At 37.8% G+C, this 288,358-nt stretch overlaps 11 protein-coding genes, 1 long non-coding RNA gene and 1 pseudogene across 14 annotated transcripts in view; 8 read left to right on the plus strand and 5 right to left on the minus strand.

Moving 5' to 3' along the window:
* The first annotated feature begins 7,688 nt into the window (after nt 1-7,688).
* Nucleotides 7,689-11,661, plus strand: LOC109066053 (thialysine N-epsilon-acetyltransferase-like). 2 transcript variants are annotated; one of them, XM_019083037.2, is made up of 6 exons: nt 7,689-7,896; nt 8,767-8,818; nt 8,938-9,021; nt 9,904-10,029; nt 10,124-10,164; nt 10,313-11,661. In XM_019083037.2, exons 1-6 carry the CDS (start codon nt 7,834-7,836, stop codon nt 10,484-10,486), a joined length of 540 nt encoding a protein of 179 aa, XP_018938582.1. In that variant the 5' UTR covers nt 7,689-7,833; the 3' UTR covers nt 10,487-11,661. The 2 variants fall into 2 exon arrangements, with proteins under 2 accessions (XP_018938582.1, XP_018938583.1); XM_019083038.2 differs by having other exon boundaries at nt 7,691-7,896; nt 9,928-10,029.
* Nucleotides 11,662-13,152: 1,491 nt separating this feature from the next.
* On the plus strand, nt 13,153-19,767 carry LOC109066054 (tumor necrosis factor ligand superfamily member 12-like). The gene is made up of 6 exons (XM_042759704.1): nt 13,153-13,923; nt 15,655-15,735; nt 17,185-17,233; nt 17,324-17,347; nt 17,425-17,552; nt 18,469-19,767. The coding sequence occupies exons 1-6, from the start codon at nt 13,708-13,710 to the stop codon at nt 18,721-18,723; spliced, it is 753 nt and encodes a 250-aa protein (XP_042615638.1). The 5' UTR covers nt 13,153-13,707; the 3' UTR covers nt 18,724-19,767.
* A 6,343-nt stretch (nt 19,768-26,110) lies between these two features.
* Nucleotides 26,111-73,484, minus strand: LOC109066016 (chromodomain-helicase-DNA-binding protein 3-like). Its single transcript, XM_042759706.1, has 40 exons — nt 73,141-73,484; nt 70,908-71,050; nt 70,428-70,601; nt 68,100-68,224; nt 67,780-68,018; nt 66,889-67,016; nt 66,673-66,802; nt 65,533-65,708; nt 65,050-65,307; nt 63,329-63,532; nt 63,029-63,246; nt 62,793-62,924; nt 62,574-62,664; nt 61,038-61,229; nt 60,704-60,904; nt 60,398-60,535; nt 58,936-59,057; nt 58,569-58,742; nt 58,283-58,424; nt 57,896-58,027; nt 56,461-56,578; nt 55,349-55,473; nt 49,116-49,347; nt 48,749-48,915; nt 46,696-46,873; nt 45,244-45,330; nt 44,703-44,788; nt 44,250-44,383; nt 43,978-44,122; nt 43,371-43,536; nt 43,130-43,281; nt 42,052-42,286; nt 41,823-41,957; nt 41,432-41,560; nt 37,364-37,472; nt 36,951-37,089; nt 35,819-36,014; nt 32,601-32,764; nt 31,630-31,756; nt 26,111-28,188 (listed from the first exon to the last, which is right to left on the minus strand). The coding sequence occupies exons 1-40, from the start codon at nt 73,301-73,303 to the stop codon at nt 27,983-27,985; spliced, it is 6,312 nt and encodes a 2,103-aa protein (XP_042615640.1). The 5' UTR covers nt 73,304-73,484; the 3' UTR covers nt 26,111-27,982.
* Nucleotides 73,485-74,209: 725 nt separating this feature from the next.
* LOC109066017 (cytochrome b5 domain-containing protein 1) lies at nt 74,210-77,893 on the minus strand. Its single transcript, XM_042759705.1, has 4 exons — nt 77,067-77,893; nt 76,897-76,973; nt 75,767-75,985; nt 74,210-75,182 (listed from the first exon to the last, which is right to left on the minus strand). The coding sequence occupies exons 1-4, from the start codon at nt 77,185-77,187 to the stop codon at nt 74,955-74,957; spliced, it is 645 nt and encodes a 214-aa protein (XP_042615639.1). The 5' UTR covers nt 77,188-77,893; the 3' UTR covers nt 74,210-74,954.
* A 150-nt stretch (nt 77,894-78,043) lies between these two features.
* LOC109066055 (dnaJ homolog subfamily C member 3-like) lies at nt 78,044-85,501 on the minus strand. Its single transcript, XM_042759703.1, has 12 exons — nt 85,118-85,501; nt 84,256-84,366; nt 83,593-83,717; nt 83,426-83,500; nt 83,146-83,289; nt 82,169-82,350; nt 81,793-81,912; nt 80,886-80,991; nt 80,550-80,670; nt 80,316-80,448; nt 79,950-80,098; nt 78,044-79,305 (listed from the first exon to the last, which is right to left on the minus strand). The coding sequence occupies exons 1-12, from the start codon at nt 85,200-85,202 to the stop codon at nt 79,166-79,168; spliced, it is 1,491 nt and encodes a 496-aa protein (XP_042615637.1). The 5' UTR covers nt 85,203-85,501; the 3' UTR covers nt 78,044-79,165.
* Nucleotides 85,502-86,672: 1,171 nt separating this feature from the next.
* Nucleotides 86,673-90,401, minus strand: LOC109066056 (claudin-15-like). The gene is made up of 5 exons (XM_042759708.1): nt 89,957-90,401; nt 88,172-88,336; nt 87,941-88,022; nt 87,352-87,459; nt 86,673-87,198 (listed from the first exon to the last, which is right to left on the minus strand). Exons 1-5 carry the CDS (start codon nt 90,171-90,173, stop codon nt 87,108-87,110), a joined length of 663 nt encoding a protein of 220 aa, XP_042615642.1. The 5' UTR covers nt 90,174-90,401; the 3' UTR covers nt 86,673-87,107.
* A 4,676-nt stretch (nt 90,402-95,077) lies between these two features.
* On the minus strand, nt 95,078-98,294 carry LOC109066058 (mitochondrial fission 1 protein-like). The gene is made up of 5 exons (XM_019083043.2): nt 98,140-98,294; nt 97,583-97,715; nt 97,403-97,479; nt 96,751-96,856; nt 95,078-95,645 (listed from the first exon to the last, which is right to left on the minus strand). The coding sequence occupies exons 1-5, from the start codon at nt 98,182-98,184 to the stop codon at nt 95,545-95,547; spliced, it is 462 nt and encodes a 153-aa protein (XP_018938588.1). The 5' UTR covers nt 98,185-98,294; the 3' UTR covers nt 95,078-95,544.
* A 1,980-nt stretch (nt 98,295-100,274) lies between these two features.
* On the plus strand, nt 100,275-121,647 carry LOC109046958 (annotated as a pseudogene).
* A 3,070-nt stretch (nt 121,648-124,717) lies between these two features.
* Nucleotides 124,718-139,004, plus strand: LOC109046633 (telomerase Cajal body protein 1-like). Its single transcript, XM_042759709.1, has 11 exons — nt 124,718-124,946; nt 126,401-126,680; nt 128,439-128,622; nt 128,744-128,839; nt 128,933-129,041; nt 129,343-129,431; nt 133,475-133,698; nt 134,995-135,206; nt 135,355-135,458; nt 135,554-135,697; nt 137,596-139,004. The coding sequence occupies exons 2-11, from the start codon at nt 126,434-126,436 to the stop codon at nt 137,813-137,815; spliced, it is 1,629 nt and encodes a 542-aa protein (XP_042615643.1). The 5' UTR covers nt 124,718-124,946; nt 126,401-126,433; the 3' UTR covers nt 137,816-139,004.
* Nucleotides 139,005-140,277: 1,273 nt separating this feature from the next.
* On the plus strand, nt 140,278-145,510 carry LOC109046635 (centrosomal protein of 131 kDa-like). Its single transcript, XM_019064394.2, has 6 exons — nt 140,278-140,618; nt 141,739-141,899; nt 142,555-142,800; nt 144,227-144,354; nt 144,634-144,703; nt 145,047-145,510. Exons 1-6 carry the CDS (start codon nt 140,393-140,395, stop codon nt 145,185-145,187), a joined length of 972 nt encoding a protein of 323 aa, XP_018919939.2. The 5' UTR covers nt 140,278-140,392; the 3' UTR covers nt 145,188-145,510.
* Nucleotides 145,511-146,874: 1,364 nt separating this feature from the next.
* On the plus strand, nt 146,875-210,434 carry LOC109105464 (ephrin-B3-like). Its single transcript, XM_042759710.1, has 5 exons — nt 146,875-147,968; nt 181,805-182,100; nt 201,765-201,857; nt 203,150-203,218; nt 207,495-210,434. The coding sequence occupies exons 1-5, from the start codon at nt 147,820-147,822 to the stop codon at nt 207,914-207,916; spliced, it is 1,029 nt and encodes a 342-aa protein (XP_042615644.1). The 5' UTR covers nt 146,875-147,819; the 3' UTR covers nt 207,917-210,434.
* A 2,639-nt stretch (nt 210,435-213,073) lies between these two features.
* Nucleotides 213,074-222,795, plus strand: LOC122145593. The gene is made up of 4 exons (XR_006160414.1): nt 213,074-213,694; nt 216,654-216,747; nt 221,341-221,539; nt 221,943-222,795. It is a non-coding gene; the product is annotated as an uncharacterized LOC122145593 (long non-coding RNA).
* Nucleotides 222,796-287,875: 65,080 nt separating this feature from the next.
* Nucleotides 287,876-288,358, plus strand: part of LOC109046163 (serpin H1-like) — a 12,936-nt gene continuing 12,453 nt past the window's right edge. Inside the window, exon 1 of one of the 2 annotated variants that reach the window (XM_042759714.1) lies at nt 287,876-288,068. The gene's annotated coding sequence lies outside the window, so the exon portion shown is untranslated. The other variant, XR_006160415.1, reaches the window with a different exon arrangement.

Genomic DNA, 288,358 nt, shown 5'->3' on the forward strand with positions numbered 1-288,358 from the left:
TAAGTATATGACTATAAGGTTGTATTCTAATGTACTTTTACTGGACGCACAAAGATTGCACAAAATGTAATGGTATAGACAACTGACGCAACTGTGAGAGTGACTAACATGGGTTAATTTAGCAAATTAGCATCAATGCATAGCAAACAACCTTCAAAGAGTTAGTTAGTGGCGTGAGTAATGTAATGGTTAATAATCTTGGCTATTAATGCAAAAGTTGCTTGTTGACTCCCATATGGAGGTGATGCATCACTTGGAGAATTTAACAAGGTATCCTATCTATTGTCATTGTGCCAGATCAAATCATTTAAAGGGATAGTTCACCTTCAGTTGCTGGTCCCCAATGACTTCCTAGTATGGGGGAAAAAACACTATATGCAAGTCGGTGTGGACCAGCAACTGAAGGTGAACTATCCCCTTAACCTCAGGGCTGAAGAGACCAGCTGTTTCTGAAATTAGTGAACTCTGCAGCATGTCCTGCATCTTTCCCATTGCAATCAACACCTTCACACTGCTGCCCCCTCAAACTTCTCACTATTTTGTAAACTGGCTGTAATTGGTTTATCGGTTGCTCTCCTGCACTGATAGTTATGCTGCGCTCTCTCAATGCCACACTGTACTTTTATTGTTTTGTTGTATGAAATTATTTTTGTGCTGCACACATTTTCTCTTTCTATTCCACTACACATTGGTGAGCATGATTTCCATTAGTGTGGTTTTGTTAAAATTGGTAATCTCGTCAACTAAGTGGTGAATCTCGGTTCTTTGAAACTAGAGTCTTCAAAGGAAGAATATGAGATGGGTTTTTTTTATATATATATATATATTTTTGATGATTCAAACATTTTGATGTGTTACAATTAGATTGCTTGGTTTTTCAGTCAGGGTGAAAGTGAATTGAGCTAATTCATGCCAAGTATGAGTACTGAGAAAGGAACACTGAGCCCCTGTGTAATCAGCAAATGGGAGGTTTGGGAGACACACCTACCAAAGTAGCTCTGGTAGCACAGCAGTGCTATTATACAACTGCCAGTGAAGCCACCAACCAAAAACAAAACACACACACACACACACAACTAAATGCATAATGAGTCCAATATATTCAGTACAAACACGCTGTCTTTTATGTAAACCCAACATGAAAAATATAGTGTGCCAGGTTCATTGCACAGTGCCAAAGCAGGAATAACTGAACAATTGTCACAGGAAAAGCATTTGACGTAAAACACTTCATTTTATTTATTTATTTTTTGGCAATAAGCAAGCAAGATATCATGTGTGCACATAATTATTAATTTAATACCAAATGCTGTATAAAAATAAATACAACCATTTCTGGATATCTGTGATCTTTTTGGTGATAACTCTGTTCTTAATCTAATGTCCATTACGGTTTGTCGTTTTTAGGGGTGGGGTTGCTATTTGTGGAGCCTGAGAACTTCAGGGAAGCAAAGCATGAAAAGTGTTTTCTGCCTGCTTTCTTAAACTCAACATTTTAGTAATCAGAGTAACCACCCACTTCTCTCTGAAAGCCTCCATATCTTATCTCACAGGCCAACTAAAACGTTCCAACAAAAACAAGAAAATCTCAAAAATCAGACAACACCATCTCTAAATAGGAGACATTTTAATGGACCAAAATGTGATTGACGTAACTGATTGGAAATTTTCTTTTCATCTGTCTAGTAAGCAAGTAGCCATTTAAGCAGATGTTTGATCCAAAGCGCCACATATTATAAGAATGATCTCCTTGTAGCAACCTGACCGATGTTGCCTAAGGGTGTTAAGATACTTCAGTTTGCAATGCATGAGTTGAAGTGGTTTAACTTGCTTTACCTGGCCATCTGTGTGAAACTTTGAGTTTCACAGTGAATATCTATTAATGTGCACAAATACATTCTTCTAATGCTAAGTCATAATGCTTAACCATAATGAGATAAATAACAGATAAATACAATAACATACAGTATATGATTCAAATGCAACAGTGACGTGACGTGACATACAGCCAAGTATGAAGACCCATACTCAGAATTCATGCTCTGCATTTAACCCATCCACCCCCAGTTGCTCCCCGGGCACTGGATATATAGCTGCCCACTGCTCCGGGATTGTGTGTTCACGGTGTGTTCACTTCTCACTGCTGTGTGTGTGCACTTGGATGGATTAAATGTAGAGCACCAATTCCGAGTATGGGTAACCATGTCACAACTTTCACTTTCAGTTCACACACACAGCAGTGGGCAGCTATTTATGCTGCGGCGCCCGGGGAGCAAGGCACCGAACCCCCAACTGCTGAGAGATGTGTGTCATTCACAAGTAGTTTTCAATTTAGAGAAACTCCAAATTCAACATTTTAAATTTTTTTAATGAACTTCCCTAAATCCCTTAGCTTCTTCAAAGGACAAAATAGTATAAGAGGACTGAGAGCCATTATGGAAGTACAGAAGAGTTGCTGTGATATAAATATATTTTTGTTTTAATTTGGAACAATAAGACATTTATTAGTACTGGACATTGTCTGCTATAGCAGATTCGGAGACAGCTGCGTGCTGGAATATTTGTGTGACCTCTGACAAAGCACTGCTGCTAAATTTAGTAACAGGTGAGCGAGCCATAAACAGCATTATTAGATTACTTGTGACAATTTACGCAGCATATCCCATGTCATGTGTTTGGAGTTCACAACCTTACAGTAACCTGCAGGCATGAGTTTTATCATTAACACAACATCAATCGAATTGCCTAATAAAGGCCTACTGCTTAATTAGATGAGCTTCTATTAACCCTGTTGAAGCATGAGGTAGTAACATCTTCTAATGTTTTAGAATAGACATAAACAGTCTGCTTTTCAACCAAACAAGACAAATACCATGCAAGATTTACCCGACAAAGCAACACTTAACAAGTGCAGTAACGTGCAGAAACTATTTTCTAGGCATGAGCTTCCTGTTTACCTTTTTTAGATATATGATTGTATATGTTGCAAAGTTACTGCATTTTATACTTATTTTTTACCAATATGCTTAGAAAAGAAAAACAACATAAGTTAAATTAATTTCAAGATTACATTGTTTTCTTGCAGAAGAATTAAAAAAAAAAAAAATTTTTAGCCTAAAGTGTAACCTACAACTAGATTACTCAAAAACATGTTTGTAATAATGCCAAAAATAATGCCTTTTTTCATGTCAGCACCAATTAATTTGGATAATTTTTAGTCAATCCGCTAAAATGTGGTCACTTCATCAAAATAAACTACTTAAATTACAATGTGAAACAATCAGGCAAATAATAGGCCTCAATTTTGTGTTTTTTCATTAGAAATTCTTAATGTACTTACTGTACATAGCTAGCAAATCTAAAACACTACAGCACTCACGTTATCTAAAATAAATCCCTCAATGTTCTTTCTTGTTGGCATGAGTAGGTGTGTGCACACTATGTCCATGACTGCCTCTACTCACGTTTGTCTGGATGTGTAAATAACACATGAACTAAATGTACTTGTTTGTTTTGGCTGCAAACACACCCTGTAGAACAGCTATTTCAGTTCATTTCTGGAAGTCAGTGTAGTGTGGAGAAGAGTCGTCCATGATAGAATAAGTTTTTACCTATATATACTGCTTTTAATAGCAGATGTAGTTTAGGTGGGGAAAACTACATTTTTGAATGGCTCACTCACTGACTGAAACAGTTAATGTCTTATAAAATATTAATTCTTGTGCTGGAAAGCCACAGCTTTGCCTGATCGACTCATTGTAATGTCACATGACTAATGCTAACTGTGTCTGGATGCTGACGGGCAATGTTTGCTCACTCTGTTTCCTCACTCACATACAGTGTGATGACAAACAGTTGTTCTTCTCCTAATATGGGAAAGAGAGACGTTAGTCTTGATCACTGAATAAGAGATTTTTTTTCTCTCTCTTTTCCTCACTCTTGAATTCTCTTGCGGCTCAGTTGCATCAGCTAGATTATGAGCTCATTTCCTTTTTTATCTGATCTATATGTAAATATATGAATAGCCATTGATTACTAGATAGAAGTTGATTAACTGGACTTATATGACAAAAAAATGTGATTCAACTGTGATAGTGATTTTACATTTTCATTTTAAAATGTTGCTTTTCGATTTTGACTATGATCACAATATTTTAGCCTTTTTTAAAGGTATATCTACAGTAAAAACTTTATTCAGTTGCCTGAAGTTTCGTCATGTCCAATTTAAACGGATGAAAGCACCCCAAAAAAGATACTATAGTAGCAGAAAAAGAATGTCATCACGTCATAGACTAAACAGGAAGACCGTTTCCTGCCCTGCACAAGATCAAGAGGGGAATGCATTATATAGGCTATGAGTGGACCCTCAGCTGATGCTATTTTGGGTGTAGTCTGATGTTATATGTGCACTGTTTACATTTAAATTTAGTGTAATTTACATTGTTTAACACTGACTGTTAAATACATCTAAGATCCATATTTATTTATTTTTTTTACTAATGTTTGGATCAGTCAAATTCTGCATAAAGGTTCTCGCATCCCATGTGAAGAGTGACTGTGCCTCGGTTCTTCCATCTGTTCTTTATGAGGTGTGTATAAAAAGGTCTTAGGCTACTAGCTGTGACGTCAGGGGTGCTATTTTTCCATGAATGCATGCATGCAGTTTTCTAAGTGCTGTAGTTAGAAGTGTTAATGTCAGTTATATAATGGTTCTTGGCACTATCATGGTACTAATGAGCCTATAACGGAGAACCATGTAGCGTAAAGAAAAAACTCCATTATCTCCTTTCATGTTGCCACATTCGACATTTTCATAAAACTGTTGATCACTCACAGGTTGTCTTTTGCGTCAGTGATGTCCTTGACATTTCAGGCACAAATACAGCAGTTTAGTTTGTGGCTCTAAAACCCAGAAGCGAATTAACATTTTCCAGTCATGGGTTTGATCCTAACCCCAACTGTCTGAAATGTCAGTTTTGGATTTCTGATTAAATTAAAGGTCTGTGGTTAACATTACTTGAACAGAGATTTATCTTTTGTTATGTAATTATCCAAACCTGTTTTTTTTTTCATACATTTGCCTACTACTTGTTTTGTTTTGTTTTTTGCACTTAGGTTTTCGCACTAGTTCCCAAATAAAGTTCAACAACTAGGCTTCCACAAGAATTGTGAGTTGACGAATCAGACAATTGTAATCCTTACAAAGCACACAGCAACTTGTGGTTTTAAAAAATACGATGCCAACGTTTACAACTGAGTTATAATTGTTGTCTAAAACGTTAGAAATTAAAAAAAAAAAAAAAAAACAGTGGAGAAGATTAGCCTTCCGGGGTTGGCCTACAAACTGACTGCTCTGATAAAGGATTGTTGTTAATGTGGCGAGTGGGCATAAGAAGTATTTTGTGTGAATGTTGCTATTGTATGGTCTTTCAAGATTTTCTCGCCCTAACCTGTCCTTTAATCCTACTCAAGGATATCGAACGCAATTAGCTGTTTCCGTCTGAAACCCACGCGCGCTCATCCCGTCGAATGAATGGACAGAAGTTTCACTGGATGCGGCTGGACCTTTTACATGCGTCATCAGAGAATCATGCGTAGCTGATGGAAAACGGCAGCATTTTCCTCCACTCTTGCGTTAGTCAGCCTCAGACAACGGTTCAGTCAGCAGCGCCCGTTACTTCAGCACTGGACCTGTTTTGAGTGGCACGAGGCCAGTTTCTGAGAGCGAAATCTTGAAATAAAAGCATCCCCGCCCTGTCCGTCTAACTAGTGCCTGAGCCCACGAATCTATATTTAGCAGCATACAAACTCTGAAAATACAGTTCACACCCCTGAGTTGAACAGCGGCTTTGTGGTGGAATGTGTGGCTCTGATTAATGTAGGCCTTACATTTAACGAGCTAATGGTACACTAACAAAGGAAAGTTATCATATTATGAGCCGGTTAGGCTACATATGTAGTCTGAATTTAAATAAAAAAGGATACATGTGTAACTGCATCATTCTAGATAAACACTTTTGCATATGTTATAGATCTAAATATGTTTATAGCATTACATAAACACCTACTCTTGGAGTCTTGTTCAGCCACATAGTAGCTATTATTTATTATGGGGATAACAATAATCTGAGAATAAAAGGCCTTAGAGTTTAGTGTAATTAAATTTTAAAGAAACAGTACCTTTTATCACCCAGAAAATTCTGTCATCAGAACATACCAACATTCTTCATACAGCTGATGGTAGCCATTGACTTCTATAATATATATATTGTCTCACCATATTCTAATTTGTTGAGGTAGTGAATTGGTGGGTTTTTGTTAAATGTGAGCCAAAATCATCATAATTAAAAGAACCAAAGACTTAAACTACTTCAGTCTGTGTGCATTTAATTTATTTAAATGAACTTTTCCATGACATTCTAATTTATTGAGATGCACCTGAATGTGTGTATATATATATATATATATATATATTAGGGCTGTCAAATGATTAATCACGATTAATCACATCCAAAATAAGAGTTTTGTTTACATAATATATGTATGTGTACAGGGTATATTTATTATGTATATATAAATACACACACATAAATTATATATTTAGAAAATATTTACATGTATATACATTTATATTTATATTCTTATATTTTATATTATATATAAATATATTTAATATATAAACATAACATATTCTTCTTAAATATATACATACATGTGTGTGTATTTATATATACATAATAAATATACACAGTATACACACATATATTATGTAAACAAAACTTTTATTTTGGATGTGATTAATCGTGATTAATCACTTGACAGCCCTAATATATATATATATATATATATATATATATATATATATATATATATATATATATATATATTTCCATACTAAAATAATGGTTACCATCAACTGTTTGGTTTAATGTTTACCAGCATTCTTCAAAACATCTTTTGTGCTGTGCTCAACAGAAGAAAGAAACTCGTACAGGATTGGAACAACTTGAAGTTGAGTAAACAATGACAGAATTTTCATTTCTGGGTGAACCATCCCTTAAAGTTAATGTAAACTTCAAAATCATCAACATCAGTCTGTTGTGTTAATAAATGTTGGCTTGGAAGGCTTGTACTAGATGAAAACATGGTATGTTTGTTCAAGGTTATTCAGCTTTAATATGAATAATAGTCAACATTAGTCTTTTAATAAAAATAACATTCAAGAAAATACATAATTTTCAAATGATTCAGGAAAGAATCCACATAATATGTGAGGGAGAAATCACATCAGCACAGTGGTGTGCACGGTTGGGGGGATGATGGGGGGTTAAAGTTTCCCCCTCAGCAGAAATTTTTAGATAGACTTCTTAGAGTTTTCTACCAAGTGGGGAATGCCACTGGCACAAATTAATATTAAACACCACATTGAACGTAATGTTACTAGTAATAATGAAAGTAGGCTAACTGTTAAAACAACTCTGATGAGTCAAACTTTGATTATAGCCTACTGTATGTTTCTGTGAAATAATCATTAAAACGATAACGTACATATATCAAGATACGTCTAAGCGTCTAACATTCAACACTGTTTTAAAACCAAAGGTTATTTTACAAAGATTTCTTTACAATAATTGTATAAATGGCCAATAGTGATGATTGTGTTATCACATCAGAACCTGCAGATGGCGCTGTTTTAGCAGTTTCTATAAGACTGAGCCATATAAACACATGATCCGTATGTCCATTTCATAATCCACGTCGACAAACAGTCTTGATTATTTAATTTATTTTACTTTATTGTATTTTGCTCAGTTTGTTATTACTGAACGCAGGATGGAATTCACAATCCGGGCCGCCACGCTCGAGGACTGTAAGGACATCTCGCGCATGATACTGGTGAGTCGATGTGCCCTCGTGTCATATGCGTGCATCCATTTATGACGATTGTAGAATCTTATGAAAAATTGGAACACAGATCTGCTGCGTCACAGACAACATGTGCAGTCTTTCTTTATATTCCAAATACCGCTGTTGTTTTAACGTGTAACGTACCTAATTGCATCGATGTTGTTGATGCCTACAGTAAGCCATGTTCCTTTGGCACACTGTAATCTGACTCTTTCCTGTCATAGAGCCTAGTGGACGGGATTTGGAATGCTCGGAAACGTCAGCAGCGACTATTGTAGCGCGAGCTCTGCATTACGCAGACCATTGTCACGTCATGAATTAAATGGACATAATTACTAAAACCTTGTTTGTTATGGTGCGTGAAAAAAAAAAGAAAGATATTAAAATTAAACACCTTGCTGATGTCAGATTAGTGAAAAGAAACAGCTTTGATACAATCTAACAGAATTCAGAATATACTTTAAATGATGGTAAATTAAATCTAAATAAAAACCAGTATTTGATATAGTGCCTGCTTGAATTGCATTCATGCTTTCTGCTATGCAACAAACACATTTAAGCAATTTCTTCAATATTGTATGTGACTTTAAATGCTTAATGGGTGGAAAAATGCTTTTCTAGGAAATGTTATCTCAAGCAAAAATGCAGTATGAGTTCAAGATTAAATGACCGCCTTGATGAAAATAAGATAAGAAAAAACATTGTATTGGCTTATTAGTCATTCTTTCGTTTTTAATCCATATTTTTGTCATCATGTATGCATCATGTGCTTGCAAAGGGAAAAAAATGGCTTGTAACTAAGGCAAAATTGAGCAATATAGGGTTAAACTATTTCTGTTGTCAAATCCATCACACTAGGAACTGGCAGAGTATGAGAAAGTTTCTGACCAGGTCAAGATTGCACAAAGAGGTAGGCCTGATTGTCACACCTTTCCAGTACAAATACACTCATTTGCTTGGAATAAATAATTCTGTGGATTGCTTTAGTAAGAATTTGAAGCTGCTACCATTCATACTTCTCTACTGTAGATCTGGAGCAGGACGGATTCTCTAAAAACCCTTTTTTCCATGGAATCATTGCTGAAGTGCCAGAGCACCTTAAGTCCAAAGAGGGTGAGAAAAAGAAATAGGCATCTTGATTCAGTATTCATCTTGGATCAACAATCCTATTAAAAACAATCTTCTGTGGTGCCCTTCACTAGGATACATATTTATTATCTAATCTGGGCATGTGTGTCATGTCTAGCCTGAGTGCAAGGTTGTTACATAAGCTTGTTTTGCCATTTATCCTCTCTTGCTTTGTATATATTAATTTCTACACCATTTTAAGAAACAATGCCACAGTGTACATATTGTTGTAAATAGTTTACCCAAAAATGAAAAATTGCTGAAAATCTACTCACCCTCAGCCAATCCAACATGTAGATGACTGTGTTTCTTCATCAAAACAGATATGGAGAAATTTAGCATTACTTTACATACCCAACAATGGATCCTCTGCAGTGGATGTCCATAATGCTTCTTCCAGTGAAAAAGTCCATCCCCATATTTATTTAGAACTGTTTTTGCTTTTAAACAGTGCTTGTTCTGTGCATATTTCTCTCCTGATTCAGACAAGATGGCTTTTTCACTGGAGAAAGCAATATTAGGAATAGAGGACATTAACTGATGGACTGGAGTCATGTGGATTATTGTGATGTTTTTATCAGCTGTTTGAACTCTCTTTCTGATGGCACCCATTCACTGCTTTGGTGAGCAAATTATGTATTGCTAAATTTATTCAAATCTGTTCCAATGAAGAAACAAACTCATCTACATCTTGGATGGGCTGAGAGTAAAATGTCATTTTTTGACGAACTATTCCTTTAAATGCCTGGCCATATGTGCTAATATTGTGGTAACTACATGCTTTACAACTTTATATTGTTTTCCCAGAGTGTGTTTGAGTTTTATGTTTACCTTGGTGTTAACATAAGTGTTTTTTTTTTTTTTTAGATTCATGTATGTATCTCTTTACAGGTCATAGCAAGGTTGGTTACTCTCTGTACTTCTACACATACAGTTCATGGAAAGGTCGGGCAGTGTACATGGAGGATCTGTATGTGATGCCAGAGTTCAGAGGTAAGGAAACCACACTGTGTGCTTTTGTTTATTTGAAATGAAAATAAATTGTAAGCCCTTTGACTGATAAATGGTTTTCTGTGAGTATTTCCAGGGAAAGGCATTGGCAAGGCTCTGATGTCCAAAGTTTCCCAGGTGAGGGGTGTTTATTTACACTAGATAATGGCAGCATATGGCACACAATCATAATACATTAGCAAGGAATCTGTTGTTTACAAATTGTGATTTAGATCATTGTTGATTGTGTACAATTTTACATGTTTGTGATTGCGATCACCCTCAGCTTGGTCTGGCTGCCGGTTGCACCCAGCTGAATTTCACTGTGCTGGACTGGAACAAATCATCTCTTGACTTCTACCTAAAGCAGGGCTGCTGGGATGTGACCTCCGACCTCGGCTATCACTGCATGCGCTGTGAGGGCGATGCCCTTGAACACTTGGCCCTGGGGGGCCTTTAAATTTTGAAGCACATAGATTCCCCTGTCAACCCCCAACCAGAGCCACAAGTAACAAGTAGTTTGATAAGCACAGGAAGACAGTAAACTGACAGTTAAATGGGAAAAAATGGAATAAGTAAACATGCTCATATCCTATATACATTTTCTGAAAGAAACCCAACTTTATGAGGCGATATAGACGAGCAGTATTGCTGAGAACAGCAGACAGAAAATGCCGCTTAATTATGTTGCCTCAAAAAGTGCATTTGATCATTCTACATAATTAAATTGTGAAGTCTGGCCTAACCACAGATTCAGAAGTGGACTGTTGTGTCATTGTGAATTGCATATACTGTATATTGGGCATATTATGACATAATCATTTTTCTACTAGTGGAAAGAGTGGAAGTGAAATTGTTACAGTTGGTGCTGATACCATCATTCGTATCTAGAATTTAGAACTGTTCTGTTTAAAGAGCCATTTTATTTTTACATTTGAATATCTGTTTGAACATCTAGTCGCTCTCGCTCACAAATCTGTTTTATCTGAAATTATGCACAAGTAATGTTTTTAAACTATGCTGTAATATATAAAGAACTGATTGGTACACAAGAGACCTCCTAGATTCTGGAAGATGAAGATGTGTCTGTATACACTGTACATGCACAGATGCAAGCCACATTCTTTTCTAGACTAACTTTTGGAAACTGTTACCAGTCATAAGAGAGAATAAGCTCACTAAAAGTAGAAAAATGCACTACAGATGTTTCTAAGCTAAATCCTCTATGCTATTGGTTAGTGAAACCATGATTGGATTTTGCTTTTCTAAATTGTTTACTTTGCCTTGTAAATGATTTTTGTGTGCATTTTGCATTGTGGGTTATTTGTGTACAATTTTTAGTAACCAGATATTTTATATTGTCAAAAGGTCTTTGGCAAAACAAAAATATTGTGCTGTTACTGAATACTTAATAAATGTGAACAACATACAACCCATAAGTACCTCAATCTCTAAATTTAGTTATTTAGTTAGTAATTTGTATTTTTTTTAGTTTTTTTGTAGCACTTCAGAGAAGCTCAGTGTAGCCTCATTGTGAAGATGATGGCAAAAAAGTTTCATTGTTACAAGCTGCTGTATCCAATGTACTGTGACGTCTGTTCTATTGGCCACTGATTAAAGCACATTTGTCCATGGTTTTGCTACATGTGTTTTTATTTGACAAAAAGCTTTTATAACAGTGTAATCTAGATTAATGTTGAACAAAACTATGCACAAGTAATCATAAAATAAACATAGTAAATGCCACTTCTGAATCAATGACCATAAGATAAATCGTAGCTGGAAGCAGGATTCACATTTGGCCTGCAGATCACTACTTTTCTAAGCTGCTGAACGCCAACGTGTTTCAGTGTGAAGCACACCTTAGTCAACAGCGACATCAAGTGGTCACCCGGAGAAGCGATTAAAGATAAACCATATTTAGGACTTTTTTTCCCAGCGCACTACACTGAGGAATTCAAGTAGGGTTTCAATGATCAAAACAACCGAGACAACAATTGTGACCAGCATAGGTTGTGCATATTTAATACTTTAAATGCTCAACAGATTGACAGGCCAACGTTTCGTAGCAAATTAAATAAGTAAAAAAAAAACACTGTGAATCAGACCCAGGCTCATTTTCTGACTCATTATAATCAAACTCACTGCCAGGAAACCATCCTGTTGTTTGGGACTTTTGGAAGGGAAAAGGGTGAGCAGAACAAGACACATTTTCACAATATTGACATTTATGTTAGGAAACAATTAAGCAATGATTTGATTGTGCTGTTTGTCATTTTAGGTATCATAGAAGAGACACACACACACAAAAAAATGATAACAGACTTTTTGTTTTTAAATGTCTACAACATATGACATTTAGGATTAAAAGACAAAAGCAAACAATGTACATGTCATTTGAAGATAATACAGGTATATATTTTAATATTCCCTGCTAGAGAAATAACACACCTGGGGGAAGTCGTGGCCTAATGGTTAGAGCAGTGCTTCCCAAACCTGTTCTGGAGGACCCCTGCCCTGCACCTTTTGTATGTCTCCCTTATCTAACCCACCTGATTCCACTCATCAGCTCGTAAGTAGAGACTGCAAGAACTAAATTGGGTGTGTCTGATTAGGGTGACATACAAAATGTGCAGGGCAGGGGGTCCTCCAGGACAGGTTTGGGAAGCACTGGGTTAGAGAGTTTAACTCCTAACCCTAAGGTTGTGGGTTCGAGTCTCGGGCCGACAATACCACGAATGAGGTGTCCTTGAGCAAGGCACCGAACCCCCAACTGCTCCCTGGGCGCCGCAGCATAAATGGCTGCCCACTGCTCCGGGTGTGTGTTCACGGTGTGTGTGTGTGTGTGTGTTCACTGCTGTGTGTGTGCACTTTGGATGGGTTAAATGCAGAGCACGAATTCTGAGTATGGGTCACCATACTTGGCTGTATGTCGTCGCTTTTCACTTTCTAAAGTTTATTTATATATTTTTTTAATTTCTATATAATATTATATATTATTATAGCATGCATTGTGGTGACAATTTAATCAGCACTCTTTAGTCCATTAATCCATGGTCACGCTTTGTAAAAGTTTAAAGAGCTCAGCCAGCTCCGCCAACCCTCTAGAAAAAAGACAAGCAGACAAACGCACTTGTTGATTTGAGGCAGGACAGAGCTAAATAGTATTTCGCTGCAGAATAAGAATACTTGGCACCGCACGAGGGGGGAAGGAAATCTGTTTTCCACTGCTGTGCACTGTGCAGGACTCACTTCCCTGCAGTGCATACTTGAGCACATGGACGCAGAAGTGCTTTGAAATGACACCTCGTATGGACTAGACCTAGATCTGTTTGTCAAAGAGAACACGAGGAAGTCATGCCAAAGAATCAGGTCTGTGGAAGATGCGAATAAAATCCAAATCCCACAGTGTTGCTGTGCTACTGTCAACTCTCTGCACAGGAATGAGAGGAATATTGCTGTTCCATTTGGGCCAGTTTATGCAATAAACGCAGACAGTTCTGCATATACCAAAGCATTGCCAGCGGCGACTGATTTGCTGGGTCAATCTCGCAACGATTGCAACCAGGTTTGCGTTGACCGCGCTGCAACAGCTGCATTTGCGCTCTGGAGAAGCTCTCGCGCATGGGACCTACCAGAGAGACTCAGAGATGTTCTCGTGGAATATGGACAGAATGATTGATGTGGAAGCTTCAGAACGGTAAACCACCCGTGTGCGCAACAATGCAGCTAATTCTTCAGAGGAGACGGATCCGCACACTGCGTTTTGTCTGGTCGCTCATGGCCGTGCTCGCGCTGTCCCTGGCCGTGTGCAGTGCCATATTTACAGTGTGGACAATGCGACAAACGCGGGACCTGTCGAGGTCTTTCCAAACTCTGCAGGAGCGCTTAGAGCAGGTAAACGCGGTGGCCCGTTTGCTCTGGTTTTTGTCTTTCGAGCGCACGTCAGACGCATGCATGCATTCCCAAGCACATTTATCAAAGCAGTTCTCACTAATCATGCAGTGCTTTTGCAGTATCGCTGCTTTCTTTCTTTTAATCACGATGTTATTGTGGTCCTGTGCATAAAAGCCCTTTGCAAGCCTTTTTCGGGGAGGTATATCTTGAAGAATGTAATCATATAATTTCGAGGCACTTGATTATACAAACATACAGCTGCTGCACCGCTGGGGGTCTGCGGGACGCGTTTTTATTACCCTTCCAGACTTTGCGCGCGGAGTGCTGTGAGTTATGGCCTATTTAGTTTCTAAAGTCGCTGCCAAGTGTGATGCTTCTGTTGCCAATTTTGCTCCTTGTTTAGGGCAGTTTACTGGAAATCTTAGACTACTTGGCACGAGGGCGTTTTGAAGCCAATTGACATTGCCTTTTAAAGAATCGGGTCTCGTGAAAGCATTTGTGTAACATGGTTAAATGATTTGCAACTCGTAAGCTACAATTTCGCATCTTAATGTGCCCTCAGATACAGATGGGTAACTTTGTCATGAGTATGTTGTTGTAATTATAACTATTGTTTTAATTACTGTTAATTGCGCTCGAACGTCCGTTCTTCCGCCAATGTGGACGGAACAGAGTACTAATGTGTTTTGAATCTGACGCCGGTTTCACACTGGACGCGTAAGCAGAGCAGAAGCGGCGCGTATGCAGAGCGGGAGCAGCACGCGCCCATTGTGCTTTCACACTGGCAGCGTTTGTCGCGCGCAGCTGAACCGCGGCTTGTGTACTGCAAATACAGACGGGTGTCATTCATTCATTAATCATGCTTTTCAGATGTGCTTTGATATGGGCAGCATGCTGTGATGCGGCCGTGTTCCCTTCTGTCACGTGCATATAACATGCTGTACACATAGATTACATGATAAAAAGTAATAAATTCCTCTAGTTTTAATAATTTAAACAGGCCTTTGAAGTTTGGGCAGTAACTCCTGGCAGTGATGTGTTTTCGTGTAGTTGATTCTATGCTAATATTTTTTTAAAAAAAATTTTTTAAGGCACAGTACAGTTTTTGCGCACTCTGTAACTGTATATGGCCAGTGTAGGTCCAAATGCACTTTGCTTGGAGTAGAGTGAAAGTCCAGATGGACAGGTACTCACTTCACTTATAGGCACGACCGCGGTTTCTGTTGCCAGACATTTGTTAAACTGCTGACAAAGCGTTCACATGCTTGTCACATTGTTTGTCAGCTTTTTCTTTTCCACTTAAAGTTTCCCTTTAACAGAGAAGCATTTGCAGAATGTATTGCATTAAGGAAAATAAAAAAAACCCTACAAGGTGTTGTTACCGGATTTCATTTAGGGGAAGTGGTTGACCTATATTAAAAACTGACTTTCAGTGTTTGCCAGTCTTCTGGTGACTGTTTGTGTGTGTCTCGCTCAGGAACGCCTCCAGCTTGGGTTTGATTATTTCAAAAGCTATGACTACTGCATGGGTTACCCACAAAACGCCAGTTAAAAGAAGCCAGCAGTGTTTCTCCCCACTGGCCTGCTCATACTTGACACACATATTTAGGTTCCATTCCTGGCCCAGTCACTCTGGTCGAGTCTGTCTCCCATATCTGTCTGCAAAAGCTTTTAAGCACGATGAAAAATGTTATTCTTTCTTCTCTCAGTCATTATTTCTCACTCTTGCAGGTGAATATGCAGCGCAAGGCCATCTTCCAGCTCATCCTGGAAAAACGTGAACTGCTGGAGAGTCAGAGGTTCCGCAGAGATGGTACTGAAGGACATCATATGTCATAATGTCAGGCATAAAGCCAGTTATTGAAATCCATTCAAAGCACCTGACTAGTAAACGCTGAACAAATGATCTGCGGCTGTGACAGATTCAGACGCAGACTATCCATTATAACAATCACAGATTACTCTTTCAAGGAAATCGAATAAAGCCTTAGAGATTACAAAAATGCAGGGGATGTATAAAACACTATTTAACACATATCCATAAAACTGACACATGACAGCAGCTGTCAGAAAGCCTTGGATCACCTGCAGCCTTTGCAGCTGCAGAAAGATGTTCTTTGGTCATTGCACACAATATTTACAGTAGCCAAACCATTTTGGACACCAAGGCACCTTGGGTAAACCATTCGGCATATGTTTCCAAAAGCTGCAACAGGAAACAGTAGGCAGCAGGCTGAATGACAGAAGAAATTACAGGTTTGAGTTGAATGGACACGCACCCGGCAAAAACCAACTGGCACGAGGACTGCAAGGGCATAGCGGTTTTAGCAGCCTTCTAAAACAAGTGACCCCTTCTACTGAAGCCTGAAATAGCTTTAATTAGCAATAGACTTACTTTAGTTCTGCCTTGAGTTTTTGAACTATGACCAAAAAGATCAACAAAATAAACATTAGTGTAGAAACAGATGGACCTTCAGAAGTCTAATAAGAAGCCGCAAGTCTTCAGCTGACACCTGACGGCTGTCTGATTTCAGGGCCAAGATGCTTATCCACAATCATTCCCCAAAATATATTGTTTTCCTAGCCCAGAATAATGCCGCTTAGGGACAGTCACGGCTTCAAGTTGAAACAGTCAGTCAGGAATAACAGTCATTTTAACCACTTCTGTGAAGTTCCTTTTGAAGTCTTAGATTTAGGTGATCAGTCAATGCACATTTTGACAGACTAGCGGGAGTTCAGGCAGCTCCGCTGAGGTGAGTGGTGAGGGGCAAAGAAAAATAATACATTTCTCAAGGTGGTTTGTTTGAATTATTGCATTTAGTTGAACAGTAGCCATAGCTGTTAATCTGTCTCATTTCATACTAAGATTATTTTCTGCGTGAGAAAGGTTAAGAAAGAGCCAACGATTCATTTTTCTTGCAGTGTCTAATTTTTAGGGTTTTTTTTCAAAGTTTTTCCTTTTTGTTGACTGGAACCAGCTGGTGTGGTGAAAGCAGAAAATACTGTGCATAGTGCCTGTTACTGAAAACAAAGGCTAGGAGAAGTGTAGAACAGAGCTGAAAGGAAATATTTCACCATCTGCTTTGACAATCAGGACTTCAGCTGGTGTATAAACTATTCTAGATTAATCCATGATGTTTGCTTCTGCACAGCTGTTTAATGCTGGAAGTTGCAGGAGCTCCACATGGATGACTCTTATCTGCGTCCCAGTGAGTTTTGTCTCTTTTTCCAAAACATGCCTTTCTTTTGTCTTTATCTTGCGCGGGAGGGAGGAAAGGAAATGGACGAAAAGTGGCCTCTCATTTTGAGAGTAAGTGGACAGTATTGCACTTTATTTAACAATGAAAAATCCAACTGCTGTTTCATCCCCAGACTAATATATATATCTCATTTTTAACAGTAACCAACAATTCCTTCCAAAAGGGTGAGTTATTTGGGAGTGTATATGGAATATACAGTACTGGTCATATGGAATATTCTCTAATAATGTGTGTGTCCTAGTGGGCAGTGAGGGAGTCATTAAAGGATGGACTGAGGAGCAGCTGAATATGAGCAAGGCGGTGCATTATGATTCAGAGACTGGCACCTTCAGAGTGGAGCGCAGCGGCGTCTACTTCCTGTACTGCCAAGTGAGTTAAACCAGTTTGCAGGTGCATTGCCATATACATATGTATATCAAAGTTGTCGTGCCCTTTTTGATCATAACAAACATAATACTTAATAATTGAGACCAGAATTGCTATTTTATAACATTTAACTATTTTTACTAGAAAATAAATTTGATATTTTTGATATTTATTTGTTCTGCACGGACATCACATGGATACAGTACAAGGAGGGGAACGAAACCCAATTGGGTTTATACAGAGTTCCACTCCACTTACATGAATAAACAAAAAAAAAACAAAAAGAAATGTTTTCAAAAGCCTTCATATTTGAATGTTTATAGAGAATGCAGATAGATAGACCTGGATTTGTGAAACCCTGCTCTGGATAAACAACTGTTTGAAGAGGAAAATGTAAAATGGTGATAGAAAACTTGTGACTTGGAGTAACGAAGAGACTGTTGTATTCTTATCTTTATAGTCCAAAATATCCATTCAGGAAAAACTCGATAGTATAGTCGGCAATATATGAGGATGAGCAATGCTAGAGCCTTCATGTAAATAGGTCAATGTGCTGTATTCATCCAAGCAATGTCACGGACACTGCAAATAAGCAAATAAGAACATTAACCAAGGGTTTAGGAATGTACAGCATATGAATACCCAGGATTAATTGTTAACTCCAGGTAAAGTATGAGCAGCGTGAAACGTGAAACAAGATATGCTTCCATTTACCCAGGGTTAACTATTTCAAGTGTGAAAAGCCCTTTTCTGTGGTTTCTGTTAAATCAAATCAAAAGGCTTCTGGTTTAGTCATAACTTATTTATTTTGCTCCCCGTTGAAAGCCTTTTGCTATGTCTCCTGCTCTGAATTGGTCTCTCATCATAACATTCCTGTTTCACTTTTTCTGTTTCTGAATTTCTGCATTTCCACCACCAGGTACACTTCAACGAGAACCAGAGTCAGTACGTGAAGCTGGAGGTGTCTGTTCCTAAAGGCCCTTTGCTCCAGTGCATCGAGGGGTACGGAACCACACCAGCGTCTGGCTCCCACAAGTTTCACTTCCTAAAGCCTTGCCAGGTCTCTGGTCTCCTACGCCTTAACAAGGGTGCCGAGCTGAAGGCGGTCACCGGAGCTTCCTTCAGTCTGCAGATGTCAGGCAAACACTACTTTGGCCTCTTCAAAGTTAACTAGAGGCACGGACAGTTTTCCAGACACCTCAGCTGTATGAACAAAATAGATTTATAGTTTTCCACAGATCACTGGCCTAAAAGTACCTAACCTAAACCTGTCTCTTTGAACCTGGCGTTGCCTTAAAAGAGGAAATTTTGACTGTAATGGTCACGGATGACCCCTTTATGAATGCAAGTGCCCTTCCGTGAAGATCTCTCTGGATGTTAATGTCTGCACAACTTGCCTTGTTGGACCAATTTATGGAGAATCATTTGGTACTCTGTCGGTTTGGCTGCAAATGCCTTTATTAAACGCAAACCAGCACAATTTCTACTTTATAAATATAGCATTTAATTACAGCATTCCAGAGACATTGCTCCAGCAGCGTGGTTGGCTTATATACTGGCATAACCAGTTTGACCAGAAGGACGATGAATTTTCAGCAGCGTTGCAGGCCACTGCAAGCAAGAGAGGTTTCACCACTGGTTACTTGGCTGGACCAAAACAAAGTTGCCCTAGTTCCTGAACTGCCTTACCACTGGATGGGTTTTAGTGCAGAAAAATGAAGGTTTTGGTTAGTCGTTATGAAAACTCAGTGACTAAATATGCATCAAATAATACAAGAAACTTTACTTTTGTTGTTGCCAGGCATTTCAGTTTCCAAACACATTGTCACTGTGACATATAAAACATATATGAATATTTATCGATGAAAAGGCAGTGACTTATTAAAGCAGATGATGTATCTTGTGTACTGTGCTGTATTGCTGAAAGTGGACTGTGTATGTATGACATGAAGTTTGATGGCATGGATGGCACACCTTCTTCTTAAAAAGTCACAGTATGCCTTTAATTTTTATCTAACGTGCAATTTCATGTTATATGTTTTTGAAAGGTAAAGTTACAGATTTTTTACACCATCGTAATTTCATTTAATCTCACTAATTAGAAATGTATGAAACCACTGGTGACTCCAATCTGTCAATGTCTACCTGACCTAGCGCTTCTGAAGCCTGTCATAAATCTTGTCAATACTGTCAATTAAATCTGAAATGGAAATTACAACCATGCACTTTGCCCCAAATGGGTTTCCTAATAATGAAGGCGGCTTCCTCTTTGTATTTCCTGAACCCTCATGTGGACCCCTGCAAACCTTCTCATTTCCACTTGCTTCTGGACTCTCACTTCCTGTATCTGAATCTGCAGCAAATAGTTGAAAGCCTTTGAGGAAAAACATGTGCTTATTCCCCCCTGATCTCTAGCCCCATTCCTTCCCCCCGTCTACTCAGTCTTTTTTCTTCATCTGTTTGGGTTCACTCCTCGCATAAAATCCACATTTGGCTAGCGACACCGTTTCTGCTTTTAAAACATCCAAGATAAACCTGACAGGGTCTAGATGAAGTACAGGCAGATTCTGAGTAAACGTGTGAATTTGAGGTGACAGAGACCGTTTGGATTTGAAAATATACACACAGAGTGTTTCTTTGTTTCATGGGTATATTTTTTTTTTTTAGATCTGATCGGGTTGAAGATATGAGGTTCCTACATTTATGGGTACTGAGAAGGTATCAAGAAATGTAATCTCTGTAGGGTTTTAAAGCCAAAAGACAAACGGGACAAAATAGTAAGACTTTAAAAGACATCTGAACATTTGCTTGGCATGTTTCATTTAAACCAAAGTCGAGAAGATTATTAACATGTTCCATTCAGTGTGCCGAAATGCTCTTTTTGTGTGTAGTTTTTGACCATATATGGCTCCTGGACTCGTGGATCGGTGAGGGAGTCAGTTGTGAATTCAGTAAGCGAGTTAAAAAGAACCAGCTTATAAGAGTCACTTTTTCGCCAAGCGGACATCGGTGCTTGCACTGCATACACGGCAGGGTGTAGAAGACATTTCAACAAGATGATTTCCGACATAACTGCAATGGACACACAAAACATTCCCGACTGTTCTCAGAAGTAGACAATGTCGCACATTGAATTTTTTGTTCAGTTAGTCTGGAGCCCTGCAGTAGACATACCAATGAATTGATAAATCTCTCCAAACCTTCTTTACTTGATAACAAGAAAAGCAAAGCAGAAATTGTTCATCTGAATTTTTATTTTATTACAAACAAAACAAAAGAGAGAAAGATGCATTATTAACATGTTCCGTTCGGTGTGCCGAATGTCGATCACATCAATGTCACTGACTGACTGACACAGTGACGCTTAGCAGGGAACTAAATGCAAAAAAGGCTAACGACAAACAAATATTAAAAGACAGAAATGAAAAAATGGACAGAAAGTGCTTGATTTGACACAACTCTCCCAAATAATACCAAGCACTGAAATCAACAATATTTCAGTTGCAACAGAAGAACTATACTGGGGACAAGGGCAAATAAATTAACATTTCAACTCTGAACTGTCTGAGTTGAGGCCTACTGTAGCTAGGAATAGTTCAACTGCAGCCATATACAAGAGTTCACATCTGCTGATTAACCCTTTACAGTTGTATTACCATTTAAGGCGATTACATTACAAGGCTTGCTGTAGTAGTAGCCAAAGATCATAAAGAAACACTGCAGAAGGAATTTCATTTGCTGATTTGAATATATGCATTCATATGTTTTCAATTTCATGTGATCCACTGCATACAAGTTATTCGTTTGCATTTGCAAGGCCCAAATATAAGCGATGTCCGTTAGATAGCAATGATATCAATCAATCTGAAGTCCTTTTGACCTCTTTGTGGAATATTATTACAAGAGGTCCGGTATAGAGAAATGTCATGGACCAAACATACAATGCATCAATGTTTTATTATTTTCATTTGGTAGAAGCTTAGCAATCAAGGACAACATCAAGAGCAACAACAATAATCTTAGTTGTAATAACAAGGTTAAAAACAGGAGAACACAATAAAACTTCGTTTAAATACGCAAACAATATCAAAGAGCTTTGTAAAAACGAGTAGAAATGTGAAGAAAGGATAGGATTGAGATGTAAGCGATTCGTTTGAATGAAATAAGGTGGGGGTGAAGGGATGGGGGATGACAGAGAAAGAGTGAAAGAGGAGTTTGGAAAGTGTAGGACTGCCAAACGTGCTTCAGTAACAATCTTGAACACTATTCTGGAGGTTTGAAGATGCTTTTGAACCCTCTTCACCTCACCGTAACACAAGATTAAGGGTCCATAGTTAAAAAGGCAGGGAACTTACATATTAATGCTTGATGTCCCAATATAAGGCTAAATAAAACTTCATAACAAACTTGTCTTTTTATCCCAAGACAATACTGCAGCCAATACTGTATTAATCGGACATTATACATTACTTCCTTACTGTCGTGGTAGGTTATAAACTTTACCTCAATTTTTTCTTTTTTTTTTTAAAGATGAAGAAAACAGACTAGGGTACTGTTATTTTTTCTCCCCTCTTTTTTACGTAAAAATATGTGTATATCCTCCCAAACCACCAAAATCCTCTTAAAGGGACAGTTCACTCTAAAATGAAATTTCTGCCATCAATGTCATTCCAAACTTGTTTGACCTTCTTTCTTCTGTGGAACAAACGATATTCTGGAAAATGTGTTTTTGGACCATTCAACGAAAGTCAAAGGGTTCTTTGGACCCCATTGACTTTTTATTGTATGGGCGAAAAAAACAAAACAAAACAAAATCTCGACAGTTCTTTTGTGTTTTATTGAAGAAAGTAAGTCATAAAGGTTTGGAACGTAAATGATGACAATCCTGTTAAAGCATTAACATTAAAGATTGCTTTAAGATTGTAGCTTGTTGATGGCGCATGGCCTCTCCAAAACAGTCACGCTAGCTTGAAAGATTGCACAATGCTTGAGTCGGCACAGCTCAATGCACTTGACTAAAGCGTGGACTGTGAGGTGCATGCTATTGGAAAACAAATCACTGCGGGTAATGTGAAGCTATTCCACATACATGCAGCTTCATGTCTGTGTCGAGGGGCGCTAGCGAGGGGATGAACGTGAGCGTGTGGATTGGTCTGAAGCTGATTTGGGACAGATAGTTATGAGAGGAAAGGAAATATTTGTGTGTGTGTGTATGCGCACATACAGTATGTGTACAGGAGGAAATAACCAAAGGCGAGCCTAAGCTCTGCTGAAGTCTGAGTAGCTGTAACTCGAGGTGTCATGAAAGTGCTGCCGTGATACTGAGGGTAGTCTGTTCATTCGTCAACTGCAGGTGCATGTGTGCATGTATGTGTTGAGGAATAGTTGTGTGTTTACGTTTGCATGCAGATGTCCTTTGACTGAGTCAGCGTGTGTGTGTGTGTGTGTGTGTGTGTGTGTGTGAATTCAGTCGTCGATGCAGATCACCTCCCCGCTGCGCTGTTCCCTCCGTGCCATTAGAAGCTCTGCCTCCCTCTCTTTCTTTACCGACATGGGGGGTCCGTTCAACACTGTAGGGAAACATAAAGTAAGGGAAGTTAATGATCTGTAGACTAATTATAGTTGAAAGTTGAATCTGACCTAATCTTTATTGTATCACATTTTCCATTTCTCACCGGATGACTTCTCCTTCCTCTTTTCTCTGTCTCATTAAGTTTCATTCACTAACTGGGAATATGCACATATTTGTGTTTTCACACAGAAATCATCCATAAGTTTGGACTTTTTTCTAATATTAAGATAAAGTTGATCCTCAGTTTTAAATTTGGTTAAAAGTCATCATTAATGCTATCATTGCAGAGTATTATATATATATATATGTGTGTGTGTGTGTGTGTGTGTAAATTACACACTTGAAGACTTGTACACAATTATGAATTAATTTGACCAACTGGCTTTTCTAACATTGTTTTGAAAGCAGTCATTTAGCTTCTATCCAAAGCAACATGATCAAGAGATCAACAAAGATTAACAGACGTTCAAAAGAAATCTTTTGGATTACAGTCGTTTTAGATGTGAGTTTAGGTATTACAACATTATAACTGAAAGTATAAAAGACAGATGATAATTTTGAGATAAATATTACAATCAAATTCAACATGAGATGAAAATTCTTCCTACAGTATCAGTTTTGTAAATTAATATTTTATTGGTCTTACAGTGAAGCATTCATCTATGTATATACACCCACACCTTAAAATCCAACTTAACAACCAATGGATAGAACCAAGTCCCATTATGCAGTTTATTTTTCTTTTTTTTTTTCAATTATTCTTTTTCCTCAGATTTAAGTAACAATATGGAAGAAAAGATCTGTCACTAATTTAAAGCGTTTTTAAACATTAACTTGTAGTTGCCAGCATAGATGCCAGCAATGGTAACCTAAATGTAAAAATAGGGGAAATTAACATGCACAATTAAGTATCCAAAATCAACCAATAAACATTATTCATTACTAATAAGTGATACAGTACCAATATATAGCACATCCCTACCTAGCCGAAGACAAATAAATAAATACATCCACACTGAGCTCCATTGTTAACATCCTTTAATGGGTAAACTTGCATACAGTCAGAGTATACTATATATACCATACACAGTAATAATAATAATACAAAACCTTGTCTTCTATAAAGAAATGTATGTGAGGACAACAGTACTGAGTATTTTAGTTCATCACCACACACAAGCACATAGTGAGTGTATAGTGTTTCAAACTTTTTAGCTTCATTTGCTGTACGTGTAGCTTTTTTTTTTTGCAAACTCACAGTATGACTCAAATCATATATAAACTTCTAAGACACGTCCAACTGTCCTGCTGGGAACATCCTACAGTACTGTACGTGTTCTAGTGAACGCATGAAATGATTATACATGACCTACAATATAAAGTTACGGTTACGTTTACCATTGCTCAGTGAAATTTCATGGGCAAAATCTAGTCTTTTTTAACAGGAATCTGCACAATTCAGAGTTTTGCAAGAGATTTGTCGATTTTACTCACGTTCAAGATGATCATGCGGATATGTCGCTATTCTATACTATTCTACTCTATAAATGGGGTTATAACATTTACTACCTTTGGTTTGAAGAACTGCATCTTTTTCAAAATCAAAATGTAATTAATTTGTTGCACAATATCCTGAACACAAGGTGACTGACAGCCACCTTGACTGTGCACTCGGGGTACCTGTTTTGTCTCAGGCCTAAACATGCAGGGAACTAAGGAACAGTTGCAAGTTCTTCAAAGGAACAATCCCTCTTGGCATGTGTTCCTCAAAATTACACAACCAAAGTTTTTCCAAGGACAATCTCGCTAGAGTCGTTTGTTGTGCTACAGGTTTTGGCTGAGATTAATGTACTGGAGTGTGCAAAAAAGAAATGTGTGCACTGGAACGGGCTAATGCTAACGCTTGAGTTCAATTATCTGATTAAGACTGGCACCGTTTCGTAAACATGCAATAAGAGAAGAAGAATGCATGGCCTTCAGATGGGAACGCGTCTGGAGAGAGCTTGGAATGCATTGAGGCTCTTTACAAGGGGGAAATGCTGAGCTAGAGACCCGCTGGGTGACTTTCATATCTCTGAACGTTGTATTGCATACTCCTGCAGCATGAGCCAAGGAAAATAATTCATTACTCAGATTCAGATCTCGGAGTGACTTGACTCTCTGCTTCTACAATCAACAATTTTGGAACTATCTGGCTTTCTCACTCAGACTGTCTCTCTCACAGACTGTCTCACTGTCTTTCAGGCTGCTTCTTTTTGCCAGACGGTCTCTCTCAGATTCCTTTTTTTAACCAGACTGTCTCGCTATTCCAAAATGTCTCTTTCAGACTGTGTGTTTCTGTCAGACAAGTCTTTCTGTCTTTCACTCTCTCAGACTGACTCTTTCATTTAGTTTTGTCTCTCTTGCCAGGCTGTCTGCCTCTCATGTCTAGGGCTGTAATGATTAATTGATAAAATCAATAATAATGAATATTAAAAATGATCAAAACAAATGAAATATAAAACAAGATTATCGTTATCTATTAATTGGGCCTTGGTTTACTCAAAAGTCTTCACTTTATGTCAATAATTAATTTTGATGAAATATTTTTTGTTGGATGTTAAATTTGGATTTTAAATATCCCATTTAATTATGTAATTGAAATACATGCAACACTAGTACAAATATTTTTAACAGAGCGGTAACTCTAATGAGATATAAATATAAAAAGTCCTTTACAGGAAAACCTATTCAGAAAAAATTATATTAACACGTTACAATAGTACTGTTCAAAAGTTAGGGGACTGTAAGATATATTTTTACAAAGAAATGAATGCTGATTGATCAAATGGACAGTGAAGACATTTATGATGTTACAAAGCTTTCAGCTTTCTGTTCAAAGAATCCTGAAAACAATGTATCATGGTTTACACAAAAATATTAAGCGGCACAACTATTCAACATTGATATTAAGAAAGAAAATTATTCTTGAGCACCAAATCAGCATATTAGAATGATATATCAAATTAATGCAGCCTCGGTGAATATAACACACATCTTTCAAAAACATTAAACAAACCTTACTAACCCCAAACTCTATGTCTGGAAATGTTTGTGTTCCTGTAAACAGTTGATTTTTGTAACATTTATATTTTATTTTATTCATTTTATTGCCCATTGTGTTTAGTAAAGCCCACTTTTATACATCTATATTTGTTTTTACAGCCTTCAATTTGCAGTGTTTGGAAGAGAACACCGGGCAACGTGGATTAACTTGCTTTTACAAAATAAATTTGACCTTTTCATCCCAATTAATTGATGAAAAAATCAACACGTTAATCAAAATATGCACTAGTCGCCCATAAAAGTGTTATTCAGAGCTCTTTCTCAGACTGTCTACCTTTAAAACATCTCTGTATGCCACTTTCTCTGACCAAACATTATCTGAGGGCACCCAGTTTTGCTCCTGCACACCAGCCTCTCTACTTCTCAGTAAACCAGAAAAACATGCAGAGATGGCAGCTTGCCTCAGTGAGCCAGCCTCTCCAAACAACCAGCACACTCACACAATTAATCACTCACACACCAGCAGCCCTGAATCTTCACTCGTACAGTACACTCACACCCGAACACAAACATATGCACAATCAGCTTCAGTTCACTGACACTGCAAGACCATGCACACTCATCTGCCATTACAATAAAACACACAATGTGGTGGAAAATACAGAGCTACTTAAGTGGCTCTCAAGCGTGCATGAGTGTGCACACGTGGGAGTGTTTGTGCATTTTTGTAGAATGCAGGGAGTTCTCATACAACAGTCATGTACTGTATAAACGTCCTGCTGGGGATTGAATCTGGCTCTAGCACAGCACAGGAATTTGGTCAGACCGACTGAATCGTGTGCACGCTCAGAATGAAGGTCTTCTGACCCAGGATCAGCGCATTCCTTCAATACATTAGCTCTGGAAAATCATACAACTAATCTCAGATCAGGTGCAGATATATCTCTCTGCATCACCCCACTGGACAGGTCGCTGTGATGAAGAGTCAGTCTTCATATATATGGAGTGATTTCGTGCCAGTTTAACATTTCACAGTCCTGATTTAGGAATGCAGAGAGTCCGTGGCTGGAGAGTTTTTCAAGAGGTCCGCAGTTTCCAGGATAAAGATAGTTCCACTCCACTGTGCCTCAGTTCCAAAACAATTTTGATTGGGTCAGGGGTATTAATGACAGAAAACAAACTTGTGGTATTTTGGAAAAACTGCCGTCTTTGGAATCCTTCACTTTTGACTTTGTGAGGCAGCATGTGCGTGTGAGAGAGAAGGAGAGTGGATAAATGTTAAAAGAAAGAGAGATACTGTATAAAGTGATGCAGAGAAATAGTGATTTGTGGTGGAATTAGGGAGGGAAGGTTTCGGGCACTTAAATGAGTGCTCTCGCTCCTTTGGCCAAATGACAAATTAATCTACTGGGACTTTTCTCGGATCGACAAATGAAAGAGAGGGAATGGAGGGGGCAAGGAGAGAGAGTGAGAGAGAAAAAAAGTGTTGGAAAGGGCAGAAGAGGTCTGTGTTTTCATCGTCCAAGCGGCTCTCGTTTCAGCTCTCTTTTCCCTACTTCATTTCTCTCTTTTGCATTTGCATTTTGTCTATCTATTATTAACCATGTTGCCTGAAGAGTATCCTCTCTGAAGAAGTCCAGCAGCTCCTTCTAGCCTGCTACAATATTCTCTCGGCTACAATATTTTCAGACATTTCCACCTCCTTGTACCCTACAAATCCTCTCTAGTTTATTCATGTTTTTTTTTCTAGCCTTTCTGCCCCTCACATTCTATAGTCATTTCATCCCTCTCATCCTCCATCCATCGCTCTTTCAGGTCATGGTTTTTTGGGCCGTCCGTTTCGTGGCAGGTTCTCCACCGTGTTGCTGAGGCGATACTTGACGATGATGCTGTGCACAGTGGATTTGGGCATGCGAAGCTCTTGCCCAATTGACCCTTCCGACTTGCCGTCCTTCCACAGGTCCACCACCCTCTGGCGCTGCAGCACATCATGTTCCTTGGTCTTCAGGCAGGACGGAGCTTCTGTGGAGGCAGAAAGGGGGCAGACTGTAGACACTGGGGGGGTTGGGAGTGGTCAATCAGTGGCATAGCATCAGTCCTCAATATTGAGAAAACAGAAAAAAACCCATTAACTGTAGGCAGGAGGCTGGAAGGACACCTTCTCTCGAAAAAAAAAAAAAAAAAAAAAAAAAAAGCATAAAATCTCCCAGTTTTGTGTCTCCCGCTCTTACAAATAATCCCGAAAGCCAGAGTCAGGATATCCACTGGCTGCAAGAGCAGTCACGCACTGAACTTTCACAAGGTAAAAAAAAAAAAAAAAATAGATGTTAGCAGTTCAGGCATTTTTTGCTTGTGTTGACATAATGTGTCTTAAACGTTTTTGTTTCATAAAGTTCATGACATGTAAAACGGTAAGAGTTTAAGTGGCAATGACTTAAAAAAGAAAACAAGACATGCTCGCCAAGGTCTTTATTTCTGACAACTTTAAGAATGACTGAGAGAGATGGGATTTTTACACAGGCAAAGCAGAGCTCACACTCCATTTTGTCTCTCTCCCCCCTCTCACTTCTTCCTCTGTCTTTTAGAGAGATGTCTGACTGGGTCCAAAAAATGTCCTATTATGGAGTACGTTAAACAGATCAACACAGTCTGTCCTTCATTTTTTTCTTTTCTTTTATATCTCTTTCTCTCTCTGATTTTTTGTTTAGTCTGGCATGCTGTTTTCATCTTGCTCCCTGGCTCGGTTTAAACTGGGGTCACCGCAGTTGTCTTAATCAGGGACCAGAGGGTTCAAACGGGCCCCAAGTGGGGCATATTTTTAGCCAGGCGAGGGTTCGGCGTGTACAGCCTCAACAAACTCAATCAGCCTCTGCACCCACCAGGATCTGAAGTCCGGGGCTATTTCAGTGACAGACAGAGACTGAAAGAGAGAGAGACAAACAAAGAGAGAGCAAGCGAGCGAGCGAGCGAGAGTCTAGTTCTGCCTCCAGGGGGTTTAAAAAAACGGTGTAAAAGCACAAGCACATTTGTGTTTCTTTATGTTTTTTTTTTTACTCTCTTAAAAATATCTTAGTAGAAAAGCAAAAAAAAAAAAAAAAGTTCCCTCGGCTGAGCGATTCCTGGCAGGGCTAAGGTTCTGGATAATTGTAATGACATTTTCAGAAAAAGCACCATGGCAAGAAAATATGCCTCCCTTAGAAGCTGTGGTAGAAAGATTGGTATCAGGACACTCAATCCAGAAACCCTTCGACTCTGTATGGGTAAAAACAGCCAGGACGATGGCCTCTGAAAGAATAAACCAAAAACGGCAAACAAAAACAACTACATTTGTTTTTCTCAGTGCTTCCTGCAGACATATGCTGTTACAGAGCTAATATTGAAACAATAAACTCAATGGCGGGGCTAACCTGTTCTCTTGGACCAAAGATGGAAAACGTGAAATAATTTTGCCAAAATTACATGGGGTCCCTCTCAAATTAAAATGTAATTAAGTGTGCTAACCAGAATCATATTTCTGCAGAAATATGACTTGTGTCAGTGTATTTTTTTTTCCACTTCTGAAAAGTGACATATTAAGCAAGGATTAAATTTGTAACCGTGTTTTACGATTAAAAATACTAAATACTAAACCACTAAATACTGCAATCTGTGGCAATCATTTCAGGTTTGATAACTGATAAACCTTTTTTAAGAATCAGTGCTTTATAAAGAAACTACATCCCAAATGTCAAATCCAGGCTCTCATACACTGACCTCACGACTTATTGTGAAATAGAGCATTCGTACATCCACATATACGCCCTCGCCCACATAAACACAAATAGACTGAGAGAGAAAGCACAGGAAAAAACAGAGGGAGAAAACCAGAGGAAAGTTGAATCATGTGGATTTTGCCACATTAATTAGATGGTAAGGTTATAAAGAGCTGTCCATTTATCAACTAATAAATCACTGCTTGCTAAAAACTAAAACTATTAAAAACACATTTGTTAATTGAAATAAAGCTGAAATAAAGTAAAATATCAATATTAGATAAAAACTTAAACTAAAAAGTTCCAAATATTAGAAATGCTGCCTTGGCAACTAACTGAAATAAGATGAATCACTAAGATTACTAACTGGGAAAAAAATAAAAAATAAAACTGAAATAAAAATAAATGAAACCTAAATAGTAATAAAAAAAATTGACAAAACCACATAAAATAACTAAAAAATATACTAAAGTTAAAAATGAAAATAAAAACTGAAAAAATAAAAATAAAAACCATTTCAAAATATCTATAATAGTATACAAATAATACTAATTTAACACTGGTGTAGTCTGATTCACAAATGACTCAAACGAAACGAAACAAAACGACTTACAGTATTGGTTTAAATCAGCTGTAATACCAATTCAATCTGAAACAACTGCTGTATGAACATCTCATTTGCTTCCTAACTGGATGTTTTTAGGACAATGTGTAATGTGTAGGTAAAGTTAGAGAGATTTTCGTGCAATAAATTGCAATTTAATAAAAAAAAAAACAAATGTACTTACACCTTTTTATGGGGAAGGTTGCAAAAACAATTCATTCATTTTCGCTGGTGTTTTATATGTGTATGGTGCATTTTATTTACAAATCTGCTTACATTTTAGTACCTTTATCAAGAATTTGTCAAGCCTTAAAGGTAAAGTACATTCTACACAACTTGTCACCAAAAGGAACTGCAAAAATAATGATTGTTTGCAAACAGGTTTTCAGAACACTGACCTCTCCATCTGTCATTGGCCGGCCCTAACTCATAACACTGGATGCTCAAACTTGTAGAGCAATGTTTTGATAGCACCACAGAGCCACAGTGTTTATTCTTTTTGGAAGAATCAACCTATGAACGGCCTACTTATAGCTGTCTCTGCATATTACGCTGTGACAGGAGAATTTAACATCCCAAAAAATTTACCTCACCATTTCACCATCCAACAGATATTATAATCCAGAGCTGCTTACAAGAAGCACTTTGTTTTCACATTTTGAGACTGCCATGACCAACAGATGGCAAGCAAATCAGCCTTTCAAAACCAACCAAACATACACATCAGTACCCCCAGCTGGTCAAAACAGATTTCAATCAAACTTTGTCATTTAAGAAATTTATGTTTAGAATTCCACATCACAGCATTTTCCTTTTTATTTCTTAAAAAAAGACACTCAGACCATATATACACATAACCATATATCAATACCATATATACACATACACAGCACAACACAGATTGTTTCTAAAATCAAAAAAATTCAAATCAACAGTTTTACTACCTCAAGTGCTTTTGCATGCAAACATACCTCGTTTAATATGAGCAGTTAACAAACGCTGATATGCTTTTTCATTAGTGCAAATGAAAAGCCTTTATAATGGTTCAGAGTAACCAGAGTATGAGATCACTGGAGGCTGTTTTGGGGAAGGATCAGCAAAACTGACCTGATATGAAAGCGCCAGGGGGCATCTGGTTGTAGTTGGCCCCAGCCAGAGTGAGAGCCGCTGAAGGTGCAGGTGTGAAGGGAGGGCCGTAGTTCTGTGGGGTGGCGTACGGGCCTGGAGGAATAGGCTAGATGAAGAGAGAAAGAGAGTGTGTGTGTTATAAACCTGATAAAGCAAAGAGATTTAGTTTCAAGCAGCTAAAAAAAATACAAACTTATCTCAGAGTTTATGTATAAGATTTATTTTGAAACACTGCATATTTTGTTAATGGCAAATGGCTGCAACAAATGGGAGCATATTTACATATTTACTTTTATATTATTTATTAATTCCTTTCAGTGTCAGTCATTATAAATATATTTCAATAGCATGAATACATTTATAATTTATTTATACAAATATAAATATATTAATAGTTAACTATTTACAAGCCTGAGGATTTGCCACGTGTGAAGAGTGTATGTACACTGTTTTCGGTCAGTACGATTTTTCAACGAGTTTCATATGCTCATCACGGCCGCATTTATTTAATCAAAAATACAGTAAAAATGTGAAATACTGCAATTTCAAATTACCATTTTCTGTTACTTAATTTTAAAATGTAATTTATTCCTGTGATGCAAAGCTGAATTTTCAGCATCATTACTCCAGTCTTCAGTGTCACATGACCCTTCAGAAATCACTCTAATATGCTGAATTGCTGCCCAAGAAACATTTTTATTATCAGTGCTGCCTGAAAACAGTAATATTTTTGTGGAAACCATGATATTTTTCTTTTCAGGATTTTTTGAAAGCTCAAAAGCATTTATTTGAAACAGAAATCTGTAGTAACATTATAAAAAGCCTTTACTGTCAGTTTAATCAATTTAATGCATCCTTGCTGAAAGAAAGTACTGAGCCCAACCTTTTGAGTGGTAGTGTATTTTGCAATTATTTATATTTAATTATTTAATATGTGTTTGTGTATTTACCGGCGGTGTGTGTGTCTCGTTGCCTTTGTTGGCCAGTCTGCTGAGGATGCTTCTCTCTGACATCTGCAGGCGGGCTGTGATCGGCGGGACTCTAGAGAGTGTGGCTGGGAGCCGCATTACATCTGCCTTCATGTCACTCAGAAGCTCCTCCAGTTGGTTAAGAACTACAAAAATGTCCATAATTACATCATGCCAATGTTGTAGAAACAAACGGGAGCAGACAGGATTTGGTTGTAAAGTTGAAGGTAATAGAAAGAATACTGTTTATAGGCTTCCTGAGATAATCAAGTACATCTCCTTGCTTTAAACTTTTATGAAAGCACACTTTTTCTGGAATAACATGTACTGATAAATAAGACCAGGAACATGAATTAAGAATGTCGACTTTAACAACTAAAAGAGTGTGAAGAATTATTATATTAGATTCTTTACCATATACTTTGAAATTCATTAAACCTGAAAACAGATTAAATATTTCCAAAACTGTTCTTTGAAGAGATTTTGAACAGTGTTGATACTGTTAACTTAAAGTAAAATTGAAACTGAAAAAAAAAAAAAAACATTTTCATGAATTTAAATAAAACTGAAATAAAATGAAATATAAATATTTGATGAAAAACTTTGAAATAGAATAAGTTGAAGTTGAAGTGCTAATATTACTAAAACTAAAACTTTTCAAATGAAATATTTAAAACAAACATGACTACAAATTTACTAAAACTTAAACTCAAATTAAACCTGAAAATATAAAAATAAAAGTTTGTCAGGATTCTGGACTATTCTGTGTAGTGTTTTGGCCTTGTTTTTGTTCCTGTTTTTCCTTATTTGGTCATGTTCCTGTCCTAGTTTAGTTAATTAGTCATTTTGTACACCTGTGTTCCCCGGATTGCCCTGTGTTTACTAGCCCAAGTCTGTGCTGTCTGTCTTTGTCTGAGATTGTATGTCTACTCCTGAGTCTCCTGTCTGCTTGTGTTTCCCCTCTTGGATTAAAAGACTTTTGTGAGTTTACACCTTGTCTACTCGTTTCTCGCCTTAGGGCAGTGTGACAGACTCTCATACCAAAAAAACAGTTTATTCTGTGTTTCCCCTCCGTTTTGTTTCTGTTTTTCTCTCCGTGCTTTTGTTTCCGTTGTGTGCCCCAATGGATCCCCCACCGTTGCCCTGAATACATCCACATCCTGCTAGAGCAGGGGGATAAATCGCTCGGGGGTCGTACCAGACTGTTTCTGGCAATTGCCCATCTCGCCACCTATCCGGACGACGCACTCTGCGTGTTCTATGATGTCAGCCTCAACACCGTGTGCAGAGTGTCATCGTCCAAAGATGGCCCTCGAGCGGAATTCACTGCCTTTTGTGGAGTGGACACTGGTGAGAAATGGATCTCCGTTTCCCACCGGTTCCCAGGAGTTTATCACCAGTGCCATTCTTGACCCAGAGCTCAGCCCACCATCTCCCCGGTGAGTGTGGAGGAGTGGATCTCTGTTAGAGACAGGTTCTGAGGAGTTTGAGCCATCGCCGTAAAGAGCGACAGAACTGAGGATCACCACGGAGCCAGAGACCGTGACGTCAGTCAAGGTGTGTAAGCCGGCAACAATGACTGCCACGAGGGAGAAAGCCACGGATGGTGTGAGCAAGGTGAGGAGCTCCACCCCCTGCACCACGGCTGAGGGTGAGCTGAGTATGGGATGGCATAAGTGCCAAAACGAAGAGGAGAGGGCTCCTGATCCAGAGTGTAGCCCCAAATGCCTGGAGGCTCATGAATGCCCGCCCTCCCACCATTGTCGTCTGGCAGCCCCTCTGCTTGCCCTCAGCCCACCATCTATGTGGTGTGAGCTCCGTGGGACTGCCATCCTCCAGCGTCGCTTTGGCTGTAGTCTCCTTTAACTCTGCCTCTGAGGTTTGGACTTGACCTGTTGGGTCCACCATGGCTCCTAGCTCCCTCCTCTCCACCGTGGCCCAGCAGTCCACAAGCTCCGCCAGGCTCCATCGTCTCCTCGGCTCCACCTCAATCCTCTGTCACTGTCCACATCTTCATGTCATTTGCCGGCACCATCGGCTCTGCCTAGGACCTCCATATCCTCCCCGTCGCCCTGGCTCATTGGCTCGCCGTCTCCACCTCAGGCTCCTCCACCTCCTTCTCCGCCACTGTTGGTGGGCCCCCTGGAATCGGCAGCCATTCCTCCTCCATGGCTCCTTCATCTGTCGGCTCCACCGTGGGCCGTCATTATGGCGGTGGCCTGGGTCCAGCTGGACTCCTCCTGCACCAAGCCCCTCCTGTCTCCTCCCTCCATCGTCTCCTCCCTGGTCTCTGTCTGCCGGCCCCCTCCAGGGTGTCCATCCTCCTCCAGAACCTCCTCCTTAGTTCCCACACATCTAAGGTGTGAGGACGCACCTTCCAGGAGGGTGGCGATATGTCAGGATTCTGGACTATTCTGTCATGTTTTGCCCTTGTTTCTGTTCCTGTTTTTCCTTATTTGGTCATGTTCCTGTCCTAGTTTAGTTAATTAGTCATTTTGTACACCTGTGTTCCCCTGATTGCCCTGTGTTTATTAGCCAAAGTCTGTGCTGTCTGTCTTTGTCTGAGATTGTATGTCTACCCCTGAGTCTCCCGTGTTCTTGTCTGCCTGTGCTACCCCTTGGATTAAAAGACTTTTGTGAGTTTATGCCTTGTCTCCTCGTTCCTCGCATTAGGGAAGTGTGACAAAGTTAACTTATTAAATTCAAAACATTACTAAATACTATTAGTATATTAATAATACTCAAGTAGCACTTTTTTAAAGCTTATCAAAGAAGCACCTTTTTCTCAATATCAGTTTTGAAAGTGATTTGACAGTTTAGACAGCTAACTGAAAGTGACATAATGGATTCTGACTGTCAAAAGTGAAATTTAATAGCAGCTCTCTCAGCAATTTCAGACAAATATAAGAGTGACAAGCCAAGTGAACTGGTATCCAATAAATGGTTTATCGGTACAGATTAAAAAACAAGCTTGAGAAAACTCCAGGACATTAAAAGTGCCTGGTGTTCTTGAACTGTTCCCATATCAGAGCTGCCAGGAGCACTATTCCCACTGGATCTATTCAGAAGCCTTTTATCAGACCCTCAAGACGCCAGCAAACTTTGTCTGAGTTACACACAAACATATTCCCTCTCATTTTTAATATAAAGATATTTATGAGATAAATCACACACACAGACACTCACACAGGATTCCTCACCCTTATGCAAGACAGCATTGGCAGGTTTGTTTCCTGCGAGCGATTCCTTGCTGAGATGTTGATGGGACTCTGCTAGACATTCAACCTCAGCAAAGCGAGCGTTCAGGGCCATGGCCGGGTGAGTTGGGTCCTGGGTCATGTTGAGGTATGCAGCCCGACGCAATTGCTCCTCTATCACCAGGGCCTGCTCTAGCAACTGAGAGAGAGACATATCTTACATATAGACATGTGTAAAACTATACTGTATGTTTACTAAATTAGTCAGCTAGTTGTTCAGACAACCCAATGATTATATGAAGTGGCACAGCGGCTAGAGAAGACCATCTAAATGTGTACGGCTAAAGCAATGGTGCTTCAAAAGGCATATATTATATTTTATATGGATTTTATGTTACTATTTTATTCATACCAACTTAGATGTACATACCTTTATAAACACCACTGTGATCACTTTTGAGTATCTTAAGGCATCCTTGCTGAATAAAAGCATTTAAAAATATATAACAAAATAAAATAATAGGGAATTAAGAAATTTATTGAACAGAATTGACAGAAAAATAACTCTGGAATAAGGGAATCATTCTAGTGATTTATGAGCATGAGAAAGCACCAGCTTCCAATTAAAAGAAGTTCCACTGGAATAACGGCGGCTCTCGGGTTGCTCAATGCATTCAGAATTATGTAAGTGAAGAAAGAGAAAGACAGAGAGAGCGAAAGAGAGCGAGGGAGGCTGAGAAAAGAAAAAGGAGGATGTACAGAAAAGGATATGAAACATGTCATGAAAAGAATAACAGGAAAAACAATGAGACATGGCTGTTTCACAAGAATGCGTGTCAGCATATTCAGGTTTGCGATTGTGACGTGTCAATGTGTAGAGATCAAATCTTCAGGCAGGAGTCATACAAACAGCAGAACAAAAGGTAGAGTAAGAAGCAAGCCAAAAAAAGACACAGAAGTATATAATTACGATACAAATGAAAGAACAAAAGAGGCAGCTGTCAAACAATGACCTACCGCAACGCAAGACAAAGAGAGTAAAATAACTAGCCACAGTGAAAACCAAATTAAACTCCACCACGGATATCACAACAAACAAAATGAAAAAACGTATAAACTTATATTCTCTATTTACAACATACCTTAAAGCGTGTCGGGGAGGTTGTTTTTTTTTATCTATGAGGTTTTTCTTTTTTTGTTTTGTTTTTTGAGGTTTTTTTACGATGGCGAACTGCGGGTCGTTCTGAATGTCCTGCCACCGAGCATAGCCATGGCTTCAACAGGTCAAGGATCAGAGTTCAAACCTGTCACACTACACTAGACCATGACATGTGTTCAAATGCAAAGATCTTTATTTTCACTACAAGAATATCGCTGTCTGTAGCATTAGCTAAAGGAAATGTGTATTTTTAGGAACTCTCATTTTATTTCCATGTTCTTCTTGGCTTTGAGCTGTAAACAAACTCTTCATTTAGCAAATGCAGTATAAATATACATTCATGGAACTGGATTATTTCTACGGTGACAGCAGCCTATCTCCAAGGATACCACACGATGCCTGCTAGCAGCCAGAAGTCGTGCCGTCGGTGCCAGATCTCATTGATCTTGCCTGATGAAATGGCCGCCCGCTCCTCATTCTGCCAAAGAGTGTGGAGTTCTGTGAATTGAAGAAAAACACAACACGGCCAGATATCAGTTACATCCATTTATACCTGCTGACAAGTAAATAAACAAAAGGTAACAATGCGTGTTAATCGTGTTATCTAGCTATAATCTACTCCAGAGTGTAGAATGTATGCTTTGTGTTTGCTTGAAATTTTTTCTCAGTGCTGGTGAAATGTTTATGAACGCTAAGTAAAAAATCCTTGATGTTTAGTTGTTCTCTTTTAAAGCTGTAAAATAAACTACATAAAGTGATTGGCTTCTGGGAACTGAAACTATTTATGGTCACTGGGGCTGGGAAAAAATCAAAGAAATAAAGCCTCATTTCTACCGAGCGGTACGGTTCAGTACAATACAGTACGGTACGCAATTATTTCTGTTTCCATTGTCAGAAGTTGTGATTGGTACCAAAATAGCGAACCGTACTGTACCACTTTTTTTGGGACCCTTCTGTTGGGGTACCTAGCATAGTAGTCCAATACCTAAAGGGTGGAGCATATCTGGGTAGTTAACAGTTTAAAATGGAAGAAAAATGGAAATACAATGTTTTTTTTTTTCAAGTGACCTGTGCCTTGATTATATTAGTCAGGTGATGAATCATAGTAGATGAAAAAATTAATCAAAAGATTTTCTAGAATTTGTAACGAGAAAATGGTACTCCTACTCCTGCACTCTCCCTTTATATTCCCAATACTCCCATTACAGTATCAACCCTTACCACATACCAATTATTCATAGTAGTCTCACAGAGAAATACTGATGTATGCACTTATACAGTATCTGCACACAAAACATAAATACAAGTGTGCGTTTACATGCTGACTGACCATGAATATAAGCTGAATGCATAAAATCATAGGTTTTTTATTTCAACACGTCATTTTAGGAAATAATCAATGGTGAATGATGGAAACTAATCTAAGGGAAGCCTTTGTAAACCACTGACAGATGAAATTACTGCTTGCCGTTCCTGGTAAAACCACTCAACAGAAACTGAACTGCTCTTCAGAATGTGACCACACTGTCATGTTACCTCGACAACACACTGTTCCATTGCATTTTATCATAACAGTACATGCTTTATTATACATGAGAAAGCACCTTTATATAACGTTGGCAAACAATGAACTAGCGTGATGTTTTAAGGATAAGCATGGATCAAGATGGCTAGCCGCTTGGAAGCGACAGAATCGCTAATATATAAATGATGTGATCTGCTAAATTAGCGATATGATTTTTGACACTGCATCCTTAAAGCTGCAGGGTGTCATTTCAGTGCTATTAGCACCAAACTAAATTTAAAAAATAATGTTTCTAAACATGGTCCAGTTAGCCCCTATAATTACACCGTAAGGAGACAAATAAGGTCTTTCTGCCTTGACTGCCATTCAAAATGAGTTGTGTGAAATATGTATTTTGCTCTTGCCAGCTCATTAAAGTACTTAAGAAAGTCTTGCTAAACAGAAAAATATATATATATATATATATTTCAAAATAGGCCAAAAAATCTTAAAATTAGTAAATATATTAGTAAATATATATTCAAATGTATATATACATCTATTGAACTGGACCGTGTTTCAAAACATTCTTTTAGCTAATCTTAATTATTTATATCTATCAATCAATCAATCTATCTATCTATCTATCTATCTATCTATCTATATATATATATATATCTATATATATATATATATATATATATATATATATATATATTATATATATATATATATATATTAGCTATATATTGTCTTGCCACTTAAATTGCTTCTCATTTTGCAATACATTTTGCCATTTGAATTTAAACAAAATTTATTTTACATTTGAAAAAGATATACAACATATAATTAGAATATATATATATATATATATATATATATATATATATACACACACACACACATATACACATTATATATATATATATATATATATATATATATATATATATATATATATATATATATATATATATATATATATATATATATATACACACACACACACACAGTAGTCACACACAGTTGAAGTGGATCAAAAAGTTCATCAAAAGTTGTCCTAAGACAAGAACACATTTTGGTTTTAGGACAACTTTGATGAAAGGTTTTGATCCACTTCAAATGTTGACTAGTGTATACACACACACACACACACACACACACACACACACACACACACATATTATATATATATATATATATATATATATATATATATATATATATATATATATATATATATATATATACACACAGTGCCTTCCATAAGTACTGGAACAGTACAGACAAATTTGTTCTGTTTGCTGTGGAGTCAAGAAGATGATTAAAAGATGAATATGAGACAAAACTACAGAATGTCACATTTTATTATTGGGTGATTCAACACACAGATGTTTTACCAGCTAAGAAGATCAGCACTTTTAGAGTTTCATCTCCCTATCTGATGTGAGCATAAGTATTGGAACAGTTGCCTCACAGGTCTTTCTAAGTGTTCAGCTGTGTCCTGTTGCATTAATTCTTCAGATATTAAAAGCAGGGAATGTGTCTTATCAGTTATATCCATTGCTTCTGCATTCTAAGTCTAGCATTCGATGATGACACACACAAACCAGGATGAAGATGAGGAAGCCGTCTCTGAAAGAAAAGCAAGCAATTTGGATGCTAAAAGAAAAGAGGAAGTCAATTAGAACTATAGGAAAAACAAATAGCATGGAGAAATCAAGTGTTCGGAAACTACCGGCGACATCAGCAACAAACGACGACCTGATCAGCTGAGAAAAACAATAGTAGTTGATGAGAGACAAATCATAAAAGCAGTGAAAATTAACCCTAAAATACACGTCTGTAAAATCGCCAACAACCTCCAGAAAGCTGGGGCAATGCTCTATCAATCTACAGTCCGCAGGAGAATTTGACACAGAATTACAGAAGCTACACAGCAAGATGCAAACCCCTGATCAGCACCAAAAATAGAAAGGCAAGATTCTTCACAAATGTGAGTGTAGAGTTTTGGAACTGAGTTGATGGACCGAAGAGAGAAAGATTAACCTTTATCTAAGTGATTGGAAAGCAAAAGTGTGGAGAAAAAAAGGGAACTGCAAATGATCCTTAGCATACAACCTCATCTGTAAAGCTTGGTGGAGGTGGTGTCATGGCATGGGCATGCATGGCTGTCTCTAGAACAGCACCTCTTCATTTTAATGATGACTTAATATATAATGGCAGTAACAGAATGAATTTGGAAGGGTACAAAATCATATTTTATATATATTGGCTACCAAAATTCAAGAAAATGCCACCAAACTCATTTGAAAGCACTTCATATTGGATCAGGACAATGACCCAAAACACCCTGCCAGTTCAGTCAAGGACTTTATCAGGGCAAAGAAATGTAAAGTCTTAGATTGCCCAAATCAATCTCCAGATTTAAATCTGATTGAAAATTAATTTCACCAGATGAAGAGGAGACTAAAGACAGAAACTCCCCAGAACAAGCAACAGTTGGAATTGGCTGCATTAAAGGCTGGAGAAAAGCATTTCACAGCATAAGACCAAGAGTCTGGTGATGTCTATGGGTTGCAGACTCACTGCTCTGATTGCATCCAAGAGATCTGCAACTAAATATTAGCTTTTAATCTTTTACATCTGCCTTAAATTCAACTGTTCCAATACTTATGCTCACATCAAATAGTGGAATGAACTCTAAAAGTGCTGTCCTTTTTATTTGGTAAAACATTTATGTGTTGAAGCAATTTTGTCTTTACTGTTCCAATACTTATGGAGGGCACTGTATATATGAATTTAATTTTTTTCCTGTATTGGTGGGGCTGTGCAAGTTCTTGTGGTGTCAACAGCAGATAAATGGGAATGCTTACAGAAAGCTTCAACAAATTAATTATTTCAACAAAGACAAAGTGGCACAGCAGCATTAAACAATTTTATTGGTATTTACCTGTGAATCCTCCATCTGCGATATTGAACATAAATCGTGGACGCTCTGTGGGTTTGCCGTTACCTTTGGGCACCTCCTCTCTCTGTCCTCTGACCTCCTTCACAGCATCCTTCTCACCCTTCACCTCCTCTGTGACCCGATGGACAAGAAAAACATTTAGTTCAGTGTTTAGTTCAGTTATTTATTCCCTACATTAAAAGAAAAAAAATGAAGGCTTAACTTCAGTGGTAATAATGACTGCACCACTGACTTTAGGTGCTGTACTTAGTTTTTGTAAATATGTGTGATAGACTGCATAAACAACTTTAGTCCAGTAGTTCTTCATTCTTCTCTATACAACTATATAATTTACACAATGCTAAGAAAGAAAGGGTAGCATTGTAATGTTCACCTTTTTTGACGTCAGAAGATTGATCTAATTTTTCTTTCTTTTCGGTTGTTTCAGTGGGAGGAGATGTCACTTCACTCTTCTCCTTTTCTTCTCCAGCCTTTTCTCGTTTCTCTCCCTTGTCCACTTTCAAAGCCTCTGTAATGACAGACAACAATCAACCACAAATCACAATAAAATGACTGACTGGCACTACAGCCAATCAGATTTCCCCATATGCTGCAGCAGTTACCTCTGCTCTCGTCTTTAACAGATGGAGAATCTGACGTTTTCTCTGGAGAGGTCTCTTTTTCAGTGCTCTCATCCTCTTGTTTTTCTTTCTCACTCTTTTCTTTTGGAGAAGACTGAGAAATGGCAGGACTTTCCTTTGTTTTTGAATCATCAGAAGCTTTTGTTGGACTTTCGGATGTCTGAGCTTTTTCACTGGTTACAAGATCTTTTTCACACTCTTTCACTGTGGTGGAAGTCTGGAAGAAGAGAAAGAAACACGTTCTTCATTTGAGCTTCTTCAGCATCATTTTAAGTGTCTTGTGTAATTCGCTGTGTGTTGATGATAATGCAACTGAAAGAGAGTTTAATGTGCTTTGTTAAGCTCTTATGGTGATTTTCTTGGAGTGAAAAAGGACGCAATTAACTTAATAAAACATCAGTAAAGTTTTGGTCACCATTCAGATGAGGTTCGCTACACTTATGAAAGTTACAAAAGTTATTTAGTCAAGAATAGCGTGCAATCTTTTGCAGGATTATGCAACAGACATCATACAGCTCAGTGCCTTCACGCAGTTAATTAATAAACCATCGGTTTGTTATAAAGGCCCTTTTCCTTATATATGCCGCACTCTAAATCATAGGTGTGACTTTATTGACTTACTAAAAATTTACTTTATATAATGTTCAACAGATCATTAAAGTCATTGCTAAAAGCAGCTTTGAAGCTTGTGAAGAACCTGGATGAATGATTACTGTGTGGTGTAATTTTATCTTCATAAAACAAGCAAACACACACACACACACTTTTTGAAACAATACATTTATTCAGACAGGTTCACACAGTGTTTTGCAAAATCTACCTATTAAAATGGTCCCTGCCACACCCACATTTATCATGCTGCATATTTATTTCTATTGTTCATACTTCTATTGTTTTTATATTGATCTAATGCCATTTTATAACCCCTAAACCTAACCATGTTTTGGATTTGGTCCTGAAAATGTAGGCAACACACACACACACACACACACACACACACACACACACACACACACACACACACACACACACACACACACACACACACACACACACTTACCTCTGCATGTTCTGTGCTTTCCACACTCTCCCCCTCCTTTCCTTTTGCTTTTTCCTTCTCTCTCTCCCTTTCTGGTTCTGTTTGGGACTCACATTCATCTTTCTCTACCTCTTTCGTACTCTTTTCTATCTTGTCAGGTGGAGAGGGAGTGGCTGTGGGAACATGTTATTGCAGGTAAAGTCTCTGTGTGTGAGAGATTCTCTCTTTGAGCTGCATATGAGGGATTAAGGTGGATTTGTACCTGGTTTGGAGGTGCAAGGTGTGTTGTTGCAGCTCATTTCAGGTGTGGGAGTATCTGTCTTAATGGCAGGTGAAGAAGCTCTTGAAGATTTCTTGGAGTCCACAGTAATCTCTGGCTTCAGTTCAGGCATGCTCCATTTCCCGTTAATGTGCTCAAACTCTTGCACCTGCACACAATGTAAAACACACCTGCCTCTTCAATACAATAAAAATCTAGTGCAATTTGTGCAATCAATCAATCAATCAAATAATCTATAACAGCTAAGTGGAGCACAAAAAAGAAATATGATTACAGTAAAACAAACTGTTTTCTATTTTAATAAATCTGAAAATGTAATTTTTTTCTGTGATGACTGAAGCTGAATTCTCAGCAGGCATTACTCCAGTCTTCAGTGTCACATGATCCTTCAAAAATCAATCTAATATATAGATATGGTGCTCAATAAACATTTCTTATTATTATCAATGTTGAAAACAGCTGTGCTGCTTAATATTTAATATTTTTGTGTAAACCATACTTTTTTCCAGAATTCTTTGATGAATAGAATTTTAAAAAATTAATTTAACGCATCTTTGCTGAATAAAAAATGTGGCAGATTCGCACTAACCTTCTTCTTTACCAGAGACATGACTCCTATACGTGTGAGAACCGGCTGCCTGCAGAGCCCTTCACGCGGGACACCATCAGCGAAGGTCTCTGAACCGTCAGCCACCGGCTCACAGAGGTGCCTCATGAAGAGCGACACGTATGCCCTGCCAGGGAAACAAAGAAAGAAAATGGAAAAGAGAAGTTTCCTTAGCAGTACCCAAGTCTGAAATGTACACATTTCTATATCAAATAAAATTTTCCAAACACATTTACTGGTAAAGAAAGTCATACTTGAACTCCTTTTCACTCTTGCCACGGAGGTCTCGCACGAGCCACTGGGATGAGAAGGCATCCTGAGCCGGCATCCCCCATCTCATGATGGCATTCAGGAAAGCTTTTCTCTGACGCGTATTAAAGCCCAATACCTGACCAACACACAATTAAGCAGAAGATGACAGATTCCATTTTTATGTACATTGTTTTAATCTAATCAAGCCTTATATGAAAAACAGGTATGCTTTTATTGACATTATGAAACGTTCCTGGGCAATTCTCAAAATGGGAAAAAATGCAGCACTGTTATCTCCAGCTGCATGTCAGTCAATTTAATTATGAGAGGCACGCATCCAGAGATGCTGTATGTACTAGACACGCAGGCGACCTCCAGATAAGCAAACACGCAGAAAATAAATTATAAATCACAATAAGCTGTGATTAAACAAATAAAGAATAAGTGCACAGTACCTCAATGTTGCCACCCACTCTGGCCAACAGGGGTGGCAGTGGTTTATCCTTCTCATTTCTGAGCTGCCTGCGTGACTGTCTGCGACCTGGACGAGGGGAGGGGAGAGTCAGCCAAGAGATCAGTTCAACATGTCCATCTCACTGAGCCAGCATCAGGAAACAGGGTTATAGCACAGGAAGGATACATGATCCTGAACAGCTGCAATGCATAAACTTTGAATGTGCCTCCAGAAGAATAGCAAAACCTGACAAAGCCACAAGACGTCCCAACAAGGTACCAAAAGTCAAAGAGAGCAAATAAATGTCTTGATTAAGAGGTCTAAAAGAGGCCAAATGTGTGGGGATTTATTAGTTATAATTGTACATTTGTGAGTAAAGCTTTCATTTATAAATAAAATATTATAATAAAAACATTGTTATTATGATTTTATTATTATTGTTATTATTAGTAGTAAGAACATTGTATTAATGTTTATTTTTATTTTTATTATAAAGAACAATATGTTAATGAGAATTGAGAGTGTGTCTGTTTGCTCCTCACCCTCAGGCCTCTCATCAAAGTCCTCATCTTCCTCCTCTGAGCCCACGGAGTATTCTGATTGGTTATCTGAAATGTCAGCATGCCATTCTGTAACAGCATATAGAAATGAGCACTATCAGTAATGAATACGAAGTACAAACCACAGTACAGTGTATGTTCAGCAGTTGTCAAACAACATCCATTCACCAGAATCCTCAAATAAAGCCCAACCAAAATATATATCTGTTTGACAATCCTCTCCAACAGTGGAAAAAGACAGATGTGATCGTTTCATATTTGGCTCTTTTGTGACAAAATGTTCTGTATCTCCACTTATCTAACCCTGCACAAGCATTCGGTTCAAATTCAGCTGTCAGAGAGAATGATTTAGTCCTACAGGGCTGCTTAAACCAAAATGAAAACCCACAAATGTCAATTATTGAAGCACAGGCTGCTGTCAAATTTTTAAAAAGGCCAGCAGATTGTTTTCTGTGCATTTGTAATATATTCTGCAGAGGAAATGCTGCAACTTTATGACCCTGCAAGTCAGGTTGCTTGGATATACAAAGAAAAGTATTTGTACCAACAGTTAATCTCAGTTATCTCTGTAATTATGCAGCCGTAAGCACCATCACAAAACCATAAATTCCATACTATTACTTTCTGGATAAAACCTCCTTTTTCTTTTCTGTTATTTGTCTTATTCCTGACCATTTTGTTTTTCTCCTTTTGACACATAAATGAAAAGCTGCCACACTTTGGCATCCCCTGGGTGTAGTGGATGTAGCCATTTTTGAGTCAACTGCATGTGGCTGTTCTAACCTGACCAAAACAGCACTGTGTGGGATATAGTTTTCCTTTCCCACTCAATCAAAAGTAAAGTAGTAAACCACATGCCAAGAATGAAACTGCTACAAGATGTAATTTTGGAGATTTAAATGAGATAATATGCTACATTTATATGACAAGCACAAACATGGTTTATTATAATAAAAGGCAAGAAGAATGGGCTAATTACAATACAGTGGGGTCCAAAAGTCTGAGACCACACTGAAAATCTCAGCTTCAAAATTGAATATAAACCTTGACAAACTTAAAACAAAGAAATATTTTGACATGAAATGGAGAAATATTTCAGATGACTGACTATTTCACTAAGGTCACTAATCAAATGATCGAATTTGTTACATAGATCATGTGACTCCTTGTGTGTACAGACAGTTAGATGTTCTTCCATTGAAGCACAAGATGTTTTTGGATCATTCTCAAAATATGCTGGTGAACATGATAGTCAGGTTTAAAAAGCAAAATAAAAACAAAAACCAGGAAAATTCATGGAGTTCAAGTGCTGCTGTCACTGAAGCAAAATGCAACATTCCAAATTCTAAGAAATATTGATATTCATTTATTTTTAAACTTTTCACGCAAATTGTTTTGCTGAAAGAAAATTCTGTAGGAAGTGTTGTACTGTACCTTGGTCCTCCTGAGCCGCGTCATTGTAGTTGACTTGTTTGCGGACTCTCTTTCCTTTGCCGAGATTGCGGGCCAGATCTTCCTGCTGTTGTTCATAGTGATGCCTCAAGAGTTTCTCCCAGTAATCAGGATCCACATTCTCTTCCTGTTTAATGATCTCTCTCTCGATCTCCTCTATCTGGACACACAACAACAAATGATATCTCCTTAATATCTCATTTGTTTCTCAAAGACACCAATAATATTCTATGGAAAGGAAATGGAGACCACATCTCTTGCTCTTGCTTTTGCAGGTTTCTCCTGAAAAAAGACCCCAGTACTCTCTAGTATCCCCTAGAGCAGTGGTTCTCAAACTGGGGTATGCGTACCCCTGGGGGTAGGCGAAGTGATGGAGGGGGTACATGAACAAAATACTGAAATGTACTGTTAATTAAATTAGATTTCACTCTTAAATAACATTCGACTGAGCATGTGTTTCTCACAGGCAAAATATATAGGCGTCCCCCTTCTAGTCTACCAACAAAAAAATTGTAGTGCCATAAAAGGTCAAATCCATGACATCCAATTAAATCCACTCTTGACCTTTGTTAAACAGTATACAAGCTCCATTACCGATTAAAAGAGAGGAAAAAATATATAAGCTAAGGTGGCAAATAGGTATGCTAATAAGAGTAGAAGGAAAGGCGGGATCCATTGTCTATTTGCTTTGATCTTGAGCCAGCGTTTGGTTAATGGTGAATATTGACCTATTTTGCGTACTGTTGCGGCTCCCGCTGGTAAAAAACGGCAGAGTTATATATTGTGTAAGGTGCCAGACAAATATGAAAAGAACAGAAGGAGACCCGGGTTGCACTGTCTGTTCGTTCACACGCATCTATCGGATTGGGAGCTGCCTCCAGGGGTGGCAGGTTTTCGTGGCAGCTCCCCCTGCCTCGCAAAGATTTTACCCTTACTGTAAATCATGCTGTAAAGACTTTGATGCCCTTTGTGACAACGTACCTTTGCAATCACAAGCATAAAGGACAAATATCGATACAGACTGTCCTCAGAGAGCAATTTAAAACTCAGACTCTCCCCGATACAGTCAAACATCGCAGAGTAATGCAAGTCATATCAAGCACACCCATCTCCTTAAATGGTGAGTAATTTACTTAAAAATATATGATAGGCTGCATTCAAATGTGTTTGATAAAAGGGAGTTATTTTACAAAGGTATGTGTGTTACAAGTGCATGTTTTTCAAATACTTTGTGACTGTAGTCTTAGTGTGAGAGGTATGCGGAAGAACATTAAATGCCTGGGGGGGGGTACGTGACTGTAAAACGTTTGAAAACCACTGCTCTAGAGTTTCAGAAAAGATCTACGTATAAATAAAACTCAAACATTATCTGAGACATGTTATCCATGTTACTTTTATAGCTTTGTACTCTTACTGTATGTCAAAAATGTTTGTGTCTATTTTGCACTACTGTCTAAAGGTTTGTGGTCGGTACTAATTTTTGTCTTTTATGCTCATCAAGGCTCAATATATTTGATCAAAAATTATGTAAAACCAATAGTACTGTGAAATATTATTACAATTTAAAACAACTGTTTTATACTTGAATACATTTTGAAATATACTGTAATTTATTCCTGTGATAGCAAAGCTGAATTTTCTGCAGCCATTACTCTAGTCTTTAGTGTCACATGATCCTTTAGACATCACTCACTTACTTTAGACATATGCTTATATGGTGCGCAAGAAATATTTCTTATTATCAATACTGAACATGGTCAATAGTAGTGTATATCGATTTCATATCTATTTACATATCTCTTGAATTTTAGGAGAAACGTCTGAGATAAAATATTACAAAAATTAAATGTATCTGAAAAAAAGAAAATCCTCTAGCAGGTAAAGTTAGAGATATAAGTGGTACATACTTCAGATAGATGTTAAATTAAAACGCTTTATGGCTCATTTTTTCAGAATTATTGTTGAAATATTGGTGAGGCGACTGAATGTCATCTTTCATATTCCTTAAAAGATACTCCTCAAAAATGTCTCCCACCTTGTCATCTTCTCTGACAGTGTACTGGGCCACCTTGAAGGAGCTCAGATACTCGTTCATGTTCTGCATGTCAGAGTCATCTGTGGCATCCTGGCTGCGATCTAGCAAACGTTCGATAGCAACATTGTCATAGTGAATTACGCTGCTGTCATCATCCTTATTGTCCCCTGCTGAAAAAAAAAAATTGAAATTCGTGAACCTTCAGCATAACAAAGTGTTGCATAGACTTTGGGCACAATTATGGGTTACAGAGCAAGTGATTTTCATAAAATTTTTAACAAAGATATTCAGTATTTGACTAAATTATCAAATGATTTGGTTGTTCATTTATTTCTACACATCAGTCAATTTAATTTATCAATCCTACCCTCAATCTCATCCTTGAAAAGCTCCTCTGTGCCAAACTTGAGAATGTCATCCAACTCTTGTTTAGACATGGATCCGGCTTTTGATCCCAGACCGGGCCGCACCACCAGGTGTGTGAGCATCATCTTCCTTTTGGCCACCTGAGTAATTCGTTCCTCCACTGAGGCCCGTGTCACGAACCGATATATCATCACCTTATTGGCCTGACCAATACGGTGAGCTCGGCTAAAGGCCTGTGAGAAAGAGATAAGATTCAAAATTATGTAGAAACTGCTACATTGAGCTTTCTAAAAAATGTTTAGCTTTGAAACCTCACAGATGGACGAAGCGAAAACGTTGTGTCGGAGGTCCAACACTAGGGAAGAGGCCAATGAATTTGGCGGGAAAATTCGCAGAGCTGATCACGCCCTGGATATCCAGGTATAAATAGGCCAGTGTGGCATTTGCTCACTCGTTTTGATCTAAGGAGTCTAGAAAGTGTCTCAACCCACTCAGTGGCAATTCAGAGTTGTGGCATAAAGGACACAATATCTCTGTTCCCTCCATCAAGGAAAGAGGGTTACCATACATAATAGAGATGCCGGATGTCATCTCAGCTGCAAGCCTTTTCTTCTGCTTCAAAATACTAATAAAGATTCAGTGGCTGGTGAACCTGGTTGTTGGGAAGTTTTCATTTCCTCAAGTGAGAAAAGAACACTATGGAGACCACATCCTACCCTAAGGGAGGTGATGTGGAGATGCATCTTATGGAATTACTAGAAGTAAGTACTACATAGGGAAGGTTCTGTGATGGACTCCACTTAAGGGGGGAACAATCAAACACAGTACATGGTGACAGAGCAACACTCTGTCTAGGGGAAACACTGAGTGCAGTAAGCCACTGGCAGGAGAATCGTATACACAATCCAGTGGAAGATTATCTGTTTGAAGACAGCCTTCCATTTCCGCTGTCCTCCAAAGCTCCAAATCGATGCACAGGGCACACACTAGGTACAAAAGATGGGGTCTCCCTTGCCAGGAGGGATAGCTTGCAGGGTCACCACTTGGTCCCTAAAGGGAGTAGAGGGAACCTTGGCCACATATACAGGTCAGCGTCTCAGGACAATGTGAGCGTCTGCCAGACCGAATTCTAGGCACGTTTTATTGATGGAGAGGACTTACAGAGCCCCCCACCCTCTTGATAGAAATGAGCACAGTCAGGATGGCTGTCTTCTTAGAGAGGGAACTAAGCTCAGCTGACTAGAGAGGCTCAAACTGATCTCTCTGTAAGTCATGAGGGACCACAGAGAGATCCCAAGATAAGGGGATAATGTGCGGTCTCGGAGGATTCAACCTCCGAAACCTCATGCATTGTCTGTATGTGTTGTGACTTACTGCTGCAAAACTAGTATCCCCTAAGGGGGACAATAAAGGTAAACAAAGAAAGATCATGCTTCCCCACCGATCTTCCCCCACAGTGTCATGGTTCGCTGCTATAGAGGCTATATACACCTTTACCCCTTTTCCACCAGCATGAACCGGGTGCTAGTTCAGTGCCAGTGCTATTGCCGGTTCGGAGTTGGTTCAACTGGCGAGCCTTCTAAGAACTGGTTTGCCTTTCCACAGGCTAGAGAGCCACCACAGAGCCAGGTCTTACGTCACTGACTACATGTCATCTTTCCCTGTAATGCTAGCACTGCAGCGCCAAACACAACAGGCTTGTTAGAGATGAACACACAATCAACAGTGGTGGACATTGCATTGCTATTGATGTTCATGGCTTTGTAAATCTATATCGGCATCCAAACACAGCGAATTCAACATGTTCGTGTTTAGCTGCTGTTTCAAAAATGGTGGTCAAAAGTTTCTGTCCATCTTGTTGGTCATGGTAACCCCGCCCCCGGCCCCTGATGTAAGCAGTTCTTACTTCTGGACCAGCAATGTTTTGGTGCTACTTACGAACCACTTTTCCTGGTTGAGAGCTGGTGCTTTGGGTGTCGAAAGACAAAGAAATGATTTGAAACTAGGCTCTGGCTCCGAACAAGCACTCAAACTGCCTTGGTGAAAAAGAGGTACTTGAGTGTAGATGCAGATAGGTGCCTGTCCAGGCCCTCTCCATGGGTCCTCCACCTAGGAATAACACTAGTTCTTCAGAAGGGGCCATAACCTGAGTAATGGTATTTATCACTGTGGGTAAAAGGCCTCTGAATTCCTCCTCGTCCCGTCCAGGGACCAGATATGGAGGTTCCAAAGGTCTGGGCACAGGTGCAAAATTGCTGAAAATTCCCTTCTCAGGGGAATGCACCAGGGAGGGGCTGATGCCATAAGCATAAGGTTTGCCAATATGTTGCCACCATCAAGACCTGACCATATCCTCCCTGACTTTGCACAGAGTCTGTGAGATGAGGCTCACTGGGGGGAATGCATACTTGCGTAGGTGTCCGTGCCGATGGGAGGCTCAGTCAGGGAATAACACAGTGGGCAATGGGAGGATTCTTGCAAGGCAAACAGATCTATCTGTGCCTGGCCAAATCGACTCCCGATCACCTGAACCATATGGGGATGGAGTCTCCACTTGCCCTGGAGTGTAACCTGTCCCGCAAGTGAGTCCGCTGCATGATTGAGGTCACATGGAATGTGAGTGGTTCACAGAGACTTGAGTCTCTACTCACTCAAAAGAAGGAGATGGTGGGTGAGTTATGACATGCGATGGGAGCAAATCACTGCTCTGACACAACTTGTCCAGAAGCAGCATAAGCTCTCGTAACAAGAGACGGGGTAAACCACACTCCCTGGATGGGAGTCTTGAGTGGTGGTGTTTTGTGGGCACAGATGCACCGCAATCGCTCTCTCCACCTGAGGGACCTTTCTATACCCCCACACTGGACCACCCTTGAGGGTGGTGAGAACGGAGGAGTCGTGTACTGTGTTCTGTCAGAAAAAGGTGCCTTCCACAATTTTGTCAGCTCTTCATGCACTTCCATGAAGAAAAGAACTGGGGCGGGGCAAGGCTATGTGTCCCGCTCGGAACCCAAGAACCAATCATCCAGCCAAGAGCATCTGGGGCAGGGTGGAGAAGTCTACTCAAGCCTGATGCTGTCAGCTGCCCGGATATCTCAGTGTTAGCCTCAGAATTAAGTGAAGCACCCAGAGGTGCTGCTCCAGCTGAGTCATCAGCTTCTGATTGTACTAGCCCACTCTCCGATGCTGCGATCGACAGCTCATCCTCCTCACGAGCCCCAAATGAGAAATCAAGCTTGAACTGAGACAAGCTCTCAAACTCATCCGGTAACTCTACTGGAAGACTTGCGCTGTGGGAGGAACGAGAGGTTTGCAGAAAAGAATGTGAGTAGCAAGCTCAGCATGCCTATGGGCATGTCCTCACACGAAGGACATAACCCATCCACAAGGACTGCTTCAGTGTGGGCACGGCCCAAACACTGAACACAGTGATCGTGCCAGTCAGATCACCATTTAAATATCACAGTTGAAGCACCCAAGAGTACTTTCACTACACTTATCTGTGTGTGAGGAAGGGAAAGAGAAGAAAGGTGAATGATGTGCCACACCTCAGAGAGAGAGGCTGCATTGGCTCAGAGGAACAGAACGAGTAAGCAAATGCAAAACTGGCCTATTTACACCAGGATATTCAGGGCATGGCCCGCTATGCAAATTTTGTTGGTTATTTTAATTGGGATTTTTTGGTTGATGTCAGTGGTGTGTTGTGTAAATTTTGGGACCCCTAGTGTTGGAACTTCAACACAACGTCGAAGTGATTGACTGAAAGGGAATCTATGGCCTCATTTACACTGCCAGTAAATGTGACCCAATTCAGATTTTTTTTGCTCATATGTGACACAGATCGTATCTGTTCTATGACAGTGTAAACGGGAAAAAACACATGCATTCGGATATTTCGAGATCAGTTTCAGGCCTCATTCATATGTGGAAACAAATCGGATATAAATCAGATATGTGTCAATGCGACTGTCATGTAAACAGGCAGATCGGTTTTTTTGAGGCATTGCATTCTGTATGTCATTAAAACTGCGACAAGTTGGTACTTCTCCGCGGTTTAACGACGTCATATGTGACCCACGCTGGCAAAATGAGTGTAAATTCGCACTGCTTATTTTGAGCTACAGGCAAAAAAATTCGCGCTGACTGTCATCCGAAGTGCATGTATATAATGACTAGGGGTGTAATGATTTATTGATATGGATCGATACATCGATACGATGTCTGACGATACGATGCATCGATGCCACACGTAAAAGATCGATATCTGTAGTATAAATTGGCACCTTATTTGGCACTGTCCACATTTTCACATAATTTCCGTCTATGCATTACCGCCAACGCGTGCATTCTCGCTCAAACTCGCGTATCAGGACTCGATATAAGGACTGCCCTTGCCCGAAGGCACAAGGTGAAGCATAAAAGACGCTCGTGATTGTTGGTGGAACAGTCGAGCACTGTGTGAGAAGTTTTCAGCGCACACATCTGAAGCGCGTGCACACACACAGACAGCCACGTCTAGACCGCATGAATACTAAATTGAGCTCTCTTCTGCTTTTTTGTGCATAGATGAATAAATACAGACAAAATTAAATCAAAATGCACATTTTGACGTATATCCTAGTAAACAGTCATTAGGCAGATGTCTTAACGTAAACAGTTGAGAAAGAAAAGGCGTGTGTATCAGTATATTAAATCCGTGCTTCGTTCTTAAAGTGAGAGCAAACTAATAATAAATCTAATGCTGTCAAAGAAAAATACAAATGCTCACTGCTCCTGACTAAATAACCATTATAACATCAGAAATGATTCATCTATATTTAATTTATAGAGTGAAGACTGTGCAGTTATTTTACATTTGATTAACCTTACATTTCTGTAGCGTACCTGAAAATTTATTTTTGACTGAGCTGAAAAACCTGAAAAGCACTGTTTATTGAACTTGTGTCTTTGTTGTATTGTAGTTATTTTCTGCTATTGCTTGTAATTTGGTTATCTGTAGAAAAGATTTTTAGCACTGAGCCCATAGCAGCAGCCAGAATTGTTTTTCCAATTGTTTATTTTCTTTATTATTTAAAAAAATGTGTAGGCCTATTTTTTTGTAGTGAATGTCCAAACTGAGGTACAGAATGTAAAATTTTCAGATAAATGTTCTTGTTATACATTTTGGTTGCATTTGTGAGTTAATAAAAATGTAGATGGTTGTTTAAAATAGATATAAAATATCAAAATATCGATATATCGATCGATATACTCCTGTATCGAAGCGAATCGTATCGTAGAATTTTTTGAGGTTCTCGGAAAATATCGTATCGCTGGGTATGAGAATCGATATCATATCGTATCGTGACGAACCATCCGATTTACACCCCTAATGATGTGTATCATTATCATAATGTTAATCTAACAATAAATGAAAAGAGGGAATCACTCACTGCACTTCAATGAACTGCTTTTGTAGTTTTAATAATCAATTTATTCGTAATGAACACACTTAAGTTATTTTTACATTTGATTGTTTGTCGTACATGAATGATATAAATCATGAAAGATATAAAATGACAAAGGTAATGCATTATTTGTTTCTTTCTAGGCTTTTTTTGTTCTACTTTTTTTTCATCTGTTCTTATTTATAATAGCAAAGATAAAATAAAAAAATAGCTGTATTGTAATTATTAATATAGTAATTAATAATAAGTAAAGACGGAGGACTTCACTATCTACTTCAAATGGGTGTGGCTCATTTTTTGTCCGATTCCAACAAATCATAAATCATTTAGAAGGTCTTTTAATGGAGAATATCATTTTTCCCCCAATATTTTTTTTTTTTTTTTTTTTTTAATTGCTCACTGTGACTCGTTTTGTCAGCACAAGTCGTTTTTTTTTTTCGAGGAAGCACATGTGGAGGCGGTAAATGACAACAATGTATGCGCGATGTTTCAGATGGTATGGCAAGTGTAAACACATGAATCGGATATGGGTCACAATTGAAAGAACGTGTAAACAGACAGCCAAAAAAATCAGATATAGGCAACAAATCAGAACTGGGCATCAAGACCTGTAGTGTAAACGAGGCCTATGTTTCATGAGTCTGTACTCAATCTGTCAACCAAGTGGCAAAACACATGACAAAGTAAACACCAGAACAAACCTGTCACACAAGTGTCACACAAGTAGAGGGATTATCTGTGAGCGCTGGCATGAACTGTATGAGATACTCCTCTTTTTTATACTTACTTGTATATCATTGTGGGGATTCCAGTCAGAGTCAAATATGATGACTGTGTCCGCAGTGGCCAAGTTGATTCCCAGACCTCCCGCTCGTGTAGAGAGAAGAAAACAAAACTGACATGCACCAGGAGCTGTGTGACAGAAAGAGAAAGGGATCTGATTTATAATTTTAACAAAACATTTTTTGTACTCATTATGGGGTAACAACCAATAGAGATTTTGCTAAGCTGTTAATATGGTCTATCATAAATTGTAAATTCCATTATGTAAATATATCTATGTGGCTATCCGTGAACAGGATGATACTATATACATATGACAGTGATGAATAAACATACAGGATTTGTCCCAAACAAGATGAGGAAGAACTTGGTGTTAAAAGGGTTGCGACTGCTGTCGATTTTGATTTTAAAAATTCCTTAAACTTATATGAAATTGTTTACTGTTTCATTATACATTTTGGCCACCCAAAAAGTTATGTCATCATAACAAATAACACAATGATTAAAATCTCAATAAAAACTCTGTAACATTCAAATTCAACAAATATTCCAGACTTTATAAATGCTTTAAACAGAGATATAACATCGCAACCATGTCTGTTCTCAAGTAATTTTGCACTTGTAAATGTCAAGTTCTGCCTACCCAAGAATAAAATAAATAAAAAAGATAAAAAAAGATAAGACATTCAACATTTGGCATATACTTTTCTCCACATCTAAAAACAACTGACTCAATAGCTCCAATAATTGAATGAGTCTTACAAACAAATAAAAATCTCTCTCTAAATTCACATTAATCATCAACATTTGGACTGGGATGAGAGAGTAGAGAGCAAAGATGATTTAGTCATGACATCTGAATAGCTATTAAAACAAAACCTCTGGCTCAGTGGTTCTCAAACATTTCAAACCAGACCACCCTTGTTCATATCAGACCATCTAAGTACCACCTAGTCACCAATGTTATAATATACCTTTTCTTTTCACATATCACCTGAAAGCACCACTGAGAGTCACTGATCTGGCTAATTCTCTAGCTGTATCCATAAAACCCAACAGAAATATTACTCAGATAATTTATGTACAAAATACGTATGCCTGGTGAGCTGCTTTTACCATTAAATCTGTCAATGGCTTCCTGTCGGAGAGCTCCAGTGATGCCTCCATCAATTCGCTCATATTTATAACCCTCATAATCCAGGAAATCCTCCAGCAAATCCAGCATCTTGGTCATCTGAGGGGGAAACAGAGTAAGTATGAATAAGATCGCCATATCTGATCAAATGAGACCATCCAAGTAACACCTAGCCTGTCATGAGCTCCACATTGCACTGTAATTATTAGAAACACAAAGGTGTTTCATTTGAAAATGGAGCAGAAATTATATGTGTGTATATATATATATATATATATATATATATATATATATATATATACACACACAGTGGGCACGGAAAGTATTCAGACCCCTTTTTTTTTCACTCTTTGTTATATTGCAGCCATTTGCTAAAATCATTTGTTCATTTTTTTTTCCTCATTAATGTACACACAGCACCCCATATTGACAGAAAAACACAGAATTGTTGACATTTTTGCAGATTTATTAAAAACAAAAACTGAAATATCACATGGTCCTAAGTATTCAGACCCTTTGCTGTGACACTCATATATTTAACTCAGGTGCTGTCCATTTCTTCTGATCATCCTTGAGATGGTTCTACAGTACACCTTCATTTGAGTCCCGCTGTGTTTGATTATACCGATTGGACTTGATTAGGAAAGCCACACACCTGTCTATATAAGACATTACCACTCACAGTGCATGTCAGAGCAAATGAGAATCATGAGATCAAAAGAACTGCCTGAAGAGCTCGGAAACAGAATTGTGGCAAGGCACAGATCTGGCCAAGGTTACAAAAAAATTTCTGCTGCACTTAAGGTTCCTAAGAGCGCAGTGGCCTCCATAATCCTTAAATGGAAGACGTTTGGGACAACCAGAACCCTTCCTAGAGCTGGCCGTCCAGCCAAACTGACCTCATGGCTGTATTAGATCAAAAGGGTGCTTCTACTAAATACTGAGCAAAGGATCTGAATACTTAGGACCATGTGATATTTCAGTTTTTCTTTTTTAATAAATCTGCAAAAATGTCAACAATTCTGTGTTTTTCTGTCAATATGGGGTGCTGTGTGTACATTAATGAGGAAAAAAAATTAACTTTGATTTTAGCAAATGGCTGCAATATAACAAAGAGTGAAAAATTAAAGGGGCTCTGAATACTTTCCGTACCCACTGTATACATATATATATATATATATATATATATATATATATATATATATATATATATATATATATATATATATATATAAAATAAACATTATTTAAAAACCTTTATAAGTTGTAATGTTTTCACGTGTCCGAATTTGTGCTTTGCACCACCTGGGGGCACTAAACAGCCACAATTTGGGAGTTCATGTAACACCAAATACAGTACAGCTTCTTATGTATAAAATACAGGCTGAGTGAAAGTATTTAGATGTGTGTCTGTACCTGAGAGAACACTAGCACTCGGTGGCCTTGCTCTTTCAGTTTTCTGAGCATTTTCTGCAGCAGCATGAGTTTCCCAGAAGCCTTAGTGAGACCTGAACCTTCATACGCTCCACTTGGTGTTTTGGGAGCTTCCTGTAACACAGCAAGACAGTCTATGATACACATGTGCACAACAAAAACCCCTGTCGAACACTAAACACAACTTATATATATTAATGTTAAACACATTAAGTATTATCTTAAACATTTCGACAGCATTCAAATAACATTTTCTGACAGCAGGTGGCAGTATTTCACACTACATAAATCAATTTCGCACCAATCGAAGATAGGACCAAGAAGAGTGAAAACTTTTGTTGCTGTGAGAGATACAGTGTGTATTCTTACGTCAGAAGCGACAGGGAAGAGGTAGGGGTGGTTGCAGCACTTTTTTAGATCCATCATAATGTTGAGCAGAGACACCTGGTTCCCTCCTCCCTTAGAATTCAGCGCCTCGAAATTACGCGTCAGAATGAACTTGTAGTATTTTCTGTTTATACACAGTGTGCACATAAAAACATATGAAAAAGACTAGCACGCATAGTAAGAAATTTATTTAAACAATCTTAAATTATCTTGATAATAAATACATGTCAACACATTTTGTTTATGAAATCAATGTTGTAGGACTTACTTCTGCATGGGGCTGAGCTCCACTCGGACGATCAGCTCAGTTTTGGCTGGCATGTTCTTAAACACATCAGCTTTCAGTCTCCGGAGCATGTGTGGGCCGAGCAGGTCGTGCAGTTTCTTAATCTGGTCCTCTTTAGAGATGTCCGCAAACTCCTCTAGAAAACCCTCTAGATTACTGAGGGACAGAAATAAAGCGATGCAGTACAATTATTTTGTGAATTAAAACATGTCTGTGTTAACATTTACACATACAGTGTCCTCAAAAAGTATCTGGACACTTCAGCCACACTAGAAATGCATTTTACTTTTTAGGCCACTTTTATGGTCTGTTTGAGAATATAAATGTGCTTTTGTGTGTATGGTCATACTTGAAGCGGTTGGGCGTCAGGAAGTTGAGCAAGTGGAAAAGTTCTTCCAGGTTGTTCTGGAGTGGAGTTCCTGTTAGCAGCAGCTTATGGTCTATCTTGTAGTCATTCAGTCTCCTGAAGAACTAACAAACCAAAACAACTGTCTTCAGTTTTCACTTAATTGGAAATATACAAGGTGCTTTCCTAACCAAGCCTAACCATGTCCCTTAAAGGGATACTCCACCCCAAAATGAAAATTTTGTCATTAATCACTTACCCCCATGTCGTTCCAAACCCCTAAAAGCTTTGTTCATCTTCGGAACACAATTTAAGATATTTTGGATGAAAACCCGGAGGCCTGTGACTGTCCCATAGACTGCCAAGTAAATAACAGTGTCAAGGTCCATAAAAGGTATGAAAGTCGTCATCAGAATACTCCATCTGCCATCAGACGTGCAATCTGGGTTATATGAAGCGACGGGAACACTTTTTGTAGGCGAAGAAAACAAAAATAAGACTTTATTCAATAATTCCTTTGTCAGCAGTCTCCTCTGTGTCTCTCCATATCACCGCATGCTGTGTATGCTCTTCTGTATCATCCGCGCAACAAGGATGCACTGTTTTCTTTCAAATCAAAGCAAAATACACTTAGAAGCAGCGCATCCTTGTGGCGCGGATGATACAGAAGAGCGTACGGTGATGAGACACAGAGGAGACTGTTGAAGTGTTCCTGTAATTTCTGTAAGTGTAGATTATTTTTAATATAGATCATCCTACCACATCTAGTGCATACACACTACCGTTCAAAATTTTGGGGTCAGTAAGATTAAAAAAAATACTTAATATCAGTTTTTAGCAAGAACTCAATTTGTATAAAGGTTTTCACAAATATAGTGAGTAGCACAACTGTTTTCAACATCGATAATAATACAAAATATTACTTAAGCAACAAATCAGCACATTAGAATGGTTTCTAAGGGATCATGTGACACTGTAGCCTGGAGTAATGGCTGCTGAAAATTTAGCTTTGTCATCAAAAACTATTATTAAATAAATTAAAATACAAAACAGTACAGCATTCAAATATGTGTGCTAAGACAATTATTTCAAATAACCCTAAACTTTACACTTTACACTATATAATGTTTCTTCAGTTACCTGCAGACACATTACATACAAAAAAGTCAAACTACAAAAAAAAAAACTCACCGTATTAGACACATTGATCTATATTTTTTCCCCTCTGTGACTTTCTTAACTTAGATAATGACTGAATGAAAATGTGTAATAGCCTTATTAGGATGGTTTAAAGTGCTGGTTTATTTCTGTCATCTTCAATCTACGGTGTTGCAAAGAATCCAAGAAGTAATTTCCTGTCCTGTATTAAATTAGAATGAATCATGCAAACACACAGACACACACACACTCAAACCAAACAAAATTTGTACAAAAAAAACAGGAAAACCCAACTAAATCAGTGTACCTTGGACTGGTTGTTTTTGAGGCGGTGGGCTTCATCCACTACAAGACAGGCCCAGTCAATGGACTTGAGAACATTCTGGTCTATGGTCACAAGCTCATAGGATGTCAACAACACATGAAACTTAATGGGAGCTTCTCTCTAGAGGGACAATGGGTAGAAAATGAAAACAATGGTTAGAGTAAAGTCATCCTTTCCCTCTTCTCTCATACTATGGCTCCTCTCCTTCTGCCATTTTTTATTTTCCTTCTCACATTGTCGATCTTTGCATTTCACCACCTTCCATCGCTCATCTCCTCTCCTTCTCACCTGTAATTTGAAGGCTTTCTTTCCTCCCTTCATGGCCGTGTCGTCAAAGGTGAACTCATTCTCACGGATGATGGCCCGGCTGTCCTTGTCTCCGGTGTAAGTGACAACGTAAAAGTCAGGAGCCCACATCTCAAACTCTCTCTCCCAGTTAATAATTGTGGACAGTGGTGCGCTCACCAGAAACGGACCTTTAGTGTGTCCCTGGAGAGAGAAATGACAGAGAGATATGGAAGGATGGACAGAGAGGAACACAATGGGAGAGAGGAATATAATGTGAAATTCAAAAGATTACTTGTCATTTAACATGCACTTTTGTAGCCTGACCCTAACAGACCTCTTTAAAGAGTGAGTAGAGGAAAACAATAGTCTGGATGGTCTTGCCCAAGCCCATTTCATCAGCCAGGATGGTGTCTGTTCCCTGAGCCCAGGAGAACCGCAGCCAGTTCAGCCCCTCCAGCTGATAGAGATGCAGTGTACCTCCTGTCTCTGTCACAAAGTCTGGCTGCTCCTCATACTTGATTGTCGGCTGAAGGAAGAAAGATGGGGAGAGAACTGGTGAAAAAAGACAGAGAGGAAGGTGGTCCTATATGCCTTAAAAGCTTGAATGCACTGTGGACTTTGCGCTGGAAAACAGATGTGACAAAAAAAATCTAACATCATAGGAGGTTAAAATAGATGGCAGAGGGCAGACAAAATGTAAGGAAAGAATAAAGGAATCTTTAAAATCCACAGTTTTGTGGGCTACTGACAGTTAGATAGACAGTTCAAGAAATCAAATATAGTCAGATAAATAATAATAAACAACATAAGAGTGGCTCTCAAACTGTGGTATGCTACACAAATCAATAGTTTTAATACAGGGGCACCCAATCCTGCTCCTAGAAGGCCAGCATTTAGCTCCAAAACACACCTGAACCAGCTAATCAAACTCTTTAGGTTTACTGGAAACTTTTTTACTTTTTTTTACTATTTCAAAATAATATCAACATTTTATTCCACTTGGAATTTTATATTTATTTTTTCTCAACCTCTTTATAATTTTAATATAGCTTCGCACAGGCACAGCACTGCATGCCACAACTGAAAAGAAAGCAGCAAACAACTGAAGTGATCAACAAAAAGTGACTTATTGTTAAGTTTGGCCTCAAATTATATACATTTTTATATATATATATATATATATATGTATGTATATATATATATATATATATATATATATATATATATATATATATATATATATATATATATATATATATATATATATATATATATATATATTGTTTTCATGAGTGCAAGTTTGAACTGAACTGAATTACTGTGCTACATTTTGATAGTGTAATTCTAAATATGATTGTTTTGCTGTATGTGTCTTTGTAAATGCTTCTTTTTGCCTGGGGCCAGGAACCTTTTTAATTGACAGGCCTCCCGTCCCCCATATGGTATAAGATATTTCTGGTATTGCTGCAGTAATTATGAAAAAAAAAACTGCTTGTTTTAAACTTTTTTTTTTTTAATAATTAACAGAAAATATAAGTACTGACATGTTAAATGTATCAATCACAATTCATTTTGTGATTCCAACTATGTTCGTCAATAAAAGCAATAGTTATTAGGGGGGGTGGTATATATATGATTTCAGTTCAAATTATGATTTAATGTGTTTTTTAGAATTTTAATTTAGTTAAATGATTAATAATCTATTAATTAATATTAATTTAATTTACTAAAATTAAAGTAATTTTGCCTCCAGGACAAGATGGAAAAAATCCTGGACCAGGCTGTAATTGTTTTACTTAACCACAATCTTACTTAGCCTTAAAAATATTATTCCAGAACCACTGGAATAAAAGGCAGGGGTGGCACTAACGTCATTAACAGGCGTGCTTGGAGCATCATCATTCTCCTCTCTCCTCCTCATCTTCCTTGGCTTCTCTGGGTCTTCCTTCATCACTTCCTCCCTGTGAGAAAAAAAACAAAACAAAACACTGCTTATTCCATTATCCAATATACACTGCTAGAAAACAAAGATTCTGTAAGAAATCAAACCCTCTTGACAGTTTTCTAAAACATCTATGTATAACTGTACCTGTGTCTCCAGTACGCCGCTTTGTGCGCACCAAACTCAGGGATGTCCAGCTCATCTCTCTCCCAGGTGCACTGGTCATAAGTCAGATCTCTCCATTTAACCAGGTAGTGGTAGTTGCCCTTTTTATCCACGCTGTGCACACATACACACACAAATACATAAAATGTAATATTCTGATAATACAAATTATTAATATATACAGTTTAATGTAGTAGATTAGAACAAAAAACACACACCTGTGATTGATTATTCTGTGCACCATCATCCACTCCGGCTTGATGCCATATCGGTAGTACTTCTCTTCCAGAATGGCATATTGAGGGTCTTTGGCCCGCCGCTTCTCACTCTTCCCAGAATCCTCCTCTCCCCCAGAGCCATAGTCCAGACTGGGTGGCTCATCCATGTCTGTTTTCCTCTGATAGTTCCGGAACATCACAGAGTGGAAGATCTCAAGCTGAGGAAGGACAGATATGGATAAGGGAAAAGTCTGCACATCCTTTAACAGTTATGTCTGTCTTACTGTCTTACTCTCGCACCTGTAGCTCTGTGATCCAGGTGCAGTGCCAGTAGGACTGTCCTGCTAGCTTTACAAAGAACTCTCTCTCTGGACGACCCTTCATAGGTGGAGGGAGCGGTGCATCAGGGGGTGCGTCTGGGGGTGGAGGGACAGGAACAGGGGGTGGTGGATCACCCCATCGCCAGTGCAGAATTTTTTGCACTCGCCCTTTGATTGGTGGACACTAAAAAACAGATGACAGAAGTTGCAGATCATATTAAATATTTCCACAAGACGATCGTGCATTAAGTTGCAAAGTATTAATTACAAATTAAAAGTCACAAGCTTATGTCTGTTTTCCTTAAGTGACCTAATAAATTACTTAGTCCACTCAAAACAATCACTAAAGACAAAACCAACCACAATGATTTTACACCAAACCAAAATCACCACAAGTAAACTCTACTCACTTACCTCAGCTGAGCTCATCTGAAATCAAACCTTCTATTTATATACTTTATACATTAATTTATCGTGTGTTTTAAGAAAACATAAAATGCTAGCTATATATACAGATGATTTTATTTCTGTGATGCAAAGCTGAATTTTCAGCAGCCATTATTATTCCAGTATTCAGTGTCAGACTTCATTCTAATATGCTGATTTGATATGCTCTTATTATTATATTGTTGAAAACAGTTGTGTTGCTTAATATTTCTCTGAAAACTGTGATACCTTTTTTATTATTCTTTGATAAATAGAAAGTCTGAAAAGAATAGTATTTATTAAAAATATTTTTTTAAACAATTAACGTAATTCTTTACTATGACTTTTGATGTATTTAATGTCCCTTGCTGAATAAAAGTATCTAAAGTAAAAATAAAAAAAATCTTGTTGACCCCAAAATATATATATATATATATATATATATATATATATATATATATATTATATATATGTATATATATTTTACCAGCTTATTTTTGTGTGTGTGTGTGTATATATATATATATATATATATATATATATATATATATATATATATATATATATATATATATATATATCTATATATATATATATATATATATATAAATATATATATATGGGTGTATATAAACACACACACACATATGCATATATACAGAATGATTTTTCAAATTTTAAATAAAAAACAATTTCTTTGCCTTGCTAAGGCTAATTTATCACTAGCATGTTATGTATTCTAAATACCCATAATAAAATAATATTTTCACCCATTTTTGCTTAATTAAACAACATTACAGCTTGACTAAAAATGACAATAAAAATATTCTGTTCATGATATTTACCTTGAATTTGCGTCTTTTCTTCACACATCACATGTCTCATATTTCATCTCAAGCATGCGCTCCATGGTCTCCATGGTAACCAAGTACGCTAACTTTTGAAAAAACTTTTTAAGGGCCAAAACTCTTTCTCGTGGTGACTCCACAAGTACAGGTCAGCCATGTCATAAGTCATTTATTTCACAATAAATATTGAAATGGTTTGTGTTTCTATTATCATAGTTTTAATTCTTAGTTTAAAATTGAATGTTGGGGTCTGAGACATGAGAAAAACAATAAACTGTGTAAATTTAGCATTTAAGACAGTTGAAAATTACAAAAATATTAATGATGGAGGTATTGTTTTCAAGACACTTTCAATAAAAAAAAGAAAGAAATGTCCATTAAGCCTTGTGACAAAAAATTGGCAGTACAGTGGTGGAGCATTACTCACAGTGCAGCGTGGACAGAGCCACTCTCCGTTGGGGATCTCGGGCATTGGGGGGTTCAGGCAGTGAATGTGATAGGATGACGGGCAGGAGTCACAGCACAGCAGCTCTCCTCCATCTTTACACACACGACAGAACTCCATGTGATCATCCTCCTCTTCCTCTCCACCCAGCCCTGCCTCAATATCCCGGACATCATCACACTCCTCTTCAAAGTCCTCAAAGTCTTCTTCCTTTGCTTCCCACTGGATCCCTTCTTTCTCCTGAAAAAAAAAACACATGCACTTTCATTACAATGAATCTAGGAAAGCTCAATCTGAAGATCTTAAACAGAGGAACAACAAACTGAAAAAACATTATGATTTATCTCACACTATATCCAAGCCATTATTTTTTATTTGATGTTTTGTAATGATTCTCATATAAAAACGTGGGAAAAGTATCAGATGATGTCTGTATTTCTGTAGGGTTGGGTGGATGTGACTCACACAGTGAGGGCAGCTCCACTTGCCCTCAGGGGCTTTCTCAAGCTCAGGCTCAAGACACACCAGGTGGTACGCTCGAGGACAGGTATCACACAGAATGATCTCTCCTCCCTGCTGACAAACCTCGCAGTAGTCCTGATGGTCAGTCTCATAGCCATCGCCATCCTCATCAGCCAGCACTGATAGAAAAACAGAGAGCGAGAGATTTTAACCCTCTGATGCATAATTTCAATGCATTCAAAAGATTTTAAAAGCTATATTTAATCATTAAAGGCACCGGTATACTTCACACAAAATCAAAGAACAAATTAGTGTGACATCATTTTGAACAAAATCAGGCAAACTTGCTAGAAAAATTTGGTAAACACCTTCAGACTATCATTGATTAGAGGTGATTATGCACCAGATTGGTGTGCTCTAGGGGCTCCGCCTTCTTTGACAATAAAATCTTCTCACATCCGTGAGTAAAAACATGATCACACAGGAGAGATGCCTTATAGTAGATATTGAAGTAGTAATTCGTATTGAAAGTGGCACTGACATTGTTTTTATGTTTGAATTCTGCAAAGCAGCTTGTTTTTAAAACAAAATATTATCTGAAGTGCTATATAAATAAACGACTTGACTTGACTAGAGCACCAAATTACAGAGCTGGTGCAAACATACATGGCGCTATGATCAGATGCTTTCTTAACATCTGTTTTCTCACCACTGTCATTTTTGTTGTTTTTTTTAGTTTGTTATTGAGAGGAAAGTGCGCAGCACATATTTACATACATATCAAAGCATCACTCTCAACAACATGGGCAGCATCAGCATTTTCACTAACAGTATAATGCTGCAAAGGTATTCAAACTTTTACCCCTAAGCAAAGAACTTCACCATGAGTATATAAAGGCCTTAAGGGTGTGCATCCAAACCACTATGACTGATTATCTTTGGTACTTACCCATAATTCTATGGTGATGAACCAAGAAACGTTAATTGCAATGAACAACTGTGAAAAACTGTGTATGATTATAGTCTTGTTTTCATGTCAAAAGGGTTTTTTGATTCTTGATTTAATTCATACATCCAATGGTTAAAAAACTTTATTTTTAAAGACAAATCCAATACAATGATAAGGAAAAGTAAATGTCTCACCCTTTTTCTTCTTCTTTGCTGGGCGACCTCTTTTGTTCTTCTTGACCCGTCCCGAGCTGTCAGAGCGGACTGAAGAACTGTGAACGCTAGAGTTTTCCTGCTCAGAATCATCCTCATCTACCTCCTCACTCTGCATTATAACCACACACATGATCAAACACAACCACTGCACCCAATACACATTTATGTGTACACATATTGCCCACAAACTCTCACCGAACTACTCTTCTTCCTCTTGTTACCAAGTGCTCCCAGTTTAATGCGCAGAGGAGCCATTTTCTTGGATTTTGGCTTCTTCTTATCTGAGACACGAGGACTCTTACTGCGTTTCTTGAAGCCAGGGCCTGTGGATAACCAATAAATAGGCAATGTTAAAATTAAACAGTATTTTGTCTAGATGCATTCAAAATAAAACACTAAGAACAAAAATAAATTGTTTAAAGTGCTTTTAGGTGAATTTAGGCATCAGAACATTATGAATATACATTCTGAGATTTGTATAAAATTAAATTTTAAAAACATTATTAAATCAGGGTTTTTAAATATTAACTTTAAATGAGTGCAAAAGCAGCCTTAATATAAAAATATGGGATAGGAGCATGCAGGGCTCAACTCTAATTATTTCTTTCTACTGGCCCGGTTGGGACTATGGCTCAAATTTTTACTTGCCCTGACAAAACAGTCACTGGCCCTCCCACAAAAAAGAAACTAATTAAATAATATAGTTACTGATTTTGTTGTTTTTGACCCATGTGACTTTGTGTTATAATAAATAAGCTTATTACACCCAAATTTACATACACTCAGGAATTTTAAAAGTGTTTTGAAGACAAGAATTCTGTACTTGGCTTTATCTGATTTCATAAAGTTCCGATTTCTGTTTTCGAACTGTATGCAAATGTGTGCATATTTAATTAGGCAGGGCCTCATTTGTATATTTAAACAACATTTCAATAAACATGTAATATAAAACAATTGTCTTAATGTGATTAATCAACTGGGGGAAAGCATGGTGCTATCTGTATTATATTTTTGATGCTGTGTGTTTATATAACAAAGCGAATTAACAAATCCTGTACTGAGTACTCCTGTACTCTGACCTCTTACCTTTGCCCTCTTTGGTCTTGGCCTTGCGAAGTGGTGGTGGCTGAGGTGGAGGTTCAGGGGAGGCTGTTGCTGCGGAGACCTGCTCAGCAACGGCTGCTGCGGCGGCAGCAGCAGCAGCAGCGATGGCTGCTGCCGAGCCTTTAAACGGATTATTGGAGCTGAACTCTCGCCATTTAGCCCCAAGAATTGTCATCATCTTGGACATGGGGATTTTGGGGTTCTTCTTAGCAATCATGGGTCTGCAGAGGATTATACGTTTAATACAGAAATGTTGCTGAAAAGGAACCACAATATATGAAACCCCTGGTGCAGGTCAGTACCTCATGAACTGGCTGAAGGCTTTGTAGTTGGTTAGTGTGCGGTAATCTTCTTCTGTGAAAGTGTGATCGACATCCTCCAATCCCCACTCCCTAGCCAGCTGGGCCGATGTTTTCATCTCTACCGGCTAGAAGAGAGGCTTCATCATTTGGCTGTCATGGTGAGGATGGGTAATAAATATCTGGAAACATCTGCGCCCTAGACTCTATTGCATGTTAACTGGATCAGTAATTATGTGTGTTGTACATTATCGTGGACGTGCAACAGCTAGAAACACCATGTCACCGTTTGTACTTGTCAATCTTTCATAATTTCTGGATGCAAGTGCGAGAAGAACCTCTGATGATGTGTTTGCATATGGGTTCAGGAATGTGTGAAGTTTTTGTCTGCAAACATATTATATCAAGGAAAATATCTTTCATATACAGTACTAACACCAGTTCTGCAGATAACAGCAATTCATCTTTTTATACACTGTAAATACTAACATCTATCTTAAGTTTATTAAGGGAATAGTTCAGCCAAAAAAGAAAATTCTGTCATCATTTAATCATTTAATTTTCTCTCTTCTGTTGAACTTGTGAAAATGTGAGTAAGCAAACAGCTGTTGGTGTCCACTGACTTACACAGTAGAAAAAAATACTATGTTAGTCAATGTGGACCAGAAACTGGTTGGTTACCCACATTCTTTAAAATATATTATTTTATGTTCAGCAGAAAAAAAGAAATCATACAGGTTTGAAACAACTTTAGGGTGATTAAATGATAACAGGGTTTTGATTTTTGGGTGAACTATCCCTAATATTCTTCTGTTCTTACTAGTTCTAATCTTGATACTGTTTCTATGTAATCCCTAAAGTTGCCCTTAAAAAAATAGTTAATTAATTAATTAAAAACAATCCTAATCAAACATTACTTTAAATATTACAATTTGGAATCATAATCTCTAATTCAAATGTTCGTTGTTTGGTTTATTTAACTTATTTGGTTTAAAATCCATTAAATCATAAGTTTTAAAAATTCTAAATGATCAAAATTGAGACAGTAGGGAACACCCACTGGCCCTCGCACTTAAAGATTTTAATTATGGATGCTTTGTCAAATCAAGGGAATTTAGCATGGGTCTGAACTCTCGTTTTGCTGTAGCTGGTACTCGTGTTTTGTAAGAAGTCAGAGTTAAGGTGATTAGTTTTCCTCTTGTGAACTTACACCCTATTGAATTTAAGCAGGTTGTCTCCATACAAATATAAATATTTTAAATAATGACATAATAATTGATACTTTAATCATAGATCTGAGTTAATGCAAGTTAATTCACTAAAGGAATTGTTCACCTAAAAATGAAAACTTGCTGAAATTTTACTAACCCTCAGTTGTAGATGAGTTTGTTTCTTCTTTCCTGAGTTTATTTTTTCACTAGACAAAAGCAATATTATTGATAAAGGATATTGTATCAATGTTTATAATTTAAAAAATAAATAATGATGAACTTGTTTATTACAAACTGATTTTCTCCTCACAAGATGTTAATTGATGGACCGGAGTCAAGTCGATTATATGTGGATTATTGTGATGTTTGTTTGGGTTCGATTGATGTCAGTGTTCGGTACATTTAAAATGCTTGAATGTGTAAATTGGCAAGATTTAGGGTGCTTTCACATCAGCACTTTTGGTGCGCACCTGGTTCGACTGATGTCAGCATTCGGTACGTTTGGATGATGTGAATGCCATCTTCCAAACTCAGATGCACACCTGCGAACTGCTTTCCATGGTTCGGACCAAAATAAAATAAAATGAACACAGTCCAGCGGGGGCAAGAGGGAGGGGGGAGCAATCAAAGTCGGGTTCGGACCAGGCAATCAAACCAAGTGTGAAAGCACCCTTAGAAACACATGCAAATGATCAACTACGATCCGTTTCACCACATTAAGCTAGTGAACAATGTGATTCAAGGAAGTGAATTTATTTCACTATTCAAGAAAGGGCAGTGAAGCACTTTGGTAGCCCGACTGGAAAACACAATAGCCCAGGGATGTCGCCCTGAAGCACACAACCTGGATCAGCAAACTTTTTTTTTTTTTTACATTACCTTATTTTTATATTTGTATAGTTGTATTTTATATTTAATCTGTATTTTATGTTCTACTGTTAGTGTTATCTGTATGCACCAAGGGTCTGAGAGTAACGCAATTTCAATTCTCTGTATGTGTGTGCTGTACATGTGGAAGAACTGACAATAAAGCAGACTTGACTTGACTTGATGGGCACTACTGTAGCATGCAACTCTGCAGGCAGAGCAAGAAAACGCTTAGAAAGTGCTAAAGGATAACCTTTGTGGTCTCTTCGTGTGTACTGTCTTCATCCTCTTTTTTCTTTTTCTTGGTTTTCTTCTCTTTTTTGTCCTTGTGTTTCTTCTTCTTTTTCTTCTCTCCTCCATAATCGCTGGCAGCACTGTCAGAGTTCATGGCATAGTCTGGCTCTGAGTCTCTCTCTAAGTCACTGTCCTGCAAAAGACAGAGAAAGTACAATCAAGTTTAAGAACAAATAATTAGAGCTGTCGCTATCATGCATTATTTAAAATAATAATAATTAACTATAAAAATAATGTAATAATAAATAAGGGCAATTATCTTTATAATTATCTCCATTCAAGGGGCTCTTTTCAGAAAATATTGATATTTATGACTAATTGCAATTAAATTTGTAATTTGATTAATAGTCAATTGACGGTTTCCAAATTACTATTAAATAAGAGTTTAATGAAAAAGATGCATTTGAACATTAAGATAGAAAACACATCAACGACATACTATTTTTTTGCGCTTGCGTGCTTTGGCCATCTTCCCCTCCTTGTCCTTGTCTTTCTTTTTCGTCTCTTTCTTTTTCTTAGGGCCTCGTTTCTTTTTCCCCAGGCTGTCCCTGTCCAATGTCTCACCAATGTCATCGCCATCATCTAAGTGAGAGAGATGCAGGGAAATGAGGGAACATGGGAGGACTGATGAAATGAAAGTGGCCATAATTCTTCACAAACCCTCTGAGGTATCCTTCGAATCATTTCCCACTTCAATTACTGAACAACACGAGCAGTGCAGGGACTGAGACTGTCACACAGGAAATATAAGCCATTCCACTTCTGACTTGAACTAAGCTGTAGGACTTAATGAATTAATCTCACAAACATGATTATCTACATGACCTAATTACGACTCTCCGAAAGCTATTTATGGAGTGAATTTTAAGACGGTGATAAATATTGTATGCAGCACTCCATAACATGAGTATTTCAGGTCACTGTGTGAATAGAAGAAAGTAAAATATATAAGGAATACTTAAATGAATAAGTAACCCAATTTTATTTCATAAAATGTTGAAAAAAAAAATTCTTTAATCGTGCAAGCAATCAAAATCTGCTGTCAGGTCACCTAAAAACATGCTAAAAATGGTTTATATTATATGTTCCAAATAAGGTGCCTGTGTTATGACAAGTTTGACATGCTTCCATAAAAGGCGCTTTGACACAGACATCATCTTTCAGAGAGCCAAAGTGGAGTTAAACAGCTCTAGTAATGTGACTATTTACAGCAGCCATCTAAAATCGTTCAGATGAAACCAAACCAATTTGGTCTTTCATTTAAAGCAAACAGTCCTATGTAGAAGTCCGTTTAAATTCAAAAGTGAATTTGGTCATAATATTACCAAGTCCAGAATATGTTTTAATATGACTACATCAACCTGACTACATCAGTTTACACCAAAGAAAGACTTTTTAAAGACAGATAAGATAGAAAGAAATCCTCACGGTTACAAGTACATCTTATAACTTTCTACACTGTTTCATTCATCCTGAAACAGCTTGTTTTTATGAATGCAGATATATCCGCATGTCATGTCTGATAACTCAGAACTATCGCCACTGCGCTGAGATAAATGAGTTCGATTGTGTCTTTGTTGCCGGGGCGCGCGGGCAGAGCCTTTTTCCAGCGCGCTGCAGCCAGGGGCGGCAGTAGCACGCACTCGGGGCTCGGTGACTGAGAGGCCGCGAACCCAGCTGATGCTCCCCTCGTCGTGAACTCTTGCACCTGGGGAGCAGACCACCAGATGAACCGCAGCTGAAGGTCGCGGGGGCGAGACAGGACGCGCGTGCTAATTGATTCACGCGCGCTGTGGGAATGCGCGAGACAGCGGTTACGCACTAAAAGCGAGGCCCCAAATATGACCACAAACATCAGCACAGTTGCATAGTGACTGGTATTAAAAGTTAGAGTTAAGTCAATTAGTTTTTTTTTTTTTATTATTAATATTAATTTCTCAATAATATGACAGAGCATCAGCTTAAGAAACATGTTTATAACTAAGCTTTGCGCACTCTAAGATGCCATTTCATGCTGTGTGGCACATTAATCGACTGAATAGTAGAAACTTTGGAATCATCACTATCTGTTGATGTCATGCCATAGATATGCATAATAATTTAGCGCTTAATTGACATGCCCGAGGGCTGGTGACAGTGTACAAATTGGCATTTTGGAAAGTGAAAGCATCGCAGCGCAGATCTCTGCCCTGTACTGACAGTGGGTCGGGTCAAGTTTATTTACATTGTCACAATCAAAGCGGTAGTCCTGACGCTCACGCCTCTTTCCGACCCGCATTTAGATCAATGCGTTGTCATATTCTTCTTTATCTGCTTAAGTGCTAAGTCTGTAACCTTCAGGGCAAACAAAAACGACATGGTGGCGGCTTAATGATCCATTGTCGGATCACAGCTGGAGATGAAAAAGCACCATCATATGACAGACCTGATGAATGACACAGACGGGACAGAGAGAGGGGATCGGTCAACTTTAGCCAAACTCTATGCAACTCTTTGCTGAAATGCACACGGATAAATGAAGCGTACATAACGCCTAACCGCTTTAGGGGAGCCAGCATGAAGTATGCAGTAGCGCAGCTGTCGCTATCGCAGTTTTAGGACCATTCGCAGTTGTTTCGATGTGTTTTTGTGCCCCACGCGCGCTCCCGCGTGTGCCGCGGACTGTACGGTACCTGGCGCGGCTCTTGCTGCAGTTTCTGTAGGCGCCGCCGGTGAGTTTATGTCGCTTGCGTTCTCGTCCAGGTCTCCGTCGTCTTCTTCTTCATCAAAATCTCCTCCCTCGGAATTAACCGCCGTGCCCTCATCTTCCTCACAAGAACGGAGAAGAGAGGACATTATATTCCCGTCGGTGACCCCGTTCCGCGAGATGCAAAAGTGTATTCCTTCCGAATTATGATATTTATTTAATATTCAAATCGACACACAAAAAGTGGGGGGCGTTTTGGAATATTGTACACTACAAGGCAGAGAAACAAAGATGGCCGCCCTTATATTTATTTTTTAACAACCCCCCCTCCCCACCCCCCAATAAGAAAAATCCCCTTACATAAAAATGGCTGACTATATTATTTCAGAACGCCCCCCTCCTCCTCCTCCTTCTACTTTTTTTCTCTCTCTCTCTCTCTCTCTCCAGTCTCCCCTCCCTCCTTAAAAAGAATAACATTGTTACTGGAGAGGGGAATATAGCTGATTGCAACTGTGTTTCAACTCGTTTTATTGTGAGCTTTCGGTCTCTCACTGCTTCAGACTTGCCAAGTGCACGTAGTAACGCCGCGCGCACTGTACGCAGCGCAACACGAATCGAACAAACATGGCCACCTTAATATTCTTTTAAGGCCCCCACCTTTGTAAAAACAAATCCAGAAAAAAAAAAAAAAAAAATTGTGGACCGACGGGGCTGATGTGAGGTGGGCTGGAGGGGGAGCGATGCTGCAGCCATGCCCACACTTACATCATGTTGCATTGCTTAAAAATTAACTATTTAAGGTCAGGACAAAACCAAGCAAGTTCTCAGAGCCGCCCAGAATAGATTAAATAATTAGGAAAAGGAAATGGAATAGATCATTTTACATTATTAGCTGATGAATTACAATAATATTTTGCAAATACGCATATTGCATTGTGAAGTTTGGCATTTCATATTTGCCTGCCATAAGCAAAACATTAATGTAAGTGGAACTGATGCAAATAAGCTTTATCTATTTCTTCCTGTCTTAAATACAAATTGTCTTATGTAGCTAGTCTAATTTAGTTTTTTAATGTTTGGTTGGTATAGATTACATCAGCAGTTCTCAACCTTTTTACACGCAAATAATGATTTCTCAGCAGTCTCTACCCTGTACAATATTTTTGAGCTTGACAATTTTAAAAATGTCCATGACTTTTCCAGGTCTTAGAAATATTTAAAGCATATTTTAAATCATTTTAAGCAATCTCTAGGCCCCCTGGTGGGCCCCGGCCCCTCTGGATGAGAGCCAATGTTCTAGATGTTCTTTTCTAAAGAAAAGAAAAGCTTCCTAAAAATTTAGACCAAGAAAACAGTGCACAGGCAAATTAAACTGCTTAGAAAAAGATGCACGTTTGTAGATGTTAGTGGCATAGTCTCATAAAGCAGTGATTAAATTGAAATGTTGGCTGCATGAAATCATTTCTGTGTACATGCATACATATATAATGCTACTTAATTAGGGTTGAGAGCCTGCTGGGGCCTACAATACAGTAGCTACAGCATTTCCTCCGAGCAATTACCATGGCAACCACCAGACTTAATGGTTCAGGGGGTTATTATGTAGGCTGGCATTAATCATTTTTATTCTGTTGCTCAGCATTTGATTGGATGAAGCCCAGAGCTGCAATAAGATAACCACAGACAGGAATCGATGAAACACTGAACACATGAATAGTTGATGTGGTGTATTCTTCTCGCTCAAAATGGCTTGCAGTGGATATTGAAATGAATTATATGCCATTGTTCGTATTGCGTTTTTTAGAGTTCAGTGAGGTCGTCGTTGAAATACAGACATATGGATGGAGAGAAGAGGTCACACTCTGGGCTTCCGCAGTAAAACTCATCCTCTTCAGGGATGCCGTTTTCACTCAGGGTCTTGCTCATGTCCAAATTTACGCCATTGTGCTTCCAGGTGTAGCTTGCTGCATGGGAATTGTAGCACAGGTATCGCTGGAGAATCTCATTCAGAGTCTCCTCCGAGCAAACCTGCTTAGAAAACAACAGCTTAGAACTATTTGCCTGCTAAAAAGTGCTCCAAATACATGTTTATTTTGTGAATGCACATAAACAGTCCTACAGAAAGACACAGGTCAAGAATGTTTTTCTTTGACTGGCCCGTAGAAAGGACAGATACTTCTATGTATCTGGGCTGAATGAAAACTGCCAGATGGTTATTCAGCCCAGAGTTTAAGATGCAGCCTGGTGGCCGCTGAAGCAAGTGAATCAGCACGGATAGTCTGAAAATGCTTGTAATGCCAGAGGCTCAACATTAGGTCCATTTCCTTCAAGCTGGAAAAGGATCAGATGCAAAGAGTGGGAGGGAGGACGAAATCAAAAGATGGAGAGGAGCTACAAAGCGATGAAACAGTGCAACTCTGCCCTCTTCAGTATGCAGTGGCGCAGTGCAAGCATGCAATCTCACATAAGGAATGTGCTCCGTGCAGGCATTTTATCTCAGGAATGCTTTAATAATTAATAAGCACTTTTTAGGGCACAATTCTGAAGTCATTTTGCAGATGAATCAGCATGTTCTGCTCTTTACAACCTATGCCAGGTTAATATTGGCCTACCTCCAGCCTCTGCTCCTGGGAGGTTAAAGTGTTGATAATGCGGATCCAGCGTGTTTTGACAGACAGCAGCCCAACCTCGTAACGGTTATCCTTCCACCACGGCTTCCCAAAATCATTGGCCCAGTCAGTGCGAGGGCAGGGAGGGGGTATGTGTAAAAAGCGCCCCCTAGGGGTGTAGTATTTAATGCAGCCAGTCAAGGGGTCAACATGTGTTAGAATCTAAAAAGGAAAAACACAACACTGTGAATCAACAAAAATATCAGCCCCATAATCATGTGAAAACATGTTTGGTCATTCAGAAGATTTGTCGGCATTGAAAAGAAAATTGTTTTTTCTTCCCTTACTGTGACATATTTATAAGTAAAATGGCTTCTCAAATGAGAAAATAATGTAGGGCTGGACTCGAATTCGTTTCTTTGGGAATTGACCGGATCGTTGTCATTTGCTAATTGCCACATTATCAATATTTCATGTGAGTGACAGGTTGCTGGCACACACCTCATCAGAAGAAGAGAAAAGATCATTGAAGAGAGATCTTCTCAAGAGATCATTGCAAAGAGAGGGAAATGTATTTATTAACTAATTTATTTATTATTATTATTATTAAAGATTACATGGACATATGAATTAAAAATAATGATGTGCATGGAAAAGACATTTATAAAAAAATACTGCAATGAAGTATTTCTTAATTAAAAAAAAATATTGTCCATAAAAAGTCAGTTTTGATTTCATGGTGACTTTAACAAAAAAAAACTAGATAATATTTAACATTTCCCTTTAAGGCAAAAAAAAAAAAATCCCTTTAAGGCAAAAAAAAAAGAAAAGAAAAGAAAAGAAAAAGTGTAGTAGCCTAGTTTGATTTTGGTTATACTATAGGGAAAAACATACTTTTTTGAAATGGAAATAGTTTTCAAAAATATATAGATTTTAGTTTTGGTTCTTATCTTTGCAATTATCATTAAAAGTATGAAAATATATTTGAAAAAAAAAAAACTTGGCAAAATTACTAAATTAGGCTAGTTCTTTGCGTGGGAGATTTTCCTGTGTAGTCCTTGGTTTAGTTAAATTACATAAAAACATTAAAATATACTTTCAATAAGTTTTGCGAATGTTATACAGTGCCTTACATCTTTTGTCTTTGGGTCAAACCAGTGACTGATGTCCTTTCCTGCATACTCTGTGATAGGTTTCAACAACACATCACCTATAAGAGAGAGAGATACTGCTTTTAATAAACAGTTAATACATACTACATTACAAAAGTTTGGGGACAACATAATCCGTACACGTTACTTGCCTTTGTATTCCTCCAGCAGCGGTGTGAGATCGTAGACTTTGCCCAGGTACGACACCCATATGTCTTTGAGAGTGTTGTGAAGGGATACCTCCTTCGGCGTGAAATAATGTGTGCGCCGCATTTTTACAAAACTCCGATTTTGGAGATATAAAACAGTTTACGTGATTTAAAGAGTATTCGGTCACTGTAGAAGCTGGTTGTTGTTACTTGCGAGGCGGCCACGGAAACGCGCACAAGCTCACTGGTTGCTGTGGTAACCGACGCACAGGGAGAAGAGCGCGCAACCTACGGAAGCCCTTCAAACCTGGTAAAACTTCATAATTAGACAACGTTATTTAATGTATTAGTTAAAATTAACCCATAATAATCTATTAGTAAATGTTAAAATAAACATAACAAAATATGAAAAAATGCTTTAAAGTAATTTCATTGTCGTGATCACTAATGGCTCCTTATTGTACAGTTTTGCCATTAGTTTTTATGTTTTGCTTACAAGATTTCCCATTATAGTATACTTCTGTAGACTATTGTGTATTTCTTGTTTGATTTATTTTTTTCAATCATATTTTTTTCACCCTTTGGGTAGAAGTACAAAATAAAGAAAGAAAGAAAGATGGAGAACCTCTAACCCTTAAATAAAAGTAAATGTGATGCTTGCCTTGACTTTCAATTCCATACATATATCCTAGAAGAAAAAAAAAAGTCTTGATTTTTTTTTAAACAGACACTTGACAAACAAGTCTTCAATACTCTTTTTTAAAATAAAAAAATACAGCATATCTTGGAGATCTTCATGAATTTGTTTAGCTTAAAACAAAACAAATAAAAAAACAAGCATAAAACCTTAGGAAGACCCATGTCCTTAACATCAGAAAGGTCAAAGGAGACTTTGCATTGGCATGTCAGCACACCCTAACAAGCATATACCCAAAAAACCTGCAAACCTTTTAAATATTGTTTGCCACTTTTCATGAATCTTTGAATAATACTTTTTTTTTTTTTTTTTTTACATTTCTTTTCAAATAGCTACTGATTTCTTAAGTTTATTGACCTTCAGCTTGAATTTAGAAAGTGCAGGGGTAACTCATTACTTAACATAATAGTTTCAAAGCTTTGTTGTGGGACATATTGTTGATTTATTAGACAAAAGAAAATAAATCAGCTAAAGGCTGCTTCATAGACTGCCATCTGATTCATCATCAGCAACAGCTGTAAATTGATAAACATTCTGTCATGTAAACTTTTAGCAACGATTTCAGTAAAAAAACTCTTGTGCAAACTGGTATCAGATCAGGCTATAAAGCAGCCCAGTGGCATGGTCATTTCTGGTGGGTTTGTGCAGTTGGGTGTGTAAAAACAAAAAACAGAAATTAAACAAAGATATATGAAAAGGTACTTCCTTTGCCAAAAAGCGTGACATACTGTTTTGATATACTGGTGTCAGAAGTACATGGCACAGTCTACAAGAAACCACAACCCTAAAATCTGGAGTGTTATTCAAAAATCAAAAGGCAGCATAAGACAGTATGAGAGAGATAAAGTAATGTTAGAGATGGCACATACTTCAATGAAAGATATAAAATGTTGAGCCGAAATGACTCAGCTGGGTTTAAAGGATTAGTTCACTTCCAGATTGAATACCTTGCCATCATTTATCACACTCCACCCGTTCCAAACCTGTACGAGTTTCATCTGAAACAGTTGATGAGCACTATTGCTTCCACAGCAAGAAAAATAAAATTCTATGCTCATCAACTGTTCAGATACCAACATTTTGTGTTCAACAGAAGACAGAAACTCATACAGGTTTGGAACAAGTGGAGCGTGAGTAAATGATGAGTGAACTAATCCTTTAAGACTCCAAGTTCAACTAGACTCCATGTTTAAGGACAGGAAATCAAACACTAAACTAATAGTGTTTGCCAGATCAAGTAATTTGCTCCTGGAGAAGTCCAACAGCCTGTGGATTCAAGTCTCAACATCAAAAACAACCTCTGTTTGATTAGATTCCTCCAAAGTTCAGTTTGGATAAAGCTGGTTCTCTAGCCAGGTTTCTTAGTCCAAATCATTGTCTGTTTATACTGCATCAGCCTCTGTTATCAGTGTCGGTGGAACTTGAAGTGAAAGTTTCCGCCCTCAAAGGGGTTGAAGCCAAAGGGCCATTCTCTGCCTCCTCCACCACCCTGCTGATTCTCAGGGTCCAGAGGGTCCTCGCCGGAATCAAACTTCTGACGCATTTCTGTATAGAAAGCAATAAAGAAGAATCCATACATTTGAAGTTAATCTCCATACACACTTTTTTAAAATGTTTTTTAAAAGAAGCTTCTAATGCTCAACAAGGCTGAATGCATTTGATCAAAAACAGTAAAAACATTGTGAAATATCATTATAATTTAAAATATTTTTTTTCTTTTGTAATATATTTTAGAATGTAATTTATTCCTGTGATGCAAAGCTGAAATTTTAGAAGCCATTGCTTCAGTCTATTTTAGTCAATTTAATGCATCCTTGATGAATAAAAGTATGAATTCATTTCTTTTTTTTTTAAATCTTACTTACCCCAAATTTTTGAGCTTGGTACTGTATCACGGTTTGCACAAAAATGTTAGGCAGCACAACTGGCTTCAATATTGATAATATTAGAAAAATATAATAGAACATTTTTATTTTAAATTATAATAATATTTCATAACATTACTGGATTTTTTATCAAATAAATGCAGCCTCGGTCAGCACACTTTTGGCCAGTAATGTACATCCAGCGACAAAAAAAAAGCTGAAACAAAATGCTTTCAAAAAAAACTGACAATATAAATTTTCAACAACAATTTCAATAATTTGACTTATTCATGTTTCATTTAGTTTTTGCTGTCATTTTCCTACCTGGATCTGTGAGTACTTCCTTTGCTGATGCGATATCAATAAACTTTTTCTCTGCCTCTTTCTTGTCTGCTTCAGACTGGAAATTATCAGGATGCCACTGCTGAGCCAGCTTTCTGTACGCTTTTATGATTTCCTGTTTGTTGGCACTCCTGAAAACAAGTGAAAAGAAACAAGCACTTCAGTCAAACCACCTTGTTTTGGCTTAAACAAACATGCATACATTGTTACTATTGCCTAGGTGCCCCAGAAACAACCTTTATCCAGATTTTCTGCATCATTCCCATAAAACAGGACAGAAAGAGTTAAGGTAGTAACACTGTCTGCAACGATTTCAGGCAGGATTTCGATCATCAGTCATTGCTTTACCTGCTGACCCCCAGGATCTTGTAATAGTCTCTCTTGCGAGACTGCTTGAGGAGCTTCTGTGCTCGTTCAAGACCTTCACGAAGCTCTTGGTTCTCCTGATCAAACTCCCGTGCCTCCTGATAGTCTTCCACAGCTGAGAAGAGGAACAGAGGAAGAAACGTGAGTTTATTCAAAAGAAATGAAAAGGTTTGAATATTCAGTACATTATATAGTAATCAATGAGTGTTGTACTACCTTTCTCATATTCCTGCTGTAGGATGTAGGCCTCCGCTCGGTCCCGGAGGACGTGGATATTCTGAGGTTCTCTCTGGTGGGCTTCTGAACAAATGTCTACGGCCTCCTCAGCACTCTTCATCTGTAGGAGTCACAAGAGAGAGAGAGAGGAAACCATAACCAGTGAGGCTAGACACCAAAACCAGACTCTTGATGTTCTTACTCTTATTAACCTCTAACCATGTGAACGTGCACATACCTTATAAATGACAATTATCATGACAGCTAGACTAGAGGGGCTTTCATCCCCTTAAAAAGCTGTAAAACAGCCAAACTACAATTTATAAATGAACATACTTTGACTAAGCAGAAGCAGATCCTCTCTTTTGCTTTATTAGTGTAGAATGCCACATTCGGCTCTGTTCGCATCACAGATTCGTACTTCTCAATGGCCTCCTGATACCTGCCATTCAAGAGGAGAAAAAAAGATTCAATCATCAGAACTGTAAAGCCTGGAATAATAGAAATGATGAAAAATTGACACTGATGGAGATTTAAAACAATTCAAAACCAAATCAGTAATATTTTCAAATAAATTAACACTTTTATTCAACAAGCGTGCATTAAATTGATAAAATGTGACATTTATAATCTTACAACATTTCAATTTCAAATAAACGTTGTACTTTTCAAACTTCCTATTCATCAAAAAAAAAAAAAAAAAAAAAAAAAAAAAAGTGTGAAATTTTCCACAAAAATTTTAAGCAGCACAACTGCTTTCAACATTGTTAATAATAAGAAACGGTTCTTGAGCAACAAATCATATTAGAATGATTTCTGAAGGATCACTGAAGACTGGAATAATGGCGGCTGAAAATGCAGCTTTACCATCACAAGAATGAATTACATTCTAATATATGTTAAAATAAAAAAAAAAGGTATTTTATATTGTAATATTTCACAATATTACTGTTTTGACTGGTTTATTGATTAAGATTTCTTTCAAAAGAATCCCAAACCTTTCAACGGTAGTGCATGCAATAAATATGTAATATGTGATAAAATAAATAAAAAAATCATATATAAATAGCTAAAAATAAAATATTATATATTTAAAACCAAACAAAAAATTGTAATATAACAAATCTCAAACAAAAGCCAAAAATGAAATGACTCAAAAATGAATTTGAGTGAGGTAAGCTGAGCCTAGATCTGAATTAAAAGGCAATTTCTAGAAGTGAGAGGGAAGAGATGTTTTCAGCACCTCTGTTCTGAGATCAGCTCTTCTGCAGAGTCCAGCTGCTTGCTGAGCTTCTTGACCTGTTTGTAGTGGGAAAAACACTCCTTATCATCCTGATCCAGCTTCAGACACTCACGGACCTGACTGAAAACAGAAACAAAGAGGGAAAGACAGAGTGAACGGCAGCAAAAGAAAAGACTACTTTCCTTTTAGCTTCACACAAGATTGGTATATTATTACTACTGTACACACAGTCAGTGTGTGGGATTGACAACTGTATTTAATAAAGGTATGACTGTAGAATCATCCTTGAAACAGCTTACAGGAGATGCTTGAATACTGTCTTTATGATTTAATAACCAAAGAATGAGGCTGTCTGTCATTCATAATGAAGACATACCTAAGCGAGTCGTGATGATCACCCAAACTGTAATGTAGTTGACTGAGTTTGAGGAAAGCTGCTCGGTTGTCTGCACGGAGACGTGTTGCTGGTGTCAGGTCCATGATGGCCTTCCGTGGATCCCCGAGTCGGATGTAGCACTCGGCTCTTAGTTCTCGAGACTCGGGGTCCCAGGGAGAGAGCTGGAAAACAAAGAATAGATTACTATAGAACAAAGCTAGATGACAACTAAGCATACGTGTTTTTGAATCTCCAGAGACATGCTAAGTTTAAACTACAACATTTGTTTTTGCATTTTATTTGTAGGGCAACTCATTTAACAAACTCAAAGAAAATCAAGTGCAACAACACAGACATAAATTGATACGTGATAAAATGTTAAATTCTTAAAGAACACTTCACCTAAACATAGTCCAAAACGTTCATATTTTCAGTGAATAATGACTTAATAACATTAAAATACTTTTATTCAGTAGGAATGCACTCAATTGATTAAAAGTTACAGTAAAGACATGTACAAAGTTACATTTCTATTTTTAAATAAATGCATCCTATTTAATAAAAACGTTTCCACACTATATATATATACACATACATACATATATATATATATATATATTTTATATATATATATATATATATATATATATATATATATTAAGCAGCACAACTGTTTTCAACATTGATTATGAGAAATGTTTCTTGAGCACCAAATCAGATTTCTGAGTGATCATGTGACACTGAAAACTGGAATAACGGCTGCTGAAAATTCAGATTTACCATCACAGGGATTTTAAATTGTAATATTTCCCATATTACTGTTTTTACAGTATTTTGGCCATGATAACAATGATAAATGATAACATCTCTTTTATTCTTTAGGTGAATTATCCCTTTAATATTACTATTACCATGTAGCAATATATTAAAAAACACCTGTTGCTTCATATGCATTTTTGATCTCCAGACTAACTCACCTCTATGACTTTCTCCAGCACCTGGACAGTAGTGATGTAGTCTCCACGGTGATGGGCCTCATGCGCCTCTTCCTGGAGCAGCTCCAGATCATCGGCCTTGTGGAGCTGATCATGTGCTTCCTCATGATCCGGGGAACGATTCAGCTGCAAGAGAGAAAAGTTAAGAGAGCAGCAGACAGGAAATAGAACAGAACAGAGCACGAAGTTGATTCAGAATGTGATCTGGTTTGAGAAAATAAGTTGGTGGGTTATAAAAGAATAAGGGAATTGTTTCACTCACCACTGCTAGAAAGTCTTCTCTGGCCTCTTCAGTATTTCCCTGTTTCAGCAGAATATTACCCCTCTGCAGTCTGGCCTGAAGAAAAAACACACACCATAAACATGTATATACGGTACTGTCACCTATACTTCAATTTGATTTCACAACAACAACAAAAATAAACTCACAGCAAGGAAGTCTGGTTTGAGCTGAATGGCCTGGCTCAGGTCAGGCAGCGCTGACTTGGACTTGCCCATAGCCAGGAAAACAGCAGCGCGTTTGTAGTATGTCAGGTAGTTCTTAGAGTCACCCTCTGTTTAAGACGTTTGCATTTGTTAATGAACTGCATCTTTTCTTTATTTTAAATTATCTACGTAAACTGAACCTAAATGCATTTTAATACTGACAAGCCATAAACTAAACAACAAAATGAAACTTCCATTTAAAATTTGGGGTCAGTAAATTTTTTTAAATGTTTTTAAAAGTCTCGTTTGCTCACAAAGCCTGCATTTATTTCATCAGAAATACAGAGAAAAAATTATAATATTGTGAAACTGTTTTCTATTTTAATATATTTTAAAGTGTAATTTAGTCCTGTGATGGCAAAGCTAAATTTTCAGCAGCTATTACTCCAGTTTTCAGTCACATGATCCTTTTTTTCAGGATTTTTCAATGAATAAAGAGTTACAAAGAATAGCATTTGTTTGAAATCGAAATCTTGTGCAGCCTTTTAAAATCTAATGTCAACGTAATGCATCAGGTTTTCATTTCTTTTAAAATAATCTTACTGAACCCAATCTTTTGAATGGTAGTGTCGCCTTCATGTGCGGTTGTGTTTGTGTATGTCTTACCCACAGCTGAGTGATAGTGAGACAGGGCCTCAGCCAGCTGTCCGGCTGCCAGCAGCTTACGCCCCATTTCCAGATGATGCTCAATCTCAACAGGTGTTGCTCCTAACACACCTGAAATAAAGAGACAGGTGACTTGCACATGACACCTGCTGAATTATTATTATTTTTTTTTTTTTTTTTTTTGAGGTTCTGCTTTTTGAGGCAGCTTTGAAGACCCTCCATCTGCCTGATGGGATTGACTTGAGTTTTCATTCCTTAAACTTACATAACCAAAACAACAAGCCTTTCTGTAGTGTCATAACAACGAAACTCCTCAAAGGTAATTCAGCACGGCATACCACTGCATTTATGTTTCAGGTAACAAAGACAGAACAAAAAGTGAAACCATGCAAACAGCACCCTGCCCAAAACCTAAAACAATGAACTACCACCTCTACTGGCTTTATTACAGTTTCTGTTCAACATTAACCAATAAAGATTTTTAAAAGCTTTAAATGTATGATATTAACAACTCCAAAGACAAGGCAGATGGTCATTACATGTTCGATTGTCACTATAATGTATTCATTCATTAAAAACAAACTATCACCTCTAGATCTCTATAGTACATTGGTGCACCTGTGGTGGTAGAATTATAGTACGAGATGATGGAAGCATGATATTCTGATATATAGACTATTTCTTTATTACCTTAATCCTGTACCAAAATGTTAAGTGATAAGTTACTTCAAAGAATACCATAGTATTACTATAATCCTCGTCCAAAAACATGGTGATACTATGGTACTCCAACTTGGGAGGGGAAATGATTTCCTTTCAATCTAAGCAAACTCTCAGGTGTGAATGAAAAGTGAAATCTCACCGTCCAGCTGTAGGTCCAGGACCACACAGAGCAGAGACAGGGAGGACAGGACACTGCTCAAACCTCTCCGCCGTCCCGACTCCATGATGACATTTATCACAGCCCTGTGTCTTTCCACTGTGATTTGCTACGCGCAGTAGGACAGAAAGAGTATGTATACTCAGATCACCATAACAGCGACGTATCCGGCATATTTGGCAATAACAGGCAATAAGGATGTGTTTCAGTCGTCCGGGTTATAAATATGTCCGAGTGGAATAAAGGAATGCGAAACTAGTTCCGCGTGCCTCTCAATAATCAGCACTCTGTCGACTGCTGAGGAAAAACCGTGTATTGTGATTTATAGGGAGTTGTTGCTTCGCCCAGTGTGACAGTGACTGTGCACAACAGAACCCAACAGCTGTCGGACACGTACTTTTGGAAGTCTTCTCTTTTTAAAACCTCCTGGGTGTACAATTCAAATCGCCCTACATTTCAGCGTGGTGACTGGCTGCTCACATCCGTGTTGGCCGACAAACGTGGTCCCGTCCCATTGGTCGAATTATTTTAGCGCACTGGACGGACACGCCCTCGTCCTATAATGGACTGACAGCTGATATGTTTATTCTCGCCTGGCCTTTAGTCTCGATAGTAAAGGAAACCGTCGTTACCATGATAAATCATCTATTCTGTTCTATTTTATACTATTCTGTTATGTTCTTACAGCATTATAGAACACAACAGAACGGAATAGAACTTTATTAAATGTCCAATGTTAACTTTCCACCAACATACCACACTACACTTAAGTTATAGCTAATTTTTTGCAGAACATTTTCAGATATTTACCTTGGTTAACACTGTTATTATGTGAGTTGTGTCAAACAATAAACGTACTCCCAAAAATAATGGCCTTCTGTGATTTTTTTTTTTTTTTTTTTTTTAATGTATTTGGACCTATTCTATTATGTTCTGTTCTAAATGCTGTTTTATAACTAGTTATATAGAACAGAATACAGTTTAAAAGAACGTAGAAAATAGAAACAATGGTTGCACCAAAATGCCATACTACACTCGAGTTATTACTGAAGCTCAAAATAAATGAATTTGACCCACTTCAAACTGAAAAGCTTGAATAGAATAGAATAGAATATAATAGAATAGAATAGAATAGAATAGAATATAATAGAATAGAATGAAGAGCTGCTGGTATATATATATATATATATATATATATATATATATATATATATATATATATATATATATATATATATATATATATATATTATATAATATATATATATATATATTATGCTGTTTTCCACATTTGGTTAAACTTTTGTTTTCTTTATAATAAAACTTCCACTTTTTGCCCTGGCCACTGTTGTATTTTGTTGTTTCTAGAATGGCTTTCTTATGTCGGTCCCTAAACGGTCATACAGTAATGGCTTCCACAACTGTGGTTAACTTGCTGTTATTATTAATATGCAAAACTAGAAAAAAAATATAGGATTTTAATAGATAGTGTAAATTATAAAGTTTTTACAAATAGAGAATACAATGAAATATGAAATGTTGTACTGTTGTAGTTACTGTGTGATGTCATGTTTATTTAATGTTTGTATAAATACATCATATAAAACAGGGTCATTTGTACAAATAAATGGGGACAAGATAATTAACATGTTATAAATCTTTTTTTTTTTTTTAAATCTTGATTCACGTAACGGACACAAAATAATTCAAAACTTAAATCAAAACTGAAGTAATTTCAACTCTTTCATTCTGTATAATGTTCTCTGAGGTGTTTTTGCACAGCAAAACCGACTTGGTAACATTTTACTTGATTAATGGCTTATTTTTAGGTGGCTACAAAACCACTTGTGCATTTAGTACTGTATACAGTAAATATTTACATAATTGCACAGATAAAACATTGACAGAATATTAACAGTCAACTATTAATGTTACTTTTGTTTGGCCATGAAATTGACCACAATTGCTTCATTCAGACATAGGCGTTTCTCCCATAAGTGCTCTGAGCGTCTCTCTTGGATGCGGATGCTGAGTAAACTGTTTCACGCGTGGGCTGGTAGTAACTGCAAGAGAAGATGCAGAACGTAAAAAAACATGCTCCCAAACACATGCACAAATTAATAAAATAACAACAATGGGCGAAATGTTATTTGAGAAAGTGTGTGAAAGAGAGGAGTGTTTGAGTGAGTGTAAGAGATTGCGACAAAGAAACTCACCTCTTCTCCTTTGTGCCTAATTTGCAGGAGAACATGAGACAGACTCCACCACAGATGGCAAGAACACCAGAGGCCCAGCCGATGTATAAACCCTCTCCAATCTCATACCTATAGCACACCACAAAAATAACATTCAGTCTAACATACATTTGTTTCACTCAAACTAAATTAAACTCATCGACACCATCAGCACACTGTGCTAAGATTCATTTCCACAAACACAGTTTCCATCATTCACTCTCAGAAAAAAAGGTACAAAAGATGTCACTAGGATACCCTTTCAAAAAGTACACATAGGTACCTTAATTTCACCTTATGTGTGCATATTTGTATAACCTAAGTGTGCATGTTATTACCTTAATGGTACATATTTGTGAAAGCTTTTGTACCTTTTTTCTGAAAGTGCTCAAACATATGTAAACCTATAGTAAAGCACAGCAGGGCAGTTTAGTTATAGTTTGCAGTTTAAGTTTAATACTTTATAAAGCTGTGAGCACCACCAACAGGTGTTGGATGAGAGTTGTAGTTGAGTATGAGATGAGACAGCAGGAGGCAGCATTGCGCTTTTAATTGCCCATGGAGCACTCACTTTTGGCCAGGGTAGAGCGGGTTGAAGAACTCTTGAGTGATGTTTGCCGCGTACCATGACACTGATATCATCGTGCACAAACCTTTGGATGGGATTAAAAAACAGAATGATTAACAGATATAATAGCAATAAAGCTTTCGGAGTGTGAATCTGATAAGAACTCCTTTAACGATAGTTTAGCTGTTTAGGAGATTCCAGTCATCGTTGAGTTTAATTAGCAATGTGTCTTACCCTGCAGCAGGAAAAATGCGCCGCCAGTACCGGCGATTCTGCCTTTCAGTACGTAGTTGTCACCAGCGGCCTTCGAGCACTGCATGCCGATGAAGGTGGCCACCACTCCGAATGTGCCACACACCACTGCCGCGATCATAAGAGCGCGAGACGCCTGGATATAACCTGAGGAAAAACAAATATTTATCATTGCAATGCAGTATTAATAAACATAGCCTACTAAAAGATCTGAATACAGTATTGAAAAAAGAGTATAAAATGTATAGGATTATTTATAAAATAATTACCACACGAAATAAACAGCATAAAGATAAAAAACAATGATTAGACTAAGTAAATAAATAAATAAAAGCTGACCAAAAAAAAAAAAAAAAAAATTACATAGCCCTAAATGATAAATAGCAGTAGGCTAAACAAATAACTAAACATAAATGAATTTATAAAAAGGATAAATAAATAAAATGAAAGAACGAAGGAAGGAAAGAAAGTCAAATGACTTTAAAAGCATTAGCCTACTTGACTGATAGATAAATAAATAAATAAATAAATAAATGGCAAAGGAAACACATAAATGTAAATAGCAGTAAGCAAATAAAAAAAATTAAAACGAATAAATAAAACATTTGAAAGGATAAATAAATAAAAAAGAAAGAAGGAAGGACGGAAAGAACAAAAGAAAGTCTAATTAATATAAAATGATTACTGGATAGACAGTCAGACAGACAGACAGACAGACAGACAGACAGACAGACAGACAGACAGTCAGACAGACAGACAGACAGACAGAGAGGCAGACAGACAGACAGGCAGAGAGACAGACAGACAGACAGACAGACAGACAGTCAGACAGACAGACAGACAGACAGACAGACAGACAGTCAGTCAGACAGACAGACAGAGAGGCAGACAGACAGACAGGCAGACAGACAGACAGACAGACAGACAGACAGACAGACAGACAGAGAGGCAGACAGACAGACAGGCAGACAATCAGACTGACAGAGAGGCAGACAGACAGTCAGTCAGACAGACAGACAGACAGATAGAGAGGCAGACAGACAGACAGACAGAGAGGCAGACAGACAGACAGACAGAGAGGCAGACAGGCAGGCAGACAGAGAGACAGACAGACAGACAGGCAGAGAGACAGACAGACAGAGGCAGACAGACAGACAGAGAGGCAGACAGACAGGCAGACAGACAGACAGAGAGACAGAGAGACAGAGAGGCAGACAGGCAGGCAGGGAGACAGACAGACAGAGAGGCAGACAGACAGGCAGACAGACAGACAGAGAGGCAGACAGACAGACAGACAGAGAGGCAGACAGACAGAGAGACAGACAGACAGAGAGGCAGACAGACAGACAGACAGAAAGCAACACTGTAGGCTATAGCCTATTTTATATATATATATATATATATATATATATATATATATATATATATATAGACCTATATATAGGTGTATATATAGCCTATGTAAGACATAAATAAGACTGAAGAAAAGAAAAGAAAAGAAAAGAAAAGAAAAGAAAAGAAAAGAAAAGAAAAGAAAAGAAAAGAAGAAAAGAAAAGAAAAGAAAAGAAAAGAAAAGAAAAGAAAAGAAAAGAAAAGAAAAGAAAAGAAAAGATTTGCTTTAAATTATTCCGAACCATATGCTATCAGTGAGGGAATAAAAATTGTAACCAGAGTTTTCGCCAAAAATAAACTTATTAAGAGTGGTGTCTTTCAAGTTGCTTCAACTGTGATGATTAAATTATTAAAGTATGGTGTTTTTGTCCTACCAGACAGGGCGAGCAGAGAGGGGAATTCACGGCAGTTGTGCACTCCCGTCGAGTCCGTGGCGCAGGACATCCACAGATTCTCGTAAATGGTTGAGGTGGTGATCACAGTCCCATCTATCGAGGATACTTTCCAGTAACGGTTCGGAATTGCAATGCCAACCATTATCCAACTCACAAAGCCAAGAAATAAAGCTACGACTTCAATAACCGGATCCATGGCTGCTTTAGATTATAAAAACGCCAAAACCAAAATTATCCACAATCGACGTTAATATGCTATTTCTTATGTGTTTCTCTGCTTTATTTAATTGTTTTCAAAATGTGTTGCTTTGGCTGCAAAATTATGAAAAATAACCAGGTTTTGTTGATTTCTCGAGTCGTTTCGAGAGCTGAGCCAGTTTTTCCATGCAGAGCAAGATTGCAGCAGTGTGTATGAAATGTGCTGTTAAAAGTAGCGATGGGTCATTTATAGCCTCTGTTTGCCCTCCTCTCTCGTGTGCATGTCTCGCTTTTGGATTTTACACCCCGAAACTCAACAGCTGGTTATCACTAAAGTTCAATGGTCATTCCCAGACCTTCACTTGCAATGCATCAATTATGTTTCATGGACTCAAACACATTGCACACTGTAAAATGTGATTAGTTGTCTAAATTAACAAAGCGAAGAAACCCGGCGTCACAGAAAAATTAAATAAGCTTCGCTCCAAATTAAAATTATTTGTTGGCTATATCCGAAATAACTATCCATATAAACTGCTGTTCAGAAGTTTGGGGTTGATAAGATTTAAAAAATAAATGAATAAATAAATAATAATAATTCTAATATGCCGATTAACTTGGTGCTTTATTATTATCAATGTTGAAAACATGTTGTGCTGCTTAATAATTTTATGGAAACCTCATTTTCATGATTTTTGATGACTAGAAAGTTAAAAAGAACTACATTTATTTGAATTTTTTTTCCAACCACGTAAAAGTCTTTTATTTTCTCTTTATCGATTTAATGCGTTCTTGGTGAATAATTAAAATAAAATAAAGACTAGATAATATTTTTTTTTAAGAAAAATAAATAAAAAATAAATCAATAAAAAAATCTTAGTGACCCCAAAGATTTGAATGTTACGCATAAATGAATATTAAAAACCAAAACAACTGGGACGAATAAGAGCCAGTAAAACTGAGTGCTTTTAGGTTACAAAGCATAGAACATGTCAAGAAAACAAGCAGTGACTAAACACTTTCAAATGTTAACCTGAGTTATTAATAACAGGTAGTTATAGTGGATTTTAATAGGCTACTCAGAAGTTTTTAGTAATATGTTTTGGAATTGTCTTCAGAGTACACTATAACTATCTAAAGAGGGAAAAGGGGAACTACTGGGTGCAGTGATTAAATGAACAACTGAAGAAGCTGTCGACTGTTTATCTACTTCCTTTATCTTATTATCTGTCTCACTACGTCAGACATCCTCATATATTCATCTGCTGGCCTATAGATCAACACGTTCACAGTCACCAAATGAAAGCTCACTTCAGGAGTCACCATGATGGTTAAATTTGTTTAGTGGTTAAAATAGTTTATTTGTCATTCACACTTCTTATACAAGGTTCACTGAGCACTGAAAAGCTTGTGGGGAGACATAAACAAAGTACAGATGAACGGTAAGAACACATTGTGCATGTAACCACAAAGGTAAATAAAAACAAAGTGAAGAAAAACTCATTATGACACGATTAAATTGTAAATGGTGCACAGAACCTTCACTGCCCCGGTTGAAAAAAAGAGAAACAAATTGTGTTCAATGTATAATGCATGATATATTAAGAAAATATATTAAAAAAGATTACTATAATACCGATCATATTTTTAAACAAATATTGCATTATATTCCTGCCAGTGTCTTAAATTAAGAGTGTCAACATTCACAAGATATAGGATTTAGTCATTGATGATATCGCAGAAATGCCTATATACAAAGATCAAATGTCTTTGACAAGTTTAAATAAAACGTCACATGACATGCAAATATTTCATTAATGTTTAATGGCTTGGAAGGAAAAATTTGAAAAAAGATTGACACACCAGAGGCGAAGTTCATGTGGCAATAACTAAAATTTTCAGATTGAAGTTTAAACCCTTATTCCCAAATCGATTCCCAGTATAAAGAAGCATGTATGTTGCAATACAAGGCTTTGTAAATTCTGTAGAATGAAATTATCAAATGCAGTGAATTCAAATATATGTGTATATTCTGCTGAAAGAAATCACTGCAATCAGGAAAAACATTTGCCATTAGCGGTGTACATGGTCTGCAACAATCTTTATGTAGGGAAACAAGTAAGTATCTTCTGTAGCTTCTGAAGGGCAGTACTAAATGAAAAAATTTACACATCTTCATTCTGTTCAAAAGTGTACACCCCTGCCTCTTAATGCATTGTTTTTTCTTCTGGAGCATCAGCAACCGTTTCAATCTTTTGTAATAGTTGCATGTATGTAATCTCAGAATCATACAGTCATTGTTGGAAAGGGTTCAAATATGCAAAAGATGATGGAAAATCAAAGAATCTGAGGGACCTGAAGGATTTTTCTGAAGAACAGCGAACAGTTTGACTGTTCAGGACAAACAAGAGACTCGTGAACAACTATCACTAAACAAAAAAAACAAAAACAAAAATCAAGCATATATAAACTTTTGAAGGGGGTCATTTTCATAAATGTAACTATTATTTTTTAACTTGTGGACTATATGTAAGCATCTTTTATGTGAAATCTTGTTCAGGACAATACTAAATAAAAAACAACATGCATTTTGTAGGGTCCCTCTTATTTTGGTAAAATGATTAACATTTTCCAGATACTGCAAAGTGTAGACTATGTCAAATTCTGACCACAACTATATCTATATATATATATATATGTAGAGAAAAATGTATGTAGAGAATAATGAATGTTTAACTCTTTCACATGTAACGTGAGCAATGAGAGGACAAAAGTTAGACTAGGTGCTGCCGCGGTGTTTAATTGTTTGTGTGTGATAAGCAGATGATTGTTCTCGGTTTTAAAGGTCAGGTTTATGACTAGCTTGCTTGCCTTTTGCTGTAAGTCAACTTCAATTGTTCTTTTAACAAACACAATAGTTTTCCCACATGGTTATGCATCTCCTAAAACCGATGATGACACTTTCAATGATCTGTCGTTTATAGGGACCATAAAAGAACTCATAAAATAATTCTGTTAGAAAACAGACATTTTGCAGTGATGCTGAGTCCTGCTCGTGGAAATCTATCCTCCTGTAGGGTTCGGTTCAAGCTTTGCTCTAACACACACAGCAAACTCGGCAGGGTTAATTCAACTCAAACATAGAGCTCTATCAGAGATCCCTGAAGGAGTTTCTTGTGTTAAATGAGATTGCATAATTTAGTGATAGCGTGATTTATATGACACTTATGTGTTATGTAAAATCAAACACATTAGATTAGCTGGAAAAAATGTGTTTTGGTTACTGTGCAGGAAAGCTGCATTTCCAGAAGAACGATTGAGTCAACTTGTAATTTAGATAGGGACATGTCAGTGGACAAGACAAATATAAACATATAGATTTGTGTAAACAAGAATAAGCTGTGGGGATATTTGTTTGCATATTGTACACACAGAGAGTGTCGTGTAATTGCCTTATGAAATCTGTAATGTGTAAACGAGTTAAGGAAGAGAATTATGATTGAGCTCTGGACCCAGGCTGTTGTAAATCTTTTTTTATGATCTCTTTATTGTCTTGTAACATCAAGAGGCTAGCCAAATCAAAAATCATACTAATTAAATAACCAGGAAAACCTGTGCATTGGTATTGTTTGACTGATTCTAAATGATCTAAAATGCGCAAATGTCACTGAGGCAGAATCCTACAAGCTAAAAGGTACATCTTTGTACCTGATTAATCCCTAATTGCTAAATATTACTACATATTAGCACCTAAAGTGTACACATTAGTAACTTTTAAAAGGGTACTGCCTCAGTGACAGTTTTGTACATTTCTTTCTGAGTTCGGGAGCTTGACTTGAATCTTAATTATCACATCTCGATTCACAAGTTTGTTCTCCCTTTCATTTCGGTGCAGATTTTAATTTGTCCCACAAACTTCAACAAAGTTTAGACATGACCAGCAGAATGTAACACCAGCAAAGTCACAAATAGGGGAGAGAACAGCTTGTGCATCAAGACTTCTCATCATCTGTTTTACCGGTTAATTAGTAACCTCAATACTGTGTTATAAAATGATGCCAACTAATGGCGACCATAAAGCCAGCATTGTAAAGCTGAGATGTCTTAACATATGCGCCAGTCCCTGAGATGAATAATGTGGGAAGTACAAATTGTACCCAACATTAAATTGAATGCCATTATCAGCTATTATCTTAAATAAACATGTTTTACAACAAATTTGTTACTTTCAAGGCCTAGTAGTTGTTGACTTAAATCAATGTTGGAGATACTCCCACATCTGAGTGTCTGAGCTAATGATGCACGGAGGACAACGACTTTGTGAGTGACTATTTAACCAGCCGCTTCTGACCACATTCAAAATTAAAGTAATCTACAATCAGTTTTTTCTCAACATGATTCCCAGATCTTTTGACTAATTAATTTTTAAGGCTTTTCTAATCATTTTACAGAGATTGCACTCATTAAGAGCCAATTCTGGGCAATTAAAAATTCCATGTCTGGAAATCACAATTTTAAAATTTCATAAAGATGGGAACCCTGTCTTACTGACATAAACAAGGTTTGAGACTCAAAAATGCCTTTATTTGCCTATTCCTGGTCTTAAAATACCTTGTTTGTTGAATTATGGAAGTGATTCCAATTGCTTGTTCATCTCAACGATGTGTGGAGGACAAAGAAAACACTGGCAAAAAAGTGCTTTTTCTTTCAGATGTTTCAGTATAAAATGCACACAAGATGAAACACTTGACAGCACACGTTAACCAATAGGTAATAAACACGGTGCTGACAACGATTACTTTTAAGAAAATGCACTGCAAGGCTGGTCACGCGTGACACTTCCAAATCAAACGTGCAACACATGTAAACACACCTTATTAGTTCAGTAAGCACACATTGTAATTCATTAACAGACATGAGGTTTTAATATAGTTTTTTTTTTAATGTTCCATATTAATTATCTATAGTGTAAGTACATTTATATATTAAAAACAATAATAATAAAAAATAAAAGAAAACCCCAAAAGTGCATGTTATTACAATACATCTTATCCTGTACTGCAAATCCTTGGCAAGCCTCTGTAGTTTAGTTTCCTTTGAAAAATGAAAGGTTTCAGAGGAAAAACATACAACTTATTACTTTATTCCAACCCTACATCTCTATACATACCAAAAAGAGCTCAAGAATCATAAAGCAAAAAGAAATGTGGTAAAATATGAGCCCTCAAAATGAAGTCATGTCAGAAAAATACAAAATAAAAAGGGACAGGCCTCCTCATGGTTTTCTGTGATTATAGGATTATAAGACATCTTCAAGTCTCTCTTCTGGAGAGGAACAGAATCAAAGTACGCTCTTCAGGAACTCCATATTAGGACTTAGGACCTTTGCTCACAGCCAAACCAATAAGACCAGCTAATCCCGCCACACCTAAACCTATACCGCCGACGATCGCCATGCCAACTAAACCATCTGAAAAAGAATACAAAAAAAAAGTTTCTCAGTTGAGATTAATTCACTATTGCCTTCACCTTTGAATTTGTTTACATGCACATCAAATTCCGTATATTTTTATATGCATGCAGACATTGAAATATTCTTGCATACTTGCAAGTATGACAGTATAATCAGGACTATAATTTAATAAGGACTCTTCCATCTCTCGCCTTTAAAAGTGCCTGATAACACCATCATAAAATGGAGGTAATCAGGCAATTGCCAAAAAGCACATGCAGTTGTGTGCTGGTAACTCAGCAACAAAAGAAGAGAGAGTGAATGGAAGTTTGCAGCAAGGACTGGTAGGAGAAAGATGTGATGTTTTTTTTTTACAGATGTAGAATTGCAAAGGAATTTTAGGATGTTGAAATGCTCATTCCACAAACTGTGTGCAATCCTTGAGAATGTGATGAAAACCGTTGCAATGCATGTTGCCGTCAAACTAGGAAGTTTTGCAGAGCATGCACATATATTTCCTTTCAGTGGATTTTCTGAATAAGGTACATGCAACAAATTTCTGATTAAAGCATGTATATTCCAGGGATGGGAATCAGAATGTGGGGAATCTGATAATTGTCTTAAACAGAAATTCAGCAATAGGATTGTGGTTTTACATGTCTGAATACCAATTGCTAAATTCTGATTAACATAGGAATATTAATATGCATGTAAAAGCAGTCACCACCTCATGCTTTTCCTCATTGTAAATGGATCTTGAAAAATTCATCTTCATGACAAATGGAGCGGAGAATTTGGTGCTCAAGAAACATTTCTTCTGCTTTGATATTTTTGTGGTAACAGTATTACATTTATATAACTTTTATATATTTATAATGAACATTTATATAGTTATAATAAATTTTAAAATAGATATCTTTTTTAGCAATGTTAAAGTCTTAATTGTCACTTTTGAACAATTTGATGAGTCCTAGCTGAATAAAATAATTAATTTCTTTAAAAATGAAATAGCACTGACCCCAAACTTTTTAATGGAAGTGTATGTCACAAAATCTTAATTAAAATGGTCACTGTTTAAAAAAATGTCTTGTTTTGGTCTGGTTGAAATGCCGTCATATCTCACCTTTTCTTAGTGCACTGTTAATGAGTTTCTCCAGTTCCAGGGCCTGTTTATTATCTGGTTCATTCTTCAGCAGAGTACGAATGTACTTCAGTGCTCTCTCATACTCCTGAAAGAAGAACAAAAAATTTGACATAGGGTGGCAAAGAGAGCAAAAGAAAGAGAGAGATCAAATGGAAACTAATTAAAAATGACCCAAGTATTTCCAAGCCCAGTTCCTACTGCATTTTTGATCAAATAAATCCAGCATTGGTGAGCGTAAGAGGATTCTTTCAAAAACATTCAAAAAAAATTACTGACCCAAAACTTTTGAAAGGTAGTGTGTTTCAAATATGCATTTCCCTTGATTTTGGGCTAAAAACTTGACAGGTTTTGTGAGATTCACCTCTGTACATTTACGTCATCTGGTTTCCGTATTGAACCGTTTACACATAGTTTATATGGTGACGTGACAATAAAGTTACTTAATTGATCTGATTTGATTTTGAAATTATGCAGTAAACTCCAATGTACCAGGGCTTCAGGAACAGCTGAGAAACAGTTTTAACTAGACACTAGAGATGTCTTCATACAAAGATATCTGATATAAAGAATGTTTATTAGCAGTGACAAAATCATCACATATAAAAAAAAAAAAAGGAAAATGTTAACCCACCTTAAGTCTGTAGTTTGCAACAGCAAGATAGAAGAGAAAATCTCTCTGATCATCTTTTTTGCTCGTAGAAACAAGTTCTGGTAAAAGAAAACAGAATGACTTCTTAAAGTATGTAAAATCAAGAATATGTACAATTACTGCTGGAGCTCAAGCAGGCCGTAAATAACCAAGAACACTGACCTTCCAACAGCCGAATGCCTTTTACGATGTCATTTGAATACTTGCTTCTGATCAAACACCAGGCGTACTCAAATGTGGTTTCCCTGGAGACGGGTCCTTTCACCAGCTCAGCGTTATACTTCTTCTCAAACCTCTAAAATACAAAAAGTCATGGATAGATGAGAATCAGACGCACTCGGTATCAGGATGATGTCCCGGTCATGTGCTCCCCCTGGCCGACAGACTAACGTTACCTTTTACAGCAGGAATTTGCAAAGCAGAAAAACGTATGATTCCATTAAAATAGTAGGTGAGATGATAGGATAACAATAATACACTGATAAATATATTGTGTATTTATATCCCCTCGTAGCCGTATAATAGTAGTTTTACTCTTATATAAGTCTATGCGTGGCACCGTGTCATGTTCAGTGTTGTTGTTTTGGTGTTGTACATTAGAACTGCGTCCGTCGAAACTCCCGATTTCGGTCATTTCACCAGATACGACCTTGTCATCAAGACGACATCGATGTCATTTTGGATTGACAACCATGAAAGTAAAGGATGAAATGTTTTACCTTTAGATCTTCTGGTGCCACTAGTTCTGACACAACCGCCTCCATGTTCGCGGAAAACCCAACTCCAGCGCGTTCACGACAGTTTCAAAGTAAAAGTCCCTGATTATGACGTCGCCAGTCTTCCCAAGGGCAGAGCAGCAGATGTTCTTGTATTTTAATAAACAGCTCTTACAGCGAATACAGTTACAATTACGTTATGGTTATCATCCATGGTATGAATGCAAGGCTTAGTTTCGGTTTGAATGTTTTTGTAAAATGGTCTTTTGTTCTATTATCGACACATGGATTTAGTTACAGGATTAGTTTCGAGTTGACAAAACCAGACCTCTCCAATTCGGCTTTCTTGGTACCATGATGCTGATCATCAACTTTTTTGTCAACTCAGGCTTTGATCCTGAGTTTTTATTTTTATTTTTATTAAACATTCATTCAAAAATACAAGTATGACAGAACATATGCCAAGGAAAAGAGCCAAGGTTCATGGATGACCAAACAATATACAAAAATTTCAAATCACAAAAAAAGAAAGAGTAGAAAAATAAATAAGTAAATAGGAAAAAAATTTAAATAACTAAATAAAAAATAGATTACACAACAAAAAAACATACTCTTCCCTCAAAAGATAAAATAATTATCAGATAGAAATTATACAAAAAAAACAAAAGTGAGCATACATTCAAAGTTTTAGCTGCCTTTTTGTTACAGGAGGTAGATAAAGATTTTATATAAAATTGTATATCTTCTAGAAAGTAAGAGAAGTGGGGAGTGACTTTCATAACCTTACATTTGTGGATAAAATATTTCGTACATATTTCCTATCATGTATGTCTATGAAAGATGATCGAACCAATCAGAGGTATGTAGGCTGCAGCCGGGTATTTCTCGCTAATTGAGATGGCTTCATGGTATAGGCCCCTGGTTAGTCTAATGAAGTAGGCCTACTACGTAGCAAGTTTTTAATTTTTTTATTTTATATATATATAATAAAAATAATGAAAAGTGTATAAAATAGATATACCTAGTGTTAGAGTATCAAATTACTTTTTTCATAATAATTAAAAAGAAAACAAGTTGACAGAAAGTAGTAGTGTCAAAGGGTTACATTTTTTTAATAACAAGAAAACAAGATCGTATAGAAATAGAATAGACAGATCTAGTGTTAGAGGGTCAAGTGTAGATAGAAGATATGTGTCTTCAGCTGTTTCTTGGTTACCAAATTATCAAATCCTTTTAAAATAAATTAAGGGATGATGCAATATATAAATACGTGCATACATGCTTTTAGTTTAAATGATTTTTATTGGCATAGTTGGAAAGATTATAGATGAGACGAAACAGAACACAACCTCTGTGTGATACACAGGATTTCTGGATGAAACGTGAGTAATATGGCATTTCTGTGGACAATAGTTATTATTCAGAATAATTTGACCTGCTGACTTTACCTATAATAAGTACATTTATCAGTGTAGTAGCCTACTTTACATAAATACTTTAATTTTTTTTTGCTTAACTCATAATTTATAAAAATACTTACTGTATGAAATCATGCCTGGATATAACAAATGGACTGTCCTACTGCCAGTGTTAAAAGTTAACTTTTTTTATTTTAAAATTATACAGCAGTATTTGCCTGAAATAACGTTAGATTTTTAGGGGCATCTGAACTTTTAATCGCCATTTAAACGTTTATTGTGTGAAAATGATTTATGGTTTTTACACAAATTCTGACTGCCCCAAACTTGTGATTTCCATCACAATTAATGATTATGCACTAAAAAATTAATAATAATTTGTGGAGCTTGATATGAAATCTGAGACATCTTTGTGAAGAAATTGTTAGAAAAGGTGTAAAAAGTGTGAAATCTGATTTAATTGTTTGTATTTCGGGTACACAATCATTGTTAATTAAAACAATGAGAGTGTGAAGAGAGTTTTGTCTGAAAGCTGATAACTGCTAATAAACTGCTAATAAAAATATTTTATCTTTACCACTACGCAGTATTAGTATGTGCATTTACTTAATTGTGTCTGTTTACTTGTTTAATTATTGTTTCGGTCCACATATTTTATTTAGGACAAATGCATTTCTAGTAGTCGTTTCAAATCTTTCCAGAAGGGTCACTATCTTCACGCTCCTCTAAAAGCAACGCGACACTCTGGTCACGTGGTATGACCGAGTAGGACGGCCATCTTCCCTAAAACACAAACAACAAGAGCATACTAGACATCAACACGCACCGACCATTGGAGAGGGAGCGAGAGAGCAAAAACAGTCAAAACGGAACACGATTCTCGAGGAGGAGCACGGAACACAAACAACTGCACATGCATCCAGAGTGAAGATCGTAGACGGGGCGACTGGACAGTGAAATCGCATCGACAGCTCCAGAAAAACGGTTAGCAACTGTGTGCCTCTCTCTCCTTGAATGTCTGAAGCGTTGATGGCAGATGGGTGTTGCGTTAAGTTTTTTGCAAACTTAAAAGGGGAAGGGCAGGGGAACAGCAAATGCACTTAAGTGCATAAGGAGCGTTAAGTGGCCAGCGCTCGGGTGTGTGGGAATAAATGGTGCTGTTTTAAGCTGTGAGGCTTTTTGTGTGTTTGGCAAGGCAGCGGTTGCCGTGGGTTGAAGGCCACGGGAAGCAGCGGAGTGGAGTTTTGAGGGGCGCCGCGTGCGCAGTGAGGGGGCGGGGGGAGTGTGCAGACATTGCACGCACATGCACACTCCCCCCTCCTTGTGGACGCGACGCCCCTCAAAACTCCTCCAATCAGTTGCGAAACGACGCCAGATTGTTTAAGTGGTCATTTTCATTTCACGTGAGAAATATTAAACACTGATATCTTGCATGTGTTACAAAATAGCATTTTTTTTTCTGGGTTTGCGTTGAGTTTGCATCGTATATTTATGGCCTGATGGCGAGTAGTTAGTTAGTAGCTATGTCCCATTCGTGAACGACTCGTTGTTTTGAGTCGGATCTTTTCAGTGATTCGATTGAACCAATTTACAAATGGGTTTGGCTCACGAACCGGACCGAATCCGTCTGAAAGATTGTCGAGTCATCGACTCGTTGGATCGAAATCTGTCAGATTCGCAATGAGTCGAGAATCATTTGAAGCATTTGGAGTGAATTGAGGACTTTACATGTGAGACGAAAAGTAAGTTACTTAACAGGATTAGTTCACTCCAGAATTACAATTTCCTGATAATTTACTCAACACCATGTCATCCAAGATGTCCCTGTCTTTTTTCTTCAGTCGAAAAGAAATTGGGGTTTTTGAAGAAAACATTCCAGGGTTTTTCTCCATTTAATGGACTTCAGTGGGGACCTATGGGTCGAAGGTCCAAACTGCAGTTTCAGTGCAGCTTCAAAGGGCTCTGCGTGGTCCTAGCCGAGGAATAAGGGTTTTATCTAGTGAAACCATCTGTCTTTTTCTAAATAAATAAAAGTATGTATACTTTTTGACCACAAATGCTCCTCTTGCACTAGCTCTGTGATTGACGTCCATGACGTCGTGCATTATGTAATCACGTTGGAAAGATATCTGACCGATACCCGACCCGGCAGAAAATGCCATATCGGCGCCGATACCGATCCTGAGTATTGGATCGATGCATCCCTAGTGGAAATGTCGCCACAATAACAGACCGGTGTGTAAAACTCTCGTATTTTAAAGATTCTATGCCACAAACTTTATTTCACATACTTTTGAAACTCCATTGTTTATTTGATCCTGATAAGCGCTCATCATCACAGTTGTAAACACTAGGCTTTCTTCTTTGATGAGGGGGTTTGGCGCCACGGCATCATTGTTTCCAGGTGGAATGTTAAAGAACGTGACACACACGTCTCCCGGAAATCCTGTAGAATTCAACCAATCCGATGATGACTTTATTTTCTTTAGGAAAATGACAGATTGTTTCGGTAGATAAGACCCTTATTCCTCGGCTGGGATCGTGTTGAGCCCTTTGAAGCTGCATTGAAACTGCAATTTGGACCTTCAACTCGTTAGTCCCCATTGAAGTCCACCTATATGGAGAAAAATCTTGGAATGTTTTCCCTAAAAATCCTTCATTTCTTTTCGACTGAGAAAGAAAAACATGAACTTCTTGGATGACATACGGGTGAATAAATTATCAGGAAAGTTTTAATTCTGCAGTGAACTAATCCTTAAAAAGTTGAATATTGAAATTGTTACAAATAAAACGTACTGGAAATATATTTATGAATCATTTCAAGCATTTCAAATTAAGATATGTCAGTTAATGTAGTATTAATGTACATGAAAATTGTATTTAAGTTGTTATAGACTTAAAAGACTGCAACAAACTAAACAGGGGCACGTGAAATGACAGTAAAAACACCCTTATTAGTTGATCTTACATGTTTATATCCTTATAAATAAAATAAACATGCATTTGTGATTGTGTGGGTTTTATTAGTGCGTTCAGTGCATGAAACAATAGGCGGGTTTCCATCCAAAGTTGAGAATTTAACTTGTGTGCAAAATTGGAATATCGCACAAAACATTTGCAACAAGCACCGTTTCCATACAACGAGTCAAAGAGAACAAAATAGTCACTTCCTGATGAACTGGCACTATACATCACTAAGAAAAGTAGGAGAAGCTACTGAATATAATAATTTTCATATATAATAAATTACTTGCAACTCAGAACGAGCAGAGGAAACACAATGAATGCGGTCATTGTTTTCGGAGGTGGATGCTGCTGTTTGGGAACGCCGTCGTTTAACAGTTCTGGGAGGCAATTATACAGAAATACTTTAATGACAAACTTTGGATTTCCAAATGACCATAACAACATTTCAGATGCTGTGGAATGAGATTGGTCCGCTGGTTAATCAGGATTTACTGTCCCATAGCGCAAAGTCACATGACTTTTTTTTGATGCGCTTGGAGGAATTTATTCCCAAAATGCATTTCCATCTCCCATCATTCGCATTAACCCTTGTTCACACAAGTCAAAAACCACCTCAGGCGAGAGTAAAAACATTTTTGCAAATTGAGGCATTTTTATTCGAAATTCAGCGTTTCCATCACTCGATTATGATGCGATACTTAAAAATGCGCATAAAAACATGGTGATGGAAACCCAGCTAATGTCAGGGAGCGTCTTGTCCCTTTGGAGTTGAGCAGTTTACTGTTATTTGGCAACTGTTCACATGGACATTGCAAATGCTTAAGTCCCATGATGAATTATGAGCTCTCTCAGGCATACTGATGTATTTCTAAGTGCAGTTGAAGTTACAGGTGTCTTTCTTGACGTGACATATATTCTCATATTGTACTTTGTTAAGGAGCCTAACTCCCCCAGTCAATACTGTTTAATCTCAACGGTTTGTTCTGTTGCTTAGATATTTCTGTTGCTATGACATCTGTGGGTGCTGTTGATTAACCCCCTGGGATGTTTCTTTTCCATCTCCATGTTGTCCTGATAGCAATAACTATTATATTTGTGCAGTGTCAGCAATTTAGAAAGATTTGCGCCTAAGTCTACCTGCAAAGCAAGTTACGCACACTTGCCTTTTCCAATATATAGTGCTTTGTTAAACTTTAAAAAAATAACATATTTTACTATATGTTTCCTAAGGCATGGTTTGTTCGTGGTCCTGTTTCTTAAAGAAAATATCTTTCAGAATATTTTGAAATGGAGAGAGATTATTTTCATGTACCCTTGGTCTTTAAATTGATATGATACTATTACAGGAGCATGTTGGACAGTGTGCGCTGTAGGGTTACTATAGTAAACTAAAGCTAGAATTAAAACTATCAAAACATTTTTGTTCATTGAAACAAAGCTAAAATAAATCAAATATAAATATTAGATGAAAAATTTATTTTATTTAGTTGCCAAGGCAGCTTTTCTAATTTCGATTTAAAGTTGAAACACTAAATTTACTCACTGGAAATAAACAAAAAATACAAATCTAAAACTGGGGAAAAAAATACAAATAAATAAACTATATGGTAGTATTTAAATAAAGTAAGCGCGTAACAAAATTACTAAAAATATAACTAAAATTATGATGAAAATAAAAGCTAATTCAGAATATCAATAAAATCTACATTGGGGTATATAATACTGAAGTAACACTCGTGCACTGCCCTCTTTTCTCTGTTTTAATGGCTTCACTTGCAATTAGTCCACAGTATTTTTATAGTTTTATGTGGTCATTTTTTATTTTCTCCTGCAGATAAAGGAGGGAGAGGGATTGTCGGCGTGAGGACGGGGACACCAGCTGGGACCTGGTCCACACAGCATTGCCAGTACAACAGAAAAAATTAGAAAATCATACACACAAATAGAGAAAGCAAGACGCTTATTGGGGTCGTAACTGCTTCTGGCAGCTGTATTATCAACAAGTTAGTCTCTTTTTTGTTTTATTTTTGGCTGTTCGTCTGTTTTGTTTGTTTCTTGTAGTCGATCGACTTTAGACATCAGTATCAAAGCTCTGCAGTTTTTGCAGTCCAACAGGTATTACTCATTTTAGGCAGGCTTGATTATTATCAATTTTTTGTTTTGTTTTTATTTTCATTGGTTGTGAACGAGAGCTCTTACCGTGTCTGACCTTAAGTGTTTCTGCTCTCCTGCACACACCCTGACTAAGGCAGCTATAACCCTACTCTCTCTTAAATTGGCTACTTTGAAACACACACACACACACACACACACACACACACACAACCTTTCAGCCCTCTCACCCAGACCTGGTCCAGCCTAGTCTTGCCTGCGCCACTCCTCTGGACAGGGTAAGAATAACATATGAACGGCTGTGTTTGCATATATTGATATGTCTGTCAATCGTGTGTGTTTTACACTGCAGTGTAATAAAAGAATGTGTGTGTACTAATGAACAGAAGTATGCTTGCAGCATATTTCAATCCGTTGCATACTCATGTTCCGGTATTTTTGATTGTAGACTTTCACCTCTGAGAAGGAAGGAAGAATATGACTGCTGAAACACTTAACTTTGGCCCAGAATGGTAAAATCCTTTCTTTTCGATTTCTGTGTCTCCTCTACTTGTTGCCAGATCTCCCTTCATCTGATTTTCTTGTACATTTGTTTTTCATTGCTGTCTCTTGAGTGATTTTCTCTATTCCATTCTTTATCACTGTTGGAGAAATGAAATGCAAGCAGTAATGTTATTACCTCCTAGCTACTTTAGGCTAGGTGACAAAAGGCTATGTTGTTATTTTTTGCAATGTTGTATTGCATATGCAGCTCTGAGGTGATAATCAAGCACTCTCATAGAATGTCTTCCCCCTCACACACTAGCGTTCAAAAGTTTGGTCGTCGTCTTTTTTTTTTAAATAAATACTTTTATTCAGCAAGGTTGCATTAAATTGATCAAAAGTGAAAGTTATGGCATTTATAATATAAAAAAAGTTTTGCTTTTTAAATAAATGCTGTTCTTTTTTTTAACTTTTTTAAAAAGGATCAATGAAAAAAATGACAGTTTCCTTAAAAACATAAAAAAAAAAACGTACAAAACTCAAACCATTTAATGGTAGTCTATGGTGTACCAGTTTCCACTTCAATGCAATCAGCTTCAAAACTGTATCTTACCATGCTATGAGCTACTGAATATGAGTATTTTCCTTAGCACTGCTCTTTACTTTCCCCATGTTTTTGCTAGGTTCTCTCTCTCGTCATTCCCTTCTTTCCAGCCCCCTTCTCTCCCTGTATCTCCTCTTGGCACATACTAAATGATTATGCAGAAATTAAAAGGTTAGGCGTGGTCCTGTGCTGAACTGAGGCTCTTCTGTGCATAGTTGGTCCCCGGCCAACAAAAGTGAATGAATTCCTGGGTTTGACATGTACAGTGCAGGGGTGGTATGCTTCCTCAAAGCTTTCCTCATCAGCTTATCTCAGTGGGGTAGTATTTATTTAAAGTTTACAAAGCTACCCATAGCTCTGAAACCCCTTTCCACCAACAAGGTGCCTCAGCCAGTGCCGTTTCACATGTTTCCACCGCTGAAAAGTGGTTTCAGTTAGGAAAAACAACATTGCACTGGCCCCTAAAAGCTGCTGGACTTGAATCAGGAACTGCTAACGTCAAATGCTGGGGGCGAGATAATGTCAGCACCAAGTAGAGTCAGAACAACAAAAACTCTGGCGATTCTGACGCACAACAAAACCAGATTGCTTCCATCTTAAAATCAGCAGAGCTATTTACACTGTAAGCACAGTTCTTATATACAGTATCTGACACGGCAACTCCAGCCCCTTGATTTTCCTGTTTGTCTAAAATTAAATATTATATAAGTATTACACTGCTGTTCAAAACCTTGGGGTCGGTAAGATTTGTTTTTGAATTAATTGTTCTTTAAAAAAAAAAAAAAAAATTAAATAACTGTTTTTTACTTTAATGTATTTTAAAATGTAATTATTCCTGTGAATGCATTACATTATATGCTGATGTGCTGCTGTTCTTCATTGTTGTAAACAGGTGCGCTCCTAAATGTTTTTAATATTTTAAATAAAGAGTTCTAAAGAGCATTTATTTGAAATATTTGATAACATTCTGAAGGTCTTTGCTGCTACCTTTTGATCAATTTAATGCATCCTTGCTGAATAAAAGTATTAATTTCTTTTAAAAAAATCTTACTGTACCAATTTTTTTGAAAGGTAGTGTAGTTGTAAATTGATTGATATGGATATATTGGGCATAACTTCTAGCTTTTTTAGTTCTTAAAGGTGTCTCCCCTGCCCAAGCATCAGTACAAGCTTCAGCATCATTTCCTTGGAAAAGGGGAGTGAGAGATCCTAAATAAAGCAGGATGTAGAGTCGACACTGACAGGGCCATCTTTGGATGGTAGACAGGATTGGAGCATTTCTCAATGAAGCTTCCACATTGTTGCTGCTGAATCTGTTTTGATTTGATTTTTTTATCTCTCTCTCAGGCTCCGTGCACTTTCCAGTGGAGGCAGTGTGTCTTCCCCTCCTGCCTCTCCTGCTATGCCAAAGTACAAGTTGGCCGAATACCGTTATGGGCGAGAGGAGATGCTAGCACTTTATGTCAAGGACAACAAGGTGGGAAAATGACTAACACAATCCTGGGTTGTGTTGGCCTATTTTTAAGTCTAGGTGATATCCCAGCGTTCAGTTTGCAATGATTGCACCTGCATCTTTACCTCTTGACATTAGAGGAATTGTTTATTGTTTAAAAACAGTAAACATTTTTTATTATTATTATTATTATTTTTTTTAGCCAAGTGATCTGCCAGTAATTGGGCATTTTCAGATTATTGGCATCAGTTGTTCATGTTTGCTTGGGTGCTTTCAATCTGCTGACAGCTGTTAGATAATAATTAAATCATTTCTATAAATCAAGTTTTTATTAGAAGAATTTTGAATTTAATCTCAGTTGCTGGTGGTTAATTATGTTATACATTGGCAGTCGGTTGCCCTGGTCTTTAGATATTGGTATCTACATCAGCCACTAGGAAAAACTAGAAAATAAAAATCTATGTAATAACCCCTTATGTTGCTCAAAACTAGTTCTTGTTCTGTGGAACACCATACTGATTTATCATTTGTCTTTGTGCATTTTTCCATACAGTGGAAGTGGTAACGATACATACAAATATAGATGTAAAGTTGTTTCTGTCAATAATGACTTTGAGACTTTTAGGTCAGTTTTTAAACAAAGCTTCAAACAATAACTTGCTGGTTTTTTTGCTTTTTTTTGGCGCTCTACAGACCCTAATCTCTGTACACATCCATTAAATGGAAAAGGGCAGCCTGGACATTTTGCTAAATAACTTTTTTTTGTTAATTCCAAAGAACAAACATGAGTATTTTGAGTGACATTCGGTGAGTTGATTTTTTTACTTTTGTAAATGGAATTTGCTTTATATGATAATGTTATTAGATACTCTAAGACAGTTCATCTTTCTGTGATGTTTGTAGAATACAAACATTGTGTTTGTAAATGTCACTCTACAAGTGTTTCATGTGCACAGTGATTACTGAGGGACCTTTTGCAGGTCCCTTAATGGACGTCTTTTGTGGCGTTCACATGGCCTGAGATTTAACATGCAATGTGTGTCTAGTACATGTTTCCACTGGTCGACTTTAAAATGCAAAACATTTCTTACCAGTACTGACACAAATCATAAAGGTTTCCACAGGCAACCGCAGCTCCAGAGCTCTCAAAAATAGACTGTAGAAACTGTGCTTTAAGATAATGATTTACCATGTTTTTTTTTTTATTGCAGAAGAAATATTCAGTATGCACTAATGAAGCATGGATATTTGTCATAATTACACTTTTAGTGTGTTTGAAAAGTGTTTTTAAGAAATCCAGGCTCTCAGAGTCCCCGCTTAGGACTGGTATTGTGGAAAAATACAAATCTAAAACTGCTTTGAAAAGGGAACCTGAAATGTTTTGATTTTTCTCTATTTTGGCAAGTTCACTTGATTATGTCTAAAGGTTGGCCAGTTAGTGTCTGTTGTAGGAAGCCATGTCAGCATTGCACAAACTTAACCCTTGAATAGTCACAGTTCCTTATAGGGCAGAAGCCCTATGATGCTGTGCCCTCACAAGGGCGCAAAAATGCCTTTTGGATATACCAAAAAAAAATGTGCTGTACAAAATATTTGAGAAGAATGTTGATGGGTTAAACCTGACTCAGATCAGCACAGTCCAGACTTTTTGCATATTTAAAATGTTCGGATGTAAATTTCCCGATTTTTTTTTTTTGAGTCTATCATTTGCAAGAGTAGAGTGAGTCATAGTCTTGTGTGTTTTCAGGTCCCTGAAGAAATGCAGGATAAGGAGTTTGCTGCTATTCTGCAGGATGAGCCTCAACAGCCACTGGCACTGTTGCCTCTCACTGAAGAGGAGCAGGTGAGAGGCACACACTTACACATCTGGCATTTTGATTTTGGCAACACACACTATCCTGTGAAAGTAATCTGAGGTGGGGCGAGCACATTTTTCAGAAACCATAAACACTCCCTTACACAAAAAACGCCTTCGGCACTACAATGATTTTATCTCCATAGATTTTGCGGTTTTTGGTGTGGTCATGGTTTCACGTGTTTTCTCTCTTTGCAGAGGAACTTCTCCATGTCTGTCAACAGTGTGGCTGTGCTGAGGCTTATGGGTAAGGGGGGCGGGGCCATCCCGGCTGGGGTGAACCGAGGTAGAGGCAGCGTGAGAGGCGGTCGAGGCAAGTGAAGCTAATTATGTGTATATGTGTGTAAATTATTCATGTATTGGCGGAGATGCTGAAGTTTATGTCACGCTGTGTGTTTAGGTCGAGGAAGAGGAGGAGAGATCGGGTTGTTTCTAAAAAGAAGTAGTGAGGAGGGGGAGGTTTTTTTGGTCGTGGCGTTCGAGAGATCCATCGCAGTCAGAGCTGGGATGACAGGTATTCTCAATTATTTTATATTATTTTACTTTAGTGTGAATTGTGTGTTTACGTTCCCTCTAGTTGTTTATTTTAAGTCATTTTAAAAAAGCAGTTCTTTTAATTTTTTGTAATTTTTGTGGTATGATATTATCCGATTATGATCCCAGTTTGTTGCATTAGCTCTTGTCGCAACAAATATAAAAATCCTTTCATCAGCATACAATCTAGATTTAGATGGCTGTTAAGGCAAATCAAAAGCATCTTGATAAACTTATGTCTCTTTTTATTCTGCAGAAGTGAGAGACGTTTTGAGAAACCGCTGCGGAGAGAAGGTGTGCGCCTGGGTTTTGAGGAGGGGCTTCCAGGTGGCAGAAAGGAGTTCATGCGCTCTGATAGTGACAACTGGCGTACACTGAGGGAGGAACAGGAGGAGGAGGACGCAGGAGAGACTGGTGCCAGCTGGAGACTCACCGGTTCACGAAAAGATGGTAACACAGTACACATGTACACTTGGCATTTAAAATAAATATTTTGACCAAACATGAAAAAACATCAAGTGACAAGATAATGACTGCTGCAATTTTTACAATATTACAATTTTACTGACCCCAAACTTTTGAATGGTAGTGTATAAATTTGTTCCGCTTCTTCCTAGATGGTGGTCCTCGCTCAGCTGGTTGGCGGGAACATTCTGGTCCAGGTGAAGTTCGCCGCAGGAAGTTTGACTTCGACTTCCGGGATGGAGGGGGTGAGGGAGGCAGAAGGAGAGCAGGCAGCGAAGGAGCCGAGGACGAGAGAGATGGTCTGCCAGAGTGGTGCACAGATGAAGAAGATGGAGAAATGGGAACCTTTGATTCTTCTGGAGCGTTTATGTCTATTAAGGTGAGACCTTAGATTTAGTGTCTAATGACTTCTTGTCTATGGTTTTCTTTTTTTTACAGTTTCCCCTCTTCTGTTATCTTAGAAGGGCCTGAATGACCCAATTCCAGAAGAGGAGTTTGAGTTCCAGGGTTTGGAGGATGAAGAAGAGGACAGTGCTTATCAAGAGAAGAAAAACGACTCTGGAGCTGAAAAAAGCGAAAAAGGTTGGAACAAAACTTGAAAAAATTAGATTCTTAAATGAAAATGTGTATGATTGCTTAATGTGAGGAACAGCCTGAATAATTTTTTTTTGTACATAAATACATTGTAAACATTACTGTGAAGTTGTCTGAGTTTTTAAAAAATCATGCATTTAATTGAAATATGATTTTAAATAAATGTATTTTTAAGGATATCTGTGTTCCATTGATTTCATCACTCTCTCTCTCTCTTCTCTTTCTACAGATGTCACTGACTCTGCTCCAGTGTCTGAAACTGAAGTGAAACCGGTTTCTCCTTCCCCTCCTCCTTCCCCTCCTCCTCCTCCTCCTCCTCCTCCTCTACCTCCAACTCTTCCTACTCCTGTCGCCAAGGCTGTGCCCTCTGCTGTCCCCTCTGGCCTGGAGGAGCCTCAGCCTGCCTCCTCCATTCCCAACAAACTACCAAGTGAAGGTGAGAAAAAAATTGCCTTTTTTTTTTTTCAGTAGCTGTATAGACGGATGATGCTTCACTTGTGTATTGTCTTTTTTTTTGTAGTGTTATCAGAGGCCATGTTAGATTTGAGCCCCAGTGCCTCCTCCAGTCTGCCTTCATCACCTCCCTCTTCATCCTCTGCTGCTACTGACCTCCCACCACCGGGGGGTGATATTGAGGATGATGAGGGCATGAAGCACCTGCAACAGGTACCACAGAAAACAAGTTCTGAGAGTAACAGATAATATTATATCTCACTGAATAGCACATGTATATTAATATTAACATTGATTGAATTGTTTATATTATTAAATGCTCAGTGTTCACCGACTTGTTGAAGTCATTGTTAACCATTTCACATTTGTGAGGGTTAGCCAATCACAACAAGGTTATTTACATACAGGGGTCTAAAAATGTACAATAGAAAAAACCATCTGCTTAATTCTTAGACAAGAGGGTATGATCCTGTAAAATTAAACTATTTATATATTTTTATTATAATTCATTTATAATCAATTATTTTTTGTGCTTGAAACCTGGATCAACAAATAGACTAAATCTAAACGGACTAATTTTATATTTTTTATTATAATTTATTCATAATGTTTTTGTTTCAGAAACCAAATTCTAAAAAACTAATTTATGACTAAATTATTATTTATACATTTTTTATTATAATTATTAATAATGCATATTTTTGTGCTAGAAACGTATATTAACATTACAAATCCTACAGTTATAGTTAATAAAGTAAATGCTATAAAAAGAATAGAATACATTTCCTCTTTAGATTAAATGACATTGTTTGTAGCGCACTTTAATTCTTTTAGTTTTTGATGGTGATTTATGTGTGTAGGAGGCAGAGAAGATGGTGGCAGCGCTCCAGGACACATCTCTAGAGGAAGAGTGTTTCACCCAGACTCTTCAGGAGGGCAGAAACACAGCCTCTGCTCTTCCTCTCTCCCATGACTCTGCCATGAAATGGTTTTACAAAGACCCGCAAGGAGAGATTCAGGGTATGCATGCATTCTCTCATAGGAGGTCAACTCATGCATATGGAGCAGTGTTTTGAGTATAGTCCATTAATACCGTCTTTTTTTTCTTGTCTTTTGTCTGTTCTGTCTCTCTCAGGTCCTTTCAGTACAGTGGAGATGTGTGAATGGTTTCAGGCGGGGTATTTCGCCATGAACCTGCTTGTTAAACGTGGTTGTGATGAGGGATTTCAGCCACTGGGGGATGTCATTAAGATGTGGGGGCGTGTGCCTTTCGCCCCTGGACCTTCCCCTCCGCCCCTCTTGGTGAGGAATCAAGCCCACCTTCGCCCTCACCCACCCCGGGGGGCAATCGTGAGTCTCAGGGTGGAAGAGTGAATGTTTGGGCGTTATTTTCCATGGGGTTATTTGCATTCTGGGGAGTTTTTCTTGTTTGTTAGTATTTATTTTAATTCAGTGAGCTTGTTTGTAAATGTGTGTCTGTGTATCTCTTCGTGTGTTTGTCTAAATTTGCATATGCGTTCACTTACAATGCATGCAGGGTGGCTCAAAGTATTAAAGTATTCAAATCTCACTTTTCAAAATGTAAAACTATAAACATTTTGTAATTAGCAAAACAAAAAATTCTTCAGTGTTTGTGTAGGTCCTAAATGTGTTTACTGAAATGCCTTTATTATACTTTTACTCAAATAAAAGCTATGGTTTAACATTTGAAATCAAAGAAATTAGGACAGCCATTTTACCGTTTATCTGTTAAAATAAAATTACAACCCAATTCCAGAAAAGTTGGGACATATGGTAAAATGCAATAAAATCAATAATTTAATAATTTAATTGACAAAAGCACAAAGAAAAAAATTTAAAGTTTTCACTAACTAACTTAAATGTATTTTGACTTTGATGGCTGCAACACACTCCAAAAAAGTTGGGACAGAGGCAAAATAAAAGTGTAAAGGTTATAGAATATCCAAATTAAACTCTTTTGAAACAGTTTACAAACATGTGAATTGGTAATAGGTGAGGGTGTAAAGTAGCATCTCATTCATTGCATGCAAAGCTGGATCATGGCTCATCACTTTGTGCCAAATTTCATGAGAGAAGTGTCAAACAAATCAAAAATCACATTTCTCAGTGCAAAATCACAAAGAATTTAAGTCTTTCACCAACTACCTTACATAATATTGTGAAAAGATTCAGAGAATCCAGAGAAATCTCAGTCTTTGTAGGGCAAGGCAGGAAACCTCAGTTGAATGTGCATGACCTTTGAGCCCTCAGATGGCATGCCTGTCATGGTGCGGTGTTAAATATAGCCACATGGGCTCAGGAGTACTTCGGAAAACCGCTGTCACTTAACGCAGTCTGCCGCTGCATCAATAAATGCAATCTGAATCTCTGTTACTCTAGGAGAAAGCTATACATCAATTCTATACAATGATGCCATGGAGTTCTCTGGGCCAGAGCTCATCTCAGATAGTCAAAAAGACACTGGAAATATGTGCTGTGGTCAGATGAGTCCACGTTTCAACTTGTTTCTGGGAAAAATGGACATCGATTTCTTAGTTCCAAAGACCAAAGGGACCATCCAGACTTTCATCAGTGACAGATGCAAAAGCAAACGTCTGTCATGGTATTGGGGTGCAGCAGAGCAAACAGCATGGGTCACTGGCAAATGTGCGAAGGTACCATTGACATGGAGGCATATACTGGAATTGTACAGAGACGTGTACTGCCATCAAGTTGACGTCTTTCATGGGGGAAGTCCATGGTTATTAGATCAAGACAATGCCAGGTCTCATTCTGCATGTGCTACAACAGTGTTGTTTTTTTAGACAGAGTGAATGTGCTAGAATGGAGCCTGCAGTCCAGATCTGTCTCCTATTGAAAATGTATGACCAGTCATGAAAAGGAGAATCAGACTATGATGATCACAGACTTCTGGGCATCTGAAGTCTGATATCAAGTGAGACTGGACAAAAAATTTGCTTGCAAAACTAAAAAAAAAAAAAAAAAAAAATGTAAATTAGTATCCTCAATTCCCAAACAATTAAACATTGTAATTAAAAGGACAGTTGATGTGACAGTGTTAAACATGCCTCTGTCCCAACTTTTTGGGATTGAATTGTAACCATCAATATCAATATTTTGTTTACATTTACAAAATAAAATTAAGTTTGCCAGGGAAAACATCTGAACTTTTTTCTTTGTACTTCAGTCAATTAAATAAAGGTTAAAGAGTGAACAAATACCATTCTTGATTTTATGGCATTTCACAAAACATGGCATTCATCATACTGATTTTTAAAGTAAATACCCTTAAGCTAAAAATATACTCTTTTAAACCACCCTAAGAATAGAGATTTTTTTTTCTGTGGTGTTAAAACATCAGTATTTAATCACTAAGCATGAATAATATAATAAATATGACATTTAATTTTAGTTATATTGGTGTTTGTACAACTTGCATTAAAGTCTTGTTGTCTGAAATATAATTTCCCTAAACATGTGGATACTCTTTGCAAATGTGCTCATGCATGTCTCTCTTGAATTAATGCATGTATCTGATCTTTCTGTCGTGGGTTAATGTGTGACAGCCCTCTCTGTGTCTTTCAGGGTAATATGGATCAGGAGCGGCTGAAGAAACAGCAGGAATTAGCTGCTGCCAAGGCTCTTTACCAGCAACTCCAGCAACAGCAGCTGTTCCAGCTCATCAACAGGTGAGTTCGTGTTTGTGTGTCTTTTTGCAGTGTCACTGAGTATGTTTAGTGTATTTAATACTGTTACAAACGTAATGTAGGTGTGGAGAGCAGGGTATGATGCCTTCGTTAAACAGGTCGATGTCAGTGCCAGATACAGGGTCCCTGTGGGACATGCATACCTCAGCCTCACAGCCAGCAGGTACACCCAGAAGAACACTTAAAGAATAACTGTTTTTCCCTCACACTCACATCTGAAAATAAATGAAGTTTCTCCCTCTTTTCCTTGAGCAGGCGGTGAGGCCAGTCTATGGGACTTAATGAATTCTTCAACTCAGGGTCCAATTCTAGAACAGCTTCAGAAGGTGAGAGTTGCCTCTGATGGCCTCTGCTGGTGACCCGAGGAAATGCACTGGACTCAGACTCCTGTTCTCATTGCATTACATTGTACTGTGTTTCAGCTACATGAGAGGAGAGAAGCTGAACTCAGGGCCAAGCGTGAGGAAGAGGAAAGAAAACGGAGGGATGAAAAAAGGCGAGAAGAGCAGAAAAGGAGAGAGGAGGAGGAGATTTACAGGCGCAAACAGGTATAAGAGCCTTGTGTTAAAATGATCTCTTTTTTTTTTTTGTGTAATGTCTTTTTTTTTTAAATGAATTTGACACTAATAATAATCTGCTGAAAATTCACCATTGCCAGCAGAGGAATAAATCACACACACACACACACACACACACAAATAAATGCAGTTTAAGAGACGTCTTTCAAAAACATTTAAAAAATCTTACCAACTCCAAACTTTTGAATGATAGTGTAAAATTTATTTTGTTTTAATAGTTATGTATTTGTATATTTTTCTCTCTTACACGCCATCTCTTTTCTCATATCTTGGTTTTTCTTTTTTCCAGCAGCAGGATTTGCTGATGAAGTTGCTCCAGCAGACTCCGCGTCAGGGTTCCTCAGGCTCCGGGTCGAGCTGGAGCGGAGGAACCATCCCTGGGCTGGGAAAGCAGACCAAGCCCCTCAACCTCCTGGACATCCAGCAGGAGGCTGAAAGAATGCACAAACAACAGCACAGAGTCCAGCAGCAGCAGAGGGTAAGACACACACACACACACACACACACACACACAAACAGCACTGGTGTGCAGTCCTGAAAATCAAGTTAAATACATTATGAATGTCTTGCTCTGCAGTGGGGTGATGCCTCTTCGTTGTGGGGAGGAGCTGGATCTTTGGATGGAAAGGTGGGTGGAGGTAGCAGCCCTTCTGGAGGAGGGATGGGAGTCTGGGACGAGGCCCTCAAGAACCAGAGCGCACTTCGCAGCAACATAGGGCTGAAGAACAGCCGAAGCAGTCCCTCACTGAGGTAAACACAAACCACATGCTAACAGCGCTTCAGTGGCACATACCAAAATCTAGAGCAATTTTCATAGATGGATGTAACACACAATTTAATATTCGCAAATGAGACATAAACACAAAAGTGCTGTAATATACAATTTCTTTTCACAATGTTTACTGAAAGCCAAGAGGATTCTATAATAGGGATATAAAGGGCCTAAAGAGAGTTTGACTCCTAACCCTAAGGTTGTGGGTTCGAGTCTCGGGCCGACAATACCACGACTTGGGTGCCATTGAGCAAGGCACTGAACCCCCAAATACTCCCCGGGCGCCGCAGCATAAATGGCTGCCCACTGTTCTGGGTGTGTGTGTGTTCACTGCTGTGTGTGTGCACTTTGGATGGGTTAAATGCAGAGCATGAATTCTGAGTATGGGTCACCATACTTGGCTGTATGTCACGTCACTTTCACTATAAATTGTATATATGTAGATACAAATATTTGATTATGTCTATAATAGATATTTACATTGTATGCATTTAGCAGATGCTTTTTGAATTCAAAGCGACATACCTTGCGTTCAAGGTACACATTTACTATTTACACACATTTACTGGTTAAAATCTAAATGATTAACTAGCAAATCGATCTGAATCAGTGTTTTTAAAATATCTATGCCATAATCAAAAATGATCAGAAAGGTCATTGAAAAAACATTCTTGTTTGCATTTATGCATGAAAACTTGCATTGATAGAAAAGATTTCAATTTCAAATCAATGCCGTTCTTTACTTTTCTGTTCATCAAAGAATGCTGAAAAAATGTATCGTGGTTTCCACAACATTATTAAGCAGCACAACGGTTTTCAACATTGATAATAAGAAATATTTCTGGAACCTTGGTGTTGCTAGTACTATAATCGAAACCATTTGTGTGTTTCTACAGTGAGCAGTTCATGATGAGAGGCCGTAAACGCAATGAGGAAGAGGAGCGGCTGTTGAAACTCCTGCAGGGGATGAAGTCTCAGGACGGCTTCACCACTTGGTGTGAACAGATGCTGCATGCGCTCAACACCTCCGCCAATAACTGCTCTTCTTCCCAGGATGGTAAGACATCTCTCTTTTAGGATTTGCACACACCAGCTTTTGTCTCATTTGGGTCACTTAGTATTAAAAAGTAATCTGAAATACAAATTCTCTTTTGTCAACATCTGCTGAAGCTGACCATTATGGTGGAAAGTAATTTAGATTCGTCCCTCAGTTTGTGAAAACAAACACAAACCTTGTGTGCCGTAAACACACACTTATTAGCCCAGCAGGCCTGAGAGAGTCTAAGCAAAAATGTGAGCGTGTGTTTGTGTTCACAGTGCCTACTATTGTGGCGTACCTGAAGGAGGTGGAGTCCCCGTATGAGGTGTTGAACTTTATCTGCTCTTACCTGGGCGACACTGTCGAAGCCAAAGAGTTCGCCAGACAGTTCCTGGAGCGCCGTGCCAAACAGAAAGCTAACCACCAGAGACAGCAGCAGCAGCAGGTGTGTGTGTGTGTGACAGAAAGATGTAAAGTGTTCGTGTGTGTGTTTGCCTACTCCTAATACAAATCCTGGTCCTCTTTTATAGCTCTCCAAAGAGATGGCTGGACTTAGCATGAACAACTTCCCTCTGCAGGTACGAGAACAACTCTATTGACAGTGATGGGCAGAACCAAGTCTCATTAGTCGTATTTGCCTCTCATTCTCACACTCTTTTTGTCTGTTAGGATACTGTACGAGGAATGAACACCAGTGCCCTGCAGTCTATGTTCCAGGCAGTGCATTCTGGGAAGGGGGGTGTGGTCTATGATCAGGCAGCAAAGCTGAAGAAGAAACAGTCCACGATGCTGCACTCTGACCCAAGCATCTTAGGTAACCTTTTTTCCTCTTGTACATATAGCTGTTTCCAGAACAAATAACTCCTCTATTAGCTGGTAGAGCTGTGCAATTAATCCAAATACAGTTTAGATTTTGATTTTGGCCTCCAACGATTATGAAAATGCAATAGTTGAGATAAAATGTTTGTTGTGGTAGTGTACTTTTAATTTTGATTTGATATTTTGGCATGCATCCTCTAGAGAACCTCTAAAAACTGAATTGTTCTCTCTCTCTTTTTAGGGTACTCATTCCATGGTGGCCCTGATCGGTATGGTCTGAACGAGATGGAGATGGTGGAGGATTACTGAATACACAGCAATAGCTACACGAGGCCTTTAAACCCGCGGGTCCACCTAATCAGACTCCGCAAGTCGAATGTGCACTGCTTTGAGGGAGAGGGGTTTGGGGAAAAGCCAGGAGTAAGGTATCAGTTTATGGGGTGGGTGGGTTTTGTGCTGGGAATAGAAGAATGTAATTCAACAGGGAAGGGAACAGGTGTGAATTTATTTTTGTGTGTGTGTTTTCAGGGGACGGGACAGGGGAGGGGGGGGGGGTGATAAAGTTCTGGCACTTAAAGCATTAAGCACCTTACACTCAGACTAATGCACTTTATTAAGATTTGTTTGTTTTTTTTCGAGAAGATTTACTTGTATATTTATGTGGTATGCTTCAGAAATATTACCACATATATATATATACTGTGTGTGTGTGTGTGTGTTGAATCAGAACTGGAGTTTGTGCTGGGAAGAAATGGTGGCGATTGGGGGACCATTGCGTGTTTTATTTCAGATATTATCAGAAAAACAAATCCTCTCTTTAAAGACAAACACTGTTGTTTTTTATATACATAAAGTTTCTATTAAAAAAAAACATAAAGCTATCATAAAAAAAACTTTGATTATAAAACTTGAAGATTTGCACTCACATAAAATGCAAGTTAAAAAGATAAAAAAAAATAAATGTTTGATATAACAGATGAATATTTTTGTGATTGTGTGCCTGTGTGTATGTCTATGCACGCATGTTTGTTCAAGAATGAGAGTGTGCGTGTGTGTGTGTGTTAAAAACATACCAGTCTGCACAATGTATTTTTTTTAAACGCTTACTTAGACGTATGATCAAAAGAGGCCATTTCATCATTCAGAGTGAATTTTTTTTTTTTTTTTTTTTTTTTTTTTTTTTTTTACATTTTTGGATTGTATGAACTGAATGTGTGAATGTGAACGCTTGTGTACAGGAGGAACTGTGTGTATTACTCCTCTTGTAAAAGTGCGGTATGTAAGCGAATGAATGAATGAACGAAAGACAGAGAGAGAGAGGGCAACGGCACAACACATCCTCTTTCACCAGCCCTTCAATTCCCAACAAAGAATGACCTCTAGATTCAAACACAAAAGCTTTAGCCCATTTTACGCCAACCAGCACTCTTAGTTTTCATGGTAGGGAGTGCAGGAGACGTCTTTTCCTGCCTCCGCTGCCTCATCTTTGCCTCTGTGAGGTTTAAGAACATGTCATTAGCGTCATTGTTTTGTTTGTGTGTTGTTGAAGAGCTCAATCTTGTATACCTTTAGGAAATGGTTACTTGTGGTACGTATGTTGCGAGTGTGTTTATTTTCTGTCCCCACGTGTGCCTAAGAACTAAAGGGCGAATGATTAGACTTCATTGCTGCCATTGAGACTTGTTTTTGTTTTGTTTTTTTTTATAGCGAAGGGGCGTGGTTTCTGTTGGAAGGCTCCGCCCCCCACATGCCTCCCATGCTTATTAAACAAGAGTCTATCTCTGTACAGTTCTATTGTAGCTTGGGGATGTGTGGATGAAAGAAATGTTTGATATTTGGAGGATGTGAACTAACATTGCCTTTCTGTCCACTTTCTTGCTCTCGAGTGACTGAGGTTTTGACTATTTCTGGTTTAAAAAAAAAAAATGATCGCAACAAACTGTGCAAGTGCACTTAGCAGTGCACAAAATGTTTGTATATTTTGTTACTTGTTCATTGTTGTTGTCAACGACAATGATGGTGTTTTTTTTTTTTTTCTTTTAATGTTATATATGATTATATATGAATCTATGAATATAAACAAAGTATTGGACTACAAAGGAAGAGCACTTGGGGCTGCTACTTTTTTTGTTCGTTTTGAAAAGTTTCCTTGGATTATTTTTTTTTTTTTAGTTGCCACCATGTGAAGTGCATTTGTGTACTTTTTTTCTTTCCTTCTTAAAAAGATGTTGAATGTATTCCAAAAATGTAACGGTGTAGATGGAGTTGCTCAACACAGGATATTAAAGTGTTCTCAGCAGTACATCATCTGGAGCGAAATCGAAAATCGCTCACGAAAGGCTACCACAAAAACACACTGCCTCTACAATCCTGCTCATACAGACTTTGACTATGAAAAAGAGAACTTTCGAAGAAATTCTATTCCATACTGGAGTTTTGGTTGTTTACAAACTGCACAGACATTTGTGAGTGCTTTTTTTCCCTTTATTTTTGTGGTGATTGAATATGTGATTCTGCAGTTGAGAATCATTTTGTCGGGGGGACTTCAGTGGCATGACGTCTGACCCTTCCTTTGCATGTGGATATGAGCGCAGCCTGTATAGCTTGCTGACTGAAACAAACTTGGATCGCTGGAACACAAGTAATGGAATTACATCAAAGATTTCTTATTGTACCTTTATCTCACAGACAGGGTGTGTTTTTAAGAATCATAAAGGCGACCATATTTTGTTTACCAAACTTTTGTTTACTTTTGTCTAATCTTTTTTTTGTAATGGAATCAATTTGATCAACACAGAAGAAATGCTTTATGTACCTGGAAAGAAGGCAAAAATCAAGACAGCACAGATGACCTCTTGGTACTGTAAGATGCATATTGAATGCTTTAACATTTTTCCCTTTTACCCAATCATTTTTTGGCTTGTGGAAGATTTTGGATGGACATATCTGTGATGGATGTTGATGAGAAGAGCAACAAAAGAACATATGCATGACCTCAGATCTGCCAGATAATTAATTGGACAGCGTGAACATGTTTTGGACGGGGTGTCATGGCCATCATCTTCATAAAGATAACAAAGGGACAAGTACTGCCCTGATAACCTCGCTATGCACTTTTCATTTGCTCAGAACTGTGAGGAACTTTCACTTGGGCTTGGAGAACGCAGACTGAACGCAAGTTGGCCGTTTCTGTCAGCAGGTGGACGCTTCGAGAGTTTAGACGCACTTGCATGAGACTCGTTCTCCTTACGGTGGTTGTTTCTCAGTCTGCTTGAGAACATCACCACGCAAGCTTTACCGAATATAGATAAGGGAAGTTTCAGACACATTGGGACTTGAGGAAATATCATTGGAATTTTCCCATGGAGGATTTTTACTGAACAATGTTGATATTTAAGACTCTACGAACAGTCTCCAAACTTGGTTAAAATGTGGAGATTCAGAACAGATTCACTCAGCAGTGTTCTCCGTTATGTAAAAAGGATTAAAGCGCTCAGTCCAGGGTGCTAGCCAACGCAAAAGGTTTTTATTTTTATTTTTTTATTTTTATTTTGTATTTTTTTGTGGGCTGGAATTATTTCATTGATGACTGAAAAATACTTTTTTTAAAAAAAAAAAAAAAAAGAAGAAGAAGTAGTGTAAAAAAGAAGGCCTGGGGTGTTGATGACTGCATGGTTGAAATTCACCTTTGGCTTGAAGTAGTTACTGCGCTACAAGACTGTCTGTTAGGTAATGAACACTATTTATTAATTCATTTGTTTGGTTATATGTGTTAATTCATTCATTGTTTCATTAATTTATTGATTTTCCTTCTATTCTATCCTAAAGTAATACCTGTTGAGATACTTCAGGTTAAGGTTTGTTCAACTGACAAAAAAAAAAAAATGACTTGGCAACCCCCAGAACATCCTAGCAAAAAAAAAGAAAAGAAAAATTTGATCAAACATACAATAAAAAACATAATATTGTGAAAAATGTACATTAAAAAAAAACCTCATTAGATCTACTCTTGATTTGTTTTTTCTTAAATGATGAAATGTTCCTCAAATTGATTTTAATTCCTCCTCCTTTTCTCTGCTTTGAGTAGATCTTTGATGTTCCAGATCTTCAGATGAAGACGGAGGCTCTCCAGTGCTTCGTGTTGCATATCCATCTCCCCTTAATTCCTGTCCTCAACCTTCAGAGAAAGATTCCAAGGTTAGGAATTTCAAACAGCGCATGAAATGATGACTGCATGACAAGAACTAAAAGCCCAGGAGGAAGTGGAGGGCTGCAGCTTCATTGCACCGTATTCGGACTACTCAGAGGAACGTGTTTCTTTGCTAGGAGGAGGGAGTGAGCTGTGAATGCTGGAACAGAGAACTAAGAGATCTCAAACATGCACAGAATAGTTCTGCTCGTGTGCAGCCAGGGTTAAACACCGTGCACACATTATTAATAACTGAAATACACCTGCATACACACACACATCCAAATATGAATTGTTGATTACACACACACTGACATGGCTTTACTACACTTATTCTCTGGCTGCCATGTAAATAATGTATATATCCCTAACCCTTTTCCCTTTCTCTGTTGGGTTTCAGGTTTGATTTTCTTTTACTCTTTTAATGACATGCCTTAACAGTTCAGTTTTGCCTATTAAGGCATACTTTAGATGTGTAAAGCAAAAAAAAAAAGTGTTAATAGTCAGCGAGACTAGCTCTGTGATAGTAGCGTGTGATTTTATTTAATAAACCCTTGAAACATAGTTTATGAACCTGCAAAGTGATTTATATAACATTACATATGATCCCCACAAAAGACATGCAATTACTTCTTGGTTTTAACTGGGCAAGTAATTCTGATTATACAACCTAATGTTAAAACAGTGCTTTGCAGTTTCAATATTAGAGGCAAATACTGTTTCCAGGTCAGAATTATCAAATGTTTTCTTTTTTGATCTCAGAATAGACGTGGCTGTGCAGAAGTACTTTTACTAACACATGCTTGAGTGTCAGCTTCAGCTGTTCCTGAGCTAAAGATCAGAAAGGATGGGATTTGCTGGTGTAGGTGATGCACGCCATTGTCTTAGAAAGGTATTGCTCTTTAAAGATGATTAATTGTGTAAGGTTTGAAGGTGAGATTAAACTAGATGATGCCTAATGTTTTTACTGATATGCAAAAATCCATGTTTTAAAATGTTAGTGGTGATAAAAATAAGTTTCTTATATTTATTGATTTAGTGTGTGAAGCAGCAATACTGTATTGATGATTGTCACAGAGCTGTGTGTTCATGTTAAAGTGATCAACTGAATAACAGTGGCATTGGCTGATTCTAAATCATAAAATCTTACGCTAGTCGTCCTTGCTTCCACACACATCTGAGGTGGATGTCTTTTGAAATTCCCAGAGATACAACAATTCAAGAAAGGTCATAAGAAACCATTGACAATAACGTTTGAATATTCATTATGTAAATAGTTTTTTGGGGTTTCTGGTTTGTTTGAAGAAAAACAATAAATACTTCAGAATGAAGCACTTGTGTGAACTTTTATTATTATTATTAAGCATTTGACATTAAAAATTAAAACTAAGTTACTTTCACAAACTGAATGTAACATATGTGTGTTGAAGAAAACTGACTGCTGTGTCGTAAACTCAATGAGTACGGGATGTTTGATAATTTTTTTGGTGACTGATCATAAAGTAAAGTACTAGACAGGTATGCCAAACCTTTATTGCAGAGGTTCTCAACTCTGGCCCTCGAGGTCCACTTTCCTTCAGAGTTTAGCTCCAACCCTAATAAAATACACCTGAACAGGCACAACAAGGTCTTTTACGATTACTAAAAAAGTTACAGTGAGTTTGATCCAGGCTGGGGCTTAATTCTGTGAGGATCAGAGTTGAGAATCACTGCCATTAAGGTTTTTATGGCCTTATGCTGCTTCTCATGTCTGACCAAAGGAATGTTCTCACTTCATTTGACCTCAGATTGGATCTGCCGCCACAAATACTATTTTAAACGACTGTGACAGGCACAAATTTATCCCTCACTAGTTTGTGGAGTCCTTTGGGCACAGCAGAAATTACTGGCTCTTTTGAGATTTTCACATAGAAACCATTCAGTGTAAAAGTGTGTGCCCATGTCTTCTGTCTCCAAGCACTATTAAGTATTTGACACATCTTGCACATCTAAGAATGCGTGTAGGAATGATCATCAGAAATGTTTGTTGAATTTAATTTTTTTTTTTTTTTTTTAATTATTCAACTTTCTTTGCAGTACTTACTGTCCACAGTATGTTGGTGGTTTATCATGCTTGTCACATTTCTGTTATGCATTCTATAAAACTGATTTTTAACCCAGTGTTGCATTAATAATAAAGTATGTAGGCTACAATGGTATTTTCATAAATATGTTTTGGTTGTCTCCTTGTTATCAGTACTTTGACAGCCAAATGAAGTACAGAAACCAGATGTTGAACAAACAGGGTAAGGTTTAATGTTAGAAACTCACACGATTTACAATTGTCCAAATTTTGTGTGCAAATCAATGGTACGCAAAAACAGAACATATAATCAAGTATAAGTAAATAATAAGTTCTTATACCATAAACAAGATGCAGCAATGCGGGGGGCACTCAAATATTTGCGGTCAATGTTGTTAATCAATGACGATTTATATAAATCACGGTTCTTGAAGTCTTTCCTGAGATTATCTCGCAAATATCGCGAGAGTCAGGTGACCCGGCAACTACGCAGGCATGGCGGCGCCCTTTGCTTACAAACACGACGCATGAGCTCCTGTGTATTGTAGGTTCATCGCAATGCGTTTGTAGCTGAGATGCTCAGAAACTGTCATTTGAATTTATTAAAACACAAACACTGAGGAATTTTGTCTGATTTTTAAGATTAATAGCACAACGCGACTGATACGAATCAAAGAAACAACAGGTAGAGTAACGTTTACTCTTTTTTTTTCAGTTGCTATTGTACACTGAAAAATATTCGTAATTTTAAGAATACAACCCTGAAGACCTGTTAATTTAGACCTGATAACTTATATATATATATATTTAGTCATTTAGCAGACGCTTTTATCCAAAGCGACCTACAAATGAGGACAATAGAAACAATCAAAATCAATAAAAGAGAAATGATATGCAGGTGCTATAACAAGTCTCAGTTGGCTCAATGCAGTAAAGTTACACGTAGCAATGTATTTTTTAAACCATATAATAAATAAAAAGATAGAATTGAGCTGGCTAGTATTAGAGGCCTTTTTTGGTTTTGTTAATTGTATAATAAAAAAGAAAACAGATAGAATACAAAAAGATTAGAGAAGCTAGTGTTCTTTTCTTTCTTTTCTTCAAGAAAACAAGCTAATAGATAAATAGAGTGCAAGTCTTAAAGGGGCATGTTTTTTAAGAATAAAATTAGAATAGACTGTGATAGAGTTAGAGGGTCAAATGAAGATGGGAGAGATGTGTTTTTAGGCAATTTATGGTTATAGATATCTATATCTATATAGATACATATAAAAGAATATGTCTATTAGATTTATCAGGACAGTAGCAGTTGTAATTATAATTTAGCAGTTGTAGTTTTTGGAGATATTATCTAATATATAGGATATATGTAAAATTATGCATTAGTAATACATAACTTATTTACTTATTTAAACTTATACATGTAAACTTATACTTATACATAATACATGCATCTTTACAATAAAATATTTGTTAAACGTTATATATTGTTATATATTGTTCATATTAAATGCATTTTTATCAGTAAAAATAAAATAAAATATTAAGTTATTAATATTAATATTTTATATTACATATTTAAGTAATTCTGTAATTTTGTAGTAAACCTAATTTAAAATATGTGTGTGTGTGTATATATATATATATATATATATATATATATATATATATATATATATATATATATATATATATATATATTATAAAAGAGTAAAAGAAAATTAGGAGAAGTTCCTGCCTGACGCATCACTATTTGTTACAGTTTACAAATGATAAATTATTTTGATATCAAAAGGGAAAGGATTCCTAAGGTAGTATTTTCTTTTGAAACTTTGATATAAATATAGCAGAAACTATTATTTTAGTTGGAATTTATGGGTTTCATAAATGAGTTTCATTTTATCATACGTGATGTCACTGTTTTTACTGTTTTGTAATATAAATAATATGGTTTACTACAAAATTTTACAAGCTACTACATATCTTCTTTTATATTGTAATCAGATAACTGTGAATGTGTAAGCTTATATAATGTGTGTGTGTGTGTATATATATATTATATACTTATATATATATAAGTATCACTGCCAGTGTATGTAATCTGTACCTGAAATTATATAAATTGTGCATGTTCCACAGGCCACTGAACATAGGGATACCTCTGTAAGCGGGATGTCCGGTGCAGCTCAGAGCAGTGATGGTGGTGCAGGACAGGATGCAGAAGCTGATGGAGAACCTCCTCATGATGAGGCTTATCATCAGGGAGAGATGGAAGGAGAAGAGGAAGCCCCACCAGCAGCAAAACAGCCTCGACTGGAGCAGGAAGATGTAGGTCTTGATTTACAAATGATACAGACAGCTGTGGTGCCTTCAGTGGACACGTGCGGGAGCCAAGGTGCTGCTGGGACTTTAGAGGAAGGTGAGGCTGTTGTCTTTTTTAAAAAGCATGTTCTAACATCTGATCTACAGCATCCTGTTTGGCACACTGTCAGTATGACCTTCTGATGTCTTAATATGTGATATAAACTCCATATGTGGTACTCTTGCCGCCATATTTAAAGAATTACATGGATCTTGTCCTTTAGTCTTTCATATGCATCCAATTTTATAGTTAAGCAGCTCTCTGTAAGTGAACTGCTGGTTCCTTCTAAAAATTTGGATGCAACGTTATTTTTCTTGGCTCTGAAATGAAATGATTGAACTGTTCAGAGGTCTTTTTTTTTCATGGTTCATCACATGTGAATGCCATTGAATGTTGTTCACTCGTCCAGTATAACTGTCAGGTAACATCAAAGTAGAAAGTAATACATTTTACAGCAGAGAATAGTGCTTCAATTCATTTTATTTAGTTAGGTTTTTAGTAAAGATGGATCTTAAAAATTGTAGTTTGTTTACGATACAAGAGGTGCCCTGCTTTATGTAAAACTTAAAAGATTTTATACATCTACTAATATGACTGAAGTCTACATATCATGCGAGTGTGCATAATATAAATATTTAAATGTTTTACAAACAGAAATTGTAAAATATATATATATATATATATATATTTTACAATTTCTGTTTGTAAAACATTTAAATCAGAACAACATTACTGACACATTAAATTAGAACTAATGGAAAAAATTAATGTACACTTTGTTATAAAAAAAGGGTATGTTAACTTATTTAGATGTTGGGATTCGGTAAAAAAACTGACCCTGTCACAAACATACAAGTTAATATTTGGCTTATGTCGTGTTTATTAAATGAAATTTGTAGGGTGTGAAAGGAAAAAATGTATATACTATAAATTAAGATTTGGACAACAGATACTTGACACAAAAGTATACATTTTGTCACATCGTAATAAAATATTACAGCATTAAGTTCTGTATGTTAAGTGTTCTTACTTTATTATGCACGTTAAAGATATTTAAAGGATTAGGTCATGCAAAAACAAAAATTGTGATAGAGAAGACTTTTTCTATACACACAAGTCATATTTTGTGATATGTTTGAAGCGTAAAAGCCATAGTTCCCATTTCTTGTAATTGTTTTGAAAAGAGCGACCCTTACATAGCTACATAGAGCAACATACTTAATTTTCTTATCTATGGAAGAAGGAAGTCATGTTTAGAGCGACAAGGAGAGTAAATGTTGACAATATTTTGAGTGAACTACACCTTTAATTGCTCAACAAATAGAGATGAATATTGCCTTAAATTATTGCTGACAGTTTTCCTCTTTTCCCAATTTAAAGCAACACTATGTAACTTTTTCTGTATTCAAAATTTGCAAAATGTATATAATGAGTGAGTACATCATAAATTCATCTACCAAACCGCCTTTTTGTTTTATCCCAAGTCACTACGGTACATTTTATAATAAGTGATTATTTTTTTCAATATTGCAGCCTGTTCGGGTCGTCACCGCTGCGGAGTAACACATACCTGCGTGAATCGCCATAGACATAAACTTGGAGAAGTAGCTCCGGTTAGAATGTTCTTCCGCGGGATGCCTGCAGTTCTCTTTATTAACCGCTAGAGTGCTAAAATTTACACAGTGTTGCTTTAAAGTCCATTTCAAATGCACAAAAAATAACAAAATTTTCCAAATTCTGTAAATACAAGTACCACAATTTAGAGTCTTAGTTTACTAGTCACCTAAGGTGTCCATGTTAATTTGATTCTGTCAGTTGCCTGTCATCAGAGTCAGACTGATGAATCAGGACAGACTGTGGGACCTGAGGAAGTTGAAGGAGATGTGGAATGGCATCAGAACGGAGCAGAGAACAGAGAAACACTCGGACCAAATGAGGAGGACAGAGAAAATGAGCCTGAGAAGAACAGTTCAGAAGATAACTCTGCTGAGCAACGCTAGTAAGTGTACCGCTCATCTTGAGCTGCAGTGAAAGGAAATATGGTGGGAACAAATGTGTTGCAGTGGGAAAGGGATATTTTCAGCTAGTCAGTGTATGCTGTCTCTTTGCTGTGTTCACAGTCCAAGCCTCGACTTCAGCCAGAACCCTCAGATGCTGACGGGCTCCTGGGTCGAGTACACCCGCACCGCTGAGAATTACCTCAGAGGCTGCAAATGGTGATCGCTGATGAAAGCAAGCTGTTTACGATGGCTGTAGACTATAATGGTGCTAATGCACCATCTATCTCTCTTCATGACGTCTCTCTGCAGGGCTCCGGATGGTTCCTGCATTGTCTCAAACAGCGCTGATAACATTCTTCGTGTGTATAACCTCCCACCGGAGCTGTACAGCAGCCATTGGGACATGGTTTCTGAGATGGTCAGCCTCTTCTAGAATATCATATCACATTTATCTACAAGTAAATATACTAAGCTGAGATCAGTTCCCTTTGTATGTAGAACTGACTTTAGGCTAGTGTTCAAGACGATAAATGTCTCGTGACACAATTTAAATATGGATTCTACTTAATGCTGGCTTCTTCATTTTGAAAGTCTGGAGTGAAAGGATCACTTTTTTTACTTCCAGACCCTTGATGTACTTATACATATATAAACAATCTGATTTGCTGCATGCAGGATATGGGCCCATAATGGTGTTGCTTCTGTTTGTGTGCACTCAGAGTCCAGTGCTGAAGATGACCGAAGGAGACACCATCTATGACTACTGCTGGTTCCCCAAGATGACTTCTATGGACCCGGACACATGTTTGTAAGTTTTCCTGCTCTCCTAAATCAACAGTTAAAAGCATCAAGCAGGTTTTTTTACAACCTTCTTTTTTTCACGTTTTTTTTTTTAATTTTTATTATTATGTTGTCATATATATATATATATATATATATATATATATATATATATATATATATATATATATATATATATATATATATATATATATATATATATATATATATATATATATATATATAATGTAACGTGTTTGTTTTATATACATACACATATATAAGTGTGTGTGTTTGTGTGTGTATATATATATATATATATATATATACATATTTAATCATTCAAAAGTTTTAAAAAAGCTAACCAAGGCTGCATTTATCTGATCTGAAAACTGCAATGTTGTTAAATATTATTACAATTTAATATAACAATTTAATATTTTTATTATATATATTATATTTAACTTATTTGAAGTCGAATGTTTTTGTAATAATATAAACTTTTTTATTATTTTACTATACTTTTCATCAATTTAGTGCGTTTTTTCTTAATAAAAGTTTTACTTTAGTAAAAAAAAAAATCTTACTGACCCCAAACGTTTGACCTGTAGTGTATTTATTTACAAAATAGTAGTTTTCTAATATTTTCTATGATGTCTGTTGCCTTTGGGTTAAGAACAGGCTTTTCCATTAATTATGCTGTTTGGAGAATCACTGTTGTTGTGGTTTGTGTGTGGAATGTTAAGGACTGTGTTTACTGGGTGGAAACCTCATTAATAGTGGTCATTTTGTATTTATCTCAATAGTTGTTTTGAAAGCTAGCAGGCAAGAAAAAAAGCAGAACAAACTGTTGGCTATTATCCATTCAGCAGTGCTGCTGACAAAATCGGACCTGTGTAGCAGTGCCCAAATTGATATGCAACATCACATGCTTTATCCTGTTTGTGCTGCAGAGAATAATTGTGTTGGGCTTCTCATTCAGTTCATAACGAAATAAAACAGGCTCTACGTGCCAAGGTTTGTGACCCCTGATCTAGAGGAGGATCACTAGAAGCCTTTCCCAATATTTCTGGTGCTTTTCATTTTACAGAAGTACACTGATACTTAGTGAAGACTAATGTAATGTGGTTTTAAAGGAATAGTTCACCCAAAGAATGACATTTTTAATTAGCCATTTGAATCAAATGGTCAAGTTTCAATCACTGATGTCCACACACACATTTTTACAGTCTCCATTGGCTGCTTTAGAAAGTGGCCCAGTTAATTCTTTCCAGAGACATGGCATGTCTTTAAGGAGATTGTGTTTTGTTTAATTAAGCTGCTATTGTTCTGGATCAGCGATGCTTTGTTTCCCTTCTGTTATGATCAGTGCTGATGAGCCTCGTCTCCTTCTCTGGCAGAGATTGTTGGATTCAACCCAGAATGAAAATTTCAAGGCTTGTGTTTGAGTCTCCTCATATTTCCTGCACCTTCTGCGAAAAACTGTTAGTTCTGGCTCTGAAATATGACTGATGTTTGCACCGTGCCTAACAACATCCCTTTAGTGTGTGTGTGTGTGTGTGTGTGTGTGTGTGTGTGTATGTATATAATGTATATGAAAATGCAAATTATCATAAATATTATTTATTTATCATTTATTAACATTTGCAGAACATAAAAAATGCATTACTTTTAAGTGAACCTAAAACAATATTCACACAAACCCATTATAACCCAGTGTTCTGTCAGCTCTTTAAGCTGTCAGTTAATTTTTTCCATTAATTTATTTTGCACATTAATTTTCACAATTAATACAACAAGTGTGATCATATACTGTTACTCTAGAGAATGGTTGTGGGAAAAAGACATTAGCATAGCTGCTTCAGGAAGTGAAAACTGATGCTGTGTTAATAATTTCATAGAAATTGACTTGTTATTTTTCCCAGCTCTGTCTCTCTCTCTCTATATATAAAACACTGTCGTGTGTGTGTGTGTTATGGTAAACTGAAAGTAGTGCTGGAATTGTTTAGGGAGGATGTAAGTGGTCTCTTATTCTTCCTCTCCTGTCCTCTGTCACTTCAGTTCTCGTTTAATCATGTTCTCTTTGATGGTTATGTTTTTTGTGGGACAAAAGCCAATGGAACAGAAATCAGTCCAAATCAATGCCAGTCATCACGGATAGCTGCGGAAGGTTACTAACGAGGGCTCGTTAACTGTGGCATGTGCTGTTTCACCCACACGCAGTATCAGTTCTGATCAAACGTTGTTTGGCATTACAGAATCCGCCCTGCAGCGACCGAAAATGACAAAGAAAAGGAAGGAATGACAAGTTGTGGGTCAAGGACGAAACTGTAAACTTGATAAAGAACTCATAAAGATGAAGAGGATGAGGTTAAGGAAGTCAGATGAGACGTGCTCAGTAACAGCTTGTCATCTTCTGTCTGGTGGCAGTGATATTGTTTACAGGTATAACTGAAGCATCGTGAAACGCAGCAGTTTTCGAGTAAAGCTCTTCCAGGCATTCGTAGCGTGATGTTCTGACTGCTGTCATTGGCTGAAGAGCAGCTTGAATGTCCGCAGGGGTTGATCATTATCTCTGACTTATGATTGGCTGTTCCCTCCAGGGGAGGTGCTTAGTATTCAGGTCATTTACTTCCTCCATCTCGACTCAAGTCATTTGGTGTAGTTTCTCATTATACACTTTTAAACGATGTTGGCCTCCTGTTGAGACAGAACGTCAGATCTGTACTTAAGAGAATGGTTCACCCAAAAATAGAAGTTCTGACATCATTTACACACCCTCTTGTCATTCCAAACCCATCTGACTTTAAACTGTGAAACACAAGCGGAGATCATTTAATAAATATCTGGCCGGGTAGACTGAATGCAATGGCAGTATATGGTGACTTACTTTAATGCTTAATAAAGTACCTAAAGGTGCGGTGACATTTACTGCTGTGCAGTGAATGTTCACACACAAAATCTAGTCATTTCAATAGGAACCCCTACGATTGGGAATATGAATGTACTTTAACTTCCTTAAATGTGTGGTCACATTAGTAAAATTTAGACATAAATGGTCTGTAATCGATAACTTAAAGCACAGCACACAAGATTCAAGATTCAAGATTTTTATTTGTCACATACACAATTATATAGAGCATATATAACCAGCAGTGAAATGTGAGTCAGGTCTGCTCCATGGACAGTGCAATTATTAAAGAATACAACACAGATGAAAATATACATAAATATAGCTATTAAAGAATGAAATAAAAGTAAACAATAAAAATATAAGAATAAAATATTAAAAAAAAATGTATACTGTAGAATTAAATATATAGTGGAAAGTAATGTGCATGAAAGTAAAACTGTAGTCTTAAATATTAAGATACACAGGGATGCACAGGGATGTTACTTTCAAACCAAGCAGCTTTCTGTTGGTCAGTTTGGTCAATTCACATGAACAAAATCTGCACAGGAAACTTTCATACGCTCATGCAAAATTTCCCAACAAACAGGAATAATAATTATTGGAATAATTTGATTTTGTCTGCAAAATTCCGCCGAGCATTGATTAATGTGACCACACCTTAATAATGTGAGCAAAAAATTAATGTGACTTGCTGATCTTTTTCCAAGTGTTTTGATTGAATGTTTTATAAACAGCTCAAATAGTTCTCAATGTTCTGAAATCTTTAATTTAGGTAAAAAGCTGTTTAATTAGTTTGTATTCACACTTATCAATGCTAAGTCATCACAAAATAAAGATTTATGCTGATATACCTAAACCTTTTGTCTAGGGATTTTCCAAACTTTTGAAGGGCACATACTCGCATGCCTTATTATTTTATCTAGCAGATGATGCCATCCTTCATTTCAATTTGTTTAGCTCTTCATTTGTTAGATTATCTGTTATGAATGGGTCTTTTGTGTTGCGGGTTTGAAAGAAAGCCAGTCAGACTGTCAAGTCTGGTGTTGCAATCTCTTGTTTTTCCCAAAACAATAGATTTTGGGGGGGGTTGAGGTGGGTGAAGTTTTAAGATTTTGCAATATATTCCAGTTTCCTTCATTCTTTTCTTTTCCCTTCAGCATTGCCAGCAGTAGCCGGGACAACCCTGTCCACATATGGGACGCGTTTTACGGGGACCTCCGAGCATCTTTTCGACCCTACAACCACCTGGATGAGCTGACAGCGGCCCATTCACTGTGTTTCTCTCCTGACGGCTCTCAGCTCTACTGCGGCTTTGACAAAATAGTCAGGGTCTTCCACACCGACCGTCCTGGGAGAGACTGCGAGCAGAGGCCCACCATGGGTGAGGGTCCCTCTTGGAGAGGAATAACCACTATATCAATCACGCTCACTCTTCAAACGCTTCTTAATCGGTGTTATTAAGATGGCTGGCTGGCTGGCATGGGTGTGGAATGCCTGCAATCCTATTTCATTTCTTTTTGTTTGTTTGGGTGGATTCGTTCCAAACACATTCATGGCGGGAAACACATATTTGGCTTGATTAAGCTAACATGGCATGCATGGCTCTGATCTAGACAGTGGCTGTGGATATAATTATCTTAGCATGTTTGTAGTGACTGACTCATTCATGGTGTTTCAAGACTGCTATTGTAATTATTGGTCTGGATGTGACACAAAAGATCTTTGTTCAGACTGATGAAGGGTTGAAAGATGCTGCCCATTATTATATTCAGTTTTTAATCATAGATGCAAATGAAAAGAGACATTTTTTCTTAAAATATCTGACTCGATTGGATAAAAACCTTCAAAATATATATATAAAATAAAGCTAAAAAAAACCAAACAAACTGATATTGTGAAATGATAATATAGTTTCATCTTTATGTTCTGGTTGGATGAGCCACATACCAAGTTGTCATGAAGCAGTTGATATACATACACTACCTGTCTAAAGTTTAGGGTCAGTTTTTTTATTCAATAAGGATGTGCTCAATTGATCAAAAGCGACAGTAAATACATTTATAATGTTACAAATGATTTATATTTGTAATAAATGCTGTTCTTTTGAACTTTCTATTCATATTAGAATCCCAATCAAAAATGTTTTCAAAAAAATATCTTAAAATAACTTTTTTCATCAATGATAATAAGAAATGATTCTTGAACTCCAAACCAGCATATTAAAATGATTTCTGAAGGATCTTGGGACACTGAAAACTGGAGTAATGCTGCTGAAAATTCAGCTTTGCATCACAGGAATAAATGGCATTTTTAAATATATTAAAATGGAAAACCATTATTTTAATATTTTTTTTAATCAAATAAATGCAGGCTTGGTGAACATAAGAGACTTCTAACATTAAAGAACCTTTTCTCCAAACGTTTGAACAGTAGTGTACTGTACACCTGTGATTGCACATCAGTTGAACTCTATATTAATGTGGGAAGTTGCATCCTTTGACTTAGTAAAGTCAGCTTCTTCCTTGCCTGGACCAATTTCTTCCTCTTCAGTTGGATCTGTAGTTTCTCATTATTTAGTGATTCTTCATGGATTTGTAATATGAAACCAAACTAATTACACTTAACTTTTGTTCCAGTTTTTCTTCCTCTCATTTTATACCTCCTCATTCTTTTTTTGTCAAGAAACAGGGTCAGACAGGCATTATCTCCTGTATTGCCTTCAGTTCGTGCCATTCCATGTACGCCTGTGGGTCGTACTCTCGTTCAGCCGGCCTTAACTCCTGTGAGGACGGTTCTCTGCTGGCTCTGCTGCCCGCTCAACACCACGGAGGACTAACACACCTGCTGTTCTCACCCAATGGCTATCACATGTACACGGGTGGGCGCAAGGTCAGTGGGCTCATATGTGCTGTCCTTCTGTACCTCACAGGTTTACTTTGCCAAATTCAATACGACAAATACATCCACCAATTAGAAACACCATTATTTTTTGCAAGTTTTGAATTCTCCAGCTAATGTTATGCATCACTGCTTTCAGGACTCAGAGATCCTGTGCTGGGACCTCAGAGATCCGGGAAAAGTTCTGTTCTCCATGCACAGGAACGTCAGCACAAACCAGCGGATCTACTTTGACCTGGACCAGTAAGATAAAGATACACAACTTTACTAAAAACGACAGCATAGTATTTATACCCATTTATGTTTTGCTTATGTTGATATTTGTGTGTCTTAAATAGATCTGGCCGATATCTTCTAAGTGGGGACACAGATGGTGTGGTGTCAGTGTGGGACACCCTCACAGCGCCACCAGATGGGAATGAGGAGCCACTACAGCCACTGCTACAGTTTCAGGCACACACCGATTGTACTAATGGCATCAGGTAGAATCAGCATCATTTAAATAACATGTAGAAAATGTAGGAGATTAAAAACTTAAAGTGATGTATAAAATGTAAAGTTCACGAACTCTTTTATGAATAATCACCTTTTATTGTGGCTCAGGAACTAATTTTCCTAATTTTAGGAATACTAAAAGTTGTTTGCAGCAGCATTTCTCTGTTTTGGGTTTGTCCCCTACACAGCCTTTTGTGTCCTCTGAAATACATTTATTAAAATTAGGGAAATTATCATTTGTACTTTGTCCTAAGAACTTAAAAAGCATATTATCAAATCAAATTGAGGTCAGTAAGGTTTTTTAATGTTTTTGAAAGAAGTGTCTTATGCTCACCGTGGCTGCATTCATTTAGTCAAATATTATTACAGTTTAAAATAAATGTTTCACACAATGTGTCACATGATGCTTTAGAAATTATGATGCTCAAAAAAAATCTTATTTTGTCAAATATTGAAAACAGTCATGCTGCTTAATATATATATATATATATATATCACATGATCATTTAGAAATCATTCTAATATTCTGATTTATTATGAGTGTTGGAAACAGTTCTGCTGTCTAATATATTTGATGAATAAAAGGTTAAAAAGAACTGCATTTATTCAAAATAAAAAAACATTTCTAATAATATATTTTCTTTACTATCACTTTTTATCAATTTAACACATCCTTGCTGAATAAAAGTATTGATTTTATTTAAAAAAAAGAAAGAAAAAAAAAATTACTGACCCCAAATTACTGACCAGTAGTGTATATTGTTATTACAAAATATTTATATTTTAAAAACATAGCTGCTTTTTTTTTTTTTTTTTTTTTTTTTTTTTTTACTTTTTATTCATCAAAGTATCCTAAAAAAGTATCACATGTTCTGAAAAAATATTAAGCAGCAGAACTTTTTCCAACTTTGATAATGAATCATCATATTAGAATGATTTCTAAAGGATCATGTGATAATGATCCTAAAAATTCTGCTTTGCATCACAGAAATAAATGATAATTTAAAGTATAATAAATGTAAAAACAAATATTTTAAATTGTAATAATATATCACAATATTACATATTTTTTCTGTATTTCTGATCAAATAAATGCAGGCTTGATGAGCAGAAGAAACTTCTTTCAAAAACATTAAAAATAGTAATGTTTCCAATGTTTCCAAACTTTTGACCTGTACTATATATATATATACATATGCATATGTATATATATATATATATATATATATATATATATATATATATATATATATATATATGCATATGTATATATATATATATATATATATATATATATATATATATGCATATGTTTTTAGTTTCAGTTAATGTTTATTTTTTGTTGACACTTTTGATCAATTTAATACATTTTTGCTGACCAAAACCTTTTATTTCTTTCAAAAAAGAGAAATCTTACTGACACCAAACTTTTGAACGCTAGTGTAAATCTAACTTGTGTGTTTTAAATGAAAACAAATCACTGTCCACAAAACTGATTTCATTACCAAGCACCAACAATTGAGTTTTCAGTTGAGACACCATTACTTGTCATTAAGATCACACGCAATATCAAAATATCCACACATAATACCAATCCACTTGATTGATGGATCAAGGCAATGATCAGATCTCCGTTCCTGCACATCACATATGATCATTGTTTTTAATATAAATGAAATATTAATTGCATTTTTCAAGATGTGCCCCTAATTGAAGGATGACTTGGATACTGTCAGTAGGGCTATGTTTAATATGTTTGCCAGAGCTTGCAGGTGACCGCATCGCATCTGTAACACAACTGAAATGTAAACATCTGCTACAAAGATAAATGAGTAAATATTGCTAATTTTACCTGCTTCCTTTTCTTGCTCTCTTATTTCTACAGTGTGCACCCTTTCATGCCATTGGTGGCTTCATCCAGTGGTCAGCGTAAGTTCGGTTGGCCGTCCAACAGCGAGGACTCTGAGTCTGATTCAGACGAGGGGAATGTGATGTCATCAAACGGCGTAAGACAGGACAATGCTCTGGTGCTGTGGTGGGCCGGCCCATTGGGCTCAACCAATGAGAGGGGGCAGGAGGAGGAGTCAGCAGTTGTTGAGAGCTAGAACTTTTGATTGTAAAACTGCACTGCTGATGACCCATAATCTACTGCCAAACTTATAATACTGTTTGATTAGGTGAAGGGTAGCATCAGTTTTAATTGTAGAATAGTCCCTTTTTTAAATCCTTACATTTTTTGCAGTGTCCGTTTTTTTGGCATGTTGCTGGGTTTGTAAACCTCTATCAATGAATGTCTAAAAGTCTAGACTGAAGTCCTCCAAAATCCATAAATTTAAACCTGTTCTGACAGCATATTACAATTCGGATCACCTGGAACACTGATCTGAAATATTAATAATTCATTCATAGATTTCATTTTGTTTGGACTGGTCCCTAAATTGATGTTTGCGTTGTTTACCAGCAATGCTTTCAGGATGCCCTGTCGTTGCTGGAGTGTGATGCCTCTCAGGTTTCTGATGTAGCAGTACAGCCTTTTCTCCGATTTGCATTTGGTTCGTTTTTCTTTCACCATGTAAAGACGGTTTCCAGGAAACACTTTGAGCCTTGTCTGGGACTTACTTTAAGCACTGTCAGTGAACACAGTACAGTTATTTCAGGAGCAGGTTTAATCCCTGTACGAGATGATTTTGACAATGGGAAGGCTATGTGTGATGGCCTGAGACGGTTTATCTTATGTTAAATGTGCCATGGAGCTGCAGTGGGCAGCTGTGAATATATTTTTGTAAGCCAGTAATCTGCTTTATTGTGTGTGAATGTGGCTGGTTTCCTGCCTTTCAATGGGCCTCATTGCTTTAGCTGAGGCTGCACATTCTCTTTTATAATAACCTGTGTTTATGTTTGTTTGTGTATGTGTCTGAGAGAGAGAGTGCCTTTACATATTCTATTTTAGCTGTCATCTTGACACAATGGTGTACATTTTTACAAATGTACACTTTTTACAGCTTTACTTTGTGTGTGTGTTTTATGCCTGTAATTTACTCTTTAAAGCAGTGGGTTTGAATGTTTGTGGCTTGCCAAACATGCTCTAGTCAGAGTGCTGAATATCATATTACATTCACTGCTGAAAGCTTCAGTTGTTTGTGATGCGTAATACAGATCATTTTTGGTACAGTTTCTCTGGATTGTAAGCCACATCATTCAGGTCTGCTTGTGGTTCTTTCTACTTGGAGAAACTATTTGCAACAGGTGGATCACTGTGGCTGAAAAGATTAATAAACATGTTTACATCAAAAATGTCATTGTGTTTCTGTAATTAATGGTGTTTGCAAAGGCAATAGTAATCACTCTTACTATTGCTTATGCTTAGGTGTGTAACTAGCTGTATTTTTCCTGTGTACATGAATGATATGCGGATTTTCAAAGCAATCGTGGGCCTGATTCACAGAAGTCTTCTTAAGAAAATATGTGAGAAAGTTTTTGAAAGTTCTAAGAAATTTGTAAGGATGTTCCTAACTGCAATTCCTTAAGCATTTTGTAAGTATTTTCTTAAGAGCTTTGTATTGCAACATACTGAAAACTATTTAAACTATGCAGATATCAACTAACAATAAGTGCTTCAGCTCCAAGAGTCTGCATCTGAAGACAACGTTAAGGTGTGACATGGTCCCAGGTGGCATGGCGGATGTTCTGCTGGACGAATCTGATGTTTCTGGTTTGGCTATTGATAAGCCAGTTCTTTACAGCAGAATCAAATTTGTTTCATAATGGATGGATTTTCATTTAACATTGACAGTTATTGAACTGACTTGCACTCAATAATGACACTTGTCTTTTTTAGAGCTGCTTTACGTAATTTCTCTCATATTTAAAGAAATTTGTGTCATTGTTATTTGTTGTTTATTACTTTGAAGCTGCTCTGAAACTGTATTGTATAAAGCATAAATGCCACTTGTATGTGGGTGCAGTGACAGGCAGTTGTTGAGTGTGATAAGGTTCTTTGCTTTCTGTGTGGGTGAAAAGAATTGAGAATGATGAGGTCTTGGCAAAGCTTGTTCCTCACAGGGATGAACAGCATTTTTTTTTTTGATAAATTCAGTTTCACATGATGGGCATTCATCCTGGTATTAACACTTATCAGATATGCAGTGATTCATGAGGATACCTAGTAGTTAGAGGTGAGGATAACTGATTTGATGTAAAGGGAAAATTAAAGTGCTAAGTACCGAGCCCTGTGGCACTCCAGTGGGCATTTCCCATTGGGACGGCTAGCATCATGGCAGAAACTTTTGCATGGGCAAGCAACAGTTATATTGTTTTTAGAAAAATTAAAACTAGTTTAATTTTATTTGAATTTATTACTATAAAAAAAAGTTTATTTTAATTACGTTTGGCTTTTTGACTTATGTTTTATTTGATTTAGTGTTTCAAAGTATTTCAGTCACATCTTCTCATATGTTTTGGCTTTAAAATATCTGTGAGCTTCCATTTTGGGCATTATATTCCATTTTGGGCTCTTTAGATTGCACAAAATGTGACCCACAAATGAGCATGAACCCTGAAGCAAAACATCTCAAATGACTGGCGCAGTGGGAGGCTGCTCATAAAACACTTCCACACAATCAAACACACACACACGCTGGCAGGCAGCTTGTCTCAAATCTCTTGGATCAAATCATTCTTGAATGCTAAGCAGCACAGTCTGTTGTTTTGTTGTCCATGTTGCTAAGCGACCATCAGCAAGTCAAAGGCTGAGAGAAAAGACAAATCCCAAAAGAAAACGAGACGTGGTGGAGGGCAGGAAATTGCAAGTTTTTAAGAGCCAGTCAATGTGGGACACGAGGTCTCTCGAGAAGATGGTGAATAGGACGACTCTAAGCACACAGAGAGTGCTCCATGCACACATTCTGGGTGAGTGTAGCCTTAATACTACACAAACATACAGTCTCTTCAAGCCTTCATTAGTTCATACCAGGTCACATCTAGGTTCTCCTCCAGTAGTGTAATCTGAATTCTTTCCGAAGAGCAGCACAGCACATTCTCTGCCTTTGACAACTGGAGCAACTAGAGCAAAACACAGAGCAATCAGTGCCATCAACCTCCCCATGTCCAGCCTAATGCCTCTGGCATTTACTACCGCAGTGTCTGCAACTGGACTTTTGTCTAACATATAGAGAAATGTACAAATAGAGGTCAAAAATTATACTTGAGTTCATGCACAAGAAGAAACAATATGTATTTGAGAGAATCAAAAATATATATACTCACCCAAAGGAAAGTCTACTTGCTTAGAAGTTGCTCTTTTAGAACTTAAAAAGACATTTTAGTCAAAGTCTTAAAGGAATATTTTAGCCAAAAATTAGAATTCTATTCAGCCTCAACTTGCATGACTTTGTTGTTCAACAGCAATACACTGGACCCCATTGACTTTCATATGTGAATGAAAAAAAAAACGTTTTCAAAAATGTGTTATTTCTGGGTGAACTGTCCCTATAATAGAGTTTTTGGTTATGTTTAATTTATGTATTAATTGTCACTTGTGATTCTTCTTTAAAAATTCTTTAAAATATTGCGTGTATTGAACTGTATACTGTAAATGAATGTGGACAGAAATTCTCACATTCTTTAGTCTTGTAAGAACTTGATGAGAAATATTTGGAAAAATCTCATTACATTGCTGACTTTGGTATCTTGGCAAATCTGAGCACAGTCTGAAACTTTTCTTTCTGAAACTCTAGAAGGAGACATGTGGGTCTTTGTCCACAGGAGGAACATGTGGAAAGACTTAAACCAAAGTTTTCATTTGCTCTCCATTAAATCTTGTCAGTGTCCAGGATACACGAGTGAGATATTAGAGATAACATTTATGGTTTTTCTTTCCTATGTGCATCTGAGACATTTCCTCATGAGGCATGCATACGATCTTTCATTTATAACATATTATTTAACAGCCATATGTAATTTTTTACGATTATGATCAGTTGCCACCTGTTTCAACCACTGACTCCCATGCCAAAACCACTTCTTTCAGAACTAGGGGAACAGTTATGTCCATGGTCATCTCCCAGTGCTCCAAATCTGGTCAATCCACAGCCTGTGACTGAACAAGAGCAGCCTGACGTCCCCACCATGGAGGAATTTAAGCAGCTGGCAGAGAAGGAGAAACACGCTGCCCTTAAACTCCAAGAGGAGGTGAATATTTGCAATCCTCAAGTGAACCATGTTGAAAAAGTAATTAATACAGACACATTAGACTGTAACACTCTGTTGCCTGGAACTCAAAAAGCCATATTTCAGTCTCCAGGGGAGCAGTCCAGAGAGATTTTATTAGGACTTGATTAAAACTTTCTGATAAAAAGAGTCAGCTTCTAATTTAACTTCTTTTTCCGTGTCCAGCATCAGCAGCAGCATAATCCTCAACTTCTCTCCTCGTTGCATCCGAGTGTCAGATTTAATGAATGATCCGGTTGCTACTCCAATGCCAGTTGCAGTCAAAGCTTTGCCATTGTGTCAGAGAAATAAGAAGAGCTTTTGTAATAGGGTGTAATTGCTTGTGTAATTACTCTCCAGGGAAAGCAAGCAACAGCCAAACTCAGAGATGACTCTCCTCTTCAAAAGCCCAGTACAGTTGCCCTGCCAACACTGCTCATCCATCCTCTTCTTTCTCTCCCTCCCTAACGCCCGCTGTCTCCTTGTGTTCTCTCTACCTCTCCATCTCCCACTTTCCGGTCTCCCCCCCAACATCTTCATCATCTCTTTTTCAATTCATCCTTCTCTGTCCTCCCCATTCACTTTAATCCCTCTTCCTCTGTTTTCTTCTTGCTGTTCTCCATCACTTCTCCCCCAGAGTCTGCAGGCCCGGTTTCAAGAGGCCCTGCAAGCAAGGGACAGGCTGGAGGCTGAAATGAGGCGAGAGCTCCAGGTCGAGCTGCAGGCCCAGTTCAGAGCTCGATTTCAAGGCCTGAGGGCTCAGATGGAGGAAGACAAGGTCCAGGCCGTAGGGGAGGCCTGCAGGAAGCTGCAAGAACAGCTGCACAAAGAAGCAGAGGAGACCAGAGAGAAAATAATACACACTGTACGAGAAGAGACACAGGTGGGACGCTTGCTTCCCACAATAGGTAAATCAGATGAACCTACATTGGGGTGACCTTCCTTAAGGTCAGCTTCATAAAGGCTGTGACACACTAGGAGCAAAGAAAGCTGACGGTGTTGTCAATTCACGTGTCCTGTGTCTGTGACAAATAGTTGTGCTTGATCACACTGCAAAGACTATAGCCTTCCTGAGAGGAAATAACTGCCTATACCAGCAGGTGGTTCTCTGATGCCAGGTATCACTACATGATTTTAGAACTGATTTTCACTCGCCAACAGTTTTCTGGAGATTGTAGACAAAAGCCTGAAATCTGAGACCAACTGATGCTCATTCATGTGAGTGATGATCGCATAGTCTCAATTATTGTATAAAGACTGACCCCCCAGTTGCTGATCCTATGTGTAATGTGCAAATCACAGCAACTTCATAATAAACAGTTGTGTAGTGTGATGAATAGTAGGTTACTTTGAAAATCTTGAGGTGTATACCGGGCATAAGCTCAACAGCCAATCAGAGTGATCTCTCTCACCGGCTGCCCAACCATGATTAAATAAGTAATCGGCCTAAAAACCCTAACAACCACTCAGAACTACTGGTATAATGGTAGCTAGTAGCCTAAGTTGAGCATGGCTAACATCCACTTCTTCTTCAGACAATGTATATAGTTATATGATAATGTATAAATATAAGATATAGAAGAAAATTGCTGTATAATGTACAATCAGTTGATTTAATTAGCAAAAATTACTGGCTGCTATAACTGACTTCACTCCCATTGGTTGTCGCTCATGAAATTCGCTGCTAATTTGCAAAAAGTTGAAGTTTCGTCGCTTGACTCGCATCGCTTGACACGCCCACATTCCGTCGCCAACGGTCACTGTCACTAGTGCAGCCGGAAGTCGCAAGCTCTCCGTTGAAAATGAATGGTATTATGTCACTGACTTGGCTAATATGGCTAAAAATTGACAAGACAATCCTTTTTTTCATTAATTGATTTTCCAGAATTGTGTCCCCTCAAAAATCACATAAAGAAATGTTTGCATGAGCGTGCACGGCTTGGTTTGCCAGGTAAAAGAAAGTGCAAAAAATCATTAACTAAATTATGTATGACATGATAAACTATATAAGTCATACACCATACACAATAAAGTAGCATATTTGATTTAATTCCAGTGGAACTGTAAATAATGAATAGCATTATGCATGGGTAGTAAAAATTTGCATCAGGTTCTCTTATATGCAAAATCAGACAGACACAGTCAATAAGAATTAACAGTTAGGCTAGTACTGATTTGATTTAACTAATATATCAACTATGCAAATAGTTGAAGAAACAACATTTGCAAAGTTTAAAACCTGACCAATCAGAATCAAGTAGAGTTGTGAGTCATTCACCTTGCTTATTCCCTTCCTCTGCCTGTGTCAGGAGTGTGTGAGGAGGTGTGTGCAGGATGCTGAGAGAAGCATTCGTGAGGAGTGTGACATGAAGGCAGAAAGACAGAAACAGGCCCTACAGGACAGACATGAAGAGAAGATATCTAAGCTACAAAACAGGTAAAAATAAACGGGAAACTCTCCAGCGCACACCAGCTTCATGGTGTGATGCATCTCAGCTATTCTCTTTCTCCTTCCCACCTTTTGTAAATTTCATCAATTTTCTCTCTTTGTACCTCTCTACCTTCTCCCTTTTCTACTAGAATCCTGGATTTTATAGATTTTGTTGTCGTCATCAACACTGCTTCTCCACCAATGTTCTTTCCTTTTTTTTTGTTTTTTTTTTAGTTTTGTTAATAATGTTTTGAAGTCATGCATGACGGTGCGTGTGTGTTCCAGGATACAGCAGCTGCAGGACAGTCTGGAGCAGGCCTGCAGGGAGCGCATTCAGTATGAAGCAGAGTTTAAGGTCAGCCCTTGTAATGAGGTCATCATGAATAAATGAACAGCTTTAAAAAGGGACCCGCTCAAATCCAGCATCTGCAACACAATGACGGAATAACAGAACTCTCTCTCTTCCCATGCCAGCACACCCTCTGACGTTTGGTTCTTATTAAGCTTAGTTTGCTTCTCCCCATGAGTCTGTGTTCCTCCTTGTCTTAATAGATAACAGTATTGACATTTGACCTTTTGCTTGAGGACGTTTCCATCTTTGGTCATTATGATGATCCACCTGTCTAACTAACTGCACCTGTCTAACTAAAATTTAATCAGCATGTTTGTGTGCTTCGATCTCTCTTTCTGTCTTTCAGAAGGTGCAGGCCAGCTACAGGCGGTTTGTGGACCTGACTGATTCCTCCCTCCACTCTGATTACCTCTTAAAACTGCGCAGACTGGGGAGAGAGCCAGGTCTCACGGACACTGCGACACAGACTGATGAGATCACCTCCTAGCTTGTGATGGCAGTGTGCACACTGTCTGGGTATTTGACATGTCATAGCAGTCACAGCAGTGTCCTGCACGACACGCTGTACTTTGTCTAAAACCATTTGAAACATGTATTAATGTTAAAAGATTGTGGTATCTAAAATATACTTTCACTAATACATTTATCTTTACAAAGTATTTTTTAGTAATGAAACATGTCAACTCTTTCATAATAAATAGAATATGTATTGTGTTGCAAGATAAAATCTAGTACAGCACATTTTGCTGTCTGCATGTAAAACTATGTTGAACTAATTGGTTTATCAGATCAAATTTTAATAAATAATTCTGCATATTTAATACCCTATTAGTCTTATTTTACATTATAGTGTAGTGATTGACACTACTGATGAACAACATATTAAATATGTAATATTTTCCTGGAGCAGCTTACACATTGTTAATGTTAGTCCTATTTTAATTACTTTAACATGCATTGTGTGTAATGTTACTCACTGATCCAAATGAAAAGTATACTAGACATCTTCACTAGAAAATTGTTGCATGAAAAAACATATATTTGCCCTTTCACAGCAAGATTCCATAATGACAAATAGGCATGCATATTACAGGTAAAAAAAAAAAAAAAAAAATGATTGGTGCTGTTGCTACAAGCCTCAATAAAATTTTAAACAAAATTACCTAGTTTACTAGACGTTTGCTAGTCGTTAAAAAAGCCTAGCTATTTATCAACTACTCTGCTTTAAATACCATTTTTTTAATGCCATTTGAAGTCTTTTGATGAATTAGGACAGCAGTGAAATATAAAAGAAATGTGACATGAATGGATGGATGGATGAAATTAATGGATTAATCGTTTCTAACTGTTACATTAATATTACATAAAATTATATTAATATTATATAAAATTGATATGGCTGTCCAAAAGGGCGTCAAGATTTGCAGGGTGCAATCTGTAAAGCGTTATTGGACTGTAGTGGTATCATTACTTCACCGCTGGGGGTCAGTGTAGGCAAGGTTTTACTCCTTCTTACGCCTTGGGTCCCATCAGCAGCACTTAAGTCCATAATACACTTCTTAATTGTAGTTGTAATAGACAAGCATACAAACACAATTAATTACCGATTTTTCACATAGCGCAGAGCGCTGAAAATCATTCCAGTTTCAATTGGACGGTAGAGATATTTATTAAACAAGCTCTTTATCTGCCGCATATCTTACTAAGCTTGTCATTAGTGTCGTTACCACCAGCATGAAATGTTATTACATGCACCGTTACCAGCGAATGCACGGGGGGCGCTGTAGCGCCGTAAGCCGTCGCTTCTGAATGCACAGCGCTGATCGGTGTGATCGGGTGCCGGGGATCACGATCCTCATCATATCAAACGGAAAAAGAAGCAGTCACAAAAATGTACGTGCTCTGAGACTGTTATTATTTATTTGTGGATATAGAGAATCCTTTACATGAACGTTGGGAAATATGTTTGCATGGAATATGGATGTGTTCGTGTCTGACGTGATTTAATAGCACCTCTACATGCGGAAAAAAACAAATCCCCCAAAGAAAAATCCGCTCCGTTAGCGCGCACTCCAGCCGGAAGATGGGATTTTTCTTATTCGAGCGCGCACACCTCCCCTTTCCCCCTACCTCCCCCTACCTCCGCCTCTCTCTCTCTCTCTCTCTCTCTCTCTCTCAAACAACGAGCTCAGTCTGTCAGTGTGCGCCGAGCGTTAGGAACAAGTCTCACTAGTCGGATTTGCAGCCAGAGAGAGAGAGAGAGAGAGACATCGAGAGAATCCAAGCAGGACAGGCGAGAAATGAACTATCTGACTTGCCACATCCGAGCACATTCTCAAATACCCTGCAACCGAGACCCATGAATAAGGATTGCAATATTTTTTTCCACCCTGGAAAATCTGGCAATAATTTTGTCACATTTGTAAATGTATCCATCTGATATGCTTGTTTTTAATTTGCATTAATTGGTTTCGTTTAGCTATTGTTTCGTTAATTATCTGGATTGTTTGTTGGCTGCCTCAACATTTCAAGTGCATACGGAATTATTGGCATCTCGGAGTCAAGCAGGAGAATCCAACTGGAGAACTAGAGGAGAGAGAAAGAGAGGCGGCGAGATCTGTCCAGCATCAACATGTTCTTCTGAATAGGCGAGGAAAAGCTCATTCCAAACCATCATCCATCTACCATCACATTCGTCGGAAAAACAGAATGAAGCGGGAGTGAAAAGGGAATGGGAAAGATAGCTGCAGTATAAACCCCGCGGGAATAAAACAAAACAAAAAAAAAAACAATAAGCATAACGAAATACTGGCAAAGTAAACTCTTGCAGCGAAAACTGCAGCAACACAGCTGTGGGATTTGATATTGTGGCGGAGTTTTGTCCACGAGCTACTTTTCCCAAAAGACGATTATATTGTGGAATTCTCTACTTAAATCCACACAGACAGCACCTTTGTTCAATCTATCCTCCCGTGCGTGTGTTTTAATAGACAGGCTATCCATGCAGGCTCCCAAAGCACGTTGTTCCTGATCACACTGACGGATTCACCTGAAGCACGCACGCTTTGTTCCGAGTCCAGAGATCTCCAGCCTCTGGGAGAGTGTCCCACACAGCTTCGATGAGAGTAAATAGACGGGATTCGGGATATCAAATGGCGAGTCGGGGTTGTGAAAATGGATTGGGAATTCTCCTGATATTCTTAGTGGATTTACTCGGGATCATGGCGAGCAACATGGAGCCCATCTACTGGAATTCCGTGAACAAAAGGTAAGAGCCGCAAATAAAGGCGTTTATTCCCCGTTTATTTAAGAACAGCTTTGCGTTGGAAACGCCTCGTGTTTTCGCACAAATCGTTGGAGGACGGCTTCGAAACGTCTCTCGCAGGGGGAAAGAAAGCTGTTAAGCGCTATTACGCAGACAAGCCCCTTAGTGGATAATCACGAGTGTGCAGAAGTTACGAGCATCAATGTCTCCAGACTAATAAACGCCACATTTCATTGACAGCGCGTTGAGGAATTTTACGACAGTTTCACTGCCTCTCCTTTAGATACGCTCCAGTTAGATTGGCATGAATTTTAGTTGCTCAACACCGAGTAGATATTTTTCCGTCTTAATGCCATTTAAACAATGTAACCTTTGTAAATCTTTCTTGCTTCAACTTGTGAGAACGTGCAGAAGCCTCCAGAGCTGTTTTAGTCACCAGCTTAACTTCTGACAGCAGCTGAAACAAAAGAGAATGTAAACTTTATATTTCGTCGACACCTATTTACACCAGCCATATAACAATGTTTACGTGAATGCAAAACCATCTGCACTTTTATATATACGTGACAGCTCTGTAAAACACAACTCGAACTCTGAACGAGACTGAAATGTAGCCTAAACTAGAAGCGTGAAGGCACTGCACTGTAGCTACTTCTTATGGACTATTATTAGTTGGCAATTTATCTGCTGTCAGGACAGTAGTTAAAGCAAAAGAAGGTGTAGGCTAAGCTTTCACTTTTACCTTCCACTGGACTAGTTAACGTGGAAGCACCTGAAGTGAAAAGTTTTACACGCAAGTGTTAACTTTAGATAGTCAATCAGTCCCATTTCACGCTGCAAAATTTATTACTCCAGTCACGGAGGTGACACGATTTTCTCTGCGGCAGGAATGAATAGTGGATAGCCTATTTTACAGCGAGATTTCTCGTAGAATATATCTGTAAATAAGGGGGAGGTTTCTGCAACCCAGCAACTGTGAATTCATTTAGTGGGAAGCCAAAGAGACCAATGCAAACGGCGTGTCCGGCACATAAACGACGATTTATGGCCGAGCAGACCCTTTTTCTTTCTTTCTTTCGTCCTTCTGTCATTACTGAGCTTGTTTAAATGGACACCCGGCGTCGTGGGAGCACTTGTGTGCCCGGTCTAAATCGGTATGTGGGTTATGAGGGGCTATTAGTGGTGCCACGAGCTCTTGAAAGACGAATAGGTTTTTAATGTGTCCATGTGGCGCATATACCGGGCTCTGCGCTTCAACAGATGCTGCTGGGGGGGATGGAGGGGGTTTATTCTGTCCCAGTGGCCGCTGGTAGACGCTCTTAATGAGGGTTCTTGTTGGTGTTGCTTGTGTTAATCAAGCAGGGGTTTGTGGGGACCTCATTTGAAACGGGAGCGTGCGCGGATGAGAGGCATGACCGTGACCGCGCGTTTTCTGCTTGACCTTTACCTGAGAGTGAGAGAAGCAGCACCGCTGACAATCGTTTTTAACTGATTCAATCACCTGTAATCAATGTTAGTCGATCAGCAGTGAGCGCTGGTTTTCACACGGATTCTTCGCACCTTAAATGATCCGAATTCGCTTATTTTCCAAGTGGGAAACGCGCACAATTAAGGGGAAACTCGCATTTTGTTGAAACTGTACATTGCAGTCAGTGTTCATTTCACACATAAACATGTAGCTAAGTATACTTACTTAGTAACCTTTCACAAAAAAAAAAAAAAAAAAAAAAATGAAAACGAAAATGTATTGTTTTCAATGGATATTGGAATTGGCAAAGGAAGCATGGTTAATGGCTCACAATATCAAAGTGGCCATATAATGGCAGATTAATTTGCCCGCAGATTCTGCTTTACATGCACTTTACATTAGGCTTCATGGACTGTTTGCTTGTATTAACCACTTACTTATTATCGTGTCACATGGTAGCTGGAACACTGTAATGTAAAGTCTGGTTTCTTTCCGTACAACCCACATACACAAACACAGTGTCTCCATATTCATATTTGATTTGAAAATATGTGCGGAGTAAATTTGGCTGCTCACACAGACACACTTAAAAGGGATCTGCAGCCTGTGGTTTTGCTCCAGGCTAGAGAAGTCTGCACAGTTCACTCTAAAAGTAGCTGTACGCAGGTTACATTGTTGGCAGTGCTGTATATTTAATAGGGATCAGTGAACCTCTGCTCCTCAGTGCTTTGAAGATGAGGTCCTGCACCTGTAGAATGTTTTATTCACCCGTTCGATCCCATCACTCTCTCCGTCACTACTACCACTCCATCTCACCCTCTCACGATAGTGCTGCCACTCTCCTCCCTGTGCAAAATTAGAAACATGTCTAGCCTTCAGAGGAACGAAGGAGGAGTTGAGAAGTGATGGGAGGAAAGAGGGATCGGGAGACGAGGGAGGAACAGCGGGGCGCATCCTTAAATGTACAGAAATCAATATCTTCTAAACCATGAATGTCAGTTTGAGTTAGGCTTAAGAAAATGCAGGTCCAGCACAAAGATCACCTTGAAACTGTCTGCTTAGGGTAAAAAAATCTATAAAGAAAAAATTGTGTTTGTTCATAGACACTGCAGTTTAATGTAATTACAGAATGTATATTTAATTAAGGGGGCGTACATGAAAAATGGTTTCTTGAGACTGAAAAGGCATGAAACTGGAGGGCTTTTTTTTTAGTACACAGTAATTGTGTTTCTTAGTGAGCCAGCTTGTCTGGGAAGTGTCCTTCACCTTCTGACATTCACAGCCCCTGATACATTGTATACACACAAGAAAGACAAAGTGTGTTTGTGTGTCCTTGGTACCCGGCTCTTTCTGGATGAGGAAACACATCTCTGACTAATGTTCTGAGGGGTCAGTTAAGGTTGTGTAATTCTTACAATTGACTATGTTAAGATGTGGATTCGGTAATTTGATCCCAAACAGTTCCTAACGGTTTCCATGTTCTTCTGTCTAAAAATCACTGTGCGTTTCGGTAATTGCGTTTCAGAGATTCAGATCCAGCTCAAACCTGTGGTTTCCGATAATGAAATCAGACGAGCGAATGTGGGTAACTGTAAGGATTTGTGTGTTATCATAAATGGGTCTGTGTGTGTATGTGTGAAGGGCCTTTTGTATCAGTGCTCGCTCTCAAAGAAATATGTTACCCCCACTGGATTTTTAATAATTAATTTATTGCAGGCTAATTGGGCTTGGATAAAAGCGCTAGTTAACTGATCTCAAGGCTTAAGATGAGGCAAAGTACGAGGGAAATTTGGGAGGGAGGTCGTTGGGAGAAGGGATTAGAATAGAGACACTCTCAATAGGTCACTGACATACATGGTTGTGTGCAGAAAGTCCTAATTTGTAAGTCGCCTTGCATAAACATCTGCTAAATGAATGAAAATATAGAAACAAACATAGAAAGTTTTTTTTTTTTTGACACGCTCGCGAATGGATTAGAGGATTCAATCTGTGTTAATTTGCTAAACTGAGTAGATCCATTTAAGCTTCCTGACTGGATTCAACTCTTTTGGGCAAAGGGAATTTGGTTTTATTCCGAGAGTTTAAATGCTCGACTGTGTGTGCAGCATCACCATGGTCTAAAAGAAAGATGGAAGTGTGTGTTTGCGTGTCAGTATATGCTGTTGAAAGTTAGTCTAGTGTACAAGTATGTGTTTGTCTGGGCTTATGGGTTTACTTATCTATGTTTTGAGGGAGCAATTGTCCCCAGATGTTAAATATGTATTTATACATGCTCACACACACTGTTTTTGAAAGAAGTCACTTATGCTCAACAATAAAATATATCAGGATTTTTTGACAATTTGAAAAAAAAAATCATTTTGAGAGTTTTAGGGTTGATTTTTGGTTAGTCATTGTAAAAAATTAAAATATTTATATAAAAATATATGTTTTCTCCTCTTTTAGATAGCTAAGTAAACAAGTGCTTGAATGTGTGTATTAGATAAAGGGTGTATAGCATGAAAGTGTGTGAAATAGCTTTTGAGCCCTTATATAGCGTCTGCTCAGTACCCTGCAGTGAGAAATAGGGAAAATTGTGAGTGTTTTTGTGTGTGAGGTGCTGGGTTTGCTAGAAGCTTTACGAGCTCTCAGCAACAGGAGCTGTGAAAATGGCTCTCAGCTGATGTGGCAGAATAACTGCAGCCCGCCTGCAGACCAGACACACACACACACACACACACACACAAGGCTACATAATGGGGAAACAAAGGCGCCTTCCCTGCGGAGACAGCCAGAAGTGTGTTCAAGGGCTGTGTGATGCAAATATAAGGAACACATGTTCACACAAACACACTTCTGTGTGCCGAAATACATCTAGACATCTTTGTGGGGTGTTAATTTAAACTATTTAGAAATAATTGAAAGGACGTAGATCGTCACACACACTGTTTGATTGTTAAACTCATGCTGACGGGCGGGGAACAGTGTGTTCCCGAGAGCGGGCCCCCAGGGGACCCGGGCCTCCTAAACCCCTGCAGCATGGTACGAGAGTGTGTGTGTGTGTGTGTGTGTGTGTGTGTGGTCTCGCTCTGAACATCTCTCATCACTCTGTGTTTGTTTGAATCTTTGTATTTGTGTGTGCAGGTATGTGATGACAGTTCTCGGAAATCGGGCCTCCTCACTTAAGCCATAATATTAGAACGCAGACCGAATATGAAACAGGGATTCAGTTCAGCTCATTCTCTGCATGTCTTCCTTGTGTTTTTCTTTTCTTTTTTTCTTTTAAGAGTAATAAAGCTGATCAGGGTCTGCACCCACCTGCTGCTACAGATGTTAAGACCTTCACTTCTGTTTTCACTCTCTTTCTTTCTTGGATAATTCCGCTCACAGGTTTAAAGGGTCACATGAGCGTTGGGCAGGAGGCTTTCCGTCTGTGTATTTGTGTGTGTGTGTGTTGTGTGTGATTTAGTTAGTTCTCACACAGACTGCCTTTACTAATCAGGATCATCTTCTCCTGCTGCCGTAAGGTCCAGCCTGGGTCAAAGACACACGCACATACACATACCATCAAGTCTGGATTTGGCTAATGAGACAGGGAAGTTCTTTCTTTTTTTCTTTCTTTCTTGCTTTTTGCTTTCTAGCTTGCATTCTTTCTTTCCTGCTTTCTTTCTTGTTGGGTTTTGATGTGATATACTGTTTTCAGTTTGTTTTTGCTAATGTTTTTCCTTGAGATTCAGTAAGATTTTTTTTTTAAAGCAGTTAACAGGATTCACAGGAATAAAGTACATTTTAAATATACATTCAAATAGAAAACAGTTACAGTTTTGCAATTGGAAAAACAATTCACAATATTACTTTTATGTGTCTTTATGATCAAATAAATGGAGCCTTGGTGACCCCAAAATTATGACCCCAATATTTTTAATAGTATAGTATACATTGACAGAGGCATACATGCCATATTTACAGTCCAAAATGGGCGTTTTTGACTCTTGGCCTTTAAGCAACATTCTAGCAACTGCATAGCAACACCCTGGCAACCACCGACCACACCATTGCATTATAAGAAGCTTTTACTTGTTATTGTCTTCTGGCTTCTTTTTCCCCCAGAGTTGATTAGATGAATTGTAAACCTAATTAGCCTGAGGAAAACTGCCTTTTTACTATAGATTAGCCCATGTCACCCGGGCCCACTTTAATCGACTTCTGCTACCTCTCTGTCTGCCTTGATCTGGAATCAGCTCTGATATGGAAAACAAAGGAAAGGCAAGTTTTACATGGCTGATTCCAGATCTAAAGGTCTGAAGGCTAAAATCTGTGTGAGATAGCACCGTTTACTCTATAGACTACTGCAGCTTTGAAGTGTTTCTCTAGTGGTCATAGGCGGTCAATATTAATCAGAGGATACAGGCGGTTTGAAGTCAGTTTGGCCATCTGTACCCTGTGATTAAGATCAGATATCCCTGTCTGTCTGTTCTGGGGTCGGTCTCTGGGTTTGTAATGGGGTCAGTGTCACTGCTCGGGCCGAAGGTGACTGATCTTGGAGCTGTAAATGAGAGCAGCAGACAGACACGTGGAGCCAGAGTTCATTTGCATCGTCGTCTATACAGTTAAGAACACACAAAATCAGAAGACAGGAGAGGAATAGCAGTTATCAACGGAAACGGGGACATCTGCAGTTGTATTCAAAGCGTGCACAATGTGCAAACCTTTCCTGTGCTCCTAGGCGTCTGACTGCGCTGTTGTAGTGATGTGTTGTTTGATTTTGACTGAGGCCCCTATGATTTGTGTTAATGCCTGTGCTAAAAATACAGTGTGTGTGTGTATTAGGACCTCTAATGCCTCTCTCTTTATGAAATCCTCAGTTGAGATAAAATGAAATATATCAGGAACAAATACAGGTTTGTAGGGAGGGCCAAGGGTATATGTATACTTACTAGCGTTCAAAAGTTGTTTTTTTACTTTTATTCAGCAGCAATGCATTAAATTGGTTGAAGTGAAAGACTTTTATATTTTTACATAATTATTTTTCAAATAAATACTGTTCTTTTAAACTTTCTATTCATCAAAGAATCCTGAAAAAAGATTGGTTGCAACAAAAGTATTAAATTGCATCTCATCATTGATAATAATAAAAAATGTTTCTTGAGCACTAAATCAGTATATTAGAATGATTTCTGAATGATCATGTGACACTGAAGTCTGGAGTAATGATGCTGAAAATTCAGCTTTACATCACAGGAATAAATTACATTTTAAAATATATTAAAATAAAAAAAAAGTATTTTAAAATGGAATAATATTTCAAAATATTACTTTTACTTTTTTTTATCAAATAAATTCAGCTTTGGTGACCATAAGAGACTTATTTCAATAACACAGACCCCAAACTTTTGAACTGTGTATATATATTTCTTATTTTTTATTTAATACATCGGACACATGTAAATAGAACAACATTTAAAAAAATAGCATCCACTCCTCTCGAGTAATCAGTTGCTTTATCTGTGAGTGCATGAGTAGACAAAATGACCAAAATGCCCTTGCGTGTGTGTTTGTGTGGCAGTCTGTAATTGTCAGTTAGGGGGCCTGGGGTTTGACGTGACCTACTTACAGAGTGTGAGAGATGGTCAATGGATCACGACCCTGAAGACTTCCTGCCTCACACACACACACACACACACACACACACACACACACACACACACACACACACACACACACACAGAGTCTTCCCTTATAGAAAACAGAACGCAGCACTCACACTTGGTGACAGCGCTAGGGCCGCGTTCCAGCCTAACGAGAACGCATGGCCCTCCCACGGCTCCTCTGCACACTTCAACTTGAAGAATCCGTCATGTTAGGAAATATAAACCAGTCCCACCAGCAGTGCTGTTTCCTGCCATTGTCATTGATCTTTTTACATGGACAAAACAAATGATGGAGACTATAATTACTACCGTCAACAGTTGTAATCAGTGCTGAATCAGTTCCCTTAAAGGAATTATTCATCAAAAATGAACATTCTGTCATCAATTACTCACCCTCTTGCCGCTCAAAACCCTTATGAGACTTAATTTCTTCATGGAACACCCAAGGAGTATATTACAGAATTTCAAGAGTGCTCTTTTTAAAGGGATGCATGATATATCAGTACCAATACAAGTTATCAGCTAATATTAGAATTTATAATGTTTTGATTGATATTGAATATATTCAGTAGCATTTAAAATTATTTATTTCAGTTTTTAGTGTTTTATTTGTAATGTTTCGTGTTTTTATGTTTGATTTTACTAATTGTTTTGTTTAATAGTTTTCTGATTTTTATAAATTAATGCTATGATTTTTTTTTATTTAATTTTCGGCTTCTTATTTTCAGCCATAATTTTAATCTTGGTGCATTCCTACTCTTTTTCATAATGAGCTTTGTTGCTGTTGTTTGGCAATACCCCAAAAATGAGTCCATACAACTTACACAATATAAAAAGTTACACAATATCTTTGAACCTTGAAAAATGTAAGTCTTAAAATGCAGAAAATGCACTAAACATCTCATTATGTCACTTAAAGACGTGTCGCACCATGGTTTTACAACATTAATGAGAATAAATTACATTTAATATCATTGATGTTCAAACCTGATGTGATATGTCTTGACATGCTAGATTTAAACTGAATGAGAGCGTAACTGAGATTTAAGAATGGCACTGGATGGAAAGATTTTCAGCTGATTACAATTTGATTTTCACATGAAATATAGCACACAATATGAATTACTTGTATGATACTTTTCATCCTGTTAAAAGTTTGGCAGCCCTTAATTGAATATAAAGTAAGTTTTCAGCATTTTGCTTAACTTCTTATTTTGTGTTCCACGGAAGAACGAATGTCACACATTAGGTACATTGATTTCATTTTTGAGTGAACTTCCTTTAAAGTTCAAACATATGCATCCTTTAAGCTTTCATTAAATGACTATAATATCAGATGACACGGCCATTGTTTTTGGGTTTCTGGGCATAGTCCACATCAGTGTTCCTCAACTGTTAGAGGATTGTTAAGCGTTTATGTGTTTGTAGACGAGGGCGGCAGGATGAACCCTATATTCATGAGCTGGGCGGCAGCTCCAGTTTGGCCCCCGGTGCTGATGCCATGTTTTAATATCGCTTCAGTATTTCAGCTGCAATATTTCCTATAATTCAGCCCAGCCTTGAGATGCACTTCTGAGTGCAGTCGCCTATGATTTTCACCCCATGCTCTTTTTTTTCTGTTTCTCTGTTTCTTTCCTTTCTGCAGAAAAGCTTTAACGTGTACGTCTGTTTAAAAAATGTTATAGCTCAGAGCGCTGGAACACATCCAACTTCGGGGTTAAATTTCATAGGAGGCCGGACTCCCTCTCTCCCTCCTTCAGTAGCGTATCGCTTGCTTTTCTGGAGTCTCTCCTCCTCTGCCCCCTCTCCCTCTCCTCCCCTCAGAACAAAAGAGGTCTCCACTGCGCTTCGCTGAAAGACCTCAAACACACACACACACACACACATACTCCTGCTAAAACACTGAATCATTTGCCAAAAATGATGCTTCGCTCGATGAATCCCCCCTGCTTTCCACCTTCCCCTCATTCTTTAAATCTCTGTTTCTATTAGTTTTCCTGTCTCTTAATCCAGTTGCTCTCTTATGTTACACGTGTGTGTGTGTGTGTGCTGGGTTTAAATAGTTGCTTGTGTTTCTCCTCTGGGTGGTTTGACGGGTTTGTGCCAGTCCGAACACCTCAAACACACTTTCACACACACAGCTATTCTTGTGAATACTCTTGATTTTTAAAGCTACAGGACACGTCAGAAGGTTCTGTGTCTCATGCTTTTTGAATGTTTCTATGGTAAATATTTTACCAAATTTGATTACGCTGTCAGTCAAAGTCCTTTAAAAGCAAGTTGGTCCACTCAGCAAGCATCAAAACACTGTTTCAAGATTGCAAAACACAATACATCAGAACCATATTGATTAACAGCCAATATTAGACGCTCATTTAAAGTTAATTTTTAAAAAATGTTATATGACTATTTAAATGATGATTTTATGATTTTTTGTTTGGGACAAAATTATTTTGTTTTATATGTTTTGTTTTGTATTTCCACAATCAGAACAGAAAAAAAGGAAAACTCCACAGATTGTGTCTGCCCCTCTGAGAGTATTCAAGTAAATGACCTTCTCAGTGCTGTACCGCTGGACAACAAGAAAATCAATCCCCCTTTACCTTTCCTTTACCCCATCCTTATGCACTTTTCTTTGTTTCTCTTTCTCTCAACATTTTTCCTCCTCTTTTTCAGTAGTGCGTTTTCCCTGCATCTCTCTCTCTCTCTCTCTGTTGGAGTCCGGCTGTAGTATAACTCTAAAGCCATGGGAGGGAGAACAGATGGAGAGATTTTCTTTCTGTCCATCCACCTAAAGAAAGGGGGGTTAAAAATGCCAGGCGGAAGGGTGTGAGGGTTTGTGGGGTGCTGGAGACAAAGACTCCCCTAGCTTTTTACTGTGCAGAAGTGATGGAGCTTTGTGTGTGTGTGTGTGTAGAGTTGTGTATATAGTGTGTCTGAGTTGAATCCATGGTGAATACTTGGATTTTTTTTAGTTGGACATATTTATAAGATAAATGAAGGTCATTTTTGACAGGTTCATGTGTTTTCAGCGTGTTTGTGTCTGAATTCATGATATCTGTCTCCGTTTGAATGCTAGGAAGTGACAACAATTTTCAATCATGTAAATGAAGTAATTGCATTTTTTTTAAAAGAAAATGTTTAGTTTTTAATTCTGTGATTGGTTCCACTAGCTTTTTGAGAGGTATCATGTGTCTGATTGGTTAGTCAGGACAGCAAATGTAAACAAAGACTGTATATTGTGATTTAATGCACACAAATATGCAATCAGTGACTTTTTTTTTTTTTGGCGTTCACTGTAAATTTTAGCATGGGTGGCCCCATCCAACATGATGCCACACACACATATCTACATACATGCTTTCAAACACTCACTTAGTATGAGCGGTACAGTAGGTCTTGTTTCATGTAGTGCAACACACTATCTTTGCCTGGCATTCCAGAGTTTTCATTTGTGCATGTATTCCTATCCACCTGGTTCATGTTAGTCTCTCTCTCCCTCTCTCTCTTTCCATGAATAAGTGCCCAGATCTGGGCTGAATGGAGCATGATAGGCATCGTCAAGCAGCAGCGTTCCCTGTATCTGTCTCTTGCACTCAGTAGGAGCCAGGATATTGAGTTTCGCCTGGGTTCGGAAGTGAAATGGGGTGCAGATGAAACTGGTCTGTCCTCACCCTGCACACCCCCCCCTCTCCTTCTGCCTCCCTCACATCTCAGGCCGCAGGGTTCTGCCGTCTCTCTTTTGAGGGAAATATCACATCATGAAGGAAAACACAGCTGCACCCTCCCCCAGTCCCTGAAGCTCAGATAATGTATTTATATTGGAGAAAATAGTGTTCATTCATCTAATTCAAAAGTCATTCATCTTTGGGTGAACTGTAGCTTTAAGATCCTGTGTGATGTCTAATTTAATTGTTTCATAGTGTTTGTTTAGTTAGCCTTTTTTTTGTCAATGAAAAATATTTTCTGTGTCTCATGGAATAAGAGAAAGACACATGCATCAACTCTAGCCTAAAGTACACTTAAGTTTTGATGCAAATCCTAGCGAAGTATACTTAATATGATCGTGTATCTCCTTGCTTGACACATGATCACTAGAACGTTTCTTCCTTTTTTCAGCGTCTGAACCATAAATGTGATTTAAAGTCTTTTTGTACTCATTTAAATGAGACTTGTGTGTTTTTAGACACCTAATAAGGTTTATAAATCAACATAAAAGTTGCCTGATATCGCTGTTTAAGTTGTATCTTGTATATAAAAATTCTCTCAAAATGTATTTTTTTCTGTTGAGTCATGATACAGTTTGACAGCTGGCTAAACTGAGCAGATCTGTCTTTAAAAGCAAAGATAATTATGTCAGCACACTGAAAGGACAGGGGTGGGAAGAGAGGGGGTGTTTTGATTTATCTGTCCATATTAAGGCGACATTTGCAAACCAAAACCATACACAAAACAGAGCAAGTCGCTCAATGGACGTGTGAAAGTGAGTGGGAAAACAAGAGCCAACGGCCTGTACCACTTGACCCTGTCTTAGGGGTGTATGAGCGATGGGTGGATAATCCCCCTACACTCACACCCCTCTGAGACCCCCTCCAGGGCCGCCCCAGTGTAGTGCACTCGGCTGTCAATCACGCCACAAAGCTGTCTGTTAGGGGATTAGGACCCTGTCTTTCTTCCTCTAGACTTCTCTTTTTCTCTATTTCTGCTCTTGTGTGTCTCTATCTCATTCACTTATTCCCTTCATTGGCAGCTGTCTTTAAATCTGGTTCATTTTCTGCTTCCACACATCCTCTCGTTTTTAAACTCTTGCTCTCTTTTTCTCATTCGTTTCCTCACCTCTTGGCTGTAATCTTCTCGCCGTACCTGCTTTTCCTCTCAAGCTGCTTTCTCTAACAATTCTTCGTGTCTGTCCGCTCTATCTCTCCATCCCATTCATCTCTCTTCCCACGTTTCTGTGGGAGAGATGGAGGGGTGTCTGGCAAGGATGCTGCCACTCAGTTGTGCCAGGAGCCGCAGTGACAGACACACACGCGGACTGCAAAAAGGGATGCCAAGCATCAACCTGAACTCGTCCAGACCAACACCACCCACAGGAAAGAAAAATCACAAATGTGATCTCTTTAATAGCTCAATTGTGTCTCCTAGATCAGTGGTTCTCAGACTTTTTCACTTGAAGGCCCCAGTTGTCCAGCATAATATTCAAAGGTTTCCCAAAATTAGCTACTTCCAGGATTTCTGCTGTAATTATGACAAAGCTTTTTGTTTAAAAAAAAAGGAGTATTGATATTAAAATAATTAGCCAGATTCATTTTCTGACTTCCGAAGTTTAGTATTATGTAAGAAATAAATTTCACTGTACATCTTGAATTTGTTTTTAGCATCTTAATTCAGAAAAAAAAATATTTTAATGTAATAACAATAATTTATTCACTCAAATCCGCAAAATGGGAGTATTGATATTAAATTAACCTTGATTTATTTTGTGACTAGAAATTTCAAGAACTGAATGTTCTTCAGTTAAAAATTATTTTATATTATATAAACTATTTTATTATTTTTAATTATTTTTATTATAAGAAATTTCAGTTGAGATCTTGATTTACAACTGCACTCAGATCCTCCAAGAAACTAAAACCCACGCCAAATCAAACGTCATATATTTAAATTTGAATGCAAACATTTCTCATCAAATTCAAACCAGATTATCTTAGCTAAGCTGTTTGCATTAACTTTAATGCTCTATATTGGATCTCTTCAAACAACAACAAAGTAAATGAACCAATTTTAAGAGAAACATCTGATAAAGTTACTTGAATAAGACAACTGAGAACTCATTTGACTCAAGAGGTTTTTAAAGAGCATTGTCAGAAAGTTTGTGAAGCCCTGTCTTGAGGAACATCTCAGCATTAACATTGTCCTTCATGTGGCCACACACACACACACAGGGCTCATGTTATAATGCTGTAGAAAAGATTGAAACAGATTTAAACTTCTTTTCCTCCTTCCTTCAACTTTCTGTCTTTCTAATATTGGTAATGTGAATGTCTGGGGTTCATTCCTAAAGGTTAACATGATAATCAGCTAAAATACCAGGAATAATCGCTGGCTTTAATCCCTCATGATTGCAACTCAGAGAGAGACCATTTTCCTGTTATTGCAAAAAACAGGGAGCGTGTGAGTGTGTGAGTGTGTGTGTGTGTGTGTGAGAGAGAGGAAGTGCAGGGTGATTTAACGTGGTTGTCTGTAACGTTATCTCTGTCTTTAATTCATCTTCTGAATGATCTGCTGTAATTAGATTTGTTTTTTATTCTCTTCCCCTCTGCTAGAGATTGATGCTCTGATTAAACCCACAGTCATAAGTGAGAGTTAGGCATGCTTGCTCGCTCTTTCTCTCTCTCTCGTCTAAATAAGCAAGGCCGTAAGTTCAACAGTTTCAAGAAACACACTGCAAGACAGCTATGTTACTCTACCTTCCTCATTAACCTGATGTTGAATTGATCCAGACTCATATGTGTCTAGCTGAATCTTCTCTGCCTGTCTCTTCTCAGATTTCAGTGGGGAGCTGAGGTGATTGTGATATACTAATCTAAAAGTATTTTACAGTTCATTTCGTTTGTGTTTAATATACATGCAATTCTTACGAATTTATATTATTTGAGAGACATGAAATACATACATGGAATATTGTATGTGTGTGTATATATATATATATTTAGATTTTTTTTGCACCCTCAGATTCCAGATTTTCAAATAGCTGTATCTCAGCCAAATATTGTCCAATCCTAACAAACCATACATCAATGTAAAACTTTATTATTCATTATGATGTATGTAATTAAAAAAAAATGTACCTTTATGACTGGTTTTGTGGTCCAGAGACACACATATATTCTATATAACTCTTCACAAAACAGAACTCTGTTAACTCTTTTTAATTGTTTAATTGTTTTTTTGTACTTAAAAAAGTCTGTGTGTGTATAATTTTTTTATAAGAATCCTTTTTTGTATTTATACATATCAGGGTTACTATCATTAACTAAAACTAAAACCATAAAAAAATCTTTAAATAATTACTTAGAAAAATTACTTGACATAAACACTGCCTAATAAAATAGAAAAAAAAAAAAAAAATAAGTTGAAGTGCTAAAATAGCTAACTAAACTATATATATACATACACACATATATATATACATAATAAAAAAATATAAAATTACTGAAACATCAGCAAAGAGGAAAATGAAAACACAAAATATAAATAAAAAATAAAATGTAATTCAAAATTATATTGATGCATATATGATTTCTAAAAAAGGATGTTATCAGCTACTTATTTACAATAATAAACATTACATATATATATATATATATATATATATATATATATATATATATATATATATATGTATATATATATATATATATATATATGTATATATATATATATATAAAGTGTGCTATATAATGAAATGTTGAAGTAAGGCTGAGCTGAGTTTATCACGTCTTTTTTCCCACTCTTTTAAACACACACATTCCATTGGCATTCATTCACACACCCAGACAAAAGAGTGAGACACCACACACAATACACTCAGAGTGGAATGTTTAAGCAAAAGAAGGAGTGATGGAGAGAAAGAAAAAGGGAGAAAAGGGAACATATAGGAGTCTAGAGCAGATGGATATGCTTGCGTTATTAATTATGTCTCCTCTGGAGAATGGCAGCTTTCCTTAAGCTCAGCTCACTGCTGTTCCCTAATGTAGCACCATCAGACAAAAGCGAATAAAGGAACGAGGGAGAGAGGAGGAGAGAGATAATCCATCCTGCCGTAAGCTGCGTCATTAACCGTTTCATAGTGCCATGTCATGGCGAGCTGCCGGCTGCGTCTTTGTGTCAAATCATCACTCTTTCTCTCTCTTATTCTCCCTCTCAAGGCCGGATTGTGGTGCGGCTTTTTTTGCCGAAGGTGAAAATGTGGTGTGACTCTGGAAGTGTCATTGTCATGTGTATCATAATTTCTTGGTGACTTGAGGTAACTTTTTCCTCAGGGATTTAAGGGTAAAAAAAAGCATTTTTAAGAGTAATATACGCCTGAATACTGTTTTATTCATAATAGGGGCCCCCTTTATAGTGGGCCCCACTTTTGTCACATGACCAGCAGAATTCTATTCACTTTATCTTGGTTACCCGCATGTTATTCAACACATTCATTTTGTGGAATAAATTAATCATTTGTGGCAAATATGGCTGCCAAAAAATGATTTCTTCATTTGCATTAGCATAATTTTGTGATTAGGTGTCGTGTCTGCTAGCAAAACTGGAGTAAAATATTACACTGTAAAAATAATTTTTTCAAAGTTGTAAAATTATTATTTTCAAATATTATTTCAATCTTTTCTACATCAAAATTTCATGTTTCATTCAATGCTTTAATTGCCATTACTTTTTGTGTAATTTACTAGCAAATTAGTTTCATCATCAGTTTTTTATTTTTTATAACTACGCAAACTTAATTTTCATGCAAGTGGTTATTAGTGTAATTGTCTTAATTCATGTTTAGTTTCTCCTTCAGGTCAAATAAATCATTCACAATAAGACCAAAAATGTGCATTAAGAAAGTACATCACATCTATGCTGCAAATGAGTGATGTAACGCGACAAAACTGGATCGGTCCCGTTATAATCTTCACACATATGCAGTTTGGCTTCATTGATTATAAAGGAAGTGATCTACTTTTGTCACGCCGCTCGCTTGTGGCATAGACACGATGCAGGGATATTTCAGGATATTGTGTGAGTGTTAGTGCATGTGTGCTTGGCTCCTGTCATTGGCAGAATGTTGCTGTGTCTGGCACAGAGAGAAGAGGATAAGAAGAGACCATCAGAGATGGGATTAGGAAGAATTACACACAAGAACACACACATAAATTGAGCCTGCCACACACAAACCTCCTAAAATTTACAATCACAGACTAAATTCTGATTGATTTTCATACAATCAAATATTACATTTAAAAAAAGGTGACAGGTGACATTTACTTAAATAGGACTAGCACATACAAAGTATTATCATTTAGATTCAGATTTTTGATTAGTTTTGATTCTGATACATTTGGGTATATTTTAGTTCATCATAATGATATTGTTTATATACAGTATATAGGCTATATATATATGAAATATATTTTCTTGAAGTTTTTCTCTCTAATCCTCTTGGACTTAATTTTAAATAGTAAAGGTCTGTTCGCACCAAGGACGATAACTATAACAATAACAAAAACTATAACGGTTTAATAATGGTTCAAATTCTGTAAGAATACAGACGTCCACACAACTTCTAAAACGTTAAAGACACAATCATTCGAATCACTTTCAGAACTAATTTTTTTTCCAGCAGAGTAACAATAAAAAGTTGACAGCCAATCAGAGTCCACCTGATTTTAGAGAGTTGATTCATGAGTCTTTTCCGAAAACTCACTGAAAAGACTGGGTTCAAAAGAGTCATTTATTCAAGAATCATTGGGTTGCGTGGTATATTTAGTTTTTCCCTCAAGGAAATGCTGAACACAGTGTAAGAAGTACATTTATATGCACGCTGGAAAACCACTTATTGCAATGAAATTGAAGACACGAAAACAGCATTTACCTTTAATTGCAATGTTTTCATGTTATTAATAACCCGTTTAGATGCGGCGCCGACAGTAAGCAGCTTTTCACACACCTTTTATGCGTTCTCTGCTAGAAACCAAGGTATGTTGTACCACTTTCTCTTAGTCCCTTTTTATTATACGGTGTATAAAGTGACAAATTTGAGATGCTTGAATATGCTTCACTCCAGTAATAGACACATGTGAATAAATGTGACAGAGAGAGCCTGATAACTGAGCGCTGTGTGTTTGACCTGTTGATGTCTGAAACTCTCACAGACATCAAGCCTGTCATTCTTACTGCAAACACACACACACACACACACACACACACACACACACACACACACACCTTAGGGCCGCAGATGGAGAACCTAATTCTGTCTTTTCTGTCTTTCCTTTTCAAAAAGCCACCAATTACATCCACTTCTCTCTCTCTCTCTTCACCTCACTCTCACACGCTTACTCTCTCTTTCTCTCATTCCTGTCCCCTTGCTTTAACAAGCTATCTTGTTAACGTCAGAGCCTCTCTTACTCTCGGCCTTTCTCCTTCTCTCGTTTTCTTACCCTCTGCTCTCTCCATCTTCGTCTCTCTCTCTTTCTGTTTTTGTTCCACTCTTGTAGATTGAGGTGTACACTGAAAAGCTTTTGGCCTGATGAGAGATAAAAAATGAGGGAAAGAGAGGAAAGTGCTCTTGCTTTCAGAATAGAGGGATGCGGTGGAAGAAATAGAAAACGAGAGGTGAGGTTGAAGGGAAAAAAATGGATGGAAAGAGACTTGGAAAAGCAATAATAGGTGGACCAGTGACAGAGATTAGAGCCTTGCTAGACAGGGGAAGTAATTGCGTGGTGCACATGTTATGGGAGGGTGATATTTTACAGCGCCCGTTTCTGAAAGGGATGCTCGTTGCCGTGGGGATTCTGGTCCTCACATAAAAGGGATGGCAAATGACATTTACAAAAAATAATTTTGAAATTCTTTCAGTATTATGAAAGAATATTGTTTAGAATGCCAGTCAGTTGTAGAGCAAATGAAGAATTCTCTGATTTTTGCCATGAGAAAAGATATCTCACGTGTCTTCAGAAGAGATCTCACAAACCGTTCTACACCAAAGTCTGCAATCGAACATCAGATTTCAAAAGATACAGATTTCCCAATTCGATTCAGTTCCAAATACACAAGCATTTGATTCAATTTCCAACTTATTATACATATTCAAACTTATTATTTTACAGAACAGTGTTTTAGACTGATTCGCACCAGTAACTTGTGTTTTTGATCCGTTCATGAAAAGAATCAGCTCTTCAGAGTCATTTGTTTTGGGAATCATGCAACACTAGTCACATTAGGGGTGTACAATTTTTTTTTTGAAATATTACTGTTTTTCATGTGTGGACTTGACTCTGAAACACACAGAGCATATATTTAGATTACACGCTTTTTAATACACTAAAAAGAATCAGCTCATAAGAGTCATTTGTTTGTGAATCGGTCTACACTTTCTCCTGGCGAATGTCACATTGCAGTTAATGTAATGTAAAGCTGATCAATTTTATATCATGCCCTCTCTTACATATGGAGACTACGCTCCTGGCTATTAATTTTCAACTGTCTAATGTGCTTCTATTTTATACTCTCAAGGAATTTTAGGAGAAACATTTGAGGCCAACTTGATACTAAAAAGAAACATATAGCTCTGAGATTCTTATTCAGTGTTTCCTTAAAAAAAAAAAACCTCCCCTCATCTGTAAAGACATATGAATAAAGAGGGCTGGAGAGAGAAAACATCACTTGTCTTTCGAGACCAGTGAAAGATGTAAGTTGGGAGGTAGTGCGGAGGAAGGGGGCGGTGTTAAGTGGCATTAGCTATGCCTGAATTGATGCGGTAATGAACTACCTCGCGATTAGATAATTAATAAGAACTCTTGATTAATTACACTGCGATGAGCTGCTATAGATTCAGGCACAGAGGAGAGAGAAAGAAGGAGTGATATGAATGTGAAAGATTGTTTAGTTCTGACTGTTTACTGAGTGTGTGTGTGTGTGTGTAGCTTGTGCATATGTTCCTGCATAACCTTTACAGAGAAGTTTAATGTTTGGAGTTTATAGAACTCAAGATCTATTGACAGCATTTGTGGCTTTACTGCAGACAATTATTATAACCCAACGAGTTTGTGGTAATTGACATTATGCCACAAATGCCATTTGAGGGTTTCTTGTATTAAACCTGAAATGACCCTTTTAAAGGTGTCTGAATGGAAGGGGAAGTTTGTGTGTACGTGTGCCAGCTGTGGTGCCCGTGCTTTGTGAAACGGCCTCTTTAATACCAGTCCAGAGACACCAAACCACAACCTCTGCACAAACAGGACACGACCTTTGGCTCCGGACCAAACACGCACACAAGCTGGATCTGAGGATCAAATGGCAAACTGTTAAATGAAACCCGCAGGGACCTGTAGCTGAAGATGGAGGAGCTTCATGAAGTTATGTTTTCTAGAGTGAATGCCGTCCTTTATTTAGAGGCTGGGATTGGAGGAAGTATTTTAACATCTTCCCTTTAAAATATGCCTTCTACCCTGGTTTAGATCTTGATTAAACTTAGCTAACAACTACACTTTTTTTCTTTCCACAGTGTAGAAATAACTCATGAAGCACATTATTTTTACTAATCAGCTTGCTTATGCATTGAGTTCAGGCAGGCTTTCTGAAGGCAGGTGCTGACAGGAAGTGCCATCATGTCACAATGAATCTCTGCAGTATGTTTAGGTCACCAAAAAACACCACTGAGCTGAACTGATGGATAGACAAGTGCTCATTGTTGTCCAAAAGGGGCCAGGGTCATGCATTTTTTTGTGATTTCTCTCCCTCTTTGTCTCCTTTTGTCATCTATTCTTCTGTAAAATGATGACAAAGGGCATTTTTCAAGCTCTTACTCTTTCCCCAGCCCCTCCCTCATCTCCTCATTTCTCTTCTTTCATTCTTTCTTCTATCCACCACTCTCACTTTCAGACTCTCTGTCCGTCCATAGTTGTCGTGCTTTTAGTCTCTTACCTCACCATTTTCTCCCTCTCTTTCTTTACCTGTCAGTCTCCTCAGCTGGAGGTCTGAGTAATTATTCTCCTCTCTTTCTCTTGCTATCTCTCCTCTCGTGACACTCTGCTGAAGACACCTGGCTTAACCCAGCAGGACATCTCTGCGTCCATCTTTTCTCCCTGTCTCTCCATCCCTCGCTCCGCTCTGCCACTTCTCTTCTGCTTTTATTGTCTGATTTTACCAATGGAGCAGATGTGTTTTTCTTTTCAGTCATTTCTTCCTTTTCCATTCTTTTTTCACCTTCCATTTTTTTATCTCAGTCATCCATCTTTTTACAACACAACATTATATATAAAAATATCAAGGATGCATTTTGATCAAAAGTGACAGTGAAGACATTTATAATGTAACAAAAGATTTCTGTTTCAAATAAATGTTGTTTTTGAACTTTCTATTCATCAAAGAAACCTAAAAAAGTATCATGTTTCCACAAAAATGGAAAGCAGAACAACTGTTTTGTTGTATTTTTGATTACATAAATGCAGCCTTACTGAGCATAAGATACTTCTTTATATATATACACACTATCCATTAAGAACAGAAAAAGAATAAAGAAAGAAAATCCTTTTTTTTTTTTTTTTTTTGTAAATTTCCATTTATCCAAAAAGTTTGTATTTGATCTTTAAGGGATTCTTATTTGATCCCATTAGGATTTTTTAGGATTGGCTCTAAATTACGGTAGTAATCCTGTAAAGGATTTTTTGAGTGAATTTTAACATCTAACACATTTTCTTGTTCGTCACACCCTTTCTTTTTCCGCCTCTCTCTCACTCTCTCTGTCACTCAGCCTGTTAACCTAGTCAGCAAGTTGGTGTGAACTTTCTTTCTCTGAGACTTTGATAGGAATAATGATCAGACATTTTTTCTCGCTCTTTCTTTCTCTAGAGAGACAGAGGGGTGGGAAGGGCTGAGAGAGAGAAAGAGAGTCAAGAAAGGGTGAATAGGGAATTTTTGCTTTAGTTTTTTCCAGTGTTTTCATGTTCACTGTTTTTGTGAATGGTCTCTTCAGAATTCCATGATACTAAGGGAGAAATGTTGTATTTTTAAACTCTTTCATATTTAATTATCGTAATCATCAGGGATTTGCTGCATCTTTTCAGAAAGATTGTGCATATGGATTGCATCCTGTTTGTGACTGTAGTTGTAGCAGATTGGAATTGTTGTTTACTTTCTATGTATGTATGTGTGTGTGTGTGTGTGAATAAAGCGGTTGTTGTGGTATTCCTCTCACAGGACTCTAAACGTCACCGCATTCTCGAAAACGTGCCTCTACCCCGCTGGGATGCTCGTTCTTCACTTCCAAAATTCATTCGCTCTCTATTTATCCAGCATCCCTCGTTCATGTAAATGAAAGGGGTTGCCGGCAGAAAACTTTCCCATGCACCACCGCGCAGCTCCAAAGCCTGCGAGTCCTTTCTTGCCAGAGGCCTGTCAATCATCTCTTCAGCTGTCAATCTTCCCCCCTGACAGGAAGTGCTCTTGAGAACAGCGTTTGAGAGGCTGTTTCTAATTGGTTGTGGGGGAGAGAAGAATGTCATAAAGACCCCGTGACCCTATATGAGTTTGAAATGAAAGTTTTGTGTGCTAAAAAGATGCCCTTCGGCACTCTGGAGGAGATGAGATTCTTGCAGTACAGCACACACACACACAAACACACAATCACAGCAGAAACTGGCATGACACACATCTTGACAGGATTGGAAGCAGAGGTGTTTGAAGCAGTAGTCAGTCTCATCTGTCTGCTGAAACCTCTCTCTCTCTTGCCCTCTTTCTCTTGCATCTGTAGCTGTTGATTTTACCACAGGGCTCCTCAACCGCGGGTCCAGCCGGGACCCCGGCCTGACCGCACTAGACCCACCGGAGAGAGAATAAATGGAGATAAAAAGAGGCAGTCAGAAGGAACAAATGCAAAAGGAAAGATAGAAATAATGTTGAAGGAAGAGGGAGAGAGTAAAATGACTTTCAGATGCTGGGACAGTCGGTGAGGTTGATTTGTGAAGGCGGCTGGCTGTTTTCGGTGTGGAGTGGAGCGTTAGGCCTCAGGGTGTGGAATAGCAGCCTGTCATCACTCCGCACTGGCCCTGATTTGCCCCGCACACCACACGGCCCTGTTAGGCCAGAATTCAGAGACCTACAGAAACATGCTTTTGTATGGTGAGACACTCTGAAAAACACATTCGGGTAGATTTTACAGCTCACAAATTTAAGGATGCCACTTAAAGTCAGCATAGTTGAATGGTCAAGCAGGTGTTCCATTACTATTATACATAGTTTGTTGACATAACAATGCTCAGAAATATTCTAAGTTTTAGTATTTTCTGCTTTATAGCTTTATGGATCTTTAAAGATGAATTGTTATTATATTGCTTGTTTTTTAATCTTTTGTAAAGTGACTTTGAGTACCTTGAAAGGACTCTATGAATTAAATGAATTATTATTATTTAATTTTTTTTTTAATTAAAAAGCTGTTTGTGTAATTTAAAGGCAACATGAATCAGTGGATAACTAGGAGTGCCACATTTAAATAAGTGAAAGATAAGGCAATTATCAATGTAGCTATTTAAAAGAAAATGAAATTTAATATTTTAATAAATTAATTTGATCAATTGATACTTAAATCTCATTAAAAAATCTTATGTAAAAAAATGCATTTAATTATTTTTTTGTTTTGTTTAAGCAACACTGTATGAAACAATAAGACTTGTTTTCTTAGTGTCACTTGGAAATGTTTTTATTTGATTATGCCTTAAACAAATATCTGCTTGTATTGTATAATTGTTAATATTTTATGCAGCGTTGCTTCAAGTAAATTTATCTTATTTCAAGGATTTTTAGATATGTTCACTCAAATTAATGTTAACTCATTGATATCAGTACTTTTAAATGCAAAATAAATAAATAAATTGTATTTTTAAAGCATTTTACAAATTGCTTTGCTTCATCTTTCTGCCAAACGATTTTGCATATCCACTTGAGTAGATGTAATTAATCAGAAATGGATTTCAGTCAGAAAAATTGGGATTTTTATGCCAAAATGGAGCTAAATGTGAAATTTGAGTTTGCTAAAGCAATAATTATTTGGAAATAGCACATTGTTTTATGTCTTTTAGGAACCCTCAGAAATCTAAATCTGTTTCTGGTATTCATCGGTCCAGTTTTTCCTGTCAGGAATTGTACGCAGTAGCTCATAATCTCTGCATGCACATGGAGTCAGGTGAACCTTTGAGTAACAGTTTTTGGGGGCCCCAAAGACATCTGAGACCCATGTTGGGGTGTTTATAGGTCTTGTGGATGCTCTGGACTCTGTGAGGTGCACAGTGGGGCAGTTGCGGGTCTGACACGGGGCTCCATGGGGCCCCTCAGTATGTGGCTCCTCTGTCTACCTCTGACCCCTGGTGCCTTGGTCTAATCAGACCATTATGTTTGAGAGAGTGAGCTTAACCTGTAGTCATCTCCCCTGAGGATAGAGTCCTCACACTAATACACACACAGACCGCATTCATATCCAGACATTTAAAAAGAACACACACTAATTTCACACAGAATAACACAGGAATTGACACAGAGACCTGTGGTCACACACCAGCTGGGCTGAAAGACTCATTTCACTCTTTAAAAAAAACCCTCATCCACACCTACGCTCTGTGTGTGTGTGTGTTCCTCTGATCCGGCATGAACGCTCACATCTTTAAACGCCATTATGATTCATTATGCTGTGAATCATATTCATGTGCACATACAGACTCACACATATGTTAATTTCTCTGAACAGGGGGCTTTGAGAACATACGGCTGCATAAATATACAAGCCTGATCTGAGGATACGAAATACAGACAGTGAGAGAAGGAAAGCATATGTTCCCTCTTTTCTTTCTCTCTGTCAGTTTTGATGGATTTTGATTTCGTTTTTTTGGCCAGAAGGAGGGGGTTGGCCGTTCATTAGCATTTGTTTCACATGTGATTAATGGTAAATTTTCCAGACTGCTTTCCGAGGGTGTGGAAAGGATCACGCTGTTGAAAACAAGGGATGTTTGAATAAGAAACACAAGGAAATCCAGTTTCTCTGCTTTCTGGTTTGAAAGTGTGTAGCGTGGAGGGATATGACACTGGCGCTGAAACGATGTAGACCACCTCCTGTCAGGAAAGGGCATGACAGTAATGGTGACAAGGACAGACTTACCTTCACACACACAGATTCTCTGTTCACCTGCTTTGTGCTTGGAGACACACCAGGGATTTTGTTTTGCTTTCCAGTAAAGGGACAAGATAAATACATATTTTCCCCTCCAACTAAGAATACCATAAACTATAATAGATACTTACTTATGCTTAAAGGTAAATTGATTGTTTTCAAACAGTCCGGTCCCAAATCGAATATTAATTATTATTAAGTGTTATTATATCCCACCCATATAACTCAAATAAACAGATTGCAATTCTTTTTGGTGCAAATCACACCCAATTTCATTGATATACCATTATAGTTTTGGTTAATCTTTTGAATTAGTTTATTTTTATTTGTATTTTTAGTTAATTTTAGTTAAAGTTTTAGTAATTGTGTTGTTGTTGTTGCTGTTTGTAATATAATTGTTATATATTCCTCTATAGTTTTTTTTATTTTAGTACCTCAAGTCAAACTAAATAAAAATGAGAAATGCTGCCTTGGCAACTAGCTGAAATAAAAATATTTATATTTTATTTTATTTCAAGTACCAAAAAAAAAAAAAAAGAGGTTTCAGTTTAAGTTACCTGAAATAACCCTGCTTTAAATTTTGCATGAAATGGAAATTCGCCCTATCTATTTTCTTAATGCATTTAACTAATTTTACTTTGAACGCTTCATTTTTAACATTTTTTTAAAACATATTATCTGAACACAATGTGGTTTTGCTTTTGATGCACATTTATCTTGTTTTGTGGATTCAAAAACAAACTTAATATGATTTTTTGCAGCACACATCCTGTCTTCCATTTGCATCTTTTTCCAGTTTTTCCCCTCCATCAAGCCTCTTTTTTCCTTAATGTTAACTTAATTTTCGATCCTTTTCTTTTGTTTCCCTCTGTAATTCTCCTCGCTTTCTCTCTCCCGCCAGGAGTGGCCATATGGAAGCCATTACACCCGCTGTTCCTCTCACCACAAACATTCCAGCAGTGCCTCCAGCTCTCTCTTTCTTCACAGCAGCCTCTCGTTCCTTCCTTCTCTCTCCTTCTCCCTCCTCTCCTCCCCTTTTATCTTTCACCTGTTTTCGTTGTCCTCATTTCCATCATTTTCAAAATTTGTCTGCTGAGGTCATGTGATAATTGGCCACATGTGATCTGCTCATTGTCAGACTATTTGGTCAGGCTGTACCAACATCTCAGCATACTGTGCCGTATTTACATAATGATCTTTAGCTGTCATTAAATATCTGTAAACAATCACATATTATCTTCAAGACGTAAGTGTCTGTGGATGTTAGATGATAATCGGCATAATATGACCTCATTTTTAGTCTCTGCGCACACTTTTGTAATCTTTTTTGTGTTGTGTGTGGTGTTTGCACATAGTTAATTTGAAAAGAATGGAAGATGGTTAAATGTTTGTGTGTTTTATGATGGGACTGTGGCTGCAATGCGACAGTCACTCTAAATAAATACATCAGCCACGTCGCAAAGGTTCTGTTTTGGTCTGAAATGTTTTGGCAAACTTGGACTACTGAACACATGGGGGGTTTGGGAGCAGATTTAGTGTGGCTCGCTGTATAATTGATCAGAAAATGCAGATGAAGACTGTGTAAAAGAGCTGCATGTCATTGTATATCATTTTAGGCTCTTTTGTTGGTACACACACGTTATGATCTATCTATCTATCTATCTATCTATCTATCTGTCTGTCTGTCTGTCTGTCTGTCTGTCTGTCTGTCTGTCTGTCTGTCTGTCTGTTGGTTTGTCCATCCATCCACCAATCCATCTATCTACCCATCCGTTCATTGATCTGTTGATCATTCTATAGATTTATCTATCTGTGTGTCTGTCTTTCCATTAGGGATGTAATAATTTACAGTGAGCCGGTTGAAAATCGATACAAGTATGTGACGATTCAAATCGTTTGAGATGTTAAACGAATCGCGATACATTTGGGGGTGAGTGTTTATATGAATGTATCTCTGAGGGGAACTAATTATCTTTTAGAAAAGTTTATATTTTCTTATCATCTTGGCTCTGTATAATTCATATTAATGCAGCTTTCATAAGTGCTGCACTGCTTTGTGTACAGCATTAACCAAGGAAACGATGTATCGCTGCTGTCCCATGAGCGCCACCTGCTGTCAGAGAGTGAATCTGCATCTCATTCAGACTGTCTGCTGTCCTTGTTTTCGTGCAGATTTATGTAATATACTGTAGTTTCACAAAACTAAAGTCAGAGCATTAAAATGTAAAAAAACTGCTCATGCTGCATGTATTTCAGCATCTTTGTTTGGATTGTGATTCCAATGCAGTGGTCCCTACTTTCCATTCATCATCCATCCATCCATCCATCCATCCGATCATTCTATCATTTTATCTATCTATCTATCTATCTATCTATCTATCTATCTATCTATCTATCTATCTATCTATCTATCTATCTATCTAAGATCTGTCAATCATTTTATATATCTCTCTGTCTGTCTTTCTGTCTGTCTGGCCATATCATCTACGTAACAATCTATCAATCATTCTATCATTTTATCTATCTCTCCGTCTGCTTGTCTTTCTGTCTGTCTAGTCAGAGTTTTAAATTTTCTAATACATTGTTGTTTTTAATATCTAGATTCTCTCTCTCGCTTTTTCCCTCTCTGTTTTTGCTGGCCTGTTTGCGGTGTGATAAGGGCTCGGATGTCTAACTGGTAGGTGTTGGTCACTCGAGACCCTGGACAGGGTTTAATCATGCCCTGGAAGCTGACGATATAGCCATGAAGAGAAAAGAGAGAAAGACTGATGGGAAATTTACTCATCCTCTGAGAGGGCTGATATCTCCGGACCACCACTGGCCGTGATTCCAGCCCCTCCATGGCACTGCTCCTGATGAGATCAATGCACGCTTGGAGGTAAAATCAGCTTAGTGAAGTGGAATAGAAGCTGAAAATGAAGTGGAAATTGCAGAAGTCAAAAGTCATTCTCACGGCATATCAAAGTGATTTGAACTGAAGGATTTCAGCTGGTGTTAGCTCGATAGCTTGTTATCACATGTAATCACCAACTTAGATCTAACTCTTAAATCTGGAAAGCTTTTTTTGGCTGGTGGGGTTTAAGTTGTTGAGCCTGCAGGAGAACATTTTTAGTGGTGTTTGGTAAAGAGGGCATAGCTGTTGCTCATAGGATTAGAGATTGAAGCAAATCTTAACCATAAGCGTTCAATTTCGAACTTGTTCAGTGGACATGAATGAGGCTTCAGAATATGCATCTTGGTGAGGAGAGTGTTATTATTTTTTATTTCATACTTTTGCCTGATGGAAGATAAAATAGGCAAAACAAAAACTTAAACTGTGCAACAGACATGAATGAGACCTCAAAAGTATGCTGCATTTGTTTATTTCTATATATATTTTTTAGATTTAGAGATTTTCTCCTGGTGGTTGGAAAAACAGGCCAATAATACCAAAGGCTTACTTTATGCAACAAGCATGAATGAGGCCTAAAATTATGCCACTTTTTTATGTTTTATGTATTCTTTGTAAGCTGTTCACCTGATGGACTAAAAAAGGCAAAAAGAATCCCATAGACTTTATCATAGGACCTCTTTTGACTGCTAATAAGGAACCACAAAGATCCTCCTAACAACCGCATATCAGCATAATAAAACCACCCAAAACCCTTAAGCAATTGCGTAAGCAATACCTTGGCCACCACAGTATTTTCCTTTGTTTAAAAATTCAGTTTCCAGATTTCGTTTGCGATATGTGATATTAATGTACTTGCAGACATAGTGCATATTCATGCCAGATTTGTGGCTAATGTCCTCATCTAGGGTGTGTTGAAACCTCTGCATTTATCATGTGAAGGATTCTCAGCCATCTCAGACATTCCATTTTTTATGCGCGCACACACACACACACACACACAAAGGTCCACCTCACTGCACCTGTGCCCCGAGCTTGTTTTTGGACACAGCTCGAGTTTCTCTTGTGGAATCTTTGTAATGCAATACTGACGAACAAGAGGACGGTGGAGGGGTTTACGGACAAGAGAAGGTGGGTTCGGGTGGAAGGGGGGGAGGGGGGTTGAGGGTCAGTGCTGTCAGGGGCGGGACGGGGTGAAACTAACACTCGGCTCTTTTCAAGAGCTGTCAGGGTCAGGGAAGGGCGTCGGCGAAGTTTGACAAAATGATGTTTCTGCTCTCATAAACGAGCCCGGCACATACACTCCTGTCACCTCTGCCCCCCTCCATCCCCCCACTCCTTGTTTCAATGTGTGACTATGAATGCCAGCTTTGTTCCAGAGCAAGAGAGAAAGGGAGAGAAACCAAGGGAGGGTGGGAGAGAGAGCAAAGCAGGAATGATGAGTGTTTGGGATGAGAAGGAATGGTTGGAGGAGTGTATTATCATGTTTATATTTAGAGTAAACAGAGAAGTCGATATAATTTCACTTTAATCTGTGCTTTGAAGGCCTGCCCGTTTGTGTGGTTAGCTTTTTCGAGCTTTGCAAGCACAAACACGCACACTGCTGCTATAACTGGTGTTTTCATCCTGCTTCAGTTCCACACGCTCAAACTTGACTTTGTAGCCACATTTTTATACGCATCCCTTTCCTTCAAGTTTTTTTTTTTCTTATAGCTTGACACGCGGGTCAGAAATTCTTTGGCGAGGTTCTGCAAACGTTCTCTAATTATCTGCCGAGTGCTTGCTTAACCCTGAGTTTGCTCATTAGACATCGCCGCCTGACAGTTGTTCAATCACGAAGGCTAATGCGGTCCAGTGCTGAAACATATGTAATTACACAGGCTGTGCGAAAGGGTCTGGCACGCACACATGCTTTAAAAAGAGCTTTGATGGATCACAGCGTTTGTTGTGTTGGACTGGTTTTTCAGTTTCCCTTTTTTACACTGTAAGCCCACAAATCTAGAATGCTTCTATTATAGTAAACAAAGCTGTTTATGTGCAACTACTGTATACCGGTAAGCCAGACACATACAGTAGTATGCAAACAAAGATTTGAATACTTTGTCAATGCATTTCAAAATTCATTATTATTCGGGTTGCTAGCTGTAGATATATTGACTTGAAAATCTGCATGCAATGAAAATTCATCCTATCTATTTTCTAAATGTAGCTTCTTGATCTTATTATAAACAATTCATCCATGTATATGTTTTTTTTTTGAGCTCATAATTTAGTTTGACATGCCAGACTTCTAGACTTTCTCTACAAGGTTCTCCTCAAATCCGTTGCTTTGCCATTATGGCAGTTGCTGAAACTAGCTATAGAAGAAGGCGTGTTGCATAGACTTTTTTTGCATATGGATTTTTTTTATAAACTAAGCTGTGTACGTTCTGTATTAAATGCCAGTTTATTTAAAAAATAGTGCACATGGATGTGAAAGGTAAGAACACCTAACACATGGCTGGTCTTGGCATTGTGTTTAAATAACCGCTTCTTTGATCCTGACGTGAGCAATCTAGCTTTTGCAGTGTGTACTTGCGTGTTTGCTAGCAGTGAGTGTGAGTTTCACTAAATGCTGTTCTGTCATGCTGACACAGAGGGCGTGAGAGGGAGGGAAAGAGAGAGAAGGTGTGAATGTGGTGATAAAGGACAGTATTCTTCTGCTTGTGTGTCTGGGCCTCAGCAGAGAGTTCAGTGGGTTAGAGCAGACCAGCGTGACCATGTCAACAACACGGCCAGTACTGAGTGAGCAGCTCCCTTATCTCCCGCATCCGTCACTTGCTTGCCTGCTTCTCTTTCTGTGTCCACCTGTTTTTTCCCTCCCTCATTGTTCGTCTTTGTTTGCTCTTTTCCTCTCGGTTTCGTAAGCTATTTTATCTTTCATTCAGCTCTTTCATTCTCTCCTCTGATCCGCAGCACCTCTCTCTTGCTCTCTCTCTCTTTCTGTTTGTCTTTTTGTCTGTTTTTTCTATCCTTCAAGTCAAGTCTACTGTGACCATGTCTGAGATTAACCAAGAGACAAAAATTTACCTAACAGAATGTGTATGCAAAAAAATTTATTTTGCATCAGCAGGATGTTTTGATATTTTGTTCATCAGTTTTTGCAAGAGTGTATATATAGTCTACCTGAAAAAAAAAAAAAAAAAAAAACACTTAGCAACGGCATGTCTGTGTTTTGTTTTGGTTTGAAGGACATGTTAAAGAAAAGTTGTTAGCTTAAGTTCAGTCGGCAGCATTTAATGTGGATTACCACAGAAAGTTTAAATCAATCTATTAATTTTTATTTATTTTTTTTTAATCCAAAATTGCAGTTGTAGTAACAAAACCTACAATAAACATTAAAATGCAAATGGTTTTAAAAGTAACCACAAGGCTTGTGTTGGTGTGCAGTGGTTAAAGGGATACTCCATCCCAAAATGAAAATTTTGTAATTATTCACTTACCCCCATGTCTTTCCAAACATGTAAAAGCTTCGTTTGTCTTCGGAACACAATTTAATGTCCCATAGACTGCCAAGTAAGTAACACTGTCAAGGTCCAGAAAAATATGAAAAGCATCGTCAGAATAGTCCATCTGCCATCAGTGATTCAACCATAACGTTATGAAATGACGAGAATACTTTTTGTACACGAAGAAAACAAAAATAATGACTTTTTTCAACAATTCCTCTCCTCTGTGTCTCTCTAAAATCAATGTAGCGCCATTGTGGCAAATCTGAGCAGTATGTAGGCTCTTTCTCTTAAATTGTGTTCTGAAGACAAACAAAGCTTTTACGGGTTTGGAACGTCATGGGGGTAAGTGATTAATGACGAAAATTTAATTTTGCGGTGGAGTAACCCTTTAAAAGGAATGTGATGCAATGCTGCATTCAGATCTTCTACTTTCCTACTTATGAGTTTAGAAATGGTTATTGCAGTACCACATGATGTACGTTCAAGTAATTTTAGTCTGAACAAAATGGACTAACAGGACAATTATCATATTTTTCTTTCTCTTTTTTTATTTTGACAAAACCAAGAAGCTTTTTAATGCTAATGCAACATAATGAAGAGCAAAGGATGCACATTACATGTGTAATTGATGCTTTATTTGTGTGTTTTAGAATAATAGTTTGGGAAATGTGGTTTGATGTGACAAGTATGTCTCCCAATAAACAAGCTAAATGAATAATATTTCCTGGCTGCATTTAGCACACAAAATGAATACATTCTGATTTTACTGCTAACGTTCACAATTGTTGTGATCAGTGGCAATTTGCTTCAACCGTGATTCTTGAAATTGCACATCATAACACCTCTAAACATCTGAGCCTAAAGAAAGTCCTGATTTTTCCACTAGTAAGTTCGACTTGATGAACATGTGCTAAACTTGAAAATATGATCATTCTGACATGAACTGAATGCACCATAAATGGCAGTTTACAACATAGAAAACCCACTGGAATTACATTGTTAATGCAAAACCTAAAGTTCATCCGCCTAGAAAAGTAGTCCCACTTTAAAAGGGACATTTAGTCAACTTTACAGCTCAAATGACATGTTAAATAATTCATGTAAGTGCTGTAATGAATACAGCCCTTAAATTTCTATTTTAAAACACTCTGGAACCCTCTGGCCTGGTTTACTTTCATTGTAAGTACACCAATATTCAAAAATTTGGGGTCAGTATTTTTTTTTTTTTTTTTTTTTTTTATAAATTCTTAATTGTATTCAGTAAGGATGCATTAAATTGATAAAAAATGATTCTAAAGACTTTGAATTTTTTTTATTTTGATTTCAAATAAACAATTTTTCTTCTTCAAATATATTAAACCATTAGCACAACTGTTTTCAATATCAATAATAAAGAAATGTTTCCTAAGCAAATCAGCATATTAGAATGATTTCTGAAGGATCATGTGACTCTAACTGGAGTAATGATGCTGAAAATTCAGCTTTGCATCATAGGAATAAATTACATTTTTTGAAGTTGTTTTGAATTGCATTAATAGATTACTTTATTACTGGTTTTATTTGATCAAAGAATACAGCCTTGGTGAGCATCAGAGACTTTAAAAATACATTTTATAAAAATCTCACATACCCCCAACTTTTGATTGGTAGTGTACTGTATGTTACTGTAAATACAAGTTTTGCCTGAGCCACAAGTCCATTGTTTTCAATGTCACAAATACTGAAGTTGTGTTGAACTCAGAAACATTCCTTTAAAGTCACGTGTGTGTGTGTGTATTGGTCAGTCTAATTGTAGTATGTGAAGTGTGTGTTGAGTGCTACTGATAACCTTCCTAACCTGTGTGACAAGAAGGCTCTTCTCATAGGAATGCCACCCACCCACACACACACACATACACAGAAGCCTTTTTTCTCACACACAATTTCAAACTCACACACTCTACTGCTGTTTCTTAAGAGCAAGAGTGACTAGCTTTAGCATGCCCTTGGTTAGCATGCTATGGTAATGTATATGATTTGTAAATGGATCCGCCCATCATTACGTGAATGTATTTTTGCATTTCTTTTCACATGGAAACATGAAGCCCGTAAAATAACAAAGCCCAACTGCCTTAAATTGTTTACATGTAAATAGCCGTTGGAGTTGCTGGCTGTTTAGAGATGATGATAAAATGGCAATTAGCGTCAGCGAGTCGTTTAGTCATTTGTTTACATAGAAAGAATTCAAAGGAAGCTCTCTGAGATTCCGCAACAGCCAAATTCTCCTGGAAATTGGAAGCTCCAGACACATCCTCTGCTGAGCTTTGATCTGACACGGTTTCCTTTGGAAACATGCGTTTCTGGGTGGGATTTGGATCCTGACTGGCCCATTCATTCTCATTAGAGTCACTTGTTGAAGACAGAAAACAAAATATCATATTTCTAGAAATTCAGTCATCAGAAACTTTGAAGTTTCAGCACCTTCAGATGATTTACACAGCGGAAGAGAGCACTTTCATTAGGCCTATGAATAAACAGGAAGAGAGATGAGCAGAGTAGATGAATGAAGTGTAAAAGAAGAGGATGAGTTTCTACTTGTAGAAGGTAATTTACTGAATGAAGAAACACAGTGAGAGTGTGGAGTATGTTTGGATCCACACCTGCGCCAGTAAATGCCAGCCTGTTCCAGAGGCAGCAAGCATACCCACAGATATTTTCATGAGATGTGTGTGGTTTTGTCAGTGAATGTCCTGAAGCGAAAGGTTATAGTGCCAGATTAAGCCAGTCATTCGTATCCCATGATGCATCCTTGCCCCCTTGCTGATCCGTATAATTGACAGATTTTCCCAGGTTTGCTCCGCCACAAACAAAGACAAACACCGAATGTGCATTTCACTGATTAAATGAAGACAAACTGATTAAAGACAATGTGCCGAGCCATTAACAGTCTATTTTGGTGTAGCATGAAATATGAATTAAGACTAGAGGATATTCACAAAAAAAGAAGGAACTGAATTTGCATTGAATTTTGTATTCAGTTGAATGGTGAAAAGAGTTACAAACCACATTGGCGCTAAAAACGAATCTATTTATTAAAGAATCCTGAAGAAAAACATTTCCACAAGAAATGTTTTAAAAACATTTTAAAATACATTAAAATAGAAAATGGTTATTTTAAATTATTTTATATTTTTATATAATAATTTAATTTGTTTACTTATATGACTTACAAAAGTGCCTTTTATAAATTAAATTTTGCAAAAAATAAATAAAAGCTTAACAATTAAAAAATCAATTATTTTGTTGTTTAAGTCACACATTGCTTGTATTCAGATTTTAAATTATTTATTGTTTTTTAGCCATGCAATTTTTTATGATTTTCGCCAGTAAATTTATGTTTCTAATGTCATGACATTAAATTCTCTCTCTTTCCCTCTCTGTCTGTCTCCAGGTTTAGTGATGATAAGGGCTATGTCCTGTACCCTCAAATCGGGGATCGCCTGGACCTCATTTGCCCAGCGTCTGAGCCACCCGGTCCCCGCTCCCCCGCCGAATACGAGTACTATAAACTGTACCTGGTGTCGTCACGGGAACAGGCAGACAGGTGTGAAGTGACAGGAGCCCCCAACCTACTTCTCACCTGTGATAAGCCCAACAGTGATATGCGTTTCACCATCAAGTTTCAGGAGTACTCGCCCAACCTGTGGGGTCACGAATTTAAAACCAATCAGGACTACTTCATCATCGGTGAGTGAGTGCATCAAAGCATGTCTGTTGACACACACCACAACTTTTGATTATTTTGACCAGAAACATTTCAAAGTTCTTCTGTTGGTAATAGACTTTGACTTACGCTGATGTTATAAGGGATGGCATGATGGTATTTCATCACTGCATTTCTATTGGGTTTGTTTTTAGTTCAGGCTAGTCGGTTCTCAACGAAGTCACAATCATCTGCTGGGATTCGGCTGATTGTGACTTTATCAACTGGAACCATCTTGTTTTGGGTTGTGTTACTGAGGGTTGTTTTTAATTCAGTGCACAGTAGCGTGGAGGGAATTATGCCAACGTAAACGGAAACCAGTCAATATCAACATTTCAGAAAGTAGATTTGACCTAGGAAAGTGATGTCCTAACACGCTTAGACCCAAAACACGCAATGGGCATGTTTTAAGCATCTATTGCCGGAATTCTCCCATTCATAGAATACCTGGAAAAGTAAGTGAGTTTTAAAACCCTTAGAACCCTTTCACCAGGGTTAGTTATCAGTCAAATTATATTCATACTTTTCAAAACCAGATACGCATTTCAAACAGAGGAGATAATTGATCGTTGGTGCTTAGGAGCCCAAGGTTATATTTTTGTGTTTGTTTTTATGACGTGTGAAGTGTGTGTGAAGGTGTGACCGTGTCTTTGTGTCTAATCTTAGCGGTTGCAGGTCTCGTAGACACTGTGACTCTGTGATAAGAATCTATCTCTTTCCACTGGCTCGTTAATGGGCAAACAAGTGTGAGTTTCCTGGTATGTGGACATCTGGAAGTTTCCAAGGTGCTTCCGTGTTCTGTTAAGCCTTAACGTAGGTGTCAGTGACACACACTCACACACACACGCTGCAGGCTTTATCGTTACTCCAACAGGCCCGACGAATCGATCGACAGGCTGTGCCAGTCTATGAGTCCTCAAATGCAAGATCAGAGGCATAAACACACACACACATACACACACACAAAGGCTGCGAGATGGAAAAAGAGAGCGAGAGAAACCATCAAATAAGCGTCCACATGGAAAAAAGGAGGAAAGTGATTTTAAGGGTCATTGAACATTTAATTTAGTGTTTATTTGTGTGCATACATGTTAAAAAATATTTGTGTGTATGATTTGGGTGCATTTGTACAGCATCTGTCATGACCGTTTGATGTTCTGTTTTCCAAAAGAGTGCACATTTGATGACTTCTGACATCTTCATGCCCATGTGTTGGTGCATGTGTGTGTGTGTAAGGGTATGTGTACATTAGAGATTTGAACCTTAGGGAGAGTGGTATTAATTAACCTACCTTAACATGAGCTAATTTATTCAACCTAGCTCAAATGAGCTGGAACAGGAATGATCCATGAAATAGAGAGAGAGAAAGAGAGAGAGTGTGTGTGTTTATGTGGAAGAGAGCATTGACAGGTCATTATGGATGCTCTAATCTCGTTGTCTAATTATCACATGGGTCACGAAGATGACCTTAGGTCACTAATAACAGTGTTTACACACTCTCACACATGTTCACTTAAAGAGACAGTTCACCCCAAAATCAAAATGATCATCATTTGTTAAATCATTTGTCATCATTTACTCACTTTCATGTCCAAACCTGTAGCAGTGTTATTTTACTATTATTTATAGACTATTATAATACTTATTAATAATTAGAATTTTAGTTTCAAAGTTTAATTCTATATTTTTTATTTAAAATTGTTTTCTTTTGACATTTTATTTTTGTATTTATTTCTTTTTTCTAGCTTTTATTTATATTGATTTCAGTTTTAGTTTGACTAATTTTAGTGCTTAAATATTTTATTTCAGTTAGTTGCCTTGGCAACCCTTCAAAGGTTTTTCATCTAATATTTATACGTTTTTATTGTTTATATTAGTTTTTAGTTTTAGTTAATAACAATAACACTGCATATGAGTTACCAACCAATTATTGTTATAATTGTTATTATTATAATTATCTTTTTTTTAATCTGTATTGGGTGGCATTTATTTTATTTTCAGTGGGGTTTATTTTATTATTTTATTATATATTTTTTAAACAAAATTGCATAATTTCATTATCAGTCATTTACTGGTTATTGGCCATACAATGAAATGGTAACAGTCAGAATTTTAATATCCATGCAACTAATGCATAAACAAATTATTTAACATTGACAAAGTTCAATCAGAAAAAAATTGGAGAATTTTAGAGTGAAAATAGCACACAATAGCAATATAGACTGGTTTTATGGTACTTTTTGTCATTTTACAGCCCTGGGTCATCATGTGCTTTTGTTGTAAACCATCTTCTTTTGTGTTCTATTAAAGAAAGTACATTTGGAATGACATGAGGATGAGTACATGATGACACAATTTTCATTTTGCCTTAGCTATTCAATTAAATCATGATTTTCCTTGCTTTGCAGTCATTCCAGTATCTATCTTACAGCAGAGTTGCTCGTAAATGCACACACACACACACACACACACACACACACACACACACACACACACACACACACACACACACACACACACACACACACACACATGTTGCTGTCAGTCAGCGTGAGGGATTTGGGGTACCTGACTGTGGAGCTGCTCTGGGCTTCTTATCGGCGTGGCATTGCTGTGGTAGCGGACACAGACAGATGGCTAACTGTCACTCAAACTGAGAGAAGAGAACTCAAGAGGAAAAGAGGATGAGAGAGTGAGGGAGACAGCAGCAGCTCAGACACACATGCAGATGGCAAAAATCTCTGTACGGGTATTTTATGACTCTGTGAATCATCATCATTGTGCGCGTACGTATGATGTCATGAGTGTTTCATGTTAATTTGATCCGCATTAATTGCTTCTTATATGGTGACTGTACAAGATTTGAGTGTACAGAGCAACACAAGAAGGACAGAAATAGAAGGTGGGAAGAAGAAGAAAACAGAAAGAAGAGGCGGTCGAAGAGCAAAGGGAGCAAGGGATTCAGGGAGATCTATATTTGATGAATTTTTGAACGTTTTAAAGCCTCCAGACTGAAGTTTTCCCTTCTTACTGAGACAAAAGCAAACCACAAACACCAGGGAGAAGAGAAAGGTAAATGAGAGAAAGAGGGAGAGAGAGATTTTTACACTTAAATTCCCAGCAGCCTGTGTCTTCTGCAAGCGCAAGTTGTTTTTATGGCTCTTGCGATCCGATTGGATCAGAAGAAATTCATTTCGCGGCTTTAGCCAATCAGAATCATTTTGGTGCAGACTGATGAGCACAACCATTCCCTGAGTGATGACAGTGATCAGAATAACAATGGTAGTAAAGAGTCGAGGAACATCAAGGAAGCACACTCACTCACACACACACACACACGTGATCCTAACAGAATGACTGATCAAATCATGCTGAACAGAAGTAATTTGACACACATACACTGAAATGAATGGTGCTTGAAAATGTGTTTGTGGGTCAGGTTAGGCCTTCACTGTAAAGACCAAATATCACAGGGCATTTAAAATCAAAAATCATTTACCAGAATCATTTATTTCAATTTGATTCTTATTCATTTGGGTACATTGAGCACAGTTTATGTCCATTTTGCTTACATATGAAAGAAAAAGTTTCCAAAAATTAGAAAAATATGAAAAAAAAAAATATGTAGAAACAGCTCTGAAATGCTGTTCAGTGAATTTGATTACCCTAGTTACTTTGAATGCTTTTGATTGACTAAAAGAGCTGGTTAATTTGTGCATCGGATTACTACTGCACCCTTTAACGTAAAGATTTTTAAGCCATTACTTAATGAGACAGCTTTCCATCTTATCACATAGAATTCAGATTGCAAACTCAGGTGAAACATGACTTCTTTTACTCATGGGCTGTAGATTCAGCGGTGGGGTGCAATGCCATTGAAAAGCAGTGCAGAAGACACTGAAAGAGTAATCTTGGGACTTAAAGAATGTTTATCAGTATCGCTCAAATGAAGATCTGGTCTAATCAGAAAATCAAGGTTTTTGCCCAGCTCTAGCACATTCTGTGAAACAGATAAGGTAAAAAATGTGGGTTTAAAGAGTCTGTGGAGACTGGAGTGAGAAAGTGAATGTGACAGGTCGCCTCACCAATTTAGGTCAAGAATCAGAACAGCACTGTTTATGTGTCTATGTGTGCACAGATTTGGCTGTACTTGTCAGCGGCAAATTTTTGAAAAGATCCTAACAAATATAGTACAACATGACCAAAACCAACTTGTGAGGACACTTGAAGTCATCTTAAAGGGATAGTTTAACTAAAAATTTTAATTCTGTCTTAATTAACTCACTCTTATGTTCTTCCAAACCTGAGTTCTTCTGTGGAACAAAAACGAAGATACTATACAATAGGATTCCATTTGTTAACATGAACTAACAATGAAAAAAGTATTTATTAACTTAAGTTAAGGTTCATTTCAACAATAACTAATGCACTATTAAAATCAAAAGTTGTATATGTTAATATAGTGGACCTGAGCTAATATGAACTAACGTGAGCAGTTGTATTTTTATTAAATAATGTTATCATATTGCTTGCTGTTATTTAAAGTTAGGCAAGGCTTTATCTAAAGTAAACTATACATTTTTCAAAATGTTTCTGTTTTGTGTTCCCAGAAGAAAGATAGTCATATAGTTTTGCCAAGACACATAGGAGAGAAAAAAAGGAAGAAAAATGTAGTTTTTGTATAAATTACCCCTTTAGTTTTTGAAAAGGGCTTGCTGGTGTGTTTCTTTAAATTTACTAATATTGACAGATTTGTGTGAGGGTTAGATTTGGGGTTACAGTTTAGCAAATATCATCACTTCTGTTTAAAACCTTTGAGAAATAGTGAAACCAATGTGTTTGTGTGTGTTTATGTGTGTGGATGGATGGATTGGACAGATACTCCCCAAAGGTCAGACAGAAAAAAGGACCACACTAATTGGATTTCAACTAGTTAACATTGTGTGATTCATTTAACCTCACATGCACACACACACACACACACACACACACACACACACACATAGCCTCCGCTTTCTCTCTCTGTGCAGTAGCAGACAAAGCCAGCATTGTGCCTCACTCTGCTGAGGAACCACTTGTGGAGGGATGTGTTTCCCGGGAACGGGGGGTGGAGGGGTGCTTATCCAGCGCTCACCATGCCATTGACCCTTGACATCTCCTCACTAGGCCGAATGAAGAAACACGATGACATAGCTGCAATTTAGTGTGCGAGATCACGCAAACATGACCCGTTAATAGTAATGATGAACGGCGAGCACACACATACGCACACAGCTGCGACAACGGCTTGTGTGTGTGAATGCACAGTGAAAAACAAATGATCATTCTGATATTAATTCACACATGTGAAACACACAATAACCACACACACACAAGCTCACAAAGCTCTTTAGATCATCTTCATAGATCATCTATTCATCAACCACACACTCGCATTTTTGGGTAAACAGACTTTAGGCAGAGAGGATGTTTACTGTGTGTGGAGGGAGATTAAAGAGGTGGGGTGGGATTGGGGTTGACCAGCTGTCCACGAGAGAGACAGACAGAGATCGAGAGAGAAAGAGTGAAATGGTTGCAGTGTGTGCTGCTGAAAAAGCGAGAAAGGAATTGAGAAATATTGGTTTAGATTCTGATTCTACTTTTTAATTCTGGATGAATAGTCAATGTGAAATCAAACTGACTCTGTTTACTTTTTTAATGCACGTTGCTGGTCATGTTCTTCCAAAGAAAGAATTGTTTGTCCTCGTAATCTTTCATCAAAATATATTGACTTTCTCTGCTTCTGAAATTATTTGCCTTTTCAGCTGATGTCACCTAGTCCTTTTGTTTTCATATGTACGCTACCATTCAAGGCTCGTTTTAAAAAGAAATATTACTTTACATTTTCAAGTATGCATTAAATTGATCGAAAGTTACGGTAAAAACTTCAAAGACGGTGACGGTCTATTTCAAAGAAATGTTGTACTTTTGAAATTTCTATTCACCAAAGACTCCTGAGAAGAAGGACAACTGTTTCCAGCATTGATAATAATCAGCATATTACTATGATTTCTGAAGGATCATGTGACACTGAGTAGTTGAGTATGGCTGCTGAAAATTCAGCTTTGCCATCAAAAAAAAGAGTTATTTTAAATTGTAAACATATTCCTCAATGTTACAATTTTACTGTATTTCTGATCAAATATGATGATATGATATAATGTAGCCTTGCAAGAACATAAAATGCTTTTTCTTTTAAAAAAAGCATAAAGATAATAAAATAAATCTGGCTCTAATCTACCATTTTTCTTGTTAAATATCTTGTTTTGCATGGAAATCTGACACATTATGGAAGTAAAATGGGTTTTAAATAGGCTACTTTCTGATAATGATTACATTATCAGGTATTTCAGTACTTTGAGGAGGCTGATTTGTGAGCCTTTTTGATTGATGCAATAAAAAGAACCTAGTCATAATAGTCATTTTTTTGTAAATCTGACTAGACTGATTGTGCTGCATTTTTGTCTGTTTTGTGGGTGAGTAAAAGTTCTTATTTCCAAGTTTTCTTAATTCTCAATCCTAACTCGCTCTCAGTCCCCTCTGTTGGACGCATTAATCTCAGTATTCATTTGGCTCTTTCCTCCCTGCTTTCATTTGTTGTTCCATCTCCGTCCAGATCTTCATCCACTCATCTGTCCCTCAGATAAATCATTTAATCTTAGTCTATTTATTTTCCTTTAAGCTAGCTAGTGTATCTTACCAGCACAAAGTAGTTTATTCCTCATATCTGACCTTTTCTGTCATCTTTCTTTCTTCCTACACTGGTTTGGCCCCCATTTTTCTTTTTTTGGCAGATTTCTCATTTTGCCGTTCTCGATGCCAAAGCCATAATTCACCAAGCGCACTGGCTGGTGTGCCAAGATGTTAATAAACGTAAATAATGCAAAGCCACACTGGCATTTTTGAGTGAGTGTGTGTGTGTGTGTATGTACAACTCCAGTCCACAGTGCATAGGAGCATTATAGCAAAGCTCACAACCTCACTGATAGCAGGTTCAGAGTTCTCTAATAGCATTACACTAAAACACTCTCGTTATGATCATCAGAGCTCTCTACACTGCAAGTACATGAAGTTGCTCCTTTTTGCATTGTCTGATCCTCTTTTATCTTATTTAGCCAAAAACCAACACAGTGTACTTTTTAGATGATGTTTAGATATGGGTTTATCTGATACTGAGTATAACCAAGCAAAGCGAAATACAGTACATAGGTGTGCTCATTGATATTTTATTTACTTGATATTAAGTTTCTCAGACAAAACTCTTGTATATTTTATTTTTTTGTTGAAAGATTCAGTGTCATAAACCTTACAAGCTTTGGCAAATCCAGCAATTAGTTCTTTTTCAGAAGTGCTCATTATAGCAGGTTTTGTTTCCCAGCAAACTGATATAAAACCTGTGCATGCCGACTCCCGGAAATTGCATTAAGGCAGCCAATCAGATTGTAGGTTTCAAGCTGGAGAAAAACCATCCTACTTTTTTGTGCAAAATACAGTAGATCAGACCCAAGATTTGAACAAAATGGACAATTTTGTTGCCCCCACATAGCTCAAAATATCAGTCTTACACTGAGTCATCCATTTTGCATTTTTTTGTTGGCCACAAATCAACCACTTAGACAAAAAGAGACTTGTAAGTTTGGGAGATTGTAAACATGATGTTCCTGTGGGACAGATAAAAACCTGAGTACCCTGACTTCCCAAAAATGCCGCTTGCCAATTTGAGAAAGCTCTTGGCACTTTTTGAGCAATATGCATCCATCTGTGAATCCGGTCGTAACGTCTGAGGCCGGGACTATTCCTGTTATAATCAACAAATCTGTGAAGCTTGAAGCCGAATGCTGAAAATAGAATAGGACAGAACCCTACCATCGCCACAGCCAGGGCAGATTAAATCAGCCAACGTTTAAAGACTAGACATTACCACAGTATGTTCTGTGCTATGGGTTAATATGCTGTTCTACTGACTAATGAGCTCTTTTGAGCGCTAATATTCTGTCCATATATTTACAGCTGTGCGAACGAGTTTATTAATATGGAGTAGAAGATGCATGTCTCAGCTGGGTTTGTGCCACCGTACCTTCTGCTCAATGTGTGAAGCCTGTTCCTCCCCTCTGAAACCAGGATTGTAATGCATGCAATTAAGGAGTCTAATTAGGGTAATTAATTCTGTGGGAGAGAGGAACCCAACACTCCTCCATTCACGGTTATAGATCTGACTTAATCCCTGTGCCCTACACTCCAAACACAAAGCTGTCTCAGATAATGGGGGCCAGGGACTGTGTGTGTGTGTGTGCACGGATCCACTGTCTTCAAGCTAACAGACTGCTCTCAAACTCGAAGGCTCTAGAAACTCCTCAGGCATGGAAAACGAAGGAAATGGAAAAAGGTATGATTTAGAACATTGTGAACGACTCTTTTTGATGATTCATTTGAATCGATTCACAAAGCAACTGTAAAGGAGAATTCTGAGCAGAACAGTGACGTATTGAGGATCCATTACCACACTTTATTCGAGCAGGTTATTTAGCAAACAACTTAACCAAAGGTCTGAAATAGAGTGAACAGCAAAAATATGTAGATTAAATACTTGAATCAAAGTATAATTCAAAAGACTTTGTGTTAAAAGCAATATTTATCCAAATAGACTTCTTAGAACACTTCTTAGAACACAGGTTTTGTTCAAACGAATCTAACTTTGCAATATTAAGTTAGAATATTTTTTTTTTAACAGTTATATCTATGTGTGCGTGAGAGTTGGTGAATACATTTTTTGAACCAGTCCCAAATGAACCAATTTTCTAAATTAATTTTAAGTCAGAATATTACTGTATCGATTAGGACTGTGTGTGTGTGTGTCTATATCTGTTTGTGACGTACACACACATAAGTGTGAAATTTTGTGGTTGTGTGTTTGTATTGTATGTCCACAGTGGAAAATAAGTGAATCAGTTAATTGTATTTTGGAAACGGTTCACTGAAATGAAGTGTCCAAATGATTGATTCATTAAAATGAATTGGACAGAACGTTACATTTACATCATTTACGTCTTTTTACGTCTTTTTTGTTTTTTTCTGTGTGACAAATTGTAGCTTTTGTATGTGTGTGTATGTCTGTCCTGAACAAATGAACAAATCTGTCTAAATGAACCAAATAATTTAAATTAATTGGACTCCCCATACAGTTTTTTAATGTGGGTTTTCATAATGTGTTTCAGAAAACTATTCAGTCATAGTCAGATGAAAAGACAGTGTGTTTGTGTAGGAAACCTAAAACCGTATTAGTCTTTTTTTTTAAATGAGGTCTTTCTCTTGGTATAGATTTCTCTCTCTTGCATACACACACAAGCACTTAAATATGCTTATACATCCTGTAATTACAGCAAAACCAGCATACTCTTGTTCACACAATGTGGCTTTGGACAAGCTTGAATAACTCATTGAGTTGCTTTACTTAAACACAGACCAATGCCACTTTTCTCTGTCATTCTTTCTCTCGCACACTCAAACATCCAAAAGATCTTCCCTCCCGGCCATCCAAACCCTCATTCTTCTGTTCCTGCTCTGTGAATCCACAGAGGACAAACAGACAACAGAAAGTATGTCACATTCAGCAAATCAAACCGCACAAACAAGCCTTAATCAAACATATTTCCTGTCACAGTAGAAACACACGCATACACATATTTGCACACAAATCTTAGTTATCGCTTTCATTCTCTTTCCCACAATCCATCATCTCTATTTCGACTGATTCTTTCTGTCCATCTCCCTCATTTTCATTCGCTCTCTCTCTCTCTCCCAGGAGCCCTAAGCAGGCACAGATGTCAGGATGCATTATTTCAACTGGCTACCTCCCATGTTTCTCCTATTTCTCCTCCTGTCTCTCTGTGTTCGTTCTCTTTTCCCCTCCATCCTGTGTCCTCATGTTGATGGTGATGTCGGATATACAAATGATAAAAGAAGAGCTAAAAACTCGACAGGATCTCGCACAGAACGTGAACATTTTGTCCCTAGTTGGTCTCTCAGTCTGTCTGTCTCACTCTCCACACACACACATGGCCAGTGAATTATGGTTGGCTCTAGAATCTGTCCAGCCCTAAAGTACTCCAGATGTTGGATTCTGTGTGTGTGTGTGTGTGTGTGTGTGTGTGTGTGTGTGTGTGTGTGTGTGTGTGTGTGTGTGTGCGGTTCTGGCTGTTCTGTCAAACAGAAGGGCCAAAGTGAATTCAGTTTTTTTTTTTCCTGTGTGTGTTCATTATTTTCTGTTTGGCTTCTAGGTATGTGCGCACATACACACACTGCTGTACTCGCTGCTTTGCTCGTTTGCCAGTGATCTGCTTGCTTTCATTAGAACCTGTAATTAAAACGACAGTGAAATGTGATTACAGTCTTTAAGATGTTTGACAGTGTTCGGCACACACTGAAATAGGGTTGGGTGGCACAATGGTGCATACTGTGCAATGGTAGAAATGTGTCAGGTGGTAGAGATCCTGCAGTACTGATTAGTGAGGTTGAATACTGTTTTTGAATACATGCATTCATACATACGTGAATATGTACATTCAAAGATTGGGTTCAGTAAAAAATTAATATTTCTGTTCTGCAAGGAAACATTAAATTGATAAGAAGTGACAGTACAAACATTTGTAATGGTACAAAAAAATCTGTTTCAAATAAATGCTGTTCTTTTAAATGTTCTATTCATTGAAGTATGCTGAAAAAAAGAAATTATTAGAATAATTTCTGAAGGATCCTGTGGATTAATGACATCACAGGAATAAATTGCGTTTTAAAATCTTTTAAAAATATCTAAAAAATCTTACCAACCCCAAGACATGTGTGCCATTTTACAATCCTGAATCTTCCAATCATGTTTGTTTATTATTTATTGTTAATCTTTTGTTTTTAACTTTTTGATTATCATTTTAGTTTTTTTTTTGCGCTATTATGAATAATCTTATTCATTTGTGTCCATGATGTTGTAAAAAAAAAAATTAAATAAAAAATCTGAAATACTTGTCATTTATAAAATTCAGTGGATTATTAAAAATCTGTCTTATTCTACTAAACATTTTTGTAAAGTTGTATGGATTTTTCACCAATTATTTTACACGATATACCATTATAGTGATATGAAATTATGCATACCATGATCTTCACTGTAACCACTTTAGCTGTCCCCCGTGTGCCCGTGTGTTTGCCGTTTGGCTTTGATATGACCCAGAAACGAACAGTCCACCAGAATTTTCCGCCACACTCTGCGCTCTGTTACTCCTCTCCTGTTTTTTCAGTCTCATACTTGCCGGCATCTTTCTTTATATAGCAACCCCCTCCTTCCCTCTTTCTCCATCTCTTTATCTCTCTTTCTTTCTCCCTCTCGCTTTCTTTCACTGAATGCCATCTCCTTCCTCCCTTCAGACCATTGACCCACTTCCCTCTTTTCTTGCTCCTTCTCTCCCTCCACACTTTTGTCCTTCACCTCAACAACTTCATCGTCTCCGCTCTTGAAGTGAAAGTTGTCCGGAGGGCAAACAAATGTTTTGTCTGTGTTGCGTCAGCGCAGTGTTTCGTGTGGCTAAGTTAATTTAGCAAGTTGTTGAGCGTGTGGTGCAGCAGGTCAAGGTGGAGTTGGAAAAACGGAGAGAGAAACCGATAGATAATGTAGGCAAGAGTTTTGATAGCTAGATAGACAGACAGACAGACCGATGGATGGATGGATATATTGGTGGTTGAGCTGTCAAATGCATTGATCTCCTCCTGTCCTCTCTCACTCTTTCTTTCTCTTGTCTTTCTTTAATTAAAATTCATTGGATGTTTAGACTCATGCAGACATGACTCATCCAGTTTGAATTGAACCCACACATTGTAAGCAGATATATCCAGATTCGTTTTGCATTGCACAAGGCATAGATCCACACGCATGGTCTCCAATGAGGTCTGCACTCAAACGTCGTTGCCCACAGACATGACCCACTTAGGTTGGATGTCCTTCCTCCTTTCTAACCCACATCCTCACTGTCAGCACGCCACTCTTCCGAGGTTACGTAAGATCCATGCCTGAATGCCGATGACATTCTTTCCATAACCCCACATAACCTAGGAGTCCTGCGGAGATATCCCAGCATGCCTAGCTCCACTCTTGTACTCTGCAATAGAGTGTTGCTTTCTAGAATGCTGCCGTCTGGATAGGCCTGTTGGTAGCACTTAAGCCAGTGTGTTTTTATAATGCATTAAGATATTCTGTATTCATTGAAGAAGAATTCATTATCCTATATGCAAGTCTTGCAAATAATGCACTTACCCATTGCATCATGGCTTTTTTGCACCAAGCATATTCTATCAGCTTATTAAATTGAATCTGTTTTGTATTTTATGTAATATATTTAGAGGCTTTATAAGCCTTGATGGTGTTGATATTCAGTAGATCCCACAGCTGATTTACTGTCCAGCAGATTTTACAATCTGAACAGGATTAGAGCTGTCTGATCTCATTACATGAGCCACCAAATGCTTTATTTGTTTACACACTTATTTATAGACTCGTTTAAACTCCTTATCTGGAGAAAAGGATGAGGGATTTTTCAGATCTGTCTCTCTTTCTCTGTTACCTCTGCCCTCGTAAGCTGTTTTCTTCTCTTGGACACTTGCTCTGCTGGAGTTTTTATTTGTGTTGTGTGTTTACTCATACAGGCTGATGGGCTGGCATCTGGAGTAGTATTAGAGATGGAATGGTTAAGAGGTCAGACAGGCTAAACTCTCTCTAGTGGTTCACGAGCCTGCCTGGCAGGCCTCCAGTACCAGCCTTCTCTTAATACTCAACCACTGGAGCCTTTACTTTAACATCATACTCGCTCTAACACTCCAACATCCATTTACAGCATGGAAATGTATGCGCTGGCAGTGCGTGCGGTGTCATGGATGCTTTGGATTCAGCTTTGTGACTTTGTAACAGTGTGTTTTTGTGTGTGTATATAAGAGGAAGTATATGTGCTCCTTGCGTGTCTGTGGTCGCATCCCGCTGAAGAAGCTGGCAGCACTGTGCCGCCCCAGGGGCTGATCAAGAGAGGGAGAGAGGAATGACCGTAATCTGTCTGGATGGGTAGAAACGTGAATAACTGGCCACAAGTGAAAACGTCATATGCATATAGGAAAGATCATGCAGGGCTGTAGCTAATAGGATCAAAGGTGGGAATGACTCTAGGGGTCCGCAGGTTCAGAGGGGCCCACAACAATTTAATTAATGTATTTTAGAGAAATATTGCAGGTTCAATACAAGTCAAGTCATTAATACTTTCAAAAGTATAGACCAATTTGGAGTAGATGTCACAGTTGCATCGCTTGCAGCTGCGCATGCATTGTGGTGGTAGAAAAACACTGGTAACAAGTGGCGGGAAATAGGTGAAATCTGTGAAATACAGTAAATGAAAAAAGAATATTGTTGTGCCTTTGCATGTTAGAATCGGAATGCAAATCATTTTTGTAGAATACTGTCATCAAAGACACCATTTGAAGCTAAACACAAACATTTAAACGGACAGACTATTGATGAAACCTGCTGTGATTACCCTACTTTTAAAGCATAGATTTGATTTAAACAATAGATCTACATAATATTCACATATGCAGTTCATAGGGGACATATTGTATTAGCCCTACAGTTACAGCATGAAATATTTTTTAAACCTAAAACATTTTATATAACCTTTACCTATTTAAAATTTTAAATAACTGTTTTCTGTTTTAAATTTATTTAAAAATGCAGTTAACTCCAGTCTTCAGTGTCACATGATCCTTCAAAAATGATTCTTATATTCTGATTTACTTCTCAATAAATATTTCTTTGTACTATCACCTTGAAAACAGTTGCGCTACATAATATTTTTGTGGAAACTGATACATTTCTCCACATTTCTTTGATGAATAGAAAAAAAAGAAAAATTGATTTTTTTAAACGATACAAAAGTCTACTGTTGCATTTGATAAATATTTAATGTGTCCTTGTTGAATAAAAGTATTAATTTCTTTCTTTCAAAAAATAAAAAAATAAAACTCTCACTGACCCCAACTCACTGTATAAACAATAGTGTATAATGCTTTTAAAATTAAAAAATAAACAATTGACATGTCAATTGTTTTTTGTGGTACTTGTGCTTCAAATGCTGTCGATAAAGTTTAACATTTATTGAACCTGCAATATGACCTAAAAACACTTCAATTCATAAACTATGTGAAGTGTTTTTAATCTGTTTGATCTGTGGTCTCCTGAGAGAAATACTGATAAATTTTCCATTTTGCAATTCAGTTTAGGTGGAATCAGAAAATGTATTGTCCTTACATTTTGTTAAAAAAAAGGAGGCCCAGCTCAATATACAGTCAGGAGTTCCCAGAATTCCTAGCTACAGCCCTGCCTATATGTGTGTGAAAGGAGTAGATATATACACAGTCATATGTCATTTATGTTTTAAACATGTTTGCTTTTGACAACTGTATTCTAGTGTTACTGTGTGATCATCTGGGACATTATAAGCTGCAATTATGCATCATTGCCAAGACTGTCAGTATGATTTACTCGAACCTACCTCAAGAGGCTCCTTAATCTGTCCTGCTCACACGAAGACATGCACATACACACACGATCTGAAGTTAGCCTGTAGGCTTTCAAATGTGCTTCTTTATCATAAACTCACACAGGGCCAATTATAATGACATTGCGGTCTTGTCTAACACATCAGGGTGAATGTTGTATACAGCACACATCGTCTCTGTCCTCCGTTCTTGTGCCTCTTCTGTGGATGTCAGAAACTGACCAATCAGAACACAGACCGCTCCATTCCAGAAACATTAAGAGAAGTGCCATCAAAATCTGCATTCGTTTCAAAATCAGCAGCCATTTTCGCTCATAAATTGCTGTTGTTTCAGTAGATAACGGCATAAAATTTTCCTCGTAAGAACATTGCGGCACTTCTCCTGCTTTTAAAGTTAATGGAAATCATTATGATTTCATGCCGGCGGTGAGTCTTACGTGGCATTTTTTTTTTTTTGGTGAATTCTTCCGTCCTTCTCTCTTTTTAGCTGTCAGCACTCTTTTAATTGCTTATGAAGGCTTCATTAATGGTTTAAATCAACCATATGAATCTGTTGCTGCTGATTTATTGAGTCTTATTTAGTTTCAGGAAATATGAAGTGTGAGCCAAAGGTGGGAATATTTGGCTGAGGACAGCATTGCAAATCTCTCCTGGTACAGTACTGTGCTGAAGAAAAAAAAACATCGTATTTCACACTCTCACACTAACTTCATGTTTTGCAGCTCAATAATTGATGTGTTTTGAGATCTGGGCACTTTTAATGGAGTATTGTGGGTTATTTACAGCTCATTGTCTATGAAGAGCATGTGTGGAATGTTGCCAATTACATAAAACATTAATTTTGACCTGTTCCTCAGTCTGAAGCAAAGAGAAAACATGCTTTTAGTCTGTTTATATATGCATTTTGAATGGAAGCGTAGCAGGCAAATGGGCCAGAGGGTTTGAAAACAGAAATGCGAAGCTGGAATTTTCTGAAAAGGATCATTTTCCCAAACATACAAATTGAGAATGAATTACTGTCACTGATGTTGTTCTAAACACTGTGGATTTGCTGCAAATTACGAATAAAATGTTTATATATTCAACATAAACAAAACTATGGATTCAGAAGACATACCCATTTATTATGCTGACATGGTAATTTTTGTCATTTTTTGAGCTTGACAGCCACTGGTCACCATTCACGTTCACTATATGGACTCTGCTAAACATCTACTTTTGTCTTGCTCAGTTTTTTTTTTGTGTGTGTGTTTTTTTTGTGTTTTTGCATTTATGTAATGACATGAGGGCAATTAAATGATGACCAAGATCACATTCATATATATACTCTGAGAATGAAAATTGTTGTCTATGGTAATCGACAGGTTAGAAATATCCCACAATATTCCTTTAACAGACAAAATTTCAATATTCATGATTATTTTTAATCTGTCATGAAAATATATCTAACAAGCATGCTACACAAAAGCATTAAATACGCACCCCCCCCCCCCACACACACACATTCTCTCACTGTCTGCAATTCTCATAAACACACTCACACACAAATGTGCTTCCACAATAATAGCTGTGGGATAACGCCCACACATAACACACACGTCTGACTGACTTGCACTTTATCACCATCATTAGTGTGACAAGAGGCATCCCAGAAGCCCTTTACATAAACACATGCGTGGGAGATGCACACTCTCTCTCTCTCTCTCTCACACACACACACACACACACACACACACACACACACACACACACACACACACACACACACACACACACACACACACACACACACACACACACACACACATAACCTCCTAGACTTCATTTGTTTGTTTGTTTTTTGTTCACTAAATCGCTCTTCTGGCCTTTACACTTCATTCTTTTTATCAGTTCTTCTCTCTTGAATCTTTGTGACATGCAGTAGCTTCTGTCTTTATGCGAGTTTTTATTCTTATCCTGGAGACATATACACACACTGAGGTGAATAACATGCACAAAGTGATTAAGAACAAATGCCTGCAATGTTTCTTCATGACTTCTGCCCTTCGTCTCTTTCTGTTTTCCTGTTGTATGGGACTTGGAGAATGGTGTTCCTCTGACACTCCGTCCTCCATTTCTCCTCATCCCGCCATCAGTACTGATCATTGTCTAAATTACTCATCCTGTCTTTCTTTTATTCTTTCTCTCTCCCTCTCTAGTCCTTGTGTTTCCATCAGTCTCTCATCCCATTTTTACCACTTTATCTCTCTCTTTCTCTTTGTTTGTCTCTCTGCATCCCATTTATCTTTAAAGGAGAGCCACAGCTACAGCTTTGCTACTTACAATAAACAGAATGGTTCTTGCTTGTCTTTTGTTTCTCCCCTATTATTTTTTTTCTGCCTCAAGACCTTTCAATACCTCGGCTTATAGGGAAGAGCCACATTCATACGTGTCATCAGACACCCTCCCTCTCTCTCTTTGCACTCTTCCTTACACTTTTTTTTCTGTTGTCTGCTCACACATTTGGTCTTTCCATCACCTCCTATCGTCTCTCTTCTCAATCACATCAGCAACAGCTTGTCAAAGACCATCAGTGTCCCCCTCTCTCTCTTTCTCTCTCTCTTCTTTCCATCTGTTTTTCTTCTATCTATCTATCTATCTATCTATCTATCTATCTATCTATCTATCTATCTATCTATCTATCTATCTATCTATCTATCTATCATCTATCTGTCTGTCTGTTCTATCTGTCTGTCTGTTCTATCTGTCTGTCTGTTCTATCTATCTATCTATCTATCTATCTATCTATCTATCTATCTATCTATCTATCTATCTATCTATCTATCTATCTATCTATCTGTCTGTCTGTCTGTCTGTCTGTCTGTCTGTCTGTTCTATCTTATCATTCTGTCTATCTATCTATCTATCTATCTATCTATCTATCTATCTATCTATCTATCTATCTATCTATCTGTCTGTCTGTCTGTCTGTCTGTCTGTTCTATCTTAAGTCTTTGTCTATCTATCTATCTATCTATCTATCTATCTATCTATCTATCTATCTATCTATCTATCTATCTATCTATCTATCTTATCATTCTATCTATCTATCTATCTATCTATCTTTCTTTCTTTTTATTTTATCTATCTATCTATCTATCTATCTATCTTTTTTTTTTTTTTTTATCTATCTATCTATCTATCTGTCTATCTATCTATCTATCTATCTATCTATCTATCTATCTATCATCTGTCCGTCCATGCGTCTGTCCATCAGTCATCTGTCCGTCTTTCTGTCTGTCTTTTTATGCCCCTGTCTGAACACACTGTGCAGTCTTTCAGTGAGGCTGAGAGTGTGAGCGAGGGAGAGATGAAGGTGTGAAGGTCTCTTTTTTTCACACCCTCCATGGGTCATTGGTGGGAATGTTATTCTGCTGCCCAGGGGTGTTTTTTCTGAAATGGACAAAAACGTTTAAAAAGTCCATGTGAGACTGACAGAGAGTGATAGATTTAAAATAAATGAAGGAATCAGAATCTAGAGGCTTTGAAAGACTGGATAACATAGTACACAAGTGAGAGACAGAGGTTTGTTTGTCCTCCATTTCAGTTCTTTCTCTCTCTCTCTCTCTCACTCCACCCTCAGTAAATAAGATCTAGCACTCTCACTTACATCAGATCATTATTTCTCTCTCTTTCTTTCTGTCTCTCTCTCTCTCTCATTTAAGACGGCCAGACCTTATTACCAAGGACAAGCTGTCCTGTCCTGTCTTTGGCCCGTGTGTCTGGCCCACATGTAACCAGCCGTTGGCCTCGACCCACATACATCTCACATGACGTCCACCTGCAGCCCAGTTCATATCAGGAGCGGCCATCGCTGGCCCACTTAGGTCCATGAAGCTCACCAATATCATTATCAATATCCTTGTTTTGGAGGAGTCCTGGATTAAGCAACTTTGTGTGTGTGAGTGATGGATGCAGTTTGAAGCGATTTAGGATGTTAAATGACCTCCTCTGGGACCGGAAATTAGGCCTCATTAGAGCTGCACCATGATGCAGAGTGACATTTGTGTGTGTTAATCTACATTAGATCAAATATCTGTGCAGAATGACTGTGTGTCAGTAGGAACTATTATTGGTACAGTATCAGATCTGTCTGTGAGTCTGCTTTTGACACCATATTACACATATTTTTTGTAGCTTGCAGTATGAATGCTGTTCACATTGAGTACATTTTCTGTGTGCATAAAAAAGTCAGATGACAATTTGCCAAAATGTGCATTATAAAAGTACATGTGGGATACTGTATCCCACAATGCAAAGCTCTTAACTTGACCTTTTATGTTGATAGTGACAAATCAGTTATTTACATCTATTTTGACTCATTATTTGATAAGGCTGCCAAAAGTATAGACATTTTTACACAAATTTGGATTAAGAATAACATTTTGAATTAAAAATGAAAGGAAAAATAGAACCCATTAATATCCAAAGTATCAGCAGGATGACACTTGCTAAATTAAGTTTTTTAATTTTCAGTATAAAACATTGAATTGAAGATATTGAATACTGTACTTCATATTGTTTCACATATTTTTTTCCAATAGTAGGCAGTATTCATCTTTTTCAGTCTTCTGTTTTCATGATTTTTCTGATCTGCACATTTAGTATGATTGTCTTGAAATTAGAAAAATGTACGTTAGAAGTCTTAAGATATTAATACTTGTGTTCAGGGAATGTTTAAAACAAGATTTTTCATGTTACAAAAAAAGAAAAACATGAAAAAAATCTGCCAGTGCAGTAAGACGAAATTACACTTGCAGTTAAAATACCAGAACACACTTACATTCGAAATAGAATATATGAAAACAAGGCTTAATATGTTACGCAGTCTTGCTTTTCAAGTATATTTATCTTTTTTATACAGGAAAACAAGTCATAAAACAGTAATTAAACCGATTAAGAAGTCATTTATTTTACATTGCTGTTGCTTATTTGCTGTGTGTATGATATAATAATAAGTAGTAAATCTCTTCTTTTCTCTCACAGCTACATCAGATGGGACGCGTCAGGGGCTGGAGAGCATGAGAGGAGGAGTTTGTGCTACACAGGGCATGAAGGTGGTGCTGAAAGTGGGACAGAGTGAGTAACACACCGGCACACACACTCTTGGGAGCATATCGGCAGACAAAGCCAGAGGATTGGTCACCTGAAACAGTTACGGATGCTGCATTTGCAGAAACTTAGGCTCAGTAAATTGTTTCTCTCAGTGGCACACATGAACACACTCATGACCAATAGCTTTTGTTTACACATAAACACAAACTCTGTCGGCCCCTTTGTTCGTTTTCATTATTAAACTCAGGAAAACAGCGGTAAGTGAATCCCAACAGACTGTGGACACAAGTCCCTGAGCCGTAACAGTACATCACAAACACTCGTGACTGTTGTGTGTTTGGAGTTTTTTATCAGTCATGCCTATCACACTGCACTGTTGAATAAGAGCGGATTAACACAGCAGAAAAGACTATGAAACATTTTGTATTTATTTACCTGTTTTTTTTTTTTTTTTTTTTTTTTTTTAGCCTCCATCTTTGGCTGTGAATTAGATTTTTTTTTCACAACATTTATTTACTTTTCTTAAAAATCCCTTTCGATCTCTCTCACTGTAGTTGTTATCTGCTTCGTGGCTGAAAGGTCACGTCTGTTTTGTTTGTCATCTAAATAAAAACCGTTTCGGTTGGAGATATCTGATATGTGCCTACATGCACACATAGACTGTCATGGCATTTTGACAAGTGTGACAGCTCGCCATAAGCTCAGAGATGACTGTGTGTGTGTGTGAAATGTCTATCTGCTGTCTTAAAGTGTTTGTAACCTCAGTGGTAGCCCCTGAAAAACAACATAATGGTGTGAAACATCTTAAAGGAACTATATTCTACACTTGTTTTGCTTTATTCTGTTCCTTAAAGTTGCAGTTGATATTTACAGGACCTTTTGAACCTTTAAAATTAAACAGACTTTTTTTTGTTACTGTGTCTTTAAGACTTATGCAGATATATTTGTTGATGATTGGTAAACATATCTGCATATTAATTAGTATCAACTTGCTGATTGAGTTGATATATCCACTACTGGTCAAAATTTTGGAATAATTAAGATTTTTTAAATGTTTTTAAAAGAGGTCTTGTATGCTCACCAAGGCTGCATTTATCAAAAATGTAGCAAAAACAGTAATATTAATTAAAATAACTATTTTCTGTCTTTATATATTTTCAGATGTAATTTATTCCTGTGATGGCAAAGTTGTATTTAAATCACTGTTCATCACTTACATGGTTGTGATACAGTAGCATATTTGTTTTTGTTATGCTGTGTGCACGTTGACTGAACCATTAAAATTACTAAACGGTTTCTCAATCATGTATCCGTAGGTCCATATGGTCTGCCAGCCAAATCTCCCAAACCTGACCCTGCGGACCGTATCAACAACCCAAATCCAGGTAAACACAGCTGCCTTTGGTATCATGAGGACGTGGCTCATCCCAAACAGACACAACATTAATAAAAGAACAGAAATAACTAAAGGAACAAGGGAAGGAAGCGACAGATGGATGGAGAGAAACAGGCGTCTTGGCACTCGGGTTCTTTTTGATATATTTCACCCTTTTGTTTGTTCTCTCCTCCTCACATTCCCTCATTTTCCCCCTCTTTTCCTCCGTTCAGTGTCTTCTGCGGAGGCCCTGGAGCCGCAAACTAGAAGCAGAATGCGGTGGGGGTAATGGCCACATGGGGAAAGATAAAGGATGAGAGGAGGAGAGAGCCGTCGTTTTGGAGACTTATTAATGCCATTAGTTTAGTGGCTTGGGTTTAGTTGGTCCTGAAAGGAAGAAAGACACAGAAAATGGGAGGGAGAGGGGGATGATTAGTGTGGGATGATAGAATGAGAAAATTACTCACACTCTTTGTTTGCACGGGTTTGACATCTGGGAGTGCGAGACTGGTGCCTTGTGTCCTATTCTGTTTTTTTCTTTAACATAAATACTATCTATCTATCTATCTATCTATCTATCTATCTATCTATCTATCTATCTATCTATCTATCTATCTATCTATCTATCTATCTATCTGTCTGTCTGTCTGTCTGTCTGTCTGTCTGACTGTCTGACTGGGTGTCTGTCTGTCTGTCTGTCTGACTGACTGGGTGTCTGTCTGTCTGTCTGTCTGACTGACTGGGTGTCTGTCTGTCTGTCTGTCTTTCTGTCTGTCTGACTGGGTGTCTGTCTGTTTGTCTGTCTGTCTGTCTATCTATCTTGACTGTCTGTCTGTCTGTCTATCTATCTTGACTGTCTGTCTGTCTGTCTGACTGGGTGTCTGTCTGTCTGTCTGTCTGTCTGACTGAGTGTTTGTCTGTCTGTCTGTCTGTCTGTCTGTCTGTCTGTCTGGGTGTCTATCTTGACTGTCTGTCTGTCTATCTATCTTGACTGTCTGTCTGTCTGTCTGACTGGGTGTCTGTCTGTCTGTCTGTCTGTCTGTCTGTCTGTCTGACTGTCTGACTGGGTGTCTGTCTGTCTGTCTGTCTATCTATCTTGACTGTCTGTCTGTCTGTCTGTCTGTCTGTCTGTCTGTCTGTCTGACTGGGTGTCTGTCTGTCTATCTATCTTGACTGTCTGTCTGTCTGTCTGTCTGTCTGTCTGTCTGTCTGTCTGTCTGTCTGTCTATCTTGACTGTCTGTCTGTCTGTCTGTCTGTCTATCTTGACTGTCTGTCTGTCTGTCTGTCTGTCTGTCTGTCTGTCTGTCTGTCTGACTGGGTGTCTGTCTGTCTGGGTGTCTATCTTGACTGTCTGTCTGTCTGTCTGTCTGTCTATCTTGACTCTCTGCCTGTCTATCTGTCTGTCTGTCTGTGTGTGTGTGTGTGTGTGTGTGTGTGTGTGTGTGTGTGTGTGTGTGTGTGTGTGTGTGTGTCTGTCTGTCTTTCTGTGTGTGTGTGTGTGTGTGTGTGTGTGTGTGTGTGTGTGTCTGTCAGTCTGTCTATCTATCTAACTGGCTGTCATTTGTTGGAGTGGTGGAGGGTTTAGGTGGGTTTGGGGGGGCTGCAGGTCATTATGAGCACAATAACACGGACAGTCATACAGACACGGAGCGAAGGAGGAGGTGGAGGAAAGGAGTGAGGGACAGAAAGAGAATTGAGGAAGGAAATCGAGAGGAATTGTGTCAAGAATAATGATGGGCCAATTGAGAGTGCCTGGAGTCAGATCCCTGTATTTCTGACTGTTCCCGTGCTCGGCAGGGGCTCTCATTGTCTCCTGTAGAGATCACAACTGCACACACACATATACACACACTGAAACATCAGCTATGTCCGGCTAAGTAGGCACAATCGTCATTTGTTCCATGTCTTGTATTTAATGTGTGTGTGATCAAATCTGTTGTACCTTTCCAATCTGTGTTTCCCATTGCCAATGAGCTATAGTTTGCCTTCTCAAAGGAATGGTTCACCCAAAATCACCCAACAATTTTTTATCCTGCAAAACACAAAATGAGAATTTTTTGATAAATCTTCAAACTGCCCGTTTACATGCGCCAGAAGTATACAGTGACTACAGGCTGTCAAAAAGTATCATGAAAGTTGTCCATAAAACTGTCATATTTCAAGTCTTCTGAAGCCATACAGAAGGTTTGTGCAAACACCAAATTTTAAGTTTGATTCAGTTCAATTTACATTAATTTGTAAAGCACTTTTCACAATATATATTGTGCTTTACAGAAAGTGTTTCACATGTTACAGTCAAGAAGCCAGAAGTGACTGAATCAAGTTATTATTCTTTGAAAATTAATTTCAGTTGCCATTTCAAGCAAATTTGATTTCACCAAACACCCTTGGTTTTACATACTTCACAACCAAACATGATGGGGGACAGAGAGCAAGATTTACATTGTAAAACTCACTCAAATAACAGTCTGTTGCTCACTCAAAGCTATCATATTGCTTTAGAAGACTTTAAATATACATATCCTCATCTTAAAGAGCCCAATCAAGCCACAGTGTTTAGATTGGCTTGCATTTTCCCTGTGATATGCCTCCCACACGCCATAATCCCGTTATGTAAAGATAAATGACTAATATAGCTTCATAGATCCCACATCTATTAAAATGCACTCTCAGCTGTTGTTCATAGAAGAGGCTAAATACACAATCCCAGTGTTTAAAACTGCAGCACATAAACCACAGCTCATGTTTCTATGTGTAAAAAAAAGTTATTTATTATGTTTTTTTTAATGCAGAGGAGAACGTTTAGAGCTGCTGCTCCCTGGTGTGTCCTCTGAGTGTTTAACAGCTTTTATGGTTAAAAAAAAAAAAACTTCCATTAGCAAAAAAAAGTTGCTATATTAAGAATAATTCATGGTGTGGCCTTAACTGCAAACACTGTAAAGGCCAATTCACACAGAGAGCAAATATTCAGCAAGGATGGATATTCACTCAAAAGAGACTTTGAGTTAAAAAACCAAGCGCTTCTATGAAACTATTCATACTGGAGATTAAACTTTGCCTGATTATGGAAGATTTTTCCAATTTACTGTCATAATGAATAGAGATTTGTCACTGAACCATTTCGTACTTGTTGTGAACAGGTCTTAATGCTGTGTCCAAATACTCATCCCCTCATCTTTATTTTTCAACTCAACGGTCTGATGATTACAGTTCACATCTCCATTGCCAGACCGCAGTGGCTGACCACAGGTTTACACTGCGTGTTTTACGCCCGTGCCAAAGCATGCATGTTTGCAGAAACCCAATCCACCTTGACTCATTGTGATGTGAGTCACTGGTCAGCGAGTTCAGAGAAAAGTCCAGTACTTTACAACATCCTCCAAATTTTATTCAGATTTCTGACAGTTTGAGTGAACACGGAGGACTCTAATTGGTTCGGTCTGATCTGTTAAGGACATGAACAAGCCAATCAAAGGGTTAGATGACTGGCCCCATTTAATTTGTTCCATTTGATTGGTTAAAGTCATTAACTAGCCCATCAGATGACGAGGTAGACAGAGGAAGGCGATGCTAGAGGGCAGGATGTGGCAGCGCTAATGAACCCGCTACATCAAACTAATACTCATGTAAGTGTCAAAGGGCACTCCTCTGAGTCTGCGATCCAATACAGGAACAAGTTAAAGGTGGTCATCTCACTAATGGGTGTCATCACCACATGCAATCCAGAAAAGTTTCCCCAACAAAAAGCACTGAACTTTAGAAAACTGTTTAGCCAAGGGACATCAATTTAGGGGACCTATGCAAACTAATCTAATGTCGGAGTTTGTTCAAAGAAGCAATAGCAATATGTGACACACTCTATCATTTTGGCAGATATCACAGTGAGCTATTTGTGGAGAAATGTGATTATAAGCTTATTTTTGATGAATTTGTAGCTTTCATAGCATTCATATTATAAATCATAAATACAAACAATACATTTTGTTTTGTCACTCTTTAATATGGTGTGACAGATTGCTGCAGTGCTGAAAGTCATTCAATATCCATAGCTTATTATATATGTGTGTGTGCGTGCGTGCGTGCGTGCGTGTGTGCGTGTGTGTGTGTGTGTGTGTGTGTGTGTGGAAAAATCATTGTATTACTACATATTTAATTATTTTCTATAATTTTCTCGAAATCTTGAAATAAAAACTATATTTGGGTGAAAATTATATGATGGAGCAAGTCACATAAATGGAGTGTCTTTAAATGTCTGTTTAACTGATCTAAATTTTCTGTTTTGCAGGTGCTGGAAACAACACACATCCCAGAATTCCCCCTAGAAGTTCTGGTGGAGAAAACGGCCCTCTTCCCCCCTCCAACATCGCTGTTATCGCAGGTGCAGCAGGCGGTTCAGCTTTCCTGCTGCTCGTAACTGCCGTGATCTGTGTGGTGTGCTACCGACGACGACACGCCAAGCATTCTGAATCACACCACCCTCCCCTCTCCCTCTCCTCCCTGACCTCGCCCAAACGGGGCTGCGTCGGGGGCGTAGGAGGCGGCAACAACAATGGCTCGGAGCCTAGCGACATCATCATCCCTCTGCGGACTTCTGACTCCGCATACTGCCCGCACTACGAGAAAGTGAGCGGGGATTACGGCCATCCGGTCTACATCGTACAGGAAATGCCCCCTCAGAGTCCCGCCAATATCTACTATAAAGTATGAGAACCGGAGACAACCTTACCGACAACATCTGCTAAGACCACACCGACCTTAAACAACGACCTAAATCCTGCCCCCACAGTCTGCACCCCGAAAGATCAGATCCTTTTACCTTCACACGCATTTCTCAGACACATTTCTCTGAGTGTGTCTGTGTGTGTGTGTTACCATTCTTCGCAAACTCACCCCAACTTCGGCCTTTTGTTGGAGAGAGAATGTCCTGATGTGAGGGCCTCCCTCTCTCTGACATCCCACATGGGGAAAAATTCTTAAAGCTAGAGAAGACCTCCTGGAGTGATTCAGCCAACTGAAAAAAACATGAACTCCTTTTTTGGGGGGCATTCTGGAGCACAAGCATCAAAACTTTTTCTGATGTACTTGCAAAAACTGAGACTATAAACACACAAAAAAGAAAACTCAACCAGTCCAAACCTACAAAGACAACTTTGACTTTGAATGCTACATTTACTCACAAATAGCAGTCTAGTTTGTGTTAAACTCCTTTGAAAGGCAGAGGGGCCACTGATTCAGCCGGTCGTCACACAAGGCTGCAGTCACGTGATCTAGGATCCATGTGTTTGATTGGTGGAGTTGTAGTGGCGTGGAGAATCTTGTATATTTTAATAACGTGTGTATTTTGTGAGTGTGTAGGATAAATATTCCGACACTGCTGTCGCACGCGTTGCGACCAGCGTGATTCAGTACAACTCGCGAGTGTTTTCGTGCGTGGATGAGTGCGTGTTTGAGTAAACTTGTTAGTGTGAGCATGGGCGCGTGTGTTTGTTAGACTGTTTTAAAACCAAAACACAAAAATATGAGCGAACATCAAAAAAGGTTTTTTATCGCTTTCAACACATAGATTATAATTATATATGAATACTCAGTAAAATAATTTTTAGATTTTCTTTTCATGTAATGGTGCAGTTTGCTAGGCCTAATTTTTGTTTTCCTATTTTTTTATGACATGCTGACCTTGTTTCTTCCCCTTTTTGAGTTGTAAATTAATTTAATGCTTTCATTCTGTTGCAGAAACGGAGTTTGTTTGGTTCCCCCTCATTTTCCTCTTTCCCAGGAGGAAAAATGTCGTTCCGCTCTACACATATATTTTTATAGCTCCTTGTACTCTGATGTAGTTTTGAAGCTAGACCTCGTTTGTGAATGTGTTGAGGTAGAACAATCCGAGAAGGTTTTTTTTATTATTATTTTTAAAGACGCTGGGAAAAAAGGGGAAAAAAACTGAAAGAAGGGAAGAATTGAATGGGGGTGAAATAAAAAGAAAAGAATGCGAACACCGCCTGTTGTGAAAGCACACGCACGAGCAAGGAAACTTCTAGTAAGACTGTGAAACTGTGGAAGAATCAAACAATAAAAGAAAAAAATAGGGGAGGGAGAGGTGGGGGGAGAGAAGGAAAGTCGAAAGCTGATTGAAGGAGAAGAGAGAGAGAGGGATGGAAAGGTTTTTAATAAACTCGTCTGGAAGAGGCAGATTTAGCCCCAATGGTCTTCTGAGGTACAAAGAGACAGATGAGGGGAAGAAAGAAACTCATTCTCTCAGATGGACAACAGGATAGATGGACACAGAATTACTCTTTTACAGACACACAGTGCTCTTTTTTGTTCACATGAAGTGAAGTGGAAATATTTCTAGACTCATTTCAAATTCTTGAGTATGGGACATATCTCAATTAAGAAGTACATATATTTACACACACACACACACACATACACACAGACGCACACATATAGAGAACGACTTGATGGCCATGGCACATAGAAAAGCTCTTGTGGAGATTTTCATCACACACACATATGCACAGCTCCAAAACACAATCAAAAGCCATTCTGATTGGGCATATATGCTGGTTACCTCAACAAATGCCATGATTAGCGTTGTTCTTTCACATTCTCCTTCTCTCCTCTCTCTCTCTCTCTCACACACACATTCAATCATGCAGCCTTGTAACTAGCTGTGTGTGTGTGTCTCTGTTAGTGCCAATGAAAATCTCTCTTTTCGGCCTGAAATATACTCTATGCAAGTATGGGAACGTAAACTCTTGTGTCAGAACTCAGGACATATTAGCATAAACTGTCATCTTGTATGGTCAGTTTTCACTGACATGGCAGATCAACAGTTTGGAAAAGAATTAATTTGTGGCAAGGTTTCATTTGTTCGCTCTGTTGTTTTAGTGAGGGTGAAGGAACAAATTAGTACAACATGGCCACTATTAAACTAAAACAAGGGAACTAATTCATAAAAAGTGGTCACAAAATAAAAAGTTATGAGAACAAATTCCTAAGTTGTGGCCATTTTATAAAAAGAAAAAAAATTCTGCATGTCATGTGCGAGGCTCCATAATAAGAATAGTATACTAGTGTGCTGTTCCGGAAACACTTAACTTTACCTAGTAGCAAATAAATAATAAGAAGCCCTGCATGTGAGATTTGGTGAAAAAACAAAAAACAAAACAAAACAAGAAATCTTATTTGTTGCCACAATTTATTAATTTGTTCCCTCATTAATTGTGGACATTTTTTAAGAAAAACTAGGGACTGACTGAATAAAACGTGATCACAAATTAATCATAGGAAGGATTTCTTAATCTGTTTTCAGTTTTTTCCCTCCACATATAATATGCAGGGTGCCGTAGCAAAAGTAGTAAGCTAGTATACTATTCCAAAAAAGCGAAACTTAGCAAGTCACATTCGATCTTACACTTGCTATGTTGACAAAACATTAGCGTCCACATACTTGCATAGAATATTTCTGGCCTTCGGAGTTCTAATTTTGTTTTAAATCACTGCCATTGTCACAGTGTGTTTTGTATGCGTGTAAAAGAATGTTATTGCTAAGAAATACACCGCATACACTTACATAATAACAAGCCATTCATACCCAAATATGTTGGTGATCTTATTTTTATTATGCAGATGTGATTTGTGCCTGACATTGGGACTTGAACAATCTGTCTGTTATTGTTTTCAATCTGCCTAGAAAGCTTCAATATTTGTCTCTCAAAAGCATTTAGTTTTGTATCACTCCGGTGCATCAAGACTGTGAGAAAAAAAGAAACATGACATTGTTTTCTGTCACATTGATGTTTTCTTCTTACACGCCAATTTGGATTTTGTTACTTCAATATCAAGTTGCCTAAAATGTGGAGGTGTTACGTTTGTTCGGCGCTGTTGTATTCGTGGGCTGTTTCATACATATTTAAGCGTTCGATTTCTGTTCAAATTCTGTTGCATTTACTAAATCAATCAGCGTAAGCCATGTCTCTGACCTTGTGCACATGGACTTGGATATGTGTGTGTGCGTGCAGGTGTGCGTATGTCCGAAACACACGTGGACATCGTTCAAAGACGGACCGACGCAGAGGGTGTGATGTTGCGTTCGGACACACGAGGAGACACAAACTCTCTCTTCTCACCATCCTCCCTTTTTTAGGTCTCGTTTATCGAACATCTGGCCTCAGAAAGGTCCATCTTCTATCTTTCACATCGAGCAGTTCTTTGTGCACTTGCTTTCACCATAAACGCTGGGACCAGTATTCTGTACGCAGACACAAGCGGGGACGAACCACAAAGTGTGTATTTTTTTAGAGAACGCTTCAGTTGTGTGTACGTGTTTCTCTGTGCCAATAGCCAGCGGGTGGCGGCCACTTTAAAGACCTCCATTCCTCTCCAGTGATGTGTTCAGACGTTTGTAAACCACCATGTTTGTGTGTGCTGTTTTCTTTTCCGTGTCCATCCCTCCATCTTCCCCCCTCACGATCCCTCTCTTGTTTTCCCTCCTGCAAACATGCCTTTAAAAGGGTTAAACAACTAATACATTCCTTTGAAGAAATGTTGATTAAAATACACACAAACACACAAAAAAAAAACTTTACAGTGCATTCTTGGATTTTCTTTACTGTGTGTGTATTTATTTTTCAAATGCATTGAGTTTTGTGGCCTTCCACTGAACGTGCAACTGAATGACATAGAGAAACCATGTTCTTTATTTTTCTTTCCACTCTACCATCAATCTATTCTTCCTGGTATTTCATCTTCTTTAAAGTAAACACTGGCTTTTACAGTCACCATCCATTGCCAGTTAAGATATGAATGTGTTCTTTAAGTGCACAGAAATACCTTTAGTCGAATTAGTTATGCAAGACTGTATCTCAGTTTCTCTTTTATTGCTTTCCTTTAGATCCTTCTGTATGTTTTCTGTAATGCCATTCAGTTGCGAAAGCAACCATTGCCTTCTGGCAACAATTTCATTTTTATGAAAACTAGCAAAATCTGGCACTGATTGTCCCCGTGAGGTTTCCACACAGTTACAGGTGATGCAGAGGCGACGGATGTATTATTGGCCTGGGAACGCTTATGTCATGCAACAGTCCTCTCATTGGTGTAACGTGATTTAGGTGTGAAGGAGAAGGTTCTGGAACACAAGGGAGAGAAAGAAAAACACTTAAAAAATGTCCTTATAGGCTTCTGCGGTCATCTTTATTGCATAATATTTTTTTCTAAAATGTGCTTGTACACCTTTAATGACCCAGAGGAGCATTTTATTGGCCATGGTTTGCTCAGGGAATTTCTCAACTGTGTCTCAGATTTTTCTCCTACAGTTTCCTCTGTTAAAAATGAAACCTCAGCAAATTAGACAATTATTGTTGATGTACAGTCAGTAGAGAGATAGAATTCACGTGGATTGCGTAGATAATTTGGTTTTGCAAGAATTTATTGATAAAACTTGTGATAAAATGAATGTGGACTGCATAGATAATTAGGTTTTAAAAGAATGTAATAAGACATGTTAGAGCTCATAAAAGCTAAAGCAAAAGTCTGCTTTCATAATCTCCATTTAAAATCATTGCTGTCTCTGAGAGAGGTTACCTTTTTTCCCAGTTGAACTCATAGGACCTAAATTAATTATATGATTAACTTCAAAAAGAGCAACAAATACATCCAATCTGCATTCAAAAAGAAATGAAAAAGTACTAAAACCCTTTTAAAGTACCCCAGGTAATGAATAACATATTCACATTATTTGGAATATATATATATATATATATATATATATATATATATATATATATATATATATATATATATATATATATATATATATATATATATATATATATATATATATATATAGTGATAAAAGTGTTACATTTTGATAGTATAAATATGATATATTTAGATTTTATTCGTTTAATGCGTTGACATTTCATCATGAACCTGTGGCCTGCAGTTTGAAATCCCACCAAGATAATTTTTTAACCTATCTATCATATGTAATACATCTGTATTTTTTATTCCATATATTTCATCAACCTTGCACATAAATCAACTTTGGTGAATTTCCTTTCAAAGGCTAATTTATTATTATTCTGTGGGCGTGGCCATTAAATAAACACAACACACTGAATTGAAAGGAGGCAGAGGCAGCCCTTAATTTATGAATTTTCCCAATCCTGGTCGGGAAGCTATGAAAAAAAAAGCATTGCTAGAAATGCATATCAGACGGCCATTAAATATTCCCGTAGGGGGAAAAAGCCCTTGGCTCAGGGTCAAAACAAGTCTAAGCTGGATCTATAATATTTTGCATCACGCAAAACAAATTTTACATTAAAAGCGAAAGTGCTCTAAATATTCATTCGCATCCACTAAAATGCAAATGCATTTTTTTCTGCAACGTCACGCGTGAACTTCCGGACGCGTATTACAGAGCTGTCTCTCACTTCGAAATACAAGGATTTGGCTTCGCAGCAACATCATTGCCCCAATAATGTGAGTAGAGTATTGTGGCCTGAGATAAATGTTATGTTTCATAACAAAGACAATGCCAGGTGAACGTTATGTGCTTGGCGAAATTTTATCGATTTCTTTTTGATCAGTTCATAGACATACCAAAAACCATCATGGCCAATGTCTCAAGGTTACTAATATCGATTTATAAGTAAGTCTTTTAAACATTATTTTAATAGGTAATAGCTATTATAATGAAATAAATTAATGTATATGTGGGTGTGTGTATAATTATTATTTGTAAAAAAAAAAAAAAAAAAAAATACATTTACATATATTTACCACAATATATGCTTTAAGTCTTTTTAATATATACCATGAATAGACACATACTGCTTTCTTCCTGACAACAGCTGTGCTTTCCTGTGAAGTAGAGAGCACAGTTTCTGTTGTGTTATTAAAAAAGAAAGAAAAAAACTCAAACTTGGCCTAGAGTGAAATCAATTAGGAGATAATCCTCTATAATCAGATCTGAACAGGTTTTGGCGGCAAGGCTAGAAATCCCAAAGACCGGCGCGCTTGACTTGAATGTCGCCACAGGAGCCTTAAGACCGCGTTGCTATGGGGACCCTCCTGAAGGTCAGAGAGAGCGAGATATCGTTTCCTGGCCGCCTGCAATTTGACCATTTGAAAAGCTGGTCAGTCATCTGCATATCAAATGTGCAAAATGAGCGAGGGAGCGATAGAGAGAAACAAGAGGGAGAGGAGAATGAAGTACAGGCCACCTCCCCTGCGTTTCCTTTCTAAAGGCTGAGGTGAGGAAAGGTGAGGGCTGAAAGTCAAGTGTCTCACTCTCTTTCCGTCTCTGATTGCACCTGTAGGCAGCGTCGACTGGAAGTGACTGATGAAAAGACGGGTCTTTAAGTCGTCACCAGGAACCCCCACTGCTTAATCTCTCCTTCAGTCTCACAGCCACCACAGCTCTGATCTCCAACAGGGACATTCTCTCTCTCACTCCGTCTGAATTTCTTTCTTCACACTCTTTCGACATGTTCTCCTCCCTCTCTCGTTCAAGCCTTGCATTCTTTATGTTGTAGGAGAGAGAAAAACAAACTGCTACAGTTAATAATGGGTCCGATGACAAGTACAGCTGGCCTGGGAAAAATGAAGCTGATAAAGCAACAGAACTGGAGAGAGAGAGAGAAAGAGAGAGAGAGTCAGTGGGTGTTCATTTCAGATGATTAATTTATTAACATGACACCATACCAGCCGAATATCTGATACAATACAGTTCATACACCCATGCGTTCTCATGTTCTCCCTTAAACTTTATTCACAAACCGCACGCTCTCACAAACCCTTAGATCTATATGATAGCATCCGAAAACATGGCTGTGAGTTATGGGTAATCGTTTGCCCTCGGATATTCACACAGAAAATTGCATGGTGGTCCCATGATCTCATCCATCATTCATTCACATTATATCTAGAGTGTTCCTTTCATCTTTGATACTTTGGTTGCTTATGTTATTCGAGTCGAGGAGAAATCAAAATTGGCATATTATTTTCTTACCGCAAGTTTCTGGTCTTATTTAGAACAATTATGCACATCGTGATAAAGAAGTAAAATGTTTGTTCTTCATAATCAAACTTTCATCAATCTTGCTCCGCCTCTAAAACAACCTTTCTTTTTGTATGATGTCACCAAGGCCGCTATTTAACTGCTAGACATTGTTTGAGGCTGCTGTTGTAGGTCATTCAGCCTTTTTAATAATCTCGCCAAGCTGTAATTTAAAACTGGTCACAACCTAAAGCATTTCTGGAGCTCAAACTGTAGAGCATGGTGCTAGCAATGCCAAAGTTATGAGTTTGAGTCCCAGAGAACAAATGAACTGACAAAATGTGTAGCTTGAATACACTGTAGATCGCTTAAATTTGTGTAAATGGAAAGGTTACAGCAATAATAGCAAATAAAGTGACTGGGATACATCAAGTTGCTCTCAAGGTTGAGCTTGACCTTCATTCTCCAGCATCTTGGTTCCCAGTTGGTAGAGGCTCAAATAAACATGTCCTGATGCCTGGGACAAAAATGTAGTCCTCACAGAAATCTACTGCAAATTTGTACCTAACATTCTGGTATTAAACACCCACTTTTCAAGGTCCAATCAATTCTTGATGGATTCTTGATGGATAGAACACACATTTTTTCCTGTTAAACAAATTTGGGGTTAGCAAATTGTTTTTCTTAAAAAAAAAAAAATCTTTTTTTTTTTCTTTTCAGCAGGGACACATTAAATTGATCACACAAGGTATTTATAATGTTACAAAATATTTCTATTTCAAATAAATGCTGTTCTTTTGAACTTCTATTCATCGAACAATCCTAAATGAAATGTAGCACATTTTTCACAAAAAGCAGTTTTCAACTTTTTTTCAACAGTGATAATACTGAAAAACATGTTTCTTGAGCATCAAGTCAAGTCACCTTTATATAGATTTTATCAAGGCAGCTTCAATCAGCATATTAGGGTCATGTTACACTGAAGACTGAAGTAATGGCTTCTGAAAATTCATCTTTGTCATCACAGGAATAAATTATATTTTAAAATATATTTAAAATAAAGCATTTTTTTTAAGTTGGTATAATATTTTACAATATTAATTATTTATTTCTGTATTTCGATCAATTAAATACAGCCTTGATGAGCATGAGACTTCTTACTGACTCAGTCTGAAATTTTGGAATGGTAGTTTATTTTTTTTATTTTTCCAGAAATGCATCACATTATGGAAGTAAAATGGGTTGCAAATTATGTTTATTTTAACTGTTTGTTTTTTTGTCTCTTTTTCTTTTTTAAACCTTCCTCACTATGGATGTATCTGTGGTTCAGTGATAGTAGGAAACTAAATGTTTTAAGGGGATTGTGAAGCTAACAGAATAACTTTGTAAAACATCTGTCAGTTTGTCTGTTTCTAAACCCTATTGTCATGTATCTTTCAGGTTGCACAGAAAGATCTCTAGAGCATCCGCTCTGCATGTTGTTTCTAAACCAACCGTCCATCTCTCGGCTTGTTTAGATGCCCAGTGACCTGAGGTCAGTCTTACCCTGCTTTAACACTTCAACACCTTGAGATAGCACAACAACAACAAAAATCAATACAACCTTCATCTGAAGGGATTTCTTCGAGTCCCAGAGGAAAAAGTGTTCTATGGTGTTTCTTTAACATTGAAAAAGTTGTCACAGGAAAACAAGACAAAATTGTTAGCCTCATGGACATGCGCAAACGCTTATGGTCTCCCAAACAATGTGGCAATAATGGACCCCCAAAAAGCCTCAAAATTCAATTTGAAAAGTTTTCTCAAAAATTCCCCAATTGACAAGAGTCCTTCAGCAGCAGAATAGCTGCCCTGCATCCCCTCATCTCCCCACCCTCACTCGCTCTTTCAGCTCAGAAAAGAGGAAAAAAGTAAAAATGAATCTGCCACCTCCCTTACTCCCCCACTTACTCTCTTTTTAAGACGTGCACACACACACACACACTCCTGTTGCTTTATTGAGGCAGCTGCACCCTTTGACCTCAGTGCTTGTGGAATGTGTGTGTGAGAGAGAGAAAGAACGGCGGGGGTCTCTTTTTCTTCATACAACAAAGGCTGTCGGATCGACAATAGAGTGGCAGAATAGAGTGTGTCCAGAGGGCCAATGAGTCGTGCTAGCTTGCTAAACCGGTGAGGGGGACAGACATACAGTGAGAGAAGAGAGAAAAAGTTTAAATTAAAAGAAGAGGAGAAAAGAAATGAGGAATATTTGTTTTGTCTGGGCACACTCATGACTTCCGATGCAAAAGGAAGCGAAAAGATGGGCCCATGTTTGGTTCGAGACATGTGTGTCTGTGAGGGGCCCAGTACACACAGCAGGACTGTGGGCCCAATGACTCAGTGCTGCAAATGACATCAGCAGTGTCAGCCTCAAATACTGCCAAATGCTGCATTCAGAGAAGTAATATGTGTGTCTAGGTTGTGCAGCTGGGCCACAGATAGACAAAGGTGTTCCGTCACACTTTGCCTCAAAAAGTGTGTTTTCAGAGATATTGGGGCAGTTTGGTGATATTCTTTTCAATCCTCTCTCACACACACTTGGTTTTATCGATCTTTGTGGCAAAAAGGCAGATGTATATGTGTAGTCTACCATCTAGGAATGTTTGATGTGATTCACTTTACGGCCCCTTGTTGGGCAGGCTCTAAATCTCTTCAGCCTGGCTGAACTAAACCTAGAATTTCCTCCATATATACCACTGGCAGCCTTAAGGTCTCCAACCTCAACAGATTACACATGGATCTCAATCCTCACACTTTTACACACGAAAACACTGACTAACAGAAAGCGCAGTCCAAAAGTTTGGAAAGGCCAAGTGGGGTTTCAGACAGTAAAAATAAATCAAAAAGTATTTGCACAAAAGTATTAAGCTGCACAACTCCTTTCAACATTGATAATAATAAGAAATGATTATAGAGCACAAAATCAACATTTTAGAATAATTTCTGAAGGATCATGTGACACTAAAGAATGGATTCTGGAGTAATGGCTGCTGAAAACTCAGCTCTGCCATCACAGGAATAAATTACATTTTAAAGTGTTATGAAATCTGAAATAATATTTTAATATACGTTACTGTATTTTTGGTTAGATACATTCAACCAACAACTGGTTGGTTCTGGGTGGTTGCCAGTACGTTGCTGTGTGGTTGTTAGGGCACTTCTAGAAGTAATTCCTTTTTGGTCAACAGAGCCCATACCTAAGGCCTTATTGCCAAATGCAAAGGTGGCACAGACAGTTTAATGCTGCTCAGAGGTGGCTTTACAGTAAATGCATTTTACACAACAGTTTGTACAGTTTTGTACAAGCTGAGGTGGGTCAGAGGAGGCATAAATTACCCTAATGTATTCTAGCCTCTAGATATGACTCACATCCTTCTTGTGGTGTAAGTCTGTGGGATGTTTTTGCTTGTTTTATTCTCTTCCAGGTGAAAATCATTAGATTGATTAAGAAAGTAATAGCACACCTCTCCTCAACATAGCGCATGTAGTCATGTCTGTAGCACAAATGGACGAATTACACGCTAGAGTTTAATGCTTACAGTTATGGATTTGTTCAAATCCCCAAGCCCACTAATAATTATAAATCCCCACTAATAATAAATCATTTTTGGGAAATGTTTTTATTTCATTCATCAATGCAAAGCATGTTTTTGTTTGTTTCTTTAACAAAACAGGTGGTCTCTGTGTAACACCCCCTCCTCCCCTTTTCATTTGTGATTTCAGTCACTCCTCCTCTCTCTCCCTCCAAACAATGCTTGAAGGAGGGTCTCTTGTCCACTAGCACAAACTCACCCAAGCTCTCCTCCCCCAGCCCCCATCTACCCCAGCACCTCCTTCCTGCTCACGCAGCAGATGCCAGGCTCCTTTGCAGGGAAAATGATGCGTGTCCAAAAATAACTGATTGCACATTTTTTCTTTCTCAATCATAACTACACCCCCCACCCCCGTACACCTCCATCCACTCCTAATTTGTTATTTTTCAGCATTTCAGTCTGCGAGTGTTTGGGGCTGTGCAGGGTCCCTGAACAGTATAATGTGTCTCTCTGTTATATATAGCTATAATACTAAACAGGGCTTCAGTCCTGTATATTACGACTGTCTTTATTCATTTTCAAGCATTAAACTTTCAAGCTTTTTTTGGACAACAAACTGTTCATAAGCAGTTTTTATTACAGATTTGAAAGTTGCCACGCGTAAACGCACAGTGCTGCGGATCACAATATAAAACATGCAGTGCATATATTTATGTAAATTGTATACATTGCATAATTGGTATCATTTTCACTTTCAATCTATTGTGCAGCCATTGGCTTTCATTGTATAGATAGTAAATAAATTATCCCAAAATTTCTTTTTTGGGTGACCTATCACTTCCATTCTGGTTTTAGTGCTGATCTAACCGGTGGGCTAGTATAGCCTTGAAAGAAGCTCATTGACCTATTGGTAGACTTGTAAGTAAAGCAGCCTGATAGGAAAACCTGGTCATTTCAGCAGTGAACAGACAGATGGGAGACGGAGGGAGAGAGTTTGGATTGCTACTAAACACTCCAAGATGTTTGAACGCACTTCTGGAGACATAATATTGAGGGGTACATACTTTCATAGTGTGTAGCTACACACACACTCACACACACACACTGAGTTTTGCCACCACACAAGGGAATCCCCTTTGAGACCTCAGCTTCATTATGATCTGGCTTACCTCAGCATAGACTGGAGTGTGAGCTCTTTGTTGGCTCTGTCAGTGAGCAAGAAAAGGAGAGAGAAAGAGAGAGAGTGATAGAGAAAGCTCACAACCGTGTCAGTATTGAACACTCAGGCCTGTCTGTGAAACATATCCCTCCCTTTTTTCCCTGCACCCCTTTTCGAGCCCCTCTTCTGTACTACTGGAGCTAAACTCTTTTTGTTTTTATTAATGAATGCCGTGCTGTCACCCGTCTGCTGACACATGTAATGCTCACATTCATCCATGTACTGGAGTGGCAGGGAACACACACACACACACACACACACACACACACACACACACGTGCACGTGCACACACATGCCCCCCTGTGTGGTTGTGACCTCATAACCTTGTTGTCATGCAGTATCCATCTGCCATCAAGACACAACAGGACAGAGGGAGAGTGTAAGACAGAGAGGAGACTGTCAAATGTCAGGCCCTCCCTCCATTCTTTCTTGTGAAAAACACTAATGACTTTTCCTTTCTCTTCTCCAGCCAATATTTTTCATTAGGTCGGCCATTACTGACTCAAACTCAGTCATTACTTGCTCGCTGCTTTCACTTTATTGGCATATTTATGTTTTGTTAAGGAGTGGATAAAAGTGTTTTTCAAATTCTACAAGAATTGTGTCAAAGTAATTAGTTGGTTGCTGAAATGTGTTGTGGGATAAGCCAGAAGCGTGTAAAGGAATAGTTAACCTAAAAAACTATTTCTTAACTCTTACTTGACCGCATTTTGGCCAAGCGGTGTTCTAATATTTTTTGTGTACTGTTATAGAATTGGTTAATATTTTGAATTAGCTTTTATTTGCATGTTTCCAGTTTTCATTTTAAGTTTAGTTTAAGTTCTAGTAATTATTTTTAAATGTATTTCTATTTAGCTTTATTTTTATTTCATTTTTAGTCATTTTAGTACTTCAGCTTAAACTTATTTCATTTCATTTATTTATTTATAAAGCACGTTCACACTATAGAATAGAACAGAATTATACTCTATTTTAGACCGAGTGGGATGCCATGCCAACCACTACGTAGTGGCTGAGACCTGTGTGATTCATCATGTTCATAAACAGAGACAAGAAGTTCCAGCTACAATGTTCTTCCGCAAGATGCATGCTCTTTTTTTATTAACTTCTAGAGTGTCAAAAGTTACATAGTGTACCTTTAACAGTAACTATGATTTGGTATGATTTTTCTTTGGTGACACTTCTCTATCTGAAATTAACAATGCTTGTACAAGCTGTATGAACTAACTTTATAGTGTTTTTGGCCCTCTTTAAATGTTGCCAGATCATGGTCACAATATGCTTTCATTGTATGGAAAAAACATTCTTTAAAACATTTCCTTTTGTGCTCCAATGCAGAAAGTCATACAGATTTGAAACAACATGTGCAAGGCTGGATTATGGATAGAGCCAGTAGGCCCAACGCCCCAGGACCTCAATTTGCTAGGGGCCTCCAAAGCCTCAGGCTGCACATCCTAAGACTGCCAAAGTAAGCTGAACACCAGGGTCCTCTGTGCAAGGCACATTTCCTCATTTCAGCAGAATATGAAATGAACTGGTGAGTAGCATGTGCCAAACACATCTCAGCTTATTCTCACTTATGTCTACAGAATAGTTTTTTCCCTTAATTTAGTGTGCATATTTGTGTAGACCTGCATCTTACACTTTACATCTTTTCAAAATGGTCCTAAGGTAGGGTGGGAATGCAATATGCTATTTTTATGGTGCATTAAAAATAGTTAACTTGTAATGCATACTCTATTCAGTGCCTGATTAGAAAACCTGGAAAACAGACATTCTTCAAAATATCTTTTAATGTTCAACAGAAGAATGAAACTCATTCAGGTTTGGAACAACTAGAGGTTGTGTAAATGACATCATTTTTGGGTAAACTATCCCAATAAAAAATAACCAATGCAAATGATATGCTTTTATACTCATTGTGTTTTTTGTTTGGTCAGGCATTACAGACATCTACTCTGTGTGTTCTAAGGCGGACTCGATTCATGACACCAGCACTGAACATGAGGGTACGTAAATAACAGCAGAATTTAGCATGATCTGTTCCTTCAAAAGTGGATTTTTAAAGCATGTTCTGACTTCCATAAGACTTGGGATTGAACATCTGAGTTGCAGAGATAGTGAGCGTAAGACCTCATATGTATTCTGCTAACCCAGAAGATCATTTACCGGCAAGGGCAGATGTGTCAGATAGTCTGACAGTTGTAGTCCTAACCTAGAATCTCACAACCTCGGATTTGGAGTTCCTCTGCGCAGTGAGCCAGTATTAGAGTTCATAAATAACTGCACGTCCTTCCCGTGACACATTTATTTGTAGAAATTTGTATGATTCATAATGTGGAAACAGAGTGTTTTTAATGAACTAGCTTTTGATAAATTTTAATTAAATCCCATTAAACCCGCTGCTTTGTCGCATGTGGAAAAGGCGGCTGACAGTAGTTAATTAGCCTGTTTAAGCATAGCTCGCTTTTATAATGCATTTTGCTTTGTCATCATCCTGCTTTTCCCTGTAATTAGGCGTGACAGTGCGAGAGGTGCAACGTGAGGGCTGGGTAGCACGAGCGCTAGATGGGGACAGGTACGTGTAAGGAGAGTGTGTGGGAACCGGAGTTTTTTTTTTTTATATGGGTGCCAGGCGATTACCTTACGGAATACATGCTCCCATACCATGCATTATATCTCCTCCTCCAAGCATAACCCCCAACGCCTACCTAATCCTCCTGAACCTCGCTCCCCTCCTCACTCTCCTTCCTAATCCCTCCCTCCTTTCCCCCATCTTCCCTGCACCTAGCAAAAAAATAATTTCCTCCCGTGCCTCGAGCAATGTGTGCCGCGCTAATTGCGCAAAGGTGGAGCGACGCTTTCGTCTGTGTTTGTGTGCAAAATGTATTCACTGCGTTGTTGATGTGTGTATTTGCATGCGTCCGCTCGTCTAGGCGTAGTTCCAGGGCTTCCTGTGCCACCTGGGCATCTTAAAGTCTGCCAGTCTGTCGGTACGGGAGACCCAGCTGGACCGAGGGCTGTGATGGTGTGTTGGTGGAATCAGTAATGAAGATTTAGTGCCAAGAACATTAGCCGTCTTGAGCCTCAAACCCACCCAAGAGCCCCCAGGGTGCTCAACCTTGAGCTTGTTGCCCTCTATGTGTTCGTGTCTTCAGTTGTTTATGGCAAGAAACATTTGTGCTCATTTGGAGACTTGTTTTGTTATAGCAAATTTTTATGTAGGTCCTTGAGGTAAATGTAAGAGAGATTTGACTGCTGCATCCTTTTTTCATTTTTCTCTGAGCTGCAATTATCATCTAACACCTTCACGTTCATTAGCGACACATGTGTGCTTAATAAAGGTATGCGATGTGGTTACTGTGGAAGGTGTGAAGGAGCGCTGAAAGCAAACTAAACCATTCCAGACTCACTGGCAGTGAAATTGTAGTGTCTGGCATGAAATGCACAATTTTTGGAACAGAATGCTGATTTACTGCATACTGTGCAGTATATTTTGTGAACTGCTTACTATGTAAAAAAAAATAGCATTAATGTTTTTTTTTTGTTTATATTTTAAATAATTTTAAGTAATCCTGAGGCCTCACACCCAGTCTGCTTCTGCTCTCTTGTTAAGAGCTGATGTGAGGTAAAAGAACATTTAATTTCCCAGAATGCATTGCATGTTTTGAATTTCTTTGTATTGCAAATCAGTAATTTCATTTTCCTTTCATTCTGATTCAAATTTCTGTCAAAATCAAACTTTAGGGTGAAGTGTGGCCAATTCAGTTCTCATTCACACTCTTGAATTGAAAGGGAGCTAATTCTTAAATTTTGAGTTTTTAATACCTTGTGCTAAAGTGCATATTGCACATTTTGCTAAATGTGGATCTTTTTTTGTTTTGTTTTTTGAATTTCTCACTTAATTCCATAATTCAGCTTGTTTTATTTTGAAATCAGCTTAAAACTCCACAGGAGAGTTTTAATGCTTCAGCTGGTCTGATGCAAGATTCTTGATGTTGCTGATGGCATGATTTGTACCCATGCTGCATGGGTGTAGTGTTATCTATCCTGTTTACCGGGCCGAGTGTGTGTGCATGCAGATACTAGAGGATCAGAGTAGTCTGGAGACACAATCTTCCCTAGAGACTGATTAGTAAACCCACCAAATGCCATTAGGGCAAAATGAATCTGACCACAATCCCTGTAATGTGTAATAAAGTGAATGGAGTGTAATGTTATTACAGTACAGACCAGACCGTGATATTAGTGCTCTTGGAGACCCGCACACACATGCACGCGTCAGAACGTAATAGGCCCTCTTTTCACATACACTCTCTTTTAATAAGGACAATATAAAAGTAGTGACTAATGGTAATATTTCTGAGTTATGGTATTGGACACTGTGGACTGGGTGAGGTGATGTTATGTCATATATGTGTGATGAAGACTAAACCAAAGCATTAAGCCACGAAAAGAGGCCCATGTGACCTTTTGTCTGGCTGTAATAGACTACATTTTGTCCATAATATTAGCAATCAAGACCCGAATAGCTTGGCTTATTCTGCAAAGAAACTTGGCAGTCATAAATATTCTGCGCTATTGTATGAGAATACAATTCTGAACAATGATAATAATTCAGATTTCCCTTCCTACGTGGAGCTGACTGTTGGGTGTGATTGCAAGAAACAAAGATTTATTTCCTTAATGTCACATATCAATGTTAGGTCCCTGTGACATACCGTCACTGCATGCCTCACACATGCGTTTAATTAACTACTAAATTAATAATTCATAGTTAATTCATAGCCTCAGGGCAGTAGGTAATTATAGCGATGATGGTTATTCTGTTTATTTAGCTCTTTATTGTGTTAAGATGTCAATTCCTCTCACTGCATGTCATGCATTTTGAGAAAGAAAAAAATCACGCTCTGTTTTTAACCCTAGTAGATTAGGAGCATGAATAACGGTAAAAAAAAGACTGTAAGGGGATGATTTGCCTCTCACACCTTATTTTCTGAATATAACTGATGTAAATAGACTGATGAAGTGTGATCATGAAAACGAGTAGACAATCTATGTGCAGGTTCCTAATTAGTTCCCTCATTCCCTTTAACACAGATTAGTCTGGGTATTTTCATCAGAGCTACAACATTCAGTTACAAATATTCAATACCATTGATTATATGTATATACAGTACAGTTGATTTGGACCTTTCACATGAAGATAAACAATGGTCATACACCAATTTCCTGTACTGCTTTGAGCACCACAGCTAATGAATCAACAGCTCCACACCAAAACCACAGATGTGTTTGCAGTCTGCAATTGAATGTGGTGACAGGAAAAGATGGTGCACTGAAAATAATAGCAAGAAACTTCTTTCTACAGTTGTTTTCGTGTGATGCATGCAAATACACACCACGGTTAGAGTAGTCTGATTTACAAGCAAATGATTTTCTTGAGCTGGTTATTTTAATGAATCGTTAGGCGACTCGCGAACTAAGGAGTTACCGGTTTGAATCAGCTTCATTACTAAATCAACCACTTTCTGCCATGTGTTTCGAAATAAAGCAGGTTTTGTATACTTTTTTGTGCACAAGGTTCATTCATTGTATTTATTGTTCATATACCAACATGTAGTTTAAGATACACTCACACTTGCAATTTTTTTTTGTGATCGAATATATTTTTTAAAAACATTACTTATTGTCTACAATTGTTTTATTACATACAGATATTTATATGAATACAAATTACATGAAGTTAGTAACAATCTATTGCAGTACACATTTTAAGTGATATAATCTGACTATTTGATTAATTTAGATTGAATTTTGACCTAAGCAGGGGGGTTCAGAAATTGATGAAAATCTAATAATTGAATCTTGAAAATGTTTCATTAAAATTAATAATAGAAAAATAAAAGCAATCCAAATAACAAAATGAAATGCTTTATTTTCTGTGTAATTATAGCCACCCCACTAGTGACCAGTCTGAACATACACATATACATACACGCATATGACATCAGTATGACATCTTATGCATAACTACACAGTAATGGCTTGATAAATCATTTTGATTGGCATAAGTAAAGCATAGACAGGTCACTGATTGGCTGATAAATCTGTTTGTGGCTGACATATATCATGTGTGTGTCCATTAGACACTAGACTGACCTAGCTAGGATCTGGGCAGAAAAAGATGATGGGTGATGTTGGCTGTGGGCTTTTAACAGGCGATCAATATGTGATTGATGGTTTAAGTAGTTGTTATGACTCCAGAGTGACCTTAGAGACCTCAGAGGAACTGGTAAATCTGAGGGTAAAAAACCCCTTATCATCCTCTTCACCATGACTAGCTATTGATTAGTGGTTTTTACATCTGCTGTTCAATGCTGCGAGACTGCTCTATAACTCATTTAAACAAGATGTCAATCAGTCTTGATCTGTTGGCTGACAGGGGTGCAAAAGGGGATTTTTCCTGTCTGTGAGGCCTTGTGGCCGGGGTGGGAGCGGAGAATGACAGACATGGATGTTGTGGGCGTTAGGCTTGTCCAATCTAAACATGAACAGCATGTCGGACATGGAGCCATCCACCTACACATATATACTGCCACTTAATGACAACATTCCACCAATCAGCATGTCAACAAGCTCTATTGATGCCCAGCTGGTCTTTAACATGTCTGGGCCTGACCGCAACCTACGCAACTGTCTGTCAAAAACCGAGACCCTGCCTCCATTCACCCCCTGTTTACAGAGCGGCAAAACGCAGACAGAAGTGTGGCGCTATGCAGGGGGCGTATGTTTGCACAGAGTTACCCACTGCAACAGAGCCTGATGCATGCTGGGATACCGTGGGCGTGGGAATGGCAGACGGACGCGTGTCTGGCAGGGTAGACTGAATGATGGAATGATCGCAAGACGGTTTGAAGGAAAGGCAGGAAGACGCAACAGAACTCTGCAAAGCATGTCATGGCTTGAAGTGTATTCAGAGACACATGATGTTTGTTTAAAGCAAGAACACAGAAATGAAGAGATCTACAGAACAGCTCTTTTTAGAACTGGCACTTAATGCTTTTCTGGGATTAGTCTCACAAAGCCAGATTTTTAACTGTTGGTAAAGTTTGGTCCAATTTTCAATTCTGGTCAACTAGCACCCACAGTGTACTTTTTTTATTCTTTTATTTTAATCTTTATTCTTTTATACCCTTTATTCAACTTTCCATAAGCAATTTACCAAAGTGCAGGGGTTTTTAAACATTTGAACCCCTATACTAATCCCTTTATGAAAACAATGTCAGCTATAATAATTAAATAAATATGGAATAATATCACACTTACTGTTATTCTCGAACAGTGGACAGTACATTAGTATTCAGTAATATGTTATTGTATGTATGTATGTATGTGTGTGTGTGTGTGTGTGTGTGTGTGTGTGTGTGTGTGTGTGTGTGCATATATATATATTTATATTCACACAGTATATATATGAAAGTGAAAGTGACGTGTAGCCAACTATGGTGTCCCATACTCAGAATTTGTGCTCTGCATTTAACCCATCCAAGTGAACACACACCCAGAGCAGTGGGCAGCCATGTGCTGCGGCGCTCGGGGAGAAGTTAGGGGTTCGGTGCCTTGCTCAAGGGTCTCACCTCAGTCATGGTATTGAGGGTGTAAGAGAGCGCTGATCGTTCACTCCCCCCACCTACAATCCCTGCTGGCACTGGGACTATACCATATATATACAGTAAGAGTTATATTAAGTTGTTGTGTGGTATTAAGTTATTCATTAATTACCATTTTATGTGTTAATTGTTTGAATTCAAAAGAAATTAAAAATTAAAAAAAGACTATCTGGAAAATATTATATTTTAGCCTAGTGTTAAATGTTTTAACCTAAAGAAAAACATTTAAATTACATTTAAATGTATTTCTATAGAACCCTAAACTATATTTCTTAAAGTGATATTGGATACTTTTCAATTATTTTTCTTTTGTTTCCTCTGATATTTTCAGCAGACTTCAGTTTAAAAACACCATAAAAATCACTGCACATTATTGTTAGCCATATACCAAATTGTCACTAATACCACGATTCTCTTCACATTATATAAGTAACACATTTATATATCTTACAGTTCTTGAATTTAAGTCCATACTTGAATTACTATAATTGTCTCAGTCTTTAACTTTTTGCATAAGAGTTACAACATAACTACTTTGTGATCATAATGCTGTCTGTCCATGTAGTGATTGTACAGAAAACACTGTGGACTATACAGTTATGGTCATTGACATCAATTATTTATTTATTTAATTTATAAACAAAGCTGTAAATATATTTTAAAGATTTAATCTATTCAATGAATAGTTGTTCTTTAAAAGCACTCATACCTTTTAATAACAATGTACAGCAGTTTCCTGGTAGACTAATAAACATCTTTGCACCTTGATGTCCGGAGTGTGTAGGCAGTCTGACTGAAGCTGTGAGTTTAGTGCTAGTGCTAGTGCCAGTGCTGGGGCGATTCTGTCAGTTTAGGTCAAGCAGGCACATGCTGTGAAAAACTGGTTCTATACACAAGAGCGACAGGTCTGCTGTGGCATGAGCATGACTGATATTTAAATCCCACTAATGCCTCGCAGAGAGACAAACTCACACAAGCATCACATCAAAAGATTTCCGTCAATATACCTCAGTTCCCTATGCCAAGTGAAGTGCTCTTCATGTTTAGGGACACTGAACTCACACAGGTTAAATTGTGCGGTGGCTGTTACCCGGTTAACAATGCCTTATGGAATGAAATGAGAGTAGAATGCATTCACAATTGCACAAGATCTACTTCTTTCCAGGGATCCTTGCATATGTTAATTTGAGTGTGTGTATTTGTTGAAGGAGAGGAGGCAAAGGAAGATGTGCAGTGAGACGGTTGTAATCTGCTGAGACATCGAGTAACATTTTGTGCACCGCTGCCAGGCAAGATTGCTGAAAAGGGGTAACTGAACCACTTAATGCACACTTAGGCTCTGCTTCAAAAACTTAGCACTCTTGGCGTCATAGAGCATTTGGTTCAAATACATTTTTTGATCATCATAGGTGCATTTGAAGCTTCATTTCAAACTGCGTTTTTGGACATTACTTTCGATTTAATTATCATTTTTGGATATAATTAGCACTTTTCGATTTTTTTGTTACATTTAACTTTTTTGGTACCTGAGGTACCTTAATTCGACCAATTTTTTATTACCATTTTTAATTCAGTTAGGGATGCGTAATATATCGTAATATATCGACAAGTTTAATGAGCCAATACCCTATGTTAAGTATAGCCAAATATATACATGCACATATCTTTTTATTGAAGTTGACCTACCTGTTGTTAAACACAAATTCATTTAAATGTTTACCTCGAACCTGTTACTTAGCTGCATGACACATGGTATTTTTGTTAAGTTTCTGAATGTTTTCTTTTTTTTTAAAGATGTATGCATCAATAATTAGTTTATTTCAGTGTTCAAAGTAAATCTACATTTCTGAGAAAAGATAAAAGTGCCTTTTTTCACAATTAAAAGCCGTTTTCCATTTTAACATTACATCCTTTACATCAGTGAATAGGAATGAATGAGAAATGCCGTAAACTGTATCCCACCTGTCGCAATAAGTCAGTGACTTCTCTTATAAAACAGTATTTTTTTTCAGAGTAAACTCTAAAAATAGTTCAGTCCAAAAGTATTGTTTAATGTAAAACATGTTGAAGATTAGCTGATAGGCTGTTGATGCCTATAGATTTTTGGTGTTTTATATTGTAAGTTGTTTATTTGGTGTGGTGTTTCCTCTCCTCTATTGACATCCATTAAAAAAAAAAAGTTTTCCCATGTACTGCTAAATCGAAAGTGTTAAGATTAGTTGTTATGCTTTTTTGGCTAAAGGTTGCAGGCTTGCCTTCCAGTGGCTTTGATGAAGAGCAAGGGAAGCATAAGACAAACAGGAAGCAGAACTGAGAGCATCAATTACATGAACACAAACAGAACCCAAACCTATGTGACATTATCATTAATGTAAGGCTGCAAATTATAAGTTATTATCAGTTATCCTTTCCATATTGGTTCTTCCCTAATTAAAACCAGTTATTTTTGTATTTGTATTATGCATTATTTTTGTAATATTGCAGTATTTGTTAATTTTTTTAATTAGCTTTTATTTGTATAATTTCAGATTTCATTTAAATTTTAGCTTCAGTAATTTTATTATCTGCTTTTTTCATTTAGCTTTTTTTATATTTCTGTTCAGATTTCTATTCAGTATTTAGTTTTAGTCATTAGCTTCAGCTTAAACTTTCGTTGAAAGGTAACATTTGTAATTTAAGCAAAGATTTAGATAAAGAGGGTGCACTCCTATTACTTATGAATAGGAGAAATTGTGCAATATGGCGGAATAGTCCTGCCTTCTCATAAAAAAGCTAATCGCCAATTGATAAAGTCATCGCGTCACTGCAGCTGCTGTTAGAAGCTCTGGTTGCTATAGAAACACTCAGCATTCTGAGACGTGTGCTAGGACTGCACATGCCCATTGGCTGCTCTAGCCTGGAAAATAAACACTATTTGAGCATAGGAAACAACATTTATGAGGCAGTTGTTGTCAGATCTCATTGGTGATTTCAAGAATGAAATTTAATCGTAAGCATGGTGAACGGTTTTGGAGAATTTGATGTTTCTCCATTAAAACAGATAGGAGTTGCACTTGCATGCACAAGAAGCATTTCAAAGATGGTCACCGAGTGACATGACTTGCCTTAAAGGGACTTTGATTTAAGTTTATACAATAGTTCATACAAGTGTAACAACACTAATTCAAACAGGAGTTTTTGGACATGATTATTGGTGATTATTGCTTTTTCTTTTTTCTTTAGATTAATTAGACATTTGTTCAAATCAATTTTTGACACTTTAAAGTTTGATTCAAACATACTTTTTGGGCATTTTGGCACATTCAAATGTTAGATTTAAAGTAAATGTTTTGCTCATTTTGTTCATTTGGATATCATGGATATGTTTGAATACATCTACTGTACACTCTATGTAGCTGTTCACAGTTCGTAAACTTGTTATATAGGTACCTGTTTCCAGACTGTCCTGTGTCTTAAAGTTTAACTAGTTTACTAAACTCGCTACTAAACTCAAACGGCCATTGAAAATCGGAGTATCTTTATGACACGGTCAAGACGGCTATGTGGCTTTCATTTTTCTGTGCCAGTGAAACAAAAACGTTTGATAAACAAGTGAATAAATTAAAAGGGGGAAGGAGGGGAAGGGATGACAAGTTTTTCATCAGAAAAATTTAATTTCTCACTTGATCACACACGACAGAGAGTGAGTGGTGTGTTTGTGTGCGTACGTCTTCTCTCATTCTGTCTGTGTGTGTGTGTGTGTGTGCGCAAGCACCTGTGAGAGTGTGTGTGAGGGATTATTATCTGTGTTGTCTTTGAAGCATTCATCCTTGAACACGCGTGCATTTAAAATATTTCTCCCATTTTCTTCGGTCTTTGTCTCTTCTTTACCATCTTTTAGTTTCTCTCTCTCTTTTCTGCATCTCTTTCAAATATCCGCTCTTTCACGTTAATACACACACAGACACACACACACACTGTTTTGCTGGTTTGAGCCTCCATACTGTATGTACATCTTTTATTGACTATCCATTGGAGGAGAAAACTATATTAGGAAGAACTAAAGAAAAGATTTTGCTCTTCCTCAGTGTGACATTTGCTCTCTCTCCCTCTTCCTCTCTCTCTCTCTCTCTCTCTCTCTCTCTCTCACAGTCATTCTCTGGGAGCGATGCCCCTGGCAGCAGGGTGGATCTCGTTTTAAAGGGCTTTAATTTTTAATTGAGCTCTATTCTCACCCCCCCACCCAACCCCCAAATCATTCCTCTCTCCCCTCGTCTTCGCTCCAGGCTGGCTCTGAGGGCTACCAGATTTCACTCAGTCGTAATAAATAATTCTAATATCTACACACACACATACACACACACGTCGACAAACACACCCAGTTTCTTCTTTTTCCAGCAGAAAAGCCCAGCTGTCAGTGTGGTGTGAGTGCAGTAGTTCAGATGGAGCTGCTCTTTCTCCTCTCAGTAATAAAATATGCCAGTAAAATGTCATTCCCTCCCCTAAGAGCATGGCAGAGGAAACTGATCGATTCACATTAGTTGTTCAATTGACTTTGGCTTTAACCTCCCTGCCCGTTTGCTCTCTCCTCTTGGTCTCTCTCTTCTTCTCTGTTACATTTTCACTTATTTTAAGGAATGATTCACCCATAAAGAAATCCTCTGTCTTCATTTACTCACCCTCGTCCCAGATCTGTATGACTTTTTTCACTGAAAAATTTTCCCTCTGCTGCAGCTCTCAAATACAATACGTCACACATGAGAACCGGAAGTGTTTGGCATCATTGATATCATATTTGGGAGGACACGTCATATTTTGGTATACAGTTCACAAGGGTATGATTTTCATCGAAAAAAAAAAAAAAAAATAAAATAACATTTTCGAGTGGCTTTGTAGAAATGTAATTATTAATTAACATTTGTCTACTAATAACTCTTCTGATCATTTACAAGGGCATTATGGACTACTCGCTTTTACAAAGTTTTTGTTGTAGTTTTTGCTTTTTGATGAAAATATATCCTTGAAATGTACTCATTTTTATTTATAGATCATATATAGAGCATCAATTTTACATAATTCATCTTTTACTGAAATAGCAAAAATAGTATTATACTTTATGAAATACCAAATACTTGAACATTATGTATTTGTTTTTAATATTTACATGCATAAAAATATTTATATTATGTTTTATTTTTAATTATTTTTAATATTTAAGTATAGGTTGACTATATTGACATATTCAACTGAGTATATAGGTATTTATTTAGTCAACCAGTGTTGTAAAAAAAAGATCACTCCTTTTTCACAGGAAAAGAGTGGCTAGTTTTTTTTTTTTTTTTTTATTTTTTATTTTTTAAGTGAATGATCTGTGAATGATGCAATTCAACCAACCTTTATTTAAAGCCATTGGTTAATAAATCGTTTTCAACTGTGGTTTAAAAAAGACATGATTCACTCCATTTCAAACATTAATGTAGCTCTTCCTTTGAATTTAACTCTTCCTGTAAAGGTCTCACTGACTTATTTTTAACATTTTTGTCCTCTCAAAGTCTGTTTGTTTCTCATGATTCATTCACTGTGGTTTCCTGTCTTTTCTTCTCTCTTTGTTCTCTGCCCTTCTGTCCTTTTCTTAGAACCAGTACATAGCTCTCTCTTTCTCTCTCTCATTTCTTCTCTCCTGTGGAGTTTTGATTTGATCTTGCTGCCAGTTCCAATTCGCACCTTCTTTACAGTGATTGCTGTCATTAAGTCCCTTTTTCCTTTTTTTCTTCCCTTTCTACACACGGACACACAAACTCGCACACACTTTATCATTGTGCCACACTGATGCGTTCGCCGCTTTTAACGCTTTTAAAAGCAACCCACTTTTCTAGCTTAGCTTCTTTTTATCTGGTTAAAAAAAAACGTTTAGGCCAGCAAGATTCTAGCTTGATGCCTTACATTTAAGCAAACGTTTGTCCAGTCTGCAATTGTTACGTTATCTCTACTAGCGCTGCAGGCACCTGGCTATCTGCAGTGTTGTATCGACGCTATATCAATGCTGAATCAACGTAACTGCATCATTCAGGGCTGATGCGCTTATCTGAGCGGCCTGTTTTTTCAGATGGGATCCCAATTTGGACTCTTGTTGTGGAGAAGATAGAAACATGTGGATGGGGATGTGTGTGTGCACAGGGGGAAGGTGGAGAGCGAGGTCAGAGGTCATTGTAAGAGAAACTAATGGCATAAGGTCATGGGGGAGGTTTGTTGAGGTTAAAGGGAGGTTTGGTTAGTTGGGGTTTAGGGGTTAAGCCTCTGTAGGATTGAGTCTAAAGTTAATATCCAGGCAGCCCACCAGCCCTAGGACACTCAAAAACCACTCTCGCCCCAGTCTATGAATCAACAACGGGTCCTTTGACTCAGATCCCAAAGCTCAAGCATATGTGAGCATGTGTGTCTTCAGATTAAACTCTAGCTGGGAGTTTCCCACTTCATTTTATATCCCTTTAAAAAAATCTGCTGTTAAATTCCTGTAAGAAAACATGCTGCAGCATGATCCTGTCACCAATGTGAGTGGCATTCTGTGGGTATTTCTATCCGGATGGCGCCATTTACCAGCCTTTGCGGCCGTACCCTTGAAGTCACACCTCCTTGTTAGACACACACATGCCCTCATATGCTCTTTTAAAACAGGAAGCCAGAGCACCACATTTCACACACTGTGATGTAGAGCACATGGCAACATTTATCTTAAACCTTCATTTCTGTCTAATTAACAAAACGAGATTTACAACTGACTTAATTTAAACCACCATTACACATGCTCCACACATGTGTGCATTTATTTGTCATTGCATGTGTGCATTTGTGTGTGCTGCTAAGCGGAAGATAGAAGACATAAATTCTCACAGTGTTACTGCAGTCGCATTAATTAAAGCTCACTTTTGAGTGCGAGTGTGAGTTCACATTAGCTTCTTGTCATCGTTAGCTTCTTGTCAGTCTTCTTGTTCTTTTATGGGTGCTTTTGTTGCATGTGTGTGTGTTTTTTTTTTTTTATAAGGGGGCACCATTGGTGGTCCTGGTCTACTTGTTGCAGTTCAGACATGACTGAAAAATTATTTTTAGGGACTTAGTAAATAATTCTTTCCATTGCACCGCTTACTAAACAACTGCAATGTCATTATAAGCCAAAAGTCATTTGACTGTTCACCTTGAACGTGAAAAATATGCATGACGAGACACAATCAGTCATAAAAGGTAGTCAATCAAAAGAGTGTGTAAATTGGTTGTTTGCATTCTGTTTGCACAGTCCTTGTATTTTCATGGCTTTTGTGTTGCCTCTCTAGACGGCATGCTTTTTATGGTTTTCCTTGCAGAACTTGAGGAATTTATCATTTATATGTGAAGAGTTAATTTGCAAAAACCGATAAACGCCATGTTTAAAAAAAATGAACTATATATAGCACGCTCTGAACCGTAAACACGCTTTGTCACAAAAGCCGGTATTTGTCCACTATCAAGGCATCACAAGCTCACGTTTTACAGCAGAAAATGACAAGCACCCTTGTTATTTGTGAACACATAAATATATATATATATATATATATATATATATATATATATATATATATACACACACACACACACACACACACACACAGTTTTTTTTAACTCCCATATTTTCTCTCCTGTCCATTTTTGTTGTTCTTTGTTTCAATGATATTTCAATGTGAGTTGGGTTTAGTCTCAGCATTTATTTATTTTTTAAAGTTGTTACATTTTATATTTATGTACTGGCTGATTATTTATTTATTTGTTTGTTTGTTTATTCATTTATTCATTCCTTTAATTTTTAAGCTATTTACTTATTTTTAATATTCATGTATAAGTATATTGGGATTTACATTTATGTAGTTGGTTATTATGTTTATGTAGGCTATAGGTTGAGTATATTGACATTTACGTTTTTGAATAATTAATTTATATTTATTTTGTTCTTTTTTAAAAGTTCTTTATTTTTAGTATATGCGTTTAGGTTGAGTATATTGAGTATATTAAGCTATTTTTTATATATGGAGTTATTTGCTTATTTTAGTTATTGATTTATATAATATACATATTCTTTTTTTTTTTACATTTTTAAAGCTATTTATGCAATTTTTTATATTTATATATAAGTATTTATTCATTTAGTAAATCAAATAAAGTTGCAGCTAAATTCTGTGAATGGTGTAAAAAAAAAAAAAATCAATCCAAGCGGTGTGTAAGATGCTTCAGCATTTAGGTGTGTGTGTGTGAATTCTATACGTAATTCTCTTGAAGCTTGTCGGGTCTCATTATGGCAGGAGGAAAAAGCAATAACTGACATGAGCTCTAATCTCCCATAAGACCTTATTGGCCATACACCACCACACAATCTGTGGCCTTTAAAATATACTCACCTCTATAAAATGAAGGGATGAGGAATTTGAGTGACTGAGAGAGCTAGCGATAGAGAGAGAGATTGTGCGTTATGGGTTGAAAATCCAGGAAAGGAGGGAAAGAAAGATGGAATGATAGAGTGGGACAGGAAAAGAGAGGAGAGGCGTGTGTGCTGACAGCTTCCGCAGTCTCTGTAGGGCTGGTGTCTCATCCCTGACATTTGGAACAATATTGCACTAATATGAGTCTACAATACACACACGCACATCCCCATCTCTCTCTGTCCTGCGGGTGTGTGTAAGGGGAGGTAGATTTTTCTCTGTAAACTATGGTTTGTTCTTTTATGGAGTAAGAATGATCTAAGGCTGTTTTTGTGCATTTGAGCAGGTATAATGTCTTTCTCCTTTTCCCTCTAGGTAACCTCTGTTCTGCTCTGTAGTTTTATTGAGTGTTATGTCCATATGGATACAATATATGATGTGAAAATCACATAAGCAGGAAAAAGCATTTACACACATACACTTACACAGTGTGTGTGTTTTACTCATACAGTAAAATGCAAAAATATCATAAAGGCATTGTAAAACCAAGTCTAGTGAAGAGATCTGAATGCTTTAAATGATGAACAGATATAATTTAGGCTGCTTTTTATATCTAAACAATGATCAAAATGCACCGAGCACATCAAATATGGCAAACACAGAAGTCAATGAGGTTTGTTCTAAAGTATGTCACACTTATGATCTTCATTGTTTACCATATGATCCGCTCTATGTATGTGTGTTTATATATGAATAAAAAAGCCCTTTTTTTTGGTTGAACTACTCCTTCAGTATGCAAAGACAACTATAAGTAAACATTTCTTTTATTCAGTGCAAATGGTGAATAGGGGGGTATTTGGGAAACTTGTTTGAAAAAAAAATAGCATTTTTGCAATTCTGTTTGGTCCCTGTTCCAAATCGCACACTTCGTGATAATTTTGGGACCATTAGTGGTACAAAAATTAAACCTGACTGCTGAAGAACTTAAACTAAAACTGAAATTAAAATTAAAAACATATAAAATTAAATGTTTATATAAAACATGTAAAACAAAAATATGTGATATATAAAACAAAAACTATTAAAAATGACAAAAACGCACAACAAAATTAAAAAATTAAATTAAAAACTAACTTTAAAATAGAAAATAAAAAATGACAACTGACTTAAAATATTATTAAAAACTATAATATTGTCTCAATGATACTAAAATAAGTGATTGAAGACAAAATACAAAATATATGTGATGGTTTACCCAAAAAATTATTCAAAACAAATGAATCATTTACTGGTGTCATGTCTTTTGAAACCTCTATGACTTACTTTCTTCCAGGGGATATAGAAGAAGGTATTTTAAAGATATTTGAAGATATTTTTGTCCTTAAAATGAAAATCATTGGGGTGTAATGTTGTTTGTACCTCAACCATCTTAAACAAATTATATATATAAAAAAGTAAATCATCTAATATCCTATGCAATTTCTGTGTTGATCTAAGGTAAATTTATTTCATTTTAACAACAATATATGTACACTGAAAAAAAACTAAAGTAAAATGTACTTATTTTTTCTTTTTCAAGTTTATGCACACATTTTTTTTTTTAAATAAAAGACCTCATTTGATACACAATACACAATGACGGTAACAATCAGTGGATAGTTTTTGAGTATGAATGGTCATTCTGAGTAGAAAATGAACTCTAGATGTCACAAAACAGCAAGTTACTAAACCTAACAACAAAAGCAACCATAAAACTGTAAATACAAGTGAAAAATTCAACCTTATTACTTATTCATCCCCAGTGCAAAAGGGGAAAACCAGTATCGTAACTTTGATATTTATTCAAAGAATCCTTGTAAATGTAACAAACAATTCCAAGTAAAATATACTTATAAGTTCAAACTTTAATTTCTACAAGCTTGAATCGAGTACTAATATAGAATTTACTCTTTTCTTTAAATTATTGCCTGAACTAAATTATTTAATGTGGAAATTACATTTGTTTTTCTGTAGTATTTACTTCACCACAGAATAATTTTTATCAGTGTACTAGGCAACAAAGATAGTGATTTTTGCAGTTTGCAGATTGCGAGAAAATTGTGAAAACATATGCACACAAACTGTTCACTGTAGTGGAAAGAGAAAGAGATTTTCTTCTTTGTTCTTAAAGTCGTAGATTTTGTCCACCATCCAACACATAAACCAGCATAGCGTTAACAGACCATGTGTCTGTGGGTGTGGAACACATCATTTAAGAGAAGTATGAGATATTTTTTTTGTACAATGATGAATGTGATGTGTTTTTCATTGCTGTGTTTATGATTTGGCTCTTTGTGTTTGTGTAAGTATGCATGTTTGTAGTTAGGAACAAATGTGCTGAAAAAGGCTTCCAGAAGCTACAAAACCTGCTTTTGGGGATGTTCTCAAAAGTATTATTATATACAAGCAAAATACTGTTTTATTATTTAAGAATTCACTATAGATACCGAAGTAATGCTTTACAAGAAAATTATATTTCAGTCTTTCTACTTTAAAATTTCATATTTAATTCTATGTGTTGCTTGCTATTTTTTTAATTTATTTTATATTTGTGAAATATATATCAGTTTCTCAGTGATATGTGTGGGAGTGGGTCAAGTTTTGCCTGCATTGTGGGGACTAATTGTCACAAGGAGATTAAAATCTGAAATTGCCTACATTAAGCAAAACGTAATAATAATAAATAGTGACTAGATGTAAAATGCAGAATGGTTTGTGTTATGGATATGTTTAGGTTTGTTGGCTCGATATAAAAACAGATGTAAAGTCTCCATCAGAAACCTGTGTGTTAGTGTTTTAGTGCTTGGTAAAATACTGTTTGCTGCAAATGTCTGTGCAGTTTATCTAAGAATAGCTTCATCAAGCTTTAAAAAGCGTAATTTCCCAACGTCACTTTTTGCATTTTAGGCAGAAATAATTAAGGTGTCCTTTCAAATCTAATTCCAGGCCTTAAATTGAATGCATTTGTAACAGGTTTAATTATGCAGATATGTACCTGGAAACAGCGTTCTTCTAGTTTCTCCACATTGTGGATGGAGAGAGCGAGTGAGTTTGTTCAGTTAGCTGAGTGTGCTCAACTAATTACAGCTGTGAGCGTCACAGCACTAGAGTGCTAATATTATTCCACACAACTCTGTGTGTGTGTGTGTGTGTGTGTGTGTGTGTGTAGACATTAATTCATACAGACCCACTAAATGAGTCTGTTTAATTAACAGAATATGGAAGTCCGTGTTCACCAGAATGCAAAAACCATCAATCACATACTAATGCACATGGAAAACACACTTGCTTTCTCCGGCAATATGGTTTCCATTAGGTTTGAATCTCAGAGCTACAGTATGTGTGTTTGTATTTTTGTGCATGTGCCCTCCGGCCAGTATGATCGGTAAGTGTGTGCGAACACCATGCGCATCTTACTCTGCGTGCTTTTGGTTCATAAAAACGCCACTCAACTTTCTCATACTCCACAATGAAAAGCAGCTGCGGAGTCTTTGACTCTCTCTCTCTCTCTCTCTCTCTCTCTCTCTCTCTCTCTCTCTCTCTCTCTCTCTCTCTCTCTCTCTCTCTCTCTCTCTCTCTCTCTCTCTCACACACACACACACACATCTATTTAATCTGTCTTTCTTACACACACACACATATCTGTGCCCTCTGCCACCTGTTGTGTGCTACCTCACGAAAGAGTTTGAAAGCAGCAATAGCAGTGTGAATGTTTGCTTTTGTGTTAAGAGCATGTGTTTTATATGTAGTAACGTTTACTTTTGTGGTGTTTTTGCAGTGGGCAGTTCTTGTTCTCCATCTGCTGCCAGAGTGAAGTGCTGCAGCCGCAACTTGTTGCCTCAGCCACTGATCCCGGGTCAATTGTTAGCGATTATTTATATATTTCAGTATTGATCGGTCTCTCAGCCTGATGCCTCTCTAATCCAGCGCTGATGAATGTGGCGATGCCTGCAGGGGGACACCAGATAAATCAGTTTGTGTGGCAATGCATGTACAGTATGAAACACACACTGATGTACAGCAGAGAGCTTGTCATAATTATGTTGCGTCAATGGTGAAGCTTGGTGGGTGAATGAGAGTCTACACACACACATGTTTCATCCAGGCAAAAGAAGATGAGTCCAATCCATCTATGTATCTTTTCATCTCATTCTCCCTCTTTCAGTGTTGCCAAATGTATTCAGCCACTGTCCCATTTCCATTCATTGTTTCTGGGTTCGTCTCCGGAGAGCCACCACCACCTTCTGTTGGAGAGTGAGGGAAACAGGGTCACTGCAGACCGAGGGAGAGATGGAGATGAGGAGGGGAAGGAGGAAACAGCAAATATGAAAGCAGACAATGGATAAAGTCAGAGAGAGATGATGGTTAAAGGAATAGTTCACCCAGAAATGAAAATGTACTCACCCTCAGGCCATCCAAGATGTAGATGAGTGTAAAACAGATTTAACAAAACAAATGTAATATTAAATCATGACTCCAGTCCATGAAGGAACATCTTGTGAATTGAAAAACTGCATGATTGTACAGCGTTTTAACTTTAAACCATCACTTTTGGCCAGAATACCAGCCCATAATCCATAATATTCCTCCAATGAAAAAGATGGACTCGTGTAGTTTACTTGTGGCTTATTGTGATGTCTTTATCAGCTGTTTGGACTCTTATTTTGACGGCACCCATTCACTGCAGAGGATCTATTGGTGAGCAAGTGATGTAATGCTAAATTTCTCGAAATCTGTACTGATGAAGAAACAAACTCATCTTGGATGGCCTGAGAGTGAGTACATTTTCAAATTTTATTTTTGGCTGAACTATTCTTTTCATGAAATAAAAGAAAAGCCTTGTTCAAAATTCTGGTGTATCTGAGACAGATAACTTGTGATTTCTGTAATGTGCTCTCCAAGGTTTTATGAGGCCTATCTAACGTAATGTGTCCTACTCTGCCAACACTTTGCTCTGTTGACTGTCAAGGTAACTCCCATAAGACTACAAGCCCAAGGTTGAGCAAGCGCATGCATGATGTTGTCACACATACACACACACAGCAATAATATCAGTTATTTTCACTGCTCCAGTTGACCATTGTCATCGTAAAAAAACACTTGTAGCTAAGAACACAAATGATATCACTCAACTTTAAGTCAAGTCAAGTCACCTTTATTTATATAGCGCTTTAAACAAAAAAGATTGTGTCAAAGCAACTGAACAACATTAATTAGGAAAACAGTGTGTCAGTAATGCAAAATGACAGTTAAAGGCAGTTCATCATTTAATTCAGTGATGTCATTCATCTCAATTCAGTTTAAATAGTATCTGTGCAATAATTTGCAATCAAGTCAACGATAACGCTGTAAATGAAGTGTCCCCAACTAAGCAAGCCAGAGGCGACAGCGGCAAGGAACCAAAACTCCATCGGTGACAGAATGGAGAAAAAACCTTGGGAGAAACCAGGCTCAGTCGGGGGGCCAGTTCTCCTCTGACCAGACAAAACCAGCAGTTCAATTCTAGACTGCAACAAAGTCAGATTGTGCAGAAGAATCATCTGTTTCCTGTGGTCATCTGAGACAAGGTCTTTACAGGGGATCTGTCTCTGTGGCTCATCTAGTTGTCCTGGTCTCCGCTGACATTCAGGGATGTAGAGGTCCTTTCTAGGTGCTGATCCACCATCTGTGCTGGATACGTACTGGATCCAGGTGACTGCAGTGACCATCTGACCTGGATACAGACTGGATCTGGTGGCTACGGTGACCTCGGAATAAGAGCGAAACAGACTAATATTAGCGTAGATGCCATTCTTCTAATGATGTAGCAAGCACATCGGGTGTTATGGGAAGTGTTCTCGTTCCGGTTTACCTAATTAATGCAGCCTAAAAATCCTTTAACGGATTTGGATATTAGAAGCGCATTAGTATGTTATGTGTAAGCCAGGTTAAAGAGATAGGTCTTTAATCTAGATTTAAACTGCAAGAGTGTGTCTGCCTCCCGAACAATGTTAGGTAGGTTATTCCAGAGTCCTATGATTAACACCTCTGTTTTTTCAGAATTTAGCAGTAAGAAATTTCTCGTCATCCAGTTTTTTATATCGACTATGCATTTCGTTCGTTTTTCAAATTGGTATGTTTCGCCGGGCCACGAAGAAATATAGAGCTGAGTATCATCAGCATAACAGTGAAAGCTAACACCGTGTTTCCTGATGATATCTCCCAAGGGTAATGTGTAAAGCGTGAAGAGTAACGGCCCTAGTACTGAGCCTTGAGGTACTCCATCATGCACTTGTGATTGATATGATACCCCTTCATTCACTGCTACGAATTGATGTTAATGCACTTCCATTAATGCCATCAAAGTTTTCTAGTCTATGCAAAAGAATGTTGTGGTCAATAGTGTCGAACGCAGCACTAAGATCCAATAGCACTTATAGAGAGATACAACAACGATCAGATGATAAGAGCAGGCAATTTGTAACTCTAAGGAGAGTAGGCTCAGTACTATGATACGATCTAAATCCTAACTGGAAATCCTCACAGATACTATTTTTCTCTAAGGAGGAATTTAATTGTGAGGATACTACCTTTTCTAGTATCTTGGACAGAAAAGGGAGATTCGAGATCAGTCTGTAATTAACTAGTTCTTTGGGCTCAAGTTGTGTTTTTTTGATGAGAGGTTTAATAACAGCCAGTTTGAAGGTTTTGGGGACATATCCTAATGACAATGAGGAATTAATAATAGTCAGAAGAGGATCTATGACTTCTGGAAGCACCTCTTTTAGGAGCTTAGATGGAATGGGGTCTAACATACATGTTGGTTTAGATGATTTAACAAGTCTATACAGTTCTTCCTCTCCTATTGTAGAGAATGAATGGAACTGTTCCTTAGGGGATCTATAGTACACTGTCTGATGCGATACTGTAGCTGACGGCTGCATGGTTACAATTTTATCTCTAATAGTGTCAATCTTAGAAGTAAATTAGTTCATAAAGTCATTACTGCTGTGATGTTGGGAAATCTCAACACTTGTTGATGCTTTATTTTTCGTTAATTTAGCCACTGTATTGAATAAATACCTGGGGTCATGTTTGTTTTCTTCTAAAAGAGACGAAAAGTAATCAGATCTAGCAGTTTTTAATGATTTTCTGTAGGATAGGTTACTTTCCCGCAATGCAATACGAAATACCTCTAGTTTTGTTTTCCTCCAGCTGCGCTCCATTTTTCGGGCTGCTCTCTTAAGGGTGTGAGTGTGCTCATTATACCATGGTGTCAGACTGTTTTCCTTAACCTTACTTATGCGTAAAGGAGCAACTGTATTCAAAATGCTAGAAAAGAGAGTCCATAGTTTCTGTTACATCATCAAGTTGTTCTGAGGTTTTGGATATGCTAAGGAATTGGGATACATCAGGAAGATTACTTACAAAGTACAAAGCAGTCTTTAAATCAAGCACTTTTGATGGTGGCATTTATAGATGGTGTTGCGCTCCAGTTTGCTTCAAAATATACCTCAGGCTTGGACTTTTGTATGTATATGTGTAATGAAAAACCTAATTATACAAGTAATAATAATAATATTTTTCAAAAGTACCAAATATACAGATAAAACTTTATTATTGTGCAATATTATTCTAATTTCATTTAACTTTCTATTTTAGTATATATTTTGAAATGTAGTTCATTCCTGTGATGGTGAGGCTGAATTTTCAGCAGCCATTACTCCAGTCTTCAGTGTCACATGATCTTTCAGAAATCAACCTAATATGCTCATTAATTATATGTTTTATATATAATTATATGTTTTATATAAATTGAACAATATTGTTTTATATTATTTATAGTATTTATTTACTTATTTAGACTTTATTCATTATTTCATTTTAAGTTATTGCTTCCTTTTTTTTTGATGTTTTGGCAAATCTGAAACTTTGAGATTATCAATGGGTAATAGTCATTGCTAAGGTTTTTTTTTCATAGGAGAAAGCAGGAGACTCTATATTTCCTCTCAGTTCAATCTCATAGCTGCCTAGGAGAAACAATTAAGACACTGAGACAAGATCTCTCATTTATGATTTAGTCTTTCCTTTGACCGGAGACAAGTCAGGTCCCTCTCTGATTCACTCAACGTAATGAGTCGTAACACTTGAATGTTTCTGTTTCAGGAGCTGAAAAATCCCGAATGGGAAAGTCACAATATTGCAGATAATGAAACTATTGTGCACGGAAGGCAGAATAGTACGCTTTCTACACATAATTCTTTCCCTCCTCCTATCAGGTTAGTCATTTGAAGAGGCGCAGGTGCTGTGCTGAGGGTCAAGACGCTGATTCAATCTCAGCCCTCGAGAGAGAGTGAGAGAGAGAGAAGATGAGTGTGAGGAAACAGACAGGGAGAGAAAACGCTGCAGATGAAAAAGAGGTGGGAGGCTCACATCTCGCAGGTGGAAGACAGACAGGAAGACAGGCACCATAAGGTGTTTATTTGGTTGCTAGAAGATGGTCGATATTCCCTTAGGACTCAAACTTTGTAAATAGCCCACTCCAGGGAAAGAAAGAGATATGGAATCCATAGGGAACCCATGTATTTCATCTCCCCGTCTCACACATGCAACACACTTGTAATGAAGCTAAGATTGGATTTACGATAGTCCATACTTCGGCTCACACATATAGTATATAGGTGAGCAGACATCCATTCACACATACATTCATTGTGGACATTACTGACCTGCGGCCCACTCATGTTGCCACGCGCTTTCACGGCGACTGATCTTATCTCTCTTGTCTCCCTCTCTGTCTTTCTGATGGTTTCAGAAGGCAGAACCCACTGCGTGAACAGGCGGTATTACCATACAAATCAGCGAAGCATCTTCTCAACGTCTGCGCCACATGCACACAGACACGCACTGTATCACTCGCTGATTTCCGATTCAAACATCAGATGCAAACTCCATTCTGTTCTCCTGTAACTATGAAGGCCAGTTTGGATCATGATTATCATCACAAATAGACCTCATACACAAATAATACACAACACCAGAGACTGACAGATAGATAGATAGAAAGAGCAATGCAGTAACTCAGGGTTTGTTTCGAGTGTATCATGAGAGCGAATAAAATAAGATGGCAAGTTTGTGTGTTTGCAACAGTTACCTAAACCAGATTTTTACACTTTCTAAGGTTTGAAGAAAATATGATAGGTGCTTGTCCTTGCAAAATTTACTGTAATAATGCAAGAGCATCATGGGTGGTTGTGTACATGTTTGAAGTGGTTTTTAGTGTCCTGTGTGGTTGTTAGGTGTTTAAAATAGGAATGCACCATCTTTTTGACTGAAAATATGAAAAGAAACATAATAGAAACTTAATAGCTTTTATAATATAAATTTTAGCATGGAGAATAATCATATTTATTGTAAACTGACTGATATTTTTATTTTTAATATTTTATGTTCAGTTTTTTCAGGTTTTTGGTTGATGAGGCGTGTACCTGCACTAATGTGTGATAATGAGATACATTATTCAAATACTATATCACATATTTGCATTTTCCAAGCTGCTCCTCTGGATACTGGCTGATTCTCAAACAGATTCCACGCATACACTTGTCTGATCCATACATTATACAGACAGTGAGAGACTTACATAACATCTCATGTTATATACATTATTTCAAAAATATTTTTAAATTATTAAGTCCTTTATATTATTGTTAAATCATGCTAATTGAAGGAAACTTATGTTAATGTGGATAAAAGTTTGGGGTTGGTAAGCTTCTCTAATGTTTTTGAAAGAAGTCTGTTATATATGCCCACCAGGGCTACATTTACAGTATTTGATTAAAAATACAAGTAAAAACAGTGTGAAATATTATTATGAATTGATGTACAAAAAAATCATATTTCTATTTTAATATGTTTTAAAGTATAATTTATTCTTGTTAATGAAAATCAACATTTTCAGAAGCCATTATTACTCCAGTCTTCAGTGTCAAATCAAAATTGGTGCATAATTTCTTATCAGTGTTTAAAACAGTGCTGCTTAATGTTTTTATGGAGACAGTGATACATTTTATAATAGCATTGAATAATAGAAAGTTCAAAAGAACAGCATTTGAGGGTTGTTTGAATCAAAATTGTGGTATCATGACAAATTTTGAGATGTTGTGAAAACGCTAGGGTCTTTTTCTTTTCAACATCACTGATATTAACAGAAAGGACCAAGTGACATAGCTGAGACACAAAAAACTAGGAAAGAGAGGCAGAAGAAATTGATGACAAAATCGAGACATTCATTAAAGGCCGGGGAAGATGGAGGAAATGAGGAAAAGAAAACAAACAAGACATCTGTCCGTCGCTCTCATTGTTTGCTATGTCCAGTTTCTCACAGGTCGCTATGCCCCTTTATGCAGCAGATGGGAGACACAGAGAGAGAGAGGAAGGAAGAAAAACAAGAAATGAAGACAGGAGGGAAGATTTATATCAGAACCCCACTGTTAGGATTCTCCATCATTGCCACAGCGACAGGTTACCTGGCAACGGGATACACAATGGTGCGGTAACCGTGACGACAGTGCAGTGGTCTGTCTGGCCAAAGACAAAGGTTTGAGATGGACAGGAGAGCCTCAGACGGCAGAGAAAAGGTGAAGTGTGTGTGTGTGTGTGTTTGAGAGAGAGAGAGAGAGTCAGTCTATTTACTTTTTTTAAACTCTCAATATATCCATTCATGAGACTGATATTATTATTGACACAAACACACATGGACGGACAGAGTCTCCCTCTCTTTTTCATTTTCTCTCTCACACACACTCTGACACAGTGTAGTTTCAGTTCAATAGCGCTTTATTGGCATAACTGTCAAAATGCAAAATGCCATAGAAAGGCAGAGTGTAATTAATGAAGGTGCACGCAAACACACAGTGTGTTTAATGTACGCTGACAGGTGGATCTATTGCTCTTGTCAGTGAGGTTCTCTGTAGACATACAGACTTGATTAAAGGGCTTGTGTTTTATGTGAGAGTCAGTGTTGTAGTACAAAACAAACCGAGAACAAACACAGCTATATACACACAGACATCTGTGTTTTATACATGTAATATGAGCAAATTGTGTGTTTGTGTGTGTAAGCCTATGTGTGCCAGTGAACACTCACATAATGGTTTTTATGCAGGGATATACCAGACAAAACTAAAAGCCACAGGCCAGGAGGTTTTACAGTATAGTGTCAAGTTCTCACACACACACACACACACATTTTTGCATCATTTTGTTAATATCGCTATTGTTTCTCCTGAACACCAAAGCAATTAATTCAAGCAAATGGAGACTTTTATGTCTCAAGCTTTTGTAAGAAAAAAGACCCAGGAAATTTCACGTGTAGCTTCTCTAGTTTCAAAAGAAATTTCAACAGAGTTTCAGACTGTGCTCAGATTTGCCAAGATGCTTAATGCTACAATCAAAAGTCAGAGATATTAATATGACCCCCCCAACTAATATGAGGTTCTGATCTCAGTTGGTTTAAAGTAGTCTTAGCTGGTTTAGGATGGTCTTCTAGCCCGGCCAAGCTGGTGTTTAGCTGGGCAGTCAATGGGTCTTCCAGCTGAAAAGTGCCTGACTCCCCTCTAAAACCAGCCAACAGACCAGCAAACCAGCTTAGACTGGTTTAAGAATTTTTTTTTTGTTTTGTTTTCAGCAGTGCCACTAAATGCGAGGCTTAAATTATGTAATCTATGTGTAAATGTGCATGTATTTCTTTGCTGAATGTGTTTAATCTAGTATAAAAGGTTAAAGTGTGTTTGTGCATATCATACACCGCTCACACACGTCTTTGAGTGAATTAGACTTCACCTTCATCCTGGTACTTATTATCAAAGTGCGAGAGACTGAAGCGGGTCATGACCTGAGACAAAAAGGAAATTAAAAAACTGAGGTACATATGAAGAAAGATGAAAGGGAGAACATGCAGAAAGATGATTAATTTCCATTTCTCTCACTCTAATATTCTTGTTCTCCGACTCGCTTTATTCTGTTTCAAAGGCTGGTAGCAAAAGAGAGAGACTGAACGAAGCCTCTCCTCCTCTAATAAACACGCAGTGCTCCAAGCCGTTTCCACGACAACATGTCTCACACATGTGGAGTGATGGAGGGTGGAGGGAGAGATGAAGAAGGGGAAATGGAGGGGTGAAGGAAACAGCCAGTTCTCTTCTGTGCTTCACTGCTTGTTTGCGTGCGCGTCTCTCTGAGATGTGTGTTTGTATAGTGTCCTCACTCTGTTTGTCTCAGTGTCAATCCACACATGACATTTAGGTTCTCAAATTTTCATCAGAACTCACTCCGTCTGTAAACATCCTGGGCTGGTCTCATTTCTTTCCAACCACAACAGTTTCCATGCATTATTTCTTCATAAACACCTATATGAATGTGAATGTGTTTTTTGTTCACTTTCCTTGCAAAGACAGCTCAGATGTTTTTTGTTTTTTTTTTCATTTGCTTTAATATTACTATTGTATTATTTAATTGGAAGCACCACAGATTATCAGGAATGTGTATATGTGAGTATAAACTATATATACACTGCCTGGCCAAAAGAAAATTCGCAAATTCTTAAGATTTTAAATTAAATTAAATTTATGCATTTAGCAGACGCTTTTATCCAAAGCGACTTACAGTGCATTCAGGCTATCAATTTTTACCTATCATGTGTTCCCGGGGAATCGAACCCCCAACCTTGCGCTTCGTAACGCAATGCTCTACCACTTGAGCTACAGGAGCACTAAGCATTTTAGGATTGAAGGTGCACATGTTAAAGAGTTACTCCACTATAAAATGTCGTAAAAGCTTCGTTCGTCTTTTGGAACACAATTTAAGATATTTTGGATGAAAACCGTTAGGCTTGAGACTGTCCCATAGACTGCCAAGTAAGTAACACTTGGTACGCTCTTCTGTGTCAGCCGCACCACAAGGATACGTTTTTTACATGTATTTACGCTTTGGTTTGAAAGAAAACAACGCATCAGAGCAGCGCGGCTGACACAGAAGAGCCTACACCGCCTACGTACAGTTCAGATTCGGCAAAATGGAGCTATGCTGATTTGGAGAGAGACAGAGGAGGGGAATTGCTGAATAAAGTCATTACTTTAGTTTTCTTCGTGTACAAAAAGTATTCTAGTCACTTCATAAGGTTACGGTTGAATCACTGATGGCAGATGGACTATTCTGACGATGTTTTTCATACTTTCCTGGACCTTGACACTGTTATTTATTTGGCAGTCTATGGGACAGTCTCAAGCCTACCGGTTTTCATCCGAAAAATCTTAAATTGTGTTCTGAAGACGAATTAAGCTTTTACAGGTTTGGAACGACATGGGGGTATGTGAATAATAACAAAATTTTCATTTTGGGATGGAGCATCCCTTTAATATTTCATTGGATTGCCTTTTGCTTATAAAGTTGTGTTCTTTCATTGTGGCATTGTTTCAACAGCATTATGCAACACAATGTCTATTTCCATCAGGAGTTCCATAAATTTTTTGCCAAGATCTTGAATTGACAATGGGAGAGCTGAGCCACTCTGTAAAGTCAACTCCAGCACATCCTCAAGACTTTCAATAGGGTTAAGCCCAGGACTCTGTGGTGGCCAGTTCATACATGAAAATGATTCCTCATGCTGAATGATTCACTATTTCACAATTTGGATCCAATGAACCTTGACATTGTCATCCTTGAATATGGACATGGGAACGTCTTCCAACATGTTTTTTTAAGAACTGAAAAGCTGCACAATGCATCAGCTACACACACACACACACACACACACACACACACACACACACACACACACACACACACATATATATAATAAAGTGGCATCACCACAGATTATTATTTTTTGTTAGTACAGACCCAGAAAAACAGTAAAATTAAGACATACATCTTTCGCCTTCATGTTGATGTTTTCCTGATCATTTTATAGACACCCCGAGTCCTCTCCCATAATTTGACAGAGCAATGGGCGTCTTGATTGATGTCGTTTATCTTTCATTTCCTGCTGTATTGATTTTGCCATGGTGTGTCACTCCATGTCATTTCCTTTTTATGAATCATGATTCATAAAGCTACATGTAGCCATTATTGGTAATCATTACACGCTTAGGTTGTCAAGGGAACTGAGTTCATTTGAATGGATATCTGGGGGTCGGGGAGAAAATCCTGATGGGAGAGAGAGAGGGAAGCGTGAAGGGGTTGTAGGAGACAGATGTGTGTCGTCCCAGTATATTATGTTTTTGTGTCACAGGCAGGTAAATCCACACCTAACGCTTCCACAAACACAGTCGTGGTCATCCTGTGGGGCTGTCAGCAGTAGTATGTGTGTCAGCGCTCCCCTAAACTCTGAGCTCTCACACGCTGCTGCGGTCGAAAAACACCACAATGCTCTGATGTGCATGTGCCGTGATTCAAAAGCGGCTGCCCATGTAAAAGGGAACGGAGTTAAACCTGTGGTTGTGTAAATGTTATGAACAAATGTTTTTAAGGGCAGTAGTTCTTTCATCATTGCCTGCATTTGTGTTCCAAAACTGATATTGTGTCTTCTGTCAAACTGCTTTCCTAATTGATGTTGTTCAGTTGCTTTGACGCAATCTTTTTTGTTTAAAGCGCTATATAAATAAAGATGACTTGACTTGACTTGACATGTAAGTTTTTTAGTTTTTTTTGCACCTTTTTTTTTTTGAGTAGAATTATATTAATAAATTTGTCTTGTTCTGTGGCTCTCAAATAAAGTTTGTGTTTTTTTGCAAAATCATACACGGTACATTGGGTTTAATGTATTACAAGAACCAGTATTGTACACCAAAATTTACTATGTGCGAGCCCAAATGAGATTAGAGCACTGTGTCAGAGTGGAAGATTTCTTTGTTGTAACTATTCATTAATTTAGCCCATTTTACTCCCACTAATATAACATATTTTTTTGCTGATAGTATGCTAAATGCCAAATGGTTTATTACATATTTGTTATTTTTAACATATTAATTTTGTTATATATGTGTATGTACAGTATATACAGTACATACACTACCATTCAAAAGTTTGGCAACAATCCTTAAAATGTTTTGTAAAACATCTCTTATACTCAGCAAGACTGCATTATTTGATAAAAAAAAAATACAGTTATATTGTGAAATATTACAATTTTAAATAACTAATCTATTTTAATATATTTTAAAATGTAACTTATTTGTATGATGACAAAGCTGAATTTTCAGCTTTCAGCAGCCATGGCACATTTCTCAGGATTCTTTGATGAATAGAAATTAGAAAAAAAGACCAACAATTATTTAAAATATTATTGTTTTTGTAAAAATATAAAAATCTTTGCTGTCTCTTTTAATTAACAGTAACGTGTCCTTGTTGAATTAAAGTATTAAGTTATTTTTCTTCCTTTCAAATAAATAAATAAAACTTACTCAATTCAACCTTTTGAACAGTGATGTGTACTTCATAATTGTCAGACTCTGTCCCATGTTTTGTGTGTTTTTGCTCCTCATGTGCCTTCCATGCCCATATTTGGTCCTTCCTGTTCCCATTGTGTTAATTTTATTCCAGGTGTTCCCCGTTTATTTCTATTGATCCCAGGTGTTAAATAGTGTTCCCCGTCTTGACTTCCTTTGTCCGGTATTGTTTATGTCTTCTCCTTGTGCTATGTGTGATTCCCTGTGATCTAAATAAATTCCTTGTTGATGTACTCCTGGTCTCCTCGTTCTGTGCTCCCTCACAGTAGCAATGACTGACAGAATACCGGACCTAAAACTATAGTAAGCGGTGCCTTTTTCTCATTTTTTTTTAAGTGTTTAGTTTTCCCCGTTTGTTTCATGCTTTCCTTATCCCCAAATGGAGGAACAAAACATGTTTGTCATGTTGGCTCAGACAAGCCCAGATCCCATCGTTGTCTTCAGGGCGTTCGTGCTGTTCGCCCTCTCCAGCTCCCTCGAGGAGGAAACCCTCGCAATGCAGTTCCAGATCGGGATGAAATTCACGACCTGGAACCCCTCCACTGGCAGTTCCCAAGTCAGGTCAGCCAGCAGTTCCTGAGTCAGGTCAGCTGGCTGTTTATGGACGATAATGTGGCAAGCCTGCCGGATGTTAATGTGGCAAGCCCTTCAGCCCCAAAGCTCAATCCAGTGCCCACTCCTCATAAGCACCTTCCAGAGTGCCCTCCAGTGCCCGCTCCTTGTAAGCACCTTCCAGAGTGCCCTCCAGTGCCCGCTCCTCGTAAGCGCCTTCCAGAACGCCCTCAAGTGCCGGCTCCTCCAGAGCTCGCTCCAGTGTCGGCTCCAGCCCCAGAGCTCGCTCCAGTGTCGGCCCAGGCCCCAGAGTTTGCTCCAGTGTTGGCCCAGACCACACCTTTTCCCCCTGATCCAGAAGAGGAAACTAGGGGTGAGGAGAAGGGTGTCGGCCCAGACCCCAGAATTCGGTCCAGTGTTGGCCCAGCCCCAAAGCAAAGCCCAGGAAGGGCTCCTGATCCCCAGTTCAGTCCAGGAAGGGCTTCTGTTCCCGAGTATAGCCCACAGAGGGCTCCTGATCCTGAGTTAAGCCCAGGGAGGGCTCCTGTTTCCGAGTCAAGCTCAGGGAGGGCTCCAGATCCCCCGTCAATCCCAGGAAGTGCTCCAGATCACCCGTCAAACCCAGGGAGTGCTCCAGATCCCCCGTCAAGCCCAGGGAGTGCTTCAGATCCCCCGTCAAGTCCAGGAAGTGCTCCAGATCACCCGTCAAACCCAGGGAGTGCTCCAGATCCCCCCATCATACCCAGGGAGTGCTCCAGATCCCCCATCAAGCCCAGGGAGTGCTCCAGATCCTCTGTCAAGTCCAGGGAGGGCTACAAGCCCTGAGTACAGCCCCATAAATTTCCCCAAGTATTATTATTATGGGGGGGGGGGGTTGCTCCTCATGTGCCTTCCATGCCATTTGGTCCTTCCTGTTCCCATTGTGTTAATGATATTTCAGGTTTTCCCCATTTATTTCTATTGATCCCAGGTGTGTCTTGGCATCCTCTCCTCCTGTCATGCCTTTAATAGTGTTCCTCGTCTTGACTTCCTTTGTCCGGTATTGTTTATGTCTACTCCTTGTGCTACATGTGATTTCCCCGTGATCTGAATGAATTCCTTGTTGATGTATTTCTGGTCTCCTCGTTCTTCGCTCCGTGCTCCCTCACAGTAGCAACGCATGACAATTATCTTTTTTTTTTTACTTTATAATTATCAACTTTTACTGTATTGTATTTTCACTTTTCATGCTTAGGGACTGTTAGGATTCCATTATATAATTTACCTGTTTCATGCAAAAGTAATCTTGTGTTTATGTATGTAAATAAAGCAGATTAATCTCATTTTGTAAATAGGATGCAATATCACTGATAAAATCCAAAAGCCCTTTGCCAATGTAAGTTTGTCGACGAGACTAACAACACTTAGAATTTTTTTTCTTTTTCTTTTTTTTTAGGTAAAACCCTAGTCACTGCATGCTGTTGTTGTGGAAAAATATTCTTCTCTTTTTGTGCTGAACAGATGAAAGCGAGTCATACAGGTTTGGAACAATATGAGGGTGAGTAAATCATGACACAATTTTCAGTTTTGGGAGGAACAGTTTGAGCGTTCTTTAAAAATGTGAGATTTTAGCTCATAGTGATTGTTCTCCAAATGTGCTACAGTAGAAGTAGAGTGCTGAATTAAAAGAAAACCCTTTTAAACAGGAACATTGCAAGCATTTTTTAGTAATGTTATGCTAAGCTTTAGATGCTCTTGTACTCGTGTAAAGAAAATGTTTGTGTGCAAAACTGAATAATGTGTGAAATGCCTCGCTGTGTGTTTTGTGAAGATTTGGACCTCCATGTTGAGATTCCTTGCAGCATGAGCGCAGTGTTGTAATGGAGAGATGGCTCTGCACTCAGTGCCGTCTGTCTGAGGGAGAGGCCTGCCTCTGATGGGCCCACTGAGAAATGAGCTGCTTTTAATGAAGTGGCATTATTAGCAAAGAGGGACAGATAGCTCTCCTCCGGGAGACACACGGCTAATGCTGCAACATACATGGATCGAGAGAGATGAGAGAATAGACCAGAGGATGAAAGAGTGATGGAAAGACGAGAGCTGATATGATAGAGTGACTTTGGGAGAAAATGAACAAGAGGGAAAAATTTTGAGGCCAGCGTTTTCAAAGGAGATGCAATTTGTTTGAGAGACATTGAGTGTGTGTGTGTGTGTGTGTGTGTGTGTCTCATTTAGAATGGAGTGCTAAAAGCTGTGGTCTGAATTAGGCCAGTGTCCATTAATAATGAATATCCAAAATAGCGCCATCACAAATCAAACTCCCCGGACACACTGCAATTTAGAAGCAGCACTGCCCTCAGCTACATGTTGTACAGCACAGATACACACACACATGCATGCACAAACATCAATGTACTGAAATGTTCTGATGCAATATATGAATGCTTGAACACACAGCATATTGCACACACACACAGTGACAACTCGATGGAGATTATGACACACAGGCAGTATAATGCGCTCGAAACCCCTACCACAATGCCACTGATTGCAAATCAGTTCTTTGGTGCTGCACACACATACACTTTCACTTATTTTTCTATCATGGTGTTTTTCTTTTTATTATTGACTTTTATTGTTTTTATACTAAGCTGACGGTATTTTTAATCCTCTAGTTCTAAATCTAACCTTCACAGAAATGTAAATTTTTTTACATTCTTATTAAATATTTATTTTAAATGTTATATATATTATATATACATACAAATACATATACTGTATATCTATATATAGTTTTTAAGCAATTTTCCTTGAGAACTGTTGGCAACCTTCCACAATATACTGTATGTGATTTCAGGTTTTAATGTTGTGAAAAACTTGACCCGCATATCCAGTATATCGCAACACAGCAGCTCATTTGTGGTCACATAATAAAGATACTTTGTTTGTCCAAAAGATAATTACTGCCTCGATGAAAGATAATTAAGACACATGAATAGCAGAAGATCTTGCAGTTGGAGTGTTTACACAGCACCTCTAAGGTCAAAGTTTAGAGTGGAGAGCTGCAGGAGCAGTAATGGAGACAGTGAGTAGAGGTTTGATCTCACCGCCTGTGATCTGAACTCCACAGCAGTAATGGGTCAGTCGGGTTAATCCAGACCCGCTCACTCACTCCAGCTCGCCTTCACTGTCTCCATCTGTTTCTCTTTCACATTTACTCATGTTCTTTTCTTGTCTTTTAAATTTCATCACATTTGCACACACCAACTACATGTATAATTGTGGCATGTTTTAATTTGATTGATATACATAAAATACTGCTCAAAAGTTTGCGTTTGCTAAGATTTATTTAAGGTTTTTTTTTTTTTTTTTTTTTTTAAGAAGCCTCTTATGTTCACAAAGGCTACATTTATTTGATCACATACAGTAAAACAGTAATATTGTTAAATATATTAATAATTTAAAAAGTTTTCTATTTTAATATATCTTAAAATTAAATTAATTCCTGTGATAGCAAAGCTGAATTTTCAGAAGTCATTCATCCAGTCTTCAGAAATCATTCATAAATTATTCTAATATGCTGATTTGCTGCAAAAATATAAATAAATAAATAAAAAAACATTATTATCAATGTTTAAAACAACTGTGCTGCTTAATATTTTTGTGTAAACCATGATACCTCTTTTAGGACTCTTTGATTAATAGAAATGAACAGCGAAATAGAAATCTTTTAAAACATTACAAGTCATACTGTCACTTTTGATCAATTTAATGTGTCCTTGCTGAATAAAAATATTAATTTCTTTTTAAAAAAAAAATCTATATGATATGAGGGAGAGTAAATTATGACAGAATTGTAATTTCAGATACACTTTTTGCAATACCTTCTATGAACAAAAATGCTTAAAACAAGGAAGGAACCTTGGAAGGAACCAATAAGGTACAAATGTGTGCATAATCTTGTTTTTCAACATTTATAATAATTACTGCATTTGTTATTTAATCCAATAATTATTGTCTATTAAGGCAATGAGAGGAATGCATGTGGCAGTAAGCAAACATCTTTTATTGTTTGGCAGACATCAAGACCCTAAAACACAGTTGAGGTTGAACTGTGGGGTTGATGAAGGGGTCACGACTGGATCTCCATTTCTTGATTTATTTTCCATAACACTGTCTCCCTCTTTTAGTTGTCTTTTTTATGCTAATAGCTACTATATATAGTTGGTGTACTAAACTCACATTTTGACCATAGAGCTGTGAAGTATAACAGTATAATGGAGCAGAGCTTGTATTATGCCTCGGGCTACCTGTGTGCTCATGACAGCATTAAACTGGGCCAGAGCCAGCTGGAACCAAAACACCAGCACAGACAAGCGCTAACGTCATCACAGAATCACTGATTTCACCGTGTTTCACTGATTTCACAATGTTATTTAAAGGAGTTTCTTGTGCTTATCAAGGTTGAATTTATTTGATCCAAAATACAGGAAAAAATGTTATATTGTGAAATATTATTATAATAACGTTTTTCTATTTTAAGGTACATTAACAGGATCATATGATGCAATTTCAAGTTTTCCTTTCTCTTTGGAGTGTTACAAGCTGTTCATGCATAGATGAAAACCCTAAAGTTGCAAAGTTACGTTTGTTACGTTTGATGTTACGTTCGTGAATGAATCATTCTTTTTGAACAAATCTTTTAGGTGAAAGAATCTCGTTCACATAATCTATTGACTCATATTCTCGTTCACTGAAATTCCTCCCTCCATAGCAGCACAGCGCTATTGGCAGCGCATGCACAGCTCGGTGAACCGGGTATCTCGGTGGACTGTTTCATCCTGTCAAAGAATGACTAAACCTCGAGCCAATAGCCTTCGAGTATGAGATGTGACGGAGGATGTGATTTCTTGAATGTAGTGAATTAATACACCCTTCACTGAATGAGTTTCATTTGAGTCTGAACAAGATCGAGAGGTCTTCTCATTCGTGAACGAAATGACCGAACTGGTACATGTTGTTCGTGAATGAGTTGAATGAACTGGTACATCTCGTTCGTGAATGAAATGACCGAACTAGTACATACCTCGTTCGTGAATAAAGTGGGGCAATTCCAACTTTGCAAGGGCAGTCTGGCACTTCTGGCTCACAGCCTGTAAGTACATTTTCATATTTAAAGAATTCGCCACTGACTATTCAAATGTGAGTTTTGAGCACTGTAGAGTAGCACTTGTTGTTTGTGGTTTCTGATCACAAATGCAGACATGGTTTTATATTTACGCAGCGCGATACACAACACATAAAAAGACAGTATAAGTCATTATAATCAGTAATTATGTCCCCACTGGATGCAACAAATGCCTCGTTTGTAATGGGTTTTATTGTTTTTGTCTCGTTGTAATTGGTTATAGTATGTAATTATGGTAAGGGGTGTAACATTTCCATCACACGCTTGAGGCATTCGGCCAATTACACACCTCGGTTTTCAGAATGATGAGCTTTGTAAAAATTAATGCATTTCAGAAAGGCGGGGCATAGAGGAGAAACAATAATGTACAGTATGTGGAAAATAATGTGTTTTTTGAACCTTAATCCATTGAAAACACATTGCGTTACACCAAATACACAAAATAATGGTCTTTTTAGCAACATCATATGACCCCTTTGAAATCTAATTTATTCCTGTGATGCACAGCATCATTACTCCAGTCTTCAGTGTCACATGATCCTTCAGAAATCATTCTAATATGCTGATTTATTATCAGTGCTGGAAACTGTTGTGCTGCTTAATATTTTTTTGGAACCTGTGATACTTTTTTTTCAGGATTCTTTGATAAATAAAAAGTTTTTAAAAAAGAGCATTTATTTAAAATAGAAATCTTTTCTAACAATATACACTACTGTTCAAAAGTTTGGGGTCTGTAAATTTTTATTCTTCCTTTTTTGGAAGAAATTAAAACTTTTATTCAGAAAGGATGCGTTAAATTGATAAGAAGTGATAGCAAAGAAAAGATTAGAATAGATATATTTTTAACAAATGCTGTTCTTATTAACTTTTTATTCATCAACGGATCTTAAAAAAAGTATTGCAGTTTCCCAAAAAATATTTGGCACCACAGCTGTTGCCAACAATGATAATCCTAATAATAAATTAACATACTAGAATGATTTCTTAAGAATCATGTGACACTTTATACTGAAATAATGGCTGATGGAAATTAAGCTTTGATAACAGAAATAAATTATATTTTAAAGGATATTAAAATAGAAACCATTATTTTATATTGCAATAATACTGCACTTGATAAAGTTGTGGGTTATTTTGTATTTATAATAGAAAAAGAGAGACAACAGAAAATGATGAGGAATTAAGGGGAAATTGACAGGGAAATGTTCCAAGGCAGATGAAAACTTGCTAACCCTGTTAGGCCATGACTTCATGCAGTGAAACTAAGTTATGAAAATCATGTTTTATCTGGGTTTTATGTATCTTTTGGGATGTTTCCTTCTCCAAGTGAATATGAAATATCTTAGTGTCCCCAAAAAAACCAACAAAACCCTGAGGGGACATAATTATTGTCTTTATTCAGATCTAAACATGCCAAAAATTCTGGGTTTTCAGGTTTCTATAAGATAGTATTATAACTGTTGTTTTAACTCAAATTTTGTGCTATTTAAGTATATAAACACTACCGTTCAAAAGTTTGGAGTCAGTACTTTTTTTCTAATAAAGCTTTTTTTTTTTTTTTTATTCAGCAAGGATGCATTAAATTGTTGAAATGTGACAATGAAATCATTTTTAATGTTGCAAAAGATTTTAACTTTACGTAGATAATAAAAAGAAACGTTTAATGAAAAAAGAAAAGAGACTGCTTTGCCATCAGAATAAATTCTATTTTTAAATTACATAAATTACATTTTAAAATATATTTAAAAACTTTTGAATGGTTGTGTGTGTGTTCAGCTTGCTGCAGTGTCTTAAAAATTATGTAATGAAATGATATGAAATTAAATATATATTGATTTCTAAAGCTGCTTTTTTTTTGTAAAGATTATTCAATCATTTACTCAGTTGCCACAGTAATGTCATTGAATTGTCTTCATTTGAGGGCTTATCTAGGCAAATATTGATATATGCAATTAATTATAAGTAATTTGATTAATTAATCAGCATATCAAGTAATTAACATTTTTAATCGATTGACGGTTCTAGCCCATAATTATAATTAGCTTATATTATGCAGTGATATGGAAGTGAATGGGAGAGCCTATGCTAGTGTGCCTGAAGAGAGAGCGAAAGCATGACTGTATGGGATATACAGTATGAGTGGACGTTTGACACCACTTGTGTTGCAGCACTCAATCGTGTGTGTGTGTGTGTGTGAGAGAGAGAGAGAGAGTGATGACAGCATTGAGATCAGTCTGCTTCTCTTGACTCTGTGCTGCTGGGGCTCCTCACTGAGATTGGTGTGAATTATACTAGCGCACCATTTCCATTTCCAGTATGAGCAGATGCACAGCACGCACCCCAGGAGGACGGACTGAAGGTTTAATTCCATGCTGTACGTTTAAGTGTGTGTGTGCGTTGTTGAATATTTAATGAGACAAAACCATAGTATGAATATTTGATGATGACATGTGTCCCATATGGAGGGTTCAAAGAGCACCACACCCACAGCTCAAGAAGTGTGTGTGTGTGTGTGTGTGTGTGAGAGAGAGAGAATAAAGGAGGGGGTAAATGAGGGAGATCACAGGACTGTGTGTCTGTGTGTTAGAGATTAACGTGGATGTGCGTGTTTGAGCATGCACTGATGTGTCTCAAATCTCCTCCCAGCTTCTCATATCTGTCTATATCTTTATTATTCCCCGCGTCCCTCATTCTTATCGGTCCTTTTGTTTATCAGTCTCAGCTCCTGCTATCTGTCTGACTCTGACAGAGCTTTCTTTTAATTTGCACTTTCCTTCTGTCCATCACTTTTGTTCACTACTGGAGTGTTTTTTAATGCAGTTTTGCCCATTAGTACATAAAGCTGCGAGTGTCACATTTAAACACTAATTATTTGACTTTAATCAGTTTTAGTGTTTATTAGCCACTGTGTACAATGTGTATCTGCTAGTTGTTGACCGATATAGAACCAAGGTTGATATTGGCCGATATTTGGGATTTTTTTTAAAATATCGGCATATACTACTTTCTCATCTATCGTCAGTTTTCAGCAAATGTGCATATATTTCATTAAACCAAGGCTCTAAATATCTTATAAACTTTTAATTTCATGATTTAATTTATAACATAATTAAATGTTTTATAGATTACTGAGTGCACTTGTGGTTTATTTTACTAAATAAACATTTATTCTACAGATTTAGTTCAAATTATGTTTTTCATTTTATTCATATTCAAATTATTATATGAATATACAAATATGTGAAATAAATTTAATTTCAGCAGCTGTTATGCATGTGATTTTACTATCTTTAAATGAATCTTTACATCTATTTACATACAGTATTCATCCGTCCATCTGTCATTCTGTCTATCTTTCATTCTTTCAAATTTTGTCCATTAGTGCATACACCTGCCAGTGTTTCATTTAAACACTTATTATTATTATTTCGCTTTAATCAACTTTAGTGATCATTAGCCGCTAAATACAATGTTTTTCTCTCTCTCTAGAATGTCAGTCTGTTTCTAGTTTTTCCTAATCTGACATGCCCTCTTGATTGTATATCAATCTGAGTCTGTGTGTTTCTCCCTGTGGACTTCAGTGCAATTACTCACATCTGAAGCAGAACACACATGCACATGCACCTATAAACACACACACAGAGACACATTATCCCCACCACCCAGAGAGAAAATACCAGCATCTGCTGTGAGAGAGAGACATTAATTAACCCCGCCCCTCTTCACCCCTCTGCTTTAATCCACGCCTGAGCCACACACACACTCAGTCACAGTGCTCATGTGTGTTCTCTCCAAGAAGTTGTGGTCGTAATGTAAGTGTCAGCTCTGTGGATGTGTGACTGGCAGCTACAACATCATCACAGTGAGCTGGGGCCTGCAGTGAGGGAGCGGAGCATTTGGCTGATCAAAAATGTAATATGTTATAATGATATATTGCAGCTAATTAAAAGAGTTTTGCTTAACCAGTTAATGTTATGGTAAGTTAGTATGCTAAGTTGTTAGCTTGTTCTATCATTCTATCTATTGTTCTAACTATCATTCTTTCTATCTATTCATTTATTGTTCTATCTATCTATTGTTTTATCTATTGTTCTGTCTATCATTATATCTATCATTCTGCATATCTGTCATACTGTCTGGTCATTTATCTATCTATCTATCTATCTATCTATCTATCTATCTATCTATCTATCTATCTATCTATCTATCTATCTATCTATCTATCTATCTATCTATCTATCTATCTATCTATCTATCTGTCTGTCTGTCTGTCTGTCTGTCTGTCTGTCTGTCTGTATAGTTTGACATTTGATGTTGCTATGCTAAAAATATGTATCACACTCAAATATTAGTTAGAATAGTACATTTCGTTTAGATTTGACTTTTTTGGTTTTGAATGAAGCCTAAGTATAATCTACATTTCTCTGAACTCGTCTGCCATCTTGGATTTAAATTTTTAATTTAAATTTTTTTTTTAACTGAGCTTGTCATAATGCTTTCTAGTATTGCCTTCTCTGAGATGGATGTCATGTTGAGATGTCTTGGAAGGCAGCATAATGCTATCTTCATATTGTGCGCATACATACAATATGATGCTTTATAATGTTTTGTAGGTAGGCAGCTCACTAGGTTTTGGAACAGAGCTTGAGTGTGTCAATTTTTGAATGGCGACTCTGCCTCACCACAATCGTTATCCTGCTCTCTCTAGGACTCTAATTGTTACCATCTCGTCCTTTGTTCTGTTCCTTTCTGCTTCTGTCTCTCCAAACCACATATCCATCCAAAACCCCAAATGCCATTCGTGTGTGTGTGTGTGTGTGACTGCAATTACAATTCCAGAGTTTGGAGAGCAACCAATAAAACCAATGAGAGAGAGGGAGTCCTTTGTGACTTCTCTGATTTTATTATTGCTCCTTTATGAGATTTTTCTTACTAATGGCACATTGAGCCTCTCGTTCCGTGTGTGTGTGTATGTGTGTGTGTGTGTGATCCTGGCAGCATCAAGCATTAAAATACAGCCTATGAGGATGTGGAAAAATCCCACCGGTACTTCATGGAGGGGGGAGGTCATTGCATTTCTGAGTCATATTCAGATGTCGGGCAGTTTTGGAGAACATGAAGAATTCGAATGACCTTGGACAGTTACACAGGCTCATGGGTGGGAAGATGGAAAGAGTGAATGAGATGTGTGGGTACTGAGATCAAACCTCTCTTTGTTTCTCCCCTCTGCTTTGACTGACAGTTCAAGGAAATAGTCACACCTATGACTATTAAGCGAGCACTTCCCGGGCCCTGCAGGCCATTAACTAGCAATTCAAATGTTTGCAAATAATGCACGTGTGTGTGTGTGTTTGCCTCCCTCGCATGCAGATTAGTTTACGTGCACATGTTTTAATTATGCTCATCTTTTTGTGTGTGTGTATGATTTGATTCTGTTGCTCAGTGTTTAATTTATAAACAGAGGAACTGTCTTCTGACATCTTAGGCAAACATAACCGTTGTGTGTGTGCATATCTGTTTTATTTAAAAGATTTATCTTCTTTTTTGCAGCATTAAATCTGTTTTTGACAGATGACGTCTCAATCCTGCGGTTGCAAGTGTTCAACAAGTTTGTGTGTGTGTGTTGGGGTCATACCTTGCCTCTGGCTCTTGGAACAGTAGTCAGAATAGGGCAAGTGGTAGAATGTTGAACGGATAGTGGGCGGAGCACAGGAAGAGATTCACACCTCTGGAATGTCTTTACTACTGTTTGCCATTGGGAATATCTTCTGCACTCCGTTTTCTCTCCTCCTCGTTCCTCTCCCTCGCTCCTGCGCTCCTTCAGACAGTGAGGAACAGATGGGGCTAGACAGGGTGTGAAGGCACACCTGGTTTTCATCCACTGAGAGAGTGAGAGACAGCATGAGCAAAAAGAGAACAGACATGAAAAGACAGAGAGGGTAAAAAAAAAAGTGGAAATGTTTCGTGATCTCTGTCGATTATAGTTTACATGAGTTGGGATCTAGACAGACTTTCCTAGGAAACGTTTAGCCATGCTTACAGTTTACAGGGGCATGGAAAATATTTATATATTTATATGAAGAGCAGCATGTATCCTCTACTATCTGTGACATCCCACAATCCTGTGTGAGTGGAGTAAAAATGCCTGATGGAGCGGTTGAAAATAATTATAGTTATTGTCACTGAACATTTGCTTGGTTATCTCTAGCGCTCTTGAATTTCTTTTACGTGGTCTAGTCTTGACATGGCGTGCTTGTTTAGAACTGGTTCTTAGAAGGTGCTTTCAAGCTAATGCCCTGTCTGCATTCGGTTTAGGACAGAGTCAAAGTGTTGAACCGGTAATCCCTAAATTGGTTGCTATAGTGATTTCCCAGTAGGCTTTGTGATAAGGAGAGATATTGACTGAAGCTCGACCAGAAAAAGCATGTCATATTATGTCTTAACCTTTAGATTATTTCTGTTCATGGCTTAACGTATCCTGCTGTTTTACCTGTCAGTAAGAGTTTGTGCAGGGGAAATGTTGAGGTCAGTCGTGCCGAGATGTTCGACCTGCTGTAATGTGAGATTATTGGTTGAGTTAGGTGATCTGAGGCACAGCTTACAATTGGCCAAAAATAAATAAATCATTATTTATAAAAATGTATTTTAAATATAATTAAATAAAATGGATTTATTTCATTTGTTTTCGACTATGTAAAATATTTTTAAAATACATTTTTATAAATAATGATTTATTTATTTTTGGCCAATTGTAAGCTGTGCCTCAGATCACCTAACTCAACCAATAATCTCACATTACAGCAGGTCGAACATCTCGGCACGACTGACCTCAACATTTCCATTTCCATTTCCAATATTTAACTGTATACACTATACTGGTATAAATTGAAATGTAAGACTGCATACTCGTTTTTATATTTTGTTTACCTTTGTCATCATCTAGCACTCACTTGAAGTTAAAAACACTAGTAATTTAGTAACGATTATTGTAATCTTTAGAAAATTCATTTAGTAATTTTTGGTGTTTCATTTTAAATTAATTTAGAATTCTAATTTATATTAAAAAATGTATAATTATAAACATAATATGTGTATAAATATTGGCTTATTGGCTTGATATTTCAAATACGATAGTGTAGAGAAGGTGAGAACATGCACAAATATCACAGGTCAGTGTATCAAAGCACCAACTATTAAAGAAATAGTTCATCCAAAAAATAAAAAACTGCCGAAAATTTACTTCCACCAATGGATCCACTGAAGCGAATGGGTACCATCAGAATGAGATACCAAACTGCTGATAAAACATGATGTTTAGACTCTCATTCTGACCACAGTTGTCAAGTCCGCTTATTATATGCGACGGCTTCTTTTTTAGCAAAGTTGCGTGAAAAAATCCTCGGTGCGGGTTGCGTTTTTTTTTGGTCTGATTTAAAAAAAAAATATGGTTTCTTGTTAGGAAAATCTGACAAGCAACTTCGTTTCTTTACATTTATGTTCGCCGTATTCTCCAGTGCATTGATTGACACTCTGTCTGCTCACAGTTAAAGGCCAATTAGTGCAATAATATAAGTGCTGCAGCGTAATTCATCAAATATTCTGCCCATCATGTTCAAAAAGAAGGAGCGTGACGCTGTAATCCAAGTGATGATAGTTGGTCTCGCGTAACCATTATTAAAAAAATGTTATTAAAAAAATAATAATAAATAAAAAGTAGGCTTATAGATATATATATATATATATAGTATATATATTTGGTTTGAATATATTTTATTAGGCTATAAATATGTGACTGTTACAGCTCCCCTTTGAAGCTCTTGTGTTCTTTTCCTTTTCCATCTCTCTAATCCTATTCTGCTCACAGGTGATTGGAGATGAGTATTCTTCCCACTTTGATATTTGTAAAATAACTTCTGTTTTTACTTTTCAGATAAAAGAGTAGTTTCAGTTTAATATGTTGCAGGCTCATTTATTGGTAATAAATAATTGATAATAAATAATATTGATCATGAAAAACCATCAAAAAATATTGGGCTTGTTTTAGAAGCTTTGGTTGCGAGAGTTAGCAACAGTGATTCTGGCGGCATCCATTCACCGCAGAGGATCCATTTGTGAGCAGGCGATGTAATGCTACATTTCTCTGTTTCAATGAAGAAACAAACTCATCTACATCTGAGTAAATTTTCAGCTGTTTTTCATTTTTGGGTCCCATGGTTCCAACAATTCACAGCTTGAGTGACTTTGCAGACATGATGCTTTGAACTCAAGCATCTTTTGCAACTCTTTGGAGTTCCAATCTTCAGCATACCATGAAATATCTGATTATCATTTAATGTTAATAGCATGCACTGCATAGTGGAATATACATCTTTGTTTGGTTTTTAAGTGTTCGTATTTCAGAATCTGTCTCATATCATATCAAATCAAGCAACAGTGCTTGTTTTTCAGGCTATGGCAGCAGCCTAATAAGATGAATAAAGCCAATAAATAAATACTGAAAGTGTATTCTTGTCTGGTCTTGTATCTGAGTCTGTTCACTATACACTTAATATTGGAGCATTTCTGCATGTGCACCTGCTTAGATCTTGTGATGAAGACTTGACATTCATCTCCTGCTGTCTGTAATTTCTAAACATGTTATATTATGCATGAGAGAAGACTGCACGTATACACATGCCCCATCTGTATATGTGAATATTAATGTGGCCAGATAAATGCATATGTATTCTCTGTGTGGGGATCTGAATCTGCGTATTTATGTAATTAGTTGTGTGATAATCTACTCCTGTGTATGTAGATTTATGGTTGTGGTGGATATTTGGCCACTTGATTTAGATTTTTTTGTATTTTTTATTCATATATCAAAGTTGCATGCAGAATAAATCTCTCTCTCTTTCTCTCTCTGTGTATGTGAAAAAAGTGAAAGTGACGTGACATACAGCCAAGTATGGTGACCCATATTCAGAATTCGTGCTCTGCATTTAACCCATCCAAAGTGCACACACACAGCAGAGAACACACACACACACTGTGAACACACACCCGGAGCAGTGGGCAGCCATTTATGCTGCAGCGCCCGGGGAGCAGTTGGGGGTTCGGTGCCTTGGTCAAGGGCACCTCAGTCATGGTATTGCCGGCCCGAGAATCAAACCCACTACCTTAGGGTTAGGAGTCAAACTCTCTAACTGTGCGTGTGTGTGTGTGTTTGTTTGTTTGTTTAAAATTGCAATTGTGCAGCAGCATAAGTGTGTTGTTATGTGAAGACCAGGTCCTTAATAGTCGCTGAGGTTGCACTCCACTTGATGGGTTAGTGAAGACACCACAGGATCCACAATGAAGCTGCTGCTTGTATTGTGATGGAGCAGGAAATAGTAGTGGTTTCAGGGTCAGGCAGTTTGTGTTAAGAGACAGAAAATGACATTGAACAGAAACACTTGAAGAAGCAAAATATGACTAATATTTGTATTTAACGTTGTAATCTTTCTCTCTTCTTATCTCCCTGTCCACTTTTACAAATAAATGATCTGAATATATTTTGGTTTTGGTCATAAACATTTTTCCTTGAACAATTTTTCGCTCACTAGTGGTTTGTATGCTATGATTTATTGCTCTTTTGAATTGATTCAATGTAGTTAGCTTCTTTATGTAAGCTGTGTTGTGGAAACTACTTAGCTACAATCACTAAAGGGTTAAAGGGTTACTCCACCCCAAAATGAAAATTTTGTCATTAATCACTTACCCCCATGTCGTTCTAAACCTGTAAAAGCTTCATTCGTCTTCGGAACACAATTGAAGATATTTTGGATGAAAACCGGGAGACTTGTGACTGTCCCATAGACTGCCAAGTAAATAGCACTGTCAAGTTCTAGAAAAGTATGAAAGACTTCATCAGAATAGTTCATCTGCCATCATTTGTTAGATTTCATCAGAATAGAGCGACGAGAATACATTTTGTATGCGATGAAAACAAAAATAACAACTTTATTCAACAATTTGTCTCCTGTCTCTCCGCATTACCGTAGCACCATTTTGGAGTATATATGATGAATGCAAACTGTGTATGCTCTTCTGTGTCAGCCGCGCCACAAGGATACGTTTTCTACGCGTATTTACGCTTTGATTTGAATGAAAACATCGAATCCGTGCAGTGTGAGTGACAATTAGGCTGACAGCATTAGACTTAAACAACTTACATTAAATAAACATAAAAAAACAACCAAATTATTTAGATGAATCGTATACAATTTATTTAGATGAATCTTTCAGAAGATCCAATTCACTTGAATCCACCTTTCCAGAGTTTGTTTGGTGATTTTCTTTAGCTTGTAAAGCTCTTTCGATTAAAAAGCTGTACAATATATGACAATAGACAATGTTGTTGGGTTTTGTCTTGCTAGACTTTAGAAAAGTTTTGAAAATAACTGAGAAAATAGCTAAGCAACTAAGGTAATAGCTATTATTTGCTACCTTGTTTATGAGCCACTTTTCTTGTCTTTGTAAACCTGCTTATAATTTGTATTTTGTGAATCAGTAGCTAATTTCTTATACATACTGTATAATTTTCTTTTGTGTCTCTCAGACATATATCATCACATTTTTGGCAGGAAAATGGAGAGAGACAGAGAGTGAATGCTAAATAAATATGTGGGGTGATGTGATGTAGATGGAAAAGAAAAGTAATGGAAGCCAAGGGTAGATGTAAAAAAGAAAAAAAGAAAAGAGAGAAAGGGTAATATGGGGTATAGGTGAAAGGAGAGGTAAAATAGTATAAGTGCGGGTTTGTTATCTCCATTAGCACCTGCAAGGCTAACGAGGCTGTCTCTTCGTTACCATGGTGATGGCTTGTCACACAAAACACACACACCAAACTAGACTGAAACCCCAAGCACACCCCACCACCTCACTCGTCCCTCAGGTAATGAAAACACAGAAACCCACACCACCATTCAGTTTGCTCTTTATCACGCTACATTTTCAGTGTGTGTGTGTGTGTGTGTGTGTGTGTGTGTTCTACTTTTGTAAGTGCCATAAATGAGTCTGTCTGAGTTGATCAATAGACAGCGGTCTCTTTGTGTGTGCGTTACCCCTCATTTTACCCACCTCCATGTCTAGGCCATCCTTAAAATCACATCTGCAGATACATACAGCAGAGCCCTGCACACTCGAACCCTGTTCAGTGGGATCCAGCAGGATTGAGGACTGTGTGTGTGTGTGTGTGTGTGTGTGTGTGTGTAAGGGAGAAAGCGTGTGTTTTATCTCTTGTAGTTAATGACTGCAGCACAGCTCTACAGATATTGCTTGTGTTGAGTGACCGCTAGCCATTTATCAGAGCTATATGAGAGAGAAATAGACTGCAGAGAGAGAGAGAGAGACTCCAGATAAGTGATGGCAGAGGTAAGGATGAAGTTTAAAAGAAGTGTAAGTTCATTTCGTCACTGTCCTGTCTGTGTGTGTGAGTGTATCAGTGGCTGCTTCTATGGCTTTGGGATTGTGATGTTGTGCACAAATACACAGTGCTTGTCTGTGAGAGAGACATAATAGTGAGATTTGGGTCGCTTGCAGATGGACCTATACACAGACACACAGCAGGCCTGCTTAATAATTAACAAGGCAAATCTATTAAATGAATATTTAATTAGAATCGTTCTTGCACTGTCCTGATACAGGAGTGCAAGGCTGTGGGAATGTCTGTGTGTGGGACTGTATGTACTGCACATGAGGTACACTGTGTGTGTTTATGTGGTTGTGTTCTGACATACGTGGTGTTGATCACAGTTGGGAATTGGAGGGTTTTCTTTTATTTTATTTTATTTTATTCCCCTTTATAATACAAAATTTAGTAAATGTGTTGATGACATTGAATTAATCACTAAATCATTACATATTAAGAATATATATATATTTTTTATTTTACATGTATAACACCAAATTTAGTAAATGCATTCATGACATTAAAAATTAAGAATTAATTGCATGCATGGACTTTGATGGTCTAATTTATATTTTTATTTAAATGGTTAGTTGGCAGTTAGTTGGTATTTTGGTTAATGCGTGTAATTGCATATGAATTTATATATAATTTTGCTTTTTAACTTTTCCTATGAAACCACCTGAATCTGACAGATCGAGAAGGAGAATGATGAGAGGGAGGAGAAACAGTGTGTGAGTGCTTGTGTGTGTGCAGTGATGTTTTCATTCCCATGCCACTTTCTCTGTTCCAATCTCTGCGAGGATTAGAAACTCTCACAACTCTCTCTCTCTTTCTGCACTGACAGCTCAATGTCAACAGTGACCCAGAGCGAGGGAGGAGAAGGAGAGGTGGAGAAGAAGAGGGGTAGCTAGGGAACAGAATGAGTGAAGGAGAAAGGTGAGCAGCCAGTAATAACACTGCTGTGTTACTTTTGAGCAGTAAAGGATTGCATTTATCAAAGCTGAGCTTGAAGAGGGGAAATATGAAAGATGGAGGAACAGAGTGAGAATAAAGGAAGTGACTTCATAATTGCATTCTGGGAAGTCAGAGATGTATTGCATGTATTTCCTACCGAACGCATGTTTACATAATTTTTGGGCCAGATTTATAACCTTGCACATATAGTTTATAGCAAACAAACACTCTCAGGTGAAAAATGGATTTGTGAATTATTCATCAAGGAAAGTCACTTGATGACAATTTACAATTTTGAGGTATGAATCCGCCATTGTAGATCAGAGCTCCTACATTTTCTGCCATCTAGCCACATTTTCATCCAATTCCATGCTCAAGAACATGTTGTAACGATGCGGTTTATGTGTATTTACCATGGCCTCTCGGCACCTGTATCTCACCACTTCAGATATGTGCATTAATGTACGTGACATGGAAATTAACGTCTTTATCCCGAGACACAATGATTTCAGCCTCGTCACATGACACATGTCGTAACCAATCAGCATCCTGCTGCAAACAACTGCTATTTTGAAGTATGTCTGGGTGTCGTAGACAGTGTATGATTTGAATTTAAATTTAAAATATCACCCTCATTACGATTTTCATTATCTAATCAATTATTCATGAGTTAGGCAAACGAAATGGCTTTGATGCTCAACGAGCATTCGATGAGGGCGATTGGCCTTGAACTTGATTTTCACTTGATTTTGCATTTTGCATCATTTTCTCCCTCTTGCTGTTTTTTTTTTTTTTTGCTGTGTTTCCACTGTCTCTCTTCAAAAATTTCTTTCTACAAAATGAAAAGTGCATGAGAGTCCCAGGGTTGCGCTTTCCCCAGCTTTCAGAAACTTATTCCGTGCCACGTTCAGTCAAGAAAAAGCGAGTGAAACGGGTAAAGAAGGAGAGACAGAGAGAGAGATTGGAGAAGGAAATCAGGGTATGTGCAACACAGAGCAATGGATGACAGCAAAACAGAAGGGAAGATGGAGGGTTGGCAGATGGAGGGATATGAGAGCTCTGGGACTCTGAGAGAGAGTGAAAGGGAGAGAGAGAATACACCGCCCAGAAGTATCATGCCCATTCAAACTGAGGGGACAAATGCAAAGTGGATTATAAATGCAATGCAATTCATGCAGTATATATAACTGATAATTTAGTTGCCCAGTTATTGTAGGTAAAGTGTGTTTATTTAGTACACTGTGGCAAAAATATAATTGCAGATTTGCATTTGCAGAATTTGTGCTTGGTTTATTTAAAAAACAATTATATGCTATATAGGGATTTTAACTCTAGTTTCCTTGCTTACTAAGTGAAAAGGGCACCACTAGACAAACATGTTTAATACATGTATGATGCATTTCTCAATTCCTAAAGACTCCATTGATTTAAAGTGAGAGTTTTTGTTTCTATTTTTATTTTTCAAATTCGTCAAAGAAGCTACCAAGAGGCCTACAGCAACTCTGAAGCAGTTGCAGGAATTTATGACAAAGAGTGGTTATTTATGTGCACATGTGACGACAATATCACAAATTCTCTAGAAATGTGGCTTGAATGGGAAGGTTGCAAGAAAAAGCCACTCCTCAAGAAAGGCCACATGCACTCAGACTGAGCTTTGCCAAAACACACCTTGAAGATTCTGAATTATTTGGCCTCAACACCAAACAATACGTCTGGCAGAAATCCAATACAGTTCCTCATCCAAATAACACCATTGCTATAGTAAAGCATGGAGGTGGTAATAATAGAATATTATAATGATTTCTGAAGGATCAGATGAATGGCTGCTGAAAATTCAGCTTTGCCATCAGAGGAGTAAATTACATTATAAAATATATTAAAACTTTAGTTTATGTTTAGTTATGTTTAATTAAGTTCTTTTTAATTTTATTAATATTACTGTTTCACTGTATTTTGAATTTATCAACTAAATTCAGAATTTGTTCAAAAAATATTAAAATGTCTTGCCTTAACCCCAAATTTTTGAATCGTAGTGTACACTCTTAAACATTGACACAGTTCACTTTTAGCAGATACATGCATTTAAAATGTCAAATTTTTCTTTTTGCATTTTTTGCAAAAGACACCAAAAATGTTGATGAATCCTTCTGCACTGCACAGAGTTTTGTCCAGATGCTCTCAGGATGTTCCTACCACTAAGGCCAATGGGTTAGCAAATGTGATCAAATGAGTCTTTTGATATTCACATTTTCTGTTTCAGTAGGAAAATGTCAATACAGGAAAGAAAAATACACTCATCAAGCGATTTCATGGGGTCTTTAGAAAGTGAGCCAGGACTGCCACTGGTGTCCCCTCAGAAATAACAGATGCGTGACATTCCTGATGACCACAGTAATAGTAGCATCTTATCATATGGTGACGGTCCAATGGAAAGAACGGACAAATGGACAGAGAAAAGAGCGCTCTTTAGGCATATCTCATTCAACATGACAGCTTTCCAAGAGGAAATTATATTTGAAAAAAAAAAAAAAAACATTATTTCCCGCTCAGCCTCAGGAAGATAAATAAGGAAACATAATGAGAAAAGTTTGTACAGGAGAAGAAAAGCCATTGTGTCTGTATATTACTGGCCACAAATTATGGCCGTTAAAACACCTCTTTGCTTCAGCTCCCGCTCACCAGCCATCCTTTGCCTGAGCAAAGGTAAACAGGCCCTAGATGGAAGGTAAAAAAGGAATCCAAATGAAACAAATGACCTCTTATTTTCATTTCATTCAACCCTCCCCAAACTCACTCCTGCTCTTCCTTTCTCTCTTTCTGCTCTGTCTAATGGTTATTTGCCTTGGTGGAAAGGGTACAGTGTTCTCAAAGAGGAGAAAAGAAACTCTCCATGTGAGAGAAAGAAAGAAAGGGAGAACGAGGGTGATGATGGGAGAGGGGGAGGAAAACAAATCTGAAAAATATTTCATTTAGATCCATTTTCATCCCCAGTGACACAGATTCCCTTCCTCTGGCTACAATAAAAGAAAAAAGACTGAAAAAGAGAAGGGGGGAAAGAGATACAAGAGGGGTGAAAAAGAGAATTACATGTCAATATTTGTTCCCTTTGGCTCCTAGGATGAGGGTTGATACATTACCTAGAACCTCTCCCTGTAGACCAATTCAATAACGACGAGATTTGCTGAGGATCAAAGTGACTCAGGGGGCAGCACGGAAAAACAAAAAGAAATGGAAGTGAACAAGTGGACACTGAAAGGAGTTGAAACTGGCTTAAGTGAGCGAGAATGAAAGAGAGGGTCAAAGCAACCAAAATCACTACTGCAACCAAAGAGATAGGCAACATTAAAGTCCTTTGTTTCTGCTATACCAAACGTTTAGATAATCGAAAGCACTCGCATAAATACTCATTTCTGCTAGTCATTTTGAGAAGTTGTTGACTAGTGGAATCAGTGTTTATATGTAAATTAGTCATCATCACATTAATCTTGGAGGCTTCAGGGTGGTTTGCAAGAACATTCATGTTAGAAGTCTGTTAGAAGTTCAGCATGTACTGTACATTTATTTTACTGTTACAGGTTACCTTGCAGAAGACATGAAACTCCAAGTGGCACTTTGTGGAGAAATGCTTTATGTGATCTAAGGCTTGTCAACACCAAATGATTAAATGTTTGGCTGCATGCTGGTAGACATTTTAACTACACCATCTACAATCAGAAAGCATCTTTCTCATAAAAAAAAAAAAAAAAATCAACATATAAATTAATCAATGTTACATATATCAATTAGTAGCCTGTATTTATATTATTTGTTTTATTATAGGTGATGTTTTGCCATTTTTTCTAATGCTCTAATGCTCACTGAAGTAGCATTTATTTAATCTAAAATACAGTAAAAAAAAGCTGTGATGCATTGTAACAATTCAAAATTATTTTGAGGTATTTTCTATATTGTATCTTAATATATTTTAAAATGTAATTTGTTCCTGTAATAGGCAAGGCAATTTTCAGAAGCCATTACTCCAGTTATCAGTGTCACATGATCCTTCAGAAGTCATTCTAATATGCTGATTTGCTGCTCAAGAAATATTCCTTATCATTATCAATGTTGAAAACAGTTTTGCTGCCTATTTTCTGTTTTCTTCTTCTTTTTCTTTTTTTTTTGTGGGAGCCATTATCTTTTTTTTTCAGGATTTGTTGATGAATAGAAAGTTCAAACCAACATAATTTATTTGAATGATGAGTACTGAGAATTGAAGCACGTTTCCACCACAAAAAGGGTACATGCAACTCTAGTCTCACAGTGTACATTTATTTTTTGCTGTAAACGTTATCTCACAATTGCATGTTTAATTTTTTGTTCAGAGGCTGAAAGGGGTTTCCATAAAGAGGGGCTTCCAGTCATGTTCTATCATAAAAAAATACACGATGCCCATGATGAGCAGGTTCTGTGCTGACTGTGTAGGAGAAGGATCATCTCCCATAAGAGAGCCATTACTTTAGCGACTGATGAACCTAAAGATGTATGATGGCTTTTGTGCTTGCGCACTCAAGTTAATTATGTTGTTTATGGGTCTCATATGGTCTCGTATTAATCCAGATGGTTTCTGAAATAAGACTGCGATGCTTTAGAAATGCTAAATGAATGTTGTCTTTGCACATTTAGTTTGATTAATAGTGTTGATGTTACTGAGTCTGTGGCCGGTGAGAGACTCAGGTGGAAGGGTAGTGATCCTGTCTCCTACCTTCATCACCTGTCCATCAGACACAAAGTAGGCTGGGACTGGCCGGGTTGGGCTGTCCATCAGCCTTAGTGGGAGGGTCATGGATAATGATAGCACCCCATCTGGCCACGAAGGTGACATCACGGCGAGCTGATTGGGGTGAAAGACCAAGTACGCCCACATTTTCCTCTTCAGTCGAAGACATATGAAGCAAAACTCTGGCACGTGCATATGTATGTGTGGTATGACATGTTGTTTGAGGGAGACAGATGGGATCCACTCACTTACACTCACACTGATGCTCGCTCGTGCCAGCCTCTGCCCCTTTTCACCCTCAGCTCCCCATGATTCTGGCAAGGTCATGACCTCTGTAACCCTTGACTTTAACAGACTGGACAAGCATATGGAGGTAACTCGGGGGAAATAAAGTTTTGTGCTCACACACTCCACGGTTATCTCAGCAAAACTTAATTTTCTATTAAACCCTCACTCCCATCACAATTCAGTGTTGTCCACTCTCATAAACATCCCATCAGTCAGCAGAGATCAACAGCAGTTAACTCCATCCCGTTTTGCACGCCTGTAGCGGTTCCAGAGGCCTGCGGGCGAACGCTGTGCTGCCCTCACCTGTGCACATTAACATTCTAATGCCACCTGCATTGATGTCTGCATTCATTAACACAAGAGTGCTCAGGGCTGCCATGTGCGCGTGATACAAGAACACCAATCTGTCATACAGAGTAATGGCTGTTGCTACTGTCGGGCGAACATGCACGCGCACTAAAATCCCAGACACACGTTTGGTGACTCCTGCGGTGTTCACTTCCATCTTGATCAAAGCGATAACGGTGCTTCTTAACGTCTCACCTCATTGAGATTCTATCAGTCTATCAGTCACTGGCCTCACACACACATTTTCAACCTGAGGAATGGCATTCTCATTAAGATACATCAGATACAGTGACTCCTGAACTGAGGGTGCGGCGCACGGCAACTCATTTCCACTGGCTATTATAAACGTCTTATTAAAACAAATCTCTTCTTATTTTGCACCTGTGCGTATGAATGTTGAAATGATGTGCAGTTGTACTGGTATACATATCGTTAAATACGCATAATGGAATCAGTTTGTGTGTGCGCTTGTGTAGCCGTGGCCCAAAGCCTCACCCGGCGTCAGTAATGACAGGCACAGCGTAATTAGCCTGGGGTAAACAATTAACACAGGAGATCCATTCTGATGCAAATGACCAAACCCCAGCAGAACCAGACACAATGCCGCCTCAATGCATTTAGAGTCATTATGATCACCTTCCAGGTTGGCAAAGCACACTCCATTCGGTTTGTGTGTGTGTGCAAGTCGGTGCATTGTCTTTGTTATTTATTGTTATATTTCTGGAGCTCAGTCCTCTGTTTGCCGTTCTCATTAAGGTTTAGGGTAAATGTTTTTTAATAATGGCGCTCCAGGTAAGCCTCATGGAAATTTCTGTCAAATTGGAGAGCGAAAAGACATTAACGGGCAAAGATTGTGGCCCGTGGGTGCAAAACTCAGCGTTCAATCACACAGTTGTTTCTCTGTAATCACACTCATCATTGTTCTTCTTCCTTCCTCTCTCCTCCACTGTTGTTTTTCGTTCTCCATACTGTCATACCTCTAAATTAGCACAATGCTGCTGCCATTTACTGTCCGTTCTGCTTTTCAATTACCTCTGCATGTTTAATTTACTCTCTGGATTTAATTTTGAAAATCATTTCATGATTGATTGTCATAAATGGAGCTATTTCTTTTTCTGTGATGAGACATGGAAGTGCATTATGGGATTGATTTTAAGGCACACATTAATGTCTTCATTCACTGTGTCACTTAAACACTTATTTCTCTATTACGCTTCGCATTTTTATTTTACACATAGAGCGAGTTGGGTGTAAGTTTAGATATATGTCTATGCACTGTTGAGTCATCTGTAATGTTTTTTTGTGTTCATCCATTTTGAAAAGCTTTTAAGGTCATCTGTGCAAATGCACACGGGAATAGAGTTTCGCGTAATGGCAGCACTTATTCACTTATTTGAGATCATACAATACAGTTTTTTCCCTCCCAGAACAAAACTCTCCGTCTCTTCGAAGAGAAAAAATAAAAAAATGTTCCTCTCCTGTAAGAATAATTGAGGCGAATAGTGAGCACAGTTGCTAATTAATCATGCAGTAGCTGAAAATTGAGGTGAAAGAGAAAAAGATGAGAGGACAGGGAGAGAGATGAGAGGACCTGGATGAGAGATGAGAGACATCTGGAAATGAGAGGAGAGGGCAAGAGTGGATGAGTGCAGGTCACATGGGGAGAAAAAAATGGTCATAAAGGAAACAATGGAACAAGATCAAGTCATTGTTTGAGACAAAGATTGGTACTTTATAGATTGTAATAATAGATAAGGGGTGCTTTTAAAACATTGCTGTTTACACAATGACAACAGTAGCATTGCTAATAGTAGCAAAGTTTCAAAATTCTATTTTAATAAATTTTAAAATGTAGTTTATATCTGTGATGGCAAAGCTACAGTCAAAGCCAAAAGTCTCACTTTTTTTGTCACTTGGCAGTGACATACATTTTGTGTTTTGCAAAGTTTGCTGCTTAAGCTGTTGTGGTGTTCATTCACTAGATTACTGTGTAGAGTGATCAGATGCATTTTAAATAATTGCTAAAAGCTTTATTGGCCAAAAAATGAACTTTTCACCAAAAAAAAAAAAAAAAAAAACCCACTGTTTTTTGATCCTGACACAAAATGACCAGCTAACATTAATTGACTAATCATATCAGCAGCACATGTGAAAGTGTAAATGAGTACTAGTCAGGTGAAATCACTATCTTACTAAATAGACTGTTAGAGCAGACTGATTGCTATAAAAGGAGGGAAGAAGCGCTTCCAATCATTGTGGTCTTGTTAGCAATGGTTACCTCCAAAGAAACACATGCAGCCATCATTGCTTTTCATCAAAATGGCCTCACATGCAAGGAGTTTGCTACAAAGAATATTGCACCTGAAAGAACCATTTACTGGATCATCAAGAACTTCAAGGAGAGAGGTTTGACTGCAGTGAAGTAGTCTTCCTGAAGAGTCAGCTACGGAATCATGTCACCAGCAGTGCAAGGCTTGCTCAGGAATGGCACCAGGTTGGTGTGAAAGCATGCACAGTGAGGCCAAGACTTTTGGACAACGGCCTGGTGTCAAGAAGGGCAGCAAAGAACCCACTTCTCTCCAAGAAAATGCCAAGGACAGACTGAAAATCTTCAGGAAGTACAAGGATTGGATGGCAGAAGACTGGTGCAAAGTTATTTTCTCTGATGAAGCTCCCTTCAGACTGTTTGGGACAACTGGAAAATCAGTTGTTCTGAGAAGAAAAGAACGCTACCATGAGTCTTGTGTTGTGCCAACAGTGAAGCATCCTGAGACCCTCCATGTGTGGGGTTGCATTTCAACACACGGAGTGATCTCTCTCATAATTCTGCCCAAAAACACTGCCATGAATGAAGAATGGTATCAAAACATCCTGCAAGAGCAACTTCTTCCAGTGATCCATGAGCAATTTGGTGATGATCCATGCATTTTCCAGCATGATGGAGCACCATGTCTCAAAGCAAGAGTGATTAAGAAGTGGCTTGAAGATCATTACATTGGAATTTTGGATACATGGCCAGGCAACTCCGCGGATCTCAATCCAATAGAGAACCTGTGGTCAGTCCTCAAAAGGCGAGTGGACAAGCAGAAGCCCACAAATTATAATCAACTCCGAGAACTAATAAGGCAAGAATGGATCACCATCAGTCAGGATTTGGCCCAGATACATCTACAAATGCTAAAGCAGCAAACTTTGCAAAACACAAAATTTATGTCACTGCCAAAACTTTTGGCCATGACTGTACATTTTCATGGCCATTACTCCACATAATCCTTCAGAAATTATTTAATATTATGATTTGGTAACATTTCTTACTATAATCAATGTTAAAAAGAGTTGTGCTTCTAACATTTTTGTGGAAACTGTGATTAAATGTTTTAGGACTCTTTGAATACACAGTTCAAAACAACATCATTTATTTGAAATAGAGGTAACACTTTATTTTAATTGGATATTTTCCCTGAACAAACTCCTAATTTGCTGCTTATTAATAGTTAGTAAGGTAGTTGTTAGGTTTAGGTATGAGGTGGATTAAGGGATCTAAAATACGGTCATGCAGAATAAGGCATAACGTGTTTTATAAATACTAATAAACAGCCAATATGCTAGTAATATGCATGCTAAAAAGCAAGTAATTAATAGCTAAAATTTGGTCCTTAATAGTGAATATGTGTTCCCTATTCTAAAGTGTTACCGAAATAGAAATCTTCAGTAGTATAAAGTATCTTTGTTTTCACTTTTGATGCATCCTTCTCTGCTGAAGGAAAGTAGTCTATTAATTTATTTTAAAAGAAAAGTCCTACTGACCTCAGACTTTTGAACATTAGTGTATGTCAAACACTGTCTGCTTATTTGAGCAGTATGACATGTCAAGTTGAGGCTCAATTAATTCTGTGAGGTTTGGGTGACATGACTGTACCTGTTTGTCCAACCATAGCAGACGATGCTGGGCAAAATGGACTGTAAGAGGATTTGAGACCCTTTCAGACCTTCTAGACACTTTGAGGTTTTCTGGGTGAAGAGAGGTGAAATGGCTCGTCATGTTCAGTCTCTCGCTCTCTCAGGAGAGCAAGTTTTATTTTATATTTGTGGGACAAAGGTCAATTCTCTTGGAGTTCTGCTAAAATTACCCTCTTAGCGTCCAGCAGCCCCTCATTATCTCTCCATCTATCCTCCATCTATCCATCCATCCCCCCTCCATTTTCACCATTCTATTCATCTCTGCTGTCTTCAAATCCATCTAATTCTCTCCATTTATTCACCTTTAGGTCTACCCTTATGTCCATTTTTTCTCCATCCTCTTCTCTTTCTGCTCTGTTCATCATCCCACCACATGTAGGCCTAATGTCATTTTCCTGCTCTCGTACATCATCATTCCCAATCTCGGTTACCTCTTTTTCTCTTTCCCTTTCTCCTCTCATCCTCATCCACTCTTCATCCCTGCCTGTGCAGCCCACTCCAACTTGAAGAGGGCTGGTTTCCTCTAATTAAAATCTTTAATCAGCCTAACCAGAGCCTTGTAAATCATTTCCGCCTCTTGCCTCTCCTACAGACCCGGACCAAGATCCCTTTTGAAAGAGTTCGGTGTGCTGTAATGCAGCTAAATGAAACCGAACTGCTGCAGAGGGATGGATATGATGGAGAAAGAGGAAGACACGGGGATGTGTCCTCGTTCATTGTTCTGGGTGGATTTCCTGTGATTGGCACACTGGTGTGATCTGTACAACCTGTCCTCCAACTAATACGCTCGTATAGGTCGTTTGTCCAAATCCCTGAAATACGACCCATCAGAGCGTATACTACAATTGTGCCCCTATCAGCAAAAGGTCGTTTTCATATTAATGTTTTGTACTCTTTTATTTGCACTGTGATTTGCGTTTCGTGTAGCTCAGTTGGTAGATTATTGCGTTATACCTTGATATGCAATCATGCTATCATGGGTTCGATCCCTGAGAACGGACGTGCATGTAAAATGTATATGCTCAATAAATCATAATTTACCATGATTTCTGTGAGGGTTAGGTTTAGGGGGTGGGGTTAGGTGTGGTCATTCGAAATAATAAGCCACCTAGTAAAATATGTACGAATTACTGTGAGATCGGTGTAAAAAGTCCACACATTGCATTTAAATAAACGTGCGTTTTGATTGGTAATGACGTTATACGTCATTTCATGACGACAGACGCAATGCGATACTGTCATTATTTTTTTTACGCCCGCTAGAGGCCGCTTAACTTTAAAACGTAAATATAGGTCGTAATAAGGTGCTTGCACAAACGACCTATATGGTCGTTTTTTGTTGGAGGACAGGCTCGATCTGTATGCTCCATTCATGCCATGGTGGATTTACTATGCTTATTTTAAATTTAGGACATCGTATGGACACTGCAGGTTTGTAGCACTTTAGAACTACACATAGATAGTGGTCCTTGTAAAAAAAAATAATAATAATAATTTTAGTGTGTACAGTATCTTCAGGCTTCACAGCATTATATCAGACAAATTTGTGAATGCAAACCAGTATTTTCTTATGTGACACACCATAATATTAATCCCCTGCATTCTCTACAATCATTTTAGACATTGTTCACGGGTGGTTGTGAATTATAACCTTTACTGTTTAGAATCAGCTATCTATGAATAATCTTTAGTCCTCTTCACATATAAAAAGTTTTTGTTAGCTTTCTATTACGTCTTTGTTATTCCACTAATTTGTATGTTATTTGCTATTTTGTGTGTATACACAAATTACTATTAGAAAGAAATTGTATAAATTCAATAAAAACATTTTTTTTCTAAAATGTATTTTTTTTTAAATTATTTATGCATTTGTTCTTTCAGCATATAACATATACATTTTAAATGTATATTATATTCACTAGTTAGTAGCTAGACTAGCACTGGCAAGCATGGAAATTCATAGTGGCCTAAGTTTATCTTTTCAGCAAAGTAAATGGATGGATGGCTGAATGAATGTCCTTTACTGAACCCTAAAGGGAAATTCAGGAAGATGAGCTGTTGAATTCACTACATTCTTATATTGCCTCACCGCAGTGAGCTCTTCACCGCTCAGCCCTGTCAGCTCCCTTTACTAATTAGGCTACACAGACTGAGTCTCCATAGCTAACCTGCCTCGAGGCTAAAACTTTATATGACTAACCTCTGCTTCCACACCATCTTTCACATGAATCCAAGCCACGGGTCGTCCCTTAAATCCGCCTGTATTCAGCGAATAATCGAACTCCCGTGTGATTGGGGCTAATGTACACAGTGAATGACCTTTGCCACTGTTAATGGTTAAATGTATGGGTTTAGTTGTGGTGGATATGGAACAAGAAACATAATGAACTCCCCAGCATTATAAGCCGTGGCTGATTACTCAGCACAGCTGGATGGGGACATGATGGAAACACAGCCTTGTTTTCCTCGCTCTCTTTTTTCACTCTTGTTTTATGAGCTTCTGCCTAATGCCCCCAAAACACACTTACAGTCTCATCTCCACGGTTGCTGAAGTCATTATTTGGATAAATGACATCACCTGTTGATTTCCTCCAGACCCTCGAAGGCTCATATCTCTTCTCCTGTTCCTTTCTTTTGTCTCTTGTACTCTTCTGCTTTCCCAAGCCGCAGGCCTGGTATTTTTAGGGCCGTGTGAAGGGGTGAAAGCATGGAGCACTTTTTCTCTCATCTCTCCATTTTAATCCCTGAGTGATGGCTGAAATGTGCAAGGCCCAGAAATGACTGTCTCTCCTCGCCTGCGGGCATGAGCCACCAGTCACCTCACTACAGACTAAAACAGCACAATTCCTCTCCAACCTGCCTACGGAGCACACGCACAGCCCCCGGAGGTGTGTACATGTGTGACTGTTGTGTAGTAGTGTATGAGGGCTGCATTATGCCGAAAAATTAAGAGCACTTCCTTTGTGCTTCTCACCAAACACTGCCGGGCTAAATGGCACATTATGCATCTTTCACTTTTCCACCCTCACTTTTCACAATGACCATATTGGTTGTACTTACTCTACCTCTTTGAGCCAAAAATGAACACACTCCTATGGCATCACAGAAACACACGCACACACACACGCTTTTGTAATGCATAATGCATTGTGCTGTAGCTGTTTCAGCGTCGTCGTCCTCCCCCTCCGCACGCCCAGTCTGTTCCAGGCTATCAGACATGACAGTGCCAGCTGGGCTCCTGGCAGCAGCCGAGCAGGGAGGAGGAGAAAGAGAGAGAATCCAAGAGAGAAAGAGAGATGGAGACACAGCAGGACAATGTGAAGAAAGGATGCAGGGGGGGAGGTGGTGGGAGGCGCTGTTTGCAGCACTCTGGCGTCTGTTCCGTTCCCTGCTGATCTAAGACGTGTTGCAGAACCGTGCTGGTCCGATTTTTTGGGATGGAAAGCTGCTCTGGGTTGAGCAGTGTTCAGTTTATATAAAGACAGCTGTCAGCACAGGAGTGTATGGCACTTCCAAACACTCCACTCATCGCTGACTCACTCTGAGCAATTAACTGCTCCAGTTAACCTCGCTTCTGTTGATAGAGTAGAGTAGAGAAAGAGAGAGAGAGAGAGAGAGAGAGAGAGGAAAACAGTATCTGAGTGTATCCGTTTGAGCAAATCACCATGTGTGTTCAAGAAAGTGTGAGAACTGAAGAAAGTCTGTGTGCGTGGCCGTCCATCTGTCTGGGAAGGTGTGCCTGTTTAAACCAGCATGTGAGCTTTAAAGCAGCATGTGTATGTGATCATGTCTGAGTTAGCTCAGACTGTTCAGAGACTTTGCAGCTTGTTTCTGTATGCCCATGTTGGCGCCTGTATGTGTAAACTTGTGCATCCTGACACACATGCTATCCTATGCAAAATCAGTATGGGAAATGAATAGGTTGTGAGTAGTATTAATGAATCATTAGATAGATGACGCACTGCACTTGCACTTGTGCACCTGCTGGATGTTTATTCCATTATTTGCTATTCCACAAGTAAAAGTCACAGGTCAGTCCTAATATGGCTGATGTAATATGTCCAAAAATGTTTTTATTCTACACACATTACCATTTTCATACCTAAAAAATGCATCAATGATTAAAAGTTATTTTAATTTTATAGACTAAAAATTTTATTTCCACGATAATGTGATCATACAGAACATGAACAGTGACAGATCACTCAAAAATGACAATTCTGTCATCATTTACTCAACACAATTCCAATCCAAACCTATATGCATTTTTTTCTTCTTCTGGTGAATACAAAAGATGATATTTTGAAGAATGTTGGTAACCAAACTGTTTCGGTTCCCATTGACTTCCAATGTAATTTTGACCATGTTTTTTGTTTTTGTAATTAGCATTTATTTAGCACACTTAAACCTATATAATCAATACTTAATCAATACTTAATGTTCCCTTATTTAAGTAGAAACTTCTTTTGAGGAAATATGCTAAATTTGTAAACTTAAAGATTGATTTTTTTTTTGAAAGAAAAAATAAACCTCAAAAATGTGTCTCTAAGGGATCTACATCATTTACATTTTCATGATCAACAGATCTTTCCCCAAAAACCCTTTTCTACTACGTTTTCCTCACTGTAGTGGATTTTCTGTACTCTTTATAAAGTAGAATTATTAATAAAATTTCCAGAATGTCTGCCTCTGTGTTGTGTGTTGTTCTTTTTGCAGTGAAGTCTTTGCAGTTTTTGATTAAAAAATAAATAAATAATATATAAATATAAATAAAATAAATATAATATAAATAAATATAAATGTTTAAAAGTTACTGCATTTAAGAAGCTTATGTTTACATCATATTTCATGCATTATTTTTATGTAAAAATCAAGTTGAAAATCTGTGCATTAAATATGATGAAAATCCATTGTGTGTGTGTAAAGGTTTAACAGACCGTTAAAATAAATAATTTTTCTTTTATTTCATATGTCAGGCTTGGGTTAGCTGTGTATATTTCTCTGCCTATGTGCACTTTAAACAGTCATCATTACAGAAAATCCATCACACCCATGCACCTCTGTCATCTGCTCCCTTCACCCAGCACCCTTTTTCTTGACTTGGAATCATCCTGAGGGTCGGCCACCCGGTTTGCCTCGTCTCACAGGAAACTCCTAGAGCCTCTGCCTGGAAACATCTGAGACAGAGAACAGATGGCTCTGTGATTTCTGACAATTGTGAACATGTTTTCCCCCAACTGTGTCTGTGTGTGTGTTTGTGCTCTTTTAGCCATCTAGACCTCCGCTCCTGTAGACTACACACCCTTGGGTGTGTATTTGTATGAATGAGAGAGTGAGAAAGAAAGGGAGAGTGGAAGAAATATGTGTGTTTATGTTCTTTTCAGGCCTACATGCTGCTGTGGGTCTAACCTAGGAGTCATCATGGTTCAAAAGCACTGGGAAACGCTCCACAGGTCCGTCACTCAACACACTCGGATCCAAACGAGTACAACGGGGTGTTGACAGATCTTTTCTTTTAACGCTGATCTCAGAGCGGTATTCCACAATCTCTTATTACAATGGGAATTTGAATGTAGATGAGAATGACTGCTTTCAAACCAGCATAAATGGGAGACTAAGCGTGAAAATGCACCGGGGGACCCACGAGTCAGGGATGATGATGAACTGACAGAGCGCATGGAGTAGATGAACCCCACAGGTTGTCCTGAAATGGCTCCAACATATAAAAGCCCAGTATAGGTGTGTGTGTGAGAGAGGTTCATGGCTCGTACGGAAAGTAAATCAGGGGCCTATTGTACCATAAATGTCACTCACCCTGCCTTTCGTCTCCTGTCACTGGCAGAGCATTTTATGAGACTGGATGGACACCAATACTTTGCCTTAAAGGTGTCCAGAAGATGCTGGAAGAGACTCGTGCACAAGATGAACTGTGAATTTTGGTCTCTGCGTGTTTTATAAGACAGCATCCATAAGGAAAGGCAATTAAGCTGAATGGTAAATGTCAGATGTTTCTGTATATTGTCTCTGGCACTGTAGAGACATATTTAAAACATATTTTAAGCAAAGTTGTGCCCTTTGAGGGGCATATAATGTGGTAAATAGCAGAGTAAATGAGTTGTACATTCTGTTTGACTATGAAAAACTCACTGCCACAATGCTAGGGCGATAATGTTGGTTGCCAAGGTGTTGATTTACAGTTGTTAAGGTGCTCTGGGAGTTTTTTTTTTTAATGTATTGCTATTAGAGCATAGAATAGGTACCAAATCAATTATTATATTATATTATATTATATTATATTATATTATATTATATTATATTATATTATATTATATTATATTATATTATATTATATTATATCATTAATCAACATTAGAGAGTATTCAATATTTTATTAGACTAATTTTACATTTAGGGAATACTGTTGCCACCATGTAATGCTTACTCAAATGTAAAAAAGCCACTACTAATTTAATAACAATGTAAAATGTCATCTTTAACAAATCTAAAAATGAGTATTAATCTCATACTGTACATTATAAAGTTATAATGCCTAAATTTAATAGTGACATTTAGTTTTAGTTCTTAAATATTTATTTTTAATTTTAGCAATGTACTGTAAATAAATGTAAAAACATAATTTTAGAAATTTGTATTAAGTTAAAAATAATAATGTATAATAAAAATAACAAAAAGATATTTAAATTCTATATTTAGATGAAATATAGAATTTCTCTACTACCAGTCATTTACTGGTTTTTGGTCATAAAAATAAATAAATAAATAATAATAATTATTATTATTATTATTGGCTATCATATCTGCCAGGATTTTTATATTGGTGTTTCTCTAGTTGCTATGCGGTTGCTAGGGTGTTCTGGGTGGTTCCTGTTCCAAGTCAAAAATGTCTCTGTCTATGATGTTCAGGTTATTCCTATTTTAATTTCTGTATCATGCCTCAAAATATTAGTTCATATCATCTTCAGAAACAAATCTTTATGAACAAGCTATACATTTCCCTTTTAGCCCTGAGGCCAAACATTTTAACCCATAAACCTACTGTGAGGCTAATGTAGAAAATCTGTGTACGTGGATGACCTGGTAAGTAGAAATGAGATCCTGCGATGGAACATTAACGGAGGGCCACGCATTACTATAACTACAGGGTTGGAATGAACATTAATGGTGTAATCAAAGGTAATTAAAGGTGCATCTAGGAGGTCAAAGGCTGGGATATACGAGTAGCAAAGGGAAGGCTAAAGGTGTCACACCGGGGAGAGGTGAGACCCCAGTAAGATGCAAATCTCCCACAGGGTGTCCACGGATCTCTGCAGTTTCCCCGGGGACTCGTTTAGGTCAGAAGCAGCCATGGGCAGATGGATCACCTGGGCCGGTGTATCTGTGAAACTTACTCATTATAGGCTCGGCTGACTGTGATAACCTGATCAGTTTAACAGTTTCTCTTATAACGACTGAGGTTTTGATTTGGAGACAGGGAGGGGGTGATTCTAGACCAGTCTGAAAGGGCAACTAATTACAGGCTCCAATGACTGTGATGTTCTGCGAAGGTCCTTAAGGCAGCAGCTCCCAGAGAGATGGTTAAGACATATCCAGTTACACCAATAAACCCTATCCTCCACATAAAGCAAGCAGCCATGACCAGTCACACATTAGTCATCATTACTGTGAGTGCACGTGTGTGAAGGAGGGGCGTATTTCCAGTCAGCATGCTGGCAGTATGTGTGCGTCGGGGGTGAATGCACTATATGTGATGCGTGAGGCCTCTGACTGCTTTAGATTCAAAAAGCATATGTACAGCATGCATGTCTAATTACCCATCACAGCATATAAGTGCAAGCTACAGTAGTGCGAGTGAGTGAGTTAGTGAGTGAGTCAGCCATACAGAGGCATTGTGTGTGTGTTTGTGTATTCACCAGCGTGTACTTTGTAGACGACTACCTGAGAGTGTGATGTGGATTAAAGAAGTAATTGGCAGAATCTATGTACTGTCATGTCCCGGCAGGCTGTTTAGTATTGCGGCGTGTTTGCCGTGATCTGAGAGTCTCTTTCCAGGCCTGATCCTCCTCTTCCACCTTCTCTGACTATCTAAAAATCACTTGATTCTGTCTGCTTCCTCTATCCACTCATTGATCAATTTGCAGTTCGACCTGAATAATCTTGAATTTTACTTTTTTTAATATGAAGCTTTCTGTGAGGAAGTTGGAGATGGTAACATCTGAAATCCAAAACTGGGAGTTCAAAATGTAAATCAGGACGAAGAGGAGTGTGTTTAATGCTTTCGCAGGCGGGATACATGGCACGCTATTATGGGACAAGCCGACCTTATGTTGGGCCGTGGCGGTGTAGATCGCGGGCGCCCCCTTTCGGTCTCTATTGCAACTGCGGGCTTTCCTAGAGGTACAGGAGATGGAGGCAACCAGTTGCGTGAAAAATTAAAAGAGAGCTTATGACAAACAGCCGTGCATTGTCCAACTCCTTTGTTGTATTGCATCAATGGAGTGGTACGTTAATTCCTCCTCGTTTTTTGTCTATTTAATTCATAATTAATTATATTATGCATTGCAATGAGGTTGATCTCATTTGTGCCCCCCCCCTGAAAAAAAAATGAAATTCCCGTCCGTGAATTTGTGTCTGGCGCCGGGTCTGCCGTACAGTGATTTTTCAGGTCAAAACAGTAAAAAAAACTATGCGTTTTGACACTTTTTTCACATTTTAAAACACTGATAGAGAGAGAAAAAAACTAAACTAATCTGTTTAGGTATTGCAAGGAGGTTAATGGAATGTGCGAGATTTCTGGAAAGAGGAAAAAATACCCGGATTGAGCCCAGAGATAATGCAATCGGCTGGAGGAAAAGTGAGCAAACTGTGAAAAGACCCTCCTCCGCCACGTCTGAACCTGCCCTGTCAGTTCCTTTCAGCTCAAAACCCACAGAAGAAGCCGGAGGAAAGAAGGAAGCTTTAATTAATTAACGGTACAAGCAAACAAGGAACTTTTTCACTGTGTTTTTCGCCCCTTAGTTCTCCGAGCAGACGGAACAGCTGCGCTCGCTCTGCAAGCGCAAAAATCAACATCTACTGTTCCGCCTGTATAATATCCTCCAACGTCTGCTGTTATTTAAGGGGTTTGTTTATTCTGGCTTTCTGTGATCTCTCGGATATAAAGCGAAATTTCCGGAGGACGCTGTTCGGTCTGTGGTTTAGATTTAAGAGGATTGTAACGTTTATTTTAGTGATGTGTAGGCCGTGGAGACGTCTGGTCACT

The sequence above is a fragment of the Cyprinus carpio genome, chromosome A7, assembly GCF_018340385.1.
Source record: "Cyprinus carpio isolate SPL01 chromosome A7, ASM1834038v1, whole genome shotgun sequence".
Taxonomy (NCBI): Eukaryota; Metazoa; Chordata; class Actinopteri; order Cypriniformes; family Cyprinidae; genus Cyprinus; species Cyprinus carpio.

Coding starts and splice junctions, on each gene's coding strand:
- LOC109046635 (XM_019064394.2), top strand. CDS start 140,393: ATGCTAAGCAGCACAGTCTGTTGTTTTGTTGTCCATGTTGCTAAGCGA. Junction 140,619..141,738: donor GCTCCATGCACACATTCTGG/GTGAGTGTAGCC, acceptor CACTTCTTTCAG/AACTAGGGGAACAGTTATGT. Junction 144,355..144,633: donor ATATCTAAGCTACAAAACAG/GTAAAAATAAAC, acceptor TGTGTGTTCCAG/GATACAGCAGCTGCAGGACA.
- LOC109046633 (XM_042759709.1), top strand. CDS start 126,434: ATGTCCGGTGCAGCTCAGAGCAGTGATGGTGGTGCAGGACAGGATGCA. Junction 128,840..128,932: donor TACCTCAGAGGCTGCAAATG/GTGATCGCTGAT, acceptor GTCTCTCTGCAG/GGCTCCGGATGGTTCCTGCA. Junction 135,698..137,595: donor GATTGTACTAATGGCATCAG/GTAGAATCAGCA, acceptor TTATTTCTACAG/TGTGCACCCTTTCATGCCAT.
- LOC109066058 (XM_019083043.2), bottom strand. CDS start 98,184: ATGGAGGCGGTTGTGTCAGAACTAGTGGCACCAGAAGATCTAAAG. Junction 97,716..98,139: donor TGGCACCAGAAGATCTAAAG/GTAAAACATTTC, acceptor TTTGTATTTTAG/AGGTTTGAGAAGAAGTATAA. Junction 96,857..97,402: donor TTGCAAACTACAGACTTAAG/GTGGGTTAACAT, acceptor TTCTTCTTTCAG/GAGTATGAGAGAGCACTGAA.
- LOC109066054 (XM_042759704.1), top strand. CDS start 13,708: ATGTGGAAGCTTCAGAACGGTAAACCACCCGTGTGCGCAACAATGCAG. Junction 13,924..15,654: donor TGCAGGAGCGCTTAGAGCAG/GTAAACGCGGTG, acceptor TCACTCTTGCAG/GTGAATATGCAGCGCAAGGC. Junction 17,553..18,468: donor TCTACTTCCTGTACTGCCAA/GTGAGTTAAACC, acceptor TTCCACCACCAG/GTACACTTCAACGAGAACCA.
- LOC109105464 (XM_042759710.1), top strand. CDS start 147,820: ATGAGAGTAAATAGACGGGATTCGGGATATCAAATGGCGAGTCGGGGT. Junction 182,101..201,764: donor TCAGGACTACTTCATCATCG/GTGAGTGAGTGC, acceptor TTTCTCTCACAG/CTACATCAGATGGGACGCGT. Junction 203,219..207,494: donor TATCAACAACCCAAATCCAG/GTAAACACAGCT, acceptor TCTGTTTTGCAG/GTGCTGGAAACAACACACAT.
- LOC109066017 (XM_042759705.1), bottom strand. CDS start 77,187: ATGCGGCGCACACATTATTTCACGCCGAAGGAGGTATCCCTTCACAAC. Junction 76,974..77,066: donor GCTGCTGGAGGAATACAAAG/GCAAGTAACGTG, acceptor TCTCTCTTATAG/GTGATGTGTTGTTGAAACCT. Junction 75,183..75,766: donor CCCAGGAGCAGAGGCTGGAG/GTAGGCCAATAT, acceptor TTTTCTAAGCAG/GTTTGCTCGGAGGAGACTCT.
- LOC109066055 (XM_042759703.1), bottom strand. CDS start 85,202: ATGGAGTCGGGACGGCGGAGAGGTTTGAGCAGTGTCCTGTCCTCCCTG. Junction 82,351..83,145: donor TGCTGGAGAAAGTCATAGAG/GTGAGTTAGTCT, acceptor TTTGTTTTCCAG/CTCTCTCCCTGGGACCCCGA. Junction 80,671..80,885: donor TCTGCTTCTGCTTAGTCAAA/GTATGTTCATTT, acceptor TGACTCCTACAG/ATGAAGAGTGCTGAGGAGGC.
- LOC109066016 (XM_042759706.1), bottom strand. CDS start 73,303: ATGTCCTCTCTTCTCCGTTCTTGTGAGGAAGATGAGGGCACGGCGGTT. Junction 68,225..70,427: donor CACACGAAGAGACCACAAAG/GTTATCCTTTAG, acceptor CCTCTCTTCTAG/CCGGTAGAGATGAAAACATC. Junction 65,308..65,532: donor AGTGGAGCTGCCCTCACTGT/GTGAGTCACATC, acceptor TTTTTTTTTCAG/GAGAAAGAAGGGATCCAGTG.
- LOC109066053 (XM_019083037.2), top strand. CDS start 7,834: ATGGAATTCACAATCCGGGCCGCCACGCTCGAGGACTGTAAGGACATC. Junction 9,022..9,903: donor GCACCTTAAGTCCAAAGAGG/GTGAGAAAAAGA, acceptor TTTTTTTTTTAG/ATTCATGTATGTATCTCTTT. Junction 10,165..10,312: donor TGATGTCCAAAGTTTCCCAG/GTGAGGGGTGTT, acceptor GATCACCCTCAG/CTTGGTCTGGCTGCCGGTTG.
- LOC109066056 (XM_042759708.1), bottom strand. CDS start 90,173: ATGGATCCGGTTATTGAAGTCGTAGCTTTATTTCTTGGCTTTGTGAGT. Junction 88,023..88,171: donor CGCATTTTTCCTGCTGCAGG/GTAAGACACATT, acceptor TCCCATCCAAAG/GTTTGTGCACGATGATATCA. Junction 87,199..87,351: donor TTAGGCACAAAGGAGAAGAG/GTGAGTTTCTTT, acceptor CTTCTCTTGCAG/TTACTACCAGCCCACGCGTG.